The 268,051-nt window shown below is 36.4% G+C and overlaps 1 long non-coding RNA gene across 1 annotated transcript; it reads right to left on the minus strand.

Annotated features, from left to right (window-relative positions):
• Positions 1-63,719: 63,719 nt before the first annotated feature.
• LOC129646416 (uncharacterized) lies at positions 63,720-243,566 on the minus strand. Its single transcript, XR_008711909.1, has 4 exons — positions 243,433-243,566; positions 225,315-225,375; positions 65,006-65,101; positions 63,720-64,805 (listed from the first exon to the last, which is right to left on the minus strand). It is a non-coding gene; the product is annotated as an uncharacterized LOC129646416 (long non-coding RNA).
• Positions 243,567-268,051: the final 24,485 nt, after the last annotated feature.

Here is a 268,051-nt window from a genome sequence, read left to right on the forward strand (position 1 = left end):
TAATTGTAAATAGAGGACAGTGAGAAGGTATTCTTCAAATGGGATGATTTAGCTAGACAGTCATTTATTAGAAATAAATGAGAAAAAGTGTATCTTTAAATAAAGAATCAGTAAATTCATTTTAGAAGTGGAAATGTGTCATTCACTAGAAAGCCATATTCTTATTTTGGAGTGTAATTGCTCATGTTTACTGAGTGACTACCTCATAGCAGGCACTTTATGAGCACCTATATACATTGTTCCTTTTGTTTCCAAAAATAACTAATTTGCTATTTAAGTATTTCTACTCCCTTTGTGGAGATAAAGAAACTGAGGCTCAAAAACTTGGAGTCTTTCTGTAAATAGAGAAGGAAGCACAAGGATATTAATCCAGAATGAATTTTTCTTCCAAAGCTTTGTTCCTATAGTTTGGTTCAAAATTCGCTATAAATCTATGCATTTGAGAAAGCTATGCATGTCATCAAAAGTGAAAGTGTGTCATGGTCAGTCTACTGACTAAATATTTGTTAAATGCTATATGGATGGGATACAAAAATTGATAAGTAGTTTTTTTCATCATATAGTCTTTGGAGACAAATAGAACAGCAAAGGTAACTGCAAAGATACAAAACAAAAGGATTGTATCATCAGTGAAAAGAGAGCCATCATCTATGCCAGACATTCAGAAATACTCTTCACTGAACAGATGCCCTGTAAGTTGGTTTCAGTGGCTAACTAAAACTTTGCAAGAAAGGCTATTGGGCATTGAAAATAGAATAAATGCATTGCTGATAGGGTTTAAAGGTGAAAATTTGTCACATCAATTTATTTATGTGGCTTCTGCACAATTAAAGAATAAGGTAATCTGACAGATGAAGACTAATACATTAGCTTTATTAAACATCTCATTCTAAACTGTAGTCTCCCACCCAGCAGAGGAAGACCCAGCAGGCTGTATATAGATACACTACGGTATCTCTCACTGGGGGACATGGAGTAGTAGTAGGTGCCTGCCTACCCTGCTACAGGATACTAGAACTCAAAGAATTAGAGAGGAAATAGTTGAACTACCCACGTCCAGGTTTTTTCCTCAAGTTCACCACTAGGAAGCCAGTCCTACTTAGGGGATATTCGAGTAAGAAAAAGTTTTGAGAAAACAGAAATAACTTTTTTATTACTATTCTTTTCTAATTATAATGGAAAGGAAATTTCTTCATGGACACATAATATAAGTGATGGATGGAGCTAATGTTTTCCAGGTTTTTATTTTCTTATTTGTTTCAACATTTAATCCTGTTGTCTATCTATTCAGGGAAAAAGAAGGGATAGTACTGTATCACCTTCATGAGACTCTCTCCAATTATTTGTTGCTCTTCTGAGTTTTCTGAATCCAAGGTGGGTGAATTAGCCTTTAACAAAAGAAGGCTCTGAAACGGGCCCAAGAGTTAACTCTAAGACTATGCTGCTTCCTAAGTAAAAACTTGACAGTCTATTCCATTTCCCATTCAAAATATACAAGCCATGTTCAACACATTTCACTAGAACTTACGTAATCACAAATAATAGTTTCAATGTATTTTACACAGTAAATCAAAATGTAATACATCCCACATATAAATAATATGAGCCCCTCTAACTATCCAAATCTCAGAGTAATCAAGACTGATATAATTGTATTTCTCTTGAATTTTGTAACTAAAATAGGGAGTTCAAATTCATTAAGGTTTAGTTCAAAGGAATCATAAACCAATATTTTCTCTTAGGCAATTTGTTATTCTTTTTCATCTCCAACAAGTGAAGTTTTACCCGTGTGCCCAGGGAGAGTAAGGACAAGGTTCCTATAGCAAGTACATTGGCTGCTGCTGCTGCTAAGTCACTTCAGTCGTGTCCGACTCTGTGTAACCCCATGGATGGCAGCCCACCAGGCTCTGCCATCCCTGGGATTCTCCAGGCAAGAACACTGGAGTGGGTTGCCATTTCCTTCTCCAAGTACATTGGCTACCTTCTACCAAAACAAGTGTTAATTTCTTTAGGTCCTTTGAGGTTGAATTAAATCAATCCTACATTTCATATTTCTCACTTTTAACATTAACACAGCATTAAACACACAACAATTGAGAAAATGCAAACATATCCAAACACCTAAAGCATTTATTAAAAGCAAAAGTATGCTTCCAGAACGCTGGGTTGATTTTTATACAATCCAGGCCCATGTATTGTTTCCCAAGAACAAAAGAGACACTCTTATACTATCTTTCTCTATTCTATGTTTCAAGATGTCTCATAGAATAGAGAAAGATAGTATAAGAAGGAAAAAGAGAAATCTTAGATTCAGTTCTTTGGAAATCTGGCATATACAGTGTTAATAAAGTAATGGAAATTTCCATATCTGGAAGGGGAAAAGAAATCTACCCATGAATACAGCATTTCTGCTCAGCAAAGGGAATTTACCACCCTTTCTACATGGAACTTGAAATTCAATACAGCACCTGGCAACATTATCAGGCATCATTTGAAGCTGACTTTCATCTCCATGTCACACGATAAATATGTGTTTTCCTTTTAAGACCTGTGTTCTGAGCTAACCGGTCTGCATGGAGAATGAACTATGTCTCTCTCACTCTTCTCCTGCTGTGGCCTTGCTTGTTTCCGCCAGATAATCACTTTGAACAGACGTTTGAATGAAGCTGCTCTCTGAGCATCTGAGGCCCATGTACCCAGGACACTAGGAAAAACACTTTTGTAGTGCCCTCTTCAGAAAACTCTGTGCCTTGCCTAAATTTTGAATTTTCTAGGCCTTGAATAACTTTTGTGTCTTCAGAGGTAGTAGAAATATTTTCTTCTGCCATATCATTCTTAGGGCATTGGGATTACCTCTAGTCTTCCCTGGTGGCTCAGAGGTTAAAGTGTCTGCCTGCAGTGTGGGAGACCCATGTTTGATCCCTGGATCAGGAAGATCCCTGGAGAAGGAAATGGCAACCCACTTAGTACTCTTGCCTGGAAAATCCCATGGACAGAGAACCCTGGTAGGCTACAGTCCATGGGGTTGCAAAGAGTTGGACACGATTGAGTGACTTCACTTTCACTTTACTGGTACTTTATCTCTTTTGTTGCTTTCCTACTGTTAGCCAGTCTCAGCTTATTGTTTTAACTTTTTAAGACTTGCTTCTTGAGGTTTGCTTTTCTTTGCTACTGTCTTCTGCACCTACTCTCTGCAGCATCTTCTCTTTCCTTCTGTTCCATATGTTTCATCTCCACTTCATCTTCTCTCAGCTTTCATCATACACTGGATAGATGGTTAAATTCCAGAATACATGGGTGATATCACATTTCTTTTTTCAACTCTGTCTTCTTTTTTGTTCTGCATTATGAAACTGGGGCCTCTGGGGACATTCTCACTCCTCCCATGTTTTTCTTTATGCTTCCAAATTTGTCATTTTAAAGGCAAATCAAATAAATAACTTTGAGTTCTGGGCCAGTATCAGAGATGAAGGGGATATGAATTGGCTCTAATTTGCTTTCCTTTTGTGTATATAGATTTTACAGTGTCATAAAGATGTCCTTCATTGTTTGTGTTTTTAAGTTTATTTATTTATTTATTACAGTTTATTTTCTTATTTCCTTGGACATGGAATTTCTTTATCTTTTTTTAGATAGGGTGAGGTTTGTGAGAAGAAAGTACAGTAACAATTCTCTTATAACAACTCCAACTTTATTTCAATTCATTTAAATGTTACCCTGTGTAGGAACATTTATGTAAATTCTCCTTGTGAAGGAAAAGGAAATGGTGAAATGCTATTAACACTTAAATCATAGTTGTAGCCCTTGTATTTAGTATACTTGTGGCCTTTAATAAATAACTTAATCTGAAGTTGTCACTTCTGCAGCTAAAAAACGAAAGCTTAAAAAGCAAACAAAAATATTCGTCTCATCTTTCTCTTAATATGAACCATCTTAAAATTGAAAATTGCTATGCCTATAAATTTTTTGTTGGTAATCCATGTTTTATATATTTGAATTTTCATGCATTGATTTCCTTAGAGCACAAATGTCTGATTTCATCTTATTTATATTTAGAAAAATATTTTGTATAGCATATAGATATTGACAAAGAAATTTCACATAGATATCTTTAAACTTTGCAGTAATTCTGATAGCTAGATACTGTTAGTTCTGAAGATTTAGGTTTAAAAGTGGTAAGTTATTAGCCTATGGTCCATAATACCAAATACAAAAACAAATTTTGTAGTAATGTTGACCTGGATGCAATTTTAATGGGTAATAAGTAAAATGTGCTTTTTCTTTTATGAACAAATTAGGATATATGGATGTTTGGTAATGTTCAACTCTTAATTAGCTTTTCTGTTGACCAGATAATCATATAGTCAGCAATGAAAGCTTATTGAATATCTTTTCAGAGGTGAAAAAACATTAGAAGGAGTACCATCTAAAGTCTCTCAAATGCAAGGAGTCAATGAAAAGGAGGACTAGACTGTCTGAGCTAGAGTCTTCAAAGACACACAAAAAAAACATGAAAAATAGAGGACTTAAGAAGAGTGGTTTGTAGAGACTCTGGAATAGCACTGCTAATCTATATACAAATTCCTGAAGGTCTTATATGATTTTATTTAAAATAATTAATTTGCTTAAATTTAACTGACAGTGATTTTTATGAATCACCTTTATTTCTGAGATTTTAAAGGTAATAGTTTCTATTTACACCACTGGAAGATACCCTGCTTTAGAAGTAAAATGGAAATGCTTTCCCATTACAGATAAGAGCTACAGATAATAGAATAGGGTAAAAATTAATTTTATAGTTTAACAATAGCAAAGTTAATTTTTATTACTAGATAACTAAGTTCCTTTTAAAGGTTTTTGAAAAGTTTCTATTATAGAATTTGGAAATATAGTTACATTTAAACATAGTTTTGTATATGTAAAAAATGTAAATATAAATATGCATAAAATTTTAAGTGAGTAGAGTATAACTATCTTAACTATCTCAAAATAGTGAGAATGTTGAGACAAAGAACGAACTTCTGTATATTTATATAATCAAGATTCTCAGTTTACCAACTTTCAATGAGTCAAAAAAAAAGGCAAATCTATTCAATTTGGAGATTCAAACTTGTTCCTATATAGTTTTACTATGTGTTTATGAAAAATCTTGTTGGGGGAGTGTGTAATTTCCTTGGTTCTCTCTCACTGCAACAAAAATTTGAAACAATGGATGGGCCAGTGTTACAGTTTGGTGTTACAACTCGGTTACAGCTCAGTACTCGGTTATAGCTCAGTTTTATTTGGCAAGCAGAGGAAAATACATCCTCAAGGAGTGTGGGGGAGCCAACCCAAAAGAAACAAAGAGAAGGGAGGGCCTCAATTTTGCCTCCTCTTTTTATGTTTTTTTTTTTTTTTTTTTTTTTTTCCCCTTCCCTTGAGACTGCCTTATGTAAATTGTTCCAGCCAGGAGGGCTGTTTTTTTCACCTAAGGTTCTCACTCTGGTCCTTGGACCATCCTCTGTTCTATTTTTGCAGGCTTTCCCTTCTTTGTCTTTTAGTCATTGCCATTCTGGACTCCTTTTTCCTATTTTAACTACCTAACACTCTTATCAACAGTCTTTCAGAATCTAATCATTTTCAACTATGGAAGCTTCTCTATAATAAAAGAAGATTGAATTATAGCCAATATCTGTTCTGTTTTTTTATTTTCAAGCAATTTCCTGATTTTCTTTATAAATCACTGCTTAGATAATTAAAATATAGCTAGAATTTTTATACATTATACAAGTCAAAGGGTTGAAATAAATTTCTATAATCATTCACTTCTGTCCATATGTCCTGCTAAATATCCATTTTTGACTTGCCTCAATTTATTCTAGCCATCATGATTATTTTCAATATAAATGTTTAGTTACTGATTTAATTCTTTTGTAATAAAAACTATTCATTTTAAAATCAGTCTTAGAAATTAGGCAGTATATATAATTTATCAGTTTGCTAATTGCTTTAGTAAATTATATTTATACCTAATAAGAATAATATGCATTTACTAAATTACTTATTAGACTTAAGACATATGTCAGCATAACCAAGTCTAGTCACTTACTGAAAATCAAAATAAAACTAAATCTCATTGTGATATCATTGCATTTCCTTCTATTATTCTTATAATAGCAAAATTCCCATCTTTATAAGTTGAAATTGTGAATCTTGTGGTGTCCCAAAGATGAAAAAACAGAAAAAAACCAAGGGCCTTGAAATGCAGGAATGCCCCAAACCAGATCCTTATCATCCTTCCCACCTCCATGTTATAACCAGTAAGGAATTTCAGGTCCTCCTGAGCAGTATAACCTGTCTCCCCTCCTACCTCATAGGGATAAGGTATTTGCCTTACTTTTCCCCCACCCAGTATATATGCCTCATTTAATCAGCAAATGACCCACAAGACCCCTATCCCGCTCCTTGTACTCTGGATATAAAAATGGACCAAGGACCCCCATTCAATGTCAGCTTTCCCTGGACCCTGACCACTATTCTAACAGCATTCCCCACTCTAATAAACTCTATTTTCCTTTCATTCTGTCTCATGTCTAGAAATTCTTTTCCAACCCACTCCCAGACTACAACAAATTTTCCTACTTTGTAGAGCATCCATGATGCCTGCATAGTTCAAATAAGTGGAAAGGAAAAAGAAAATTAAATTTTTACACAGCACTTGTTGGGGTCAGGGCAAACTCCAAAGTACTTCTGCCATAGCAGTGAATATCATAATTGTTGGGGATAGCAATTTACCTTTATCAAAACAACACTTATCATATGACAATGTGTTGATATGAACCGTATTCTTATTAATTGTGTCTGGCTTTGCATTAAATTTGATCTCTTTTAGTTGTGACATAAAAGCTATTTGTGGGAAGAGATTATACTTAGTTCTGCAATTATAGACATTATTTGGAGCATTAATTTGTAGAAGTCAAACTATTTGGCAATTAACATTTTTTTTTCTTACTCGCAACATATAAATATACTTCATTCACTACCACCACTTAGTCACATGTTAGGAGACAATGGATATTGTTTTAAAAGTCCTTAGTATATTCTACATCCTTTATATATAAATAACTATCATCATTCACCTACTATTGTTGCATTAAAAATTTTTCTTCAAGTAGTAGAGAAACTACTATTATTAAAACTTTGAACATGAAATTTAAAAGCAAAATAATTAATTGGATCTTAATTACACATATAATGCAAGAAATAGTCATTTAAAATATATCAAATGAATACATTTGAAAAAATTTCTTGGGAGATTTATAAATTCTCTACGGCTATTTTAAGCTACCTTAATAACTACTGCCAGAGTACACCAGGGATATTACTAAGTTACTTAACAGACTCCCTGTTCACATATTTATTAAATTCCTAGCAACTAATTTATCAGTTTCCTGAAAACTTTCATTGATCAAAGTACCTGATCAACATCAGGAAATATAATAGACATAGATTATTACAATTTTTTCCTATTAAATAATTATTTTTCAAGTGTCAATATTGTAGAAATTAAATACAAAATGGAGACCAAACTTGTCCTCAGCAGACAAAACCACTAACACCATGTAACCAGAACTAAATCTAGCTTATTTCATGAACATAGATGACATTTAACTTAGATTATTTCTCATAAATGCCTCTGATAATCATAAAAACAGCTTATTTCACATCCTAAAATGGTATGAGATAATTCCTTTCAAACAATCCCCTGCCATCTAGAAACCCCTATTGTAATGACCAGTCATTATAAAGGTTAAAATACGTTTTCACTTTCATCTTATAAGCCATCCCATAATAGCATGCTTGTGAACTCCAAATCAGTTTTGATTTTGAAAACTCTCAGTTCCTATAGACTGAGACTATAGAAGCACAATAGACTTCTACTATATACTATTTTATCAATCTGTGGCATTAATTTTCATATCTCTGAATTTTTAACACCATTGCTATATGACTGAAACACTATATCAAAGTAGACATCATAATAACGACTTCATGTACATTTCATATCCATGGCAGATCTGAATTTAAGCCATGGAGACAGAAACAATTTTGGTTTTGATCAAAAGTAGCATTGAGACTGTGGGAGGTGGGGGGGAAGCTAAAGATGGAGGGAACAAATGTATACCCATGGCTGATCCATGTTGATGTATGGCAAAAAGCAATACAATATTGTAATTATCCTTCAATTAAAAATAAATACAGAGTGAAGTAAGCCAGAAAGAAAAACACCAATACAGTATACTAACGCATATATATGGAATTTAGAAAGATGGTAACAATAACCCTGTATGTGAGACAGCAAAAGAGACATAGATGTATAGAACAGTCTTTTGGACTCTGTGGGAGAGGGCGAGGGTGGGATGATTTGGGAGAATGGCATTGAAACATGTATAATATCATATATTAAATGAATCGCCAGTCCAGGTTCGATGCATGATACTGGATGCTTCGGACTGGTGCACTGAGATGACCCAGAGGGTTGGTATGGGGAGGGAGGTGGGAGGGGGGGTTCAGGATTGGGAACACGTGTACACCCGTGGCGGATTCATGTTGATGTATGGAAAAACCAATACAATATTGTAAAGTAATTAGCCTCCAATTAAAATAAATAAATTTATATTAAAAAATAAAAAAACAATAAAACAGTAAAAAAATAAATTAATTAAGAGAAATAATAAAGGAAACAATTTTTTAAGTGGCAAATACAATTATTGGAATAGAAACAAGTTGCCATTTTTTCTCCAGACTGTAAACTCGTGATTCAAATGCCAGTTTACACTACTATATTTAAAGTTATATACTATATTTATAAGTTATAATATTATAAAGTTATATTTAAACGTTATACTATATTCGAGGTTAAATTGTTAAACTGGATATTTGGTATTGAATGCTATAAGTTATACAAAGTAGTTTAGGACAATGGTGACTTTTTAGACTCCTAAAGATAATATTTTGTATATTGTTGTTGTTCAGTTGGCAAGTCACTTCCAACTATACATGACCCCATGGACTGCAGCATACCAGGTTCCTCTGTCCTCCCCTGTCTCCTGGAGTTTGCTCAAACTCATGTCCATCGAGTCAGTGATGTCATTCAACAATCTCAGCCATTGTCATCTCCTTCTCCTCCAGCCTTCGATCTTTTCCAGCATCACAGTCTTCTCCAAAGAGTTGGCTCTTTGCATCAGGTGGCCAAAGTACTGGATGTTCGGCTTCAGCCTCAGTCCTTCCAATGAATATTCAGGATGAATTTCTTTTAGGATTGACTTGTTTGATCTCATTGCTGTCCAAGGGACTCTCAAGAGTCTTCTCCAACACAGTTCAAAAGCATAAATTCACTGGCGCTCAGCCTTCTTTATGGTTCAACTCTCACATCTGAACATGACTACTAGAAAAACCATATTTTTGACTAGATGGACCTTTGTCAGCAAAGTAATGTCTCTGCTTGTTGTCTAGGTTTGTCATAGTTTTTCTTCCAAAGAGCAAGAGTCTTTTAATTTCACAGCTGCAGTCACCATCTACAGTGATTTTAGAGCTCAGTAAAATAAACTCTCTCATTGTTTATATTGTTTCCCCATCTTGCCATGAAGTGATGGGACTGGATGCCATGATTATAGTATTTTGAATGTTGAGTTTTGTCAGCTTTTCAGTCTCTTCTTTCCGATTTATCAAGAGGCTCTTTAGTTCCTCTTCACTTTCTTCCATAAGGGCTGGTGTCATCTGCATATCTGAGGTGATTGATATTTCTGCCGGCAATCTTGATTCCAGCTTGTATTTGTCCAGTCTGGCATTTCTCATGATGTACTCTGCATATGAGTAGCCTTGACATATATACTTTATCTTGTGTAAAATAAATAGCTAATGGGAAGCTACTGTATAGCATAGGGAGCTCAGCTGGGTGTTCTGTGATGATCTAGAGGAAAGGGGATTGGGGGCCTGGGTGGAAGGCTCAAGAGGGAGAGGATATATTTATACATATAGCTAATTCAATCTGCTGTACAGCAGAAACTAACAGAGTATTGTAAAGCAATTATATTCCAATAAATATATATATATATACACACACACATATATACACACACATACATTTATACATACAAACAAAAACAAATAATAATAATAAAATAAAATATAACAAAAACATCATTTGGCTTTTAGTGAAACCCGAGAATATTCATCACTTGGCTTTATAAGCAATGATATGTATAAATTGAGGTCTATAGTTGAGGACTACTTTTTTTCTAATTATAACATAAAATGTGTTCTGTTACTCTCTGTGTACTTTAGTACTCTCTTTAGTGTACTTTATTACTGACTGCTATTTTGTATCATAAAATATAATTATCACATGTACATATTATACAATGATAAAACTTTCAGTGTTTCCTTAATTAAAATGAAATATTCTTCTCAGTGAAGAGGGAATTTATTAGATATTAATGAATGAAAATAAAAACACAGAGAAGAGGTCAGGCATTAAAGGTATTGGTGTGATATGTAAAAGTAACTAATGATCTGCTAGAATGTTAGAAAATTATTAATTTGGGGCTTGAATGGTTGTTTTTGAAACAGAAATGTGTTCCTTAGAGATCAGAGGTTCCTCAGGAATATTTTGCATATTACAAGTATCTGGGGTTCTATCCCTCAAAACCTACCCAAATCAAAGCAATTATACTTTTATCTGTCTGCTTTATTAATCTTAGTAAAATTTATTGCTAGAAAGCTTTTCAAGGTCAAAACTATCTGCAAACATTCACTGCTATATATTAAATATTATTAATATTAATATGTTAATAAATACAACCACTATGCTAATATCATTAGCATAATAATGATATAATATTAATCTTAAATATTAAAGAATATTTATTTCTGCTAATTTATTTAATGGGAAGATATGCATTACACATGATAATTGAGCATGGTCTTTATTAAATAATCTTATTTATAGATCAATAGTTTATAAAGTTTTATGGCTGATAAGTAATAGTAAAGCATTTTAATTTGCTTACTATATATATTATAATCACATATTTCTTCAAGCTCTCAAAAGTAACATCTATTGACAATGAAATCAATTTTATTAAAATAAGACAGACATGATTCTGTTAAAATTAAGTAGCAGCAAATAAAAGAATCATCTTAATATTTTCAAATTTACAAATACATTTTAGTACTAAATAGCAGTTTTCTATTTGTGTTAGTCCTTTAAATTTACTAGTTTAAACCAATCTAAAAGTAAAGAATGTTGTTGATGGGGTTTAGAAACATAACTTCCTTCTTTCACTATTCATAAAAGAAGCATGATCTTAGCTTTATCTATTTTTATATGACTCACTTATAATTTCTAATATTTTAATGTTTGATCCATATAAAACTTATTTTATGCATGACCTAAGATAAAAATCTATTTTTATTTTAACAGGTTGCTAATTATCCAATCCCAAAGAAAGGCAATGCCAAGATTCCTCAAACTACCACACAATTGCACTCATCTCACATGCTAGTAAAGTAATGCTCAAAATTCTGCAAGCCAGGCTTCAGCAGTACATGAACTGTGAACTTCCTGATGTTCAATCTGGTTTTAGAAAAGACAGAGGAACCAGAGATCAAATTGCCAACATCCGAAGGATCATTGAAAAAGCAAGAGAGTTCCAGAAAAACATCTATTTCTGCTTTATTGACTATGCCAAAGCCTTTGGCTGTGTGGATTACAACAAACAGTGGAAAATTCTGAAAGACATGGGAATATCAGACTACCTGACCTGCCTCTTGAGAAACCTATATGCAGGTCAGGAAGCAAACAGTTAGAACTGAACATGGAACAACAGACTGGTTCCAAATAGGAAAAGGAGTACATCAAGGCTGTATATTGTCACCCTGCTTATTTAAGTTATACGCAGAGTACATCATGAGAAACGCTGGGCTGGAAGAAACACAAGCTGGAATCAATTGCCGGGAGAAATATCAATAACCTCAGATATGCAGATGACCCCACCCTTATGGCAGAAAGTGAAGAGGAACTAAAAAGCCTCTCATTGAAAGTAAAAGAGGAGAGTGAAAAAGTTGGCTTAAAGCTCAACATTCAGGAAACTAAGATCATGGCATCTGGTCCCATCACTTCATGGGAAATAGATGGGGAAACAGTGGAAACAGTGTCAGACTTTATTTTCTTGGGCTCCAAATCACTGCAGATCATGACTGCAGCCATGAAATTAAAAGATGCTTACTCCTTGGAAGGAAAGTTATGACCAACCTAGATAGCATATTCAAAAGCCGAGATATTACTTTACCAACAAAGGTCCGTCTAGTCAAGGCTATGGTTTTTCCTGTGGTCATGTATGGATGTGAGAGTTGGACTGTGAAGAAAGCTGAGCACCGAAGAATTGATGCTTTTGAACTGTTGTGTTGGAGAAGACTCTTGAGAGTCCCTTGGACTGCAAGGAAGTCCAACCAGTCCATCCTAAAGGAGATCAGTCCTGGGCGTGCATTGGAAGGACTGGTGCTAAAGCTGAAACTCTAGTACTTTGGCCACCTCATGTGAAGAGTTGACCCATTGGAAAACACCCTAATGCTGGGAGGGATTGGGGGCAGGAGGAGAAGGGGACGACAGAGGATGAGATGGCTGAATGGCATCACCGACTCAATGGACATGAGTTTGAGTGAACTCCTGGAGTTGGTGATGGACAGGGAGGCCTGGCGTGCTTTGATTCATGGGGTCACAAAGAGTTGGACCTGACTGAGCGCCTGAACTGAACTGAACTTAATTATCCTATATTTTGGGCAATCTATTTTCCACACTTTTAAATTACCATTTTTATTACATACAAACTCTAATGACAAGTGCTACAGAGTACTGAAAAGAATTTGATGCCATAAACTTAGATGTTGACATTGATAGTCAATTTGCATTGTGAAATAAATGCCAGATGGAGACATAAACATTTAAATAATCAGAAAACCTGGTCTGGATGAAGTCAACCATGGTGAGAATGTAAAGAGAGAGAAGAGCTATCATGGAATACCAATGAACAAGGATGTTTAAGAGATTAGAAAACAGTCAAGAACAATATAGGAGAAAATCTAAGGTAGCTGCCCCCCATAAGCTAAATGCTGTGCACTCTGGAGAGCAGAAGTAGTTACCAAGCAATACGTTTTCAAAAGTTACAGTATGAGAGAAAAAAAATGTGTCCTTTGTCTTTAGTAACAAAGGTGTTGTAGGTACTTTGGCAAGAGTAGTTTCAGAGAAGTAATGGACCAAAAATCTTGCTGCCTCTGAAATGCAAAACATTGAGATTTATTAATAGAAACTGGGCACAGACATTTTTCACAAAATTTATATACAAAATTAGAATAGCATTGAATGTAATTGACCACAGATAAATGAAATAGAATGAAGGAAATCCACAAAGACCAAAAAACAAAAACAAAACAGCTATTCGTGTGAAATGTATTCATAGTACACTGACTTCAAATGGTTATATTTTAATTCTTCCTCTAAAGGTAAGATTATTTCTTCTCAATATTGGGGGCAAAATTTTATCCTCAAAATTTCTTTAAGTAGAGGAATCTAATTCTGTTTAAGACAAAGTCCTAAAGAAATTACACTGAAAATATGAATAACAGTTTTTTCTTGTGTGGAGGTTCTCAAAAGCCCAGATAGACTGAGATGTACTGCTATAGAAGATAGATTGCTGACTGTAATAATAAAACTCCATAATCATAGCATGCTTACATGAAGGACTACATAAAATTAGGCCAAATGACAAGTATATAGCACATACTTAGTAAGTGCCATGTATCATGATTAAGCTTGACCTTAAAACTGAATAGAAGTTTTATACTGGATACAGAGATAGAGATAAAATGTAATGGTAGAGATGGCAAAGTGATCAGAAAGCAAAATAAAAGAAGCTTGAAAATGTTAGGCATATCCAGAAAAATACCTTAGGTCTACTGAAATATTCTTATGCTTCTACTGCTATATCATCCATTCAGGAAAGGCACATCAAGTTATCTATTGAAAATGTAATTTTCATCAAATTATCTTAAAATGTAATGGTGCTAATTAGATCCCAGGGATACAAAGTCAAGTCATAGTTCATGCTCTCAAGGAATTTGAAGTTTAGTGGAATTTAGGGAAACAGTTGGACAGGGCTTGGTGACTGAACAACAAAAAGCGTAATAGCAACAGAATGAAATGAAAAAGTGTTTTTGAGGAATTTTGTAGGAAATGAGAGTTTTTTAGGTAAAGAATGGCAGGATGGCAGTGTGGAGATTGCTCACCACATCCAAGGATCAGATCAGCAAATAAGCCCATAAGTTCTGTAAGAAGTCAGGAGAGCAGAAACTTTGAGATTTTTCACTAGACTGTCTTCCCTGAGAGTCCCAAAGGAGCATTTCAAGCCTTAATGAAAATTAAAAAAAAAAATCATTGATTAGCCTTTTAATGTGATCACACATTTCATTGTTTTAGTTTTTATATTAAAAAGTTATGAACTAGAAAAGTGAGAAGAGTCAATTCTTATGTCCTATATTTTAACTGTCTCTGTTCTTCTCTCTCTCTCTTTTTTTTCCCTGAAGTTTTGGTTTTGCTGAAACATTTACATGAAACCTGCCTCGTAGGGAAGTGTAGAACATCTGAATTACATTCTTAATTCAGACCATTTTGTATCATTAACCAAAATTTTAGAAACAGAGATCTGATTGATATCAAGATATGTATTTGGGGTTTGTTATGATGGAAGCTTGGGAGACATGGATGCAAGAAGCTCTTAAATTGTGTTCCACCTGACTACAAAATGGGGAGGCTTATAAAGGCAAAAAGCTGCAAGGCCACAATTACAAGGGTTGTTTATTTATATATATATATATATATATATATATATATATATATATATATATATGCCACAGCTTTTGGAGAAGGCAATGGCAACCCACTCCAGTGTTCTTGCCTGGAGAATCCCAGGGACGGCGGAGCCTGGTGGGCTGCCGTCTATGGGGTTGCAGAGAGTCGGACATAACTGAAGTGACTTAGCAGCAGCAGCAGCAGCCACATCTTTACTGATTCATCTACTGATGGACACTATGCTGCTTTCATATCTCGACAACTGCAAATAATGTTGTTATGAGTATTGGGGTGAATGCATCTTTGCAAATTAGTGTTGTTGTTGTTGTTTTACTATATATCCAGGAATGAAACTGCTAGGTCATATGGTAGTTCCATTTGTAGTTTTTTGAGGAACCTCCATACTGTTTTCCATAGTGGTTGTACAAATTCACATTCCCAACAACTAAGTAGGAGGGTTTCCTTTTCTCTACATCCTTGCCAACATTTATTTGTGGCCTTCCTGATGATAGCCATTCTGACAGGTGTGTGTAATATCTCACTGTGGCTTTGAATTGCCTTGCTCTGATAATTAATGATATTGAGAATCCTTTCATGTGCTTGATGGCCATCTGTATATCCTCTTTGAAAAATGTCTATAAAATATTCTGCCTATTTTTTAATTAAGTTGTTTCTTTTTTCTTGATGTTGACTTTATGACATATTAATATATTTTGGATATTAATCCTTTATTTGTCATATCATTTGCAAATATTTTCTCCCATTCAGTAGGTATCTTCATTTTGTTGGTGATTTACTTTGCTATTCAAAAGTCTTTAAGCTTAATTAGGCTCCATCTGCTTATTTTTGCTTATATTTTCTTTGCTTCAGGAGACAGATCCAAAAATAATTGCTACAATTATATATCAATATGTCAAAGGTTGATCTGCCATGTTTTCCTCTAGGATTTTTATGGTTTACAGTCTTAAATTTAGGTCTTCAATCCATTTGAGTTTATTTTGTGTATGGTGTTAAAAATGTTCTAATTTTCCTTTTACATGTAGCTGTCTAGTTTCTCCAGCACCATCTATTGTTTTGTTTAAAAAAAAAACAAAACTTGTGCCCTTGGGTTTGGTATAGTTCACAGAAACAGTCTCAGTGGTACAGGGACATTCTGATAATCAGGTTCGTAACGGTTGCTCAACTCCATTTTTGTATGCCCTAGGATTACTTCATTACAATTCCAGTCTGTCATCAGTATTCATGAGGAGTCAGAAATACATGATGATGGAAGTATAACATAGTGTAATTCTCACCCAATTTCCAAGAGTTTGTGGTCAGTTTTCATTTCTAATCCCAAAGCAGGGCAGTATCAAAGAATATTCGAACTACTGCACAGTTGCACTCATTTCACAGGCTAGCAAGGTAATGCCCCAAATCCTTCAAGCTAGACTTCAATAGTATGTGAACCAAGAACTTCCAGATGTTCAATCTGGATTTAGAAAAGGCAGAGAACCAGAAACCAAATTGCCAACATCCATTGGATCATAGAAAAAGCAAGAGAACTCCAGATAAAACATCTACTTCTGCTTCATTGACTACACTAAAGCCACTGACTGTGTGGATCACAACAAACTGTGGAAAATTCTTCAAGAGATGGGGATACTAGACCACCTTACCTTCCTCCTGAGAATCCTGCATGCAGGTCAAGAAGCAACAGTTAGAACCAGACATAGAACAACAGATTGGTTCAGATTTTGTAAATAAATATACCAAGGCTGTATATTGTCACCTTGCTTATTTAATTTATATGCAGAGTACATCATGTGAAATGGATGAAGCACAAGCTGGAATCAAGATTGAGGGAGAAATATTGACAACATCAGATATGCAGATGACACTACCCAAAGACAGAAAGCAAAGAGGAACTAAAGAGCCTCTTGATGAAGGTGAAAGAGGAGAGTGAAAAAGTTGGCTTAAAAATCAACATTCAGAAAGCACAGATCATGGCATCTGGTCTTATCACTTCATAGCAAATAGATGAGGAAAAAATGGAAACAGTGACAGACTTAATTTTCTTGGGCTCCAGAATCACTCTGGATGGTAACTGCAGCCATGAAATTAAAAAACACTTGGTCCTTGAAAGAACAGCTATGACCAACCTAGATAGTATATTCAAAAGCAGAGACATCCCTTTGTCCATCCCTATATGGACAAAGGTCCATATAGTCAAAGCTACTGTTTTTCCAGTAGTCATGTATGGATGTGAGAGTTGGACCGTAAAGTAGTTCAGTTCAGTTCAGTTCAGTCACTCAGTCGTGTCCGACTCTTTGCGACCCCATGAATTGCAGCATGCCAGGCCTCCCTGTCCATCACCAATTCCCGGAGTGAGCACCAAAGAATTGATGCTTTCAAACTGTGGTGTTAGAGAAGACTCTTGAGAGTCCCTTGGACAGCAAGGAGATCAAACCAGTGAATTTTAATGGAAATCAGTCCTGAATATTCATTGGTAGGACTGATGCTGAAGCTGAAGCTCCAATACTTTGGCCACTTGATGCAAAGAGCAAACTCATTAGAAAAGATCCTGAAATTTGAAGGCAGGATGATAAGGGGTTGACAGCAGATGAGATGCCATCACTGACACAATTGACATGAGTTTGAGCAAACTCTAGGAGTTGGTGAAGGACTAGGAAGCCTGGCATGCTGCAGTCCATGGGGTTGCCAAGAGTATGTGTGTATTTCTCACTTCTTTTCTTACCATGTAATACCTTGAGAGAGTAAAAACCCCAACTTCTTAAGCATCCTGGTGTCTCTGGGTAATCTACTGCAGACAAGGTTTCTTGCATTGTATGCAGAGTTGAAAGAGCAAGTCCCAGTGGTACGTAAGTGTTCCAGTCACCAGGATGTCTGCTACTGCTTTCATCTCTCTTTTCTTTGTGTCTCCAGGCTTAGTCATGTTATACCTGTTTTAGTAATGCAAATTTCCCTTGTGCTTTATTTTTTTTAGCGTTTTACCTTTGATCTTAGGTCTAAGATATTCCTTATAACATATCATGCCTATACTCTGAATGCTTTAATACCACTAGGTTTTATCTTTTTCAGATTTCAGATTGGGGCTAACTTGTTCAACATACAGAACACTGCACCACCTCATTCAGCTGGCTCTCTTAAATTTGGCCAAAGGCAATTCTTTAATTATCAGTGTCTCTGTTTGTAAGGATTTTTTTTTTCTATTTGAGGCAGGAGATAATGACTTGAGGTCTATTATTCAAGAATTGGTTTTAATCATATCTTATATAAATATTCAAGTTTTTCAAATTGTTCAACAACAGTAAAACCTATGGTTTACTTACATATCCTATTTGCTCTATTTTTTGTTATATGTCAAACAAATTTGTACTTACTGAAAAACAAAACTAATGCATTGATTTTGGAGAAAATGGAAGTATTTTTAAAATTTATACAAAGTCTACTTTTTGTAGATGATCGTTTTAAATATATGTACACTTATCTATTTTCTACTATTTTAAAGTATGTCCTTATTGATTTTTTTTTAGGTTAATCCTTCCCAGATTTATTGTAAGTTGGGTGTTAATTTCTCCACTACACTCAAAGGTATGTCTTTGTTTTTCTATAAACATTTTATAAATGAATGAACACTGAATTATGATAGTTTTATTGTGTTTAATTCTGAAAATTATGAATTTGGGGTTTCATAATGTTTGATCAAATTATGCCAAAACACATTCAAGTGAAATTTCAACTATATAAGGGTCTGCTGCTTCTTGGGGTAAAATATAGTAAGTTTAAAGATATTGATTCTGTTTGATATTATTTATTTTCCAGTGTATGCATGCATGCTAAGTCACTTCAGTTATGTCCAATTCTATGTGACCCTATGGACTGTAGGCCATCAGGCTCCTCTGCCATGGGATTCTCCAGGCAAGAATACTGGAGTGGGTTGCCATGCCCACCGCCTGTGGATCTTTCAGACTTGAAGATTGAACTTGCATCTCTTATGTCTCCTGAAGCCTCTATTCGCTAGTATTTGTAAAATATTTTAGCATTATGTAAAGCCTTATATTTGGAATTTATTTTCTTCAAATATAGATTTTCAAATATTACACTATGAAGGTCTATTACGTTAAAAAGCAGTGTGCTTTATCTGATTCCTAAAGGAACAAATATTGTCAAAATATCACCAAGCCTCTGTCATATGTTGTTAGAAAAGGAAGAGCAGCAAGTGTTCCAAATCTTTGATATGTAGATTTGTGATAGTTTAACACCAGTGTAAAGAGTCTAATCTTACCACTTTGCTCTTTCCCTCACAATGTTTCTAAATCATGTTTCTTAATCACAGATCAGATCATAGCATTCCCTTCCTATTTAAGTGTAAGTAAGTAAGTGTAAGCTGCTCAGTCATGCCTGACTCTTTGCAACCCCATGGACTGTAGCCCACCAGGCTCCTCTGTCCATGAGATTTTTCAGGCAAGGATACTGGAGTGGGTTGCCATTTCCTTCTCCAGGGGATCTTCCCAACCCAGGGATTGAACCTGGGTCTCCTGCACTGCAGGCAGATTCTTTACCAACTGAGCTACAAGGGAAGCCCCTTCTTATGTGGTATTAAGCAAATGGCTTATAGCTTAGTAACATCTGAATCATACTAACACCAAAAAACAAACATACCAAAAAGTTCTTTAGATTGAACCAAGGTTGTTGTGATAATATGAATTTGAACTGCTAGCCCTGAAGACAACATCAATTTAAAAAATATATTCTATTACTCTGCCCAATGAATTGGTGGCATAATTCTATACAGTCAACAAATAATTACTGATTGTCTGAGTGTCAGAAATATGTCAGGTATTGAATATTACTATTCATATAAGGTCTAGCTTTGCATGAAAAATTCTTCCAGCCTGCTAAGGGGGACAGCCCAATGGACAGTTAGCATACTCTGTGAGAAGTTCTATTGTGGACTATTGTCTAGAAATCATAAGAGCCAAAAAAAAAAAAAAAGAACAAACAAACAATGGAAGGAAGGAGTATACTTGCTCTGCATTATATAAAGGAATCTTCAGAGGAATGATGTCAGGACTGAGAGTATATGAGGTGGATGGGACAGGAAAGGGCATTGCAGAGCAATGTAACTTCATTTGTCAATCTATGGAGCCATGAGAAGGACCAGGCACCCACATGTTGTACACTGCTTGACATGCTAGAAGAAGAGCTCATTTTAGTGATGCTGCAGATGAAGCAGAAGATAGAAACTGAGATGGAACAAGTGACAGTCTTTCACACAACTCTGAGGTTGATAAAGCTTTCTTTCTTAACTCAAGTTTTCAAAAGTTTATTAGTACTCATAATAATTTTATTCCTAATGTTGGATCATCGAAAAAGCAAAAGAGTTTCAGAAAAACATCTACTTCTGTTTTATTGTTTCAGAAAAACATCTACTTCTGTTTTATTGATTATGCCAAAGCCTTTGACTGTGTTTATTTATCACAACAAACTGTGGGAAATTCTTCAAGAGATGGGAATACCAGACCACCTGACCTTCCTCTTGAGAAATCTGTATGCAGGTAAAGAAGCAACAGTTAGAAATATACATGGAACAACAGATTGGTTCCAAATCAGGAAAGGAGTATGTCAAGGCTGTATACTGTCACCCTGCTTATTTAAGTTATATGCAGAGTACATCATGGAAAATGTCAGGCTGGATGAAGCACAAGGTGGAATCAAGACTGCCAGGAGAAATATCAATAACCTCAGATATGCAGATGACACCATTCTTATGGCAGAAAGTGAAGAAGAACTAAAGAGCCTCTTGATGAAAGTGAAAGAGGAGAGTGAAAAAATTGGCTTAAAGCTCAACATTCAGAAAACTAAGATCCTAGCATCTGGTCCCATCACTTCACGGCAAATAGATGGGAAACTGTGAAAACAGTGAGAGGCTTTATTTATTTATTTATTTTTGGCTCCAAAATCACTATGGATGGTGACTGCAGTCATGAAATTAAAATATGTTTGCCCCTTGGAAGAAAAGTTATGACCTACCTAGACAGCATATTAAAAAGCAGAGACATTACTTTGCCAAAAAGGTCCATCTAGTCAAAGCTATGGTTTTTCCAGTAGTCATGTACAGATGTGAGAGTAGAACTATAAAGAAAGTTGATTACCAAAGAATTGATGCCCTTGAACTGTGGTGTTGGGAAGACTCTTGAGAGTCCCTTGGACTGCAAAAAGATCTAACAAGTCTATCCTAAAGGAAATCAGTCCAGAATATTCATTGGAAGGACTGATGTTGAAGCTGAAACTCCAATAATTTGGCCGCCTGATGCAAAGAACTGATTCATTTGAAAAGACCCTGATGTTGGGAAAGATTGAAGGTGGGAGGAGAAGGGAATTACAGAGGATGAGATGGTTGGATGGCATCACCAACTCAGTGGACATGAGTTTGAGTAAACTCTGGTAGTTGGGGATGGACAGGGAGGCCTGGCACACTGCAGTCCATGGGATCACAAAGTGTCGGACACGAACAGCAACTGAACTGATCTAAACTGGATATGAAATAATTTCTTAAACTGGATATGAAATAATTTATTATAAAAAAGATTACATTTTAATATAATATGCTAATATATTTTGGCTAATGTTCTTTACTTGGGAAAGGAAGCTATACAAATACATATATAGCTGCTTTCAATAGTAAAATTCTGGCAGTATCATATATTTCTGATGCCCTCTTCTTCTCCAAGGATCTGACTTTATATCTGTCATTGATACTGAGTATTCCTCTTAGTTTCTAGATTCTGAAGAAATCTTTGGTATGATACATATGTAACATCTGGACTTAAGGTTTTTCTTTCCTTCAACTTCAACTTCAACTTCTGGACTTAAGGTTTTTCTTTACTTCAACTTCTCCTCCCTTCCTTCAACTATTCAGTTCAATTCAGTTCAGTCACTCAGTCGTGTCTGACTTTTTGCAACCCCATGAATTGCAGCACGCCAAGCCTCCCTGTCCATCACCAACACCTGGAGTTCACTCAAATTCATGTAAATCGAGTTGGTGATGCCTTCCAGCCATCTCATCCTCTGTTGTCCTCTTCTCCTCCTGCCCCCAATCCCTCCCAGCATCCGGGTCTTTTCCAATGAGTCAACTCTTCACATGAGGTAGCCAAAGTATTGGAGTTTCAGCTTTAGCATCAGTCCTTCCAAAGAACACCCAGGACTGATCTCCTTTAGAATGGACTGGTTGGATCTCCTTGCAGTCCAAGGGACTCTCAAGAGTCTTCTCCAACACCACAGTTCAAAAGCATCTATTCTTCAACATTCAGCTTTCTTCACAGTCCAACTCTCACATCCATACATGACTACTGGAAAAACCATAGCCTTGACTTGATGGACCTTTGTTGGCAAAGTAATGTCTCTGCTTTTGAATATGCTGTCTAGGTTGGTCATAACTTTCCTTCCAAGGAGTAAGCGTCTTTTCATTTCATGGCTGCAATCACCATCTGCAGTGATTTTGGAGCCCAAAAAAATAAAGTCTGACACGATTTCTACTGTTTCCCATCTATTTCCCATGAAGTGATGGGACCAGATGCCATGATCTTAGTTTTCTGAATGTTGAGCTTTAAGCCAACTTTTTCACTATTTTTCACTTTCAACAACTTTCAACCAGAGGCTTTTTAGTTCCTCTTCACTTTCTGCCATAAGGGTGGTGTCATCTGCATGTCTGAGGTTATTGCTATTTCTCCTGGCAATTGATTCCAGCTTGTGTTTCTTCCAGCCCAGCATTTCTCATGATGTACTCTGCATATAAGTTAAATAAGCAGGATGACAATATACAGCCTTGACGTACTCCTTTTCTTATTTGGAACCAAGAGGTGGCAAGAATACACAGAACTGTACAGAAAAGATCTTCACGACCCAGATAATCATGATGGTGTGATCACTCACCTACAGCCAGACATCCTAGAATGTGAAGTGGGCCTTAGAAATCATCACTATGAACAAAGCGAGTGGAGGTGATGGAATTCCAGTTGAGCTATTTCAAATCCTGAAATATGATGCTGTGAAAGTGCTGCACTCAATATGCCAGCAAATTCGGAAAACTCAGCAGTGGCCACAGGACTGGAAAAAGTCAGTTTTCATTCCAATCCCAAAGAAAGGTAATGCTAAAGAATACTCAAATACTGCACAATTGCACTCATCTCACAAGCTAGCAAAGTAATGCTGAAAATCTCAAAGCCAGGCTTCAGCAGTACATGAACTGTGAACTTCCAGATGCTCAAGCTGGTTTTAGAAAAGGCAGAGGAACCAGAGATCAAATTGCCAACATCCGCTGGATCATTGAAAAAGCAAGAGAGTTCCAGAAAAACATCTATTTCTGCTTTATTGACTATGCCAAAGCCTTTGACTGTGTGGATCACACAAAAACTGTGGAAAATTCTGAAAGAGATGGAAATACCAGACCACCTGAACTGCCTCTTGAGAAACCTATATGCAGGTCAGGAAGCAACAGTTAGAACTGGACATGGAAAAACAGACTGGTTCCAATGCTTTATTAGAAACTACGAATCCCCTTATAAACTTGAAATTAGGGACATAAACAAATATTATCTCAGAAATATAATTAATGAATAAGATATAGAGTTGACCTGACATCTACTTTCAGTAGAAAGGGAGATGGAGAATGAAACTTCCCTTACTTAGAAAGGTAATAATTTGTACTAATGATATGAGATTTTATGATACCTAGTAAGAAGGTAAAAAAATTATGGTCTCATAGTTTATTTTCTTATTACTAGGTGAAAAGTTTATATTCAAGGAACTTACATGAGTGGAAGAGGAACAAGTACGGATAGAAGAGGAAATTTTATCCTATCTCAAATGTAACACAGAGGGGCCTTGATAAGAACTGCGGTCAATGGCACCTGGCAACCAGTAATTGGAAAGAAGGTGCTTTGTTTCGAGTAATCATTTCTGGCCAGTTCTCAAACCAAGAGTCAAAAATACCCATGTATACACATTGGTACAGCAGCCACATATTAGAGGATTATTTTTAGTTATTCATGACTTTGTGATGAGAGTGGGAGGTAAGCTTGCATGGCCAGTGATAGCCTGCACTCTATGGAGGCTTTTAGAAAGATGTTCTTTGTTATACTTTAGTGATTTCAAATGTACTGAATTGTAATTATAGAGGAGACTAACATTTTAAGTTATGGTGATTTTACATGACAGGGGAAAATCCAAAATTAAAATTAAATTAAACCTGCTTAAAGCAAAAAGATGGAACCATGTTCTTTTTACATTCTACATCTATAATTTAGCATACAAGTTCAGATACACTCAGCAATGGGTTTCTTTTTTTTTTTTTTTTTTTAAGAGTTCATTAATACTGAACTTTATTGTTGTAGCTTAGTTGCTAAGTCATGTCTGACTCTTTTTTTTATTTTATTTTATTTTTAAACTTTACATAATTGTATTAGTTTTGCCAAATATCAAAATGAATCCTCCACAGGTATACCTGTAGCAATGGGTTTCTTATTCTCAGTTACCTTGTGGGTGTAATAACATGGTTAAAACCAACTGAAAATTTATAACTATAATGTCTGTCTTGTAGTACTTTGACTTGAATTCTACATAAGTAATAAGCATTCATTACAGTTGGAATTCTTAATGAAGAAATGTGTGAAGTTTCCTTAAGACCAGGAAAAACAGGAGGAAAACTTTGGGCTTTTCCAGAAGAAACATTAATTCCAGTGATCAATGGACAATCTCAATATTTTTATCAGTGTAATGGTGTAAACAGAGACAAGGAAATAACCTTTAAATCTGGTAGGTACAGCCTCATATAATTATCCAAGCCTCCATGTTAGAAATATTCCAGCGGAGTTTTACCACTAATTTTCTGAGTATTTACAAAGCTGAATGGGCTTAGAATTATTCAATAAGAATATGACCTGAATCAATCATTAGCTTTAGATTAATGTCTGTAAGGTCACATACTATAAGCTAAACTTATGAATTACATGATTTAACAAAAACAAAACCCATTTCCACTGTTGCACTGAATCAGTGAGAACAAAATAAAACATGTGTTTCTTATATTCACATTATTAGAATATGAGCCTCCAAAACTTACTTGCCAGATATTAATATCCTACAAAGAGCCAATTCTCAGGTTATTTCTGGAACTTTTTTAAGGTATAACTCTCTGAATAGATTCTTTTATTCTGGCCCTCTTGTGCTGTATATGCCAATGCTTACTCTCATCCCATGACCACTATACTGAGCAGATTTGTCCTCAGCTCATCAGCACCACCCATATTCTTACTTTTGCCTCCAGGACTCAGAGCTGGTATCTGAGATGCTGCTGTCATGGCCATTGCTACTCTTTGACTACGCTGCTGATTATGCCTAGTCTACTTCCACGTCAATATAATAATAACTTACTGTTTCTTCTTTTAGCCCCACTCCAGGTACATCCAGGTTTTTCATGTCTCAGAGCCTAAACTGATACCTTAAAATCCCAGAGACAGATAGAAATCCCCTTCTCAATCATATCAGTTATGTTACTCCTCCCAGAATTAACTAGTTCACAGTGACTACAGAATAATTGAACACCTTAACAAAGAAAAAAGAATATGTGCTTTATCCATTCATACTCAATCTTATTTATCATCTAGGAGATTCTTAAAATATAAATAAAGTAGCTGCCATGAACATTTGCACAGAGTTTTGTGTGTGTGTGTGTGTGTGGACATACGTTTTCATTTCTCATGAGTAAATACAAGGTAGGCAACTCAGTAATTTTATTCCTAGGTATTTACCCAAGAGAAATGAAAACATATGCTTACAGACAGACTTCTATATGAATGTTCATGAAAGTTTTATTCATCATAATAAAAAATACACAAAAACAAAAAAACTAGAAACAATGCAAGTATCCCCCCGATCAGAGAATGGATTTCAAAAAAAGTGGTCCATTCAAATAGTAGGAATCAACTCAGAAATAAAATTGAACAAAGTTTTGAAATTGCAGTAACATGGATGAATCTCTCCAGCATTATATTGATAAAGTTAGACACAAGAGAATATGCAATGTATGGTTCCATTTCTATGAAATTCTTAAGCAGGCAAAATAAAGTTATGGTGATATAAATCAGATAGCCTGGGGTGTGGAGTGGAAATGGGAGAATCAACTACAAACATAGAAATGTTCTATATTTTGATAGGAGTAGGGTAACTTAAAACTGTGAATTTTATTTTGGGTGAATTATTTCTCAATAAAGTTGCCTTAAGACCTAGTAATTATATCTTCTCAAGGTCTGAGTCACTCATCTCTTATCCTACTACTTCTATCTTTAATAGCTCAGTAAGAAAGCATTTTCATATACATGTTCTCATTGGATGTTATAACTATGTACAAATTCTACATATTAAATAGGGCAGACATTAGTACCTGGTTTTGTATGCATATAGCAACTTAGCAGCAGCAACAGCATATATATATATATATATATATATATATATATATATATATTAAAAATTTTTTGATATGGACCATTTTTAAAGACCTTATTGAATTTTAAGCAACACTGCTTCTGTTTTATATTTTGGTTTTTTGGTCCAGAGGCATGTGGGGTCTTAGTTCCCAGACCAGTGATTGTACCTACACCCTCTGCATTGGAAGATGAAATCTTAACCACTGGGCTGTCAGGGACTGCATACAAATATGCTTTTGTATATTTTAAAACATGACTGACTTGCATAGACTTGGCTTCTTTTCTCAGTTCAAAGCCATTTATACCTACCAGTGTAATACACAACTTACTTATACTTACTAATAGAAAACAGAGTTCAAAAAAGTTTCTTTGTGATAGCTGATAGAAAAAGTGGAGGGGACTTTGCCTTCTTTATCCTCTTCAGTCTATGAATAATAATAATTTACTTTTGACTTGTCTTAACTTATAATTTTGAGGCTTGACTTGAGTTAGAAGGTGATATATCCTTGATTTATGCAAATAGCATCTAACCTCTATATCACATAATAATTTATGACATGTCATAATTATATCCTTTCATCTTCTTGCCATCTGGTCATTTCCCCACAGAGTAAATTTTATAGAGGCTATTTCCAAAAATATATTTTTTAATGTTTTGAAATGTTTCACAAATCTTTATTCTTTCAACTTAGTATTTTTAGCCTTATCTCAATGTTGCCACTGTTGAAATGTAAAGGTTTTCCATTAGGAATGGTTCTAACTGTAAAATGATGTCCCTAAGACATACTCAAAAGCATTATTTATTTTATCTTTTGGCAAAGGGAATGTACTGCAACAACTTTATAAACTTCAGCAAAGTCAGCCAAGAGCCATTTACAACATATGCTATAATGCACAAAGGGACTGCTTTGGCTTGAATCTTTAACTAATTGTGTGTTACAGCAATAAAACTTTAAAAGTGCCTTCAGAGGTAAACACACTATAAAATTCACATTCATTTCATAAAATCTATCATAACCAAATTTCCCAATGTCATGAACTGATCACTGCTCCCACTGGCACTAGGTTTAGTCTCTTTAACAAAGACTTGGAATTTAATCCATCTACCAAAACCAGATTATTTCAGCTAATCTCTTAGTTAATACAAGCTTATGTGCTCAACCACACACAATCTAGGCAAAGGTTTTTGTTTGTTTATATAGCTTATATATCTAAAATATTACACCAGATGTATTTGTTCCCCAGTGTTAGTTAATGAATGATATGTTATTTAATCTTTGTGCATACCCAGTAATCACAGGAATGACAGAGTTTTAAGCAAAATATTGTCCTATTAAAAAATCATACCCCTTTTAATACATTTGTAACATGACTATATTCTTTGCAGCCAAAGACAGAGAAGTTCTATACAGTCAGCAAAAACAAGATCGGGAGGTGACTGTGGCTCAGATCATGGACTCCTTATTGCCAAATTCAGACTTAAATTGAAGAAAGAGGGGAAAACCACTAAACCACTCAGGTATGACTTAAATCAAATCCCTTATGATTATAAAGTAAGAAATAGATTTAAAGGCCTAGATCTGATAGATAGAGTGCCTGATGAACTATGGACAGAGGTTCATGACATTGTACAAGAGACAGGAATCAAGACCATTCCCAGGAAAAAAGAAATGGAAAAAAGCAAAATGGCTGTCTGAGGAGGCCTTACAAATAGCTGTCAAAAGAAGAGAAGTGAAAAGCAAAGGAGAAAAGGAAAGATATACCCATTTGAATGCAGAGTTCCAAAGAAGAGCAAAGACAAATAAGAAAGCCTTTTTCAGTGATCAATGCAAAGAAATAGAGGAAAACAATAGAATGGGAAAGACTAGATCTCTTCAAGAAAATTAGAAAAACCAAGGGAACATTTCATGCAAAGATGGGCTCAATAAAGGACAGAAATGGTATGGACCTAACAGAAGCAAAAGATATTAAGTAGAGGTGGCAAGAATACACAGAAGAACTGTACAAAAAAGATCTTCATGACCCAGCTAATTATGATGGTGTGATCACTCACCTAAAGCCAGATATCCTGGAATGTGAAGTCAAGTGGGCCTTAGGAAGCATCTCTACAAACAAAGCTAGTGGAGGTGATGGAATTCCAGCTGAGCTATTTCAAATCCTGAAAGATGATGCTGTGAAAGTGCTGCACTCAATATGCCAGCAAATTTGGAAAACTCAGCAGTGACCACAGGACTGGAAAAGTTCAGTTTTCATTCTAATCCCAAAGAAAGTGAAAGTGAAAGTGAAGTCCCTCAGTTGCATCCGACTCTTTGCAACCCCATGGACTGTAGCTTATCAGGCTCCTCCGTCCATGGGATTTACCAGGCAAGAGTACTGGAGTAGATTGCCATTTCCTTCTCCAGGGGATCTTCCTGAGCCAGGAATTAAACCAGGGTCTCCTGCATTGCAGGCAGATGCTTTACCATCTGAGCCACCAGGGAAGCCCAAGCCCAAAGAAAGGCAATGCCAAAGAATGCTCAATATACCGCACAATTGCACTCATCTCACAAGCTAGCAAAGTATTGCTCAAAATTCTCCAAGCCAGGCTTCAGCAATATGTGAACCGTGAACTTCCTGATGTTCAAGCTGGTTTTAGAAAAGGCAGAGGAACCAGAGATCAAATTGCCAACATCCGCTGGATCATGGAAAAAGGAAGAGAGTTCCAGAAAAACATCTATTTCTGCTTTATTGACTATGCCAAAGTCTTTGACTGTGTGGATCACAAGAAACTGGAAAATTCTTCAAGAGATGGGAATACTAGACCACCTGACCTGCCTCTTGAGAAATCTGTATGCAGGTCAGGAAGCAACAGTTAGAACTGGGCATGGAACAATAGATTGGTTCCAAATAGAAAAGGAGTACATCAAGGCTCTATATTGTCCACATGCTGATTTACTTAAATGCAGAGTACATCATGAGAAATGTTGGGCTGGAGGAAGCACAATCTGGAATCAAGATTGCTGGGAGAAATATCAATAACCTCAGATGTGCATATGACACCACCCTTATGGCAGAAAGTAAAGAAGAACTAAAGAGTCTCTTGACGAAAGTGAAAGAAGGGAGTGAAAAAGTTGGCTTAAAGCTCAACATTCAGAAAACGAAGATCATGGCATCTGGTCCCATTACTTCATGGCAAATAGATGGGGAAACAGTGAGTGACTTTAATTTTCTGGGCTCCAAAATCACTGCAGATGGTGATTGTAGCCATGAAATTAAAAGACGCTTACTCCTTGGAAGGAAAGTTATGACCAACCTAGACAGCATATTAAAAAGCAGACAGAGGTCCATCTAATCAAGGCTATGGTTTTTCCAGTAGTCATGTTTGGATGTGAGAGTTGTACTATAAAGAAAGCTGAGCACTGAAGAATTGATGCTTTTGAACTGTGGTGTTGGAGAAGACTCTTGAGAGTCCCTTGAACTGCAAGGAGATCCAACCAGTCCATCCTAGGAGATCAGTCTTAGGTGTTCATTGGAAGTTGTGATGTTGAAGCTGAAACTCCAATATTTTGGCCACCTGATGTGAAGAGCTGACTCATTTTAAAGACCCTGATGCTGGGAAAGATTGAGGGCAGGAGGAGAAAGGATGACAGAGGATGAGATGGTTGGATGGTATCACTGACTGAATGGACATGAGTTTGGGTGGGCTCTGGTAGTTGGTGTTAGACAGAGAGACCTGGTGTGCTGCAGCTCATGGGGTCACAAAGAGTTGGACACGATTGAACAACTAAATTGAACTGAACTGAACATGACTTTGGTCATATCCTGAAATTCCAAAATATTTGTGTTAGAGAAAAACCTCATAATGGGGTACTTAAATTAAAACATTATGCTTCTAGAAGTAATAAGCAATATTTGTTTAGGAGAACTTCAAGCTTTTTTTTCAGAGAAAGTCTATATTCACTAATTAATACATTTATTTTTTGCAGTGATCTTAGGTGAAAAGTGAATAGGATAATGGGGAAATACCTAGTACATCAACTCTTCCAGTTCATAATTCTGTATCACTGAGAAGTGCTAGTAGATGCCTCAGTAAATTTTTCAAAAATTTCATGTAAATTTAATAATGATTTTTCTTAGAACTGGAAAAATATGAAATAATTTGTGAACAGTTTTCAGAAATTAATAGAGAAAAATGAAGGAATCTGACTTTGTGCATGTAGCCATAGTTCAACTATATTGTTTTGAATAATGTGAGTTCTTATCTTCTTCTTGTTCCTTTATTTTAGATAACCGTTGCCCCCCTCTACTTTAAGATATCCTTCTAAGTACAGAGAGAAATGTTGTACCCATCTGCTTTCATCCCCTAATCTCAATTCCTCAGCTTCAGGTGCTTAATATCTCCCTTTGTGCAGCACTTCAGAGAAGCTGATTCTGGACAGAAAGAAATGAGGAGACCGACCCTGCTCAGAAAGTCACTGAATTGACCCTAAGTTGCTTCTAGTGCCCTGTGTCTGACCTATGTCCTGACAAATAGCTTGCAATTAGCCTGAGTTCTTTCATTTTCTGTGGTTCTTTTTTTAAACCAATTTATTTTTTTTCTCTGATTACCAGGTATGTGGTTATCTGTACTAAAATTTGTGCCATAGACCATTATTTCAGCTGACTTCTCAGCTGCCTTTCATTTGCCCAGTTGTATAAAATTCATCTGTAACTCCTCCCCTTTTCTCTCCTTTTTGCTGCCCACTCCCTTGATATTCTTATCTTGAAAAACTCCTGCCCACTTCTATGTGGCTGAACTTAGGCTTTGGTCCCCATTTCTATCCCTCAAATCCCCAGCAGTCCAGTCATGATGCCTCCCAAGTCCCAGCTTGACAAATTCTGTAGATCACTTTAGTGAAGAGTATATAAATTGCAAGTAGGGCTAGCATGGAAAAGAACCAAGGATGTTTGGATCTGCTCAGCATAATTCAGTTAAGACTGAACTAACTATATATTAAGTGGGTTTCCTAAATGAAATTCTGCCCAGATTCCTAACCTAAAAACTTCCAAACTGTTTTTGTTTGATTTTATTTTAGTTCATGTAGTTCAATGTGATGACACTATAGTCATCCTGTAGCTATAGTTTTGGTGCACTTGCTCTTCTGTAGTGGATATTTATGTTTAACATAACATCACAGAAAGAACTGAAATGTATCCTGAAGAAATGAGTGCTGAGAGATAGCCAATTTAAAAAAGGAAAAAAAGAAAAAATATATATTTTTTTCGACAAAAGTACTTGGAGTTATGATTCATACACCCCACTCCTTTGGGAAATGTTTACAAGCACATTATTATATTAAGATTCTGCTGTATAAAAAATTATTTTCATTTAAACCATCATCTCTCATCATTTGGGAGATTTTGGAAAGGAACCAGCCTATTCTCTTTTGTGGGACTGTATATTGTCACCCTGTTTATTTAACTTATATGCAGAGTACATCATGAGAAACGCTGGACTGGAAGAAACAAAAGCTGGAATCAAGATTGCCAGGAGAAATATCAATAACCTCAGATATGCAGATGACACCACCCTTATGGCAGAAAGTGAAGAGGAACTAAAAACCCTCTTGATGAAAGTGAAAGAGGACAGTGAAAAAGTTGGCTTAAAGCTCAATATTCAGAAAACAAAGATCATGGCATCCGGTCCCATCACTTCATGGGAAATAGATGGGGAAACAGTGGAAACAGTGTCAGACTTTATTTTTTAGGGGTCCAAAATCACTGCAGCTGGTGATTGCAGCCATGAAATTAAAAGACGCTTACTCCTTGGAAGGAAAACTATGACCAACCTAGATAGCATATTCAAAAGCAGAGACATTACTTTGCCAACAAAGGTTCGTCTAGTCAAGGCTATGGTTTTTCCAGTTGTCTTGTATGGATGTGAGATTTGGACTGTGAAGAAGGCCAAGCGCTGAAGAATTGATGCTTTTGAACTGTGGTGTTGGAGAAGACTCTTGAGAGTCCCTTGGACTGCAAGGAGATCCAACCAGTCCATTCTGAAGAAGATCAGCCCTGGGATTTCTTTGGAAGGAATGATGCTAAAGCTGAAACTCCAGTACTTTGGCTACCTCATGTGAAGAGTTGACTCATTGGAAAAGACTCTGATGCTGGGAGGGATTGGGGGCAAGAGGAGAAGGGGACGGCAGAGGATGAGATGGCTGAATGGCATCACTGACTCGATGGATGTGAGTCTCAGTGAACTCCGGGAGCTGGTGATGGACAGGGAGGCCTGGCATGCTGCGATTCATGGGGTTGCAAAGACTGAGCGACTGAACTGAACTGAACTGAACTGATCTGACAATAGGTATTATACTGGTATGCATAATAAACTTTGGAAAAATTATTTTTTTATTCATGTTGATTTCCTCTCTTTATTATCACTTATTCTAGAAATGGTTAGAAATGGACTCTGAGTACTCTTTCAAAAAGTTTGCTTATCATATTCATTCTGCTTTGTATTCAACTTCCAACTCAGTGACTACCAATTTTGTTGAACTCTATAGCTTGGTAATAGTAGAAAGAACCTGTGTTGGATCCAAATAAAGACAGATCTATTTCTTGACTTCTTTATTTCCTATCTTTGTAGCCTTAGGCAGTTTCATTAAATTCTCTGAGTCTCAGATTTCTCATCTGGAAAACAGCCTTAATGGACTTACCTTCTTGTCCTGCAGAGAATTAAATAAGATACATTAGGTACACAGCTTAGTTCCTAGAACATAGCATTCAATAAATGCTAGCAGTTCCAAGAGCCAGTTCTGAATACTTTCAGAAAGTCATTATTCTGTACAGTATTATTTACAATTCTTTCTGAGCACATCATAGAATTGAAAATCATAGATTCTGACTTGTTCCATATGTGAGGAAATGAACACATGACTTTAAATGTCCTTTTGTGGTATATTTACCTAAAGGCTTAGTTAAATTTTCAGTTAAGTTTAATACTCAAAAAAGAGTATGCCTGTATTATATAAGGTTATTTAATATAATTATTGTTGATAAAGGTATATTAACATTTCTTTTCGGAGAAGGCAATGGCTTCATCTACTTTTGAGTCAAAAAATCAAGGAACACTTGGAAGAAAGCTTACATACACTTTCAGAATATTTATTTTCATGATTCTATTGTTTAATATTATATTTGAGGTATTATTAAGTTTTTAAATTGAAAGTATTTTAATATTAATCTTGAATACATGTGAGCTTATATTTTATATGGTACTGTTTCCTTCCAATATATCTAGAAACCTATTTGATTAAAAATGCATAAATATATTCAAAATGAGAGAACATTTTTTACATGTTTTGAGAAAACATAATGAATTGCTTTCAGTCTCTCAATCATGTCTGATTCTTTGTGACCCCATGGACTGAAGCCCAACAGGCTTCTCTGTCCAGGGGATTTTACACAGCAAGACTACTAAAGCAAGTTGCCATTTCCCACTCTAGGAGATCTTTCTGACCTAGGGTTAGCGCCCACATCTCTTGTGCCTCCTGCAGTGGCAGGTGAATTCTTTGCCACTAGACCACCTGGGAAGCCCCTAAATGATGAATACTGAAACTTAAAGAAAGCTGTGAAAAAGTTTGAGTTTTAAAAATGGAAAGCCCCATTCAGAACATAAGATATATTAGTAGATAGGGGTAGTTAGCATGTTGATTTCAAACATGTCTTTTAAAGATGCATGTATACTGAGGCCCAATATTCAGATCCTCTCTCAGAACTGAGCCTTACCTGACAGCTCACAGCCCAATCCTTGTCCAGGAATTCCCTGCAGCCAAAGGAACCTGCCTCATCATGGTGACATGCTCTTTTCCAAGGCAAACAACATTCAACGAAAGTTCTTATGAGGATTTCAAAAGGCCCAGGCCCAATTATCTGAAAAGATAAAAGTTCTAATTCAAAAAGATACATGCACCCAATGTTCATAGCAGCACTAGTTACAACAGTCAAGACATGGAAGCAACCTAAGTGTCCATTGACAGATGAATGGATAATGAAGATGTGGTGTGTATATATATATATATGTACACATATACACACATACACACACAATGCAATACTACTTAGTCATAAAAAAGAAATATTGCTATTTGCAGCAATGTAGATGGACCTAAGAGAAGGCAATGGCACCCCACTCCAGTACTCTTGCCTGGAAAATCCCATGGATGGAGGAGCCTGGTAGGCTGTAGTCCATGGGGTCGTGAAGAGTTGGACACGACTGAGCGACTTCACTTTCACTTTTCACTTTCATGTATTGGAGAAGGCAATGGCAACCCACTCCAGTGTTCTTGCTTGGAGAATCCCAGGGACGGGGGAGCCTGGTGGGCTGCCATCTATGGGGAAGCACAGAGTTAGACACGACTGAAGCGACTTAGCTTAGATGGACCTAGAGATTATCATACTAAGAGAAGTAAATCAGAAAAAGATAAATATAATATAGTATTGGAAGAGGAAATGGCAACCCACTCCAGTACTCTTGCCTTGAGAATCCCATAGACAGAGGAGCCTGGTGGGGTACAGTCCTTGGGGTCGCAAAGAGTTGGACATGAGTGAGCGACTCACACACACACAAACACACACACACATGATATGGTATCACTTATATCTTAAAAATGATCGTAATATAAAATGAACTTATTTACAAAGCAGAAACAGACACAAAAAACAAACTTATGGCTTCCAAGGAGAAAGGTCAGGGAGGGATCAAGTAGGAATTTGGGATCAACAGATACACACTACTGTATAAAATGGATAAACAACAAGAACAGTGAGCTATATTCAGTATCTTGTAATAACTTACAATGGAAAAGAATCTGAAAAGAAACATATAACCGAACCACTTTGCTGCACACTGTAACAGCAAATGGAACATTGTAAATCAACTATAATTAAAATTCCCAGGCCCCCTGCTGTCAAAAATGACAAATCTGAAAGGTGCTACAGCTCCATGGCTCCCTGAATGAGTGATAGAGGCCTCTGTTCTCACTGTCTGGTCTGTCCTGCTTCCCTTTCCTCACGTGGGCTTGAGGAAACACCCTATTAAACCTCCTGCTTGCAAACCTGATTTACAGTCTGTTTCCCTAGGGAAGCTAAATATACATGTACTTTGTAAAGCAGTAATTGTATATTCATGTATATGTCTATCAGGATGCTTACACATGTTCAAGATACACATAAAACAATCTTTAAACCAATATCATTTATAATAAGTAAAATGTCCATCAATATTATTCATATATAGCAAGATGTAGAATTTTTATGGAAAGCCTTACATCAATGAGAACGAATGAACTGCAATTATGTGTAAGAACTTTGATAAATCTCACATATAATATAATAAGTAAAAAAGCTAGATCCAAATGTGCATATATAGTATAATTTCATTTATACATTTTAGACTTAGGCAAATGTAATCAATAACAGATGTGGAGAAAGAGGTCATCCAATGATGGTGAAACACGTTTAATCATGTTAAGTTATTAATGAGCTGTGGGATGTATAATTGTCAGGAATGGAACAGAATACATTTCTCCTCTTTAGTTTCTAATTTACTTTTTAAATCAAGTTTCTAAACTACAGGATTACCTTTGCTTTTACTAGTGAACGATGAAGAACACTTAACAAGTACAATCCAAAAGAAATATAACCGAATATGCTAGCCCTATTGATTCAAAGCTGTCCTATTTTAAAGATTTATTACACCCCATTAATCTGAATTGAAGTATAATATGTGCTCAGAATAATGCAAGTCAGAGTCCCTTAAATTCTTCTTATTTTATTCCCCTATAAGCCAAAGATCAATACCTTTGAAAGGTGATGCTTGTATCCAAATTAAATGATGACCTCTGGCTCGTCATGTTGTAGACCTGTTTATAATCTTCCTCAGTCTCAATTAGCAGAATAAGGTAGGAAAGATATTTTTAATTAGCTTATTGATTCATTCATCACCTGGATAATGTTGAAACATACAGTGGTTTGTTTTACTAAATCTGATCTCAGGAACCACAGCCAAAACTGTCAAGCTCCCAGCTGTGCTCACATTCTCTGCCACAATCTAAATTGTACACTCATGCATGTTATTCTCTCCCCACCTCTCTTTTATTATGTGTTTCACAGTGTGTAATTTTGCTAAAACAACCCCTTTAATTATACCTTGCCAAAAATGTCATCTACTGTTAAATGATTCCTGGGCTGCAGACAGAGAAACTCTGGGTCCTGCAAGATTCTGAAGTTGCCATTTTTATACAGACCCTAAGAGCGGCTGTTAACAAACCTGTTGGTGGATGTGTGCAAAAAGGAACCAGGCTGTGCTTCTGCTGTAATTTTGGTCAGAGAAAGCAATTTGCATTTTGACAGGCTTAGTGGGCAAGAGAAAAGAGAGCCCAGGTATAATAATAGCTCAACATGAAACATTTCAACAACATATTACAAACACTGAAAGTACGAGTAAATAGTGGGTAGTGATCAGTGAGGAATTTATCTTGGGAGAACAGAATATTAAAGCTATTATCAATCAGTTGAATAATAATGAGTGCATTGTTCTTAAGCATTTGTAAAGATGCTGCTAAGTCACTTCAGTCGTGTCCAACTCTGTGCGACCCCATAGACGGCAGCCCACCAGGCTCCCCCATCCCTGGGATTCTCCAGGCAAGAACATTGGAGTGGGTTGCCATTTCCTTCTCCAATGCGTGAAAGTGAAAAGTGAAGTCGCTCAGTAGTGTCCGACTCTTTGCAACCCCATGGAAGGCAGCCTACCAGGCTCCTCCGTCTATGGGATTTTCCAGGCAAGAGTACTGGAGTGGGTTGCCATTGCCTTCTCCGATTTGTAAAAATATACATGATTTAATATTCTATTGGTCTGTTTAGCATAAATCTAATGATCAAAAACCAAGTAGAATAAGATAAATTGGGTAGTAATATGTATCAATTTTGTTTTTAAGAATATTTTTAAAATATTTGAATTCTTTATTCTATTATTATATTATAAAATATTTATCTGTATTGTATATGACTATTTCATATTATTTAAAAGTATGTTACCTATGATATGAATTATATGAATTTTCTTGGTGACCAAAATATCTAAACTTGCATTTTAGTCTCCATTCTATTTTTTCCAAAGCTTAAAATAATGATTTAGAATATAGCATGAGCCTCGTTGGGTTTAAATGTTAATCTAAGTTAACTGGCAATATTATTGTATCTAAATTAATTTTACTCTACGTTCTTCACTGGTAGTAGACAAAAATCACTTCAATATTGTTTACAACAACCATAAATCTCAACATAAAAGCATTCACATTTATAAAATCTTAATAAGAATACTATTTTCTAGCTGTGGTAAAGGTTGATACTATTTTTCAACATCTTGTCCTTCTCTGCTTACTGGACATAACTAAAGGCATTCACTAGCCTCTTGCTTGTGAATGGGAAAAAGAGACAAAATTCTGACTAATGAAAATATATATGACAGACTGTAAACTTCTCCCAAAACTTAAAACACAATCTCCCTCTCTGTTCTCCTAAACTCTAGAAAGTGTCAGACACATTACAGGGTAGGGTATACCTGAGTTGGAGCTTGGAAAAGAGTTGTCCTCAAGACTTGTCTAACAATAACCAAATGCATAGGACTGCACGCAAATGAGAAATACCAGTTTATTGTGTTAGCCCAGGAGATCTGGGGGACCTTTTATTCCCTCAGTTACGCTACTCTGACTACTATTCATGAAGTGGATATTTAAGCATGCTGTACCTATATTTCTAAGAAAAAAATTGATCTATATTAACTTTCTTAACCTAGCAATGTTCCCTTTATTACAATTATTGCTCTTGTTTTTGGTAATGAAGGTAGACAATTTATGGATATAGTAGAGACTATAAATGAGAAACATCAAATACAAGAACTGAAATATAGCACATTAAAAATCAAGAAAAGTGCATAATTCTTTTAAGACTTTCAAATTTTATCATAGCTCTATATATTACAAAACATAAAATGAGCAGGTAACTTTAAGGAGATAATATCATTCTATTTGTAAGTTTGTAGCAGACCCAAGCTTGGTTTGATAGCTACAAAGAAACATTTAAATCTTTCTTTTTAGAAAACATAAGGGCTTATAAGTGAGTATATTAAGGACAAGCATTTAATTATCAACAAGTAGTACAGTAACTCTGTTATTCTTAGGTATATGGTAGTTTTCAAACTAAAAACTCAATTTCATTGCTTGTAACTATTATATTATTAAGTTCTAATCAATTTTAATAAATGGAATAAAATGTTAGTATATGTATTTAATCAAAAAATTGGGAACAAAATGTTATATATAATGTTATATATACAGTTATAATGATTCCTTGAAAAATGACTACAAGTCAATGTGCAAAACTAGAAAAAGTAGCTTTCCGAGATAAACTATTTAAAGTAATACTTCTTAGACAAGCATACTATACTGTTCTTCTCTAACATAGATGGACAGTGAATAAATGATAATCCTAAAAATAAAAAGATAATTATTTGTTTTAGTGACTTTCTGTGAGGAAGGCATTTCTCATGTACATATTTTGCCTTGAAGCACATGAAGGACCCTGGAATGTTCAAAGCAATCACCTGCCTGTTACATATTCTATCTCCCTATATCCCCTACTCGGGTGCTCTGTTTTTTTCCCCCTCTACTAGCTCCTGTCTCACCAACTAATATCCCACTGCTCAATACATTCTTTGGGTCTCCAACTTGTTCCTTTCACCTATCAATTACAATTATGTTCAAGATGTTCAAATGACTTAATCCTATAGTGAGTGTAGTTTAATGGAAATAGTATTTCCAGATTTCCCATGGCAAACTTGAATTTTAGTATGTCTTACCAATGCTGCTGGCTCAGACGGTAAAGCGTCTGCCTACAATGCAGGAGACCCGGGTTTGATCCCTGGGTCGGGAAGTTCCACTGGGGAAGAAAATGGCACCCCACTCCAGTATTCCTGCCTGGAAAATCCCATGGATGGAGGATCCCGGTAGGCTACAGTCCATGAGGTCACAAAGAGTCAGACACGACTGAGCAACTTCACCTCACCAATGCTGTAGTATTGAGCAATATAAAAGGATCTAAATAAATTTCACCCCTGGATAGGATTGAGTTATAGTATTGATTGGGACGTTCCCAATCAGTTCACAGATACCTGAAAGATGTTGAAAATATAATCAATCAGTTAAATCAGTGGTGTGAGGCAGGTCAAATATCAAGACATATGACAAATGAGTCTATAGATGGTTAATCCAGACAATTGAGGATCAGGCTGGGATAAATCCATTGGAGGTAGACATATGCCTGGATGAGACATTTGCCTTTCTCCACCAAGCAAAGTTTGGATCTATCAGGTAGACTGCATAAACAAAGAGGAAAAATCCCAAATAGCTAACTCATTGAAACTATCCTTATATATACAAGTACAGAAATATTTCTAACAATTTTGCTCAAAAGAAGAATCGCAATGTTTTACCTTTCTTTCTCTTACTGAAAGATTCCATGAAAGGTCTATAAAATTACCTTCCTTTATATTTTAAACTTCTATTCACTACTTCCTCAACATTTTACATTTAATTCCTTTATCCACTATTTTATTAATATTTCTGGTTTAAAGCCAGAAATCTTACACCAGACTTCTAATTGCTACCTCCATAAGCTGTTTCTAAGTTATAACATTTAGCATTATTCACTAGTAAAGTAATACTCAAAATTCTCCAAGCCAGGCTTCAGCAGTACGTGAACCATGAACTTCCAGATGTTCAAGCAGGTTTTAGAAAAGGCAGAGGAACCAGAGATCAAATTGCCAACATCTGCTGGATCATCAAAAAAGCAAGAGAGTTCCAGGAAAACATCTATTTCTGGTTTATCAACTATGCCAAAGCCTTCGACTGTGTGGATCACAATAAATTGTGGAAAATTCTGAAAGAGATGGGAATACCAGACTACCTGACCTGCCTCTTGAGAAATCCGTATGCAGGTCAGGAAGCAACAGTTAGAACTGGACATAGAACAACAGACTGGTTCCAAATAGGAAAAGGAGTATGTCAAGGCTGTATATTGTGACCCTGCTTATTTAACTTATATGCAGAGTACATCATGAGAAACGCTAGACTGGAAGAAACACAAGCTGGAATCAAGATTGCCGGGAGAAATATCAATAACCTCAGATATGCAGATGACACCACCCTCATGGCAGAAAGTGAAGAGGAACTAAAAAGCCTCTTGATGAAAGTGAAAGAGGAGAGTGAAAAAGTTGGCTTAAAGCTCAACATTCAGAAGACTAAGATCATGGCATCTGGTCCCATTACTTCATGGGAAATAGATGGGAAAAAAGTAGAAACAATGTCAGACTTTATTTTTTTGGGCTCCAAAATCACTGCAGATGGCGATTGCAGCTATGGAATTAAAAGACACTTACTCCTTGGAAGATAAGTTATGACCAACCTAGACAGTATATTGAAAAGCAGAGACATTACTTTGCCAACAAAGGTCCATCTAGTCAAGGCTATGGTTTTTCTTGTGGTCATGTATGGATGTGAGAGTTAGACTCTGAAGAAAGCTGAGCACCGAAGAATTGATGCTTTTGAACTGTGGTGTTGGAGAAGACTCTTGAGAATCCCTTAGACCGCAAGGAGATCCAATGAGTCCATTCTAAAGGAGATCAGTCCTGGGTGTTCTTTGGAAGGACTGATGCTAAAACTGAAACCCCAATACTTTGGCCACCTCATGTGAAGAGTTGACTCATTGGAAAAGACTCTGATGCTGGGAGGGATTGGGGGTAGGAGGAGAAGGGATCGACAGAGGATGAGATAGCTGGATGGCATCACCAACACGATGCACATGAGTTTGAGTGAACTCCGGGATTTGGTGATGGACAGGGAGGCCTGGCGTGCTGCAATTCATGGGGTCGCCAAGATTCGGACACGACTGAGTGACTGAACTGAACTGAACTGAACTCACACTTTTATTAACAAAAAAATGCTGTTCCCTTTTTGACTCTGTGGCATCACTTTTTTTTTTTTTTTCTGGTTTCACTTCTATGCCATATATTTTTACATCCATTATTTTAAAATTACTTTTTAATTAGCTGAACCAGATTGTATTTCAATGTATTTGTAAGACATCATATTGTAACTCTTATGGATTCCTCTCTAAAAATGTAGATTTCACATTATATGCATCAGACTTACTGAGTTTGCTTCACTTGCCTGTACCTTACATTTGTATGAGCCATCCTTTCTAAGGGGTTCTTAGTATTTTTCTTCTAAATTATATTCAGCAAGATGACTTTAAAGTTTCCCTCAGCGTGACTAAACTTTAAACAGGCTTCCTTCCAGCGTGACTAAACTTTAAACAGGCTTCCTTCCACCTCTAAGCCCCTGTCCACCCTCCTTTATACAATCCAGATAGCCTAATCACAGAAGTCCATTACCTCCTTTTCATTAAAGCATTTACTTTAGAAATCGTCAATTGAAATTTCTTTTTCTTCCCCTTTGAGGTGTAAATCTTTCAAAAAGCCTTTTACCAGTTTTATATCACAGGACAGTTTTACTCAAGAACCTGGAAGCCATCTCTTGGAAATGTAATCACCAAGGAAGATAGTACCACTACCTCCCAGGCTCTGTGTGAGGTAGGAGCCTCACTCAGTAGAAGTCTTGCTCCAAATTATAATACTAGCTCTTGCTGTAAAGATATAAAAATATTTCTTCTTCCTCTGAGTAAAGTGGATTAGCAAATCTATATATCCTAAAATCTCTCATGCCAACCTTATGGAAACGACCCCTGAGAGGGATTTAGTGTTCATTAAGAGAAATACCTTCAGACCAAGGCAAGGATAGAAGGAAACTACAGTGGGGTAGATGTTGGGAAGATAAACATCCTGATCATGCTCTCTGGTCTCCCCAATTTGCCTGCCAATATCCTGCTAAAAGTCAGGTTTAGAGAGCCTAACCATGAGGTCACATGGACCACAATTAAGGTGAGCTGTTTGACCCTATCTACTCATCCCTTCAGCAAACATTTTTATGTGACAGGTATTATGTTAGATAAGACAAAGCAATATAGCATTATATTAATAACAACATTGCAACTGCTATTTCAGAAACATTTCCAAAAGGAGGGGAATTCTAGAAAATAAAGATAAGGGAAGTAGTAAAATTCTTACTACCACTGAGTTGGGTCTTATAGAAAAATGATGCTTGTAAAATGGGAGATGATAGATATAGGTAGATGATAGAGAGAGATAGATGATAGATAGATGTGTGTATGAGAGAGAATGATGATAGATCATCTCCATGGAAACCAATAAAGGACAGCATTTACAGTAGTGCCACTCAACAGTGTCCTAAATATCGAAGACAAAGAGAATCAAAACTGAAAATTGACCTTTGAGTTTCGACTATGAAAAAAAGTATTACATTTTTTCAAAAGATTTGGAGGTCAAAAACTACAAAAGGCTGATATTTTATTCAAAGTTGAAGCCATCTAAACAGTATTATATAAACAGTTTTCTAAAGAATTTATGATTAAAATGAAACATTAGCTTGAGTTGAGGAACACTATTTTTCTCATTTGTTTTCCTTTTTCTTTTTTGCTGGAAAAAGTTTTAATAGTAGATTCTATCCTTAGTGCCTTATAAACCCTATTTTCTCACCAGAGAAAAGGAAAATGTTAAACCATTATTCTAAAACAACACATGAAGTATTCTAATTAGATAGTACAATGTCTGCATAAATGTGGAGCTGCAGCTACCTAAATCCTAAATGTGATTGCATATCCCAAGAACTCAGAAGTAAATTCAGTATTTTTAATGTGTCAGATCATTCAGCTAAGTAGTTTTTCTTTTTATTTTCTCATTTTAAATTACAAGTCTTTAATGAAACTGTCAACTACAATCTATTAATTGTAAAATTATTTTTTATTAAAAATCATTCTAGGGAGGCTGTCCTAAGATGGCAGAGGAATAGGATGGGGAGATCACTTTCTCCCCCACATATTCGTCAAAAGAACATTTGAATGCTGAGTAAATTCCACAAAACAACTTCTGAATGCCAGCAGAGGACATTGTCTTCGAAAGGAGGTAGGAAAAAATATAAAAGACAAAAAGAGAGACAAAAGAGGTAGGGACAGAGCTCCGTCTCAGAAAGGGAGTCTTAAAAAAGAGAGAAGTTTCCAAACACCAGGAAACATTCTTGCTGCCTAGTCTGTGGCAAGTCTTGGAACCACAGAGGGCAACATAACAGGGAGGAAAAATAAATAAATAATTAAAACCCACAGATTATGAGCCCAGCGGTAACTCCCCCAGCGGAGAAGCAGCGCAGATACCGGCACTCGCCACTAGCAAGAGGGGGCTGGGCAGGGAGGCGCGGGCTGCATTGCTAAGAGTAAGACCGGGGCCTGAATGCCCCGAGGGCAATCTGAAGGAACTAACTTGGGCTAGCAAACCAAACTAAGACACCGCCAGGCCCGCTCACAGAACAAAAGACTGAGCAGAGCTAGCCAGCTGCAGATCATCCCCCTCCAGTGACAGGCAGCCAGAGCCGGAAGTGGGCAATCATGGCCCCAGAGAGGCATTATCTACCAAACTCTAAGCAGTCTTCATTGCTAACTAAGACTTCTTGGGATTCTGGACGGTTGACATCCGCCTGAGGAGGTGCACTGGTTGTACACCCAGAAAACCGAGCGGCAGGGACGGAAAAGGCAATAAGTCACAGTAACTGCACTCACCAAACACCTGGTCACCTGAGCTGCTCTGACCTGGGAAGGGCACAAAACGCAGGCCCAACGGAGTCTGCGCCTCTGAGGACTACCCAAGTACATGAACCGGAGCGGCTTACACCTGGGAAGTGCATACAACCCAGGGCTGGCCTCAGACAGTTCCCAGCAGAGCAACCTAGAGCCTAAGCAGTGTTGACAGGGAAAGCACACATGCTGTGAGTGGGGGCAAACCCAGTGTGGCCAAGATACTGCGAGCACATGCCAGTGTTATTTGTTTGCAGCGTCCCTCCCTCCCCACAGCACGACTGAACAAGTGAGCCTAAAAGTGTCCACCACTGCCCCCCTTGTGCCAGGGCAGAAATCAGACACTGAAGAGACCAGCAAAGAGAAGAAGCTAAAACAGAGGGAACCTCCTTGGAAGTGACAGGTGCAATAGATTATAAACCCTGTAGTTAGTACCAACTACATAGGAAGGGGCCTATAGATCTTGAGAAATATAAGCTGGATCAAGGAACTATCCGAAAATGAACTGACCCCACACTGCCCACAACAACACCAGAGAAAGTACTGGATATATTTTTACTATTTTTACTATCATTCTTTATGTTTTTAAATATTTTTTAATTTTTAAGTTCTCTATTACTCCTTTAATTTTCATTTTTATAACCTACTATTACTTTGCAAAAAAAAGAGAGAGACCCTATTTTTTAAAGCAAATTTCATATATATATATTTTATAATTTTGTGAGTTTTTTCTTAAATATTGTATTTTTGAAAATCCAACCTCTACTCTAGATTTTTGATCTTTGCTTTTTGGTATTTGTTATCAATTTGGTACCTTTAAGAACCCAATCTTCAGTACCCATTTTTACTTGGGAGCGAGATTACTAGCTTGACTGCTCTCTCCTCCTTTGGACTCTCCTTTTTCTCTACCAGGTCGCCTCTATCTCCTCCCTCCCCCTTCTCTTCTCTACCCATTCTGTGAATCTCTTTGTGTGTTCTGGATGGTGGAGAATACTTAAGGAACTGATTACTGGCTGGATCTGTCTCTCTCCTTTTGATTCCCCCCTTTATCCTCCTGGCTACCTCTGTCTTCTTCCTCCCTCTTCTCATCTCTATATAACTCCTTGAATATCTCTGAGTGGTCCAGACTGTGGAGCGCACATAAGGAAGTGATTACTAGCTAGTTGGCTGTCTCCTCTTTTGATTCCAGCTCATCTCATTCGGGTCACCTCAATCTGCCTCCTCCCTCTTCTCTTCTCCATGTAACTCTGTGAACCTCTCTGGGTATCCCCTACTTTGGAGAAACTTTTCATCTTTAACCTAGATGTTTTATCAATGGTGCTGTATAGATGGAGAAGTCTTGAGGCTACTGTAAAAATAAGACTGAAAACCAGAAGCAGGAGGCTTAAGTCCAAATCCTGAGAACACCAGAGAACTCCTGACTCCAGGGAACATTAATCGACAGGAGGTCATCAAATGCCTCCATACCTACACTGAAACCAAGCACCACCCAAGGGCCAACAAGTTCCAGAGCAAGACATACACATAAATTCTCCAGCAACACAGGAACACAGGAACACTAACTCTGAGCTTCAACATACAGGCTGCCCAAAGTCACTCCAAACCCATTGATATCTCATAACTCATTACTGGACATTTAATTGCACTCCAGAGAGAAGAAATCCAGCTCCACCCACCAGAATAACACAAGCTTCCCTAAACAGGAAACCTTGACAAGCCACCCTTACAACCCCACCCACAGCGAGGAAACTCCACAATAAAGAGAACTCCACAAACTGCCAGAATACAGAAAGGCCACCCCAAACACAGCAATATAAACAAGGTGAAGAGACAGGAATACCCAGCAGGTAAAGGAACAGGATAAATGACCACCAAACCAAACAAAAGAGGAAGAGATAGGGAATCTACCTGATAAAGAATTCCAAATAATGATAGTGAAAATGATCCAAAATCTTGAAAACAAAATAGAATCACAGATAAATAGCCTAGAGACAAGAATCAAGAAGATGCAAGAAAGGTTTAACAAGGACCTAGAAGAAATAAAAAAGAGTCAATATATAATGAATAATGCAATAAATGAGATCAAAAACACTCTGGAGGGAACAAATAGTAGAATAACGGAGGCAGAAGATAGGATTAGTGAGGTAGAAGATAGAATGGTAGAAATAAATGAATCAGAGAGGAAAAAAGAAAAAAAAAAGAATTAAAAGAAATGAAGACAACCTCAGAGACCTCTGGGACAATGTTAAATGCCCCAACATTTGAATCATAGGAGTCCAAGAAGAAGACACAAAGAAAGACTATGAGAAAATACTTGAGGAGATAAGAGTTGAAAATTTCCCTAAAATGGGGAAGGAAATAATCACCCAAGTCCAAGAAACCCAGAGAGTCCCAAAGAGGATAAACCCAAGGCGAAACATGCCAAGACACATAATTATCAAATTAACAAAGCTCAAACACAAAGAATATTAAAAGCAGCAAGGGAAAAACAATAATTAACACACAAGGGGATTCCCATAAGGATAACAGCTGATCTTTCAATAGAAACTCTTCAGGCCAGGAGGCAATGGCAGGACATACTTAAAGTAATGAAAGAAAATAACCTACAGCCCAGATTACTGTACCCAGCAAGAATCTCATTCAAATATGAAGGAGAAATCAAAAGCTTTACAGACAAGCAAAACTGAGAGAATTCAGCACCACCAAACCAGCTCTCCAACAAATGCTAAAGGATCTTCTCTAGACGGGAAACACAAAAAGGGTGTATAAACTCAAACCCAAAACAATAAAGGAAATGGCAATGGGATCATACTTATCAATAATTACCTTAAACGTAAATGGGTTGAATGTCCCAACCAAAAGACAAAGACTGGCTGAATGGATACAAAAACAAGACCACTATATGCTGCCTACAAGAGACCCACCTCAAAACAAGGGACACATACAGACTGAAAGTGAAGGGCTGGAAAAAGATAATCCACACAATACACACAAAAAAGAAAGCAGGAGTAGTAATACTCATATGAGATAAAATAGACTGTAAAACAAAGGCTGTGAAAAGAGACAAAGAAGGACACTACATAATGATCAAAGGATCAATCCAAGAAGAAGATATTACAATTATAAATATATACGCACCCAACATAGGAGCACTACAATATGTAAGACAAATACTAACAAGTATGAAAGGGGAAATTAACAATAACACAATAATAGTGGGATACTTTAATACTCCACTCACACCTATGGATAGATCAATTAAACAGAAAATTAACAAGGAAACACAAACTTTAAATGATACAATAGACCAGTTAGACCTAATTGATATCTATAGGACATTTCACCCCAAAACAATGAATTTCATCTTTTTCTCAAGCTCACACAGAACCTTCTCCAGGATAGATCACATCCTGGGCCATAAATCTAGCCTTGGTAAATTAAAAAAAATTGAAATCATTCTAAGCATCTTTTCTGACCACAATGCAGTAAGATTAGATCTCAATTACAGGAGAAAAACTATTAAAAATTCCAACATATGGAGGCTGAACAACACGCTGCTGAATAACCAACAAATCACAGAAGAAATCAAAAAATAAATCAAAATATGCATAGAAATGAATGAAAATGAAAACACAACAACCCAAAACCTGTGGGACACTGTAAAAGCAGTGCTAAGAGGGAAGTTCATAGAAATACAGGCATACCTCAAGAAACAAGAAAAAAAGCCAAATACATGACCTAACTCTACACCTAAAGCAACTAGAAAAGGAAGAAATGAAGAACCCCAGGGTTAGTAGAAGGAAAGAAATCTTAAAAATTAGGGCAGAAATAAATGTAAAAGAAACAAAGACCATAGCAAAAATCAACAAAGCGAAAAGCTGGTTCTTTGAAAGGATATATAAATTGACAAACCATTAGCCAGACTCATCAAGAAACAAAGGGAGAAAAATCAAATCAATAAAATTAGAAATGAAAATGGAGAGATCACAACAGACAACACAGAAATACAAAGGATCATAAGAGAGTACTATCAACAATTATATGCCAATAAAATGGACAACATGGAAGAAATGGACAAATTCTTAGAAAAGTACAGCTTTCCAAAACTGGACCAGGAAGAAATAGAAAATCTTAACAGACCCATCACAAGCACGGAAATTGAAACTGTAATCAAAAATCTTCCAGCAAACAAAAGCTCAGGTCCAATGGCTTCACAGCTGAATTCTACCAAAAATTTAGAGAAGAGCTAACACCTATCCTACTCAAACTCTTCCAGAAAATTGCAGAGGAAGGTAAACTTCCAAACTCATTCTATGAGGCCACCATCACCCTAATACCAAAACCTGACAAAGATCCCACAAAAAAAGAAAACTACAGGCCAATATCACTGATGAACACAGATGCAAAAATCCTTAACAAAATTCTAGCAATCAGAATCCAAAAACACATTAAAAAGATCATACACCATGACCAAGTGGGCTTTATCCCAGGGATGCAAGGATTCTCCAATATCTGCAAATCAATCAATTTAATACATCACATTAACAAGTTAAAAAACAAAAGCTATATGATTATCTCAATAGATGAAGAGAAAGCCTTTGACAAAATTCAACATCCATTTATGATAAAACTCTCCAGAAAGCAGGAATAGAAGGAACATACCTCAACATAATAAAAGCTATATATGACAAAACCCAGCAAACATTATCCTCAATGGTGAAAAATTGAAAGCATTTCCCCTAAAGTCAGGAATAAGACAAGGGTGCCCACTTTCACCATTACTATTCAACACAGTTTTGGAAGATTTTGCCACAGCAATCAGAGCAGAAAAAGAAATAAAAGGAATCCAAATTGGAAAAGAAGAAGTAAAACTCTCACTGTTTGCAGATGACATGATCCTCTACATAGAAAACCCTAAAGACTCCCCAGAAAATTACTAGAACTAATCAATGACTATAGTAAAGTTGCAGGATATAAAATCAACACACAGAAATCCCTTGCATCCCTATACACTAATAATGAGAAAATAGAGAAATTAAGGAAGCAATTCCATTCACCATTGCAACGAAAAGAATAAAATACTTAGGAATATATCCAACTAAAGAAACTAAAGACCTATATATAGAAAACTATAAAACACTGGTGAAAGAAATCAAAGAGGACACTAATAGATGGAGAAATATACCATGTTCATGGATTGGAAGAATCAATATAGTGAAAATGAGTGTCCTACCCAAAGCAATCTATAGATTCAATGCAATCCTATCAAGCTACCAACAGTATTTTTCACAGAACTAGAACAAATAATTTCACAATTTGTATGGAAATACAAAAAACCTTGAATAGCCAAAGCGATCTTGAGAAAGAAGAATGGAACTGGAGGAATCAACCTGCCTGACTTCAGGCTCTACTACAAAGCCACAGTCATCAAGACAGTATGGTACTGGCACAAAGACAGAAATATAGATCAATGGAACAAAATAGAAAGCCCAGAGATAAATCCATGCACCTATGGACATCTTATCTTTGACAAAGGAGGCAAGAATATACAGTGGAGAAAAGACAATCTCTTTAACAAGTGCTGTTGGGAAAACTGGTCAACTACTTGTAAAAGAATGAAACTAGAACACTTTCTAACACCATACACAAAAATAAACTCAAAATGGATTAAGATCTAAATGTAAGACCAGAAATGATAAAAATCCTAGAGGAGAACATAGGCAAAACACTCTCTGACATACATCACAGCAGGATCCTCTATGACCCACCTCCCAGAATATTGGAAATAAAAGCAAAAATAAACAAATGGGACCTAATTAAAATTAAAAGCTTCTGGACAACAAAGGAAACTATAAGCAAGGTGAAAAGGCAGCGTTCAGAATGGGAGAAAATAATAGCAAATGAAGCAACTGAGAAAAACTTAATCTGAAAAATATACAAGCAACTCCTGCAGCTCAACTTCAGAAAAATAAATGACCCAATCAAAAAATGGGCCAAAGTACTAAATAGACATTTCTCCAAAGAAGACATACAGATGGCTAACAAACACATGAAAAGATGCTCAACATCACTCAATATCAGAGAAATACAAATCAAAACCACAATGAGGTACCATTTCACACCAGTCAGAATGGCTGCTATCCAAAAGTCTACAAGCAATAAATGCTGGAGAGCGTGTGGAGAAAAGGGAACTCTCTTCCAGTGTTGGTGGGAATGCAAACTAGTACAGCCACTATGGAGAACAGTGTGGAGATTCCTTAAAAAACTGGAAATAGAACTGCCATACGACCCAGCAATCCCACTGCTGGGCATACACACTGAGGAAACCAGAATTGAAAGAGACACGTGCACCCCAATGTTCATCGCAGCACTGTTTATAATAGCCAGGACATGGAAGCAACCTAGATGCCATCAGCAGATGAATGGATAAGAAAGCTATGGCACATATACACAATGGAGTATTACTCAGCCATTAAAAAGAATACATTTGAATCAGTTCTAATGAGGTGGATGAAACTGGAGCCTATTATACAGAGTGAAGTAAGCCAGAAAGAAAAACACCAATACAGTATACTAATGCATATGTATGGAATTTAGAAAGATGGTAATGATAACCCTGTATGTGAGACAGCAAAAGAGACACAGATTTATAAAACAGTCTTTTGGACTCTGTGGGAGAGGGAGAGGGTGGGATGATTTGGGAGAATGGCATTGAAACATGTATAATATCATATGTGAAATGTATCACCAGTCCAGGTTCTATGCATGATACAGGATGCTCAGGGATAGTGCACTGAGATGACTCAGAGGGATGGTATGGGGAGGGAGGTGGAAGGGTGGTTCAGAATGGGGAACGCGTGTACACCAGTGGTAGATTCATGTTGATGTATGGCAAAACCAATACAATATTGTAAAGTAATTAGCCTCCAATTAAAATAAATAAATTTATATTAAAAATCATTTTAGTGAAATTTCTAGATAGTATTTCAGGTTATTAATTTATAGGTTATATTATCAATACAATAAAGAAATTTAACAACAGTATTATTAAATTTTATTCTGGAAAATGATATCTGATCCTATTCATAAGAGTTATTAGAGAGAATAAATCATGTAAATATAAAGAAATAAAGAAAACAATATCAGTCTATAAAAGAATAATGAGGCAATGTCATAAATCTAGGTGATAAATATTTTCAATTAAAGGAGCAATCAACAAATCAAAGTCTAGATAGTTCATACTGAGAATAAAACTTTTAGTTACAAAGATAATACAAAGATATATCAATCTAACAAATTATGTCAACATACCCTTATTTCCTCAAATTTGGGATTTCATTGTGCGTTAGGAATTTCTACAACTGCAGCCATAGATATTCACGGAATCCCTACTATGTATCAGTAAATATGTATAGAATTTAATATGTTTAAAGTAATTCACTAGTAAGTACATAATACAGGCTTTTTTTTCCTAAGTAGCTCATAGGTATTACTGTACAGCATTTCACATTGTGATATTATTGCATATTATTTTTTCTCCACACTAAGATTTAAGCTCCTTAAGGCACAGATTTACTTATTTTTAACCCATGCATTTTTTTGTACTAGCACAATGACTAACAATGGGTGAATAAATTGGAATCTATGTATATAGATTTTAGCATCAAAAACAAGGCACCATGATACATGGTAGAAGTTTACATCTAACTATATTAGAAATGCCTAGAGGTCAATCAGTGATTTCATGAAAACTCCAACCCACTGAGGGCCTACTAAGGGATTAGCCAAGTGTATTCATGAGCCAGAGACTATCTTACATTGAGACTGACATATTTAGTTTCAAGATGCTCTAGGGAAATAGTATCAGAGACTGAAAACCAAGATTTAGGAAAATGCTAGATATAGGGAGCTGGTAGATAGATGAATGGATAGATAGATAGACAGATTGATATAGAGAAATATAGATAAAGATAAGAGAGATATCAGAAGTCAAAAACAAACTCTGGCTTTCAAGAGTCAGCTGACATAAGATAAAAACAGGCAAGATAGAATCATGTATTTGAAAGGTTATGTATGTAGGTCATTATACAATGCCAATAAGCATAAGCTCTAGGAAAACTTCGGTAGAAAATTTTGCTTCTGTAACCTCTTCTACAACTAGGATTACATATGGGTGATTCTATAAGTGAGTAGAAAGTGAATCTAGCCAGAGGTAGAATCAAGAGTAAGAGTTTTTATTTTCTCTTTTGATGGAGTAGATAGATCTAAGACTATAAGAACACAACTCTTATGTGGAAATTGACAGCAAAATTTTTCAATGTTAATTTATAAGACAAACAGTTCATATGTTTATGAAATTAAATTTATAAAATATGTTGCCATAAAGAATAACAATCAAAGGTGCAGTTACTGATTGCCCTCATATAAATGACTATCCATTTGTGGTCTTGTTGAATCAAGCTTTGGGTGGATATAAATATACACATAGGGTTTCCAGGTGGTGCTAGTGGTAAAGAACCTACCTGCCAATGCAAGAGATGTTAAGACATGCACGTTCCATCCCTGGGTTAGAAAGATATCCTGGCCGAGAGCATGGCAACCCACTCCAGTATTCTTGCCTGGAGAATCCCATGGACAGGGGAGTCTGGCAAGCTACAGTCCATAGGGTCATACAGAGTTGGACATGCTGAAGCAACTTCGCATGCAAACATATACATTCTCATGACTGAGTGAAACATAGCTGCTCTATTTCCTCCACACTGAAAGAATTTTGACATCCTCAGGGATGTCAAATTACAAAGGCTTAAAACAAGTTTTTGATATGCAGTTCTGATCTGAGGTATATATCATGTAAAATACTTGAAATCTAGGATTTTGTCAATTGGTCTTCTACTGATTAACAAAATGTATCCAGGCATCACTGACTCCATGGACATGAGTTTGAGCAAGCCCTGGGAGTTGGTGATGGACAGGAAAGTCTGGTGTGCTGCAGTCTATGGCGTTGCAGAGTCGGACACGACTGAGTGACTGAACTGAACTGATCCAGGGATTTAGAGTTTTTTGGTAGGTTTTCAAAAAATATTTAAAAGTTGAAGAAATAAATATTATAACAAGTTCTGGAGTGAAACATGCTACCACATGAAGAAATCAGCAACCACACTGAAATTCCCAAGCAATTATACCATATTCCCTCCTGAATTTATCACATATGTATGCCTATGGAAAAGTTTTGTGTCAGATGACACATGTATAATCATGCATGGATTCAGTTGCATCTGAAATGCTCTATGGAGGAGATAACATTTGATATGGGGTTGGGAGAATATCTTTGAAGGAAGGCAGCTACTTCCTTAGGAGAAAGAAGAGCATATAATGTGATCAGAGGAAGAAATGAAAAAAAAAAAAAAAACCAGAAATGAAGGGCCTGATGGGTGGCCATTTTTGAGTAAGTGAGCATGCAGAGATGTGTTATAAAACAAAACAACCTGTGAATCAAATGTGTGATTTTATTTAATTTTATATTTATTTCTAGATGTTTTTTCTTTCTTCATACAAATTGCAGTTGATCATTATTTGACCTACTAAATAAAAATGCTTGAAGGAATGTCAGAACAACTATTTTAAGTAGCAGACATTACAATTTTTTAGTCATTCCTGTAAATCCAATTAAATATCACAGATCCATGCAATTAAGCAGCAATTGTCACAATGCTGTTTCTAGAAAAAAATACATGTGACTGTATTTTCAAACTGAAAAATGATTTAATTAACCAAGATAATTTGAATTATAATCCTTTACTATACCCTGTGTTATAAATTTCTTTGGAAGTTTATAAATTATTCTATTGGTCTTTTTGAAGACAATACAGACTGTATGTTAACAATTTGATAAATTGAGTATTATCTGAAATTATTTAGGATGCAAGACAGTAAGAACTTATTTTTAGTGACTTCATCATTATTCTGTCAGAACCAAAACACTTTCAATTTTGAAACTGTAACTTGTAATACATACTAATATAGTATTTTGATGCTAAATATAAAAATTATTCATGAAATAAGAAACCAAGCTTTAGAAGTCATATTTTTACTTTTAGAATTAAATCATTCTACTCAAGTGTATAGCCTAAAATAGTAACATAAAAGTCAAGGGGAAAAATTTTTAGCTCTGTGTGTGTATGTGTGTGAGAGAGAGAGTGTATACACATATATTAATATATGTACACATATATACATACATATAAGCATATGCATACACATATCCATATATGTGTTCTCTAAGATAAATTAAGATCCAGATTTTACTGAGCATATCTTGTAAAAAAGGGGCCACTAGATGCTTATTTGCAAGTGGACACAGTTCACCCTTGGAAAGAAATGTGTGTATAAAGTTTCAAACACAGCCATCCTTAGGTATCTGCAGGGGACTAGTTCCATGTACCCCTGGCATTCCAGAGTCCGTGGGTGCTCAAGTCCCTTACACTAAATGCCACAGAGTTTGTATATAACCTGCTCACATCTTCCCATAATCTTTAAATCATCTCTCCATAACTTATAACATCTAATACAATATAAATAATATATAAATAGTTACCAGCGCACAGAAAATGCTTATTTCTCTTCTTGGAACTTTCTAGAAATATTTTTCAAATATTTTTCATTCACAGTTGGTTGAATCTGAAGAGGCAGAAGCTGAGAATACCAAGGAATAATGGAATATAAATATTCTATCAATCAGATTAGTTAGCTAGGCAGACAATAGTTTATTTGCATATACAAGGAAGTGTTGAGTTCTCCTCTAAAAAAAAAAAGAAAAAGAAAATTCCATCCTTAGACAATTAAGATATCCTTAATCTTTTTAAATTAAATTAATTAATTAAGACAATTAAGATATCCTTAATCTTTTTAAATTAAAATAATCCTTAATCTTTTTCCTACAGAGATTCTCTTTCATTGAAGTCGGTCTACTCTAAGTGCACAGAATGGTATCCATATCTTTTCACCCCTGCTCCCTCCACCCTTGCTTCCCCATATTTATAGAAGATTTACTTTAATTAGTATTCATAGTTGATTTAATTGTATATCTTTCACTTCTTTCAAACCTAGGCTACAAAAATATGGAAAATTTAGACTTTTTTCCCATTGATAGCATCAAAGTGTTATAGTTTATAAAGTGAAAGTTGCTCAGTTGTGTCCAACTCTTTGCAACCCCACGGACTATATACTCCATGGAATTCTCTAGGCCAGAATACTGGAGTGGATAGGCTTTCCCTTCTCCAGAGGATCTTTCCAACCCAGGGATAGAATGCAGGTCTCCTGCATTGCAGGTGGATTCTTTACCAGCTGAGCTACAAGTGAAGTCATAGTTTAAAAGAGAAAATGTCAAAGCCATTGCCACAATTGTATAGGTAGGGACTTGAGAAATGTTTATCTTGAAAGCCTGAAATTAGAAAAATTAGGTTTTTGTTGCTGTTTCCTTGTTTTCACCCTCCAGCAGCTGACCTAGAGGATTCCATTTTTCATTTTTTCATTGGACTTACTCTACACGTTTTGTTTTTTGTTTTGTTTTGTTTTGTTGAGGTATAACTGCTTTCTATAGGCTCATGGTTGATTCTAGACACACCCAATTCCTTTTCTAACCTGGCCACTATCTTGAGTTTTCTTTTTTTTAAGTTACTTCTTTCTATCAGATACAGTTCTTTTCTATCTGTTACTCTCTCAGGCTCCTTTCCAATCGAATAGTCATTACATAGCTGGAATGTGGACCATGGCAGGTCCTCATTCCCTGGCCACAGAAATTATCCTACTTTATCTATACCTAGACTGCTCTGGATCCTCAAAGACCTGTATGCCATTTCCTCCTCATCCTTTCCTTGTGAGGTGTCCAGTGAGGGGAACATTTCTGCAAATCTCATTAACAGCAAAGACTTTTGTGGGTTTCAGCGAGGAAACTGAAAACAGGTGGGTGTCAAATGTAAGAAACTGGTTCTGAAAAGTCAAAATAGATAGGTAGACAGAGATGTCTACATACATGCATGTTATCTGTACCAGCTTTATTGGGGACTGGGCAGTAGGAAGGGAAGGCATCAGGTGCTATTTTCTGTTTTAACAATTAATAATTACATTCAGGAATTTTTCTCACCTTTCTGTTGTGTCTTAATTATTTATAGCTCAGATCCCCAGCTTTGTCATAACACTTTCTGCCTCCTGTCTCTAGAGATAGCTATCAATAAAAACAGCTGCTAGAGGAGAGTGACTTTAGATCATGGACTGAGTTGAATTTAAAGTCTTCATACTGCAGAATATATTCTGTTGGTTTCTCCTTCCTGTGGTGGCAACAAAATTTCTCTTGCTTTGTTGATCATTCCCTAGCTATTCAAAGGAGTGATGATCAATAGATAAATTGAAGGGGGAAAAAACAATGGCAAAAGGCAGTATTATATTCATCTAAGAACACTTTGGCTCATGTGGCTTGACATGATATATTAAAATACAGTTGTAAGTGCTGCTTAGGGGAAAGTATTCCACAAAAAGTTAAGAGTTCTTGAAAGATAAAAATTTGATCAAAACATAGAATCATGCTCAGAGGGTTTATTGTCAACTTTCTTGTTTTAAAAATTCACACAGTACATTAAAATGGAGATGCACAAATAATGAATGTGGACAGGACTAAAAGGCTTAAAAAGATATTTAAACACAAAAGTGAAGTAAGGGGAGCTGAAGAAAAAAATATCATAATCATATAATGGCAAGCTGAAAATAGATCCTTTGGCTAAAAACCCAAATTGAGCTGTTTCTCAAAAGTATACCTTATAATAAATTGATTGAATCTAGTCTTTTGTGGAAAAAAAATTTCTATATACATGTGTAGAAATGAAGATGAATAAAGGTCCTGTTAAGTATTAGGTGTGAGTGAAGTCGCTCAGTGTGTCTGACTCTTTGTGACCCCATGGACTGTAGCCCAGCAGGCTCCTCTGTCCATGGGATTCTCCAGGCAAGAATACTGGAGTGGGTTGCCATTTCCTTCTCTAGGGAATCTTCCCAACCCAGGGATCAAACTCAGGTCTCCTGCATTGCAGGCAGACACTTTAACCTCTGAGCCACCAGGGAAGCCAGTGTTAGGTGTAGTTGTAGATATATTTCTTTAAAACTGGGCATTAGCTATCATTTAAATGGAATTTTATATTAGAAAATACAAGATAATACTGCATTTAAACTTTTAAAGCTATGAATTCTAAGTCATTCTTATAGACCAGCCTGAAGTATTTACCAGCATGAATTCCCTAAATGAACAAAAGATATTAGTCACGAAATGGATCCAAATTCTCCATACCTCAGAGATTTTTTTAATGTTAACATCAATACCTTGATTCACAGTGAATTCTATGATCATGGATATAAGCAAGTGTGTAAATATTTATTTATATATGTATCAGTTCAGTTCAGTTCAGTCGCTCAGTCTTGTCCCACTCTTTGCGACCCCATGAATTGCAGCATGCCAGGCCTACCTGTTCATCCCAACTCCAAGAGTTCACTGAGACTCACGTCCATCGAGTCAGTGATGCCATCCAGCCATCTCATCCTCTGTCATCCCCTTCTCCTCCTGCCCCCAATCCCTCCCAGCATCAGAGTCTTTTCCAATGAGTCAACTCTTTGCATGAGGTGGCCAAATTACTGGAGTTTCAGCTTCAGCATTAGTCCTTCCAGTGAACACCCAGGACTGATCTTTAGAATGGACTGTTTGGATCCCCTTGCAGTCCAAGGGACTCTCAAGAGTTCTCCAACACCAGTTCAAAAGCATCAATTCTTCGGTGCTCAGCTTTCTTTACTGTCCAACTCTCACATCCATACATGACCACTGGAAAAACCATAGCCTTGACTAGACAGGCCTTTGTTGGCAAAGTAATGTCTCTGGAGCTTTTCAAAATGCTATCTAGGTTGGTCATAACTTTCCTTCCAAGGAGTAAGCATCTTTTAATTTCATGGCTGCAATCACCATCTACAGTGATTTTAAAGCCCCCCCAAATAAAGTCTGACACTGTTTCCACTGTTTCCCCATCTATTTCCCATGAAGTGATGGGACCGGGTGCCATGATCTTCGTTTTCTGAATGTTGAGCTTTAAGCCAACTTTTTCACTCTCCTCTTTCACTTTCATCAAGAGGCTTTTTAGTTCCTCTTCACTTTCTGCCATAAGGGTGGTGTCATCTGCATATCTGAGGTTATTGATATTTCTCCCGGCAATCTTGATTACAGCTTGTGCTGCTTCCAGCCCAGCGTTTCTCATGATGTACTCTGCATATAAGTTAAATAAGCGGGGTGACAATATACATCCTTGATGTATTCCTTTCCCAATTTGGAACCAATCTATTGTTCCATGTCCAGTTCTAACTGTTGCTTCCGGACCTGCATATAGGTTTCTCAAGAGGCAGGTCAGGTGGTCTGGTTTTCCTATCTCTTTCAGAATTTTCCACAGTTTATTGTGATCCACACAGTCAAAGGCTTTGGCATATACAAGCTAAATTAACAAATCATTCTCATTTTTAAACTTTATATATAATTTTTTATAATTCCTCATATTTCAAAGAGAGATAATACAAGTTTCTTGATACTACAGCAGGGTAACACAAATAGTGAAATTATGTCAAAGGCCAAATGAAAAATGAGTAACCCAAAAAGGCATCATATAGAGATACATTAATTCCAAAATCTACATTCATTTTTATACCATTGCCTTCAGTGGAAAAATCTCTATTGAAATTAAACAATTTTTTAGTTAATTTTAGAGCTAATGCAACTTAAATAATTCAAGAATACTTCATATATAGAATTACATGTAGAAATATGTAGAGAAAGCCTTACTTTACTAGACTTTACTTCAAAAAGATAGTCTTCAATCAGACAGCAAATTGCTCACAGGGCTGTTTTAAATTTAGAGTAAATTAGGAGAAATGTAAAATTGTAAGTGAATGGAATTCGTAGATCCTTTCCAATATTAAATTTTTACAAATAAATAGCAACATGTAAATACACATGTAACTTTAGTTTCTCTTCATTTTCTGCCATAAGGGTGGTGCCATCTGCATATCTGAGGTTATTGATACTTCTCCTGGCACTCTTGATTCCAGCTTGTGCTTCATCCAGTCCAGCATTTTGCATGATGTATTCTGCATATAAGTTAAATAAGCAGGGACACAATATACAGTCTTGACATACTCCTTTCCCAATTTGGAACCAGTCTGTTTTTCCATGTCTGGTTCTAACTGTTGCTTCTTGACCTGCATACAGGTTTCTCAGGAGGGAGATAAGGTCGACTACAATTCCTATCTTTTGAAGAATTTTCCACAGTTTGTTGTGATCAACACATTCAAAGACTTTAGCGCAGTCAGTGAAGCAAAACTAGATGTTTTTCTGGAATTCTCTAATCCAATGGATATTGTCATTTTGATCTCTGGTTCTTCTGCCTTTTCCAAATCCAGCTTGAACATCTGGAAGTTCTCGGTTCACATACTGTAGAAGCCTAGCTTGGCAAATTTTGAGCATTTCTTTGTTAATGTGTGAAATTAGTGCAATTGTGTGGTAGTTTGAACATTCTTTGGGATTGGAATGAAAGCTGACCTTTTCCAGTCCCATGGCCACTGCTGAGTTTTCCAAATTTGTTGGCATATTGAGTACAGCACTTTCACAGCATCATCTTTTAGGATTTGAAATAGCTCAGCTGGAATCCCATCACCTCCACTAGCTTTGTGGAGGGCCACTTGACTTCGCATTCCAGGATGTCTGGCTCTAGGTGAGTGTTCATACCATTGTGATTATCTGGGTCATTAAGATCTCTTTTGTATAGTTCTTCTGTGTATGCTTGCCACCTCTTATTAGTATCTCTGCTTCTGTTAGGTCCATACTGTATTTGTCCTTTATTGTGCCTATCTTTGCATGAAATGGTCCCTTGGTATCTCTAATTTTCTTGAAGAGATCTCTAGTCTTTCCCATTCTATTAACCCAATTACTCTGTCGCTAATGATCTCAGACTTTCAAGAACTTCTAAATACATTTTCATGTATATTTACAAAATATGTGCTACCTAAAATAATTTTGATGATAAAGATTCTGACTAAAATCATGTGTTTGAGAGGAAACAATGATGATCCCTTATTTAATAAAATATTTTAAAATCCCTATCTGAAAATCTGGTAGTGGTCAGAAATGAGGGACACAAAGCTGAACATACTGAAGTAATATTTAATTTTCAATGAATTAGCAACTTTTTCCATTTGTTTTATGAAACCATAGGAATTGAGATTGGGGGAAAAATTTATGTTTTTTCAGGTGATCTTCTGTTTGGAAAATGTTTGTGAACTATGCTAGAAAAAATTAAATCTTAGGGTAAGATATCAAGCAAAGTGGCCAGTAGATAATTTTCTATCAATTAATGCTCCTTAATATTAATGGTTTCTCCAAGTTGTTTATAATGACCAGGGACTGCATGCAGAAAACCTGCTTCTCAGACTGAATTGATTGAAGAATTAATGGAACGTTTGGCCTGCATGGCAAAAGATTTAAGCATATATTCATTCATTTGTTCTGCACCTGAAGTAGACGTTACTAGGAACTTTTTCAAATAATCTCCCATGAGCAATTTCAATAGAGACATATGCCCTATTCCCTCGACATTTTAGGCACTGAGAATTTCTCAATTCCTTTTGGGTGGGTATTACTCAAGCTATCTGGTAGAAAAAATGCCTTTCTTTTTATTATTAATTTCTAATGTGTTGATTTTGTATATTGAAACTCCCATAAAACGTCACACAAACACAAGCAAAACTTTTCCATTATTGGACTCAATACACATAACTTTATGGTGTAAAAATTCCAAACTCTCATTATGGTATTAATCTCTTTGCTGCTGATAATTTACCTACAGGGACTGGTTTGCAGCCTTTGTTATTAGTAGAACTGCTTTAGCAATGGTGTCATGGGAAGGATAATTAATTTCCTCTCAGCTTATTCTTGTCAGTTCTATTTCTTGAATATTTAATCCTTCTCATTGTCTATTTTCTTTGATCAAACAGAATTCCAAAATCAGCTTTAGTTCTGCCTGATTTATTTCTCTTTTTCATTTATTTAACCAAGTCCTCTCTTTTCCTGAATCATACTAGTTTTCTATCTCTATATCTTGCCTGGAACTGAACAGAATCTGTCACCCTTGTTCAAATTGTCATTAAATGACTCTGAGGTCACTGCCCTACCAATCAAATAGCTCCTTACCTAAATGTATCCCAGCTTCCCTTCCAGCCAGAAGTATAGCCTGATGCTGGGTTGCATATCCTAATTCAAAGGATCTTAATTGAGTTTTCAAAACACCTAGAGTATCTAGAGATTTACTTTAGGAGATTCATGGTTCTACTAAATTATTTGCAACATTTTATGCATCGGTGCACCTGTGCATATTCAAGTCTTTTGTATTAAAAAAGATTCACTGTTTAATGGAAATATTATTAAGCTATAAGGCAGTAAATTGTGATATATTTAAAAATTTCATCTTCTTGATAGGTAACTTGGATTCAAGGTATTAATAGCATAAAAATCTATAACATTCATTATCACAAAGCATTATTTTTCTAGTGCTGTTTAAACAAGTATTCAATCCCTATCATCTAGATTATACTTATGCTCTACTTATAAGCCAAGTGCAACTAAAGAAAGAAAGAATAAAACATCTTTTTATAAACATTTGAATTGTATAGAACAGTCTTATGGACTCTGTGAGAGAGGGAGAGGGTGGGAAGATTTGGGAGAATGGCATTGAAACATGTAAAATATCATGTATGAAACGAGTTGCCAGTCCAGGTTCGATGCACGATACTGGATGCTTGGGGCTGGTGCACTGGGACGACCCAGAGGGATGGAATGGGGAGGGAGGAGGGAGGAGGGTTCAGGATGGGGAACACATGTATACCTGTGGCGGATTCACTTTGATATTTGGCAAAACTAATACAGTTATGTAAAGTTTAAAAATAAAATAAAATAAAAAAAAAGAAATACTACTACAGTATGATCTAGTTCTATGGAAGATGTGCAGAAGAAGATAGGAAAAAAATATTAACAGGTGTTATCTCTCAGGTACAGAGAGATTTTGGATGGTTTTACTTTATTGCCTATACTTTTTCTGTTTCTCATATTTTTTTCAGTAAGTGTATACTACTTTTACAATCAGAAGAAAACAATAAATAATATTTTAAACAAGAAGAAATTAAAAAAAAATAAACATTTGAATTTACAGAATGAGGTCATAAGCAACAACCAGAATAAAGATTTGAAGGATATTACCACAGACTCAGACTCAGATTTGAAGGATATTACCACAGAATCATCTAGGTGAGATAGATGTAATCAGTGTTGGTTTGGAGATGAAAGGGGACCACAAATAAAGAAATGTGGGCAGTCTCCAGAAACTAGAAAAAGTGCGGAAATATTCTTACCTAAAAATTTGTAGAAAGGATACAATTCTTCTAATCCTATTATATTAGCCAAATAAGACCCATTTCAGTTAGTAAATTTGCATTGTTTTAAATCACAAATATGCACTGTGGTAAGGTACCTATCATATTTTAAGACACAAATGTTGTCTTGTATAAAAAATATTCCAAGTCTTGAATGACTTCAGAAACATTTTCTTGCCAAAATTTATCCTGACGTTCCTCTTTATGTTCCATATTCATACTATTTTTTCCTTTCTGCAAAAATCTTGGTAAGAAGTCATGGAACTATATAGTGGAGATAGACATTTATAAAGACTGTATTTGTTTTAACATTGAAAATTTCTCAAAAACATTTTTAATAAGTCAGCAGGTCTATAGTTAGTAATTTGAAAAGCTATTTAATGATTCTATTGTAGATAGATACACACTTCTACAGAAAAATGAATTATTAGGCAAACTGAAAAAATGAAGGAAGCTATATTTAGGTTTAATTTATTCATTTTTATGCAGGCCTATGGAGCAGCAAAGACAAATTACAATTTCTAATAAATGTTAGCAATGTGTAACAGTTTCAAGAAATCATGACTGAATAATTCTGTGCTCTGCAAAATACATATGAAATGGCAGGTGTTGCGTGGGCAGTAAGTTTAAAGAGCTATAGTTAAGTGTCGGTATAAGTGAAAGAGAAAGAAAAAAACTGCTTTTGTCTATCCCTTATTGAAATATTGAAAAGAAGGAGTTATTTTATTTAAAATTGTATCTATATATAAAAATGACTTTTATGTTTTCATCCACACTTGAGTCATCTTTATAGATTACTAAAATAATACCCATCTCAACTAATAGAAATACATTCAATAATTATGCCCAATTCATTTCTGCGATCGCATCAATATTTTGAGATGAAAATATTTGTAAAATGAATTGGAAGGATTATGCCAAGTGCAAATAAATTATTCCTTGCTAATTTCCAAATGTTTATAAAATGCTTAATGAGTGAAAAACATGAATTTGACATTATGACAAATATAATGATGTAGACTGTACTGCACAAGCCTTTCAAATTTATAATTGAGTGGAAAACATTTCACTTTAAAAACATATTCACATTAAAGACAAAATACCAAAAGACAAGTTGTCACAAACTAGCCCATGTGTATTTGCTAAATGAATTAATATAACATCACACTGGATAATTGAAGTATTTTATTCCCATAATATATTTATCTAAGTGGTTAATAAATTTCAGTTGAATAAAATTAATACTTCAGTTGCTATCAGAAGGTCATACTTATCTAATGGCACAATATTTATATGACCAGATATAATATTCCATAATATGCAGTATGGCCCAAAGTTATTTAAACATATCTTTAAATATTTTAAAGTGCAGGAAAAAGAAGGAAAGAGAAAGAGATAAATATTGATTCTATTACATCTCTTGAACAGCATGTTTTATTCACATCCATTAAAGAAATGCATATAATTATTAGATATCTAAATGGTAGCTTTAGTATTGATCTTTATATTTGATTGGTATGTATTTTTAAAGTTTCAATAATTTACATATATTACTCTCATATTCAGAGAAAAATGTAATTATTATAAAACACCAATAAATAAATGTAGACCAATAGAGCTTCAAAGGAAAATAATTTTGCTTCAAATGATATTTACACATATAGCCTAATGAGTTTCTTCATTTTCATAAACATAGCATACTCTCTCTTTCTTTCTCCCTCTCAGTTTTGAATAAAACATTAATGAAAGCATAAATATATAAAAGAAATAAACTATAACAATAAATGGATTTCAAGATTAGAAAAATATATCTGAAATGAAAATTCAGAAAGTGGGTTCAAAATAAGACTAGATCATTGAATGTGTATACAGAAAAAATATCTACCAAAATTGAAGTATTACAAAAATAAAAAAGTTTAAAAAAATGAACAGAGCTTCAATGACCTGGCTGACAATGCCAAAGAATGCAAAATATGTGCAACTGTAGTCTCAGAAAGAGAAAGGGAAGCAGGAATATAAGAAAAATACAACCTAATAGTAGAAAGTTATGTTTTATTACATGACTGTACTGAGTTCTATAGCCTGGAAGGCAGCCTCTCAGGTGAATTGTTCCAAAGAGGCAGAGGAGGAGTCAGGATACATAAAAGAAATTCCTTAAAAATAAAAAAAAAATGGTAGTTGAACATCAAAAGTTTACTGCTAATCACACACACAAAACTCAAATCAATGAATTTAGCACTTTTTATGTACAAGATGCAAAGAGTTTGGACTCATTGAAATTATTCCTTTGACATGTACCTTATCTCAGGCCAATACCTTGTTTTTCTCAGCCCTGAATTCCCCTAGGACTCACCAGATTGTTGACGGCAATGGCTGATGGCCTGATGGTGGGCAGCACTCATTCACCCAAATGGCAGGCAACACATTCACAACAAGGACCTTGACTTTCCTGTGAATGAAATAGAAAGCATCATAAGTTATTTAGCAATAAGAAAAACAATTTAATCCATATTTTAAAGAATTTCTTTATTTATGTGTTGGAGAAGGCAAACTAAGTGACTATTGCAGTTATTCAGGCAAATTTTGGTGATGATTCAGAGCACGAAGTAGCAATGCCAATGATTAGAAGTGGCTGAACTTGAGATATTTGGAAAAATGGCTAATAAAATATTCTGAAAGAATAACTCTTAGATGTGAAGGGGAAAATAAAATAGAATCCAGACAGTTTCAAGCATCTGAATTCAGAGTGCTACCTATGGAACAGTTTTGTGGGAAAGGCTAAAGAATGGAGTTCAGGAATGTTTAGAATGTGATACCTGTTGGAATTATAAGTTACCATGTCATACAGGAAGTTAGATGTAAGATTTCTAATGTTGGTGAGATTTTCATGCTCAAAGCATTATGTTGTATATAATATTCTAGAGATAGATAATGTCTGTGGTCAGCTTGTATATCTTTTTAGGAAAAATGATACCTAAATCAATAACTGATAGTGATAAAATGAGCATTAAAAATATTAAAGTTGTTCTGAGAATGTTAAATAACCAGCAAAACTCTTTAGAAGTCCTTTCAAATTCTAAATTTTAAGGCAGATGGAAAATATGATTGCAAATATCTGGCAGACAGCAACTAATATTTCATTGAAGAATGTGAAGGACCTAGGGAAAGACTAGGATTGGAAGGAAAGGAGTGGAAAATTCTCACTTTGTCAAGAGATATATCTACTCTTGTCTTCTTTATAAGTGAAATTGAAAAACAAAATAAAATAATAAGTCAGAGAATATGTGCTTCAAAGATGAGTACAAATTTAGGCAGAGCTATATATCAATTTTAGAATACATAAAAGAATATTGGAAAAAAAATGAGTGTAAGTCATTCAGCATGAGATATCTAAATTCGGGCTGCTTAAGTGAAATTATTTTTGCTATGAGAAAATTCAATTTTATGTGAGTTAAATAGATTTTCAAGAATATACTTAACAATTAGCAGTTGAGATTGTATACAGGTGTTTATATCTGTGCATGTGAAGATAGAAAAAAAAGGGGGAAGAGGGAATCAATAAACCATAACAATCCAAACTGATAATTTCAAAATATATTTTTCTATTTAAATGAATTAATTCTAATTCTATAGAGAAATTTTGTGTCTGATGTTTTGCTGATTTTTCTCAATAAAAAAACTTTTTGTATTGATGCTGCTGCTGCTGCTGCTAAGTCGCTTCAGTCATGTCCAACTCTGTGCGACCCCACAGATGGCAGCCCACCAGGCTTCCCCCTCCCTGGGATTCTCCAGGCAAGAATACTGGAGTGGGTTGCCATTTCCTTCCCCAATGCACGAAAGTGAAAAGTGAAAGTGAGGTCGCTCAGTTGTGTCCAACTCCTAGTGATCCCATGGACTGCAGCTTACCAGGCTCCTCCGTCCATGGATTTTCCAGGCAAGAATACTGGAGTGGAGTGCCATTGCCTTTGTTGTATTGAAGCTAGCTGAAAAGAAACTAACTCAAATAAAGTAACATAACATACATGGCAACAGTGTCTATAAAGGAAAAGTAAATAAGTAATCAGAATTTACTACTTGTTTAGACATTTCAGTGCTTTTCTCAGATTTGCATTTGTGCTCAGTATGATGCTTGATCAGTGAGCTGGGGTGAATAAGCATGTTGAGATTGTCCCCTTCAATGCAACCTCATTTTTCCTTACTTATTAACCTATTTCTACATAATCACTTCCCAAATTACCTCTTTATTATTATATATGTTATTCTAATTATCAAATAAAATGTAAAGCCCACAGTTCAATGCTCTCAGGAATTTCTCTTTTTGAGACTATATAGGTATCTCACAGATTTCTAAAGCCTCATTACCCAAGTTTTCCATGAGGAAATCTGTGACTATCTGAGCATTTACCTTATGACTACTTAGGTCAGGTGACAAATAAAAGTTTATAAAGAAAAAATTTAAAAGGCTATTTGAATTCTTTGCTCACAAATAGTTTTGACCCAAATTTCGTGATTTTCCTAAAAGCAAATTTAACAAGCTACCAGTAATTATAAATGAGAGACAAATTCCCAGCTCATTGTAACAACATATTCCTGAATGATAAAGATAAATGAGATTTTGGGAGAAGCTGGTTGAGACAAGAGTACAGTAAAGTGGTTTTCTTAATAGATGCTCATCTTTCTTCTTTGAAGTTAATTGTTTGATAATTAAAGCTTAGTACATTGTCTCAATCTTATCACAAACGTTATATATAAATTATATTGTAATGAATCAATATTAGACAATTTGGCTTCATAACTAAAATGTTTCCAAACTGTGATGTGCATCATGATTTGTGAACTCTATAAAAGATACACGTCTATGCCCTGTTGACTCAGAATCTTTGTCAGTGGAACTAATTAGGGAAAAAAATTAACCTGTTTTTAGCAGGAGTCAAAAACACCTGTTGGTGGCTCAGAGGTTAAAGCATCTGCCTGCAATGAGGGAGACCTGGGTTGGCTTCCTGGGTCGGGAAAATCCCCTAAAGAAGGAAATGGCAACCCACTCCAGTATTCTTGCCCGGAGAAGCCCATGGACGGAGGAGCCTGGTGGGCTACAGTCCACGGGGTCGCAAAGAATCGGACACGACTGAGCGACTTCACTTTCACTTTCAAAAACACCTGAACCAAATTTTAAGGGCAACAAAATGGAAATACGCTAGATGATAAGGTTTTTTAAATGTTCAGTTCAGTTCAGTCGCTCAGTCGTGTCCGACTCTTTGTGACCCCATGAATCGCAGCACGCCAGGCCTCCCTGTCCATCACCAACTAAATTGCTATAAAATGAAATTTGACTTTTTAAAATCCTCGTGTTTTCACTGAATAATATTAAGAGTTGAAATTGTGGATTTACTGCTGCTGCTACTGCTGCTACGTCGCTTTAGTCATGTCCAACTCTGTGCGACCCCATAGATGGCAGCCCACCAGGCTTCCCGTCCCTGGGATTCTCCAGTCAAGAACACTGGAGTGGGTTGCCATTTTCTTCTCCAATGCAGTAAAGTGAAAGTGAAGTCGCTCAGTCCTGCCCGACTCTAGCGACCCCATGGACTGCAGCCTACCAGGCTCCTCCATCCATGGGATTTTCTAGGCAAAAGTACTGGAGTGGGGTTGGATTTACTAAAGGTTGTAAAAGTTCAGTAAGGCCAGTCTTTCTGTATGTGGGGATGGAGTGAAGGGAAGGAGTGGCTTCTTGAATAAGAGTTTAGCTGTAATTGATATCATGTACTATTATCCAAATGAATGAGCAATTGCCACAAATATATAGTATTATTTTCTCCTAAGTTGTATATCTACTGAGTTGATATAATAGGCGAGAAAAAACCTGTCAAGAAATATATTTATCTTAATTTATACACAGACATATTAAATTTTGTAGTCTACAGTTTTGTATGTTTTGACAAGTACGTAGTGCCACATAACTACTGTTATATTCAGGATACAGAACAATTTCCTGACTGCCAAAAAGTCGCTACTACTGCCCCTTTCTGGTCAAATGCCCCTTTCCCCTATCCCCGGCCAAGCATCGGCCTATTGTTAGATTTTGCAGAATGTCATATAATTTTTACCTGATTTCTTTTCTTAGTATAATGCATTTTAGGTTCAGTCATGATTTTTGACATTCTGTTATTCATTGTATTTTATTTCTGAAAGTTACTATATTGTATAAATACACTAGTATGTTCATCCACTCGCCTGTTAAGGACATTCAGCTACCGCCAATATTTGGTAGTTATGAATAATGATGGCATAAACATTTGTGTGTATATTTGTAAGTGACCAAATTTTTATTTAAGGGCTTCTCTGGTGGCTCCAATGGTAAAGAATCTTCCTGCAATGCAGGAGACCCACATTAAATCCCTGGGTTGGAAAGATCCCCTTGAGAAGGGAATGGCTACCTACTCCAGTATTCTTGCTTGGAAAATCCCATGGAAACAGGAGCTTGGTGAGCTATACTCCATGGGATCGCAAAGAGTTGGACATGACTGAGAGACTAAAACATGCTCACAAGTTTTATTCTATAATAAAAATGCTAAAAGCAGGCCTATTAGGTCATATAAGAAGTTTACACTTAACTTTATAAGAGTACCAAGCTATTTCCCAAAGTTGCTGTAATCTCACAAGCAACATATAATATGTCTGGTTAATCTGCATTCTTGTCAGCACTTAGTATTGAGACCCTTTTCTTTCATTCATTCATTTCTTCCCATCCATTTTAGCCACTCTAAAAGGTATGTGAGGAATCTCTTGCGGTTGTAATTTGCATTTCCCCAGTGATTAATGTTATTGTGTTCTTTTGATATGATTTTCTGACTGCTATAATCATCTTTGGACTTCCTGATGGATCAGTTAGTAAAGAGTCTTCCTGCAATGCAGGAGACCCAGGTTCGATCCCTGGGTTGGGAAGATCCCCTAGAGAAGGAAACAGCAATCCACCAGTATTCTTGCCTGGGAAATTCCATGGACAGATGTGCCTGGTTGACTACAGTCCATGAGGTTGCAATACTTGGAATTCGACTTAGCAACTATACCTATAATCATCTTTGGTACACATTTCTTCAAATCTTATTTTAATTTTAAATTTTTATAGGAATATAGTTGATTTAGCAACCCACTCCAGTATTATTGCCTTGAGAATTCCATGGACAGAGGAGCCTGGTGAGCTAGAGTTCATGGATTGGCAGAGTCGGACACAATTAAGTGAGTAACACACTTTATAGTTGATTTATAAGCTGTGTTAGTTTCTACCATATAGAAAAGTGAGTAATACATATATCTACTCGTTTTTGAGTGGCTTGGGAAATTGGGAAAGAGGTATGTTAAGGTGGTATATTGTCACCCAGCTTATTTAACTTATACGCAGAGTACATCATGCAAAATGTCAGGATGGATGAAGCACAAGCTGGAACCAAAATTGCCAGGAGAAATATCAATAACCTCAGATATGCAGATGACACCACCATTATGGCAGAAAGGGAATAGGAACTGAAGAGTATCTTGGTGAAAGTGAAGGAGGAGGGTTAAAAAGTTGGCTTAAAACTCAACATTTGAAAAACTAAAATGGCATCCAGTCCCATCACTTCATGGCAAATAACTGGGGAAACAATGGAAACAGTGACAAACTTTATTTTCTTGGGCTTCAAAATCACTGCAGATGGTAAATGCAGCCATGAAATTAAAAGATGCTTGCTCCTTGGAAGAAAATCTATGACCAACCTAGACAGCATATTAAAAAGCAGAGACATTACTTTGCCAACAAAGGTCCGTCTAGTCAGAGCTATGGTTTTTCCAGTAGTCATGTATGCATGTGAGAGTTGGACTATCATGAAAGCTGAGAGCTAAAGAACTGATGCTTTTGAAATGTGGTGTTGGAGAAGATTCTTGAGGGTCCCTTGGACTGCAAGGACATCAAACCTGTCCATCCTAAAGGATATCAGTCCTAGGTGTCCATTGTAAGGACTGATGCTGAAGCTGAAACTCCAGTACTTTGGCCATCTGATGCGAAGAACTCACTTAATGGAAAAGAGCCTGATGCTGGGAAAGATTGAAGGCAGGAAGAGAAGGGGATGACAGAGGATGAGACTGTTGGATGGCATCACTGACTCAATGGACATGATTTGAGCAAGCTCTGGGAGTTGGTGATGGGCAGAGAAGCCTGTTGTACTGCAATCCATGGGGTTGCAAAGAGTTGGACATGACTGAGTGACTCAACTGAACTGACTCATTTTTAGATTTTCATATCAAAACTTATTTTTTAAAGCAAGTTGTTTGCTTGCTAATTATTCACTTTTGTGAATTTTTACCATTTATTTTTTCCAACTATTGAAATATATTGACAAATAAGAATAATATATACTGAAGGTTTACAAAGTAATATTTTGAAATATGTACACTTTGTGAAATGACTGCCACTATCAAATTAATTAACTTATCCATCATCTCACATAGTTATCATTTTTCTATTAGTGGGGAAAAGATCCACATAAGATATACCCTTAGCAAATTTCAAGTATATGGCACAATAAATTACAGTCACAATGCTATATAGTGAATGTCCTGAGCTTTCAGTTCAGTTCAGTTGCTCAGTCGTGTCCAACTCTGTGTGACCCCATGGACCGCAGCATGCCAGGCCTCCTTGTCCATCATCAACTCCCAGAGTTTACTCAAACTCATGCCCATTGGGTCAGTGATGCCATCAGACCTTCTCATCCTCTGTTGTCCCCTTCTCCCATCTTCAATCTTTCTCAGAATCAGGGTCTTTTCAAATGAGTCAATTCTTCACATCAAGTGGCCAAAGTGTTAGCATTTCAGCTTCAATATCAGTCCTTTCAATGAATATCCAGGATTGATTTCCTTTAGGATTGACTGGTTGGATCTCCTTGCAGTCCAAGGGACTCTCAAGAGTCTTCTCCAACACCACAGTTCAAAAGCATCAATTCTTCAGTGCTCAGCTTTCTTTATAGTCCAACACTCACATCCATACATGACTACTGGAAAAAGGATAGCTTTGACTAGACAGACATTTCTTGGCAAAGCAATGCCTCTGCTTTTTAATATGCTGTCTAGGTTTGTCATAACTTTCCTTCCAAGGAGTAAGCGTCTTTTAATTTCAAGACTGCAGTCACCATATGCAGTGATGTTGGAGCCCAAAAAAATAAAGTCTGTCACTGTTTCCACTGTTTCCCCATCTATTTGCCATGAAGTGATGGGACCAGATGCCAGGATCTTAGTTTTCTGAATGTTGAATTTGAAGCCAACTTTTTCACTCTCCTCTTTCACTTTCATCAAGAGGCTCTTTAGTTCCTCTTCACTTTCTACCATAAGGGTGGTGTCATCTGCACATCAAGGTTATTGATATTTCTCCCGGCAATCTTAATTCCAGCTTGTGCTTCATCCAGCCCAGCGTTTCTCATGATGTACTCTGCATATAAGTTAAATAAGCAGGGTGACAATATACAGCCTTGACATACTTCTTTTCCTATTTGGAATCAGACTGTTGTTCCATGTTCAGTTTTAACTGTTGCTTCCTGACCTGCATATATGTTTCTCAAGAGGCAGTTCAGGTGGTATGGTATTCCCATTTCTTTCAGAATTTTCCACAGTTTCTTGTGATCCACACAGTCAAAGGCTTTGGTGTAGTCAATAAAGCAGAAGCAGATGTTTTTCTGGAACTCTCTTGCTTTTTTGATAATCCAACAGATGTTGGCAATTTGATCTCTGGTTCCTCTGCCTGTTCTAAATCCACTTTATATCTGGAAGTTTAATATCTGGAAGTTCATGGTTCATGTATTGCTGAAGCCTGACTTGGAGAATTTTCACACCATCGTGATTATCTGGGTTGTGAAGATCTTTTTTGTTCAGTTCTTCTGTGTATTCTTGCCACCTCTTTAATATTTTTGCTTCTGTTAGGTCCATATCATTTCTGTCCTTTATTTAGCCCATCTTTGCATGAAATATTCCCTTGGTATCTTAGACATCTCTAGTCTTTCCCATTCTATTGTTTTCCTCTATTTCTTTGCATTGATCGCTGAGGAAGGCTTTCTTATCTCTCCTTGCTCTTCTTTGGAACTCTGCATTCAAATGGGTATATCTTTCCTTTTTCCTTTGCTTTTTGCTTCCCTTCTTTTCCCAGCTATTTGTAAGGCCTCCTTAGAAAGCCATTTCGCTTTTTTGCATTTCTTTTTCTTGGGGATGATCTTGATTCCTGTCTCCTATGCAATGTCACGTACCTCCATCCATAGTTCATCAGGTACTCTATCAGATCTAGTCCCTTAAATCTATTTCTCACTTCCACTGTATAGTCATAAGGGATTTGATTTAGGTCATACCTGAATGGTCTAGTGGTTTTCCCTATTTTCTTCAATTTAAGTCTGAATTTGGCAATAAAGAGTTCATGGTCTGAGCCACAGTCAGCTCCAGGTCTTGTTTTTGCTGACTGTATAGAGCTTCTCCATCTTTGGCTGCAAAGAATATAATCAATCTGATGTTGGTGTTGACCATCTGGTGATGTCCATGTGTATCATCTTCTCTTGTGTTGTTGGAAGAGGGTGTTTGCTATGACCAGTGCGTTCTCTTGGCAAAACTCTACTAGCCTTTGCCCTGCTTCATTCCGTATTCCAAGGCCAAATCTGCCTGTTACCCCAGGTGTTTCTTGACTTCCTACTAATATACATTAATATATATCTCACATTATATACAACACATTTTATATATATAATACATATTATGTATTAATTTATAATATATAAATATATAATATAATTTATATATTTATAGTATATATATATCACATTGTCTTGATCCATTCATCTGTCAATGAGCACTTTTAGCATACAATTCTTGCATGTATTATCTCATGCATACAAGATATACGCAGGAGAGCTGCATGTTTAGAGCCACTCTGGATGATTCTATTTTTTTAAGCTTCAGTTTGTTAATACTTATTTTTAGAATATGGAAAGATAAAGAATTTTTAATACTTTCATTAGTTTTAGGTGAAGCTTTTTTGGATGTAATTTTGGGGATTTTTCCATGTAGAAGACTTTTTCATCCCTAAATATAGAAAGTTGTGTTTATTTCTTTCTAATGTTATAGGCTTTTTAATTATTTTTCTTAACTTATTACACTAGTGAGAGTGGGCAGTCTTGTTTTGTTCTTTATCTTAGGAGGAAAGGATTCCGTTTTTCACTATGAAGTATAAAATTAGCTGTATTTTTTTTTTAGTTCATACATACTATCAGATTAATGAAGTTTCCTTCTATTCCTAGACTGCTGAAAAGTTTATTCATAAATGTATATTGAATATTGTCAAACTCTTTCTCTTCATCAATTGGTATGATCATGTGTTTTTTCTTTACAGTTAATACTGGGGATTATATTCATTGATTTCTGAATATTAAGCCAGCTTTACATTCCTGAGATAAATTCCACTTGGAATTTATAAATAAATTCCTTTTTCTATATTGTTGATTTAATTTGTTAATATTTTGTTAAAACTTTATAAATATGTCTTCATGAAGGATACTAGTTTGTGGGTTTCTTTTCTTATATTGAGCATTTCTGTCTTTTTAAAAAGTTGAATCAGGGTAATATTGGCTTTATAAAGAAAGAGTTCCCTTCTCTTCAGTTTCTTGGAAGAGATTCTATAGAATCAATGTTATATCTTCCTTAATCATTTGGCAAGTGAAAAATGAAAGCAGTCCTTCTTGAGCTGCTGTTGACTGCAGTGGTCACACATTGCCGTTTTCTAGAACCATCACCTCCTCACTTGAATGCAGTGGTCCTGCTGTTTGAGGCCATCAGAAGGTCCTCCCAACCTGTCTGTGACCCACTTGCCATCTTCTCTCTGGTTCATGAAGACAGCCACTCTGCCATACAGAGAGCACGCTTCCCTGATGCTCTGAATAGCACCATGTCTCTAACACTGTCATGTATTTTCTGGGACTGAGTCCAACTTGGGGCCTAGTGATAAAATCAAAGAGAGAAAAAAATAACAGGGGTTCTTTTCACAGTTTTAGGGACAACAATTGTCCCTTTTCCCAGTCCTTCCAAACAGAGAGGCATATTTTCCTCTAGTGTTGTGGGTGCCCTATGTGGCCGGTGCTGCTGGTACCGCCACCACTACGGTTGTAAGAGTGTAGCTTTTGACAGAGGTTGCTTTCACCTAGAACAGGAAAGTTTTTTTCTTTTTTTTTTCAAAAAGTAAAAAGAAAAGAAGAATAAGAGAAATCAAGGATTTCCTCAGTCATTTGTTTCTCAATTTTCTTGTCAAACACAGAAGGTTCTTCTTGGAGCTTTCTGGGTCCACACAGTTCTGGAATTTAGGCTTTGGTTTCCCAGGTGGCTCAGTGGTAAAGCATCTGCCTACCAAGCAGGAGACGGGTTTGATCCCTGGGTTGGGGAAATCCCCTGGAGAAGAAAATGGCAACCCACTCCAGTACCCTTGCCTGGGAAATCCCATAGACAGAGGAGCCTGGTGGGCTACAGACCATGGGGCAGCAAAAAGTCAGACACGACTTAGCGATTAAATAGCAGCAGCAAAGTCTAAGCTAGGGTATGGGAGGGAGAAGGGGAAAAAATATAGCTGCCTTGGTCATTCCTTGAGTTTTGACTTCCTTCCCTAACCCACCTGCTCTTATTTTCTTGACAGTTCAGTTGCTCAGTCATGTTCGACTCTGCTACCCCATGGACTGCAGCATGCCAGGCTTCCTGGTCCGTCACCAACTCTGGGAGTTTGCTCAAACTCATGTCTATCAAGTCGGTGATGCCATCCAACCATCTAATCCATTCTTTACAGGGTCCTCAGGTATTTGTTTTCTGTGTTGTGCCCAGCATTTCAAGTTGGAATCTGTGGAGAGATAGGGTAGCTTGTGCTTACTCCATCTTAGCCAAATCCAGGATTCTCCAAACACGCTGTTATTATGTCCCATAGAGAATTATTTGCAGTAGTTTCTCTTAAAGCTAGATATCTAATTTCCTATGAACAGAAATGTACTATCAAAGTATGATGAAATTAAATAAGAAATATGTAGATGGATTATTTGCCATGTTAGTAAAATAAATATGTTTATGTACTTATAAGTATTAATACTTTTAAATGTTTCTATGAAGGAAATATGTTTGGAAATCAAAAGAAAAGGTATACTTTCAATGTCAGGAAGACATCACAGTACGAAAGATGTCCAGAAATATAAATATCTTAATACATAATCATTTTTAATTCCCATTGTTAAACACATGAAGTTTTAATTTTAAAAAGTTTACAGATTTTTTCTTTGAAGTAAACTTTGAAAATGAAGTTAAAGCTACTGTTCTTTAGGATATAATGACAATGGCACATGTTTTTGCATTTTACCTTTTATCTTCAAAAATTTGAGAGCAAAATATAGGTTTTTTCCAATGATTTATTGAGCAAAGTTTTTCTTTCACTTTTTTCCTTCTTCTTCTTCAATCAAAGCTGCAACACTGGAAAGAAGAAACAGGAGACTGGGAATAATTTTCACTGAACTTGGACTAACAGAATAAAAGTGTATTGATAAGTTGTAAATGGTATCTTACATGGGACAGGTATATTCCCATGTACCTGATCAAAGAGACTTCAATCCATGAGTTTCCCAGAGCAATTGAGACTTCTCTGAGCAATCTATCTATCCCCATTGTTGTTCTTTAGTCTTTAAGTCATATCTGACACTGTGTGTCCGTGTGTGTATGTGTGTGTGTGTGTGTGTGAGAGAGAGAGAGAGAGAGAGGCCGAGAGAGAGAGAGAGAGAGACCGAGAGAGAGAGAGACCGAGAGAGAGAGAGAGAGAGACCAAGAGAGATACCCCACGGACTGTAGCTGTCAGGCTCCTCTGCACTTCAGATTTCCCAGGCAAGAATACCAGAACAGGTTGTCATTTCCTTCTCCAGGGAATCTTGTCCACCCAGGGATCGAAACCCAGTGTTTCCTGCTTGGCAGGAGGATTCTTTACCACTGAACCACCTGGGGAAGCCCAATCTATCCACATAGTGAATGGTTAATGTCTTCTTGCCCAAGATCAATTCAACTGTAAACACCTGACTTTCCCCTAGGAAATATTCTCTTCTCCCATTTAATCCTGTTTTATTTCAGATCTGGCCAATAAACCATTGCATTTTACTCTACCCAGATAGGAATGTGAATCAATCAAAGGCAATCAGATCTAGGGATTTTGTGGAGCACCCAGTAAAGATGTTTGTTTGTTTCAGTTTCCTAAAGCAGTATGAAAGCAACCTGGAGATCTGTGAGACTGTAATTGGTGTTCTCAAGTGCAGTGTATCCATGAGTGTGAATAAATCATAGAGGAATTTAGAATCATAAGTGATACCCCAGTATATACACATGGAGAGAAAATCCCAGATGATATAATATGAGCTCTGAATTTCCTACAGACTAAAGAATATTTAATTCCAGGGTTTCTCTGGTAAGTCCAATAAATGCTTCTTATTATAGAATGCTTAAACCAATTTAAGTTGGATTTTCTGTCATTTGCATTTAAAATGTTCCTAATATATGATATAATTCCTTCTGTTTTCCGATATAATAACTCAGTGTTTTTTAAACTTGGGTAATTATAAGAATAAGTTGGTATTCATTAAAATGTATATCTCCAGATAACTCCCATGAGAATTCTGTTTTAGTAAGAGCTCTGTTTTTAAGAATGGTCTGGAGATGACTAATATGATTGAAAGTATGAAAATCAATAATAGGAAAGTAAGTTCAATAGAAAATATTAATGTATTACCACATCCCACTTGCTGAATATTACATAATTTTCTGATTTCCCTAGCAAAATAATATACAGCCACAAAATCATAAAATCTCAAAGATGGAAGAAATGGTAGACAGAATCCAGTCCAACAGCTCATTTTTTTTATAATGAAAAAATTATAGCTGAAAGAAGTAAAATCACACATATAAATCATATTGGGAGTTAATAGCAGAACAAATACTGTAACATGAAAACATGAATCTCCTGCTAGCTTCAACTCATTTTGTTACCAAAATCACAGTCCTAAATTAGAAAATCATAAAAAAAATTACATAAACAACAAGATGCTGAAAAATCCACCTTTATTCTTCTTGGCTATGGAAAAATAACTGAAAGAATACATAACATGTTCTAAATTTTTATCATACTTTACTATGAATGAGCACTTACTATTCAATCATAACAATAATGGATCCTTTATTAGTTAAATGGGACCTCCCTGGTGGCTCAGACGGTAAAGCTTCTGCCTACAATGCAGGAGAGCCAGGTTTGATCCCTGGGTCAGGAAGATCTCCTGGAGAAGGAAATGGCAACCCACTCCAGTACTCTTGCCTGGAAAATCCCATGGATGGTTGAGCCTGGTAGGCTACAGTCCATGGGGTTGCAAAGAGTCAGACACGACTGAGCAACTTCATTTTCTTTTTCTTTCTGCTAGTTAAATAGATTCTAAACACTTATCCTAATTCTTGCTGTGATTTGTAACCATATCCTCTAATGCTCATATATCAAGTATTTTTAAATGTATAATAAAATATTGAGAGGCATTACTGACAAAAGGCTTTTAAGATGGACAAGTCACTTTTTTTTTTTTTATTAACCCTAGAATTAGTACAGTAAGTTGCTTATGAAATGAGGTGGTCCAAATACAGTGCTCCCAAATAAATTCATAGAGTTTCAAACATTAAATAAAGTATTTTTCAAATTTATCTCACCAGCGTTTGGTAAAGAAGTGTAAGCAATAAAGACTAAGAGGTAGCTGCTTAAAAGGATTATATAAGATCATTTGATGGATTTATAGGAACAAATCTTTCTTACATTATAAAAGAAAGAATTTTAAACTAAACATCTTCATTTTTTTTCCTTCCCTTAAGAAGCAAAAATCAAATGGATCACTAGCTATAGTTGGAATTGTTGAAGAAAACCCTCTATTAATGTCACAAAAATGATACTCTTAACTATTTGTTGCCAGCTCAAAACTCAATGTCCTTAAAAATACATAAGTCATTATAGTGATAAAATATGAAACTAGCATGATTTGTATAAAGAATTTTCTCAAAGTATCATACTTATTATTATATGCTGAAAATATGTATATGCATTTACATAAACATTACAGTCATAGAAATTCATTGCACATATACTTTGTCATTTAAAAAGAATTTTTTTTGCCTAAAAGTGCTTCTGATTGTTAAATTTAAAAGCACAATTTTGTTGTCTATTTATAATGAAAATAAGTAAATACCCATAGTTTAGGAATGGATTTGGAAGATAAAAGGAAAAGTGTTTATGCCCTTGTACAATATTTGTTAATGCTATACTGAAATAAAAATAGAAAAATATTTAGTCCTAAAATAAGCTACTGTTTTCCATATGTGGTTGTATATCAGAATTAACATGGGTGCCTTTCAGGAAAACAGGCCCCTCATTTGAAGACTTTAATTTAAATTAAGTTAAAATTTTAGGAACTGATGCCATGAATTCTGTATTTTTTAAAGACAGTTTTTACTTTGGTGTTTAGAGGACTATAAATGTGGTGATTACTGAGCTCCCTCTCTGTCTGGGTCTCTGCAGTGATCTAGAGGAGGATGTGGACAGCAGAAATTTTTCCTACACTGCAGGCCACTACACATATCCACCAAGTCTCTTTGTAGCAATTAATAATTTGAATGTTCAAAAGATCACCAAACTGAGATGTATTTATATATATTTTTTCAGGCAAAAAACAACAGAAAAAAAAATTGAAAAGACTGATGAAGATGTTAAAAACCATGGTTAGTGTTTAAGAAGGCATACAGATGGCCAATAGGCACATGAAAAGATGCTCAACATTTCTAATTATCAGAGAATTGCAAATCAAAACTATAAGTGAGTATCACCTCACACTAGTCAAAAGGGCCATCATTAAAAAGTCCACAAACAAATGCTGGAGAAGGTGTGGCAATAAAGAGAACCCTTCTACATTGTTGGTGGGAATGCAAACTGGTGTAGCAATTGTGGAAAACATTTTGGAGGTTCCTTAAAAAAAAAAAAAATAAAGTTACCATATGATCTAGTACTCCCACCCCTAGGCATATATCTGGAGAAAACTCCAATTTGAAAAGCTAACATGCACCTCAATGTTCATAGCACTACTCACAATAACCAAGACATAGAAGCCATCTAAATGTTGATCATTAGATGGATAAAGAAGATGTGGTACATATATATACCATGGAATATTACTCAGCCATTGAAAAAGAATGAAATAATACCATTGGCAGCAATATGGATAGACCTAGAGATTGTCATTGGAGAAGGCAATGGCACCCCACTCCAGTACTTTTGCCTAGAAAATCCCATGGACGGAGGAGCCTGGTAAGCTGCAGTCCATGGGGTTGCTAGAGTCGGACATGACTGAGCGACTTCACTTTCACTTTTCACTTTCATGCATTGGAGAAGGAAATGGCAACCCACTCCAGTGTTCTTGCCTGGAGAATCCCAGGGACGGGAAGCCTGGTTGGCTGCCATCTATGGGGTCGCACAGAGTCGGACACGACTGAAGTAACACAGCAGCAGCAGCAGCAGAGATTGTCATACCAAGTGAAGTAAATCAGAAAGACAAATACGTGACATTGCTTTTATGTGGAATTACAAACATACTTATTTATAAAACAGAAACAGACTCGGCATATAGAAAACAACTTTACAGTTACCAAAGGGGAAAGTGGGGAGAAGGATAAATTAGGACTTGGATAGATTTAAAAGACTATATATATATATATATATATACACACACATACATACAATAGACAGCCAACAAGGTCCTGCTTTATAGCACAGTGACTATATTTAATATCTTATACTAAACTACAAGTGAAAATAATAGAAAAAATACATATATTAATCTATAGATAGATATTAATAGATATATCCAAATTTCATTGTTATACACCAAAATCTAACACACTGCAAATTAAATACTTTAATTGTATATTTCAATTAAATTAAAGAAAAAGAAGCTAAGGTTAGTGGTGATTGTTTTAAAGAACAATAAAGATTCCTGACTTTAGTGGAAAGAGTGAAAATTAAGACTTTCACATAATCTTTAATGTGTATTGAATATGCAACCCAGCTACAGGGAGTAGTTTATGTATTTGTAACAAAGAGAATCAAAAAGAGAGACAGCCCTATGAGAGTTTCTTAACATGGTTACTTGCAGTGCATTTTAATAATGCGCTATTCCCATCCTGTGCTTTTCCCAAAACCACAGTGTCTATTTGGATCTTTAGGGATTAAGAATAAAAACACTGAATACATTTGTATGTGGCACGTCCAATTCTCTGGGAGTTTGAACTACTCCTCCTCTCCACGGTCTGAATTTCAAGTAATCTTAAAAGTTGATAGTGTCATTTGAAGCTCTATGCTCTTGGTTTGTTGTGATTTGTAAATCATTCTGAGACATCATATAAACTGCTTTATTGTAAGAATGAAAGCAACTGGATTTCCATCTTTTAAGTGGTATTTCTACTTCTCTTAGTGAGAAAAGTTCAACAGCTCAGTGAAGCATATGCATTTATAATATTTATTTTAAGGGTATCTATTTCACACTGTTACAGTTTATTATGATGCAAAATTCAAAGAAAATACTAATAGAGTATTTTAATCTGTGAATTAGCATACAACATTTATTTATTTTCTCCCAGTAAGAAGTATTCTGCAGCGAAATAAAAGTATAATTTTTTTTTAACCTACAATTTTAACACTTGCTAGAGTCCCTCATTTTTATTTTTCTTTCTTACTAACAGCTTTGCTGCATTCAGTTGGATTGCTTCTTTTCTCTGTACTTGCTGTTGTTTGAACTATTTAGAAATTTTAAAGTATCGCTGTGAAACCATTTAAGCCCAAGAACAGGAAGCCTAAAGCACATAGTATGAATAAGATCAAATAATAATTTCTAGAACTTTTCCACTGAATGAGAAAATACTAGCACTATGAGAATAGTGATTTGATAAATAAAATAATAAAAATAGTAGATTGGGAAAAGTAGTTCAACTGACTCTGGAATTCGGGATTTAAGATTTTATTTCCAATGTTAACAGTGAGTACACCATTACAGGAAGTCATTTTAAAAAATGCACAGTGTGAAAGTTGCAAGCTAAGATTTATTTGAGGCAAAATGAGGACTATAGCCTGGGAGACAGCACTTCAGATAGCTCTGAGAAATTGCTCCAAAGGAGCAGGGGGGAAGGTCAGTATTTATGAGAGTTTGGGGAGGGGAGAATACATGCAATCAAGCACATATTTTTCTAGAAGGTTTCTGCTAGTCTCATGAAGCCTTTGGGTGAGGATTTTAGTCTTTCTAGATGTGAGGAAATACAAGAATCAGTCACATAATATCAGCTCCTGAAACTATCTAACTATCTGAAGACCTATCCTGACAGTTTTTCCCTAGTGCAGAGTGGCTCACTTCTGATCTCTACCCTAAACTCCTTTCAGGGCATGCTGAAGGTCAGCAGCTGCAGTAGTTCATGATTTAATCCTTATAGACATAGATGGTAAGGGCCCATGGCAAGTGCCAATTTGTACTGGACAAGTAACAACCTTACTTTTTCCTCCAAAATTTCTTCCAAATTATTAATATTTGGTTCCTTTCATTATGTATAGTCACTTGAATCCACAGTAATCACATAAATCTACTGCTCACATAAAAACTTTATAAAATTTTATCAAACACTTCAGCTTTAATTTCTTTACTTAGAGTGACACAATAAAATCTTTTGCATATTTTTTGTGTATGGTGTTAGAAAGTGTTCTAGTGTCATTCTTTTACATGCAGTTGATCAGTATTCCTAGCACCACTTGTTGAAGAGACTATCTTTTCTCCATTGTATATTTTTGCCTTCATTGTCAAAGATAAGGTGTCCATAGGTGCATGGATTTATCTCTGAACTTTCTATTTTGTTCCATTGATCTATAATTCTGTCTTTGTGCAGTACTGAAAGTGTTCCTTATGCAGTGTGACTCCAGTATTCTCGTGGTATTCTCCGTGTGTTTGTGTGTGTACACATGCCTAAGGTTTGTTTTTTGTTTTTTTTGTTTTTTTTTTCTTTTTATAAGAATGCCACTCTTATTGTATTCAGGCCCACCCTACTCCTGTATAATAACCTCATCTTACCTACTCACATCTATAATGACCCTGTTTCCAAATAAGGTCATGAGGACTATGAGTTAGTATTCCAGCATACAAACTATGGGTCACAATGTGAACTGTGAACTTCCTAATGTTCAAGCTGGTTTTAGAAAAGGCAGAGGACCCAGGGATCAAATTGCCAACATCTGCTGGATCATGGAAAAAGCAAGAGAGTTCCAGAAAAACATCTATTTCTGCTTTATTGACTATGCCAAAGCCTTTGACTGTGTGGATCACAATAAACTGTGGAAAATTCTGAAAGAGATGGGAATACCAGACCACCTGATCTGCCCCTTGAGAAATTTGTATGCAGGTCAGGAAGCAACAGTTAGAACTGGACATGGAACAACAGACTGGTTCCAAATAGGAAAAGGAGTATGTCAAGGCTGTATATTGTCACCCTGTTTATTTAACTTATATGCAGAGTACATCATGAGAAACGCTGGACTGGAAGAAGCCCAAGCTGGAATCAAGATTGCTGGGAGAAATATCAATTACTTCAGATATGCAGATGACACCACCCTTATGGCAGAAAGTGAAGAGGAACTCAAAAGCCTCTTGACGAAAGTGAAAGTGGAGAGTGAAAAAGTTGGCTTAAAGCTCAACATTCAGAAAACAAAGATCATGGCATCCGGTCCCATCACTTCATGGGAAATAGATGGGGAAACAGTGGAAACAGTGTCAGACTATTTTTCTGGGCTCCAAAATCACTGCAGATGGTGACTGCAGCCATGAAATTAAAAGACGCTTACTCCTTGGAAGGAAAGTTATGACCAACCTAGATAGCATATTCAAAAGCAAAGACATTACCTTGCCAACAAAGGTTCGTCTAGTCAAGGCTATGGTTTTTCCTGTGGTCATGTATGGATGTGAGAGTTGGACTGTGAAGAAGGCTGAGCGCCGAAGAATTGATGCTTTTGAACTGTGGTGTTGGAGAAGACTCTTGAGAGTCCCTTGGACTGCAAGGAGATCCAACCAGTCCATTCTGAAGGAGATCAGCCCTGGGTATTCTTTGGAAGGAATGATGCTAAAGCTGAAACTCCAGTACTTTGGCCACCTCATGTGAAGAGCTGACTCATTGGAAAAGACTCTGGTGCTGGGAGGGATTGGGGGCAAGAGGAGAAGGGGACAACAGAGGATGAGATGGCTGGATGGCATCACTGACTCAATGGATGTGAGTCTCAGTGAACTCTGGGAGTTGGTGATGGACAGGGAGGCCTGGCGTGCTGTGATTCATGGGGTCACAAAGAGTCGGACATGACTGAGTGACTGATCTGATCTGATCTGATCTGATACTGTCTAGATGACTGTAGCTTTGTAGTTTAGTCTGAAGTCATGGAGATTGATTCCTCCAGTTCCATTCCTCTTTCTCAAGATTGCTTTGGCTATTCGAAGTTTCTTGTGAAAATTGTGAAATTATTTGTTCTAGTTGTATGAAAAATACTGTTGGTAGTTTGAGAGGGATGGATTGTGTTTAATCCGTAGATTGCTTTAGTTAGTACACTCATTTTCACATATTGATTCTTCCAATCCATAAACATGGCATGTTTCTCCATCTATTTGTGTCATCTTTGATTTCTTTCATGAGTGTTATATAGTTTTCTATATATAGGTCTTTTGTTTCTTTAGGTAGATTTATTCTTAAGTATTTTATTCTTTCATTGCACCAGTGAATGGGATTATTTCTTTAATTTCTCTTTCTGATTTTTTCATTGTTGGTGTATAGGAATACAAGGGATTTCTGTGTGTTAATTTTATATCCTGAAACTTTTGTATATTCATTGACTAGCTCTAGTAATTTTCTGGTGGTATCTGTAGGGTTTTCTATCTAGAGAATCATGTCATCAGCAAACTGTGAAATTTTCACTTCTTTTCCAATCTGGGCATACAGATGCATGGTAAAAACCATCACAATATTGTAAAGTGATTATCCTCCAATTAAAATAAATAATTAAAAACCAAAATAAATAAAAAATATTTTGCATATGAAATACATATGTTTTAAGTACAGCTCTGTAATGCTCAAACATTTATTATACCTCAGCTTAGTTCCTCCTCATGGTCTGAAAGAGCTTCCACCAAACTGTCGCACAGATTCCAATGGAAGAAAAGAAAACATCTGTAAGAGTATGTAAAAGTAGAAGCTCTTAGACTAGTAGAGTGGCTTGTCAGAATGGGGAGACTCTGGAGCTTGAACACTAGAATAGCTCTCTTCCTTTATTGAGTAGCTTTCTGCTCAACCTTCCAAGGTGATGTGGAAATGAGACTACAAGATCATCTAGATTTGTCTTTTAGATGCTGGGAGGGAAAAATCATCACATATTCCGGGTTCCTAAAATAGATGCCTTGGAGAGACTCTTGCCAAGGAATTGTTTTCTAAGTTACAGAAATCATTGTTTCATCACCTCCTTTGCAATTGTTTGAGATGGTAGGCACTTCTAGGAAGTTTATCAAAATGAGATTGTGATATAAAAGTAATTTTTAAATCAAGCCAGTTTTCAAGATTTCAACAACCCACAGCAATATTTTAGATATCTTAATCAGCATTTATACTGGAAATTCTGCTGGAAGGATGTAACTTACTTTATAAGCAAATAAATACAAGAGAAGATACCTTTCATGAATAAGACTCATAATATAAGGAACAGTTATTAGAGCTCACAAAATCCATGTAGCAAGGAAGGGTTAATTTTGACTCCATACTGGATCTGCTTCTGTGAATTTAACCCCTATTTTTCTGCTTTTGTTATAACGTGTGCTATGCTTAGTTGCTCAGTCATGTCTGACTCTTTGCAACCCCATGGACTGCAGCCCACCAGGCTCCTCTGTCCATGGGGATTCTCCAGGCAAGAATACTGGAGTGGGTTGCCATGCCCTCCTCCAGGGGATCTTCCCAACCCAGGGATCAGACCCAGGTCTCCCACATTGGGAAGATTCTTTACTGTCTGAGCCATTAGGGAAACCCAATAATACTGCATTGGGAAGTCTATCCCTTTTCCCCACCCAGAAATCAAACCAGGGTCTCCTGCATTGCAGGCGGATTCTTTACCAGTTGAACTACCAAGAAAGACATACATAATGGCCTGCCTCAGGGATCCCCTGTCCTCACCTCTGCCTGCCCCTTAAACTAAAGTGCCTTTGTTTAAATTACAAGAGATAACCTTAACTTCGGAGAAGGCAATGGCACCCCACTCCAGTATTCTTGCCTGGAAAATCCCATGGACGGAGGAGCCTGGTGGGCTGCAGTCCATGGGGTCACTAAGAGTCGGACATGACTGAGCGACTTCACTTTCACTTTTCACTTTCATGCACTGGAGAAGGAAATGGCAACCCACTCCAGTGTTCTTGCCTGGAGAATCCCAGGGACTGGTGGGCTGCCATCTATGGGGTCGCACAGAGTCGGACACGACTGAAGCGACTTATCAGTAGCAGCAGCAACCTTAACTTGCCCACTTGTGAAGGACTGTGACATTCTTGAGTTCTTTGTATGGGAAATGGCACCCCTCATCTGCTAAATGGAGTGACTTGGATATTTACATTTGGTGGGGGGCGGGGCGCGCAGAATCGCAGAATCGCTGATAGCAGTGGCATCATTGTTTACGTGATATGATAGGAGATGTTCTATTTTACACCACCCGTGAAATGACTGTAAGGATCTGAAACTAACACATGCCCCTATCTGAAGTTTGCTATTCTAGGAAATATTTGCAAGAATTCAATGGTCTTTTTACTCTGCTTCCTCAACTCCCCCCATCTCTGATCCAAAAAAGGTCTGGCATCAGACCTCAACTTGATGGTTATTTTGAGATGTTAGTCTGCCATCTTCTCAGTCAGTGGGCTCTCCAAATAAAGTCATATTCCTTGCCTCAACACCTTGTCTCCCAAATTTATTGGCCTATCATGTGGGTAGCAGAGTGAGCCTGGACTCAGTAGCTGCTGCTGCTGTTACTGCTAAGTCACTTCAGTAGTGTCCGACTCTGTGCGAACCCATAGACAGCAGCCCACAAGGCTCCCCGTTCCTGAGATTCTCAAGGCAAGAACACTGGAGTGGGTTGCCATTTCCTTCTCCAATGTGTGAAAGTGAAGTCACTCTGTCATGTCTGACTCTTAGTGACCCCACAGACTCCAGCCTACCAGGCTCCTCCGTCCATGGGATTTTCCAGGCAAGAGTACTGGAGTGGGTTGCCATTGCCTTCTCCGGACTCAGTAGCATCCATACTGAACTAATTCTTATTAAATCTTATCATATCTACATTACAAAAAACAAAGGGTGTATATCCTTTTGTTTTGATAAATTGCAAACCATAAAAGGAGCAGTTTTGTTATTTATAATACATTTTTTGTTTTTATAATTGTTCCCTTTATGTGGTGTTAAAATTACTATTAACAGATATGTATTAATGTACACAGAAATATTCATAACTGCTTGTTCAAATTCTGAATCTTATATTTCAGCTAAATAATTCCTTCCCATTTGAAAACTGAAAAAACAAATAATGAAAACTTGAATTTCTTAATATTTAAAAAGACCTAATTTCTATTACTGTTTTCAGAGCCCCTGATGAATCTTGGAATCCTCTAAAAAAAATAATAAGCAACCTAAAAGTTTGAATATGGCATTATAAGCACTTAATAGTCTTAATATGGGGCTAACTATTTAAAAGGGGGACACATTCCATTCATAAAAGTTAAACAAGATGAATGGCCAGACACCTGGCACATTAAGTTGTAAATGATTTCACAGAAACATATCACTATTTTCACAGTAAATATTATTAATTTTTACCAATCAGATCAGATCAGTCGCTCAGTTGTGTCCGACTCTTTGCGACCCCATGAATTGCAGCAGGCCAGGCCTCCCTGTCCATCACCAACTCCCGGAGTTCACTGAGACTCATGTCCATCGAGTCAGTGATGCCATCCAGCCATCTCATCCTCTGTCGTCCCCTTCTCCTCTTGCCCCCAATCCCTCCCAGCATCAGAAGCATTTCCAATGAGTCAACTCTTCGCATGAGGTGGCCAAAGTACTGGAGTTTCAGCTTTAGCATCATTCCTTCCAAAGAAATCCCAGGGCTGATCTCCTTACCAATGGCTAATCATTAATAGAAATTAGTGGAGAAAACAGCACTAGCAATCCTGTGGTCAAATAAAAATCAATATTTGCCAAGAGGCTGATACTTCTCAGTTATTTATATAGTCAACACAATTCAAATAAAATTCTCAGCAGGATGTGGTATAGATGTTTAAAAAAAATTGCTTGGGAAAAAAATAATTCACCAAAGATACCTTTATCACAAATATGCACATGAAAAGATGCTCAGCATCATTAATTATTAGGGGGATGCAAATTAAAACCATGATATAATACACTGCTGCTGCTAAGTCACTTCAGTCGTGTCCAAATCTGTGCAACCCCATAGACGGCAGCCCACCAGGCTCCTCTGTCCCTGGGATTCTCCAGGCAAGAACACTGGAGTGAGTTGCCATTTCCTTCTCCAATGCATGAAAGTGAAAAGTGAAAATGAAGTCGCTCTGTCGTGTCCGACTCTTAGCGACCCCACGGACTGCACCCTACCAGGCTCCTGCGTCCATGGGATTCTCCAGGCAAGAGTACTGGAGTGGGTTGCCATTGCCTTCTCCAAGTGATGGTGTCCGTATATACTCCATTAAATAAAAACCTAAAAAATTTCAAATATGATGAGGATGCTGAGCAGATGGAATTTACATACACTACTAGTGGAAAAAAAATGGTATACTCACTTTGGAAAACATTTTGGCAATTTCTTATGAAAATAAACATATATTTACTATAAGACCCATCAATATCATTCATAGGTATTTACCCCAAAAATATAAAGTTGCATGATCACAGAGAAGCCTGTCAGAATATTTATAGTAGCTTGTTCATAATTTGACTTTCCTGTAGTCAAATAACTTGACTATCCTCTAAAGTGAGAATGGATTTAAAAACAAAACCAAACAAATAAACAAACAAAAAACTGTGGTACAACCATACTGTGAAATAGTATTCAGCAATAAAAAGTAATGAGTAATTGATACACACAACAAAGGTAGATGATGAATCCCCCTTTAACAAACTTATAATTAAATATTATTAGAAAGGAGCTTTCTATTTGCAATTATTTTAGCTGCTTTTTCTCAAATTAAGTAATTTACCTTATTTCTCAAAATGTGCTTATGTCTGAATTGATCCTAAAACATTATGTAGTTTGATGGGTCCAGTTGGGTTCAGCCTTAAAATTTTAAATTTTTTAAACAATTTATATCTTCCCAAAATATTAGAATGCTTATTAGAATGTTATGCAATATTTCAAATGTAGTAAACATGTATTGAAATTTCATACACAATTTAAAAATCAATCATACATTTTAATAGTATATAAGGAAAAACAATAGTTTTAATTCCTTATTTAATTCATGTGAAGGTAATAAATTGTGATCATTTTCAGTGAGCAAAGTTAACTTACAATATTATGATGTTAGTTCAATAATAATGACCTTTCTAATATTGATTACATCATTTTGCAATTTTAGAATCATGTTTTTAAAAATATCTTAAAGATGTCACATCAGATCAAAATTCCCTAATTTTGATCTTTAATTCTGCATTAATTATATCAGAATATATTATACACATCTCAAATAGTGAAATGATTTTTTAAAACATTTCCTTTGGTTCTAACTTTTGTGTAAGAAAGATGTTCACAAACATTCTTATGGTATTTTAACATTTATGAATTAATCTATTGCTTATCAGCATAGTTCAGTCATTCAATCATGTTCGACTGTTTGCGACCCCATGGACTGAAGCACGCCAAGGCTTCCCTGTCCATCACCAACTCCCAGAGCTTGCTCAAACTCATGTTCATGGAGTCGGTGATGCCATTCAACCATCTCATCCTCTGTTGTCCTGTTCTCCTCCTGCCTTCAATCTTTCTCAGCATCAGAATCGTTTCCAATGAGTCAGTTCTGTGCATCAGAGTATTGGAGTTTCAGCTTCAGCATCAGTCCTTCCAATGAATATTCAAGACTGATTTCCTTTAGGATTGACTGGTTTGATTTCCTTGCTATTCAAGGAACTCTCAAGAGTCTTCTCCAACATCACAATTCAAAAGCATCAATTCTTAAGTGTTTAGCTTTCTTTATGGTCCAACTCTCACATCCATACATGACTACTGGAGAAACCATAGCTTTGACTATACAAACCTTTGTTGGCAAAGTAGTGTCTCTGCTTTTTAATATGCATCATACAACTGATTTTTCACATCTTTTGCCATTATATCAGTCTTTCTTGAAACATTATTATTTCATAATGAAGTGTGAGAAAATGCATTATTCAGATTTTTCTTTCAGTCTCAAAACCTCTCATAGCTGACAAGTTTAATCTTTTTAATAGTATGTAGCTTAGCATATTCTGTGGTCATTTGTGCTATACTAAAATAAACAACAGTCTCTTTTTTCTTCATTAATGTTAAGGAGCTCCAATGTTAATGTTATTTTTCTTTTAACATTAAAATCATGGTACAGAGTTTCCAAAACTTGTTTCTAAACTTTGGAAGTGTGTTACTTTTTGCTAACCACATCAGTCTAATTTGTTGTAAAATATTCTATTCAACTTAACATTTCATTGTTTAAATGACATAGAATAAAAATAACATTAGCAGGTTATGTAGGTTGATAAATGTTATTTATGGCATATATTTAAAACCCAATATGAAATATACCACTGAGTATTTTTGAAATATATTATTTGTGGTTAATATGCCAGACTAAGTACTAAATCTATGAGAAATAAATACATTCAAATGTTAATACAGTCATATAAGTCAGGTGACTAATCCTTCAATTTGCTTTTTATATTTGTTTGTAAAAAATCCAATGTCATTCAAGCCAGGGAAATGTATTTATATATGGATTTACATTTTAAAAGATAAGTTTTAAGTGATTTTAATGTACATCATTATCCATCAAAGCATTTGCAATTTGTGTGGGATATGAAACCATTATTTCTTGTTTGAAGCTCTCCATGACAGAAAGTCATATCTTTGGCACTTACCTACATATGCTGGCATCATCATCCTTTTACTGAAAAAAGGAAGGGGGGGTGCAAATTCAGATAATGTTCTCTTGGAATTGCATTGCCTACAGGAATTGTTACTGACTTCTCAACTTATCCTGTGTGCCTCCTAAAGCATCATGTCGATCTCATCACTACTCGGTTCAAATTTACAAAAGTCAGCCTCCAGAGTCTTTATTCTGGCAGCCAGTATTCTCCATCCTCTAGGTCCAAAACTCAGCTCAACTTATCTCTACTGGGAGACTACCTTAATGCTTCAGTTAGTGAAAAAATTTACTCATTGTGAATTGTTTTTCTTTTTCTTTATCTAGCATTTATGCTATTCTAGGCTGTATTTCATCAGTTCATGGGAAATAGATGGGGAAACAGTGGAAACAGTGTCAGACTTTATTTTTTTGGGCTCCAAAATCACTGCAGATGGTGATTGCAGCCATGAAATTAAAAGACGCTTACTCCTTGGAAGGAAAGTTATGACCAACCTAGATAGCATATTCAAAAGCCGAGACATTACTTTGCCAACAAAGGTCCGTCTAGGCAAGGCTATGATTTTTCCTGTGGTCATGTATGGATGTGAGAGTTGGACTGTGAAGAAGGCTGAGTGCCAAAGAATTGATGTTTTTGAACTGTGGTGTTGGAGAAGACTCTTGAGAGTCCCTTGGACTGCAAGGAGATCCAACCAGTCCATTCTGAAGAAGATCAGCCCTGGCATTTCTTTGGAAGGAATGATGCTAAAGCTGAAACTCCAATACTTTGGCCACCTCATGCGAAGAGTTGACTCATTGGAAAAGACTCTGATGCTGGGAGGGATTGGGGGCAAGAGGAGAAGGGGACGCCAGAGGATGAGATGGCTGGATGGCATCACTGACTCGATGGACATGAGTCTGAGTGAACTCCAGGAGCTGGTGATGGACAGGGAGGCCTGGTGTGCTGAGATTCATAGGGTCACAGAGTTGGACATGGCTGAGCAACTGAACTGAACTGAACTGAACTGAGGCTGTATTTCTGGTTATCTCTACTTTGATTTGCACATTAAGTGGACTTGTTTTAAATGGTTTATCCATATTAAGTTTGTCCAGAATTTTTAGTCACTAGAAATAAATTTCTAACATTTCACAAAATAAATTATCATTCTATGCCACAAATATTATTCACCTAATTAAATCCACAAATAGATAATATTAAGGTGTAAAGAAAATATTCTTGCATTAAAATGTTTAGGGAATACAGTTTGCCCCAAACCTCAAATACCAAAAAGCAAACACAAAAATCTTTTCAAAGATTCAAGTGCATCTGTTCCAAAGTAACTTAATATATTTCCTTCATTCTCAAATTACTTTTAATTAGAATCCCATTTTCTTTCAATTCCTAGAATTTCCATTAGATTTTTCCGGACACAAAAGTGACAATAAGTAGATTTAGGTAAAAAAAAAAAAAAAAAAAAAGTAAATAGAGGTTTAAGATTCAGGCTGACTCTGTATGTGTGCAGCAGAATCAAAATGATCTATAGATTATACTAAACCAATTTGCTGCAGAGTCTGTATGATTCTCCCAGTGACAGAGTAGCTAGAAGTGATAGTCTCCCCTGTTGAATGTGCAATGTACATAAATCACTGTAAATTGGATCTACAAAGCCATTTAGCACAAGGTAATCTACCATAGAAATGTAGACTCAGCCAAAGATACTTATTAAACACTTCCTGGCCCAAATATTCAATTGGAAAGGAAAATTTGCTCTCCATGTTAAATATGAGAACTTTGTAGTATCTTCACAGTTCTCCTGTAAATCAAAATTGTTCTAAAATGAAAAAAATGTAAAGGACTCAAATACCGCCAGACAACTTCTGTATTGGTTAAAATTAGTGCAATTGCCAAGAAAAAAATAATAATAATAAAGACTCAAAATACATTGGGAGAATGTGCCAAAATTGACAGAGCTAGTATATGCTGGTGATCTTAAACCCAAATGTACCCTGAGGCCTGATTGCTTGACTCTGCAAATTTGTAGAAACTGAAATAGGGCAATGACAATTGGATCACCCATTATAGACAGCAAATACACAAGGCTATGGTTCCAATTATGGATATGGTTTAACTATGCTTCCTTAATACTAGTTAATTTTCAGGGTTAATTAAAATGATAACTTTCTTCACTAGTTTTGCTTTCTTGATAAGCAATCAATTTTTTCTATTTGAAGTAGTTGCACCATGGTTAATTCATTTTATAAAGAGGGAGGGGAGTAAAAGCTACTTAAAAGAATTTGAAAAGAATAGATACATGTATGTGCATAACTGAGTCACTTTGCTGTACACCTGAAACTAGCACAACATTGCTAATCAACTATACTGTGATATAAAATTAAAAGTCAAAAAAGAGCATTTTGAGAAAAGTGAAAGATATGAAGATCATCCTAAATTTATAGTTCATTTCATAGACTCTAGATACCTGATCTCTTTACCTGAATAGAGTTACTCATCAAGGTGTTTACCTAGGTAAACTGTGTTTTGGGAAAAGATTATATACACATTGATCTGTTTTTGTTTTTGTTTTTGTTTTTCTCTTTCAGGTCTGTGATGTGTTTGGCTGAGGTTATTCACACACAGCCTCTATTTTCCAAAATCACTAAGTTATATTTAACAGAATTAAATCCAAATATTCCTCTCCCAAAATGTTAAACCTAATATAGAATCCCTAAGTTTAATTTATTTTAGTTATGGATTTCATGAGTCTCTTAATTATGTCTCCAGAATTACAGAAGGTATGGTACGCAGTCTTGTGATATTTGCATGCTTTATTATAGAAAAGCTTTGTGTAAGTGGGATATATTTGTGGCCCAAATCCTCAAGTTTCTCTTACAAAGTTAGTCTTCCTCTGGATTTTGTTGTTATTGCTTTTCTGATTTCTAACTGTTGCTAAATTGGTACGCTCTCTCATTTTATATATAGGTATTTCTTCTCTTCAGAAAACTAAGATCATGGCATCTGGTCCCATCACTTCATGGGAAATAGATGAGGAAAGAGTGGAAACAGTGGCAGATTTTATTTTGGGGGGCTCCAAAGTCACTGTTGATGTTGATTGCAGCCATAAAATTAAAAGACGATTACTCCTTGGAAGGAAACTTATGACCAACCTAGATAGCATAGTCAAAAGCAGAGATATTACTTTGCCAACAAAGGTCCATCTAATCAAGGCTATGGTTTTTCCAGTGGTCATGTATGTATGTGAGAGTTGGACTGTGAAGAAAGCTGAGCAACGAAGAATTGATGCTTTTGAACTGTGGTGTTGGAGAAGACGCTTGAGAGTCCCTTGGACTGCAAGGAGATCCATTCTAAAGGAGACCACTCCTGGGTGTTCATCGAAAGGACCGATGCTAAAGCTGAAACTCCAATACTTTGCCCACCACATGCGAAGAGTTGACTCATTGGAAAAGACTCTGAGCTGGGAAGGATTGGGGGCAGGAGGAGAAGGGGACGACAGAGCATGAGATGGCTGGATGGCATCACCAACTTGATGGACATGAGTTTGAGTAAACTCCGGGAGCTGGTGATGGACAGGGAGACCTGGGGTGCTGTGATTCATGGGGTTGCAAAGAGTCGGACACAACTGAGTGACTGAACTGAATTGAACTGAATGGTCAGGAAACAACAGTTAGAACTGGACATGGAACAACAGACTGGTTCCAAATAGGAAAAGGAGTACGTCAAGGCTGTATATTTTCACCCTGCTTACTTAACTTATATGCAGAGTACCTCATGAGAAACGTTGGGCTGGAAGAAGCACAAGCTGGAATAAAGATTTCTGGGAGAAATATCAATAACCTCAGATATGTAGATGGCACCACCCTTATGGAAGAAAGTGAAGAGGAACTAAAAAGCCTCTTGATGAAAGTGAAAGAGGAGAGTGAAAAAGTTGGCTTAAAGCTCAACATTCAGAAGACTAAGATCATGGCATCTGGTCCCATCACTTCATGGGAAATAGATGGGGAAACAGTGGCAAACTTTATTTTTCTGAGCTCCAAAATCACTGCCGATGGTGACTGAAGCCATGGAATTAAAAGACTCTTACTCCTTGGAAGGAAAGTTATGACCAACCTAGATAGCATATTCAAAAGCAGAGACATTACTTTGCAAACAAAGGTCTGTCTAGTCAAGGCTATGGTTTTTCCTGTGGTCATGTATGGATATGTGATTTTGGAACATGAAGAAAGCTGAGCGCTGAAGAATTGATGCTTTTTGAACTGTGGTGTTGGAGAAGACTCTTGAGAGTCCCTTGGACTGCAAGGAGGTCCAAGCAGTGCATCCTAAAGGAGATCAGTCTTGGGTATTCATTGGAAGGACTGTTGCTAAAGCTGATACTCCAATACTTTTGCCATCTCATGTGAAGAGTTGATTCATTGGAAAAGACTCTGATGCTGGGAGGGATTGGGGGCAGGAGGAAAAGGGGACAACAGAGGATGAGATGGCTGGATGGCATCACTGACTCAATGGACATGAGTTTGAATGAACTCCGGGAGTTGGTGATGGACAGGGAGGCTTGGCGAGCTGCAGTTCATGGGGTCACATAGAGTCAGGCACGATGAGCGACTGAACTGAACTGAACTGAACTGAATGGTCAAACGATACTTTTATTCATCTCAAAATAAATCCTACAAGTTTTTAAAATTGAACTTAAATCCTGCCAAAATTTAAAGCCTTCTTCTATGCATTCATCCCTATGTAATCATTCTTGTTCTTATATTTTCTTAATTATTTTATCTTTTATTATCTTATATTTGTTATTAATATTTATTTTACTCTATGCTCACCAAGTAAATTATAAGCTTCTAGAAGGAAGATACATATTTAATATTTATTATCCATAAGCCTTTACCATATAAACAAAATTATATCTTACTTGACAATTTGACTGGTCCAGCTTATAAATGCCAGCTGAGCTGTTTTAAGTGCTTTGTAAATCTTCTCCTTTCCAGGAAAGAATTGTCCTTGATATCATTGTTATTATAGGGATCTTTGGGCTTATGGCAGAGACATTTGGGTTTTCAAAAATAGCTCAGATGTAAGCTATTGATGATTTGTTTCTTTGTCTCACCATTTCTACAGCTCTAGACCCTACTGAGCACTGTATAATAAAGTACTAAATTTAGGCATGGACTTTTTGTGGACTTTCTGAATAGATATTGTTTTCTGTTGTTTTTATTATAATAGATTAACATATCAAATTTTACTAAATATGGAATCTATTGAAATTGAAAATTCTGAAGGAAGGAATTAAGTATCAACCCAGTAGATTACTGCTGGAGGCAATGGTAGAAGAGTTTTCTTCAAGCCACCTTCTCACTGAAAATGACTACTGACGATGACAAATTAAAAAAAAAAAATTGGAGACCAAGATGGCAGAGGAGTAGGTGAACATGGAGTACATCTCTCTCTGTGGATACATCAGAAATACACCTTCAGACACAGAAATGCATGTGAAACACCAGCTGAGAGCAGACAGGAGTACCTGACCAGAGGAAAAGAAGATATAGAGCCACACAAACTCAGTAGGAGGAAGGAACTAGGATGAAAAACAGGAGTGTGAGTAAGGCTAGACCTGCCCTCGGTGGGTGGGGGAAATGAAGCAGGGGTCCGATCCCCACAGCAGGGCAATTGTCTGAGTCAGAGGAGAAACATTTAAGGCTGAGAATGAAACAGCTGATTTGGGGCAGCCTAAATGGAATTAGACTCAGACAATCCTTGCCACAGCCATACATAACCCAGACAGGGACACAGGTCCCCTGGAAGGCACAGTGGCTGGGAACTTGAGTTTAGGGATTGTGGAGCAATCCCAAATGAGGGCTGCTGGTGAAGGAGAGAGACAGATCGAAGGGATGTGAAGGAGGAGACTGTCGTGGGAAATGCCTGTGGAGGAAAGTCGTGCAGCCATTGAAGCAAGGCAATACTGCTGAGTCATGTGGAGGGAGTGGAACCATCACCATAGCCTCTCTCCCCACATGCCACCATTGGCAGCTGAACAATAGATAGGCTGGCCTATCAAACACCTGACACACTGAACTACAGGGTTGGACCACACTCAGGGTGCCCCTTTAAGTGCCTGACATGCCGATGTACAGAGTAGGATCCCAGCCAGGGGGGCCTCTCTATGTGCCTGAGGCACCCAACAACAAAGAAGGACCCCAGGCAAGGGAGTCTTCTAAGTGCCTGAACAGGCAGAGCTATGGAGAAAGACTGGCCAAAGAGGCCTTCTGATCGCCAGCTCAAGAGGCTCAAAAAAAAAAAGACTCTGATAGGGCTATAAATTCTGCAGTGGAGGCAGTCTGTGACCCTGCACACTTGGCACCACCAGGGTCCCTGCAAGTCAAGCAGCTGCGCCACCTTCCTGTTCAAGTCTCACTGGGGCAGAGATGCTACAGGCAAAAAAAAAAAAAAAAAGTCTTGCACCTGTGCATGCATGGTCACTTCAGTTGTATCCAACACAGGGTCTTGCAGCCCTGAAGACTATGGCCTGTCAGGCTTCTCTGTCAGAGAGTATTCCCCAGGCAAGAATACTGTAGCACATTGGTCAATACTGATTGACATGCCCTTCTAGAGCACTATATTTCCTGCTGCCCTAGATGCCAACTTCCCTGAGTGCCTGGTGCTGCTAGAATCCCTGAAACCCAATAAGCTGCATCACCTCCACACCTGACCCTCACAGAGGAAAACCCAAGTCCTCCAGGGCAGCATCAGGAGCAAGCGGCAGTGGACGACCCACATGTAAAGGTGGAAATAAAACCACAATTGAAACCCAGGGCAGTGTGGCTAAGGAAGAAGACCCAAAACCTTCCCACCAGCTGTACAAGCTGCAGATTAAATCCACACAATCAACTAGGCAGACTCTGTGTCTATGAACACTGAGAGTTCCCACAAAAGTTCTGATAGCTGTGGACATTGGAGGCAAAAACACACAGGAGTAGGACCAGATTAGAATCTGAGCTGCCTCCACAGTAGGTCCAGAGATCAGCACAGTGTTGGAGGTGAGGTGAACAGTGACTCCCAGAGAGGGAAAGGACTCTGATAGCAGTGACTCAAGACAAACTTTCGTTATTCTTATGTTTTGACTTGTTCTGTAGATTATTTTGGATTTTCTTTTTCCATTTTTCTCTCCCTCTGTTGTAGTTTGCACTATGAAATCTAATTAAGCTTTGAGCCTTTTTTTTATTTCCTAATTCACATTTTTTATTGTTGTTATAAACCTCTGCCTCTGTGGTGGGCTTTTGCAAACCTATAGAGTTTTCCTTTTTTTCTTTTCTCTTTTTTTAATTTTAATTTTTAAAATCTATTATTATTTTTTCTACATTTATTCTTTTGTTTACTTATACTACTGTTCTTTTTCCCTTGCTGTTAAACATTAACATATATACATCTTTTTTGTCTACCTTTATGTAGTTTGCATATCTATTCTTTCTTTCTTTTCTTTCTCTCCTTTTCTCACAACATATTGTTAGTTTTATCCTCATTGTTTTATTCCCCAATTGGCACCTTGCTTTACTTTGTTTTCCAGTTTGTGCTTTAGTTAGTTTTGTTCAGTAGATATAATTCTTGGTTTCCTATGTTTGCTGTGTCAACCTATTGTACTTTAATTTTGTTGAACTGTTTTGATTTTGCTTATGGGGATATATAATATGTGTATATTCAGTAACAATTTTTATTATTCTTAAAAACCTCTGCCTCTATCTTGGGCTTTTGCAGTTCTGTGGAGTTTTCTTTTTTTCTTTTTTCTTTCTTCTTCTGTTTTTTTTTTTTTTTTTTTCTCTTTTTATAATTTAATTTTTAATTTTTAAACCGATTATAGTTTTTCATCAAGTGAGAGTAAAAAGTTAATTCAGAACTTTTCTGAATTATTCAACATTCAGAAAACTAAGATCATGGCATCTGGTCCCATCACTTCATGGCAAATAGATGGGGAAACATTGGAAAGAGTGACAAACTTTATTTTCTTGGGCTCCAAAATCACTGCAGATGGTAACTGCAGCCATGAAATTAAAAGATGTTTGCTCCTTGGAAGGAAAGTTATGACCAACATAGACAGCATATTCAAAAGCAGAAACATTACTTTGCCAACAAAGGTCTGTCCTGTCAAAGCTATGGTTTTTCCAGTAGTCATGTATTGATGTGACAGTTGGACTCTAAAGAAAGCTGAGGGCCGAAGAAGTGATGCTTTTGAAATGTGGTGTTGGAGAAGATTCTTGAGAGTCTCTTGGACTGCAAGGAGATCCAACCAGTCCATCCTAAAGGAAATCAGTCATAAATATTCATTGAAAAGACTGTTGTTGAAGCTGAAACTTCAATACTTTGGCCACCTGAAGTGAAGAACTGACTCATTGGAAAAGACCCTGATGCTGGGAAAGATTGAAGGCAGGAGGAGAAGGGGATGACAGAGGATGAGATGGTTGGGTAGCATCACCAACTCAATAGACATGAGTTTGATTAAGCTCTGGGAATTGGTGATGGACAGGGAAGCCTGGCATGCTGTAGTCCATGGGGGCTCAAAGAGTAAGACAAGACTGAAAAACTGAACTGAACTGACAGATTATATTTTTTCTGCATTTATTGCTTTGTTTTCCTTTCCTACTATTCTTTTCCCATTGCAGTTAATCTTTAATGTATATAAATCTTTTTAATCTATCTCTCTTTAATTTTGCATATCTATGCTTTTCCTTTCTTTCCTGTCCTCTCGAAATATTGGTTAGTTTTGTTTTTATTGCTTTATTCCCCACTTGGCGCCTTGCTTTAGTTTTGTTTTCCAGTTGTGCTTTAGTTAGTTTTGTTCTTAACTGGTAGAAATAACTTTTGATTTCCTTTGTTCACTGGGTCAATCTACTGTATTTTATTTTTGTTGGACTGTTTTGACGTTGTTCATGGGTGTATATTTATATGTGTAAACTCCATCATTTTAATTATTATTTGCCTGATTTTGTAACTGCCATTTGTCTGGGCTTGATTTTGGTTTCTTGTTTTGGGATATTTGTTTTATCTCACTTAATGTCATTACAAACCACTTGTGGAATTTTCATTCATGACCAGAGATCAAGCCCTGAGCCTTTGGAGTGGGAGCACTGACTCCAAGACCCTAGACTACCATAGAATTATCCTTAAGGTGTATCAAATAATGAGAACTCATACAAATGACACAACTTGAATACAAGACCCAGCATTACTCAACCACCAGTAGACCCCTGTACAGGACACCTCATCTAAATACAAAACAAAGCAAAACTACCAACCCACTCATCAGCATACAGGATTACCACCTCACTCCTCAGCCATGCCCATCAGAGGAAAAAGGAACAAACAAACAAACAAAAATCAGCACAAATCATAACTTAGACAAACCTTACACAAACCACTGGACCAATCTTAGAAGGGCAGAACCAAAAGGAAGAAAGTATTCAACTTCTTCAAGGAAAGAATTCAATGTCCCTTGAAGCCTGGGAAAAGGAGACCTCAAACACAATAAGTTAAAAAAATAATAATGAAAAGGTAAAGAATACTACACAAATGAAGGAAAAAACTAAAAACACAGAAGTCCAAATAAATGAAGAGAAAATAGATAAACTACCTGATAAAGAATTCAGAATAATGATAGTAAAAATGATCAATAACCATGGAAACAAAATGGAGACAATGAAAGAATAAATTAACAAAGACCTAGAAGAATTAAAGAATAAATATACAGAGACAAACAATCCAATTACTGAAATTAAAAATACTCTAGAAGGAATCAATAGCAGAATATTTGAAGCAGAAAAAAGAATCAGTGAACTGGAATATAAAAATGTGGAAATAACTCCTAAGGAGCAGAATAAATTAAAAAGAATGAAAAGAACTGAGGAGAGTCTCAGAGCCCTCTGGGACAATGTCAAATGTACCACCCTTCAAATTATAGGGGTCCCAAAAGAAGAAGAGAAAAAGAAAGGGTATGAGAAAATTTTTGAAGAGATTATAGTTGAAAAGTATCCCAACATGGAAAGGAAATAGTCAATCAAGTCCAAGAGGCACAAAGGGTCCCAAACAGGATAAACCCAAGGAGAAACTAGCCAAGACACATGCTAATCAAACTAACAAAGACTAAACACAAGGAAAGAACATTAAAAGCAGCAAAAAGGAAGCAACAAGTAACATACAAGGGAAACTCCATATGCTTAATAGCTGATCTTTCAGGAGAAACTCTGCAGGCCAGAAGGGAATGGCAGGATGTCTATAAAGTACTGAAAGGGAAAAATCTACAACAAAGATTACTGCACCTGGCAAGGATGTCATTGAAAATTGATGGAGAAATAAAAAGTTTTCATACAAGCAAAAGTGAAGAGAATGCAGTACTACCAAACCAGGTTTACAACAAATGTAAAAGGGACTCATATAGTCAAGAGATAAATGAGGAAAAAAAGGATCTACAAAATCAACCCCAAACAATTAAGAAAATGGCAATAGGAACATATATAACAATAATCATTTTAAATGTAAATGGATTAAATGCTCCAACCAAAAGACACAAGCTGGCTGAATGGATACAAAAACAAGACCCATATATATGCTGTCTACAAGAAACCCACTTCAGACCTAAAGACACATATAGACTGAAAGTGAGAGGATGGAAAAATATATTCCATGGAAATGGGAAGCAAAAGAAAGCTGAAGTAGCCATCCTCATATCAAAAAAATAAAAAAAAATAGGCCTTAAAATGAAGACGATGACAAGCAATAAGGAAGGACAATACATAATGATCAAGGGATCAATCCAAGAAGAAGGCATAACAATTGTAAATATCTATGCACCCAACATAGGAACACCTCAGTACATAAGACAAACACTAACAGACATAAAAGGAGAAATTAACAGTAACATGATACTAGTAGGAGACTTTAACACCCCACTCACACCAATGGACAGATCATCAAAACAAAAAATTAATAAGGAAACACAAGTCTTAAATGTACATTAGATGAAATGGATCTCATCAATATCTTCAGAACATTCCATCCAAAGGCAGAATAATACACCTTCTTTTCAAATGTACATGGAACATTCTCCAGGATAGCCCACATCTTGGGTCACAAATCAAATCTCAGAAAATTTAAGAAAATTCAAATCATATCAAACATCTTCTCTGACCACAACACCATGAGACTAGATATCAATTATACGGGAAAAAAAAAAAAAAAAAACTAAGAAACACAAACACATGGAGATTATGCTACAGATTTCTAAATAACCAACAGGTTACTGAAAAAATCAAAAGGGAAATCAAAAGGTGTCTTGTAACAAATGACAATGAAAACATGACAACTCAAAACCTGTGAGATGCAGCCAAAGCAGATATAAGAGGGAAGTTTATAGCAATACAATCCTACCTCAAGAAACAAGAAAAACTCAAATAGACAGCCTAACTTTACACCTAAGACAACTGGAAAAAGAAAAACAAACAAAAAAACACTGAAAATTAGTAGAAGGAACGAAGTCATAGAGATCCGAGAAGAAATAAATGAAAAAGAAATGACAGAAACAATAGTAAAGATTAATAAAACTAAAAGCTGATTCTTTGAGAAGATAAACAAAATTGATAAATCTTTAGCCAGACTCATCAAGAAAAAAAGAGAGAAGAATCAAATCAACAAAATTAGAAATGAAAAAGGAGAGGTTACAACAGACAATGAAGAAATGCAAAGGATTATAAGAGACTATTATGAACAACTATATGGCAAAAAAATGGATAACCCAGAAGAAATAGATTCTTAGAAAAGTTCAATCTTCCAAGATTGAACCAGGAAGAAATAGAAATTATGAACAACCCAATTACAAGCACTGAAATTGAAATTGTAATAAAAAAGAATCTCCCAGAAAACAAAAGTCCAGGATCAGATGGCTTCACAGGAGAATTCTATCAAACATTTAGAAACGAACTAATGCCTATCATTATAAAACTCTTTCAAAAATTTGCAGAGAAAGGAATACTTCCAAACTCAATCTGTGAGGCCACCATTACCCTGAAACCAAAACCAGAAAAAGACAACACAAAAAATTAAAACGACATGCCAATATCACTGATAAACATAGATGCAAAAATGCTCAACAAAATTTTAACTGAGAATTCAGCAACACATCAAAAAGCTCATACACCCTGATCATGTTTGGTTTATACCAGAGATGCAAGGATCTTCCATAGACGCAGAACAAAGCCTTTGACAAAATTCAGCACCCATCTATGATTAAAACCCTACAAAATGGGCATATAAGGAACCTACCTCAACATAGTAAAGGCCATATATGATATGCCTACATCAAACATTATTCTCAATGTTGAGAAACTGAAAGCAGTCCCCCTAACATCAGGAACAAAACAAGGTTGTCCACTTTTACCACTATTATTCAACATAGCTCTGAAAGTCCTAGCTACGGCAGAGAAGAAAAACAAACAAAAATAATCCAGATCAGAAAAGAAGTAAAGCTTTCACTGTTTGCAGATGACATGATACTGTACATAGAAAACCCTAAAGATAGTATCAGAAAATTACTAGAGGTAATGAGTATACTTAGCAAAGTTACAGGACACAAAATCAATACACAGAAATCACTTGCATTTCTATATAAAAACAATGAAATATCAGAAAGAGAAATTAAGGAATCAATTCCATTCACCATTGCAAGAAAAAGAATTTAATATCTAGGAATAAACTTACCTAAAGAGACTAAATAACTGTACACTGAAAATTATAAGACACTAATGAAAGAAATCAAAGATGACATAAACAGATGGAGAGATATTCCATGTTCCTGGGTAGGAAGAATCAATATTGTGAAAATGACTATACTACCAAATGCAATCTACAGATTCAATGCAATCTCTATCAAATTACCAATGGCACTTTTCACAGAACTAGAATAAAAAATTGCACAATTCATTTGGAAACACAAAAGACCCTGAATAGCCAAAGCAGTCTTGAGAAAGAAGAATGAAGCTGGAAGAAGCAACCTTCCTGACTTCAGATTATACTGCAAAGCTACAGTCATCAAGACAGTATGCTACTGGCACAAAAACAGAAATACAGACCAATGGAACAAGATCAAAGGCCCAGAAGTAAACCCATGCACCTATGGGCACCTTATTTTTGACGAAGGAGGAAAGAATATTTTTGACAAAGGAGGGCAAAGACAGTCTCTTAAATAAATGGTGCTGGGAAAACTGGACAGTTATATGTCAAAGAATGAAATTAGAACACTTCCTAACACCATACACAAAGATAAACTCAAAATGGATTAAAGACCTAGATGTAAGACAAGAAACTGTAAACCTCTTAGAGGAAAACATGGGCAGAACACTCAATGGCATAAATCAAAGCAGGATTCTCTGTGACCCACCTCCTAGAGTAATGGAAATAAAAATAAGAGTAAAGAAGTGGGACCTGATTAAACTTAAAAGCTTTTGCATAGGGAAGGAAAGTATAAGCAGGGTGAAAAGACAACCCTCAGAACAGGAGAAAATAAGAGCAAATGAAACAACAGACAAAGGATTAATTTCCAAAATATACAAGTAGCTCATACAACTCAATACCAGAAAAACAAACAGCCCAATCAAAAAGCGGGAAAAGACATAAACAGACATTTCTTCAAAGAAGACATACAGATGCCTAACAAATACATGAAAAGATGCTCAACAGTTCAGTTCAGTCACTCAGTCATGTCTGACTCTTTGCGACTCCATGAACCACAGCATGCCAGGCCTCCCTGTCCATCACCAACTCCCGGAGTCCACCCACACCATGTCCATCAAGTCGGTCATGATATCTAACCATCTCATCCTCTGTCATCCCTTTCTCCGCCTGCCCTCAATCTTTCCCAGCATCAGGGTCTTTTCAAATGAGTCAGCTCTTCTCATCAGGTGACCAAGTATTGGAGTTTCAGCTTCAACATCAGTCCTTCCAATGAACACCCAGGACTGATCTCCTTTAGGATGGACTGGTTGGATCTCCTTGCAGTCCAAGGGACTCTCAAGATTCTTCTCCAACACCACAGTTCAAAAGCATCAATTCTTTGGCACTCAGCTTTCTTTATAGTCTAACTGTCACATCCATACATGACCACTAGAAAAACCATAGCCTTGACTAGATGGACCTTTGTTGGCAAAGTAATGTCTCTGCTTTTCAATATGCTGTCTAGGTTGGTCATAAATTTCCTTCCAAGGAGTAAGCGGTCTTTTAATTTCATGGCTGCAATCACCATCTGCAGTGATTTTGGAGCCCAGAAAAATAAAATCTGACACTGTTTCCCCATCTATTTGCCATGAAGTGATGGGACCAGATGCCATGATCTTAGTTTTCTGAATGTTGAATTTTAAGCTAAATTTTTCACTCTCCTCTTTCACTTTCATCAAGAGGCTCTAGTTCTTCTTCACTTTCTTCCATAAGGGTGGTATCATCTGCATATCTGAGATTATTCATATTTCTCCCAGCAATCTTGATTACAGCTTGTAGTTCCTCCTGCCCAGTGTTTCTCATGATGTACATTGCTCATTATTAGAGAAATGCAAATCAAAATTACAATGACATGTCACCTCACATTGCCAGAATGGCCATCATCAAAAAGTCTACAAACAATAAATGCTGGAGAGGATGGGCAGAAAAGGGAAAACTCTTGCACTGTTGGTGGGAATGCAAATTGATATAGCCACTATGGAAGTTGGTATGGAGATTCCTTAAAATCTAGGAATAAAACCACCATATGACCCAGCAATTCCATTCCTATACATATACCCTAAGGAAACCAAAAGTGAAAAAGACACATGTATCACATTGTTTATTGCAGCACTATTTACAATATTTAGAACATGAAAGTAACCTGGATGTCCATTGACAGATGAATGGATAAAGATGTTGTATTATGTATACACAATGGAATATTACTCAGCCATAAAAAGAAATGCATTTGAGCCAGTTCTAATGATGTGAATGAACTTAGAACCTATTATACAGAGTGAAGCAAGTCAGAAGGAGAACAATAAATATCTAATTCTAACACTATCTAATTCTAAATATATATGGAATCTAAAAAAAATCATAAATCATACTGAAGAATTTATTTACAGGGCAACAATGAGAAACAGACATAGAGAATAGACTTATGGGATGGGAAGAGGGGAGGAGAGGGTGAGATGTAGGGAAACAGTAACATAGAAACTTACATTACCATAGGTAAAATAGATAGCCAAGGAGAATTTGCTCTATGGCTCAGGAAACTCAAACAGGGGCTCTGTATCAACCTAGAGGGGTGGAATGCATGGATGATGGGAGGGAGGTTCTAAAGGGATCGGATATATGTATACTTATGGCTAATTCTGGAGAAGAAAATGGCAACCCGCTCCAGTGTTCTTGCCTGGAGAATCCCAGGGACAGAGGAGCCTAGTGGGCTGCCATCTATGAGGTTGCACAGAGTCGGACATGAGTGAAGCAACTTAGCAGCAGCAGCAGCAACATGGCTAATTCATGTTGAGATTTGACAGAAAACAACAAAATTCTCTAAAGCAAATATCCTTCAGTAAAAAAAAAAAAAATTAATTAAAAAAAATTAAGGCATTTGAGAGTTGCAGAATCAAGAAGGAAATATCAAAGAAACAATAATATTTTCCAAAAGACAAAGATAATTCATAGAGAAGAGGCTTACATTGGTACTGCTATCTCTTCAAGATATGTGTTGATTCCAAATGTAGTCACAACCTCTTAGTCAAGATCCTGGGAAGCTAAAGGAAATAATAGCGGAAACTGACAGTTTGTGAGGCTGAAGGGCAAAAGTGGGACTCAAAACCTCACAAGAAACAGGGACCCATTCCTTGTGTCATGGCTTAAACAGACGGCTGATTTTATTGTCCAAAGTTTGAAAAAATAAAGATCAGTAGTCTCTGGGGGAAGATAAACATCAATAAAGTTTGAGTTGCCTTTACATTCTTTAAAAAAAAAATGTATGTGATTTAAAAAAACAAGCATTCAAAAATTCAAAAATGGGTCAATATCTTGGGGGAAAAAACCCAACAAAATAGACTTAGCTGGAGATTCAGTTATATTGGTATTAATGAAGAGCATTAAAATAATTATGATTTATATTCAAGAAATTAAATATGAAAAGGCAGACTACCAGCAGAAACATGGAAATCATAAACAGCAATCAAATGAAAGCTCTAGAACTTAAAAATACAGAAATTGAAATTAAGTACATATAAGACTAAATTGAAAATTCTGTAATTAATGTTACATTACAAAAATGAAAAGTGCTGCTACTGCTGTTGCTAAATTGCTTCAGTTGTGTCCGACTCTGTAGGTCATGGAAAATATACACACTAAAAATACGGTAAAAAATATGAAACAAAATATGAAACAACATTAAGTATACATATATAACAAGGCATATGCAGCTAAAATACATAAACTTAGGCTCCAGGGAGGAGAGCAGAGAGCAAATGAGGCACAAAAATACATTAAGAAATAGTAGTAGGGCACTTTTTGAAACTAATAAAAAAATACCAAGCCACAGTTTTAAGATTTACTATGAACTTTCAGTAGGGTAAGCATGAAGAAACTTGAAGAAAATCAAGCCTATAGGCAAAAGAAAAGAAAGCAAAAACAAACCAGCCAAAAGAGAGAAAAAAACAAATACAAAACAAAGAGCCAGATAAAACAAAGAGAGAAGAATGACATTTTCAAAGGAATGACTAAAATAACTGACAAACCTGATTCTGTATTCATCAAAAACACCCTTCAAAACTGAAGGCAAAATACAGGCAAATAAAGACAGAGAAATTATCACCAAAAACTTCAATGAATAAATATTGAAGGAAGTCATTAAGTTAGAAAGAAAAGGACCACAGATGGAAACATAATTAACATTGTAATTATTGTTGAACAATTAAAAACATTCTTCCCTTCCCTGAAATTAAGAATAAGTTTAGGCTGCCTGCCTCTGTCAGTTCTATTTCATATTGTACCAGAGGTCTTTTCAGTACAAAAGACAAAAAGAAAAAAAAAAGTCATTATTCACAGACAATACATTTATATGAAATTAAAAGCATGATCTGACCATGGCACTAGTAATAAAGAACCCACCTGCCAATGTAGGAGACATAAGAGACATGGGTTTGATCTCTAGGTCAGGAAGATCCTTTGGAGAAGGCTGGATAATCCTGTGGACAGAGGAGCCTGGCGGGATATAGTTCATGAAATCACAAAGAGTTAGACAAGACTGGAGTGACTGAACACATACACAAAAGCAGGAAAGAAAATTCTGTAGCATTAGCAGTTTAAGGTTACATTTGTGGAAGAGCTGAAAGGTTGTGATGGAGGGACTCAAAAGAGGCATAAAGAATATTACTTAGGATGTACTGTATTATGTCTTGGTCTATTTGGTGATTACATAGGGATGTTCACTTGGTGAAAAGTTATTCAACTCTATAGATAAGCATCCATGCATATATGCATAAATATTAAAAAAAAAGCTACCAGCCTACACTTCATCATAAGCAGGAGTTTTTTCTAGAGGATCCCCTATCCAACCAAGTTAAAAACTCCATAGTTGAGCCACTATTAATTTCTGAGTTACTATGCACATGAAATTATTAACAATTTTCTGCACAGTGGAATTAAGAGATGGTTTTTATTATCCATTGTTTATATTTTCTAGATGTTTAACAATCAAAGAGAATTGCTTATGAAGTGGGAAGATTAAGATTACTTTTTTGAATAAAAATTAATTACCAATAAAACAGAAAGCAAATACCAACCCACTGTAATATAGATAATAATAGCAATCAATGAGATAACATTGTCCGCTGCTGAAGACTAGAATCCACCAAACAGCAACTACAGTGGCAATTTGTGAGGCCAGTGACATGACCTTTCTTAGCTGTTCTCACATCATGGTGTTAAGAAAATGAAGACTTGTTATTAATGAGAAAGATTAAATTAGATCTGATATCTGGAACTGATCTAATGTTCATAGTTAAATGCCAATTTTATTACAAGCTGGCCAGTTTGTTCTCTATTTGGACATAAACAATCTTGCAAGGGTACTCTGAAACTATGAACCTAAGGAGATGAAACAAGGTCATTTTACAATTCTGCCTAATCACAGACAAAATCAAGGTCACTATACTATCTTCAAAATGTCAAACAATGCCCTCTCTTGGCTAAAATGAGTAATTGCTACTTCTAAACTAATTACAATGTTATCTTCATTACAGCCTTCCTTCAGTTCAGTTCAGTTCAGTTGCTCAGTCGTGTCCGGCTCTTTGCGACCCTACGAATCACAGCATGCCAGGCCTCCCTGTCCATCACCAACCCCCAGAGTTCACCCAGACTCATGTCCATCGAGTCGGTGGTGCCATCCAGCCATCTCATCCTCTGTCGTCCCCTTCTCCTCCTGCCCCCAACCCCTCCCAGCATCAGAGTCTTTTCCAATGAGTCAACTCTTCGCATGAGGTGGCCAAAGTACTGGAGTTTCAGCTTTAGCATCATTCCTTCCAAAGAAATCCCAGGGCTGATCTCCTTCAGAATGGACTGGTTGGATCTCCTTGTAGTCCAGGGGACTCTTAAGAGTCTTCTCCAACACCACAGTTCAAAAGCATCAATTCTTCGGCGCTCAGCCTTCTTCACAGTCCAACTCTCACATCCATACATGACCACAGGAAAAACCATAGCCTTGACTAGACGGACCTTTGTTGGCAAAGTAATGTCTTATAGACATAATTTACTGAAATGCTGAATCATGAAATTACCCCTGATACATGACAGATTTCAATCAAAAAGAAACCTCTACCTTCTTAGACACTCTCCAAATCACATCACAATTTCTATATCCTATGAAAGCTTTTGCCTAATTCCTTTAATAAGACACTCATGTTTTCCCTTGTTTGCACTGTCAGTGAAACAAGTAATAAAATAAATTTTCCTAATTGCAAGTATGTTCATGTGAAATCTTGCTGAAGGGCACTCGCACAGATAGATGGTTCTATTTACTTGACAGTTTATTCACTAACTTTATTGAGCAATACTCAGTTTTGGTGAGACTAATGGTTAAATTTCTTTCTATGCCAGGCATTTTAGGTAAAAAAAAAAAAAAACAAAAAAAAAACATAATTTTTTCCCTTTAAACTATTAGTAACAAAAAGAGAATTATTTATGTTGGTAAAACTCTACTTCTGTATATGACAATTAAATGCAGGCCTGACCTTATAATAAAATTCACTTGTAGTCCTGATTTGAAAGTTTCAGTGATTCTCAAGTTACTCTTAATCTAATGGTTAAAAAAAAAATTATCTTCAGCTACCCGGATAACCCAGATAATTTCCGAGAGATGGTGAAGGACAAAGAAGCCTGGCGTGCTGCAGTCCACAGGGTCACAAAGAATCTGACACAACTGAGCAACTGAACAGAAACCACCTGGCCAGCATCAGATAAGTCTTAATTTTTTTAATCCATCCAATCACTCTCCACCTTTGATTGGGGATTCTAATCCACTTACATTGAAAGCAATTATTAATAGGTAAGGACTTACTAATGCCATCTTAATACTTAATTTCTGTTTTGTAGTTCCTTTGTTCCTTTCTTCCTCTCTTGCTATATTCTTTTGTGAAATAGTAACTTTCTGTAGTGGTATGTTTTGATTCCCTTCTCTTTATCTTTTTTTATCTACTATGGGTTTCTGTTTTGTGCTTTGAATGAAACATCTTATAGATATGAGTCTATTATTTTACATTAACAACTTAAGATTACATTCAGAAGCTTTATACCTTCACTCTCCCCTCCAACATTTTATGTTTACATCTTTTAATATTGTGTATCCATGGACAATTATTGTAACTATAGTTATAGTTAATACTTTTATCCTATAACCTTTATAATATAGTGGTTAGCATAACATTGCATTATATTATTAGAGTTATCTGAATCTGATTATATATTTAAATTTACCAGTGTGTTTTATATTTTCATATGTTCTCATATTACTAAGCAGCACTCTTTCATTTCAGCTCAAAAACTCCTTTCAGCATTTCTGATAAGGCAGATCTAGTGGTGATGGACTCCCTTGGCTTTTGTTAGGTTGAGAAAAGACTTTCTGAAGGAAAACTTGCCATGTGAATTATTCTTGGCAGGTTTTTTGTTTTTGTTTTCTTTTAGCACTTTGAATATATCAAACTAGTCTCTCCAGGCCTGCAAGTTTCTGCTGAGAAATCCACTGACAGCCTTATGGAGGAAGTCAGTCAGTTCAGTCACTCAGTCATGTCTGACTCTGTGTGACCCCATGGATAGCAGCACACCAGGCTTCCCTGTCCATCACGAACTCCCAGAGCTTACTCAAACTCATGTCCATCGAGTTGGTGATGCCACCCAACCATCTCATCCTCTGTCGTCCCCTTCTCCTCCTGCCTTCGATCTTTCCCAGCATGAGGGCCTTTTCCAATGAGTCAGTTCTTCACCTCAGGTGGCCAAAGTATTGGGGTTTCAGCTTCCTCACCAGTCCTTCCAATGAATATTCAGGACTGATTTCCGTTAGGATTTTCTGGTTTGATCTCCTTGCAGTCCAACAGACTCTCAAGAATCTTCTCCAACATCACAGTTCAAAAGCATCAATTCTTCAGAGTTCAGCTTTACAGTCAGCTGAGCTATATAGTTGGACTTTATAGTCCAACTCTCACATTCATACATGACTACTGGAAAAACCCTAGCTTTGACTAGATAGACCTTTGTTGGCAAAGTAATGTTTCTGCTTTTTAATATGCTGTCTAGGTTGGTCATAGCTTTTCTTCCAAGGAGCAAGCATCTTTTAATTTTGTGGCTGCAGTCACCATCTGCAGTGATTTTAGAGCTAAAAAAAATAAATAAATAAAGTCTGTCATTATTTCCATTGTTTCCCCATATGTTGGCCATGAAATAATGTGACTGGATGCCATGATCTTAGTTTTCTGATCGTTGAGTTTTAAGCCAGCCATATCATTCTCCTCTTTCATTTTAATCAAGAGGCTCTTACTCTTTGCTTTCTTCCATAAAGGTGATGTCATCTTCGTATGTGAGGTTATTGATATTTCTCCCAGCAATCTTGATTCCAGCTTTGTTTCATCCAGCCCAGCATTTCACATGATGTACTCTGCATATAAGTTAAATAAGCAGGGTGACAATATACAGCCTTGACATACTCCTTTCCCAATTTGGAACCAGTCTGTTGTTTCATGTCCAGTTCTAACAGTTGCTTTTGACCTCCATACAGATTTCTCAGAAGGCAGGTAATGTGGTCTACTATTTCCATGTCTTGGAGAATTTCCACAGTTTGTTGTGATCTACATAGTCAAAGTCCAGCATAACCAATAAAGCAGAATAAATGTTTTTCTGGAACTCTTGCTTTTTCTATGATCCAATGGATGTTGGCAATTTGATTTCTGGTTCCTCTGCCTTTTCTAAATCCCTTAAACATCTAGAAGTTCACGGTTCATGTACTGTTGAAGCCTGGCTTGGAGAATTTTGAGCATCACTTTACTAGCATATGCTGCTGCTGCTGCTAAGTCGCTTAAGTCGTGTCCGACTCTGTGCGACCCCATAGACGGCAGCCCACCAGGCTCCCTCGTCTCTGGGATTCTCCAGGCAAGAACACTGGAGTGGGTTGCCATTTCCTTCTCCAATGCATGAAAGTGAAAAGTGAAAGTAAAGTCGCTCAGTCATGTCCGACTCTTAGCGACCCCATGGACTGCAGCCTACCAGGTTCCTCTGTCCATGGGATTTTCCAGGCAAGAGTACCAGAGTAGGGTGCCATAGCCCTCTCTGACTAGCATATGAGATGAGTGCAATTGTGTGGTAGTTTGAACATTCTTTGGCATTGCCCTTCTTTGGGATTGGAATGAAATCTGACATTTTCCAGGTTGTGACCACTGCTGAGTTTTCCAAATTTGCTAGCATGTTGACTGCAGCACTTTCACAACATCATCTTTCAGGATTTGAAATAGCTCAACTGGAATTCCATCACTTCCATTAGCTTTGTTCCTAGTGATGCTTCCTAAGGCCCACTTGATTTCACATTCCAGGATGTCTGGCTTTAGGTGAGTGATCACATCTTCATGATTTTCTGGGTCATGAAGATCTTTTTTGTACAGTTCTTCTGTGTATTCTTACCACTTCTTCTTAATACCTTCTGCTTCTGTTAGGTCCATACCATTTCTGTCCTTTATTGTGCCCTTCTTTGCATGAAATGATCCCTTGGTAACTTTAATTTTCTTGAAGAAATCTTTAGTCTTTCCCATTCTATTGTTTTCCTCTATTTCTTTGCGTTGATCACTGAGGAAGCTTTTCTTATCTCTCCTTGCTATTGTTTGGGACTCTGAATTCAAATGGGTACATCTTTCCGTTTCTCCTTTGCCTTTAACTTCCCTTCTTTTGCCAGCTATTTGTAAGGCCTCCTCAGACAACCATTTTGCCTTTTTACATTTCTTTTTTGGGGCATGGTTTTCATCACTTCCTCCTGTACAATGTCATGAACCTCCATCCATAGTTCATCAGGCACTCTGTCTATCAGATCTAATCCCTTGAATCTATTTCTCACTTCCACTGTATAATCATAAGGGATTTGATTTAGGTCATACTTGAATGGTCTAGTGGTTTTCCCTACTTTCTTCAATTTAAGTCTGAATTTGTCAATAAGGAATTAATGATCTGAGCCACAGTCAGCTCCCAGTCTTGTTTTTGCTGACTGTATAGAGCTTTTCCATCATTGACTGCAAAGAATATAATCAATCAGATTTCAAGCCTTGTGGAGGCTCTCGTTCTTGTTTCTTGTTTGTTTGTTTTGTTTTTGTATTGCTGCTTTTAAAATTCTATTTTTGTCTTTGATTTTAGACAATTTTATTATGATGTGCCTTAGAGGAGACTGCTTTGAGTTGAAGCTGTTTGTGGATCTGTGAGTTTCATGAACTTAGATATCTAAGACTTTCCCTAGGTTTGGGAAGTTCTCAGCCATTACTTCTTTAAACACCTTTTCTGGCCTTTCTTTTTCTCTTTTCTTCTTCCAAATTTCACTTAATGGTATCCCATATTTCATACAGGTTTTCTTAACCACCTTTCACTCTTTTTTGTTTTTCTGCTTGTTCTCCTGTGATTGGATAATCTCCAAGGACCTGTCTTCTACTTCACAGAATTTTTCTAGTACTTGATTGCATCTGTTGCTTGTGCTTTCTCTTGTATTTTTTATATAAAGTATTTATTTATTTATTACTTATTTTTGGCCATACTGAATCTCACTGTCATGCACAGGCTTTTCTCTAGTTGCAATCAGCAGGGGCTACTCTAGTTGTGGCTTGTGGGTTTCTCTTTTGGTTACTTCTCTGGTTGCACAGCACTGACTCTCAGCACATGGGCTTCAGTAGTTGTGTGCTGACTCTGGAGCACACAAGTTTAGTAGTTGAGGAGCATGGGCTCATAGCTGCAGTTTTCAGGCTCTAGAGCTCGGTCTCAAGAGTTGTGGCACATGGGCTTAGTTGCCGTGTGGATTGTGAAATCTTACAAGACCAAGGACTGAACCCATAACTCCTGCAGTAGCAGGCAGATTCTAAATCACTCAACAACCACAGATGTCTTCTCTTGTATTTTTTTAATTTTCTTAGCTGTATTCTTTAATTCCACAATTTTTGTTTGGTTGTTTTTCATGATTTCCATCTCTCGTTCAGCTTCTCATTTTGTTCATATATTGCTTTCCTGATTTTACTGAAAGGTTTCCTGTGGTGTTTCATAGCTCACTGAGTTTCCTTGAAACAACAATTTTGAATTATTTTGGGGCAGATATCAAATCTTCATTTTCTTGGAGTCAATTAATAGAAATTTACTATGTATCTTTGGTGATGTCATATTTCTTTGAAATTTCATGCTCCTTGAAGACTTTCACTGTTTTTTATTACATGTAAAGAAGGAGTCACCACCTTTAGTCTTTACTGAAAGGCTTTGTGAAAGAAATGCCTTCCATCAGCCCTGTTAGACTACTAAGGCTTTCTCAAATCTTTTTAATGGATTCTCTTGCTCCTATTTATTTTTCCTTCTTTGAAGAAGTTCTTAAGATTGCATGCCTTCTCTCAGTTCTTCAAGGCCATCCTGGGTGCTGATGTTCTTCATTTTGTCACCTGCTAAATGCTCAATCAAATTTGTGTGTGGTTTCTCTTAACTCTGCAGAATCAGGCCAGCTTTCTACACATGCTCACTAGTCATCTGTAAAAGCTCTCTCATTCCTGTTGGTAGCATATATGGGGAACTTATCATGAGGTGGTGGAATATGTGAATAAGGCACATGGTATATTGAGGGTTCCTGTGGGTCACTTGAGGGAATCTGTGACTTGTGGGCAGGCTTCCTTATGAAGTACTTTACACAGCTAGTAGGATTAGCATTCCTTTGACGCCCATCAATAGTCTGTTCTACTGTTCTTCTAGCTGTGCCCTATAGCACATCTGGATTTTTCTGGATACTGTGAGAAAAAAGTTGGTCTCTTTGGCATTGCCCCACTCAGCTGGGAAAGCCAAGCACTCACTCACACTCTCTTACTTTCCCCTGCAAGTAAAACCACAGGTCAACGAGGTCTGTCTTGGCACTGAGCTGTGTCACTATGGGTGAGGGGTGACACAGGTAAAGTGAAATAGTTCCTCTTATTCTCTTCAATTTGCACCCAATCTTGGATCTTTTCCTTACCCCAAAGGTGTGCTGGAATTTCTTTGCTAGACTCCTGGACTTCTACAAATGCTCTCTTATCCATGGGGTATTGTGTAACTGGATGTTCTTTGACTGAAAATGTTAGAAAATTCATATTCTGCCATGAAAATGTCAATCTCTCATTAACAGTCAAATCTTTAAAATCAACCTCCTACAGAATATTTAGTACATGTCTCTAAAATGTTACCATTTTAATAAGAAAATAATAAGTTTATTTGACTTTTCCAAAGCAAAAATGTTTATCTCCCATTTTTAAAATCTATGTTTCATGGAAAAATATATACAGCAATCATGGCAAATAGCAAATAATATATAGGAAATAACTCAGGAGAAATATGTTAATAATGTATGATATTAGAGTAACAGACAGTATTTAATAAATATATTATTTTTACAAAATTTATTCAGCTAATCAGAGAAGGCAATGGCAACCCACTCCAGTACTCTTGCCTGGAAAATCCCATGGATGGAGGAGCCTGGTAGGCTGCCGTCTATGGGATCGCACAGAGTCAGACACGACTGAAGCGACTTAGCAACAGCAGCAGCAGCAGCACTCAGCTAATCAGAAATTTTAAGTTTGATATTGAATTTTATGCATTGAAATAATCATAAATACTGAATCTGTGGACCTTATTCTATTTTTAGAATATCAGAGGATGTAAATCATTAAGTTTTAAATTATATCTCTTACTGAATTTGGGAAAATATTAATGGTAAACTACATAGATATTAAATATTGCATCATAAAATTGAAGTTAAACTCTATTTAGGAACTTTTAAATGCATAAATAAGAATAAAAATGATTTATTTTTGTGAATTCCAAACATGCTTTATCTACATTTGTGTAAATTTTGTGTGCAAACTAATAAAATTCCAAATCTCTCTCTTTTTTTAACCCACATTCTGATTTCAAATCTATTTATTACAGATCTCCATTTATTACAGATCTGATCTGATCATTTTTTATCTTTCAATTATATTTGTTTTTCCTAATTCATTTGTGTATTTTCACAGGAAGATGTTATTTTCCCTTCAGGGAGAAAATGAGATTGTTCTTCATACATCATTTCTTAAAATTCTGTTTGTAAGTACATATGCATTTTTAACAATAGATCACTCAACTACCCATTAAAATTAATGTTTTTGAAATAATGTTATGTAGTAAAATATATTTGTATTATATCAGATTCATATTATAAATGTATTAAAAAGCTAGAAAGAATTCATTTAACTATGCATACTTATAATTTAAACAATTGAAAATGTCTTTATATCATAATGAAATGAATTGTCTCTCACTTCATTTGCTTCAAAATGACAAAATTTCATAAGTCATTTGGAAAGTAATATATTGGATTGATAAGTAACACAATTTGAAATATTTCCCCCTTCAGGGAACTCTAGTAACCCAATAGATTATAACAAATGACAACTCCAACAAATTTCAACTTACTGTTGCACAATACAATGAGTTCTCAAAAAAAAAAAAAAAAAAAAGGAAATTACCAACTGCCTACATTATTATCTCATGTAAGTTTTTGGACAATATTACTCAGACTCAGATGGAAAAGTAGATGTTCTCAATTTTGGCTGATACATTAAATCATCGAGACAATTAGAATTTCTGATTCCTGGGTTCTTTTTTCAGGAATTGGATGGAAATGCTCTGGAGTGGTGCCTGGGCAAGGGTATATTTTTATAATAACACCATAAGTATAAAACATAGGCAGGGTTGAGCAGCATTACCTTAAGAGTCACCCATGAGTTTACTTTTAACATATTTTTAGTAACATTAGAAGTTATTACATATACTATTGTTAGACACCCCCCACACACAGAATATTACTGTAGCTATGATATCAATTGAGCATTTCAAATTCAGCAGAAAGAAAGAACTCAGTTCTGTCAGAAGTAACTCAAAATGAAGATAAATACTTTCAAAAAAAGTTGAAAAATCACACCATGTTAAAAATGCATTTCTTTCTAAGGGCACAAATGCTTATTTCTACCAATGAAATACTCCACAGAATGATATGAAAAGCATTATCTTTAAGTCAGACCAGTATAGAAACACTCTGCTGCTTAATACTGAGTCATTTGCTTGCTTTCCCTAGTCCTTGATTTCTTACTTTATAAATTAGAAAAAAACCCTATAGTCATCTAGAAAATTAATTTAAGCTAACAATTAAATAATTTAGTAGGTACATTGTGAATACCAGTTCTCTCCTGGAGTGTTATAATTTTTCTGTTCATTAGAAAAATATACCACTAAAAGTCAAATAGCTTAATTCTTGAGTAAAATATATATGAATCTTCTGAAAAGAATTTTCTGAAGCCCATGTAGTAATTATACACTAATTAGCTAATTAATTAAAACTAATTAAACCAAAGAAGTAAGGATTGACTATCAAAGTTTTAAATGGAGTTGTTTTAGAAGTGGACTCACTCATAAGTAACCCAACCTAAGTAGTACCAACGTAAGTCTATCCATAATATCATTTAATTGAAATTTAATTAGCTGTCAAGATTTCATGAATACAGTAGTTATGTAAAGTAAATTTTTAGGACTATATGGTAGAAAATATTCCTTTTGGCTTATTACTTACAATACACTTATTATTTTTTTTTTTTTACTGTGGTCACATATTACTTTCTCCATTATATGCATATTTACATTCTTCTTACTGTGCTATTTATTTTCAGTCTTAGAGTTTCTGTATATTCAATATACTCATAATTCCCTAGCAAATCTATATGATCATAATTTCTAACTAAGTATTTTAATAAAAGGAAACAGGATCTATTAATTTTCCAGAGATCCAGAAAGGCTATATACAAAAATCCAAAAAGGTCATAAGTCTTATAAATTGGTTCCCTTTGTTCAGATGCTCAGCCTAACAGAATCAGCATCAGGGCTGAGTGAATGGAATATGGCCTCCCATGAAACAGAGAATGCTTCAGACAGCTCCCTTTACACAGGAATATGCTGAGGCCTAGCATGTACAGTATAAACAATAGAAAGCCTCTGTTCCTGATAGTCTCTTGTTGTTGATAACTATACCCAGTGCTTTAAGTCTACAAGTTCTAGACTTTTTGAATATCATAATCTTTCTACTTCTGTTGTTTTACAATTATAGTTTTCTCTCATCGGGAATGACCTTTCATTTTCTTTTCCCCTAATTAAACTACTCTTCATTCCTTAAAGGCAACTCAGCTTTGCCTCTTCTGGGATATCACCCCTACAATCTGTCTGCTGACCGATTGGAAATCCTTACTTGTTCTTGTGATAGCATAGCAACCTTATTCCAATGGAGCACTTCTCAGAGTCTACGGAGATTATTTACCTCTGGGTAGGTAAAGTTCATGTATCTTACATAGGTCTTAATGGTATTTGAACCAATAATTAACAGTCAGGGAATTTCATATAAAAGTCTAAATATCTAGCATCTCAGAAAAAAAACAGATATATCCAATAACAATGGAGTGACATGACAATAATTTTTCAGAACTCAGTTAATGTTATCTCTCAGAAGGGGAGTAACTAGATGCTCTCTAGTTCTTAAAAGTGTATACTGCCTAGTTTTTTTCCAATCTGTAAATTTCTTTCATGTATTTTCATTGCAGTTAAGCAGAGAGCCATGGTAAAGCTATCAAACAAATGCCCATTTCCACCTTCCTTCGCCTCTTGATTTAACAGGTGGACATCTGGTAGAAATGAATGGCCCCACCAAAGGAGACATAGAAACCATCCCCAATGACTATGGTGACCGGAAAATTCAATGACATGATTGATCAAGTGTTTTTTCCCCTTACAAAAGAAAACTGATACTTTAGAAAAGAAAATATGAATGGTGAAATAGCTGCCTATAGAGATGGAATTGCAGAATAGGATTTCTTTGTCTGGACTATAGTTTAAAATATTGGATTAAGTTTCCTTAACAGTGTGGCCCTATGAGCTCTTATTTTAGCTTTGTTAAAACTGACTCTTTCTCTGACTTGTTCATTATTAGATAAATAAACAAGTCACTTAGTAAGTCACTCAGTCTTCTTGTTACTTCTTTTGCTGATTATCAATACAGGCATAAGAGCACTATTGTTCTGTAATTCATAATGTAATTTTTAAATATAAAACATGCTGATATATGCAAAATATTATATAACTTTAATTTTACTATAGTTAGATAGAGATATAACACCTCTTTTAAATACCATATTAAGACTATGTTTGGTATTTTCTAGCTAAATGTTAAAATGTGCACTTACAATTACCAAGATAACAGTTCATACTCGATACCATCATTGCATTTGATAATTCAATCGTACTGAAGAGATAGCATAACTATAAAATAATAAAAACAATTAATCAGCATTAATAAAAATGATAAATCAAACTAAGATAAATCAATATTACATATAAGGAGTATTAGGGGGAAGAGTGAACAAAAGTCATTCTTCACCTAGTAATAGTTTAGCAGATATTGTTTATGTGAAATGATAAAAAAATCTTATAAAGATAACATTGTTGTGGCTTTACTGACCATAGACTTCATGATCTAGAAAATAATGATTTAATAGAAAGAAAGTAAATTATGCCCATAGTTTATTTAATAAAGGCTGGGATTCAAAACTAAATACAATCAAAACAAAGATTTATCACTCAATTCAAATTATATCTAATGTGGAAAAAAATTCATCAAAATAGTAATACTTATGCAAACTTTAAATCATTAGCAATAATACACTAATCATAAGGAAAACTTACAATTTACACAAAAAATATTATTGTGGCTTCATGAAAAGCAAAACCTATAAAAATATAAATATTGAAAATATCTTGCTCACTTCATAAAATCATTATTCTATGACATAAAGTATCTGGAACATGCAGAACATTCTCATAGATGCTTAGTATATAAAAGAATATACCAGTTAGCTTTAAACATGTTATGGAGTGAAACAAACATTGAAAACTCTGAAAACATTTAGTTTAGTTACTTTTTATTGCTTAAAAGATACCTTGAACTGTAAGAAAACACAACATATGCCACTAAAAACTACTTCATGTGTATTTTTTCAATTTTAGCATTTTAAACTTTTTGGAAGTAATCAGATTCTTGTCTTCAAAATATATTCAGGAAAATAAAATTTTCTTATAGAGTTATTATTTCCAACAAACATTTACACTACTGTACAACACTGAAAGTGCAAAGATGAAAATTCATGACTCTATCACACAAGACATGGTGAGTTTAGTTTCTGAATATAATCAAAACTGCCCTAAATCCATTGTAACTCAGGTTAAGTTTACAATTGCCCCTTATTTGTTTTTGCTTGCTTGCTTTTTATTGGAGAAGTTTGCCCAGGTTTCAAGGAAGGAGAAGCATTCAGATACTTGGAAACTTTAGATTTGGAACAGTCCACCAAAGCTTCTATGAAAGGATGTAACCAGTTTCCCTTTTCTAAAATTAAAACTCATTGCCTAGAATAAATTTTATCATTGCTAGGGAGAAATGCCTTCCTGATCCAATATGTTATCACCACAGTCTCCCTAGTATTTCTCTACCACAGATTTTTAAACCCAGGACTGTATGAAAATTATGTTGTGAAAAATTTTTTTTTAAGCTGGAACACTTGAAAATAACAACAAAATGGGCTACTAATACATACCTGGTTCCAAATTGGGAAAGGAGTCCATCAGAAGCGTATATTGTCACCCTCTTTATTAACTTATATGCAGGGAATATCATGCAAAATGCCAGGCTGAATGAAGCACAAGCTGGAATCAAGATTGCCAGAAGAAATATCAATCACCTCAGATATGCAGATGACAATGCCCTTATGGCAGAAAGTGAAGAAGAACTAAAGGGCCTCTTGATGAAAGTGAAAGAGGAGAGTGAAAAAGTTGGCTTAAAGCTCAACATTCAGACAACTAAGATCATGGTCCCATCACTCCATGGCAAATAGATGGGGAAACAGTGAGAGACTGTAATTTGGGGGGGGGGGGTTTCCAAAATCACTGCAGATGGTGACTGCAGCCATGAAATTAAAAGATGCTTGCTCCTTGGAAGAAAAGCTATGACCAATCTAGACAGCATATTGAAAAGCAGAGACATTACTTTGCCAACAAAGGTCCATCTAGTTAAAGCTATGGTTTTTTCCAGTAGTCATATATAGATGTGAGATTTGGACCATAAAGAAAGCTGAGCACCATAGAGCTGATGCTTTTGAATTGTGGTGTTGGAGAAACTCTTGAGAGTCCCTTGGACTGCAAGGAGATCAAACCAGTCAATCCTAAAGGAATTTAGTCCTGAATGTTCATTGGAAGGACTGATGGCTAAAGCTGAAGTTCCAATATTTTGGCCACCTGATGCAAAGAACTGCCTCATTAGAAAGACCTTGATTCTGGGAAAGATTGAAGGCAGGAGGAGAAGGGGATGACAGTGGATGAGATGGTTGGATGTCATCACAGACTCAATGGGCATAAGTTTGAGCAAGTTCTGGGAGTTGGTGATAGGGAAGCCCGATGTGCTGCAGTCTATAGGGTTGCAAAGAGTCGGACATGACTGAGCAACTGAACTGAATACATACACAAATACATGAATGTTTATAAGAGCCTTATTTTTTTTTTTTTTTTTGGCCAATAAAAATTTATTTTCTTACAGTTCTCGAGGCTAATAATCCAAGGTCAGGTTGTCAGCAGGGTTAATTTCTTTTTTTTTTAAATTTTATTTTATTTTTAAACTTTACATAACTGTATTAGTTTTGCCAAATATCAAAATGAATCTGCCACAGGTATACATGTGTTCCCCATCCTGAACCCTCCTCCCTCCTCCCTCCCCATTCCATCCCTCCGGGTCGTCCCAAAAGTCTACAAGTAATAAATGCTGGAGAGGGTGTGGAGAAAAGGGAACCCTCTTACACTGTTGGTGGGAATGCAAACTAGTACAGCCACTATGGAGAACAGTGTGGAGATTCCTTAAAAAACTGGAAATAGACCTGCCTTATGATCCAGCAATCCCACTGCTGGGCATACACACTGAGGAAACCAGAAGGGAAAGAGACACGAGTACCCCAATGTTCATTGCAGCACTGTTTATAATAGCCAGGACATGGAAGCAACCTAGATGTCCATCAGCAGATGAATGGATAAGAAAGCTGTGGTACATATACACAATGGAGTATTATTCAGCCATTAAAAAGAATACATTTGAATCAGTTCTAATGAGGTGGATGAAACTGGAGCCTATTATACAGAGTGAAGTCAGCCAGAAAGAAAAACACCAATACAGTATACTAATGCATATATATGGAATTTAGAAAGATGGTAACAATAACCCTGTGTACGAGACAGCAAAAGAGACACTGATGTATAGAACAGTCTTATGGACTCTGTGGGAGAGGGAGAGGGTGGGAAGATTTGGGAGAATGGCATTGAAACATGTAAAATATCATGTATGAAATGAGTTGCCAGTCCAGGTTCGATGCAAGAGCCTTATCTTTTAAAATCTTCAATTGAGGTCATGTGGGTTGGTTTATGATTTGGAAGAATCTGGTATAGAAAGAGAGAGAGAGAGAGAATGAGTTCCAGTTGAAATGTAGGCTTGGAAAGCCATTGAAAACATGTACCTGAAAATCAAGACAGAGTCCAAACCTATAGATAAATATTTGAGAATTATCTTTATGAAGCTGTAGGAATTTGCTCCCCGCCCGCGCCCCCCCCCCCCGACTATGGCATATCAGCAAGTCTTCATGATTTGGGCCATGCCTGTTTCTCTCTGTTCCCCTCCTGCAGTTTATCCTTTGAACACACTGAACAACTTGTGATATCCCTAATGTGTCATGTTTCTTTGATATATTACCTGGAATGAACTCCATATTTTTCTCTCTTACCATAATTCCTAGAAAACTTCTATATCTCACTTAAGACCCTGTTGGAAAGTTTATATTTTTAAGATTTTTCATGACCTTTGAAATGAAAATGGCTCATTCTATTCATTGTTTCTTTAGTGTTTATCCCATTAATTGCAGTTATGTGTTTAATTACATGACAGCTGTTAGGCTCCTCTAGGGAAAGTTATATCTTATTTGTCTAAAGCATATGCAGATTTTCAACACATTCGCTAAATAAACCTATTTATTAATAATTAACAGTTTAACTGACCTTCCTGCTAATTCACTATAGTATATTTGTTTCTGCAAGAATTCTTCTCCTGAATTGGGTACAAGTAATTCTGTCTTTATCTGAACTTATTTATCTAAACTTGCTTTCATAAAAGTCAAATTTTAAATCAGTGATAGAGAAATTGCAGAGTAATTCATGTAACAACTCAGCTGTAGTGCTTATAACCTCAAATTTTCCTCTCAGTATCCATCAAAGTTAATGTGACACAGCAATAAGCAGGAGAGGGTGCTTTCATAAATGTATATGAGCTATTATTTCTAAACTTATTTTTGCTGATGTCAATATAATCCTCCATTTAATTGATTCACATTAATGTAGGTTTGACATTTACTTAGTGTCTATTATATGTTAGGCACTGTGCTACTTGTCTTTGATCCCTATCTGGTGATTCCTAGGGGACATGATAAGAAATTAAAATCTCACTATGTATTAACAATAGCAAACAATGAAAAAATTCTAGAATACATTGATAATAAATATTCTACAGATGTAAACATACATATTAGTAGAGTTTATGAATTATGTTTAGACAATATAGCATTATTGACTTTTAAATTTTTATCATATTTTAAATTATGTTCATACTGACAATAGATTTCTGTTTGTTTATTCCATTTATAGTAAAATAAACAAAAAAGTACAGAAAAGGAGCCCATTGTGAGAAAATCTCTCTTTGCTCTTAAACATGATCTGCTTAGAGTCAAATGTTTAATACATGGGAAACTGAAAAATATAAATGTGACTGAAAGTTCAACTCATATGCTATCTACACTTAGAAAATGTCAAGCATGTCTAAAGTTAGATTTGTTTGAATAAACAGTAATCAAGTAATATAGATGTGTTACCCCAAAGGAAGTTAACTGAATGAATGTAGAGAATTTAACAGATGTTTTTGTTGCAAATATTTTTCTGGAATACTTTTTCCAATGCTTTTCTTATTTCACCTTGATTTGATTTTGTAGACTGAGAATCTGAAGGGGTCACACGACTCTCCAACCCCAGATTAGGCACCAGGGTAGAGACAGAGACAGATGCAGGAAAGCTCCTATGAATTGTCTTAAGGAGGCAACAGAACTCCTAACATTTAAAGAGCCTGGCACCTTCATGTGGATTTTTTGTGGCTCAAATAAAACATTTGGAAAGTCTTATTGATTCCCCATCCTCTCTCAAAAAACTTAATTATTTTGAGGCACCTTCTGACAGATTAAAGGAACATCAATGGTGACAGGATGGTTTTCTAGACCCTTTTGTGGACTCAGCTTGTTCCAAGAAAGGAAATGTGATATATATATTTAACTAGAGTTCTTTAGATTCTAATTTTAAACACAGTCCAACTTCTTAACAGTAAAGCAAGATGGATATCATTCAACTCCCACAACTCTAAATCACCTATTTGATGGAGATGCCATTTAACATCTTACAATGCACAGGCCCCCATTCCTCCCCTCCCCACCATACACACATAAACACACACACACAAACACACACACACAATAAAAGAATTATCTAATCCAAAATATCAAAAGTTCAAAACTGAGAAAGCTGCTACACAGGAACTGTAATTTGAGTGATTATGGATTTCCATTGCAAAACTATGGAGGCCTGAAAGAAGTGATACAATATTTGAAAACAGCTAAAATTAAAAGGAGCTTTTGATGCAATATTGTATATTCAGTGAAATTGAATTTCATGAATAAAATGACAAAAAGATATTCTCTGAGAAAATAAAGCTAAGGGAATATTTCTGCCAGCAGATCTGCTCTCAGTTGGTAAAGAGAGGTTTGCAAGACTTCTGTTTTGCAAACAGGTTTGCAAACCACTGTTGGTCCAGTGGTTTAGGATATCCATGCCATGCAGGAGACATGAGTTCAATCCTGGTCTGGGAAGATTCCACATGCCATGACACAACTAAATCGATGTGCCACAAATACGGAGTCCACACACCACAGCTACTGAAGCCCGTCTGCCCTGTGCTCTACAACAAGAGAAGCCACTGAAATGAGAAGTCGGAGCACTGAAAATAGAAAAAAACCTGCATTCAGCAATGAAGACGCAGCACAGCCAAAATACATACATACATATGTTTGTTTTTGTTCAGTCATTAAGTCAGATCCTACTCTGCAACCCCACGGACTGCAGCATGCCATCCTCCCCTGTCCTTCACTGTCTCCCATAGTTTGCTCAAATTCATGTCCATTGAGTCAGTGATACTTTCTAATCATCTCATCCTCTGCTGTCCCTTCTCCTTTGCCTTCAATCTTTCCCAGAATCAAGGTCTCTTCCAATGAGTCAGTTCTTCCCATCAGGTGGCAAAGTACTGGAGCTTCAGATTTAGCAATAGTTCTTCCAATGGGTACTCAGAGTTGATTTCCTTTAGGATTGACTGGTTTGAACTCCTTGCAGTCAAAGGGACTCTCAAGAGTCTTCTTCAACACCACAGTTCAAAAGCATCAATTCTTCAGTGCTCAGCCTTCTTTATGGTTCAACTCACATCCACACATAACTACTGCAAAAACCATAGCTTTATATAGATTTTTGTCAGAAAAGTGATATCTCTGCTTTTTAATATGCTCTCTAATTTTGTCATAGCTTTGCTTCAAAGAGCAAATGTCTTTTAAGTTCATGGCTGCAATCACAATCCACAGTGATTTTGGAGCCCAAGAAGAGAAAATCTGTACTACTTCCACTCTTTCCCCTTCTATTTGCCATGAAGTGATGAGACTGGATGCCATGATCTTTACTTTTATGATGTTGAGTTTTACACCAGCATTTTTACTCTCCTCTTTCATCTTCATCAAGAGGCTCTTAGTTCCTCTTCACTTTCTGCCATTAGAGTGGTATCATCGGCATATCTGAGGTTGTTGATATTTCTTCTAGAGGTCTTGATTCTAGCTTGTGAGTTATCCAGCATTTCACATGACATACACTGCATGTAAGTTAGATAAGCAAGGTGACAATATACAGCCTTGTCATACTCTTTCCCCAATTTTGAACCATGTCCTGTTCTGTTTCTTCTTGACCTGCATACAGGTTTCTCAGAAGACAATTAAGGTGATCTGGTATTCTCATCCCTTTAATAATTTTCCCGAGTTTGTTGTGATCCCCACAGAGGCTTTAGTGTAGTCAATGAAGCAGAAGTAGATGTTTTTCTGGAATTCACTTGCTTTCTCTATGATCAAATGGATGTTGGCAATTTGATCTCTGGTTTCCGTCTCTTTTAAATCCAGCTTGAACATCTGGAAGTTCTCAATTCACAAATTGCTGAAGGCTAGCTTGAAGGATTTGAGCATAACTTTAATGGCATGTGAAATGAGGGCAATTATACTGTAGTTTGAACATTTTTTGGCATTGCTCTTATATGGGATTGGAATGAAAACTGATCTTTTCCTGTCCTGTGGCCACTGCTGGGTTTTCCAAATTTGCTGGCCTATTAAGTACAGCACTTTAACAGTGTCATCTTTTAGGATTTGAAATAGCTCAGCTGGAATTCCATCACTTTCACTAGCTTTGTTGTAGTAATGCTTCCTAAGGCCCACTTGACTTCACACTCCAGGAAGTCCAGCTCTAGGTAAGCAACCACACAACTGTAGTTATCCTGGTCATTAAAACTTTCCTTGTAGAGTTCTTCTGTATATTCTTGCCACTTCTTCTTAATCTCTTCTGCATCTGTTAGGTCCTTACCATTTCTATCTTTTATTGTGCCCATCATTACATAGAATAGTTCCTTATGTCTATAATTTTCTTGAAGAAATCTGTAGTCTTTATCATGCCAAAAAAAAAATTTAAAAAGAAAGTTTTACATAAAAATGGAAATGGCTCCAGAAAGAAACTTGAAAATTAAGAACAAAGGAAAAGCCTAATGATATGTTTGGGTAAATATAATGGGTTGCTTTTCTCTTGAATTCTTTAAAAATATATTTGGGTGCTAAATGCATCATGTAAAATATGGCCTGAATGGATTTTCAGTGTTTGTAGATGTAATATGTAAGAAACTATGAGGTAATCAGGAGAGCGTAGAGACCTGTATGGTGGCTCAGACTTCTGCATTATACTTAAAGAGCTGAATATTGACTCTAATTGGGGTGTAAAAATTAATTATTTATAATTTAATCCATAAAGATGCCATTAAAAATAGACAAAGAGATGTAACCAGAAGTAAAATAGTCAAATTAAAATAGAATGTTTAAATTGTCCAAATATCTCAAAAGGGAAAAGAGAAGAGAGGAAAAGAGGAACAAAAATAAGAGGCAACAAATAAAATTATAAAACTAAATTAAATCTTGTCAATAATTATATTAAATATAAATATTTAAACACATCAATTTAAAAAATGGATTGGATTTTTTAAAAAAGACCTTTTGTCAAGTGCTCACATTTATTGAGTGCAAAAAGTGTGTAATCTATGAGCAGATAAATTTGCTGTATTGTGTAAGTTCAAAGAACATAAGGAAATACATCCATAGAAAATGAAACCATCAATTCTGACTTAATTGGACAGAATTTTAATAAAAATTTATCACCAAAACCAACTCAGAATTCTGTCTAAATCTTGAGATGGCAAAAGTATTCTTAAATCTCTTAATACTATTAAGAGATATTTATTGGGAGGTGGTCCTAAAATGGCAGAGGAATGGGATGGGAAGACCAATTTCTCCCCCACAAATTCATCAGAAGATCATTTGAACACTGAGCAAATTCCACAAAACAACTTCTGAATGCTGGCGGAGGACACCAGGCACCCAGAAAGGCAGCCCATTGTCTTTGAAAGGAGATAGGACAAGATATAAAAGACAAAAAGAGAGACAAAAGAGTTAGGGATGGAGACCCATCCCAGGGAGGGAGTCGTGAAGGAGGAGAAGTTTCCAAACACCAGGAAACCCTCTCACTGGAGAGTCTGTGGGGAGTTTTGGAATCTCAGAGGGCAACATAACCAGGAGGAAAAAATTAATAAATAAAACCCACAGATTATGTGCTTAACCACAACTCCCAGTGGAGAAGTAGCCCAGGTGCTTGCGCCCCCACACCAGCTGAACAGGGAAGCGCAGGCTGCATGGATTAGGGTAAGGACCGGGGCTGAATGCCTTGAGGACACTCTGAAGGAGCTAACGTGAGATAGCAACCCAAACTGTGGGATAGACATAGAGAAAAACAAAGAAAGAGAGAGAACTTTCCCTGGAAAAGCTCTAACCTAAGGCACTGCCTGGCCCACTCACAGAACAAAGGACTGAGCGAATACCAGAGGAGAACTAGCCAGCTGCAAACCGGTCCATCCCCACCTGAGGCAAAGAGGCAGGAGGGAGACAGCCAGAGCTGGAAAGGGGCAATCTCGGCCCCAGAGACAGATTCCTCTACCAAACTGCAAGCAGGCTCCTAGTTGCTAACCAAGTCTTCCTGGGGTCATGGATGATTGACATCCACCAGGAGGGTCACAGCCAGAGATCAGCTCCCCAGAGGAGACACATGGCACACCTGAGACAGTGCTCCCGCTGTACACCCAGGAAACCGAGTGGCTGGGATGAAGGAGGTGATAAGACGCACTGTCCCACCAAGGTAGAGTGCGCTTGCCAACCACCTGGTCACCTGACCTGCTTGGACCTGGGAAGGGCACAAAACACAGGCCCAACAGAGTCTGTGCCTTTGTGGAGTACCCAAGAACCTGAACCTGAGCAGCTTAGATCTGGGGATTGCAAGCAACCCAGGGCCCACTTTAGAAAGTTCCCCTGCAGAGCAATCTGGAGCTTGAGCAGTGTAGACCAAAAAGCACACACGCCATGAGTGGTGGCAAATGCAGCCTGGCCCAGACACTGCAAGCACTCCTCACACACGCCAGTGATACTTGTTTGCAGTGTTTCTCCCTCCCTACAGCACAACTGGACAAGTAAGCCTAAATAAGTGACCACCTCTGCACCCTTGTGTCAGGGCAGAAATTAGACACTGAAGAGACTTGCAAACAGAAGAAGCCAAAATAAACAGAGGGAACCACTTTGGAATTAACAGATGCAACAGATTAAAACCCTATACTTAGCACCAACTACATGGGAAAGGACTTGTAGACCTTGAGAAGAAGTATAAACTGGAACAAGGAACTATCTGAAACTGAACTGACCCCACACTGTCCGCACAGCTCCAGAGAAACTCCTAGATATATTTTACTATTATCATTTTTTTAATCTTTTTTATTTTAAGTCCTTTATTATTCCTTTAATTTTCATTTTTATAACCTAATGTTACCTTGCAAAAAAAAGACCATTTTTTTTAAAATTCATTATATACTTTTATAATTTTTGTGATTTTGTTTTTTTTTTAATATTATATTTTTGAGAATCTAAACTCTAGATTTTTAATCTTTGTTTTCTGGTATTTGTTATAAATTTTGTACTTTTCCCAATCCAATATTCAGTACCTATTTTTACTTAGAAGTGTGATTACTGGCTTGATTGCCCTCTCTCCCTTTTGAGTCTCCTTTTTCTCCCCAGGTCACCTCTATTTCCTCCCTCCCCCTTCTCTTCTCTACCCAATGCTGAGAATCTCTTTGGGTATTCCAGGCTGTGGAGAACAGTTCAGTTCAGTTCAGGTCGCTCAGTCGTGTCTGACTCTTTGCAACCCCATGAATCGCAGCATGCCAGGCCTCCCTGTCCATCACCATCTCCCAGAGTTCACTCAAACCCACGTCCTTTGAGTCAGTGATGCCATCCAGCCATCTCATCCTCCATCGTCATCTTTTCCAATGAGTCAACCCTTCGCATGAGGTGGCCAAAGTACTGGAGTTTCAGCTTTAGTATCAGTCCTTCCAAAGAACACCCAGGGCTGATCTCCTTTAGAATGGACTGGTTGGATCTCCTTGCAGTCCAAGGGACTCTCAAGAGTCTTCTCCAACACCACAGTTCAAAAGCATCAGTTAGGGAACTGATTACTGGCTAGATCTGTGTCTCCCCTTTTGATTCCCCCTCTTCTCCTCCTGGTCACCTCCCTCTTCTCTTCTCCATGTAACTCTGCAAACCTCTCTGGGTGTCACTCACTGTGGAGAATCTTTTCTCCATTAACCTAGATGTTTTATCATCAGTGTGGTATGGATGGAGAAGTCTTGAGGCTACTGTAAGAATAAGACTGAAAACCAGAGGCAGGAGGCTCAAATCTAAAACTTGAGAACAACTGACTCCAGGGAACATTAATCAACAAGAGCTCATCAAAAAGACTCCATACCTACACTGAAACCAAGCACCACCCAAAAGCTAACAAGTTCCAGAGCAAGACATACCATACTAATTCTCCAGCAACATAGGAACATAGTCCTGAGCATTAATGTACAAGCTACCCAAAGTCACATCAAACCCACAGACACCTCAAAACTCACTACTTGGACACTTCATTACACTCCAGAGAGAAAATATCCTGCTCCACTGCCAGAACACTGACACAAGCTTCCCTAACCAGGAAACCTTGACAAGCCACACTTCCAAGCCTACCCACAGGAAGGAACCTCCATAATAAAGAGGAACCACAAACTTCCAGCATACAGAAAGGCCACCCCAAACACAGCAATCTAAACAAGATGAAAAGGCACAGAAATATTCAGCAGGTAAAGGAACACAATAAATGCCCACCAAGCCAAATAAAAAAGGAGGAGTTAGGGAGTCTAACTGAAAAAGAATTCAGAATAATGATAGTAAAAATGATCCAAATTCTTGAAAACAAAATTGAGTAGCAGATAAAGTCTGGAGATAAGAATTGAAAAGATGAAAGAAGTGTTTAACAAGGACCTAGAAGAAATAAAAAAGAGTCAATCAATAATGAATAATGCAATAACTGAGATCAAAAACACTCTGGAGGGAACCAACAATAGAATAACTGAGGCAGAAGATAAAGTGAGGTGCAAGATAGAATGGTGGAAATAAATTAAGCAGAGAGGAAAAAAGAAAAAAAAATGAAAAGAAATGAGGACAACCTCAGAGAACTCTGGGACAATGTCAAATCCCCCAACATTCGAATCATAGGAGTCCCAGAAGAAGAAGACAAAAAGAAAGACCATGAGAAAATTCTTGAGGAGATAATAGTTGAAAACTTCCCTAAAATGGGGAAGGAAATAGCCACCCAAGTCCAAGAAACACAGAGAGTCCCAAACAGGATAAACCCAAGGTGAAACACTCCAAGACACATATTAATCAAATTAATGAAGATCAACACAAAGAACAAATACTAAAAGCAGCAAGGGAAAAACAACAATTAACACACAAGAGGAATTCCATAAGGATAACAGCTGATCTTTCAATAGAAACTCTTCAGGCCAGAAAGGAATTGCAGGACATACTTAAAGTCATGAAAGAGAAAAACCTACAGCCCAGATTACTGTACCCAGAAAGGATCTCATTCAAATATGAAGGAGAAATCAAAAGCTTTACAGACAAGCAAAAGCTCAGAGAATTCAGCACCACCAAACCAGCTCTTCAACAAATGCTAAAAGATCTTCTCTAGACAGGAAACAGAAAATATTTATAAACTCAAATCCAAAACAACAAAGTAAATGGCAATGGAATCAAACTTATCAATAATTTCCTTAAATGTAAATGGGTTGAATGCCCCAACCAAAAGATAAAGACTGACTGAATGGATACAAAAACAAGACCACTATATGCTGCCTACAAGAGACCCACCTCAAAACAAGGGACACATACAGACTGAAAGTGAAGGGCTTGAAAAAGATATTTTACACAAATGGAGACCAAAAGAAAGCAGGAGTAGCAATACTCATATCAGATAAAATAGACTGAAATAAAAGCCATGAAAAGAGACAAAGAAGGACACTATATAATGACCAAAGGATCAATCCAAGAAGATATAACAATTATAAATATATATGCACCCAATATAGGAGCACCACAATATGTAAGGCAAATGCCAACAAGTATGAAAGGGGAAATTAACAAAAACACAATAATAGTGGGAGACTTTAATACCCCACTCACACCTATGTATAGATCCACTAAACAGAAAATTGGCAAGGAAACACAAACTTTAAATGATACGATGGACGAGTTAGACCTAATTGATATCTATAGGACATTTCACCCCAAAACAATGAATTTCACCTTTTTCTCAAGCACATGAAACCTTCTCCAGGATAGATCACATCCTGGGCCATAAAGCTAGCCTTGGTAAGTTCAATAAAACTGAAATCATTCCAAGCATCTTTTCTGATGATAATGCGGTAAAATTAGATGTAAACTATGGGGGGAAAAACTATTAAAAATACAAATATATGGAGGCTAAACAATACACTTCTGAATAACCAAGAAATCACAGAAGAAAAGAAATCAAAATATGCATATAAACAAATGAAAATGAAAACACAACAACCCAAAACCTATGGGACTCAGTAAAAGCAGTGCTAGGGGAAGGTTCATAAGCAATACAAGCTTACCTCAAAAAACAAGAGAAAAGTCAAATAAATAACCTAACTCTACCCCTAAGGCAAATAGAAAAGGAAGAAGTGAAGAACCCCAAGGTTAGTAGAAGGAAAGACATCATAAAAATTAGGGCAGAAATAAATGAAAAAGAAACAAAGGAGACCATAGCAAAAATCAACTAGCCAAAAGCTGGCTCTTTGAGAAGATAAATAGAATAGACAAACCATTAGCCAGACTCATCAAGAAACAAAGGGAGAAAAATCCAATCAATAAAATTAGAAATGAAAATGTAGAAAACACAACAGACAACACAAAATACAAAGGATCATAAGAGACTACTATCAGCAATTATATGCCAATAAAATGGACAGTTTGGAAGAAATTGACAAATTCTTAGAAAAGTATAACTTTCCAAAACTGAACCAGGAAGAAATAGAATATCTTAACAGACCCATCAAAATCACGGAAATCAAAACTGTAGTCAGAAAACGTCCAGCAAACAAAAACCCAGGTCCAGATGGCTTCACAGCTGAATTCTACCAAAAATTTAGAGAAGAGCTAACACCTATCCTGCTCAAACTCTTCCAGAAAATTGCAGAGAAAGGTAAACTTCCAAACTCATTCTATGAGGCCACCATCACCCTAATACCAAAACCAGACAAAGATGCCACAAAAAAAGGAAACTACAGGTCAATATCACTGATGAACATAAATGCAAAATCCTTAACAAAATTATAGCAAATAGAATCCAACAACATATTAAAAAGATCATGCATCATGACCAAGTGGGCTTTATCAAGGGATGCAAGGATTCTTTAATATCTGCAAATCAATGTGATATACCACATTAACAAATTGAAAGATAAAAACCATATGATTATCTCAACAGATGCAGAGAAAGCCTTTGGCAAATTCCACATCCATTTATGATAAAAAAAAAAAACCCTCCAGAAAGCAGGAATAGAAGGAACATACTTCAACATAATAAAAGCCACATATGATAAACCTAGCAAACATTATCCTCAATGGTGAAAAGCTGAAATTTCCCCTAAAGTCAGGAACAAGACAAGGGTGCCCACTCTCACCACTACTATTCAACATAGTTTTGGAAGTTTTCAACGGCAATCAGAGAAGAAAAAGAAAAAAGGAATCCAGGTTGGAAAAGAAGTAAAACTCTCACTGTTTGCAGGTCACATGATCCTCTACATAGAAAACCCTAAAGACATCACCAGAAAATTACTAGAGCTAATCAATGAATATAGGAAAGTTGCAGGATATAAAATTAACACACAGAAATCCTTTGCATTCCTATACACTAACAATGAGAAAACAGAAAGAGAAATTGAGGAAACAATTCCATTTACCATTGGAATGAAAAGAATAAAATACTTAGGGATAGATCTACCTAAAGAAACAAAAGACCTATATATAGAAAATTATAAAACACTGACGAAAGAAATCAAAGATGACACAAATAGATGGAGAAATATACCATGTTCATGGATCAGAAGAATCAATATAGTGAAAATGAGTATACTACCCCCAAAAAACCTATAGATTCAATGCAATCCCTATTAAGCTACAAATGGTATTTTTCAGAGAACTAGAACAAAGTATTTCACAATTTGTATGGAAATACAAAAAACCTCGAATAGCCAAAGCAATCTTGAGAAAGAAGAGTGGAACTGGAGGGATTAACCTGCCTGACTTCAGGCTATCCTATGAAACTACAGTCATCAAGACAGTATGGTACTGGCACAAAGACAGAAATATAGATCAGTGGAACAAAATAGAAAGCCCAGAGAGAAATCCACGCACCTATGGACACCTTATCTTTGACAAAGAAGGCAAGAATATACAATGGAGAAAAGGCAATCTCTTTAATAAGTGGTGCTGGGAAAACTGGTCAACCACTTGTTAAAGAATGAAACTAGAACATTTTCTAACACCATACACAAAAATAAACTCAAAATGGATTAAAGATCTAAATGTAAGACCAGAAACTATAAAAGTCCTAGAGGAAAACATAGGCAAAACACTCTTTGACATAAATCATAGCATGATCCTGTATGACCCACCTCCCCGAGTAATGGAAATAAAAGCAAAAATAAACAAATGGGACCTAATTAATCTTAAAAGCTTTTCCACAACGAAGGAAACTATAAAGCAAGGTGAAAAGACAGCCTTCAGAATGGGAGAAAATAATAGCAGATGAAGCAACTGACAAAGAATTAATTTCAACAATATTCAAGCAGCTCATGCAGCTCAACTTCAGAAAAATAAATGACCCAATCAAAAAGTGGACCAAGAACTAAACAGGTATTTCCCCAAGTAAGACATACAGATGGCTAACAAACACATGAAAAGATGCTCAATATCACTCATTATCAGAGAAATCCAAATCAAAATCACAATGCATGAGGTACCAACTCATGTCAGTCAGAATGGCTGCTATCAAAAAGTCAACAAACAAATGCTGGAGAGGGTGCGGAGAAAAAGGGATGCTCTTACACTGTTGGTGGGAATGCAAACTTGTACAGCCACTATGGAGCACAAAGTGTAGATTCCTTAAAAAACTGGAAATAGAACTGCCATACAACCCAGCAATCCCACTGCTGGGCATAACACATTGAGGAAACTGGAATTGAAAGAGACATGTGTATCCCAATGTTCACTGCAGCACAGTTTACAATAGCCAGGACATGGAAGCAACCTAGATGTCCATCGGCAGATGAACAGACAAGAAAGCTGTGGTACGTATACACAATGGAATATTACTCAGCCATTAAAAAGAACGCATTTGAATCAGTTCTAATGAGGTGGATGAAACTGGAGCCTATTATAAAGAGTGAAGTAATTCGGAAAGAAAAACACCAATATGGTATCAGTTCAGTTCAGTTGCTCAGTCGTATCCAACTCTTTGCTACCCCATGAATAGCAGCATGCCAGGCCTCCCTGTCCATCACCAACTCCGAGAGTTCACTCAAACTCATGTCCATCGAGTCGGTGATGCCATCCAGCCATCTCATCCTCTGTCGTCCCCTTCTCCTCCTGCTCCCAATCCCTCCCAGCATCAGGGTCTTTTCCAATGAGTCAACTCTTTGCATGAGGTGGCCAAAGTACTGGAGTTTCAGCTTTAGTATCAGTCCTTCCAATGAACAGCCAGGGCTGATCTCCTTCAGAATGGACTGGTTGGATCTCCTTGCAGTCCAAGGGACTCTCAAGAGTCTTCTCCAACACCACAGTTCAAAAGCATCAATTTCTTTGGTGCTCAGCTTTCTTCACAGTCTAACTCTCACATCCATACATAACCACAGGAAAAACCGTAGCCTTGACTAGACGGACCTTTGTTGGCAAAGTAATGTCTTTGTTTTTTAATATGTTGTCTAGGTTGGTCACAACTTTCTTTCAATGGAGTAACCAATATGGTATACTAATGCATATATATGGAATTTAGAAAGATGGTAATGATGATCCTATATGTGAGACAGCAAAAGAGACACAGATGTAAAGAACAGTCTTTTGGACTCTATGGGAGAGGGCAAGGGTGGGATTATTTGAGAGGGTAGCGTTGAAACGTGTATATTATCATATGTGAAGCGGATCGCCAGTCCAGGTTCTATGCATGAGACAGGATAATCTGGGCTGGTGCACTGGGATGACCCTGGGGTTAGGATGGAGAGGGAGGTGGGAGGGGGGTTCTGGATGGGGAACATATGTGCGGCTGAGGCTGATTCATGTTGATGTATGGCAAAAACCACTACAATATTGTAAAGTAATTAGGCACCCCACTCCAGTACTCTTGCCTGGAAAACCCCATGGACAGAGGAGCCTGGTAGGCTGCAGTCCATGGGGTCGCTAAGAGTTGGACACGACTGAGCAACTTCACTTTCACTTTTCACTTTCATGCATTGGAGAAGGAAATGGCAACCCACTCCAGTGTTTTTGCCTGGAGAATCCCAGGGACAAGGGAGCCTGGTGGGCTGCCATCTATGGGGTCACACAGAGTCGGACATGACTGAAGTGACTTAGCAGCAGCAGCAGCAGTTCAGTTACATATATTAAATAATAGAGGTTTTTTTAATTGTAAATGATATAGTCTATAGAACATTAAAGTTGATATTAATCTGTGTGGTTCATTTAATAGAACTGGTGCATATTATTTTAAAATCAATATCTAAGTTCATTTACTGAATTTAGATTTCTTATTTGCATGCTAAATCGCTTCAGGCATGTCCAACTCTTTGATACCCTTTGGACTGTAGCCTGCCAGGCTCCACTGTCCAAGGGATTCTCTAGGGAAGAATACTGGAATGGGTTGCCATTTCCTACTCCAGCAGATCTTCCCAATTCAGGGATCAAACCCACGTCTGCATGGCAGGCTGATTTTTTACTGTCTGAGCCGCTGTAGTCCAAAATATTTATAACCATATTCATCTTCAGAGAAAATTCTCCTTTGTTTGTGGCAGTTCATATAATGACTTAGTTTCCAGGAAGGTTTTTGGTAAAAAGTGATGTTGCCTATACAAAAAATGTCCTATCAGAAATATTTCCCCCTCAGCTAATTTGAATAAAAATACTGCTATAAATATTTCACAGTTATTAGTGAAAGGTGTACTGATAAAATCAAAACAAAAACCAAGTCTCTGCCTCAAAAGATTGTAATATTTTCTAGCAGTTTTGAGTTGGCACTAATATCGGGACAGAAGGAAATACCCAAAATAGTAACAACAGGCTCTTTGGGTTCCCTGCATTAATTTTCTCACAAATACCAAACAAGTCTATGTGTGTGTGTATGTGTGTGTGTGTGTAATATTGTCAAGAGAAGACAGGATAATATAATTTTATGGGAATATCTGTTTGAGCCCATTAAAATATATATAAATCAACTTCATGTAATGGAATCAGTGGAAACTAATTTTAATTTTGGTGAACTGTTTAAGAAAGACACTTATTTAAGGAACTTTTCCCAATGTATTTTGAAATTTTACTTTCTTTTCTTATTACTATATATTTGTAAAGCAATAAATCTCACCAATATAGATTATCAAAACTTAGAAATCAGAGTGAGGTTACAGCTCCTTTTATTTTGTTTAGGATTCTGGAAAGATCAGTAATGAAAAAAATAGATATTTGAATCTTTTTAAAATGCATATACTTAGAAAAGACTTATTCTTCAATCTTACCCCTTCTTTACCTCTACCCGCATGCCCTCCATATCACACACAAGTATCCACAGGGTTACTGTGGATTGTTATTTCCTGAATAGTGGGCAATACAAATATGATGGCTTAACATTTCAATGGTTGCTGATAATCTAAATGTGTTCTCCTTGTTTTCCAGGTGTGCCTATGATACTGGGAGTGGAGTCAGTCATGAAGACTAAATGAGATATAGGTGAAAGTGAGTCCTTTCAGAAAAATTGTGTACTAAGAAACTGTGAAGAAATAATATCAACCAGTGCCTTGCATCTTGTCATTAATTTATACAAATGTATCGATATAACATTTAAAATGTTTATTTTTGCCTTTCTACACTACTTAAATCCCTGTCCAAAAGAGTAGAATTCTTTTCAAGGAAAATAGAGGATTCTGTTGCAGTTGTGGATCAGATCTAGATAAGAATTGGACCAAAAAAAAAAAAAAAAAAAGTAGAAAATCATCTTTGCCAGTAATAGGATTGAGAGTCTCTTTCAAAATTAGTTCAGTTTACAGGAGACCAATTTCTGACTAGTTTAACTTCCTAATAAAAAATGAGATTCCTGAAGAAGAGCCTCCTGGATGATTAGATCTCATCACTAAAAGTAGATCAATGCTTATGAGAAATATTTTCTAAGGCAGTTCTGCACTGAGACCCTGCAGTAATATTGAGCCCTTTCTATCTTAAGCTTGTGATTGCTGTGTTTATTCAAAGAATATCACTGCATTTTATGTAATTCTATATGGAAATATTGGCAATAAAAAGCAAAAAGAATAATCGAAAATATGGAAAAATATTAATTCAGACTGAGTGCTAATAATGTGAAATGCCATTCACTTTAACCATGTGGAGAGAAATAAAAGGCTATCAAGCATTATGAAAAGTACCATCAAAGTAATAGAATTTTAAGTGTGTACTTTAAGGAAAAAGACCATATTGATACTGCTTACTGACTGATGTTTTAATTTTCTTCATGTCAATATGTTTCCTGGGGTCGTATTATCTTAACTGTATCTCACCAGCATAACTGGGTCCAAGCTTCTACTGCTTCCTCCATGACAGGCCATCAAGTTGAGAAACAAGGTGCTAGGACAAGAAATAGTGACTTTACTTAGAAAACCATCAAACCAAGAAGGTGGTGGACTAACATTCTAAAGAACAACCTTTTATATATCTATTATGTATGTTTCAACTATAAGCCACAATCCTTTTTATAATTAATGTACCTACATGCATTGTTACCAAGACTGGGCAGAAAGCAATTAGCTGTAGAGGACAAAGGCTAGAGCTTAAAGAAACAGATCCACTATGAAGCCTGGGTAGTTCTTCCCATTAATGCTAGAATTTTTATATCTCTTCTATGTAGAGATAAATATATGTATTTCTTTTACTTAACATAAAATGTATTTCTTTCATCTAAGATTATAGATGTGAAAAATGTACAATACTAAGCATTTATATTGAAGAAAGTAGGGAAAACCACTAAACCATTCAGGTATGACCTAAATAAATCCCTTATGATTATACAGTGGTAGTGAGAAATAGATTTAAGGGCCTAGATCTGATAGATAGAGTTCCTGATGAACTATGGAATGAGGTTCGTGACATTGTACAGGAGACAGGGATCAAGACCATCCCCATGGAAAAGAAATGCAAAAAAGCAAAATAGCTGTCTGGGGAGGCCTTACAAATAGCTGTGAAAAGAATAGACACAAAAAGCAAAGGAGAAAAGGAAATATATAAGCATCTGAACGCAGAGTTCCAAACAATAGCAAGAAGAGATAAGACAGCCTTCCTCAGCGATCAGTGCAAAGACATAGAGGAAAACAACAGAACGGGAAAGGCTAGAGATCTCTTCAAGAAAATCAGAGATACCAAGGGAACATTTCATGCAAAGATGGGCTCAATAAAGGACAGAAATGGTATGGACCTAACAGAAGCAGAAGATAGTAAGAAGAGGTGGTAAGAATACACAGAAGAACTGTACAAAAAAGATCTTCACGACCAAGATAATCACAATGGTGTGATCACTCACCTAGAGCCAGACATTTTGGAATGTGAAGTCAAGTGGGCCTTAGGAAGCATCACTATGAACAAAGCTGGTGGAGGTGATGGAATTCCAGTTGAGCTATTTCAAATCCTGAAAGATGATGCTGTGAAAGTGCTGCACTCAATATGCCAGCAAATTTGGAAACTCAGCAGTGGCCACAGGACTGGAAAAGGTCAGTTTTCATTCCAATCCCTAAGAAAGGCAAGGCCAAAGAATGCTCAAACTACCACACAATTGCACTCATCTCACATGCTAGTAAACTAATGCTCAAAATTCTCCAAGCCAGGCTTCAGCAATATGTGAACCGTGAACTTCCAGATGTTCAAGCTGGTTTTAGAAAAGGCAGAGGAACCAGAGAACAAATTGCCAACATCCTCTGGATCATGGAAAAAGCAAGAGAGTTCCAGAAAAACATCTATTTCTGCTTTATTGACTATGCCAAAGCCTTTGGCTGTGTGGATCACAATAAACTGTGGAAAATTCTGAAAGAGATGGGAATACCAGACCACCTGACCTGCCTCTTGAGAAACCTATATGCAGGTCAGGAAGCAACAGTTAGAACTGGACATGCAAAAACAGACTGGTTCCAAATAGGAAAAGGAGTACGTCAAGGCTGTATATTGTCACCCTCTTATTTAACTTCTATGAAAAGTACATCATGAGAAACACTGGACTGGAAGAAGCACAAGCTGGAATCAAGAGTGCCGGGAGAGATATCAATCACCTCAGATATGCAGATGACCCCACCCTTATGGCAGAAAGTGAAGAGGAACTCAAAAGCCTCTTAATGAAAGTGAAAGTGGAGAGTGAAAAAGTTGGCTTAAAGCTCAACATTCAGAAAACGAAGATCATGGCATCTGGTCCCATCACTTCCTGGCAAATAGATGGGGAAACAGTGGAAACAGTGTCAGACTTTATTTTTTTGGGCTCCAAAATCACTGCAGATGGTGACTGCAGCCATGAAATTAAAAGACACTTACTCCTTGGAAGGAAAGTTATGACCAACCTAGATAGCATATTCAAAAGCAGAGACATTACTTTGCCAACAAAGGTCCGTCTAGTCAAGGCTATGGTTTTTCCTGTGGTCATGTATGGATATGAGAGTTGGACTGTGAAGAAGGCTGAGCGCCGAAGAATTGATGCTTTTGAACTGTGGTGTTGGAGAAGACTCTTGAGAGTCCCTTGGACTGCAAGGAGATCCAACCAGTCCATTCTGAAGGAGATCAGCCCTGGAATTTCTTTGGAAGGAATGATGCTAAAGCTGAAACTCCAGTACTTTGGCCACCTCATGCGAAGAGTTGACTCATTGGAAAAGACTCTGATGCTGGGAGGGATTGGGGGCAGGAGGAATAGGGGACGGCAGAGGATGAGATGGCTGGATGGCATCACCGACTCGATGGATGTGAGTTTGAGTGAACTCTCGGAGTTGGTGATGGACAGGGAGGCCTGGCATGCTGCGATTCATGGGGTCGCAAAGAGTTGGACACTGAGCGACTGAACTGAACTGAAGCATTTATGTGCCTCACCTAAATTTGAAATTAATTTTATGATTCCTGTGTTATGGTTTTCTTTTGACCTTTATTTCAAGTTTATTCAACATCTTTGCTCTACTTATATTCCCAATAATGCTAAAGCTGGAACAAATGTATTAAGTATCTGATGTCTGGCAGGTACTGAAGTTAATGCTTAACTGTTATTGAGGCAAATGTAAATTTATTAAAATCTAAATTCCTTCTCAAAACTTATTTTAGTTCTCTAGCTTGAAGAATTTTACAATTGCTATATCAGTTATTGAAAATGTATATGATTAGATGCCCAGTAGGAAGGACATGAATCTTGAAAAACAAATACAGATATTTGACACACTTTCTGGTAATTCAGAAACTACAAGCAGGCATAGGTGGGGTTTTTACTCTCTAAAAACACCAAGATCTCCTCTTGGAATTTAACAAGCTTGAGCATTGGGGAAAGACAGAATAAAGAAAGGTGACACTGTATTTCACATAAAACTGAGTCACTGATAAATCTTGAAAATTCTTTGAGCAGTATTATAACTGATATAAGAAGATCACATAGGAACATAACTGAAAGATAACAAATGGTGCTTCCCTTGAAAGAATAAGAGGGTACTATCCATTGACCTAAGCTTTTGAGAACTCTTAATTAATGTATTAGCATTGGTGGTTCTTAAAAAACAAACGAACAAAAATGCTAATGCAGTGACTACTTTGTTCTAACTCAGGAACTGTGCTCATTACAAAGAGCACAGTTGGAAGAACTTGCTTGTAATGAGACCAAATTACCAACATTCCAAACAGTCAACAAGAATAAGAATTTCCTGTTGAAAGGACGGATAAAAGTGAACTTTTAACCTAATGACCACATCACCTGACCAATCAATGAAATACAAATCTAGCTTTCTCTCCTCTTTTACCAATCAACACTTCACCTCATCTTGTACCAATGAACTCTTCTTAAAAACAACTTACCTCATCTTCCTCTCTTTTACTCATCAAACCCTTATTTCCTCTCCTGTAGTCAGGGGACCCAAATCTGCATACTCCAAATTGCAATTCTTTGGTCCCAACTAAATGCTCTGTCTTTAGAACTGGTTTCTTATTCGCAGATCAACAGGCTAGAGGATAAAACTTTTGGTTCTATAAAAGGACCCCCCCACACACAAATAGTATTCTATTTGTCAATCTGAGTTTTGTACCCACTGCTAAGTCACTTTAGTCATGTCCGACTCTGTGCGACCCCCGAGACGGCAGCCCACCAGGCTCCCCTGTCTCTGGGACTCTCCAGGCAAGAACACTGGAGTGGGTTGCCATTTCCTTCTCCAACGCATGAAAGTGAAGAATGAAAGTGAAGTCACTCAGTCGTCTCCGACTCCTAGTGACCCCATGGACTGCAGCCTACCAGGCTCCTCCGTCCATGGGATTTTCCAGGCAAGAATACTGGAGTAGGTTGCCATTGCCTTCTCTGGCATAAGATAAAATCAAAGAAGAGATCAAAATATAACTTTGTTACAGTTAAAAGCTAGATGATAAAGAGAATTAATTGTTAATTAAATTTACCCACCAATCCAGTCCTAAGTAATACTAGGTAAAGATATGCCTGTCAAGGTGGGACCCTGCCTCAAGAGTTGTAGAGAAGATGGCTGTGTCATAAGCAGCTCTATCCCTAGAGAGGATGAAATTTTGGCCTATGCATGATGAGTTTCTAGCTGATCAGAAAAAGCGATTTCTTTTCTCCAAGGAAAGAGTCATAAAAATAATAGTTACTATTACAGACACTTGTTCCATTTTTAAGGAAATATTTGAGGAATGGAACAAGCATTATTTCTTAGAAAAAATTGTAACATCCATGCCTATGCACACAAATATATGTGCACACACAGACATACAGCTAATATATTGCAATGAAGATTCTAACAGTGAAGTATATGGCTATCATTTCACCAGTGCCATAAATGTTCTATTGCAGCTTTATAGGAAGTTCTAAAATTAGGTTAATGAAAGTTCACTAACTTTTTATTTCATTTTAAAATGTTTTGACTATTCTAGTTCTTTTGCTTTTCTCTAGATGATAGATAGAAGATAGCTAGATGAGCAGATAGACAGAGATATATCTAGATGATAGAATGGTCTATATATATTTATCTATGCATAATCAACTTTTTATGCAAAAACTGCTAGAATATATATTTATAATTGTATTGATATATAATTGGACTTCCCTGGTGGCTTAGAAGGTAAAAGAGTCTGCCTGCAATGTGGGAGACCGTGGTTCGACCCCTGGGTTGGGAAGATGCCCCTGGAGAAGACAATGGCAACCCACTCCAGTACTCTTGCCTGGAAAATCCCATGGATGGAGGAGCCTGGTGGGCTACAGTCCATGGGGTCACTAAGAGTCAGACACGACTGAGGGATTTCACTTTCACTTTGAAATATAATTGATATAATTGAATAAATTTCCCACATGTAAAGTGTACAATTTGATATTTTATAAAACATAACTGCAATAAATATAATGGAATTAACCATCACTGCCAAAAGTTTACACATAACCCTTGTTAATTACAACAACACTTACCTCTCAGTATTACTATAGGTTCCAAATATAAGGAAAAGCTTTGAGCTATAAAAACCCTGTCTTTGAGCTGTAAAACCCCAGCATTCATTTCGTCTGTATAAATGACATTTTTAAACATCTAAAGGCAAAGACATAGAGACTTTTATATGGAATTTGGGAAGACTGAGAAAAGTCAGCAAAGGTGTATTTCTAACAGACTGGGCAGTATGCTCAGCATGAATACCAATGGGTAGTCACCATATAGCTATAAAATAAAAAGACTGAACCCAGATGTCTAATTCCACAGTGTTGAATTGGGTACATTTGTTTAGTTATTATTATTAAAACCATATTATAATTAATTTTGAATTGAAGGGCTTGCTCAGGGTACCTGCCACAATTCAGGTTCTCAGATTTCAACTAAGTACTACTAACTACTGAATTCCACTATCAAAACACAAAACATTTTATGACTAAAATCAAATAGGACTTATAAATATGATGATAATATTCACTGGAAGTTTTATATTTCTGAATCTGATTTTCCTACTGATTTTTCAGTATCATTAGAATAAGATAGAAAAAGATAATCATAAAATGACTAAAATTAATCACCTACATAATACAGAATCTCTCATAAATCGAGTTTCCACCTGTGTCCCAAAGGGCTTTTGAATAAAATAATGAATAACTTAGACAAAATAATGTGACAGTGAGATTTGGCTAAATCAGTTTATAATAAAAAACACATAGAAATAATAGTTAAATCACAAGGCAAACACACTATAGACTGGGGACACAAATATATTAACTATTTAAGTTAATGTGATTGCTATGAGTCAAAACAAACATTTAAATAACAGGGCATACAAAACAAGATGGTAGAGTAGTAGGTGGATGTGGAGTATATCTCTCTCCACAGATACATCAGGAATACATCTTCAGACACAGCAGTGTATGTGGAACACCAGCTGAGAGTGGGTAGAAGTACCTGACCAGCAGAAAAGAATATATAAAATCATGCAAAGCTTGGTAGGACGAAGGAATGAGGTGGGAAAACAGGAGTGTTAATAAGACTGGACCTGCCCTCGGTGGGTGGGGGAATTGAAGCAGGCATCCAATCCCCACATTGGGGCAATTGTCTGAGTCAGAGGAGAACCATTTAAGGCTGAGAGTGAAACAGCTGATCTGGGGAAGCCTAAATGGAATGAGAATCAGACAGTCCTTGCCACAGCCATAATACCTTGGACAGGAACGCTGGTCCCCTGGAAGGCACGGTGGCTGGGAGGTGGAGTTTAAGAATTGTGGAGCAATCCCAGGGTGAGGATTGCTAGTGACTGTGGAGAGGCAGATTGAGGGGATGTGAATGAGGACATCATGGTGGGAAATGCCAGTGGGGAAAGCCAGGCAGCCATGGAAGCAAGGTGATAGTGCTGAGTCATGCGCAAGATGTGGAGCCATCACCATAGCCTCTCTCTCATCCCACAGGCCAGCACTGGCAGCTGAACAATGGAGAGGCTGCCCATCAAATGCCTGATGCACTGAACTACAGAGTAGGACCCCGCCCAGGGTGCCCATTTAAGTGCCTGATGTGCCAATCTACAGAGTAGGACCCCAGCCGGGGGGTCCCCTCTATATGCTTGACTCCCTGAACAATAGAGATTGACCCAGGCAAGTGCCGGGGTCCAGCCCCGGTGGATCCAGGGAATTCGAAGTGGGGACGGTGTCGGCGAGGATCAGGAAACAACTGCTTAATTAAACGTTAATTGAGGATATAAAGAGTAATAGAATAAGGATAGCTCAGTAGGAAAATTCAGTGAAGAAAAGAGGCTGAAATAAGGATAGCTCAGTGAGGAAATTCAGTGGAGAAAAGAGGCTGAATAATTCAGCCAGAAGGTGAGAGAAAGAACGACATGGGGAGACCAAGTTTCGGTGAACAAGGCCCGCACTTTATTTTCCAAAGTAGTTTTTATACCTTAAGTTATGCATAGAGGATAATGGGGGAAGGGGTAGAGTCATGCAGCAAGCCAGGCTTTCTTCCTGCAAACTTATCATATGCAAAAGCTTAGGTGATTTGCATCATCTTCTGGCCCGGAGACGTGTTAACATTTTAAGACCCTTTCTTCAGAAAACTTATTTTTCTCTAAAGGTGATTGGTCAGGAGCCACCCTCCAAAAGCATTAGATAAAGTTGCATTCCTACAGAGCAAAGGTGTGGTGGGCTATAACAAGAAAAAGAATTAACTCAAGGGTCCCAGGTTACAAACATTAAAGCTACTATTTACACCAATTATATTAATCAATACACTGCCAGGGACACAGCAGGTAAGGGATATGGAAACTTAGCAGCAAACATTGGCCCAATAAGTGAAAATCCCTTCACAAATACAATTTCTAATCAATCTTTTAACTGCTCAAAGGAATCTGTATTTAGACAGTTTAGAACATCTCATGCCTCTCATAGTTGGGAGGCTCTGAGCAATCACATGTGGCCAGAAAAACCTATTCAGGCAGGCTAGAGGACTTCCAAAGGAGCTTGTAGGTTGAAACACTATCACACCCAGGAACTTTATTAACTGGAGCTGTAAGTTAACTCTTTTTTTCAGAGAGGGGTAGTGGGGGACAGCCCCCTGTAAAGTCAGAGGTGTAGGTGAGAGCACAAAGCAGAAAGTAGGCAGACTCTGGTTTTGGGGGTAGATGCTCGAGAATTTCCAGGGGGACTCCTGAGGCTCGATCCCACCTTTGCGTATGCCAAGCCTCCTTCCTCATGACCTTTGTCATGGGTGGAGCTCCTCACGCTGGCTCCCGGCAGGGATAGAATTCCAGTTGAGCTATTCCAGATCCTGAAAGATGATGCTGTGGAAAGTGCTGCACTCAATATGCAATATGCACTCAATACGCAATATACCGGCTCCCGGCAGGCAAGGGAACACTCTAGGTGCCTAAATGGGGGTGGAGCTATAGAGAAAGACTGACCAAAGAGGCCTTCTCATCGCCAGCTACAAGAAACTCGAAAAAAGACTCTGATAGAGCCATAACTCCTGCAGTGGAGGCAGTCCGTGTCCCTGCACACTTGGTGCCACAAGGGTCCCCGCAAGCCAAGTAGCTATGCCACCTCCATGCTCAACTCTCACTGAGGCACAGCTGCCACAGGCAAAAAAAGTCTTGCATCTATGTGCTCAGGGTCAATTTGGTCATATCTGACTCCTTGAAACCCTGTAGACTGTGGCCTGCCAGGGTTCTCTGTCAGGGAGAGGGGTTCTCCAGGCAAGAATTCTGGAGCATATTGACCAATACTGGTTGTCATACCCTTCTAGAGCACTATATTTCCTGCTGCCCTAGATGCCAACTCCCCTGAGTATCTGGTGCTGCCAGAACCCCTGTGACCCAAACAGCTACACCACTTCCACACTTGGCCCTCACAAGGACAAACCCAAGTACTCCATGGCAGCCTCAGGAGAAAACCCCAGTGGGTGACCCACACGTAGAGGTGGAAACAAAACCACAATTGAAACCCAGGGGCAGTGTGGCTAAGGAGGAAGACCCAAAACCTTCCCACCAGCTGTACAAGCTGCAGATTAAATCCACACAATCAACTAGGCAGACTCTGTCTATGGAATATATAAAGGTCATTGAGAGCTCCCATAAAAGAAAATGCACTAGATCTGAAGCTGTGGACATTGGAAGCAAGAACACACAGGAGCAGGACCAGATTACAATCTGAGCTACCTACACAGCAGGTCCAGAGATCAGCAGTGTTGCAAGGCATCCTAAAGAGGTGAGGTGGTCTGTGACTCCCAGCGAGGGAAAGGATTCTGACAGCAGTGACTCAAGAAAAACATTTATTACTCTTATGTTTTGTCTTGTTCTGTATGTTCTTTTGGATTTTTTATTCTTTTTTTCCCTTTTTGCCCCCTCTGTTATAGTTGTCAATTTTATTGGCACTATGAAATCTGATTAAGCTTAAAGCTTTTTTTTTTTTCCCCTCAGTCATGTTTTTTACTGTTAAAATCCTCTGCCTCTACATTGGGCTTTTGCAGTTCTATGGAGTTTTCCTTTTTTTTTTTTTTCCCGTTCTCTTTTTTAAATTTTAATCTTTAAAACCTGTTATACTTTTTATACATTTATTCTATTCCTTTTCCTACTTTTCTTTTTCCCTTTCAGTGAATCTTTAACATATATAAATCTTCTTCATCTACCTCTATTTAACTTTGCATATTGATTCTTTCTCTCTTTTCTTTAATTTCTTCCCTCTCAACTTATTTTTAGTTTTGTTTTTATTGTTTTACCTCCCACATGGCACCTTACTTTAGTTTTCAAGTTTGTGCTTTAGTTAGTTTTCTTATTAACTTGTAAATATTATTTTTTATTTCCTTTGTTCGCCATGCCTATCTACTCTATTTTATTTTTGTTGGATAGCTTGGTCTTTGTTCATGGGTCTATATGTGTATATTCCATTATTTTCATTATTATTTGCCAGATTTTTAAACTGCCATTTGTGTGGGGTTGATGTTTTGTTTCTCATTTTTGGACATTTGCTTTAATCTCACTTAATGCCATAACAAGCCACTCATGGAATCTTTTTTCATGACCAGAGATCAAGCCCTAAGCCTTTGGAGTGGGAGCACTAACTCCAAGACCTTAGGCTACCAGAAAACAAACACTACAGAGTAGTAAATAGTGAGAACTCACACAAATGAAACCACTTGAATACAAGACCCAGCATCACCCAACCACCAGTAACACCCTGTACAGGACACCTTATCTAAACAACAAACAAAACAAAAATACAAACAAAATCATCAGCAGACAGGATTATCACCTCACTCAGCCTTGCCCATCAGATGAAACACAAACAAATGAAAAAACATACAAACAAAAATTCAGCACCAATGTCATCCTGTAGGAAGTTAACACAAACCACTGGACCAACTTTAGGAGGGGAGAAACCGAAAGGAAGAAAGAATTCAACCTTCTTCGAGGAAAGAATTCAACTTTTCCTTGAGTCTGGGAAAAGGAGACCCCAAACACAGTAAGTTTTAAAAAATAATAATTAAAGGCAGAGGAATACTACACAAATGAACAAACTAGAAACAGAGAAGTTCAATTAAATGAAAAAGAAATAGGCAAACTTCCTGAGAAAGAATTCAGAACAACGATAGTAAAGATGATAACAACTTTGAAAACAAAATGGGGACAATGCAAGAATCAGTTAACAAAGATCTAGAAGAATTCAAGAATAAACATATAGAGACAAACAACACGATTACTGAAATTAAAAATACTCTAGAAGGAATTGATAGAAGAATATCTGAAGCAGAAGAATGATTCAGTGAGCTGGAAGAAAAAAATGGTGGAAAAAATTTCTAAAGAGCAGAATAAAGTAAAAAGAATGAAAGAAATGAGGATAGTCTCAGAGACCTTTGGGACAATATCAAGTGCACCACCCTTCAAATTATAGGGGTTCCAGAAGAAGAAGACAAAACGAAAGGGTATGAGAAAATTTTTGAAGAGATTATAGTTGAAATTTCCCCAATTTGGAAAAGGAGATAGTCAAGTCCAATAGGCAAAAAGAATCCCATGCAGGATAAACCCAAGGAGAAACATGCCAAGACACATACTAATCAAACTAACAGAGACAAAACACAAAGAAAGAACATTAAAATCAGCAAGGGAGAAGCAACAAGTAACATACAAGGCAAACTCCATAATCATAAGAGCTGATCTTTCAGGAAAAACTCTGCAGACCAGAAGGGAATGGCAGGATGTCTACAAAGTACTGAAAGGGAAAAAATATACAGCCAAGATTACTGTACTTGGCAAAGATCTCATTGAAAACTAATGGAGAAATAAAAAACTTTTCAACAAGCAAAAGTGAAGTGAACTCAGTACTACCAAACCAGCTTTGCAACAAATGTAAAAGGGACTTATATAGTCAAGAATTACAAGAGAAGAAAAAGATATACAAAACCCCAAACAATTAAGAAAATGGCAATAGGAAAATATATATCAATAATTACTTTAAATGTAAATGGATTAAATGCTCCAACCAAAGGTGCAGGCTGGCTGAATGGATACAAAAGCAAGACTCATATATATGCTGTCTACAAGAAACCCACTTCAGACCTAAAGACACATATAGATTGAAAGTGAGAGGATGGAAAAACATATTCCATGCAAATTGGAAGCAAAAGAAAGCTGCAATAGCCATCCTCATATCAGACAAAACAGACCTAAAAAATAAAGATGATTACAAGAGATAAGGAAGGACACTATATAATGATCAAGAGATCAAACCAAGAATAGACATAACATTGTAAATATCTATGTCCCAAACATAGGTGTGCTTCAATACATAAGACAAACACTAACAGACATAAAGCTCAACATTCAGAAAACTAAGATCATGACATCTGGTCACATCACTTCATAGCAAATAGATGGGAAAACAGTGGAAACAGTGGCAGACTTTACTTTGGGGGGCTCCAAAATCACTGTAGGTGGTGACTGAAGCTATGAAATTAAAAGACACTCTTGGGAGGAAATTTATGACCAACCTAGACAGCATATGAAAGAGCAGAGACACTACTTTTCCAACAAAAGTTTGTCTAGCCAAGAATATGGTTTTTCCAGTAGTCATGTATGGATGTGAGAATTGGACTATAAAAAAAATTGATGCTTTTGAACTGTGATGGTGTTTGAGAAGACTCTTGAGAGTCCCTTGGACTGCAAGGAGATCCAACCAGTCTATCATAAAGGAAATCCGTTCTGAGTGTTCATTTGGAAGGGCTTGTTTTGAAGCTGAAACTCCAATACTTTGGACACCTGATGCAAAGAACTGACTCATTTGAAAAGGCCCTGATGCTGGGAAAGATAGAGGATGGGAGGAGAAGGGGACGACAGAGGATGAGAGTGCTGGATGTCATCACCGACTCAATGGACATGAGTTTGGGTAGACTCCAGGAGTTGGTGATGGACAGGGAGGCCTGGCGTGCTGCAGTCCATGGGGTTGCAAAAAGTCAGACACAACTGAGTGACTGTACTGAATTGAACTGAACAGACATAAAAGGAGAAATTTACAGTAACTTAATACTAGTAGGCAGAGAAGGCACTGGTGACCCACTCCAGTATTCTTGCCTAGAAAATCCCATGGGCAGAGGAGCCTGGTGGGCTGCAGTCCATGGGGTCGCTAAGAGTCAGACACGACTGAGCAACTTCACTTTCATTCTTCACTTTCATGCATTGGAGAAGGAAATGGCAACCCACTCCAGTGTTCTTGCCTGGAGAATCCCAGGGACGGGAGCCTCATGGGCTGCCGTTTACAGGGTCGCACAGAGTCGGACATGACTGAAGCGACTTAGCAGCAGCAGCAGCAGCAATACTAGTCGGAGACTTTAACACCCTACTCACACCAATGGACAAATCATTAAAACAAAAAATTAATAAGGAAACACAAGTCTTTAAATGTAAATTAGATAAGATGGATCTCATTGATATCGTCAGGACATTCCATCCGAATGCAGAAGAATACACCTTCTCAGTGCACATGGAACATTCTCCAGGATAGACCACATCTTGGGTCACAAATCAAATCTCAGTAAATTTAAGAAAATTCAAATCATATCACGCATCTTCTCCAACCACACACTATGAGACTAGACATCAATTACAAGAACAAAGAGTGTAAGAAACACAAACACATGGAGATTAAACAACATGTTTATAAATAACCAATAGGTTACTGAAGAAATCAAAAGGGAAATAAAAAAATTTCTAGAAACAAATTTCAATGAAAACATGACAACTCAAAACCTATGGGATGCAGCAAAAGCAGTTCTAAGAGGGAAGTTTATAGCAGTACAATACTACCTCAAGAAACAAGAAAAACATCAAATAGACAACCTAACTGTACACCTAAAACAACTGGAAAAAAAGAAGAACAACAAAAAAAATTAGTAGAAGGAAAGAAATCATGAAGATCCGAGCAGAAATAAATGAAAAAGAAATGAAAGAGACAAATGCAAAGAGTAATAAAACTAAAAGCTGATTCTTTGAGAAGATAAACAAAATTTTCAAACCTTTAGCCAGACTCTTCAAGAAAAAAGGAGAGAAGAATCAAATCAACAAAATTAGAAATGAAAAAGGAGAGGTTACAATGGACAATGCAGAAATGCAAAGGGTTATAAGAGACTATTATGAACAACTATAGGCAATAAAATAGATAACCTGGAAGAAATGGACAGATTCTTAGAAAGTTCTATCTTCCAAGACTGAAGCAGGAAGAAATAGAAATTATGAACAACCCAATTGCAAGCTCCAAAATTGAAGCTGTAATCAAAAACGTCTAAAAAAAATAAAAGCCCACGACGAGATGGCTTACAGGAGAATTTTATCAAATAGTTAGAGAAAAATAATGTCTATCCTTCTAAAACTCTTTCAAAAAATTGCAGAGGAAGGAACACTTCCAAACTCATTCTGTGAGGCCACCATCACCCTATTACCAAAACCAGACAAAGACAACAAAAAAATGAAAACTATAGTCCAAAATCAGTGAACACAGATGTAAAATTCCTCAAAAAATTTTAGCGAACAGAATTCATCAACACATCAAAAACCTCACACACCATGATCAACTTAGGTTTATTCCAGGGATCCAAGGATTCTTCAATATATGGAAATCAATGAATATGATATACCATATTAACAAATTGAAAGATAAAAACCATAAGATCACAGGGATCCAAGGATTCTTCAATATATGGAAATCAATGAATATGATATACCATATTAACAAATAGAAAGATAAAAACCATAAGATCATCTCAATAGATGAAGAAAAAGCCTTTGACAAAATTCAGCACCCATGTGTGATGAAAACTCTTCAAAAAAATGGGCACAGAAGGAACCTAGCTCAACATAGTAAAGGCCATATACGATAAGCCTATAGGAAACATTATTCTCAAGTGAAAAACTGAAAGCAGTCACCCTAAGATCAGGAACAAGACAAGGCTGTCCACTTTCGCCACTATTATTCAACATACTTCTGAAAGTCCTAGCTATAGCAATCAGAGAAGAGAAAGAAATAAAAGAAATCCAGATCAGAAAAGAAGAAGTAAAGCTCTCACTGTTTACAGATGACATGATATTGTACATCCGATCAGATCAGTCACTCAGTCGTGTCCGACTCTTTGCGACCCCATGAATCGCAGCACACCAGGCCTCCCTGTCCATCACCAACTCCTGGAGTTCACTGAGACTCACGTCCATCGAGTCAGCGATGCCATCCAGCCATCTCATCCTCTGCCGTCCCCTTCTCCTCCTGCCCCCAATCCCTCCCAGCATCAGAGTCTTTTCCAATGAGTCAACTCTTCGCATGAGGTGGCCAAAGTACTGGAGTTTCAGCTTTAGCATCACTCCTTCCAAAGAAGTCCCAGGGCTGATCTCCTTCAGAATGGACTGGTTGGATCTCCTTGCAGTCCAAGGGACTCTCAAGAGTCTTCTCCAACACCACAGTTCAAAAGCATCAATTCTTCGGCGCTCAGCCTTCTTCACAGTCCAACTCTCACATCCATACATGACCACAGGAAAAACCATAGCCTTGCCTAGACGAACCTTTGTTGGCAAAGTAATGTCTCTGCTTTTGAATATGCTATCTAGGTTGGTCATAACTTTCCTTCCAAGGAGTAAGCATCTTTAAATTTCATGGCTGCAGTCACCATCTGTAGTGATTTTGGAGCCCAGAAAAATAAAGTCTGACACTGTTTCCACTGTTTCCCCATCTATTTCCCATGAAGTGATGGGACCGGATGCCATGATCTTCGTTTTCTGAATGTTGAGCTTTAAGCCAACTTTTTCACTCTCCACTTTCACTTTCATCAAGAGGCTTTTGAGTTACTCTAAACTCTAAAGCTAGTATCAGAAAATCACAAGAGTTAATGAGTATACTTAGCAAAGTTGCAGGATACCCAATCCATACACAGAAACCACTTGCATTTCTACATAATAACAAAGAAAAATCAGAAAAAGAAATTAAGGAATCACATCCATTCACCATTGCAAGAAAAAGAATTAAATATCTAGGAATAAACTTACCTAAAGAGACTAAAGAACTGTACACTGAAAATAATAAGACACTAATACAAGAAATCAAATATAACATAAACAGATGGAGAGATATTCCATGTTCCTGGGTAGGAAGAATCAATATTATGAAAATGACTATACTACCAAATACAATATATAGATTCAATGCAATCCCTATCAAATCACCAATGGCACTTTCCACAGAACTAGAATAAAAAAGTGCACAATTCATTTGGAAAAAACAAAAGATCCTGAATAGCCAAAGAAGTGAGAGGGTAACAGGCAGGAAGGCCAGGGGTCTCCAAACGGAGGAAATAGGCTGGAAGTGTCAGAAATTTTATCTCTCTTAAGTGGCAGGAGGAAAAAAACTAGCGACATTTTTTTCCTTCTCTATACAAATTTAAAAGGTTTCTCTTAAAATACTGTGTTGCCATAATGACACCTGGTTTCACCTGAAGTTAACTATTCTCAAACCTTGAGTTAACCAATGCATTTTTCTTAAGGAAATGTTTGTCTTAAGCTATGTTAATGTACTATGCATTTACCCCAGACTCTGTCTTCAAGTTGGTTCCTCCTAATGGCTCAGAACCTACTTGACAAACCAGTATGTTGTACTCAGATATTGTTCTCCTAGTTTATGTATATGAAACTATTTGTATGGTAATCTGCCCTCTACAAGATTCAAGTCAATCATTTTATGGCCCGGGATATCCCAAAATGCATCTTATGGATGAGGGGCCTGGTGCCATTCTGAGTTTTAAGACATTCCTTTCTTTCATTAACAGATTGCTAGTGACTTATATAACATCCAGCTGAAGACTAGCATGGGGGGGTACTCTTTCTGCCCCCTTCTGAGGTCTATGTCAGAAGCTTTCTCTATCTCCTTTATACTTTATTACACAAAATAAAACTTTATTACACAAAAGCTTTGAGCGATCAAGCCTTGTCTCTGGCCCTGGATTGAATTCTTCTTCTCCAGAGGCCAAGAATCCTGGGGTCTTTTCGTTCAGCAACAACCTTTCAGAAGTCTTGAGAAAGAAGAATGGAGCTAGAGGAATCAACCTTCCTGACTTCAGATTATACTACAAAGCTACAGTCATCAAGACAGTATGGTACAAAAACAGAAATATAGATCAATGGACCAAGATCAAAAGCCCAGAAGTAAACCCATGCACCTATGGGCACCTTATTTTTGACAAAGGAGGCAAGAATATACAATGGGGCAAAGACAGTCTCTTAAATACATGGGGCTGGGAAAACTGGACAGCTACATGTCAAAGAATGAAATTAGAACACTTCCTAACACCATACACAAAGATAAACTCAAAATGGATTAAAGACCTAAATATAAGACAAAAAACCATAAACCTCTTAGAGGAAAACATGGGCAGAACACTCGATGGCATAAATCAAAGCAAGATTCTCTGTGACCCACCTTGAGTAAAGAAGTGGAACCTGATTAATCTTAAAAGCTTTTGCACAGGAAAGGAAAGTATAAGCAAGGTGAAAAGACAACCTCAGAATGGGAGAAAAAAAGTGCAAATGAAACAACAGACAAAGGATTAATTTCCAAAATATACAAGTAGCTCATACAACTCAATACCAGAAAAACAAACAGCCCAATCAAAAAGTAGGAAAAAGACCTAAACAGACATTTCTTCAGAGAAGACATACAGATGCCTAACAAATAGAGGAAAAGATGCTCAACATCACTTATTATTGCTGCTGCTACTGCTAAGTCACTTCAGTCATATCCAACTCTGTGCAACCCCATAGACAGCAGCCCACCAAGCTCCCCCGTCCCTGGGATTCTCTAGGCAAGAACACTGGAGTGGGTTGCCATTTCCTTCTCCAATGCATGAAAGTGAAAAGTGAAAGTGAAGTCGTTCAGTAGTGTCTGACCCTTCACAACCCCATGGACTGCAGCCTACCAGGCTCCTCCGTCCATGGGATTTTCCAGGCAAGAGTACTGGAGTGGGGTGCCATTGCTTTCTCCACACTTATTATTAGGGAAATGCAAATCAAAACTACAATGACATATCTCCTCACACCAGTCAGTATGGCCATCACCAAAAAGTCTACAAACAATAAATGCTGGAGAGGGTGTAGAGAAAAGGGAAAACTCTTGCACTGTTGGTGGGAATGTATATTGATACAGCCACTATGGAAGACAGTATGAAGATTCCTTAAAAAACTAGGAATAAGAACACCATATGACCCAGCAATTCCACTCCAATGCATATGCTCTGAGAAAGCTAAAATTGAAATAGACACATGTATCCCATTGTTTATTGCAGCAATATTTACAACATGTAGAACATGGAAGCAACCCAGATATTATTGTCAGAAAAATGGATAAAGATGTTATGGTACACATACACAATTGAATAATACTCATCCATAAAAGGAATACATTTGAGTCAGTTCCAATGAGTTGGATGAACTTAAAACCTATTATACAGAGTGAAGTAAGTCAGAAAGAGAATGATAAATATCATACACTAATGCATATATGGTGTGATCACTCACAATCATCTAGAGCCAGACACTTGGAATGTGAAGTCAAGTGGGCCTTAGGAAGCATCACTACAAACAAAGCTAGTGGAGGTGATAGAATTCCAGTTGAGCTGTTTCAAATCCTGAAAGATGATGCTGTGAAAGTGCTGCACTCAATATGCCAGCAAATTTGAAAAACTCAGCAGTGGCCACAGGACTGGAAAAGGTCAGTTTTCATTCCAATCCCAAAGAAAGGCAAGGCCAAAGAATGCTCAAACTATTGCACAATTGCACTCATCTCACACGCTAGTAAAGTAATGCTCAAAATTCTCCAAGCCAGGCTTCAGCATTACATGAACTGTGAACTTCCAGATGTTCAAGCAGGTTTTAGAAAAAGCAGAGAAACCAGAGATCAAATTGCCAACATCCGCTGGATCATCGGAAAAGCAAGAGAGTTTCAGAAAACCATCTATTTCTGCTTTATTGACTATGCCAAAGCATTTGACTGTGTGGATCACAATAAACTGTGGAAAATTCTGAAAGAGATGGGAATACCAGGTCACCTGACCTGCTTCTTGAGAAACCTGTATATAGGTCAGGAAGCAACAGTTAGAACTGGACATGGAACAACAGACAGGTTCCAAATAGGAAAAGGAGTACATCAAGGCTGTATATTGTCACCCTGCTTATTTAACTTATATACAGAACACATCATGAGAAATGCTGGGCTGGAGGAAGCACAAGCTGGAATCAAGATTGCCGGGAGAAATATCAATAACCTCAGATACGCAGATGACACCACCCTTAGGGCAAAAAATGAAGAACTAAAGAGCCTCTTGATGAAAGTGAAAGAGGAGAGTGAAAAAGTTGGCTTAAATCCCAACATCAAAAAACTAAGATTAGGGCATCTGGTCCCATCACTTCATGGGAAATAGATGGGGAAACAGTGGAAACAGTGGCTGACTTTATTTTTGGGGCTCCAAAATCACTGCAGATGGTGACTGCAGCAATGAAATAAAAAAACACTTACTCCTTGGAAGGAAAGTTATGACCAACCTAGACAGCATATTCAAAAAAAAGCAGAGACATTACTTTGTCCACAAAGGTCCATCTCATCAAGGCTATGGTTTTTCCAGTGGTCATGAATGGATGTGAGAGTTGGAGTATAAAGAAAGTTGAGCGCCAAAGAATTGATGCTTTTGAACTGTAGTGTTGGAAAAGACTCTTGAGAGTCCCTTGGACTATAAAGAGATCCAACCAGTTCATCCTAAAGGAGATCAGTCCTGGGTGTTCATTGGAAGAACTGATGTTGAAGCTGAAACTCCAATATTTGGCCACCTGTTGCAAAGAGCTGACTCATTTGAGAACTCCGATGCTGGGAAAGATTGAGGGCAGGAGCAGAAGGGGACGACAGAGGATGAGATGGTTGCATGGCATCACTGATCAATGGACATGGGTTTGGGTAGACTCCAGCAGTTGGTGATGGATAGGGAGGGCTGGCATGCTGCAGTTCATTGGGTCGCAAAGAGTCGGACACGACTGAGTGACTGAACTGAACTGAACTGAAGGCATATATACGGAATCTAGAAAAAAATGGTACTGAAGAATTTATTTACAGGGCAGCAGTGGAGAAACAGACATGGAGAATAGACTTATGGAGATGGGGAGAGGGGAGGAGAGGTTGAAATGTATGGAAAGACTAACATGGAATCTTACATTACCATATGTAAAATAGGTAGCCAACGGGAATTTGCTGTATGGCTCAGTAAAGTCAAACAGGGCCTCTGTATCAACCTAGAGGTATGGGATGGGGAGGAAGATGGGACGGAGGTTCAAAAGTGTTGTGATATATGTATATCTATGGCTGATTCCTGTTGAGGTTTGACAGAAAGCAATAAAATTCTGTAAAGCAATTATATGTCAATTAAAAAAAATAGCAGGGCAAACAACATATGCTAACAAAAGGAAATATCTCAGCTTTGTTAAAAGATATTTTCCTGAAATATGTGTTTAAAAAGTTTGATTGGACAATATTTGCACAAATGCTTGAGTAAAATCACAAATATGCTTTGAGTAATAATTGCATGCTGCTAAAGCATATGTCCTTCAGCTTTGTAATGGAAGCAATTTTACTCACCCTGAGGCCTGTTAAGAATTGATACTTGCAGTATGAATGTATATAACTGAAGATCCATCTATTATTTTCACATATTCTTTTTCCACTAATACATTTATTCAATAATTATTTGCTATGTTCCTATTCTAAGACTGATATTATGCTAAGAGTGTAAAATTGCCCTAGTTTTATAGTATAGGCTAGGAAACCTTTACTGACCTTGACAAGGGGAGGTAAATTCTTACCTACGATGTTTATTTGATACTCTTTTTAACAACTGTCATCAGTTTTAAGCTCAAACTATTGAAAGCATATTTACCTTCTAATTTATCCAAAATAGCATTCAGAAACAGTTGGAAAACCCCAGAATCTTGGATGGTTTTCCATTTTTCCTAACACAAATTCAAATAACTGGCATGAGTACAAATGTTTACTGCTGAGTACAGTGTGTCACTGAGCAAATTACTGAGCCATGGCTACATATTACAGCTTCTCAAAAATGAAATCAGATTGTTATTTCCTTGAGAAATCAATAGCATTTATGATGATCATAATTCTTTTTAGTAGTATTACCACACACATATACGCTAATGGCTATACACATAGACACAAAAAAGATAGTGCTTGCAGATGAGCTGAAGTTTATATTGTGTCAAAGACAATTGGTAGCCACAAAAAGCTAGGCTATAATAGGATATGTACCCTTTAGAAATAAATCAATGCAATGTGTATTAGCAGCGCTTTCCCCATGCTGGTTTTAGGGCACTAAAGCAAAATTAGAGCTCTTAAATTATTGCAGATAGCAACAACAACAATAAAAGCATCTCTTCCCTATGAAAGCGTAGTTTCTCAAAGGCAGAGTTTTTTGGTTTAGCCTTAAAATAAAAATAAATAATTTTGATTCTTCAGGCAATGACCTCTGAAAAGCAATACTGGAGTCACAGAAAGCAACTCTATTAAAAATACCAATTGGGCTAATAGCCTGCTCTGTGTCATGTGAAGTAGCACTTTGTGAATTGAATTTCTTTGCTGATATTTTTAGCTCAGTCCATCACTTAAGGATCATTCATCTCTTAAACCAATGCAGTTTCCATTTTCTATCTGAGCCTAGAAATCAATTGAAAGTGATTGAAGGGACTGGAAATGCTATTTGTGCCTATAGAAGCCTCTCAGCAGTTCTGCCAAACAGTAAAGAAGGCCTTCAATAGCCTGATCTTGTCCTGCCTAGCCCGTAGTTTCCAACACATCCCCGCTTTAATAATTTATTACAGTCAGACTGATCTCTTTGCTGTCCTCCAAATTGCAGATAAGTTCCTATTCCTCTACTTTTCTGTGCCCCAATGTCCCTTTGTCTAACTTTCGGTTAGTGTAGAGACAGTTTGTTGATGTACTTAACAGCATTCACCCCTAATCCAGACAGCCTTTATTTGAACTTTAAGGCTGCCACTCACCATATTTTGGCAGTCACCTGTTTTGAGACTTTTTCCATGTCTGCAATCCAGAGTTAGTAATATCCCTTTATTTTTTTTTTTCTTTAGCCATGGACTTTATTGTTTGAATATTTGCAATTATTATTCTATATACAAACATTGATTTCTTATAAAACTCTGTATTCCAAATTGCTAGGTCACTTCACTCTGCATTTTATGTCACATTTCCATCAAGAACTATTTCCCCAAATCACAATCTTCCTGATTGTGTGTTGTTGTTGTTCAGTTGCTAAGTTGTGTACGACTCTGCGATGCCATAGACTAGCCCACCAGGCTCATCTGTCCATGAGATTTTCCAGGCAAGAATACTGGAGTGGGTTGCCATTTCCTTCTTCATACTTTCTTTTAAATTTAATTTTAAATTTAAATAATTTCTTTTAAATTTGCTATGAAAACTAAATCATATAATCTATGAGAACATTTAAAAATAAGACATAGCACACTGTAAATGTTATATGAGAGTTTATTCAATTATTAGTGCAAATTTTCTATCTTCCAAATGCTATTAAATATTTTTGTCTAAATACTGTAGCCCATTCAGATTTTGACTTCTGAATTTCTAAAGCAATTTGACAATACTACACACATGTACTTAGTTGCTTGCTAATTGTTTCATATATTTCATCACTATTTATGCAAAGATATTATTAGCACTTTAAGTAAATTTTCTTTCATTTCTACATCTATTAAAATTATCCCTGTGCTAGAAAAATAATAGACATAATTTATTAGTTGATTGATTTATAAAATCCAATTTATAAATTGAAAACTATATTCCATTGCTAAAGACTAGAAAATGTCAGCTCTATGACTTCTGATGTCCCAAAGCTGTTAAGTCCATTGGAACTTCTATGGCAACAAACTCTATCTATTTTGAATTAAATTATTCCATTTTTCAATATTTATATTTTTGAACTTGTATTCTCCATGTACTCACACATTATGTACATTATTTTCTTTAAATAATGTTAATAACAGCTGTTTCAACATTCTTTTATGCTAATTTTGAGACTATCATTTTCTGATATATTTTTATTGATTAATATACCTCCTTATAGATTATATCATTATACTTCCTGAACTAGTAGTAAGAAATTGTGGTTATTATGCTGTTAATTATTGCATATATGTTTCAGTTAATAAACTGATATCTGTTCTCATTAGAGTGTTGTTACTTTTAGTTTCTTCTTAGACTGCAGGAAGCTGGTTTTATTAATAAAATATTGTTTGCATTCTTCATCAAACCAACCAATGGGGACAATCTGCACTCTTATGAGTTTTTACAATTGATCATAAGTTGGAGGTCACAGGGAAAACAACTAACCTGAAATCCAAGGACAAACAAATGTCTGCAGTGAAAGACAAGAGGTGAGCATTTACATATCTGGGGCAAATAAGGCCAGACAGTAGTAAGAATTCAGGTAAAAATGTAGTGTGTAGGTCAACAAAAGAATATAGAAACCACAGAGGCCACAGATATAAGGGAAATACACACTCATATTCTACTCCACAAAACTCACAGGAGCTCACAAAAGAACATTGGTGACAGGAGTGACAAAGAACCATTTGTGCTTCATTTCTTGGGAGAGCTGTACCTGTAGCTATGGAAAAGCAATACCACTCCCCACATTCTCTCTCCCTTTTCTCCCCTAGAGACAAATATGTAGAGAGGAAAGGGGGAAGGAAACAATTTTCCCTACAGGTATGGGTAAAAATCCTTTGCATATGGGGAAAAGTAACAGAAAACCATTCTCTATATCTGGTAAATATGAAGAAATGTATGCTAACTTCAGAACTACAGTTGAGCAATGGGTAAAAATGCTGAAATGATCACACTTATGAGGAAGTACACTCAGAAACACAATGCTTGATTAAGACTGAAACTTTATCACAATAGAGACTACTTCTCTTTACCATTAGGGTAAAGACATTGAATAACAAGCAACATTGTAATACTACAGGGGTACTTACAAGAGTATGTAAATTTTCTTAAAGTGCACCACAAAGAAAAAATATAGTGCTTACTAGAAAGCAGATGTTAAGAAAAATCCTTTGTCAAATTAATACACATGACAAACACAAGGTATCAAAAAATAATTCAATACTTGAAATACACTATAGGAACCATATCAACAACAAACCCTCAGTTCAGTTCAGTTTCAGTTCAGTTGCTCAGTCCTGTCCGACTCTTTGCGAACCCATGAATCGCAGCACACCAGGCCTCCCTGTCCATCACCAACTCCCGGAGTTCACCCAGACTCATGTTCATCCAGTCAGTGATGCCATCCAGCCATCTCATCCTCTGCCGTCCCCTTCTCCTCCTGCCCCCAACCCCTCCCAGCATCAGAGTCTTTTCCAATGAGTCAACTCTTCACAGGAGGTGGCCAAAGTACTGGAGTTTCAGCTTTAGCATCATTCCTTCCAAAGAAATCCCAGGGCTGATCTCCTTCAGAATGGACTGGTTGGATCTCCTTGCAGTCCAAGGGACTCTCAAGAGTCTTCTCCAACACCACAGTTCAAAAGCATCAATTCTTTGGCGCTCAGCTTTCTTCACAGTCCAACTCTCACATCCATACATGACCACTGGAAAAACCATAGCCTTGACTAGACAGACCTTTGTTGGCAAAGTAATGTCTCTGCTTTTCAATATGCTATCTAAGTTGGTCATAACTTTCCTTCCAAGGAGTAAGCGTCTTTTAATGTCATGGCTGCAGTCACCATCTGCAGTGATTTTGGAGCCCCAAAAATAAAGTCAGCCACTGTTTCCACTGTTTCCCCATCTATTTCCCATGAAGTGATGGGACCAGATGCCATGATTTTCATTTTCTGAATGTGGAGCTTTAAGCCAACTTTTTCACTCTCCTCTTTCACTTTCATCAAGAGGCTTTTTAGTTCCTCTTCACTTTCTGCCATAAGGGTGGTGTCATCTGTATATCTGAGGTTATTGATATTTCTTCCTGCAATCTTGATTCCAGCTTGTGCTTCTTCCAGCCCAGCGTTTCTCATGATGTACTCTGCATATAAGTTAAATAAGAGGGTGACAATATACAGCCTTGACGTACTCCTTTTCCTATTTGGAACCTGTCTGTTGTTCCATGTCCAGTTCTAACTGTTGCTTCTTGACCTGCATATAGGTTTCTCAAGAGGCAGGTCAGGTGGTCTGGTATTCCCATCTCTTTCAGAATTTTCCACAGTTTATTGTGATCCACACAGTCAAATGCTTTGGCATAGTCAATAAAGCAGAAACAGATGTTTTTCTGGAGCTCTCTTGCTTTTTTGATGATCCAGCGGATGTTGGCAATTTGATCTCTGGTTTCTATGCCTTTTCTAAAACCAGCTTGAACATCTGGTAGTTCATGATTCACGTACTGCTGAAGCCTGGCTTGGAGAATTTTGAGCATTACACTACTAGCGTGTGAAATGAGTGCAATTGTGCAGTAGTTTGAGCATTCTTTGGCCTTGCCTTTCTTTGGGATTGGAATGAAAACTGACCTTTTCCAGTCCTGTGGCCACTGCTGAGTTTTCCAAATTTGCTGGCATACCAAGTGCAGCACTTTCACAGCATCATCTTTCAGGATTTGAAATAGCTCAACTGGAATTCCATCACCTCCACTAGCTTTGTTTGTTGTGATGCTTTCTAAGGCCCACTTGAGCTCACATTCCAGGATGTCTGCCTCTAGGTGAGTGATCACACCATCGTGATTATCTTGGTCAACAAACCCTAAACACAGCTAAACCATTGGATAGAGACAAATTTAACACCAAAAGTCCATAGAAGGAAAAGCTAATCCATTTCATGAAATAAAATATAGTTGTCAAACAAAAAAAAAATGTTCTATGCCTTTTTATTGTCTTGCAATAGGTGCTTTACATAAGGTACACAATTCTTAGCAAAATGTTGAATAATAGAAAATATGTGGAAAAATGAACCATAATACTAAGAGATAAAGCAACCAGCATAACTAAACTCCAATATGTTCCCCTTATCAAGAAGGGGAAATCTTGAAATAGCTATAACAATGTGTTAAAGATTCTAATGTTTAAAATATGTAACATGAAAAGCCATATGTATTATTTCAAGACAGAGATAGGAAATATAAGAAAGAATCAGAGAAAAATTCTACAAATAAAACATAGAAACAGAGATGTAAAATGCATTCAGTGGGCTTATCAGTAGACCAATACAGCCAAGAGAAAACAGTGAAATAGTGAAACAGATAATATAAATTTCCTAAACTGAAACACACAAAAAATAAAGCATTGATTAGAGTACTCACTCATGATCTCTAGAGCCATTGATGACAAAGAGATCAGTTCTCCAAGAAGATAAAACAATCCTGAACATACCTGAATTTTAAAAACAGCACACATATCTATGAAATTAAAAAAAAAAAATGAGTGAACCAATAAGTTAATAATAACAGGCACTTTCTGATGGACAACATAAAGTATATAACAAAATAAATTTTTATTCTTGAATCAATAATGTTGTTATTTTTTTTTAGTATAACCATGAGTCACTTATTAATTTCCTTGTAATTTCTCCAGTATCTCTACTGCTTAACTTTATAGACTTATCCTATAATGCAAGAAAATAGAGAAACTTTTAAATTCCTATTATTTATACATATTAGTCACTGGTGTGGAGGAGGGTTGATGAAAAGGAAGGAGTAGAAGAACTCAGTTTTCTATTTAGTTTTGATAAAGCACAATTCAATAAAACCATTAGGCAATTTTAACATAATGTTTAATCAATGTTATTAACATTAATGTATTTCATTTCTTTCCTGTTAAGAAAAATTTGATCCAAAAAAACATTTTCTTTGATGCTTTTAACTCTCATTAAATCTCTGTTTTAAAGTACCTTGTGTCACTGAACTGCCACTGGCCTGGCCAAGAACACTCACTCTTCCTGGCAGACTTTTCTGACACCATTATTCTCCTCCAATTTTTCCAACATTCATGTATATAGGGATATATAGCCAGGCTGAGCTGACAGGTGTACATGAAAATTATATAATGTGTAATCAATATTTCCTAAGAACTCATAATCTAACTCAAAATTAATGGTTATTCAAGAAAGGAATCAGTAAAACCACAACAAAGAAGATGGGAATTAAGATATGTCTTTTACCTAAGTAGAAAAAAGAATATTTAGGAAGCATGATTAAAACAAGAAGGATGGGGAGTGGCAGAGGGAGTGTAGCATTGAAAAGCCAACAGAAATAATGGAGATTTGTTACATTAATTACAGGGTAAAAAGTATGAGATTTTTCTGAAGCATTATTCAGTATCATATGGAGACAAAATTAAGATCTTAGCAATTTTATTATCAAAGGATCTTCATTTTTGTAGCTAGTTAGTATTATTTATAAGGTTTGTCAGTGGGTACTAACTGCTATTCTATGATGTATTGGTCTTTATAGACAGTGATTTCAATAGGTAGACATAAAGAATGGAATTGCATATCTGAGAAAATAATCTAGATTTTGTTATATCCATCAACACAGAATTTAAAGAATAGTCATTGTACAAAAGACCTAAACAGACTTTTCTCCAAAGAAGACATATAGGTGGCTAATAAACACAAAAAATATGTCCAGCATCACTCATTATTAGACAAATGCAAATCAAAACTACAATGAAATATCACTTCACACAGGTCAGAATGGTCATTACCAAAACATCTACAAGCAGTAAATGCTGGAGAGGGTGTGGATAAAAGGGAACCTTCTTGCACTGTTGGTGGGAATGCAACTTGATACAGCCACTATGGAGAACAGTATGGAGAATCCTTAAAAAACTAGGAATGAAACTGACATATGACCCAGCAACCCCACTACTAGGTATATACCCTGAGAAAACCAAAATTGAAAAAGATACATGTAACCCAACTTCATTTCAGCTCTATTTATAGTAGCTAGGACATGGAAGCAACCTAGATGTCTATCAACAGATGAATGGATAAAGCAGCTGTGGTAAATATATACAATGGAATTTTACTCAGTCAAAAAAGGAATGTATTTGAGTCAGTCCTAATGAGGTGGATTAACCTAGAGCCTATTATACAGAGTGAAGTAAGTCAGAAAGAGAAAAATGAGTATCGTATACTAACACATATATATGGAATCTAGAAACTTAGTGCTTTCTAGATTTTCATATGAACCTATTTGTAGGGCAGAAATGGAGACAGACACTGAGAACAGACTATGGACACAGGTGGGGAGTATGGAAAGAGTAACATGGAAACATATATTACCATATATAAAATAGATAGCCGATGGGAATTTGCTGTATGACTCAAGGAACACAAACCAGGACTTGGTAGCAACCTAGAGTGGTGAGATGGGGAAGGAGGTGGGAGGATATTCAGGTGGGAGGGAACTTGGGTAAACCTATGGCGGATTCATGTTGATATTTGGTAGAAACCAATGCAATACCTGTATGCAGGTCAGGAAGCAACAGTTAGAACTGGACATGGAACAGCAGACTGGTTCCAAATAGGAAAAGGAGTACGTTAAGCCTGTATATTGTCACCCTGCTTACTTAACTTATATGCAGAGTACATCATGAGAAATGCTGGGCTGGAGGAAGCACAAGCTGGAATCAAGATTGCCTGGAGAAATATCAATAACATCAGATATGCAGATGGCACCACCCTTATGGAAGAAAGTGAAGAACTACGACCCAGAGGGCTGGTATGGGGAGGGAGGAAGAAGGAGGGTTCAGGATGGGGAATACATGTATACCTGTGGCGGATTCATTTTGATATTTGGCAAAACTAATACAATTATGTAAAGTTTAAAAATAAAATAAAATTTAAAAAAAATTAAAAAAATAAAGAGCCTCTTGATGAAAGTGAAAGAGGAGAGTGAAAAAGTTGGCTTAAAGCTCAACATTCAGAAAATAAAGATCATGGCATCTGGTCCCATCACTTCATGGGAAATAGATGGGGAAACAGTGGAAACAGTGGCTGACTTTATTTTTTTGGGCTCCAAAGTCACTGCAGATGGTGACTGCAGCCATGAAATTAAAAGACGCTTACTCCTTGGATGAAAGTTATGATGAACCTAGACAGCATATTGAAAAGCAGAGACATTATTTTGTCCACAAAGATCTGTCTAGTCAAGGCTATGATTTTTCCAGTAGTCATTAATGGATGTGACAGTTGGACTATAAAGAAAGCTGAGCACTGAAGAATTGATGCTTTTGAACTGTGGTGTTGGAGAAGACTCTTAAGAGTCCCTGGACTGCAAGGAGATCCAACCATTCCACCCTAAAAGGCCCCTAAAGGGTGTTCATTGGAAGGTCTGATATTGAAGCTGAAACTCCAATACTTTGGCCACCTCATGTGAAGAGCTGACTCATTTGAAAAGACACTGATGCTGGGAAAGATTGAGGGCAGGAGGAGAAGGGGATGACAGAGGATGAGATGGCTGGATGGCATCTCTGACTCGATGGACATGGGTTTGGGTAGATTCTGGGAGTTGGTGATGGACAGGGAGGCCTGGCATGCTGCGGTTCATGGGGTCGCAAAGAGTCAGACACGACTGAGTGACTGAACTGAACTGAATGCAATTCTATAAAACAATTATCCTTCAATTAAAAATAAATAGATTTTTTAAAATTTTATTTTATTTTTAAACTTTACATAATTGTATTAGTTTTGCCAAATATCAAAATTAATCCATTGAACATAAAACTTTTATGCCTAGCACATTTATTATCAGGCAGTTTGGTGATTCAGCTCATGACTGCAAATGAAAGAGAGCTGTTAAAATAATTTAATTAATTGAATGTTGAGAGATAAGAGTCTTCGATTTTAATGAGATTATAATTATGTACCTCACACTGGAATATCTTTTTCATTTTTAATTAATATTTGAAAAGTTTCCAATAAGGACAGTTTGGATTCTGTGTTGGATTAAAAGTTATTAATATGAAGTAAGATAAAATTTTAGACATGTATGATCAGTGTCTTAGATTTTTAGGTTTTGGGTTACCTAATAATTAGTGAGCATTGATTTAAAACTAATTATTAGGTAACCCAAAACCTAAAAATCTAAGACACTGATCATACATGTCTAAAATTTTATCTTACTTCATATTAATAACTTTTAATCCAACACAGAATCCAAACTGTCCTTATTGGAAACTTTTCAAATATTAATTAAAAATGAAAAAATATTCCAGTGTGAGGTACATAATTATAATCTCATTAAAATCGAAGACTCTTATCTCCCAACATTCAATTAATTAAATTATTTTAACAGCTCTCTTTCATTTGCAGTCATGAGCTGAATCACCAAACTGCCTGATAATAAATGTGCTAGGCATAAAAGTTTTATGTTCAAAGTACAAAGTGAACATGTTACAAAGTTACCAATTAATATATAATTTTCTGATTGGCAGTATTTCCTCCTATAGTGTCTACTAATCAGTTCATATTGTTCTCTAAAAGTCTAGTTAAAATATTTCTAGATGATGTACTTAAATTATCTCTACAAAACTAACTTAGACTGTGAGATCTAGCAATTTGATGTAAAAGTCTTCCAAGGGCCATAGAAAAATTTATTTGTAAAGCATCTTCATAATGCTATCAAAATTCTTTTGATAAAAATTATTTAGTCTTTGGATAATTGCATATAAATTTTCATATAGGGGATTTAGATCATTATTTTCAGTTTTCTTATAACAACTTTATTCTAAACACCTGGATTAAGATTTTACCAATTTATTAGTTCATTCATTCATTCATTCATTCTTTGTCTATGTTTGAAGCTGAGTATAGAGAAGCCCACATGACAGGTCTAGTCAACTAAATGATAAGGAAAGATGTCCCAAATCATAGAATTGCACAAATAAATAAAATGTTACCAGTGAAGTAATATATAGGGCCATTAGTTTAGTTTGGGAGGAACTAACAAAGGAAGTTAAGATGTCAGTTAAATGGTCAAGCATTATTATTATTATTATTATTTTTTTTTTTTGTGAGACTAACCTTTATAAATGTTGCAAAGCAGGATGGCTGTTATATATACTTTCTAAAGTTTTGCTTTTTTCTTAATGTTCAATCTTAACAAAACTTGCTTCTAAATAACTTCTCATAATCTACAAGCATAGAAACATTCTATATGAGATTTCTTCACTGTAAATATAATTCTTCCTTACATGGAATCCAATATAGTACTTTATCTAATAGACTATACAGTTTAAAAGTTTACAAAATATTTTGCTTTCAAATTCAAATTAATACTTAATATTCTTTATAGTAGGAAATGTCCTATGTTATAAAATAAAAAACTAAGGCTGATACTGTTTAAATGTTTTATCAAAAATCAGACACCTGTAAGAGTCAGACATAGAAATCAAAACCAGGTCAGTTAAATGGAAGTAGGAAATGGGAGTTTTCCTTTGGAGCTAGAGTTTTCTGGATACCTTGGAATAATTGTTTGATCCCAGTGTAGGACTCTATTAAATGGTTTATCAGTGGGATCTGGCATTGACTTCTGATGTGCTGAACCTGATAAGGGAGGAAAGACACCAAATGTGTAGCAAGAATTAGCACAAACCCAAGCCAGAGGAATACCCCCAGAGTTTGAGGGTTACTTCAGTAAATAAACTAGATGTATTACTGTATAAATAAGAATCCACTGACTGGAAATATTTTATCAGGATGTAAGTTTTACCATTATAGCAAGGGTCCTGGAGGATGGGGCAAATGTTGCTATTGGATGGCACTTAGAAGCTTAGAAAATGTGATATCAAACATTCAGCAAAATGAAAGTATCTGAATTGCTTTGGTAGACAGCAGAGGAAGAAATAGAAGATACGGAAAGTAAACATACTGAAGTGGCTATATTATGTAAATCTACAACATATGTCAGAGGATTATGTTTCATGGAAGGGCCAAAGTGACAACCCATTCACCACTACAATCAATAATGTGATGATGTGTAAAGCACCAATATCACTAAACATTTAGAGTTTGCTCTTTTCCATTAGGAAGGGCTGATGATGGAAAGGCAATCACAGATATGTGTTATTAATACACACTGGGATGACAAAGGCCCAAATAGAGGATGAGAGGTACCACTTAGCCAGAGCCATAAATAAAAATTACATTCATATCCAGAAAATTTAGAGAAGTACCCAAGGGGTTTTGATCTACAGATAGTTATGGGATATGGTTAATAGAACCCCATATCCTTAGGATCAAAGCCAGTGGGCAGCTAAATAAATAATAGGGACAGTTTAGCATGTAAAATTATATGGAATAAAAATGGAGAAACTGGAGGTTGATTGTGGCCACTTCAATAAAATCATGTTTTTGCTCCATTTCTGGATATGAGTTAGTCTTCAGAACAAGAGCAATTATTTAAAGAGGTAGCCAGAACTCTAGGAAGAAGAACACTATGACAACATGCCAATTATTCATCACAACAATTTATATTTTCCTTTCCCAGTAGGAGTATGGTCATTTACTTCAGTGAACTAATGAAGAAAGGAGAATAGCCAGATAATTCCAAATCTAGGAAAAATACTCCAGCTCATATATTAGATGATATAAGAAACTATACAGTTTTGCTGGGTATAAAATAATAGGACAAGATGGTTTTCTTTCTGTAAGTTTTAACATGTAAATAAGTGGGCAAGGGTATGAAGAAAAAGGACCTCTTGTGTACTGTTGAAGAGAATGTAAACTTATGTGGCCATTATGGAAAACAGCATGGAGGTTCCTTAACAAATTAAAAACAGAGCTACCATAAGATCTAGCATTTCCACTTCTGAATATTTATCTGAATAAAATGAAAAACCTAGATGGAAAAAATATATGCATCCCCATGTTCATGATAGCATTACATGCAATTATTACACAATAGCCAAGATTTAGCCATCAGTGGATAAATGGATAAAGAAATTGTAGTATATGCACATAATGGAATGTTATTTACCCATAAGAAGAATGAAATCTTGCCATATGCCTAACATAGATAGACTGTGAGGGCATTATATTAGATGAAATAAGTCAGATGAAGACAAATACTTGGGGGAGGGAAAAATTGGGAGACTTGAATTGACATATACACACTACTATATACAGAATAGGTAACTAATGTATAGCACAAGGAATTCTACTCAAGACGCTGTAATGACCTATATGAGAAAAGAAACTAAAAAACAGTGGATATATGTACATCAATAACTGATATACTTTGCATACAGCTGAAACTAATGCAACATTATAAATCAACTATACTCTAATAAAATTTTTTTAAAAGAAAAAAATATTAAATGATCCCTCTTACATGTGGAATCAAAAGCAAACAAATCTCACAGACAGACGGTAGCTGCCAAAGGTTAAGGGTGGAAGAAACAAGTGAACAGCTTTCTTTGTTTGTTTTAGTTTAAATAAATTGAATAATTTATAATAAATATTATTTCTTTAGTTTCTGATACACTTCGGTCATTTCATGAAACCAAATACCCGTACAGTGAACATGTACTAATATCTTTCATGGAGTGTGAATTTACCATGAAATGCATAAGATCAAAAAAGGGGCAGGGAAAGAAGGAAGGTGGTTGGAATAAAAACCATCAATTAGTATTTTTTTCCTTTTCTTTTTTTTCTATGTCTGTGTTGTCTCCTTTAGAAACCCAGTATGAGATAACTCCTCAAGCACATTCCTAATTATTGGCTGGCTTTTGGTGGGTTTATTTGTTTTGAAGGAATTAGCTGGAATGCTGTGGGAATATTGAAGGATGTCAGAACTATCAGTCAGAGTAGTCAAGTGGGAGGTCTTTTTATTTAATTTATTTTTTTATTGAGGATAATTGCTTTTTCAGAATTTTGTTGTTTTCTGTCAAACCTGAACATGAATCAGCCATAGGTATACCTATATCCCCTCAAGTGGGAGGTCTTAAAAGGACCACAATGTGGTGGAGACTTTTTTCTTTTTATACAAGGGAGGTTTTAAAATTAATTTAATTGGAGGATAATTACTTTACAATATCATGGTGGTTTTTGCCATACATCAACATTAATCAGTCGTATGTGTTCCCCCATCCTGAACCCCGCTCCCACCTCCTTTCCCACCCCATCCCTCTGGGTTGTCCCAGAGCACTGGCTTTGAGTGCCCTATTTCATGTATTGAACTTGTACTGGTCATATATTTTAAATATGACAATATATATGCTTCAATGCTATTCTCTCAAATCATCCCACCCTTGCCTTCTCCCACATAGTCCAAAAGTCTGTTCTTTATATCTATGTCTCTTTTGCTGCCTTGCATATAGGATCATTGTTACTGTCTTTCTAAATTCCATATATATGTGTTAATATACTATACTGGTGTTTCTCTTAAAAATTAGTCAGTAAGGTGTAGTCAAACTGCATAGTCTCTGATCCTTCCTGGAATGGCCATACCGGGAGAGGAATTTCACCCTGTGAAACACCTTGATGTTTGCAAGGTCTTATAATAAGAGGCACACATGTGTCAAACATCTCATTTGAACACACACACAAACACAAACACATGCATACACACTTAGAAGTGTAAATGTCAATATCAATCATTTTGTACCTTTATGTTTTAAAATGTTTGTAATATTTTCCACAACTACACAAGAAGTAGGAGCTACATGATGGCTACCTGTCCAATGAACAACTTTTCAGCGAAATGAAAGGTGAAGTCAAAGTGTTAGTCACTCAGTCATATCTGACTCTTTACAACCCCATGGACTGTAGTCTGCCAGGATCCTGGGTCCATGGGATTTTCCAAGTAAGAATACTGGAGTGGGTTTCCATTTCCTTCTTCAGGGGGTCTTCCAGTCCCAGGGACAGAATCCAGGTCTCCTGCGTTGCAGGTCGATTCTTTACTGTCTGAGCTACCAAGAAAACTAATTGATCTTGAGGGGACATTTCAGACAGATTTTTTTAACTCATTATCTTCAGTCTTATATTTTTGACATTCAGTAGGAAAACTAGGAGTCTCAGCATCTGATAAGGATTTTAAATCACAGAACAATTCATTGACACTTGCAGAATAGTTAGTTTCATTTGCCATATTTCTTTGACCAAATAATACATGCATGCCTTGCATCCTTTTCCTTTGGGGCCTCTTAAAGGAAAGGGGCTAATAAGAAATTAGCGTTCCTTTTTCTCATTATTTCCAATTCACTATAGGAAAGTAAAAAATAACATTTGTGCTAAAGAGTTTTGAATAATAGCAGATACAGAAACATGATGAAGCGATTTTGAGAAATGAAAGAAGGTAGAATGTATTGGGGAAAGCCTAGCAAACTGACTGGACATGGAGGGGCAGCTGGAATCTAGTTATACTTCAGGCTATAGAACACCAAGAGAGCAGAAGAGACTGAATGAAGAGAACTCATCTAGAGAGTAAAGAGCTACTGTGGACATCAGTGGATTAGACTAATATTAGACAAACTGATTAGACTAATTAGACTATATAACACAGCGGTGGTAAAACACCATGGTGTTTCACACTGTAAAGCTGTCTACACTGTTGATTTAACTCTTTTCTTTGGTTCAAGTTTCCCTCTCCTATTTGCTAATTTCCATACTCCATAGTCACGGGTTCCCTGAATTTTTTCCCTAGGACTCACTCATCATATGCACATATACCAGAAGCATATTTTCCTTTATATAGTGTGATCAGGAAACAGAAACTCTCCAGCACATGTTACCACTATTCTCTAACACTGGATCTTCTGTAGGCATTGCCTATATGGCAGGCCAATACTGGCACAACAGCAGGCTCTGCTTTGACAATATCCTAGACCTGTTTAGTGACCTGTGCCCACAGCTGCAGCCACTGTTTCTGCTCTCATCCAACTTGAGCAATTTCTAGGGTTTGGAAGATTTGAAGACAGATCCTTTTTAAATAAATTTATAAAATAATATGTTTTTCTTACTTGGAAAATTTAAGGAGTGTCACTAGAGCTGTTCCCAAAAGTCTTTAAATTGCATTATTGTGTTTTGTTCTCTTAGTAATCTTCAACGGCTTTAAAACTTGTATCTGACTACCATACCAGAGTTGGGTAGTCGTTCTACTTTCCTGTATGATTTATCAAGATCTGGGGAAAGCTTTTATCTATATTTTTGCAATTGTATTGTAAGAGTTTTGTTTTTATTCTGCTTCTCAATCTTAATATTGGTATACCATAGTTCTGATCAATATTGCCAAAAGTCTTCATTCGCCTAGGGAATAAACAGTTCAGTTCAGTTCAGTCGCTCAGTTGTGTCCGACTCTTTGTAACCCCATGGACTGCAGTACACCAGGCTTCCCTGTCCATCACCAATTCCTGGAGCTCGCTCAAACATAAAATAGTAACATTAGGTAAAAATTAAGTTTCAGATAGCCATAAACAGAGACTCATGGTTAGATAATATGGAAATCAATTTTAGTTCATTAGTCAGTACAGTGGCATTGCGGAAATCAAAAGAAAAAGTTAAAAATCAATTTAAAAAAAAGTAATATGTTGGAAATTTTAAGCTACATACATTAGAAAAAATAATTTAAAGACTTTAAATCACAATTTTCACTGCAACCTTTTATTCTTTCTCTCTCTACCAATGTAGTTGCATGACAAATCTGAAAAATTCTTGTTTAAAGCAAGAAATTGAAAAGGAACACTTTGTGAACCCAGATATGAAAGCCATCAAAGAGAGCTCTAGTGGAAAAGCATAAAATAACAGTGTTTCAAGCTCTGTGAAACCCAAAGAATTTTCATAGGTTTTATGACCTATAACAAAGACAGAGTTAATTTTTTTTAATTCTGAAAGAAGAAACTTTGAGTCTTGTGATCTTCATTCTATTATGACCTACTTTAATCAATATGTTATTAGACATAATCAATATCAATATATCAAAAATCTGTAGGATTTTAATGTATAGAAGCATCCATTTACATAAGTGTGCTCACATTTTAGTAGCAAAGTGGGTTAAAAAAAAGAAGAAACCCATAATTATGTATTATTTGAATCAAGATAAACAGAACATGGTTATTCAGGGACACAAATACATGGTTGTTTTCCTCTTACTAATTCCCTGTCAAGAATTTAGAGTTTAATCCTCTCCATGGGCCCACAATTAACTGACTTTTTCTATTCCTCTGATGCTTCATTTTCCCTTCCACCAGAATGATGCATTGATGAGTACTGTTCTTGGTCCCCAGGAGATTTACATGATAAGCATTCCATGCTCACATCATGGATCAAAATGTCAGGAGTCAGAAATTGATCAACTTACCAACTGTTGTTAGTTTCTCTAAAGCAAAATCATGTCAGCTTTATTCAAATAATAACTTATAAAATATCACTAAAGATAATGAGTCTGTTATTATTAAATGTACCTTAAACATAGCTATACTGTTATTTGGGATATACATGCAGATTAGAAGGGTACATAATTTAGGATATTCACAGTTGTAAATTGGAATTAAAAATGGAAATGTGTATAATTATATTGTCCATATGGCACAGCTGCAGTATGATTTTATAAGATTGAATCTTGTATGGGGATAAAAAATGATAAGCCAGTGTTGTTATTATTATGAGCAACACAATAACATATGGGATGTAGGCCAACAGCATCATTCTAAATCAGCCTCAGAATTTCATAAGCCACTGAATGTCACAGATGGAAGCTGTTATTCATTCCACCTGCTAGACATGATGAAAGATAATGATAAAAGTTCAGAAGTAAAATTAAAATGAAGACAGCTAAGCCTGCCTCAACTCTACTGGCTACAATTACTAGTGATATGTTGTTTACAGAGGTCAGAGGTTCCCATTGATCATAAAACTATGACAAGATGACAGTGCATTAATTTTAAAAAGAATTTCATGGGAATCTGCTTTCATAATTTACATGAATAAGCCCAATGCTCATATAATCCTCCTTGAAATGTAAATCATCAAAAGAAGAAAATATATCTGGTTATCTAATCTTTATCTATCTATATTTAAGTTTAAAACAACTAGAGGAAAGCACAAAATTTCTTGCTAGTTGTTTCATTTAGGATATTATTTTTTTTTAAGATTTATACTATGAATCCATGCTAATTATAAAATGTTGCAATAATGAAAAAATTTACAAAAAGGAAAAAGTAAATATTTACCTTTTCTCTCTTTCACATGACATAAATCCAAGCCTTACTCCTCTCCTTAAGTAATCTACATATACATAAAAATACATTCTATACATGTACTTTGGCTTAAGTACATGCATTATTCCCCCCACATAAATAGAATTTAATTATATTTGCACATTAATAGATACAAACATAATTTAGCATTTCTATAAATAATGTTGTATCATAGTTGTTTATCTTTGACTTGCTGTTTTTACTCAACAATATAAGCACGTAAAAATTTATGATATTTGTTCAAGTTCTGTGTAGTATTTCTTATGAAAGAGATAAGAGCATTAATTTCACTATTGCTTTACTGAATAATTTTGTTTTATTTTTAATTATTCACTGTCATGAAAAAATCTTGGAAGAAAATTACATATACATGTAGATATAGATACAAATAGATATATATTTAGATAGAGAAATATAATGAATACACATATGAATGTGTATATACAAAGCATGCACACACAGTCAAAAGATACACTTCTCCACTTAAAACAGAAAATTCCCATTGATAGATAAGCCTTTTTCTCATTCTCTCATCTGGTTTAGTGTTGCATATGTATATCAATACACCAGTAAGATATACCTTAAATTTTTACATATTTATATCTTTTAACACATAGATGAGAAAATCTGTTGTTTTTTTATTTTCAAAGTTGTAGGGCTATTATTGCATTTTAATTTCTCCAGATGAACTTTGGAGTTTTGCTTGGGATTACATCTTTAGGTTAAAAGAACAAGTGTTCTGCTACATTGATATTAGTCATTCAGATATATTGTTTTCAATATTTTATTTTTTTTACAAAATTGTTATATGTATTCATCATTCTTATATATCTACATTTTCATGAATTTATGAAAGTGATTATTTTTCCTGTTGTAAATTTTTACTTGAGTTTTGCTGGTGAAAAAGATGACTATGTTTATTGATCTTGAAACTAACCAATTCCCCAAATTCTTGTATCTGCTTTAAAGATAGCTAAAAAATCTTAAAGCAACTAGAATAAGTTAAGCAAAATTGCAAATATATTGACTTATGCTGACAACGAAAACATTGTAAATGTATCAAATGACTCAGCATTTTAAAGCCATCAATTCTCCCCAAACTGAAGATCGCAATTATAATCAATTCTCTCCTAGCAGGAGTTTGATAGATGTAGATAGATGTACTTTAAAATTTATATGGGAAGACAAATTAACTAGAGTAAGATGTCAATTGGCCAAAACAATTTTAACAAAGGAAGATCAGTTTGGAGGCACTAGGCTACCTGAACTTAGGACTTACTGCAAATCTACAATAAATATGAAAGCATGTAATTGGAAAAGAGCTAGATGAATAGAGCAGAATAGAGTCCAGAAACAGACCTAAACAAATATGCCCATTTTTTTTAACTACAAAGGCAAATAAGTAGAAAAGATCACCTTTTCAAGAACTGTTGGAATGCTTGAATAGTTGAATAAATGCCAAAAAATAGAATCTCAACCTAAAACTGTCTACCTTATACAAAAATTAACTCAAATAAATCATAAACTTTAAATTAAAATGTAAAACTAAAGACAAATATGTATAAAAAGAAACTTTATGCCTTGGTATTGGCAAGAACTTTTTAGACAAGACAAAGTGTGAAAAAAAAATAAAAATAAAGTCGTTTTGCTAAATATGGTGTTAATAGAATAAAATGAATAAGTCATAGACTGAGAGAAAATATTTGCAAACTACATACTGAATAAAGAATGTGGACTTAGTATATACAAAAAGCACTCAAAACGCCACAGGAAGAATATAAACAATTTAATTTAAAAATGGACAAAATTTTTGAAAATACACTTGACCAAAGTGTATAAAAGAGTGTAAAATAGCACTTACAATTATATTTATCACCATTAGATATTCAATAAATGCAAATCCAAACCAAGTTTATTAAAAATATATGTTACTGACAACGGTAAGTGCTAATGAGGATGCAGAACATTGATGTATCACAATTGAGAATGATACAGCTGCCCTGGAAAGGAGGTTGGCAGTGTCTCAGGAATTTAAACGTATGTCTTGTTTCTAAGTGAAGGTGAGTGAAGTCGCTCAGTCGTGTCCGACTCTTTGCGACCCCTGTGGACTGTACCCTCCTAGGCTCCTCCGTCCATGGGATTCTCCAGGCAAGAGTACTGGAGTGGGGTGCCATTGCCTTCTCCAGGGGATCTTACTGACCCAGGGATCGAACCCAGGTCTCCCACATTGCATGCAGACGCTTTAACCTCTGAGCCACCAGGGAAGCTTCTCACTTCTAAGAATTTACTCAAAATGAATGAACAATTATATTCATACCAAAACCTATATATTTGGGTTTATGACAGCTCTATTCCCAATTGTTAAGAACTGGACATGTACAAATGTCCTTTACAAGCAAGTGGATAAGCTGTGGTACATTTATGATAGACTATGATTCTGTAAGAAAAAATAATGAACTATGGCTCCAGCAACAACTTGGATAGATCTTAAGTTAAGGGAGAAAATGACTACAAAGGGATAGTGAGAGTTTTTGCAGAAGCTGTAGAAATGCTCTGAATTCCGATTGTGATAGTCATGACCACAAGACCTATATACAAGTTAGAACTTATGAAACTCCACACACAAAAAATGTTAACTTAAAAATAAGTTAAACTATAATAAACTCTAAGGGGAAAGGAAAATAAAATTTTCTTCTCTTCCATTCCAAGAGATTTCTTCCTGCGTAATATTTCAAGGGATATTTGTTTCAAATACTGTGAAGAGTTTGACTTTCATCCTTTGATATGCTCCTAAGGTTGGTAGCTAAGGAGATAAGCAAATCATTTTAGCACTGTGAAAGGAATAAAGGGATGTATGGAAGGTGGAAGGCTTCCCAAATGGCAGACTAGTAAAGAATTTGCCTGCCATTGCAGGAGACACAAGAGATGTGATTCAATTCCTGGGTCCAGAAGACCCTTTGGAATAGGAAATGGCAACCCACTCCAGTATTCTTTCCTGGAAAATCCCATGAACAGAGGAGCCTGGAGTGCTATAGTCTATGGGGTCACAAAGAGTCAGAAATGACTGAGCGATTGAACACATTCATGGAAGGTGGGTAAGAACAGGTAACATCCTCTGAATGCCTACATATCAGGAACTTAAAATGAAAATGTTTCTCAGTTTCAAATAATGCTTCATCTATATACGCAGAAAGGACTCTGTGAAAGATTGTATTTTCCAAACAAAAATGGCTGTAAAGATATTTCCCATGTCATATGCAGTTATCAAGGTCACCCTTCCACTCTTCCATCAAAAGATGGTATTCATTTCTCTACTACCTTAACCAAGTTATGAAGAGGCCCTGTTACTGCTATAAACAACACAATTTCTCTCAAGATTTGGTACCAGTTCCAGATATGATCCTTAGCATCCCTGGAAGCTCCTGCTTCCTGTCCAGTGGGGCCTTCAGACAACTCTGGCCTAAGCTGCAACTTGACACAACCCTATAAGAGACTGCAAACAAGAATCCCGTAGCTAAGTCATAAGCTACAGAATCCTGGGAGATAATAATAAATTGTTGCTGTCACTAAGTTTATTTAAACTGTCAGGGAACTAGAACATACTTCCTTCCTCCAAACTGAGACTAGATTGTCTCCTCAAATATGTACAATTGTGTGACCTTCAGCTACTTACCCAGCTCCAGCCTATAAAACAATTGGAAAGATCTTGGAAAGAAGTAGCAAACAAGGGAGGGAATTTCAGCAGAGAGAGTTGTCAAGGTGTTTCTCCTCAGCTCAGGCCTAATCAAGGAGATTCTAAAGAGGCCATGAAGAGGACTTTGCAAGTATTCATGGAAGTTTGCAGGGAGCAGAACTTAGAGCAGAAATAAATGCAAAAGAAACAAAAGAGACCATAGCAAAAATCAACAAAACCAAAAGCTGGTTTTTTGAAAGGATAAATAAAATTGACAAACCATTAGCCAGACTCATCAAGAAACAAATGGAGAAAAATCAAATCAATAAAATTAGAAATGAAAATGGAGAGATCTCAACAGACAACACAGAAATACAAAGGATCATAAGAGAGTACTATCAACAATTATATGCCAATAAAATGGAGAATGTGGAAGAAATGGACAAATTCTTAGAAAAGTACAACTTTCCAAAACTCGACCAGGAAGAAATAGAAAATCTTAACAGACCCATCACAAGCACGGAAATTGAAACTGTAACCAAAAATCTTCCAGCAAACAAAAGCTCAGGTCCAGACGGCTTCACAGCTGAATTCTACCAAAAATTTAAAGAGGAGCTAACACCTATCCTGCTCAAACTCTTCCAGAAAATTGCAGAGGATGGTAAACTTCCAAACTCATTCTATGAGGCCACCATCACCCTAATACCAAAACCTGACAAAGATCCCACAAAAAAAGAAAACTACAGGCCAATATCACTGATGAACATAGATGCAAAAATCCTTAACAAAATTCTAGCAATCAGAATCCAACAGCACATTAAAAAGATCATACACCATGACCAAGTGGGCTTTATCCCAGGGATGCAAGGATTCTTCAATATCCACAAATCAATCAATGTAATACACCACATTAACAAATTGACAAAAACCATATGATTATCTCAATAGATGCAGAGAAAGCCTTTGACAAAATTCAACATCCATTTATGATAAAAACTCTCCAGAAAGCAGGAATAGAAGGAACATACCTCAACATAATCAAAGCTATATATGACAAACCCACAGCAAACATTATCCTCAATGGTGAAAAAATGATAGCATTTCCTCTAAAGTCAGGAACAAGACAAGGGTGCCCACTTTCACCATTACTATTCAACATAGTTTTGGAAGTTTTGGCCACAGCAATCAGAGCAGAAAAGGAAATAAAAGGAATCCAAATTGGAAACGAAGTAAAACTCTCACTGTTTGCAGATGACATGATCCTCTACATAGAAAACCCTAAAGACTCCCCAGAAAATTACTAGAACTAATCAATGACTATAGTAAAGTTACAGGATATAAAATCAACACCCAGAAATCCCTTGCATTCCTATACACTAATAATGAGAAAACAGAAAGAGAAATTAGGGAAACAATTCCATTCACCATTGCAACGGAAAGAATAAAATACTTAGGAATATATCTACCTAAAGAAACTAAAGACCTATATATAGAAAACTATAAAACACTGATGAAAGAAATCAAAGAGGACACTAACAGATGGAGAAATATACCATGTTCATGGATTGGAAGAATCAATATAGTGAAAATGAGTATACTACCCAAAGCAATTTATAGATTCAATGCAATCCCTATCAAGCTACCAACAGTATTCTTCACAGAGCTAGAACAAATAATTTCACAATTTGTATGGAAATACAAAAAACCTCAAATAGCCAAAGCAATCTTGAGAAAGAAGAATGGAACTGGAGGAATCAACCTACCTGACTTTAGGCTCTACTACAAAGCCACAGTTATCAAGACAGTATGGTACTGGCACAAAGACAGAAATATAGATCAATGGAACAAAATTCAAAGCCCAGAGATAAATCCACACACATATGGACACCTTATCTTTGACAAAGGAGGCAAGAATATACAATGGATTAAAGACAATCTCTTTAACAAGTGGTGCTGAGAAATCTGGTCAACCACTTGTAAAAGAATGAAACTAGAATACTTTCTAACACCATACACAAAAATAAACTCAAAATGGATTAAAGATCTCAACATAAGACCAGAAACTATAAAACTCCTAGAGGAGAACATAGGCAAAACACTCTCTGACATCCATCACAGGCAGGATCCTCTATGACCCACCTCCCAGAATATTGGAAATAAAAGAAAAAATAAACAAATGGGACCTAATTAACCTTAAAAGCTTCTGCACATCAAAGGAAACTATTAGCAAGGTGAAAAGACAGCCTTCAGAATGGGAGAAGATAATAGCAAATGAAGCAACTGACAAACAACTAATCTCGAGAATATACAAGCAACTCCTACAGCTCAACTCCAGAAAAATAAATAACCCAATCAAAAAATGGGCCAAAGAACTAAATAGACATTTCTCCAAAGAAGACATACAGAAGGCTAACAAACACATGAAAAGATGCTCAACATCACTCATTATCAGAGAAATGCAAATCAAAACCACTATGAGGTACCATTTCACACCAGTCAGAATGGCTGCGATCCAAAAGTCTACACGTAATAAATGCTGGAGAGGGTGTGGAGAAAAGGGAACCCTCTTACACTGTTGGTGGGAATGCAAACTAGTACAGCCACTATGGAGAACAGTGTGGAGATTCCTTAAAAAACTGGAAATAGAACTGCCTTATGATCCAGCAATCCCACTGCTGGGCATACACACTGAGGAAACCAGAAGGGAAAGAGACACGTGTACCCCAATGTTCATCGCAGCACTGTTTATAATAGCCAGGACATGGAAGCAACCTAGATGTCCATCAGCAGATGAATGGATAAGAAAGCAGTGGTACATATACACAATGGAGTATTACTCAGCCATTAAAAAGAATACATTTGAATCCGTTCTAATGAAGTGGATGAAACTGGAGCCTATTATACAGTGTGAAGTAAGCCAGAAAGAAAAACACCAATACAGTATACAACGCATATATATGGAATTTAGAAAGTTGGTAACAATAACCGTGTGTACGAGACAGCAAAAGAGACACTGATGTACAGAACAGTCTTATGGACTCTGTGGGAGAGGGAGAGGGTGGGAAGATTTGGGAGAATGGCATTGAAAGAAGTAAAATATCATGTATGAAACGAGTTGCCAGTCCAGGTTCGATGAATGATACTGGATGCTTGGGGCTGGTGCACTGGGACGACCCAGAGGGATGGAATGGGGAGGGAGGAGGGAGGAGGGTTCATGATGGGGAACACATGTATACCTGTGGCAGATTCATTTTGATATTTGGCAAAACTAATACAATTATGTAAAGTTTAAAAATAAAATTAAAAAAAAAAAAAAAAGAAGGTCACAGTAGATCTGTGTCTACCTCAATCCTGAGGAAAAATTCTAAAGGGCAAGAAGTTTGAAGATGGCCTGCAGAAAGAATGAGGAACTGTTAAAAGGAAGTAATTCTCTCCAATTAACAGAATATGAAAAGACATCCTGCGCCTATTTCCATGTTTTCAAGTTCCTGCCTTAAGCAAGCCTGAGCTAACAGAGAAGGAAGAGTTTAAATTAAAATAAAATTTGAAAGTTTGACTATTATGTGGAACATGCAATTTATGTGGAAATGAGAATAGCTTTTCATCGTGAAATTCTGAAGGGGAATTTTTTTTTTCATTATTTGAGAATGTCCAGAAAAGACAGGGGTCTTTCCTAGATTTCACCCAAAAATCAAGATACATTGTGTTGGAATTGATAGAGAATAAAGATATTTTTTGTTCATCTTACAAATCTCACTTGTTTATTAGTTTGGTTATAGCTAGAATGTTCTAGGTATAGTGATAAGTTATTTCTTTGATTCTCAGAAGCACCCAGTAATGTAGTCATTAATATGTTCATGAGAAAAACTGATGATTGGTGAATTTATGGTCAAAGCATTCCAGTTAAACATCTCAAAGGCAAAGTCCAAGAGCACCTTTCTAAGTCATGTAGTAGGACTGTTCATTAGCCATAGCTCCTTGCACATCCTCTGTGAACTTTACAGCAGGAGAGGAAAAACCACGGGGATGGCTTCTTGTTTAAATTAAGCCTATTTCGAGTTAAGATCCTTAGTAAACTAAATACTATTTCTCTCAACTGGAAAATCCCTTTCTTTCAGCCTTGTATGTATAAGAATGGTGATCATATTTTGAAATCTAGTTCTTACATTTTTAAAAAAATAATATATTTTAAAATAAAAATAAATTTAAAATATATTGCTTATAATTTATTTCCTTAACTATGGTTATTACATCTGAGATATTTTGTTTTCTCCTTGGCTATTTAAATTTAATTAGTCTTGCCCTTTTTTAATAATTCAATTTATTTAAACTAAAAAAAGTTATCTTTTTAAACTATACTTATTTTACTTTTAGAAATACCTTTCCCTTTTGTTTAGTACATATAATAACTTATATTAAAAAAATTCTCATTATTAATATAACCCCCCATGAAATACTTTTCACTGAAGATCTTGTACATCTAAGAGATATGATTCCCACATGATATTCAGTCTAAATATCATACCTAATTTGTATTCAGTGTGGCATTAATGGTGCAATTTCTTGTCACTAGACAAAGTTTTCAGGTTTCTTTGCTTCTCCTCCCCAAACTGTAAAGGTTATTTTAATGGAAGTCTCTCATTCAAAACAAGTGACAAAAGACAATACATATATGTTCCTAGAGCAAACCCATCTGCTTTCATCCACCCAAGGTGCACTTGACTTCTATAAAAGATTTTCTTAGAAACAAAGATTTGGAAATGGGCACATAAGTGAAAGGTAAAGTTCTGGGTACTGAAAAGTAAGGTGCTTCCTAGGGACCAACATAACTTAGGTAGCTGGATTTTGAAAAATTGACATCAATCCAAAATATTGCTAACATTTTTGAAACTTTTAGTGGCTAATATTTAATTTCTTTTAAAAATCTTTTTTTCTCCTTTTAGCTCTATTTTTTTATGCTTTTCCCTTTTCTGCTTTTCTATGCCTTAGGTCTGTCATTATTATTAAGTAGCCCTCACAGTCACTGAATTTCAGTAATTCTACAATAAATGCATTTTTAAAGCTACTCTACAGTGGCTCACTTTATTTTTCTGGGCTCCAAAATCACTGCAGATGGTGACTGCAGCTATGAAATTAAAAGATGCTTACTCTTGGAAGGAAAGTTATGACCAACCTAGACAGCATATTGAAAAGCAGAGACATTACTTTGCCAACAAAGGTCCATCTAGTCAAGGCTATGGTTTTTCCAGTGGTCATGAATGGATGTGAGAGTTGGACTGCAAAGAAAGCTGAGCGCTGAAGAATTGATGCTTTTGAACTGTAGTGTTGGAGAAGACTCTTGAGAGTCCCTTGGACTGCAAGGAGATCCAACCAGTCTATCCTAAAGGAGATAAGTCCTGGGTGTTCATTGGGAGGACTGATGTTGAAACTGAGACTCCAATACTTTGGCCACCTGATGAGAAGAGCTGACTCATTTGAAAAGACCCTGATGCTGGGAAAGACTGACGGCAGGAGGAGAAGGGGACGACAAAGGATGAGATGGTTGGATGGCATCACCAATTTGATGGACATGGGTTTGGGTGGACTCCAGGATTTGGTGATGGACAGGGAGGCCTGGCATGCTGCATTCATGGGGTCACAAAGAGTTGGACATGACTGAGCGACTGAACTGAACTATAGATTCTAATTCTTTTCATGAAAAATGAGCACTTAAACTGATTTTGAAACATTTCTAAAGTAGCTCTGCAGAGTAACCATCTTGGTTTATCAATTATAAAATGAACTTAATATTATATACATGCTTACTTTACCCAGTAATTTTAGGTGGGATATTTTTAATAATAGGGAGAAGAAAAACAGATCACCTTTATGACATCTTTGGTCTGTCAACTAATTCTGACATGTACTTGAAAAGGCCTCTCTGTGGAATAAGTTTTGCAAAAGCACCTTCTTCATTGACTTAATTCTATTTCCTTTTAAAATGTACACAGGCTTTCCTCTAAACTGCCTAAATGTACCTTGTCTTCAAAGTGGATAAATCTAACAAAATTTCTGAATTTGTTTTACATAAACTAATATTTGTGACTAATTTAATTTTGTTAAACATGAAAGATGAAAATAGTTTTTACAATTAAAAGTTTTTAAGAAAAAATGTGAAAAAAAAAAGAAAAAATGTGAAAATGCTCTTAATCACCACCATCTAAAAAAGAATAAGTTCTCTTTAAACATCTTATACATTCCTAATCTACTTGCATGCTCAGTCATTCAGTCCTGTCTGACACTTTGCAACCCCATGGACTGTAGCCCCCCAGGATCTTCAGCCCATGGAATTTCCCAGGCAAGAATACCGAGTGGGACAATAGATGATGTCATTTAAAATTCTTTTGTATTTTTCTGCTTTAATTCTCTGTTACTGTTGTCTGTTGTTTTTTAGTCACTAAGTTCTGTCCAACTCATTTGCTATCCCATGGAATGTATGTAGTCCACCTGGCTCCTCAGTCCCGGAATTTCCCAGGCAAGAATACTGGAGTGGGTTGCTATTTCTTTTGAAAAGGTTTTAAATGTCATTCTGCAAACAATTGTATATAAAAGCTAGAAAAATAAATGCTCTATTTAACTTTGGATGATAAGTATTATGAAAAAACCATTCAATATCACGGTAATCCAAGCCTATGCTCCAACCAGTAACGCTGAAGAAGCTAAAGTTGAATGCTTCTATGAAGACCTACAAGACCTTTTAGAACTAACACCCCAAAAAGATGTTTTTTAATTAAGGGCACTGGAATGCAAAAGTAGGAAGTCAAGAAACACCTGAAGTAACAGGCAAATTTGGCCTTGAGGTATGGAATGAAGCAGGACAAAGGCTAATAGTGTTTTGCCAAGAGAACACACTGGTCATAGCAAACACCCTCTTCCAACAACACAAGAGAAGACTCTGCACATGGACATCACCAGATGGCCAACACCGAAATCAGATTGATTATATTCTTTGCAGCCAAAGATGGAGAAGCTCTATACAGTCAACAAAAACAAGACCGGGAGCGGACTGTGGCTCATCATGAACTCCTTAGCCAAATTCAGACTGAAATGGAAGAAAGTGGGGAAAATCACCACACCATTCAGATATGACCTAAATCAAACCCCTTATGATTATACAGTGGAAATGAGAAACAGATTTAAGGGACTAGATCTGATAGAGTGTCTGATGAGTGTCAGACACGACAGAGGTTCGTGACATTGTACAGGAGACAAGGATCAGGATAATCCCCATAAAAAAGAAATGCAAAAAAGCAAAATGGCTGTCTGAGGACACCTTACAAATAGCTGTGAAAAGAAGAGAAGAGAAATGCAAAGGAGAAAAGGAAAGATATAAGCATCTGAATGCAGAGTTCCAAAGAATAGCAAGGAGAGATAAGAAAGCCTTCCTCAGCAATAAATGCAAAGAAATAGAGGAAAACAACAGAATGGGAGGGACTAAAGATCTCTTCAAGAAAATGAGAGATACCAAGGGAACAGTTCACAGAAAGATGGGCTCGATAAAGGACAGAAAGGGTATGGACCTAACAGAAGCAGACAATATTAAGAGAGGTGGCAAGAATACACAGAAGAACTGCACAAAAAAGATTTTCATGACCTAGATAATCACGATGGTGTATTCACTCACCTAGAGCCAAACATCCTGGAATGTGAAGTCAAGTGGGCCTTAGAAAGCATCACTACAAACAAAGCTAGTGGAGGTGGTGGAATTCCAGTTGAGTTATTTCAAATCCCGAAATACGATGCTGTGAAAGTGCCGCACTCAATATGCCAGCAAATTTGGAAACTCAGCAGTGGCCACAGGACTGGAAAAGGTCAGTTTTCATTCCAATCCCAAAGAAAGGCAATGCCAAAGAATGCTCAAACTACCACACAATTGCACTCATCTCACACAGTAGTAAAATAATGCTCAAAATTCTCCAAGCCAGGCTTCAGCAATATGTGAACTCTGAACTTCATGATGTTTAAGCTGGTTTTACAAAAGGCAGAGGAACCAGAGATCAAATTGCCAACATCTGCTGGATCATCAAAAAAGCAAGAGAGTTCCATAAAAACATCTATTTCTGCTTTATTGACTATGCCAAAGCCTTTGACTGTGTGGACCACAATAAACTGTGGAAAATTCTGAAAGAGATGGGAATACCAGACCACCTGACCTGCCCCTTGAGAAATCTGTATGAAGAACTGGACATGGAACAACAAACTTGTTCCAAATAGGAAAAGGAGTAAGTCAAGGTTATAAATTGTCACCCTGCTTATTTAACTTCTATGCAGAGTACATCATGAGAAACGCTGGGCTAGAAGAAGCACAAGCTGGAATCAAGATTGCTGGGAAAAATATCAATAACCTCAGATATGCAGATGACACCACTCTTATGGCAGAAAGTGAAGAGGAATAAAAAAGCCTCTTGATGAAAGTGAAAGAGGAGAGTGAAAAGTTGGCTTAAAGCTCAAATTCAGAAAACTAAGATTATGGCATTAGGTCCTATCACTTCATGGGAAATAGAGGGGGAAACAGTGGAAACAGTGTCAGACTTTATTTTTTGGGGGGCTCCAAAATCACTGCAGATGGTGACTGCAGCCATGAAATTAAAAGATGCTTATTCCTTGGAAGGGAAGTTATGACCAAACTAGACAACATAATAAAAAGCAGGGACATTACTTTGCTAACAAAGGTCCATCTGGTCAAGGCTATAGTTTTTCCAGTGGTCATGTATGGATGTTAGAGTTGGACTGTGAAGAAAGCTGAGCGCCAAAGAATTGATGCTTTTGAACTGTGGTGTTGGAGAAGACTCTTGAGAGTCCCCTGGACTGCAAGGAGATCCATCCAGTCCATTCTAAAGGAGCTCAGTCCTGGGTGTTCACTGGAAGGACTGATGCTAAAGCTGAAACTCCAGTACTTTGGCCACTTCATGCGAAGAGTTGACTCATTGGAAAAGACCCTGTTGCTGGGAGGGATTGGGGGCAGGAGGAGAAGGGGATGACAGAGGATGAGATGGCTGGATGTTATCAACAACTCGATGGACATGAGTTTGAATGAACTCTGGGAGTTGGTGATGGACAGGGAGGCCTGGCATGCTGCGATTCATGGGTTCGCAAAGAGTCGGAGATGACTGAGTGACTGAATTGAACTGACTGAATAGGAAAAAAAAATAAAAGGAAAAATACTTTTACAAGAGAAACTTAAGTCAAAAACAATGTTAAACTTATACGACGAAAATGAATACACAAGAGTCATAACACTGGCTCATTCGGCAGTTACAGGGCATCAACAACAACAACAAAAACAAAGTTAGCCAACAGGGAAGATATAACCCTTTTCACAGCAGCAAAGCAGTTGAAAAAAACAGTAGCTGAGACAAATCAAAGGCTCAAAAAGTCCCTACTGAGTGTATAGTCCTAAGAGAACTGGTTGGAAACAACCCAATGAAAAAATTGACAGAAGTTATAAATAGACACTTCTATAAAGAAGACATAAGATAGATAAAAAGTACATGAATATGCTCACCATCACTAATTATTAGAGATGCAAATCAAAATTACAGTGAGGAAACACCAGTCAGAATGGCCATAATCAAAAAGCCTACAAACCATAAATGCTGGTGTGCTTTTGCAGGAAAGAGAAATTTCTTAAACTGATGTTGGGAATGTAAACTGGTACAGCCACTATCTGCCATGCTATGCAGGGCCACACAAGGACAGACCATGGTGGAAAGTTCTGATAAAACGTGGTCACTGGGGAAGGAATGCCAAACCACTTCAGTATTCTTGTCTTGAGAACCCCCATGAACAGTAAGAAAAGATAAAAAGATAGGACAATGAAAGATGAACTCCACAGGTCGGTAGGTACCCAATATGCTACGGGAGATTTGTGGAGAATAACTTCAAGAAGAATGAAGAAACAGAGCCAAAGCAAAAACAATACCCAGTTGTGGATGTGACTGGTAATGGAAGTAAAGTCCGATGCTGTAAAGAGCAATATTTCAAAGAACCTGGAATGTGAGGTCCACGAATCAAGGTAAATTGGAAGTGGTCAAACAGGAGATGGCAAGAATGAACATCGACATTTTAGTCATCAGCAAACTAAAATGACTGGAATGGGTGAATTTAAGTCAGAGGACCATTATATCTACTACTGTGGGCAAGAACCCTTAGAAGAAATGGAAATAGCCATCATTGTCAACAAAAGAGTCCGAAATGCAGTACTTGGATGCAATCTCAAAAACAACAGAATGATCTCTGTTTGTTTCCAGGGCAAACCATTCAGTATCACAGTAATTCAAGTCTATGCCCCAACCAGTAATGCTGAAGAAACTGAAGTTGAACAGTTCTATGAAGGCCCATAAGACCTTCTAGAACTAACACCCAGAAAAGATGTCCTTTTCATTATAGGGGGCTAGAATGCAAAAGTAGGAAGTCAAGACATACCTAGAGTAACAGGCAAATTTGGCCTTGGAGGACAAAATGAAGCAGGACAAAGGCTAACAGAGTTTTGCCAAGAGAATGCACTGATCATAGGAAACACTCTTTTCCAACAACACAAGAGAAAACTACACATGAACCCTACCAGATGGTCAACACCAAAATCAGATTGATTATATTCTTTGCAGCCAAAGATGGGGAAGCGCTATACAGTTAGCAAAACAAAACTAGGAGCTGACTGTGGCTCAGATCATGAACTCCTTATTGCCAAATTCAGACTTAAATTGAAGAAATTAGGGAAACCACCAGATCATTCATATCACCTAAATCAAATCCCATACGATTATACAGTGGAAGTGACAAACAGATTCAAGGGATTAGATCTGAAAGACAAAGTGCCTGAAGAACTATGGATGAAGGTTCGTGACATTGTACAGGGGGCAGTGATCAAGACCATCTCGAAGAAAAAGAAATGTAAAAAGGCAAAATGGTTGTTTGAAGAGGCCTTACAAATAGCTGAGAAAAGAAGAGATGCTAAAGGCAAAGGAAAAAAGGGAAGATATATTCATTTGAATGCAGAGTTCCAAAGAAAAGCAAGGAGAGATAAGAAAGTCTTCCTCAGTGATCAATGGAAAGGCAACGAGGATAACAATAGAATGGTAAAGACTAGAGATCTCTTCAAATAAAGATACCAAGGGAATATTTAATGCAAAGATGGGCACAATAAAGGACTTCTGGGATGGATCTAAAGAAGCAGAAGATATTAAGAAGAGATGGCAAAAATATCCAGAAGAACTGTACAAAAAAGATCTTCATGACCCAGAACCATGTTGGTGGGATCCCACACCTACAGCCAGATATCCTGGAATGTTAAGTCAAGTGGGCCTTAGAAAGCATCACTACGAACAAAGCTAGTGGAGGTGATGGAATTCCAGTTGAGCTATTTCAAATCCTGAAAGATGATGCTGTGAAAGTGCTGCACTCAATATGCCAGCAAATTTGGAAAACTCAGCAGTGGCCACAGGACTGGAAAAGGTCAGTTTTCATTCTGATTCCAAAGAAAGGCAATGCCAAAGAATGCTCAAACTACCGCACAATTGCACTCATCTCACACAGTAGTAAAATAATGCTCAAAATTCTCCAAGCCAGGCTTCAACAGTATGTGAACCATGAACATCCATATGTTCAAGCTGGTTTTAGAAAAGGCAAAGGAACCAGAGATCAAATTGCCAACATCTGTTGGATCATCAAAAAAGTAAGAGAGTTCCAGGAAAAAATCTAGTTCTCCTTTATTGACTACACCAAAGCCTTTGACTGTGTGAATCACAATAAACTGTAGAAAATTCTGAAAGAGATGGGAATACCAGATGACCTGACCTGCCTCTTGAGAAATCTGTATCCAGGTCAAGAAGCAACAGTTAGAACTGGACATGGAATAACAGAATGGTTCCATATAGGGAAAGAAGTGTGTCAAGGCTGTATATTTCACCCTGCTTTTTTAACTTCTATGCAGAGTACATCATGTGAAATGCTGGACTGGATAAAGCACAAGCTGGAATCAAGATTGCCAGGAGAAATAAAATAACCTCAGATATGCAGATGACACCACCCTTATGGCAGAAAATGAAGACGAACTAAAGAGCTCTTGATGAAAGTGAAAGAGGAGAATGAAAAAGTTGGCTTAAAACTCAACATTCGGAAAACTAAGATCATGGTATCTGGTCCCATCATTTCATGGCAAATAGAAAGGGAAGCAGTGCAAACAGTGACAGACTTTATTCTTTGGAGCTCCAAAGTCATTGCAGATGGTGACTGCAGCCATGAAATTAAAAGATGTTTGCCCCTGGGAAGAAAAGCTATGAGCAACCTAGACAGCATATTACAATGCAGAGACATTACTTTGCCAACAAACGTCCCTCTAGTCAATGCTATCGTTTTTCCAGTAGTCACATATGGATGTGGATGTTGAACTATAAAGAAAGCTGAGTGCCGAAAAATTGATGCTTTTGAACTGTGGTTTTGGAGAAGAGTTTTGAGAGTCCCTTGGATTGCAAGGAGATCCAACCAGTCTATCCTAAAGGAAATCAGTCCTGAATATTCATTGGAAGGACTGATGCTGAAGCTTCAACTCCAATACTTTGGCCAACTGATGGGAAGAGCTGACTCATTTGAAAAAGCCCTGATGATGGGAAAGATTGAAGCCTGTAGGAGAAAGGGACAACAGAGGATGAGATGGTTGGATGGCATCCCTGACTTGATGGATCTGAGTTTGAGGAAGCTCTGAAAGTTGGTGATAGACAGAGAAGCCTGGCATGCTGCAGTCTATGGGGTCACAGAGTTGGATAGGACTGAGCAACTGAACTGAACTGAATAGTCACTATGGTCAGTATGAAGGTTCCTCAAAAAACTGAAAATAGAACTAACATATGATTCAGCATTCCCACTCCTGGATATATACTTGGAGAAAACCATAATTTGAAAAGACACATGAACCCCTATCTTCATTACTCTATTTGCAATAGCCAGAACATTGAAGCAACCTAAATGTCCATCAATGGAAGAATGAATAAAGAAGAAGTGGTACATATATACAATGGAATATTCAGTTCAGTTCACTTTAGTCGATCAGTCATGTCTGACTCTTTGCAACCCCATGAATCACAGCAAGCCAGGCCTCTCTGTCCATCACCCACTCCCTGAGTTCACCCAGACTCATGTCCATCGAGTCAGTGATGCCATCCAGCCATCTCATCCTCTGTCATCCCCTTCTCCTCGTGCCCCCAATCCCTCCCAGAATCAGAGTCTTTTCTAATGAGTCAACTCTTTGCATGAGGTGGCCAAAGTACTGGAGTTTCAGGTTTAGCATCATTCCTTCCAAAGAAATCCCAGGGCTGATCTCCTTCACAATGGACTGATTGGATCTCCTTGCAGTCCAAGGGATTCTCAAGAAACTTCTCCAACACCACAGTTCAAAAGCATCAATTCTTTGGCGCTCAGCTTTCTTCACAGTCCAACTCTCACATCCATACATGACCACAGGAAAAACCATAGCCTTACTCAGCCATAAAAGGGAGCAAAATAGTGTGATGTGCAGAGACATGCATAGGCCTAGAAGCTATTTTTGGCTTCCCAGGTGGCACTAGTAGTAAAGTCTCACTGGCCAATGCAGGAGACATAAAGAGATGTGGGTTTGATCCCTGGGTTGGAAATATTCCCTGTAGTAGGAAATGTTAACCCACTCCAGTATTCTTGTCTGGAGAATTCCATAGACAGAGGAGCCTGGCGGGCTGCAGTCCATAGGGTTGTTAAGTGTCAGACATGACTGAAGCAACTTAGCACACACAGACAGAGACTGTTAGAGTGAAGTCAGAAAGAGAAAAACAAACATTGTACAATATTGCTTATATGTGGAATCTAGAAAAATGGTATAAATGAACATACTTCAAAGCAGAAATAGAGACATAGAGAACAAACTTATGGGTATCAAGGGGGGAAGAGAGGAGTGGAGTGAATTGGGAGATTGAGACTGACATATATATCCTAGTACACATAAAAGTAGGTAACTAATGAAAACCTACTGTATAGCTCAGGGAACTCTACTCTATCCTCTGTGGTGACCTAAATGGGAAAGAAATTTTAAAAAGAGGATATATATGTACACATGTAACTGACTCACTTTGCTGCATACCAGAAACTAAAACAACATTATAAAGCAACTACACGCCAATAAAAAAATTTTTTTAATAAAATAAAATTTTAAAAAGTCAACTTTTGGGGAGCGTTGGCTTCTCTTTGCTGCTTTTAGCAAGGTATTTCAGAAAGCAATAAGGTGAGGAAATGAAATAACTGGTCTGCAAATAAATTGAAGAGAACATAGAGGATCCAGACATTAAGTTCTTCCCAGTTTCAGAAAAGTCAACTGTTCTTACAACCCAAAAGCAGAAAATGAGACTGAAAAAGACATTGAATAACAAAGGGTCTTCAGTTCAGTTCAGTCGCTCAGTCGTGTCTGACTCTTTGCGACCCCATGAAGCGCAGCATGCCAGGCCTCCCTGTCCATCACCATCTCAGACTAAAGAAAGGCCCTCAGCTTTGAGATAAGAAAAAAAATAAATAAAAAGTTTTGTAGCCTTTCCAGTAGTCTTTCTAGTCAATCCTATGTTTTCAGATGGTTTCAAAGTAGGCGTCATTAAGCAGACAGAGAGAGGCAATGACTCAAAGTAAGCAAGGAAATAAAGTAGGCTTAAAAACTACCTCAAGAAAATAAGTTGAAGTAGGGCTAAAATCACTTAGAAATATGTAGAAGCAGAGAAGTATAACATTATTAAGATTTAAAAAAATAAACTATTAAAATATACCTACATTTAGAAAAATACACATTTTATAATCATAAGCTCGATGAATTTTATCAGGGTTAAAAAAAGTTCTTATATAACCAGCACCCAAGGAAGAAACAGAATGGGCCACAGCAATCTGCATACCCATATTTATATAAATAAAAAAGTAAATATTATAAAGTATATGTTGGGGTATATTTTTAATTGAATAGTTTAATATAAAATTACTTAAATCTATGTTTCTATATTTATTTTCTAACAGGTGTCATTTTTTCTTTTTTTATTGAAATATAGTTGACTTACGCTATTATGTTAGTTTCAGGTAATTCACAAAGAGTCTGACATTTGCATACTTTATGAAATAGATCACCACAGTAAGGTTTATTAATCATCTATCCACACAAAGGTCATTACAACATTGTTGCCCATATACCTTATTTGTATATTATATTTCTGTGGTTTATTTTATAACTGGAGGTTATACCTCTTATTGCCTTCACCTATTCTTCACCTCCCTCCCCTCTGACAACCTCCCATTTGCTGTCTGTATCTATGCATCTGTTTTACTTTTCTGTTCTTCATTTGTTTGTTTTCTTTTTTATATCCTACATATAATTGAGATCACATTGTATCTGTCTTTTTCTGTCTGACTTATTTCCCTCTATATCTATCCATGTTAAACAAGTGGCAAGATTTCATTTTTTTTATGGCTAAGGAATATTCCATTGTATATGTATATATTTATATATATACATACACACATATATATGCCATATCTTTATCTATTCTTCCACTGATGAACACTTCGGTTGCTTTTATATCTTGACTATTTAAATAAGACTAATGAATCAAGGCAAATTGGAAGTGATCAAACAGCAGATGGCAACAGTGAATGTCAACATTCTAGGAATCAGTGAACTAAAATGGACTTGAATGGGTGAATTTAACTCAGATGTCCATTATATCTACTACTGTGGGCAGGAATCCCTTAGAAGAAATGGAGTAGTCATCATGGTCAACAAAAGAGTCCTAAATGCAGTACTTGGATGCAATCTCAAAAATGACAGAATGATCCCTATTCGTTTCCAAGGCAAACCATTCAATATCACGGTAATCCAAGCCTATGCCCCAACCAGTAACGCTGGAGATGCTGAAGTTGAACGGTTCTATGAAGACCCTCAAGACCTTTTTGAACTAACACCCAAAAATATGTCCTTTTCATTATAGGGGACTGGAATGCAAAAGTAGGAAGTCAAGAAACACCTGGGGTAACAGGAAAATTGGGCCTTGGACTACAGAATGAAGCAGGGAAAAGGCTAATAGAGTTTTGCCAAGAGAACGCACTGGTCATAGCAAACACCCTCTTCCAACAACACAAGAGAAGACTCTACACATGGACATCACCAGATGGTCAATATCGAAATCAGATTGATTATATTCTTTGCAGCCAAAGATGGAGAAGCTCTATACAGTCAGCAAAAACAAGACCAGGAGCCGACTGTGGCTGAGATCAGGAACACATTGCCAAATTCAGAAAATTTTAAAAAGTAGGGAAAACCACTAGACCATTCAGATATGACCTAAATCAAATCCCTTATGATTATACAGTGGAAATGAGAAATCGATTTAAGGGACTAACCCTGATAGACAGAGTGCCTGATGAACTACGGATGGAGGTTCATGACATTGTACAAGAGACAGGGATCAAGATCATCCCCATTGAAAAGAAATGCAAAAAAAAAAAAAAAAAAAAAAAAAAAAAAGGCTGTCTGAGGAGGCCTTACAAATAGCTGTGGAAAGAAGAGAAGTCAACAGCAAAGGAAAAAAGGAAAGATATAAGCATCTGAATGCATAGTTCCAAAGAATAGCAAGAAGAGATAAGAAAGCCTTCCTCAGCAATCAATGCAAAGAAATAGAGGAAAACAACAGAATGGGAAAGACTAGAGATCTCTTCAAGAAGATTAGAGATACCAAGGGAACATTTCATGCAAAGATGGGCTCGATCAAGGACAGAAATGGTATTGACCTAACAGAAGCAGAAGATATTAAGAAGAGGTGGCAAGAATACACAGAAAAACTGTACAAAAAAGAGTTTCACAACCCAGATAATTATGCTGGTTGATCACTCACCTAGAGCCATACATCCTGGAATGTGAAGTCAGGTGGGCCTTAGAAAGCATCACTACAAACAAAGCTAGTGGAGGTGATAGAATTCCAGTTGAGCTGTTTCAAATCCTGAAAGATGATGCTGTGAAAGTGCTGCACTCAATATGCCAGCAAATTTGAAAAACTCAGCAGTGGCCACAGGACTGGAAAAGGTCAGTTTTCATTCCAATCCCAAAGAAAGGCAAGGCCAAAGAATGCTCAAACTATTGCACAATTGCACTCATCTCACACGCTAGTAAAGTAATGCTCAAAATTCTCCAAGCCAGGCTTCAGCATTACATGAACTGTGAACTTTCAGATGTTCAAGCAGGTTTTAGAAAAAGCAGAGAAACCAGAGATCAAATTGCCAACATCCGCTGGATCATCGGAAAAGCAAGAGAGTTTCAGAAAACCATCTATTTCTGCTTTATTGACTATGCCAAAGCATTTGACTGTGTGGATCACAATAAACTGTGGAAAATTCTGAAAGAGATGGGAATACCAGACCACCTGACCTGCTTCTTGAGAAACCTGTATACAGGTCAGGAAGTAACAGGTAAAACTGGACATGGAACAACAGACTTGTTCCAAATAGGAAAAGGAGTACGTCAAGGCTGTATATTGTCACCCTGCTTATTTAACTTATATGTAGAGTACATCATGAGAAATGCTGTGCTGGAAGAAGCACAAGCTGGAATCAAGGTTGCCGGGAAAAATATCAATAACCTCAGATATGCAGATGATATCACCTTTATGGCAGATAGTGAAGAGGAACTAAAAGGCCTCTTGATGAAAGTGAAAGAGGAGAGTGAAAAAGTTGACTTAAAGCTCAACATTCAGAAAACAAAGATCATGGCATCTGGTCCCATCACTTCATGTGAAATAGATGGGGAAAAAGTGGAAACAGTGGCTGACTTTATTTTGGGGGGCTCCAAAATCACTGCAGATGGTGATTGCAGCCATGAAATTAAAAGACGCTTACTCCTTGGAAGGAAAGTTATGACCAACCTAGACAGCATATTAAAAAGCAGAAATATTACTTTGCCAACAAAGGTCCATCTAGTCAAGGCTATGATTTTTCCAGTGGTCATGTATGGATGTGAGTTGGACTGTGAAGAAAGCTGAGCGCCGAAGAATTGATGCTTTTGAACTGTGGTGTTGGAGAAGACTCTTGAGAGTGCCTTGGACACAAGGAGATTCAACCAATCCATCCCAAAGAGACCAGTCCGGGGTGTTCATTGGAAGGACTGATGCTGAGGCTGAAAACCCAATACTTTGGCCACCTCATTCGAAGAGTTGACTCATTGGAAAAGACCCTGATGCTGGGAGGGACTGGGGGCAGGAGGAGAAGGGGACGACAGAGGATGAGATGGCTGGATGGCATCACCAACTCGATGCACATGAGTTTGGGTGAACTCCGGGAGTTGATGATGGACAGGGAGGCCTGGCGTGCTGCAATTCATGGGGTCGCAAAGATTCAGACATGACTGAGCGACTGAACTGAACTGAACTGAATATATGGATGCATATATTGTTGAATTACTGTTTTTATTTTCTTTGGGTAAAGATCCAGAAGCGGGATTGCTAGATCTTATGGTAGTTCTACTTTCATTTTTTGCGGCTGCACCAGTTAACATTCCCAATGAACATGCATGTTCATGAGGGTTCCCTTTTCTCCATATCCTTACCATAACTTGTTACTTGTCTTTTTGCACTCAGCCTGTCTCCTCCCCCATCTTGGCCACCTCCCTCTAATAGGCATGCTAAAGTCTTCTCTGGTTGCTTTTTTTGTATTTAAAAACAATGACATTTTGCTTAAAATTTATATATTTCTTTGACTAGGATAAGATCAATTAGAATTTATAAGTATGCATCCTTTCCAGTAGAGCATGAGTTAATTTTGTTTAACAAGGAAGAACATTCTTTCCTCTTATGAGTTATATTACTTTTAATAAGAAAATATTACAAAATATGTCTTCTGTACATTTAAGTTTAAATTAATAAAAGTTAGAAAGTCCAAATCAAGAAATTTGATTTCAAAATCAAAATTAAATTCATCTTATTTCAAGAGTTTTGCTTAGTTGACTCAGTGAATATTAAAACACACTAGATAATCAACCATCTGCTTAATAAAAACTAACACACAATTCTTAATTTTTTTTGGACCAGGGCCACCAACCTCCAGGATATATTGCCTGATGATCTGAAGTGGAGCTCACATAATAACAATAGAAATAAAGTGCAGAAGATATGAAATGTACTGAATCTCCTCTCTTCCCTGGTTCATGGAAAAATCATCTTTCACAAAATTGGTTCCTGGTGCCAAAAAACGTTGGGACCTCTGTTTTAGATCACCAGGTAGCCATTTTTCTTTCATAGTTTAGGTAATCTCTTTGTTGAAACCAGAGAATTGGATCATATGACAACTAGTCATAACTAGTCACAAATCATTTAATGTCTACTACAAGCAGAGAAAACTTTTGGTGTGATATAAAAATTAGGGAGTAGAGGCTTTGACTGAGGTATTGAGTTGGTACTCATAGCCTATCCACTTTTCTAATCTTCTAAACAGGAAAGACATAAAAGTGTAAACCTTTTATCAATGCAAACCAAACATTTTAAAACAGCTACCACATTCTAAAATGATAACAACTAGTAGTTGTCACATTCAAAGCATTGGAGAAATATTAAGAATTTAGTGTATCCCTTTAGCACACTTTGATGAAATGCATATCAAATACTACCAATAGGATTTTTCACTCCTTCAAACTACAAAGAAAATGTGCCACGAGACAATTTTCACAGCTCTAATTACAGCGTTATTTATGCAACTATATAATTAAGAGTGAACTACAATTTTGTTTCCTACTCTCAGCTGGAAAAAAATAAAATAAAAATTTAAAAGTTAAAAAAACTTGCTCTGAATTTAATGGAACATTTTATTTCTTCAATGTTTGGCCTATTTGCACCAAAATATTGTTGAAATCAATTTAAATCAGTCATGTATGGATCTAATTAGCAACAGATGTCAGTCTTTAAAAATTTATGTCTATCTCAAAATGTCAACTTCTAGATATGCATGTTTTGTTTTTTTCTCAATTTTATGTAATTATTTTCAGTAGTTTATCTTCATGAATCAATGTGCCTACAAATAAGCTACTTGATTTTCTGTTTTCATTCACTTGTTGAAGGTTTGTGAATGTTCCTCTGTTTTACAGTGTTATATATTTATAACTCAGATTAAGTGCAATCATTTAAAATTATGATGCTTCAGACATTTCTCCAACTAATATATTTATTCATTCTGCAAGTAGTTCTTAGAACTATGACTCCAGTTATTCTGGAGCACAATCTCTGATGCACTATTTTTCCCTACATACTTAAACGATTTTGAAACTTTGACATAATTCCAGTAAATAACACTCATTTTTATGACAATTTGGAAAATGTTTAACCAGGTAGTTTGATCCATTGGTGTATGCATGTGTATGTGTGTGTATACATGCACATAAATACATATATGAGAAGGAAATGGCAATCCACTTCAGTATTCTCGCCTGGGAAATCTCATGGACCCAGGAGCCTGGCAGGCTGCAGTCCATGGTGGTTACAAAGAGTAGAACATGACTGAGCACACAAGCATACACACACACACACACACACTCCAGCCTCATGCTCCAGGCTGACATTCATGCAAGACTTGCAGCCTCATTTGTAGTCCTGGGAAGTGATGGTTTGGCACCACTTCCTCCAGGGATGAAAAACTGGACGACTTTGCAGCCCTCATTTACAGATAGAATTGTGGGGGCTCCTGGATCATCTGCATGCTAAAACAGATAACCTCTTTTGAATTTCCATCAACTGAGACTTCAAAAAGTCAAACTTTTCTTTTACATCAGAACTACAAAACTACACACCACAACACCTTTCCTATGTTTTTCACCATCCTGCCCTTTCAAGCCGTATCTGAATCTCCTTTCTTCCAAATTCTTGCCTAGATTCTTATTCTTCTTCCAATTATTCTTCCCTGTTTCTCTCTCTGCCTTCTCTTTATACCTCTTAATATCTTATCTCTCTTTTGTGGTTCCCTTTCTTTGTTGTGATAGAGAATCAAGATTTAGAAGTAAGCTATAGTGGGGTGACAAAACTTTTGAGTAAAAGTCTCAATATTCCCCAGTACTGTGAATTTCTGAAACAAGAATTCCAACACTGATAAGATAAATCAAGAAGTTGCAGCAGATTTTCTCTTTTTGGGGGTGGGGGTGTGTTTCATTTTTTGAAGTTGGAGGCAGGGGTTCAAAGAGGGAGAAAACAGCCCCTCCAAAAAAGGGTCTATGGAGGCAAAGACAAACTTGTCCTACAGCTCAGTCTTGTCTTCCTAAGGCATACTCTGGCTTCTGCCTGTGCTCTTTCTGTCCCTACTTTTTTGGCTTTTGTATCTCCCTCATCTCGTGTAAGTTTTAGTTTGGCCAACCTTGGAATTTAGATTATATTAGCTCAGAGTCTTTTGGATTGTAACCCATTTGGCATTTTGCCATCTTTCATAATTGTTTTTTTTTCCTTCACAAGAACCACAGTTTCCTATTAAGCAGGAAATGAAAAAAAAAAAAAAAAAAAGAAACATAAAGAGAACCAGGAGAGAGTTATAAAGTTTTAATTTTTAGGAATTTAGGAATTAATAACCTTGTTTGAAGGTGAAAAGTGTTAGTCGCTCAGTCATGTCTGACTCTTTGCAATCCCATGGACTGTAGCCCACCAGGTTCCTCTGTCCACGAAATTCTCCAAGCAAGAATACTGGAGTGGGTTTCCATTTCCTTCCAGACCCAGGGATCTAACCCAGGCCTCCCATATTGCAGGAAGACAGTTTTGTTTATGAGTCAAAAGATTGAAAGGTAATAATTTTTCTTGGCTCCAGAGAAAAATCATTGAGAGAGGATGGCTCAGGCTGGCTTCACTGAGAAAGAGACTTGGTAACAAAGATGAGCAGTCAGGAGGTTTCTGAAGAGCTTTCTGGGCATCACTGCCTGTGCTTTAGGGAGAGCGAGGGAAGGGTTATGAGATCTCAATAAAAGCCTTTGCCCTTTGGAAAGCTCTGAAGAGGTTTTTCATTTATCATGTGCCAGTCATGACCTAAGTACTTTACATATATTAAATCAGTTAATCCTCACAACTCTGTGAGGTAGATGTTATCATTATACCCATTTACAATTGAGAAAACTAATTTACAGAGAAGTTAGGTAACTTGTCTGAGTTCAAACAGCCCAACATGAAGAAACAGGGATTTGTTGCTCTATACCAACCTCTTAAATAAGAGATGATTAGCCCTGAAGAAACATCTAGATACAATTTTCTGCTAGAATCAATATAAATATTCAATGTAAATCACTCAAGGAAATAATTATTTGCCCTTCTGTTAAAAGATCTTTTGAAAAATAGACCTCACATTCTTGTCATTCTTAATTTTATCTCCAACTAAACTGGAGGCATTTCCATAAATGGGAATTCCAGCAGAAATATTTACATCAGTTTTTATGGACAAATTTTACACATAGCATAAAAATAGGACTGTGATGACCAGGATGGCTTTTAGAAACTTGTGAAGCATTAAACAAAAAAACAAAATAAAAACCAAAGCTTTTTAGTAAATAGGCCTATCCAAATAGGAAGAAAGTTTTGGACCACGTGAAAACTTAAAATTCAGTACCTCTTGATGTCACTTGTTTAAGATCAACAAATACTTGGCCTACCAAGAACATTTTTGGCCCTTCTAAATAAGTGAATTTATTACCATTCCTTCTAGCAGCTCTTATTATTGTTTATTGTGATTCAGTGTGTTTATCTGTTTATTGCTAGATACAAACTGCTTTGTCCTTGCCCTTACATATCTATCACTTGCAAAATATATTTTGATTGATTTTGCATTCTATTCTGCTTTATGATGAAGAAGGTACAGTGGTGAAGCTGGAATTGATGACCAGGAACAAGAAAGGTTGGGCTCCTCCTTTCATCAGCCAAGGGTCTTTGTTCTCTCTTCTAGGTGTCAGTTTCTTTTGATAATGAGGGACTTTTGGGCAGCATTTCAGGTTTTTTTTTTTTACTGATCTAATAGTCTATGAACTTTTACCCCTGTTGGGGAGTTAAAAGGTAGATGAATGTGTGTACATCTCTGCAGACAGGCTGCTTTTCCTACTGCAGCATTCATTATTGTTTGCCTCTCCTGGTACAAGAGATGAATGATGTTTAAGTAAAGATCTCCACCTTGCCAAATGACTGTTTCATTTTTGCTCTAGGCTGGTATCTTCTGTTTATTCTATATCATTTGAAATATTATCCATCAAGTCCATTTTTCCTTCTATTTAACTTGAATAAACTCATTTTTTTTTCATGGATTAGAGAGGCTGAGTCGTTTTCATCTTTAGAAAACACTAAGTAAATTTCCAAGACTCAATACCATTAGCTGATATTACCCAAAAGAAAAACCATAAGTAAAATCTTTTTTACTTGTTTGCTTCTTCACTGTAAATGCTGATTTTATCACTGGATAAAATAGGTAGCATAGCTTTACTTCGACATAGAAAACATATTTATGTAACTAAGTATCAATCATGATAGTAAAAACTTGTCAATACTTCTCTTTACAATACATTGTTTTCATATTTCATTCTTTTAATCATTCAACAAATATTTATTGAGGACCAACTTTCCCCTAGACTAGGATTGTAGTATGAAACAAAATGGACAAAGACATTGCTTGGGGATGGTTATATTATAACAGAAAGAGTAATATATTTGTCAGATGGTGATAAGCATTATGAAGAATAGCACAACTGAAGAAGAGAATAGTACTGAGGGAGTTGTGTTCCTTTTTTAAATGCTGAAGAAAGAAATCTCTGATAAGATGATATTTGACCAGATTCCTAAAGGAAAGAGAAAGCCAGGCAGACACAACAAAATGTATAAAGATTGAGGCATGAGCATTTTTGTGTGTCCCATGAACAGCATCTGTGCAGGTAGGAAGTGACAAGAGATGAAATAAGGGAACAAAATATGTGGCTTCCAGTCCCTAAAATATTTTGGATTTTACTCTGAGTGAGATGGGCTGCCAAGGCAGTATTTTGAGTTTGTAATTACATATTATACAAACAACTGAAATTAACCAATTATAATCAGCATTTCTACATATATGTACACAGGTATTCTTTAAATTCATTATGTGTGTGTGTGTGTGTGTGTGTGTTCAGTATGTTTTAAAAGCACTACTATAGTTGGTGAATGGAGAAAAAACTGTAAAGACTCAAGAGTATAAAAGGACATTAAGATGACGTACAAAGACTATGCAGAATATGAGGAATAGTATCATACATTCTTCTGTATTTGAACACAGAACACACAAATGCTCACAAATACTTTAAAAATTTAACTACATGAATAAATTACCTTAGTTAAGTATGCAGCCTGATGATTTTGAAATTCAATGCTGCAATTTTTAGAGAAGTTTTAGGTTTACAAAAATTAGGAAGGCATAGAGAGTTTCCACACATGCATAGTTTCCCTCACCAGCATGGTACATTATTTACTAAGGATAAATCTATATTGACACATATAATCACCCAATATCCATAGTTCACCCTAGGGTTCACTCTTGGTGTTGCACATTCTATGGGTGTGGAAAAAAAGGTGATGACATATCTATCATTATAATATTATACACAGAACTTTCATTGCCCTAAAATACTGTGTGCTCTATTCATCTCTTCACCATCTAACCTGGCAACCACAGATCTGTTTATTATTACCATAGTTTTTCCTTTTCTAGGTTGTCATATAGTTATAATCATGGAGCCTTCTGTATCCTTTTCAGATTGGCTTCTTTCACTTAGTAATATACACTTAAAGTTCCTCCATGCCTTTGCATGGCTTAGCAGCACATTTCTTTTTAACACTAAATAATATTCTATTGCCTGTATATATCACAGTCTATTTGTCTGCTCAATTATTGAGGGACTTAATGGTTGCTTTCAAGTTTTGGAGATTATCAATACAAACGCTGCAAACTCCACGTGCAGGTTTATATGTTGTCATAAGTTTTCAACTCATCTCAATAAATATCAAAGAGCCAGTTAGGACACATGCATTCCAATTGCTCCAACATATTCAGTTCAGTTCAGTTCAGTTGATCAGTTATGTGTGACTCTTGGTGACCCCATGGACTGCATCACGCCAGGCCTCCCTGACCATCACCAACTTCCAGCGTTTACTCAAACTCATGTCCATTGAGTTGCTCATGCTATAAACTATCTCATCCTCTGTCGTCCCCTTCTCCTCCCACCTTCAAACTTTCCCAGCATCAGGGTCTTTTCAAATGAGTCAGCTTTTCCCATCAGGTGGCCAAAGTATTGGAGTTTCAGCTTCAACATCCTTCCAATGAATATTCAGGACTGATGATTAAGGATGGATTAGTTGGATCTCCTTGCAGTCCAAGGAACTCTTTCAAGAGTTTTCTCCAAAACCACAGATCAAAAATTCTTTGGCACTCAGCTTTCTTTATAGTCCAATTCTCACATCCATATATGACTACTGGAAAAACCGTAGCCTTGACTAGATTAACCTTTGTTGACAAAGTAATGTCTCTGCTTTTAATATGCTGTCTAATTTGGTCATAGCTTTTCTTCCCAGGAGCAAGCTTCTAATTTCATGGCTGCAGTCACCATCTGCAGTGATTTTGGAGCCCCCCAAAATAAAGTCTGTCACTGTTTCCACAATTTCCCCATCCATGAAGTGATGGGAACAGATGCCATGATCTTAGTTTTCTGAATGTTGAGCTTTAAGCCAACTTTTTCACTCTCTTCTTTCACTTTCATCAAGAGGCTCTTTAGTTCTTTTTCACTTTCTGCCAAAGGGTGGTGTCATCTGCATATCTGAGGTTATTGATATTTCTCCCAGCAATCTTGATTCCAGCTTCTGCTTCATTCAGTCCAGCGTTTCTCATGATGTACTCTGCATATAAGTTAAATAAGCAGGGTGACAATATACAGTCTTGAGGTATTCCTTGTCCTATTTGGAACCAGTCTGTTGTTCCATGTCTAGTTCTAATTGTTGCTTCCTGACCTGCATATAGGTTTTTCAAGAAGCAAGACAGGTGGTCTGGTATTCCCATTTCTTGAAGAATATTCCAAAGTTATTTGTAAGGCCTCCCCAGACAGCCATTTTGCTTTTTTGCATTTCTTTTCCATGGGGATGGTCTTGATCCCTGTCTCCTGTACAGTGTCATGAACCTCAGTCCATAGTTTATCAGGTGCTCTGTCTATCAGATCTAGTTCCTTAAACCTATTTGTCACTTCCACTGTATAATCATAAGGGATTTGATTTATATCATAACTGAATGTCCCAGTGGTTTTTCCCTACCTTCTTCAATTTAAGTCTGAATTTGGCAATGAAGAGTTCATGATCTGAGCCACAGTCAGCTTCTGGTCTTGTTTTTGCTGACTATATTGAGCTTCTCCATCTTTGGCTGCAAAGAATATAATCAATCTGATTTTGGTGCTGACCATCTGGTGGTGTTCATGTGTAGAGTCTTCTCTTGTGTTCTTGGAAGAGGGTGTTTTCTATGACCGTGCATTCTCTTGCCAAAACTCTGTTAGCCTTTGTCCTGCTTCATTTTGTCCTCCAAGGAAATTTGCCTGTTACTTCAGGTGTTTCTTGACTTCCTACTTTTGTATTCAAGTCCCCTATAATGAAAAGGACATCTTTTTTGGGTATTAGAAAAGGCCTTGTAGGTCTTCATAGAACCATTCAATTTCAGCTTCTTCAGCATTACTGGTCAGGGCATAGACTTTGATTACCATGATATTGAATGGTTTGCTTTGGAAATGCAGACAGATCATTCTGTTGTTATGAGATTGCATCCAAGTACTGCATTTCAGACTCTTTTGTTTACTATGATGGCTACTCCATTTCTTCGAAGGGATTTTTGTCCACAGTAGTAGATATAATTGTCATCTGAGTTAAATTCACCCATTCCAGTCCATTTTAGTTCACTGATTCCTAAAGTGTTGACGTTCACTCTTGCCATCTCCTGTTTGACCACTTCCAATTTGCCTTGATTCATGGACCTAACATTCCAGATTCCTATGCAATATTGCTCTTTACAGCATTGGACCTTGCTACCATCACCTGTCATATCCACAACTGGGATCTGCCCCAACACATTTTATACTGGTGTTTTTCATGAGGGTAAAAGAGGAGAGAGAAAAACCTGGCTTGAAATTCAACATTTAAAAAACTAAGATCATGGCATCTGGTCCCATCAGTTTATGGCAAATAGAAGTGCTAAAGTGGAAGCAAGATCAGGTTTTGTTTTCTTGGTCTCCAAAATCACTGCTGACAGTGACTGCAGCCATGAAATTAAAAGATGCCTGCTCCTTGAAAGAAGAGCTATGACCCACCCAGTCAATGTAGTAAAAAGCAGAGACAATACTTTACTGACAGAGATGCATATTGTCAAAGCTATGGTTTTTCCAGTAGTCATGAATGGATGTAAGAGTTGGACCATCAAAACTGCTGAGCACAAAAAATTGATGCTTTCAAATTGGGGTGTTTGAAAAGCCTCTTAATAGATCTTGGACAGCATGGAGATCAAACCAGTTGTTTCCAATGGAAATCAACCCTAAATATTCACTGGAAGGACTGATGATGAAGTTGAAGCTCCAATACTTTGTCCTAAGTCAGAGATAATTTACTGGAAAAGACCCTGATGCTGCAAAAGATTGAGGCAAAAAGAGAAGGGGGTGGCAGAGGATGAGATGGTTAGTTAGCATCACCTACTCAATGGATGTAAATCTGAGGAAACTCCAGGAGACAGTGCAGTACAGGGGAGCCTGGTGGGCTATAGTCCATGGAGTCACAGAGTCAGACATGACTTACCGACTGAACAATAGCAATGTTTTTTTAAAATCATAATTTCAACTAAGATCTGTTCATTTAATTAGCAACGCTTTTAGTAGGCTAAGATGTATTGTCATTTTTAATCGGAAAATAATTTGATGCATACTATATGAACTAAAATATATTATGGCTAATGTATATGTATGTGTGTGTGTGTGTGTGTGTGTGTATATATATATATATATATATATATATATATATAATCTATTACATACATATGTTGTTATCGTTTAGTCACTAAGTCATGCCTGACTCTTTGGTGACCCCATGGACTATATAGCCCACCAGGCTCCTCTGTGCATGGGATTTTCCACGTATATATACATATTGGTACACAGAGACACATTACTTAGAAATATTTAAATATACTTGTGTGTCTACCAAGATTTTTAGAATGTTTTAAAACTTCACTTATTTCTCCATTCATTCATTTTTTCCTTCTTAAAATACCTCACACAAATCTCTAAACACAGTGCAGGCTCAATTAAGGTAAATGATTAGCATTTAATCACATGCTTCTGAATATTTGGATGACACATTCACTCCCATCATTGTTTAAAAGGGAAATATCTTATTCAATATTTTACCCACATAAAATTCATATGCCACTCAGAATGCCTTTAACTTAATCTCAGATTTTTTCTTTCCCAATTAGTAATAAAATTTACATCAAAAGGGGGATGGCAAAATTTCTACCCATCAATCATTTCCTAGGTTTCCCACCTCATAGTGTGCTTATTGAATGAATGTATATACCCAAAAGCAGTATGAAAAAGAGCTAAACAAATGTCAATTATCATTTTTAGAAATTTCTGTTAAATTTCAACTCTGCTACCTAACTAGATGCATGACTCTGAAATATCCTTAAAGTGACTGCCTATATCTAGAAACTGTTTCCCAAACTTTCCATATGTTTGGGTCCTTCTCGTTCTTTATGTTTCATCTTTATTAGCTCCTCCTCAAGGAGAGGTTCCATGGTTCTTCAAAATCAATTAGTTCCCTCCTAGTATTTTTTCTTCTGGAATCCTTTTCTTTTCTTTTCATACCTTGTTGTAGTTCAAAGATATATAATTTTTTTAGCTTTCTTATAGGACTATAATGTCCATGAATTTGAGAACCATGTCATTAAAAAAAAAAAAAAAAAACAACACTGTATCTCCAACACTAATCACAAGGCCTGGCTCAGAATATTTGCCATTAAATGCTGTCATGATGACCAAATGAGGTTGTTTATGTTAGAATGATTCACAAACATAAAAATAGGCAACTTTAAGGTGTGATGCTTATTTTAAGGAATTAAGCTTAAAATATTAGTTATCTCCACTCTGTTCTCCACCAACTACCCTCATTTTGAAGTACATAATGTGCATGGCCCCAGATCAATAAAAGAATGTGTTTTATCATTCTGGTCTTTGGCTTAAAATTCCAACATGCAATCCTGGGAGAATACCAAGATCATGTATAGAATAGCTTTCCTAAAATGGGAGGTAGGGAGATGAAAGAGAAATGAGACCTAGTTTCAAAGCAAGACCACTGACCACCATTGCTTGTCCTTCTTTAGCTTTAATGACTTACGGGGGGTGGGGGTGTGGTTAGACTTCCAATACCAGTTAATCTGAGCTTTCATGAACAAATGAAATTCATTCTGGTTTCTATTAATCTCTTCTACTTTGGAAATGGCCTATTACACTCCTATTTATATATGAATACCATACATGTTTCCATTTCTATCTTGTCCGGATCATACTTTTTGGTTACTGCTTCAAACACTTTTGTGTATATCATAGTAGTGCAAAAGTATAGAAGATTGAAAATCTTAAATATCTTTCTATAATTGTCAAGTGCATGGCTTTATTACTGAATCTCCATCAAAGATATATACACATAGTGTTGTTTCTCCTGTTAACTGTCATACTGTTCGATACTAGTGCTGGAAGTTCAGGAATCTCAACTCTCCTTTACTTCTGCAAATTACTTCTATCTGCTAGCAATAGAAATGTTTTACACTATGTAGCAGAAAGAGGGAAAATAAAAGAAATTACCTAAACTACTATGATTTTGGGAAGTCAGGGGACAATTTATGGGAACAGGAGTACAACATTAATGATGGCTATCCCCCTTTAGGGTAACTTCCTCTGTTAAAATCACGTGCATCATTCACTATCCCTAACCAAACATACAGGAAGTTATGTTTACATTTATATTCCTATTTATATGTTGGCAGATGTAGATACTTTAGACAAAATTAAATGCATAATTTAAGGCAATGAAGCATAATTGAATTCTAGAAAAGAAGATATCACTTGTGGTTTGAAAGAATAGGAAATGCTTGTTCAAAATGATAGATGGTGATATTTAATTTGGAATGTCAAGACTCATGAGATCATAAGTGTATATCAAGAGGAGGAATATTGTAAACACATGAAATAAATGTCTAGTGCTTTCCTTTGGGGATGTACAAGCATTCAATTTAAAATATAAGGAAGAACAGAAATAAAGAAGGACATAAAGGTAATTTTAGTCTGAATACCGAAGTTATTTAACACGAAGAGGAAATGTGACATTTAAAGTAAAAAAGAAAACAGCTATTGATCCCGCTGTTTTGAACAATAAATTGGAACAATTAATGCTTTAGCAAAATCAATCCCACAGCTATGAATTAAAGTGAGAAGCAACCAGAAACAGAAAATTGAAATTTTCAACAATCAAGAACAGGGTCAGATAAGAATGGCTAAGAATAGTGGTTGTCCATATATTCTAAGACAGAAGAACTCCTAAAAGATTTCTCACTAAGAATGTGAAGTTCAAGTTCAAACACAAGTAAAGATCAAATTTCATAAATTTGTTGAAATTTCTATATTCCCATGAAATGCAGCATTTAAATTTCCTTCAGTTGACAAATGACAGTAATTCAACAATTTTTATTAATTAAGACACAATCAATGCCAAAGCACACTATTGTGTTCTCAGAGAAACATACTTGAATGCACAAAAGAATGATACACAAGTTAATTGAGACAAGATGAAAAAAATGGAAACAGCTGTGGATGAAGAGTCAAGAGAGATTTTCTCACAAATCAATATGCTTTTATGGACTTCAATTCATTATCTATGTTATAGTAAGTGCGGACATGCTGTTCCATGTAACTTCTTCCGTATTTCTTAAATTTTGTAAACAATGATTCAAGAATTGTGGATTTCAAACTAGGTACTTAGATAGTTCCCAGCTATAAAATTATATTTCTATACATCTAGATTTTTACATGTTTTGAAATTTTAAAAATCTCCAGTTTTCTTAATTTTGTTAAATTTACTGATAGTTGGATTAAGTTTAATTGAAGTTTCATTGGTAGTATACACACATTGGAAAAATACTGAGTTGATTGTTTCTAATCTTAACTTCAATCACCCCTTCTTAACTTTATTGTATTACAGTTGAAATATAATGAACTGCACAGATTTAAACTATATAGTTTGATACATATTTACAAATCAACATATCTGTGAAATGATTATCAAAATCAAGATAATGAAATATTGATCATTTTAAAAAGTTTCCATGAGTCCCTTTCAATGACTTTCTCCTGTCTACCCCACCCACTTTATCCCTAGGAAACCACTAAGTGTCTTTCTGTCACTATAGGTGTGCTGATACATTCTAGAAATTATATAAATGAAAGCATGAATAAAACATGAAGCTCTGAAGGGCTTCCCTCATAGCTCAGTTGGTAAATCATCTGCCTGCAATGCAGGAGACCTGGGTTCAATTCCTAGGTCAAGAAGATCCCATGGAAAAGGAAATGGCAACCCACTCCAGTATTCTTGCCTGAGGAATCCCATGGACAGAGGAGCCTGGCAGGCTATAGTTCACAGGATCGCAAGGGTCAGACACAACTTAGTGACTAAACCACCACTAAACATGAAGAACATAATTTTGGTCTAATTTCTTCACTCAGGATACTTATTTTGAGATTAGTCTATGTTGTATCATGTTTCGAGAGGCCGTTTATTTTCATTGCTGAGTAGTATTCCATTGCATGGCTATACCACTGCTTGGTATATAATCACTTTTTTATGGACATTTGTTTGCTTCCAGTTTGGTGATATTATAAGTCTGCTATGCATACGTCTATAAGTATCTGTAGTGATATATACTTGTAGTTTCACTCACCAAATGTGTCAGCCTTAGTTTTGTTCCTCTGTATGTAAGTTATTTACATATGACTGCTTTTAAGATCTTCTCTTTATTACTGAGTATGTGCAACTTTATCATGATGTACTTTAGTTTCTATCATATTTCTTGTCCTTAGCATTCACTGAGAGTTTTGAGTCTGTGGGTTTATATTTGTCATCAAATTTGGGGAAATTTCAGTTACTACTTCTTCAAATATTTTGTTTCCTGACCCTCCTCTCTCTCTTCTCTTTCTTTTCTATTCTTCTGAAGACTAATTACATCTATGTTAGGCAGCTTAAAGTTGTCCCACATTGGCACTATTCATTTTGTTTGTTTTATTCTGTCTCTTATTCTTTCCCAGTTTGGATCATTGATTCTCACATAATCAATTTCACTAACCTTTCCTACAATATGTTATCTACTATTAATGCAGTCTATTTTCCAACCCTCACTGTATAGTTTTCAACTGCAAAAGTCAAATTTTTTTCCAGTATCTTTTCTATAGATTCTTGAATTTTAGAAAAAATGAAATGCAGTAATAATGCTGTTTTATTGCCATTGTCTGCTAATTCTAACATTTCTGTCAGGTATGTGTGAGTTTTCATCCACATTATGGTTTGTATTTTCCTGTTCCTTTTTACTTTTGGTAATTTTCAAATGGATAACAGAAGTTATTAATCTTACCTTGTTGGATTAGAATATTTTTGTATTCCTATAAATATTCTTATTTTTGAGAGAAAATTAAGTTGGTTGGAAAGAGGTTAAACATTTCGTGTTTTGCTTTAGAGGTTTACTGGTCAGAATCAGAGCAGTGCTGTCTTTAAACCATGCTCCGTTTACTTACTGTGTCCAGGTATCCTTGTCACATGAAAAAATGGGGTGCATCATTAGCATGCCTAATGACTAAAAACTTATATGTAGAAAATCATAAAATCAGTGCTTTGGAAATGCACTTACCATGATAATGTCCACTGCAAACAACAAATGTCCAACTAGAATTAGTGCAGAATATGAATTTGCATTTATAAAAATAGATTCAAATGTTTGCCTTGAGTTGTTAAATTTTCCACTATGTCTTAAACAAGATTCAGTTTGAAAACCACTTTTTTTTCTACATTCAGCTCAGTTCAGTTCAGTCGCTCAGTCATGTCCAACTCTTTGCGACCCCATGAATCGCAACACGCCAGGCCTCCCTGTCCATCACCAACTCCCGGAGTTCACTGAGACTCACGTCCATCGAGTCAGTGATGCCATCCAGCCATCTCATCCTCTGTTGTCCCCTTCTCCTCCTGCCCCAATCCCTCCCAGCATCAGAGTCTTTTCCAATGAGTCAACTCTTCGCATGAGGTGGCCAAAGTACTGGAGTTTCAGCTTCAGCATCATTCCTTCCAAAGAACACCCAGGACTGATTCTCCTTTAGGATGGCCTGGTTGGATCTCCTTGCAGTCCAAGGGACTCTCAAGAGTCTTCTCCAACATCACAGTTCAAAAGCATCAATTCTTCGGCACTAGAGTCAAATTTTGTATGATGAAAATCATTGCAGCTACCATGGGCTTAGAAATAGTATTACATTCCAGCTACAAAACTGACATCTTCAACACATTTATAAATGTTTTATAAACCATTTAAGCAATTTCAGGCATTTTTGTTTGGTTGAGTCATTACTGTGCACTTATCATTTTTGTGACACAAAGAGAACTTTGAATTTGGATGACAGATATTATTATTGGATTTTAGTTCAATGTTATAATTTGTAAAAACCCATACATACTTTTCTATATTTGATTCTATAACACTCAGAAATGCCATAATTTTCTTAGAGAGGTTGCAGACATCTGCATTCCACAGTCTTTTCATGATACTAGATTGTCTTTCTTGTATTTAGAGATAATGTTACTGGATACTAATGAGGCTTCAAAGAATTTTGTGTCCAGAAGTTCCTTTTATACCACTGAGAACTCTCTAGTGTTTTGGTAATAACAATGCAACTGAAACTAAGTTGACTGTTTTTCTTGGGGTATCTATCACTATGTTTCTTGGGAAAAGTTACTCTTATCCTGTTTGTTGAGTTTTTTGTTTGTTTGTTTTGTTTTTAATCTAATGGCCATTCAAATTGTTATATTATAAAAAGTTACCTGTGTGCTCTGAAACTGATTTCTTAAAATTTAAACAGTTACTTGATGAGGGGAGAAAAAGAAAATGCATAATTTTGGGAAGAACTGAGGTTACAAATGTTTAATATAGTTTGCTGAGTGTTGGAATTTTTATGACTAATTAGTTGCCACATTGTTGTTTGTGATGTTTTTGTGCAATTGTTACTAGATAATATTTCTCTGTATATTATTTATATTTGTTGAAAGAAATTAATTTTCCACACTTACATAACAATAACAGCACAGTAATTCATATTAATGTTATTACATTATCATTTGTTCTTTTTAGGTTGAAATTCTCATAAGGAGTACTGATAAATTTATGAGCCCACAAAAAATATACATTTTGTGTTTGATTTGCCTATGTTTTCCCATCTATAACTTACCTTTTTTATGCTGTTATTTTAAAAACTTGAGTTTTACAATTTAACACATCATTTTAATCATTTATTTAAGGTAACAGATGATATAACGTTCTTTAAAGGTGTCAGCAAATTAGTTCCTAGAGACTGTGCTCTTTGCATTAGGTTGAATTGGTATGAATAGAATTAGATGATTTATTATCAATGAAGACACAATATATTCTTTTTTAAAAGTTGTGCTTCTGCCAGGAGCAGAAGGACATTTCTCTGAGGCATTTAATTTTTTATTTTTTATTTATTTATTTTCTTTGCTATGTTAAGACTACTTTATTTTTTTTATTTTATTTTATTTTTAAACTTTACATAATTGTATGAGTTTTGCCAAATATCAAAATGAATCCACCACAGGTATACATGTGTTCCCCATCATGAACCCTCCTCCCTCCTCCCTCCCCATACCAGCCCTCTGGGTCGTCCCAGTGCACCAGCCCCAAGCATCCAGTATCGTGTATCGAACCTGGACTGGCAACTCGTTTCATACATGATATTTTACAAGTTTCAATGCCATTCTCCCAAATCTTCCCACCCTCTCCCTCTCCCACAGAGTCCATAAGACTGTTCTATACATCAGTGTCTCTTTTGCTGTCTCATACACAGGGTTATTGTTACCATCTTTCTAAATTCCATATATATGCATTAGTATACTGTATTGGTGTTTTTCTTTCTGGCTTACTTCACTCTGTATAATAGGCTCCAGTTTCATCCACCTCATTAGAACGGATTCAAATATATTCTTTTTAATGGCTGAGTAATACTCCATTGTGTATATGTACCACAGCTTTCTTATCCATTCATCTGCTGATGGACATCTAGGTTGCTTCCATGTCCTGGCTATTATAAACAGTGCTGTGATGAACATTGGGGTACACGTGTCTCTTTCCCTTCTGGTTTCCTCAGTGTGTATGCCCAGCAGTGGGATTGCTGGATCATAAGGCAGTTCTATTTCCAGTTTTTTAAGGAATCTCCACACTGTTCTCCATAGTGGCTGTACTAGTTTGCATTCCCACCAACACTGTAAGAGGGTTCCCTTTTCTCCACACCTTCTCCAGCATTTATTACTTGTAGACTTTTGGATCGCAGCCATTCTGACTGGTATGAAATGGTACCTCATAGTGGTTTTGATTTGCATTTCTCTGATAATGAGTAATGTTGAGCATCTTTTCATGTGTTTGTTAGCCATCTGTATGTCTTCTTTGGAGAAATGTCTATTTAGTTCTTTGGCCCATTTTTTGATTGGGTCATTTATTTTTCTGGAGTTGAGCTGTAGGAGTTGCTTGTATATTTTTGAGATTAGTTGTTTGTCAGTTGCTTCATTTGCTATTATCTTCTCCCATTCTGAAGGCTGTCTTTTCACCTTGCTAATAGTTTCCTTTGATGTGCAGAAGCTTTTAAGGTTAATTAGGTCCCATTTGTTTATTTTTGCTTTTATTTCCAATATTCTGGGAGGTGGGTCATAGAGGATCCTGCTGTGATGTATGTCAGAGAGTGTTTTGCCTATGTTCTCCTCTAGGAGTTTTATAGTTTCTGGTCTTATGTTGAGATCTTTAATCCATTTTGAGTTTATTTTTGTGTATGGTGTTAGAAAGTGTTCTAGTTTCATTCTTTTACAAGTGGTTGACCAGATTTCCCAGCACCACTTGTTAAAGAGATTGTCTTTAATCCATTGTATATTCTTGCCTCCTTGGTCAAAGATAAGGTGTCCATATGTGTGTGGATTTATCTCTGGGCTTTGAATTTTGTTCCATTGATCTATATTTCTGTCTTTGTGCCAGTACCATACTGTCTTGATAACTGTGGCTTTGTAGTAGAGCTTGAAGTCAGGTAGGTTGATTCCTCCAGTTCCATTCTTCTTTCTCAAGATCGCTTTGGCTATTCGAGGTTTTTTGTATTTCCATACAAATTGTGAAATTATTTGTTCTAGCTCTGTGAAGAATACTGTTGGTAGCTTGATAGGGATTGCATTGAATCTATAAATTGCTTTGGGTAGTATACTCATTTTCACTATATTGATTCTTCCAATCCATGAACATGGTATATTTCTCCATCTGTTAGTGTCCTCTTTGATTTTTCACCAGTGTTTTATAGTTTTCTATATATAGGTCTTTAGTTTCTTTAGGTAGATATATTCCTAAGTATTTTATTCTTTCCGTTGCAATGGTGAATGGAATTGTTTCCTTAATTTCTCTTTCTGTTTTCTCATTATTAGTGTATAGGAATGCAAGGGATTTCTGTGTGTTGATTTTATATCCTGCATCTTTACTATAGTCATTGATTAGTTCTAGTAATTTTCTGGTGGAGTCTTTAGGGTTTTCTATGTAGAGGATCATGTCATCTGCAAATAGTGAGAGTTTTACTTCTTCTTTTCCAATTTGGATTCCTTTTATTTCTTTTTCTGCTCTGATTGCTGTGGCCAAAACTTCCAAAACTATGTTGAATAGTAATGGTGAAAGTGGGCACCCTTGTCTTGTTCCTGACTTTAGAGGAAATGCTATCAATTTTTCACCATTGAGGATAATGTTTGCTGTGGGTTTGTCATATATAGCTTTGATTATGTTGAGGTATGTTCCTTCTATTCCTGCTTTCTGGAGAGTTTTGATCATAAATGGATGTTGAATTTTGTCAAAGGCTTTCTCTGCATCTATTGAGATAATCATATGGTTTTTATTTTTCAATTTGTTAATGTGGTGTATTACATTGATTGATTTGTGGATATTGAAGAATCCTTGCATCCCTGGGATAAAGCCCACTTGGTCATGGTGTATGATCTTTTTAATGTGTTGTTGGATTCTGATTGCTAGAATTTTGTTAAGGATTTTTGCATCTATGTTCATCAGTGATATTGGCCTGTAGTTTTTTTTTTTTTGTGGGATCTTTGTCAGGTTTTGGTATTAGGGTGATGGTGGCCTCATAGAATGAGTTTGGAAGTTTACCATCCTCTGCAATTTTCTGGAAGAGTTTGAGCAGGATAGGTGTTAGCTCTTCTCTAAATTTTTGGTAGAATTCAGCTGTGAAGCCGTCTGGACCTGGGCTTTTGTTTGCTGGAAGATTTTTTATTACAGTTTCAATTTCCGTGCTTGTGATGGGTCTGTTAAGATTTTCTATTTCTTCCTGATCGAGTTTTGGAAAGTTGTACTTTTCTAAGAATTTGTCCATTTCTTCCTCGTTGTCCATTTTATTGGCATATAATTGTTGATAGTAGTCTCTTATGATCCTTTGTATTTCTGTGTTGTCTGTTGTGATCTCCATATTTTCTTTTCTAATGTTATTGATTTGATTTTTCTCCCTTTGTTTCTTGATGAGTCTGGCTAATGGTTTGTCAATTTTATTTATCCTTTCAAAAAACCAGCTTTTGGTTTTGTTGATTTTTGCTCTGATCTCTTTTGTTTCTTTTGCATTTATTTCTGCTCTAAGTTTTAAGATTTCTTTCTTTCTACTAACCCTGGGGTTCTTCATTTCTTCCTTTTCTAGTTGCTTTAGGTGTAGAGTTAGGCTATTTATTTGACTTTTTTCTTGTTTCTTGAGGTGTGCCTGTATTGCTATGAACTTTCCCCTTAGGACTGCTTTTACCGTGTCCCACAGGTTTTGGGTTGTTGTGTTTTCATTTTCATTTGTTTCTATGCAAATTTTGATTTCTTTTTTGATTTCTTCTGTGATTTGTTGGTTATTCCGCAGCGTGTTGTTCAGCCTCCATATGTTGGAATTTTTAATAGTTTTTCTCCTGTAATTAAGATCTAATCTTACTGCATTGTAGTCAGAAAAGATGCTTGGAATGATTTCTATTTTTTTTTGAATTTACCAAGGCTAGCTTTATGGCCCAGGATGTGATCTATCCTGGAGAAGGTTCCATGTGCGCTTGAGAAAAAGGTGAAATTCATTGTTTTGGGATGAAATGTCCTATAGATATCAATTAGGTCTAACTGGTCTATTGTATCATTTAAAGTTTGTGTTTCCTTGTTAATTTTCTGTTTAGTTGATCTATCCATAGATGTGAGTGGGGTATTAAAGTCTCCCACTATTATTGTGTTATTGTTAATTTCTCCTTTCATACTTGTTAGCATTTGTCTTACATATTGTGGTGCTCCCGTGTTGGGTGCATATATATTTATAATTGTTATATCTTCTTCTTGGATTGATCCTTTGATCATTTTGTAGTGACCATCTTTGTCTCTTTTCACAGCCTTTGTTTTAAAGTCTATTTTATCTGATATGAGTATTGCTACTCCTGCTTTCTTTTGGTCCCTATTTGCATGGAAAATCTTTTTCCAGCCCTTCACTTTCAGTCTGTATGTGTCCCCTGTTTTGAGGTGGGTCTCTTGTAGACAACATATGCAGGGGTCTTGTTTTTGTATCCATTCAGCCAGTCTTTGTCTTTTGGTTGGGGCATTCAACCCATTTACATTTAAGGTAATTACTGATAAGTATGACCCCGTTGCCATTTACTTTATTGTTTTGGGTTCGAATTTATACACCGTTTTTGTGTTTCCTGTCTAGAGAATATCCTTTAGTATTTGTTGGAAAGCTGGTTCAAGATCTATAGGCCCCTTCCTATGTAGTCCATAATAACCACAGGGTTTTAATCTATGGCCTGTAGCTTCCAAGGCATTTCCCTCTGTCATAGCTTCTTCTGTTTGCTGGTCTCTTCAGTGTCTGGTCTCTGCCCTGACACAAAGGGGACGGCGGAGGACACTTTTTTTTTTTTTTTTTTTTTTTAGGCTCACTTGTTCAGTCGCGCTGTGGGGAGGGAGGGAGGGATGCTGCAAACAAATAACACTGGCATGCGCTCGCAGTACCTCAGCCACACTGGGTCTGCCCCTGCTCACGGTGCGTGTAGCCTTCTCTGAGGCATTTTAGATTGCTTAATTCCATTGTGAGAACTCCTCAAGCTGTCCAGGGCACCTTTTTTTTTTTTTTTTTTTTCTTTAAACATAGTTATAAAGTAACAGATGATATTGACAGAATTGAAAAAATAATACAGGCATAGAGACAAGCTTTGAGCTTTGCCCTGTGGGCTGGACCTGAGGAAATATTAACAGTATATGGAGGCAACTCAAAGTGTAAGATGAACAACAATATCAATGGAAAGCTCCCTGTGTTTGTTTCAGCATTAGAAAAGCCTGGTATTAAAGCCAACAGGGAAGAAGCATCTTGCAAGAATCTATGATGAAACATTATCACAACTACCCCTGAAAAACCTGTAAAGTAAAAGAAAAAAGAATACCCACTGAAATTTAGAAATGATACTAAGTAAAAGAAGTTTTTCCCACTAACTACAAAAATATCAGACTCAGTTGAAGAAAACAAGTTATCTACTGAATATGAAAATGGGAGAGCTATTCTTTGATGCTATGAATTATAACTCTTAGGTGGTCCAAGCACTGATTTCTAGATCCAAGTCAGTACTTCTGTTTGTAGAGAAAGCTATTCCCTTGGGAGCAGGGGTGGTAGAGGAGGTGATGACAGGGCACATATGTTCATAGGTACTCGTAGATGTTTGCTGGGAGATAGCCTTCTGATATTTTCAAGTGCCCCAGCATTTCAGAGTGGTGGAGTATCAAACTGTAGGTACAAGAAAAGCACTTCAGAGGAACAGAGGGAAGTTGGATGAATGCCTACTGAGACCTGGAAATTTTGCTAGGAGATTTGCACATAAACCTTCCCTCTACCACCCCCCATTATAATTCTAGGAAGAGAATTTAACTAGCACATGGGTGAATGATGAGTGGGTCCACAAACAGGCAATTAATAAGAAATGCCAGAGGACAATGAAGAAATATCAGCTGAAATATTTGTTCTATGTTCATACAATTTTATATCCTTCCAAATTGTTTTTCTTGTGTAAAAGCAATACTTGAACATTTCCAGAAATTCAAGGACTTAGGGAACATACATCCTCTAAGAGAATAATATATATCTTTTAGGGTAATGGGAGAAAAAACTCAGGATTTTCACTTCATCAAAGCAAAAGAATTCTCAAACGTAAGTTAAAAAAATGCAAACAGTGGACATTAAAAGCCATTAAAATCTCTTTTTCAGGAAACTTGAAAATGTGATTAACATGGAAAACAAAAGTAAACAGTTATATTTGAAGAGAAGACAAATAATAGAAACAGTTGTGATTTGGTCACAATCATTTGGATACCAACTTTCAAAGTAGGTTAACAAATACTGGGTAGAAAGATGAACAAAACCAAACTTAATAAATTTTATACACAATCAAAACCATAGGTGAAGGCAAAAGGCAGGTAGAATAACTGATGGTGAAGAAAGATAGAGAAGGAATGTATCAGAAAGCAAAATAAGTTCCAGTAACTTATCCTCCCTCCTCAAATTCACGGGAAAGTACACAATAAATATGCTTTTTAAAGTAAAATTAGGAGAAGTACATAATACCAATATCACAGTAAGAGTGTTGAGGATATTCTAGATGGAGTACAGCAGATGATTGTAGGCTGAGAGCAAAATCTATTCAAAAGAACACAACATACTACCCGAAATAGAAACCAAAGGCCAGAGGCATTTAAATAAAAGAAGAAAGAAAATATGAACAATAACAAAACACATTTCTCTCCCAACAGAATGCTCCAGAGACCTAGGAACAGAGGAAATGAAGGCTGGCAAACATGAGATGTAGTCAAAATGAAATTAATTGGCTATACCTCACCCTTACTCTCAGAGCAACAGACTGGAGAGCAGGGACCCAGCCAAAGGAGCCAGAACTGCCTGAGGTTGGAGTCTGACAGGACACCCCCAGAGTAAGCTGAGAGCTGGAGCCCAAGAATCACAGCAGTGCCCATGACAAGCCATCCAGTATATTCTCTCTCATATCCATATTCTCTCTCAAATTATCACCTCAGAGCTTTAATATAATCAAAAGCTACAGTGGGTAAGGAGCATGACTCCTTAGAGCTCAAGAAATAGAGACAGTTTTTCAAGTCTATGATTTACTTTCCTCTCCACAAGTACAAAGGCAATCACTACTCTTTTGAGAGATGTTAGAAACAAATCAAAGAGACTCATCAATATCAACAAATTGGAAATCGAAATCAACAAGAACAATTTATATAAGACTGTTAAAATTAGTAAAATGGATATTTCTGGAGTGACTCAAGAAAAAAAAAATCACATTCTGAAATTAAAGCCAGATCCTGAAATCCAAGAAGAGCAAAACAAAACAGAACAATCTTCATTACATACAGTTGAACCACTTGTAGTTCTTGTTTTTAGGATGTTAGCTCCTTATGTCATACCTCGTGCAACTGTTACCACAACAGATTGAATGCTGCATTGATTTTTCAAAAGTAAACTATATAAGCAGTAGAGAATTTTCAGTTAAAGGTTTTGGTTTTATGATTATGTTGCAGGAGATGTTATGTTTTATGAAATGTCTGGACCATCCAAAATCCAACTCCAAGAGTTAAGCTGTGCCCACCATCAGCCCTCACTGCACTAAGGTAGTGACCCTCTAGTGGAGATGTCTATTCAGTTTCTTCTGTTTAATCCATATCCATCTTTATTTTGGGGGGTATTCCTTCCCCCAATTTTCTGAGGTTTCACATAATCAGTTACTATTAGGGAAGTGAGGGTGGGTGGAAGATGGCTATTGCCACTGTACCATTTTACAAATGAGGTGTCTCCTTGATTAAGTCCACAAAATGTTCTGTCAATGATCTCAGGGGGGAAAAACTAGGTTTTGCTAAATTCTCTGAAATCATTTCTCTGCAAATCTGAATAAGAATTTGGGAATTGACAGTCATAGAGGAAAATAACTTGGTGCCTAGGAATGTTCTAAAATTCCTCTATCAAACAAATTATACTAGGTCTCCTGGGCATACATTTTAAAGATGAAAATAACTTCTCAAACAATCCTAACATCAGCTTCAGAGAAGGCTAAATAAGGACGCTTTGTGTTTGGACTGAACCGGTCCTGTCCCTCCTACTCACCATGTGCATTGTCTTCCCTGAACACCTGATTTTTTGAGGGGGGTGGGGGGGATGGTTTTAAGGAGGAATAGCTAGAGAAGATCAAAATCTTTTCACTGGTAGTTAATATACTCTGAATAAATATACATTTATGTATTTTTAAAACATATACATGACATGAGTTTGCAATGAAAAATATTGAGGAACTAAAAAGTGAATAAAAGTATCCATCTGTTTAATGATTGCTTATTTTATTTTTGGTTATATATATCTATATATACACTTATCCATATTCATGTTTTTTTATGATGCCTTCAGAAAAATTTTAGACTCTTCTATGTCTAGATGCTTAATCAATCAGTACTGCTAGATTGATATATTTCTTGAATGTAGGTATAAAAATATATATATGTAATATTTTGTTTACTTACAGAGGTTTTAATTATGTCCTTCTTTAAAAATCTACCAATTAGAATGTTTATATTTTATTTTTTAGTTTTATAATTCTTAGCTGAAAAATATACTAATAATTTTGCATTTTTCACAGACAGCTTTCAGCAATCTGAGATCATTTTACCGAACCAAGGAAAAGGACAATTCTATGAATGATTTTGTAGGTAGGTATATGGAGCTATTGATAAGGCCCTTAATGAGGCTTCAAAGGGGTTATTATTCAGAATTTAGCTTTGTTAGCTATTATTCTTATGAGTTGCATGCAGCCCCGCAGGGATAACTAAGTACTTTTTTTTTTTTTCTTTTAAGGAAAGAATCCTGGAGTATATGGTGAGGAGTGGGGAACAGATTTAGAATGGAAAAAAATCCCATGTGATAGAATGTTATAGAACACATAGAGAAGAAAGGAGACTATGTTTAGCCATTAGGCTTGCTGCAAAAAAAGAAAAGAAAAGAAAATGCAAAACAGAGCATCAGGAGAAAAAACTAATCTAACAGTAGATAACCACCTGGAATATCACTCTGCTGCTGTTGCTGCTAAGTTGCTTCAGTCGTGTCCGACTCTGTGCGACCCCATAGACGGCAGCCCACCAGGCTCCCCCGTCCCTGGGATTCTCCAGGCAAGAACACTGGAGTGGGTTGCCATTTCCTTCTCCAATGCATGAAAGTGAAACGTGAAAGTGAAGTCGCTGAGTCTTGTCCGAGTCTTAGCACCCCCATGGACTGCGGCCCACCAGGCTCCTCCGTCCATGGGATTTTCCAGGCAAGAGTACTGGAGTGGGGTGCCATTGCCTTCTCCGGAAATATCACTATAGGTCACTGCTAAAAAGCAGGGCGTAAGGAAACCGATTTGGATATCTGAATAATTTTTAGCGTACTTTTCCTCATTTCTATGTGCAAACACAGAGAGGCAAAGAGAGGAACTGTGTTTCAATGCTGCCAGTTAATAAGAGTATGGGGATGGTAAGCAGACCCAGGAAAGATGACAATACTCATCACCCATTTTGCTGGCATCTTTTGGGTTCACTCTTACTGACATTTCCTTCCAACAGCTGAAGGAAAAGCTAATCTCCTCCATCAAAAACAAAAAACCAACCAACAAACAAAAAAACATTTTAAGCTTCATCAAGAATATGATCTGTAATGTGAAGGAGTTTATCCAGTTTCTTCTTGAAAGAAGCCTTTGGCAGACTGAGGATGGAGAACGTAAGAAAGGAGTGTAACACAGTGTCTGGAGGGGTTGGATTGGGAGGGCAGTGTGTGACTGGGGAGAAAGGCAGGGAAAACACAAATTTGGATGCCAAATATAAACTTGGCTTAGATCTAATTTTGCCTAAAGTGACACGCAAAAACCTCACCCCCGGCACATGCAACATCGGATCACCTTGAGATGAGAAATTGCCTTAAAAAGGCACATGGCTTCATGCATTAACAGAATATGTGAAGAGCAATTCTGCCCTTCTTCATTTATTTCTCGTTATCCTAGAAAACCATGAGATCCTCAATTCAATCGTCTCTAGGCTCTATTTTACAAAAATGCATATTACATGGCATGCTTCCAGGGTCACAATTTCATTACAAAAATTCTCTGATCTTGACTATCTGTAGAGATGTGGAGATTATAATATATTGTAAATTCATAAAATGTACTCACCTACTCAGACAGGCATAATGTACTGGCATTAACTCATTCTGATCCCAGAAGGAAGGAAGACCTATGGAAAACATCATGTAAGCCAACTGAACTCAATTAATAAGCTATCTACATTTCTGTGGTTTTATCAATCTCAGATTGAATCTTTGAGTTTTGCAGTTTAAAATCTAGTTAGTACTTCTGTCCCCTATAGTGAAATAGATTTTGGAAGCCTGTAGAGGGTCTCTGGGCTTCTCATGTGGCTCAGCTGGTAAAGAATCTGCCTGCAATGTGGGAGACCTGGGTTCGATCCCTGGGTTGGGAAAATCCCCTGGAGAAGGTATTCTGGCCTGTAGAGTTCCATGGACTATATCATCCATGGGGTCACAAAGAGTCAGACGTGACTGAGTGAATGACTTTCACTTTCAAAGCATCCCTAGAATGAATTACTACCACATTCGTTGTCCAACCAATCTTCTATGATTCTGTCAAATCACCTGTTGGATTCTAACTTTTTATTATTCATATTTTGTCTCACTACTTGTTCAGTGAATTATCTGACTTCAGTTCAACTTCTTCACAATTCCAATAAAAAGAGCTTGTACTTGCAATAATTATGGGAGGAAAGCAGAGGAAGAAAGTACCGGCAGCCTTGAACTGAGACTCCTTTAGACATATAGTCAGCAGTGCCATAGAATAATACATGAGAATAAAAGGAATAGATTGCTCCTAGAACTAAGAAGTTTTTAGTTCTAGGATCCTTTTTGAATTCTTTGAGTGCACACCTCGGTTTCCTCATGCAACAAGACTTAGACACCAAATACAGTAAAAATTACAGCAGCCACCCCACATCTTGAACTTGCCTCTATTCCTATACACTAGGTTTTTGGTTTGAGGAATGAACATCCATACAATTGCCCAATCTTCAAATATAGGAATTATAGTTTAGTTTCTTGGTTTCTTTCAATTTCCATATCCATGCAGAAATCATTTTGTCATTTCTAACTCCAACATATCTCTATAACCCAGCTCTGTTTTATTTTCATTTCCACTACTTTAGTTTGTATCCACACCACCCCTTACTTAGGTTATTACTGATATAATTGCTTTCTAGCTAGACCCCCCCGCCTCGCCCCGCCAAGTCTCATTCTATGCCTACAGAAATTTCAAGCAGAATATTTTTTCAATGAAAGAAGTTAATTGCAATAATCTCCTATTTTAAATGAGCCACAAAGAAGCAATTTTAAATATAGCAAGCAAATCTAGTCATTTCATGATCTGGTTTGTACCTATTTCCTATAAACATTCTTACATAGTCCCATATATTCCTTAACATCCCATGTTTCACTAAATGAGTCATAGTCTCTTTTGCTGGCTCTTCTGCCTGGAATATTTTTCTTCTTCTTATCAACTTAGCAAACATTTACTCATCCCTTCAGATTCATCCAGGTATTGCTTCTTCAGTCAAGTCTACTCCTGAACCCTTCTCCTCAGGGAAAAATGACCCAGCCGCAAGTCTATTAAATAATTCTACATATTACAGTACGCTGTACCCTCATCATGGCTTTAACTTTCTCAGTTTCAGTTATCCATAGTCAACATAGATCTGAAAATATTAAAAGGAAAATACCAGAAAAAATTTTGTAAGTTTTAAATTGAGTAGTGTGATGAAATGTTTCACCCATCCCACCTACTTCATCCCACTTAGGATCCTCACCCATCAACACTGTCTGCCCCTGACAGCCAACCATTGCTCTCATTGTGGTTTATTGGTCCACATCATATATTGTTTGGAGGTCAAAACAGCATAACACTATATCACAATGCTTATGTCATTCATCGCCCTTCATCTTAACATATAGGCATTTAATTGTCTTACATTACCACAAGAAGAAATGTGAGTATAGTACAATAAGATCTTTTGAAAAAAGAGAGACCACATTTACATAACTTATATCACAGTATATTGTTATAGGTGTTCTGTTATTAGCCATTGCTGTTAATCTCTTAGTGTGCCTACATTATAAATTAAACTTCATCATAAGTATGTATCATAGGGAAAAAAACCATGATAAATATAGGCTTTGTTACTAGCCAAGATTTTAGGCATCTACTGGAGTTCTTGCAAAGTAACCCCTGTGAATTGGGTCAGGGGGGAGAAACTACTGTATTAAAATTATTCCTGTGTGATTGCTCTCCACCAGTATCGAGCCCTATGAATTCAGAAACTAGATTTTACTCTTCTTGGGTTTTAACACAGTGCTTCATGGGTAGTAAGAATGACACAGCTATTTGTTAAGAGTATTTTCTGCACTCATTACAAACAAGGTATTTTTGCAGATACAGTCACTCTCCTTATCCATGAGTTGCACTTGCCAGATTCAATCAATTACTGACCAAATATATTTGAAAAATAAAATTCCAGAAAGTTTCAAAAAGTGAAGCTTGAATTTGCCACATGATTACAACTATTTACATAGCATTTATGTTGTATCTATAACTATTTATATTTTATATTGTGTTCATATTTTATTGTACTATAAATAATATGGAGATAATTTAAAGTATATGAAAGGGTATGCATAAGCTATATGCAAACTACTATCCTATTTTATATAAAAGATTTAGTCATTTGTGGTTTTTCATGTCTATGGGAGTCCTGGAACAAGCACCCTACAGATACCAAGAAACAACTGTACAATGGCTTTTAAATCCAGGTTTTCTTATTCATGTATGTTGTTTCAAATACTTTTTGTATATCTCTTATTAATCCCTGCATTTTAATTTCTTATTTTTATAAGCTTCGTAAGGACAATAGTCCCTTAAAGTGAACTGTTTCATTATACAAACCCCACCGTAGCATCACAGTTTTGTCGACTCTCAGAAGGTGCCTGCTGAGGTATCTGAATGGGACAGTGTTAATAATCAACACTTCCAACCACCGTAAATTAGAGCTAGCTCAAGAGAGAGAAATTGAACTTTAAAAAGATTTTTTACCAGAGAATCATCTGCTAAGAAGCCATTTCTGGAAAATAATCTGTGATAATGAGAAAAAATAAATGAAGAAAAAGTGGGATGTGTGCTTTACTATTTTCAGTTCTTTGTTTTGCTTTCAACAAGGTGTCTCTAATCCTTGCTGTGAATATTGTACATGCTGTCTGGGCCTCACACTCTGAGAACTGCAAACAAAATAATGCCAAGCCATGGCATGTCACATATGTGGGAAGAATAACCTAAATCATTAGCTTAAAGGCAATTACCTCTGGAGATCGTTCTGCTGAAAACAAAAAACACACTAAATTGTTTTACTATTTCGGACATGCAAAGCTCCAAAAGAAACATTGCAGACTGAATAAACAAGCAAAAATAAGGTAAGCATTGACACATAATTTCAATTATTAGCCATCTGTGTGTTCAGACCCTAGAAAGAATGGGTTAGAGAATGCAAACTCCTTGACTGTCTCTCAAAAAAAAAAAAAAAAAAAACTAGGCTGCACTGACTCATAAAATAATGATTTTTAAAGCCAAAAATGCCATGAATTTCAGTAGACTTGAGTGTAAGAAAACTTGTCATTTACAGCTTTAGCTTCAAAAAATTTTCTCCAAATCAAAGTAAGAAAACTCAAGCCTCCTTGTATCTCTCCACTTATCTTTTTCCTTTACAGTTCACAAATAAATTAGTAGCTATTAAACCTGTTTCAGTAATTAATTTTGTACAATTGTTGCTTCACTGTGAATGTTTCCTATAAATAAATGAATAAAACACATTAGAATCCACTCTTCTTACATTAAATATCTAAATAAAAGTATCCTTTTATCCCTTTGTCATTTCATTTTGTGACACAAATTATGCTATAAATCATACAATCCCAGAATACAATGAAGCATAGCTAATACTTTTGTGTTCAGAAACAGCGCCTCATTTTTAAATTAAAAAAAATAGGAAATAATCTCAGATATGTCTTTTATAATGGTAATACCTTTCCATACTCATTATAAAGGTCTAAAGTGGTGAGGTGAACTTCTTTTGGTATTATGTAGCCAAAATATAAGACATTTCAGATATTTTTCTTTTCCTGATGAAGTGATCTGTAAAGATATGACTCTTCCAATTTATAGATCCAGGATGTTGATGGATAACTAAGCTGCCCAATAACTCACTGGAATCAGGCTGTTCTTAGCTGTCCTTATCTGCCTTCATGAACCAAAGCACAGATTGATGGTACATTGTTACGCGGAAGATACTGTTGTTCTGTCATCTATACACCATTTCTGTGAGAATAAAAGGAACTTCATGACAAAAAAAAAACAAAATTATAATTCCACTATTATGCTGCTCATAAACTTTATCTCTGTACCCTGCAAAGAATATTTCTGTGCCCTTAACTTCCTGGATAATTTTAACATAAACTTATCTTTTTATTAAACCTGGTGATGGAAATTTCCTTTTTTTATTCACCCCAGATACTGGCACACCAGCATAAACATGTATAGAAATAACTGGGACATCGTATAAGATATACATTATGTATTATTCCTAATTTACATTTGTTCAAATGAGAAAACTACCACTCTAAAAGTTATGTAATGTGACAGACATCGCCAGGAATAGAAGTGGTAATCACAAGATTTGAATAAAACTCTTGTCCTTCTATTAGAACTGCACAGTCTAATATGACAATGGCAACCCACTCCAATACTCTTGCCTGGCAAATCCCATGGACGGAGGAGCCTGGTGGGCTGCAGTCCATGTGGTCGCGAAGAGTCAGACACAACTGAGTGACTTCACTTTCACTTTTCACTTTCATGCATTGGAGGAGTAAATGGCAACCCACTCCAGTGTTCTTGCCTGGAGAATCCCAGGGATGGGGGAGCCTGGTAGGCTGCTGTCTATGGGGTCGCACAGAGTCGGACACGACTGAAGCGACTTATCAGCAGCAGACACATGTAACTATGAACACTTGATACATAGCTAGGTTGAAATGAGATGTTTTAAAAGTGCAAAAATACATATCAGACTTTGAAAACTTGACATATAATAGACATAAATTATCTCATTAATAATTTTCATATAGATTGCATGTAGAAACAAAAATTTTTGTGTACTAGTTATAGAATTAAAATGTATCCTCCTCCCTGTGAATGCCCTGATGGCCATCCTGTCCATAATCAATTCCCAGGGTTTAATCAAAATCATGTCCATTGAATCGGTGATGCAATCCAACCATCTCATCCTCTATCATCCCTGTCAACTCCCACATTCAATATTTCCCAGAATCAGGGTCTTCTCAAATGATTCAGTTCTTTCCATCAGGTGGCCAAAGTATTCGACCTTCACTTCATATCAGTCGTTCCAATGAATATTCAGTACTGATTTCATTTAGGATGGACTGGTTGGATCTCCTTGCAGTCCAGTGGACTCTCAAGAGTTTTCTCCAAAACCACAGATCAAAAGCACAAACTCTTTGGCGCTCAGCATTCCTTTAGTTCAACACTCACATCCATATATGATTACTGGAAAAATCATACCCATGACTAGATGGACTTTGTTGGCAAAGTAATGGCTCTGCTTTTCAATATGCTGTCTAGGTTGGTCATAACTTTCCTTCCAAGGAGTAAGTGTCTTTTAATTTCATGGCTGCAATCACCATCTGTAGTGATTTTGGAGCCTCCCAAAATAAAGTCTGCCACTGAATCCACTGTTTCCGCATCTATTTGCCATGAAATGATGGGACCAGATGCCATGATCCTAGTTTTGTGAATGTTAAGCTTTAAGCCAACTTTTTCACTCTCCTCTTTCACTTTAATCAACAGGCTCTTTAGTTCTTCTTCACTTTCTGCCATAAGGATGGTGTCATCTGCATATTTGAGGTTATTGAGATGTCTCCTGGCAATCTTGATCTCAGCTTGTGCTTCATCCAGCCCAGCAATTCTCATGATGTACTCTGCATGTAAGTTAAATAAGCAGGGTGAATATACAGCCTTTACATACTCCTTATTCTATTTGGAACCAGTCTGTTGTTCCATGTCCAGTTATAATTGTTGCTTCCTGATCTGCATACAGATTTCTCAAGAGGCAGGACAGGTGGTCTGGTGTTACCATCTGTTGAAGAATTTTACAGTTTATTGTGGTCCACACAGTCAAAGGCTTTGGCATAGTCAATAAAGCAGAAATAGATGTTTTTCTTGAACTCTCTTGCTTTTTCCATGATCCAGAGGATGTTGGCAATTTGATCTCTGGTTCCTCTGCCTTTTCTAAAACCAGCTTGAACATCTGGAAGTTCATGGTTCACGTACTGCTGAAGCCTGGCTTGGAGAATTTTGAGCATTACTTTACTAGCATGTGAGATGAGTGCATTTGTGCAGTAGTTTGAGCATTCTTTGGCATTGCCTTCCTTTGGGATTGGAATGAAAACTGACCTTTTCCAGTCCTGTGGCCACTGCTGAGTTTTCCAAATTTGCTGGTATATTGAGTGTGGCACTTTCACAGCATCATCTTTCAGGATTTGAAATAGCTCAACTGGAATTCCATCACCTCCACTAGCTTTGTTTGTAGTGATAGGCCCACTTGACTTCACATTCCAGGATGTCTGGCTTTAGGTCAGTGATCACACTATTGTGATTATATGGGTCATGAACATCTTTTTTGTACATTTCTGGAAAAATCCCATGGATGGAGGAGCCTGGTAGGCTTCAGTCCATGGGGTCGCTGAGGGTCAGACACGACTGAGCGACTTCACTTTCACTTTTCACTTTCATGCACTGAGAAGGAAATGGCAACCCCCTACAGCGTTCCTGCCTGGAGAATCCCAGGGACAGGGGAGCCTGGTGGGCTGCCGTCTATGGGGTTGCACAGAGTCAGACACGACTGAAGTGACTTAGCAGCAGCAGCAGCCTGTGTATTCTTGCCACCTCTTCTCAATATCTTCTGCTTCTGTTAGGTTCATACCATTTCTGTCCTTTATTGAGCCCATCTTTGCATGAAATGTTCCCGTGGTATCTCTAATTTTCTTGAAGAGATCTCTAGTCTTTCCCATTATATCGTTTCCTCTATTTCTTTGCACTGATCACTGAGGAAGATTTCTTCTCTCTGCTTGCTTTTCTTTGGAACTCTGCATTCAGATGTGTATAGCTTTCCTTTTTTCCTTTGCTTTTCACTTTTCTTCTTTTCACAGTTATTTGTAAGGCCTCCTCAGACAGCCATTTTGCTTTTTAGCATTTCTTTTTCTTGGGGATGGTCTTGATCCCTGTCTCCTGTACAATGTCACGAACCTCCATCCATAGTTCATCAGGAACTCTATCTATCAGATCTAGGCCCTTAAATCTATTTCTCACTCCCACTGCATAAATATAAGGGATTTAATTTACATCATACTTGAATGGTCTAGTGGTTTTCCCTACTTTCTTCAATTTAAGTATGATTTAGCAATAAGGAGTTCACGATCTGAGCCACAATCAGCTCCTGGTCTTGTTTTTGCTGACTGTATAGAGCTTCTCCATCGTTGGCTACAAAGAATATAATCAGTCTGATTTTGGTATTGCCCATCTGGTAATGTTCATATACAGAGTCTTCTCTTGTGTTGTTGGAAGAGAGTGTTTGCTATGACCAGTGTGTTTGCTTTATAAAACTCTGTTAGCCTTTGCCCTGCTTCATTCTGTACTCCAAGGCCAAATTTGCCTGCTATTCCAGGTGTTTCTTGACTTCCTACTTTTGCATTCCAGTCCCCTACAATGAAAAGGACATCTTTTTGGGGTGTTAGTTCTAAAAGGTCTTGTTGGTCTTCATCGAAGCATTCAACTTCAGCTTCTTCAGCATCACTGGTCAGGGCATAGAGTTGGATTACCGTGATATTGAATGGTTTGCCTTGGAAATGAAGAGAGATCATTCTGTCATTTTTGGGATTGCATTCAAGTACTGCATTTCAGACTCTTTTTGTTGACTATGATGGCTACTCCATTTCTTCAAAGGGATTCTTGCCCACGGTAGTAGATATAATGGTCCTCTGAGTTAAATTCACCCATTCCAGTCCATTTTAGTTCACTGAGTCCTAAAATGTTGACGTTCACTCTTGCTATCTCTTGTTTGACCACTTCCAATTTTCCTTGATTCATGAACCTAACATGTTTATTTTTTCCTTTTTTTATTATGTGGCTCTCAGAAAAAAATTAAATTACATACATTGCTCACATTTTATTTGTATATTTGAAATATTTGTATTAGATCACTTTGTATTCAGTAGACCATACAGACAATTTCTTAGTTGATTCTTTACTGCCTTTTTAAGAAAAGTAAAATATATATTTAAAAAGCAGATTGGTATCTTAGACTCAAACTTACAAATATACTCCTTTGTATATACAATAAGGCTGATCACACTTGAAAGAAATTCACTTTTCCAAGGAATGTGCTTCCCAGTTTCATAGACACCTGAAACTGAAACTTCCCAGCTTGCAGAAACAATACATTCTGTGCTCTGTGTAGGTGTCTTTTCCTCTGAAAGGATTTTACTCTGCTATACTATTGAGTATCATCTATTCTTGTGAGGATCATTTGTGCTGCAAAGCTCTCAATGGGTGGATGCTCTGCATGCCGGGATAACTTCTCCAAATAATCAAAAGTGTTGGGAAATATAATCTCATCTTGTGGGAATGGCACAATCACCATCATTTAGTGGCTGATCTCACATTTTAGGGTACATAACAATTATGAGACAATCTTAAGGTGATAAGTTCCCAGGTTCCTACTCCCATTGTATTTGATCCACATAGTTTAAATGGCAGGCAAATATTCATTTTTCAGACTTCCCATGTGATTCTGATGGGTAGAACCTCTAAATTATACTTTGGAAAGTATTTGTGTAGAGAAAAGACTGTGTGTTCATTTGAAAGCAAGAAATGTCTCAACAAATGGTGTTGATTTGGTCAGCAAAATCCAGGTCTTATTTTTATGTATTGTTTTTAAGACTATCTATATGTTTATATAGCCCCAGCAAAAATCAGAGTCATGTTAGGAAATAGAAATTAATCACAGATGGAGTGATAGTGGATACACAGGTTTCAAAGCTGTGGGTTGGAAATGGACAAGTCTTTTATAGTCTCTTAAATTCTAATTTCATCATCTATAAAATGAAGTCAAATTACTTTTATTATTATAAACTCTGTAAAATGTGTTAATATTTAAATTTTATACACCAATGATAATTTAATTAGGTAAGTATCTAGTAAGATCCAGTATGTAACTTTCACTGTAGCTTGAAGAAAATGCAATCTAAGGTAGAAATCTATCAGAATTCCCTTGCAGTCCAGTGGTTAGAACTCTGTGCTACCACTGTAGGGGAGGCCAGGTTCAAACTCTGGTCCTGAATCTAAGATCCCATAAGCCAAAAGCATGGCCCCCAAAAACCCCAAAACAACATTCTGATATTTATTCAGACTATACATAGTGACAACTTTCAAATAATGAAGAGGAATTAGTATTTTGAAAATAATCACTTAACAGAGAAAACTGTTCTTTCTCAATAGAGAGAGAAGAGAAAGAGAGTCATTGTATTACATTATTTTGGCCTTATGATGGTAATTTATTGTTCTTTTGTTACTTGGCATTTACTGATATCATCTGTAAAATTCATACGAGGGTATTTCCGGATATTTCAGGGTATTCCGGGTATTTCCCAAAGCGATCCAACTTTTGCATTATTCTATAGTCAGTTACCAATTTTTGCTATTTATTAAAAAAATGTCAGTCGAACACCAAATTGACAAAGATGTGGCATGAGTATGATGCAACATAATTGGCCAGTTTCCAATAATAAAAGATCAATACATACAACATAGAAAAATGTTAAGTTATTGCATTTATATTAATAATATCCACTAACCCGTCTCCTTTCCTGTTTTATCCATCAAATCATAGGAGACCAGAAAATGGTAAAGTAAATGTATTAAAGCAATTCTTTCCCAAGCATTATTTTCAGGAGAATTGAGTGATCATAATGTGTAAGACATTTTACTAAGTAAGTTATTATGAGAAAGTGAAAGTTGTAGTCTATGCTTTGCAATATAAAGACTGGCAAATAGAAGACCATTTGGAATATGATCAGCATTCATTAAACAATTGATGAATAAGTAAGCTATTTATGAGTTAATTAAAAAAAAAAAAAAACACAAATGAACAAACAGAAATGTAGTGAAATAACTCTGTCCAAACAGGAAGAGGACCAATCCCTAACTACCAATGCAGTCTTATCAATATATATAAAACATTACTTCTCAGATGTCAAGGGTCTCTCCCTATGGAGCAGGAGGTAGACTTCTGAAGGCTAAGTTTAATTGTCATAGATTTCACTATGTGTGAATATTATTTTTAAAAGGCTGCAGACTTTTGTAAATTCAAAAAAAAAAAACTCCACTTGCCAGTTATGCAGGTGGAAACTGAGAAATAAGGAGAATGCATTTGGAATGTCAGGTTCACAATAAGAAAAACACTACTAGATAACACAAAATTTTAAAAAGATGAAAATCTTTCAGCAGGTAGATTTTCACTAGAGCAGAGGTATGAACAACAACGTATCTCTGACATACCACTAACATTGTTATACCACTGACAATATTCAGTGCTTAAATTGAAAATTAGCTTTAATAGATATCCCACCAATATCCCATTCAGAAATAAGACTGATTGCATCAGAAAAAAGCAAATGGGGAAACTAAAGAAAGGGGGTCCAGCATTTGTTGAGCTCTTATGTCCTAGACCCCTTTGTTCTGCTATCTCAGTTAAGCCTGATACTAACTCTGAGAGTTATATATAACTCTCATTTTTCAGCAAAGGAAATTGACCTCCAAGATCCCTAACCATCTAACAAAGCCATATGGTAAGTAAATGATGAAGTCAAAACCAGCCATCTTAAATCTTCAATTTCCTGTGCTTTTTCTTTTCAAGGAAGAATACTGCTTCAGGGCTAAATGAACAACTCCTGATGTCACTGATCATAGTTTAATTTCGATCCAATTCAAGGAGCTTCTGGTGTTTTCTAATGTCACATACCATACAGAAAGCAAATATCATTAGGAAGAGGACAATGGCCTAATGTTCAATCCAAATGGACTCTGCATTACTAAACAAGGTGGAAGTTCAAGGAAGATGAGTCTATGATATAAATAGAGAGTTTAATAATGTGGGCAGTTTGGAACATTCTATCAGAGGAGCCATCTACCATGCTGATCACATGCATTTCACTACAATGAATTAGAGAGGTAAGAGGTAAATAAATAATTAGCACTTTGGCCAGTCCCAGTGGGTTTTTCTAGATATATGCTTGTTTTGGTTTCATAGCAAGTTTGAAACTGTGAAAACAGTCATAAAGTGAAAAAGAACATTTAATTGAGTGCCCTTAAACTGTTCACATTCTGTTACATTTGTACAGTCTTTAAAGAAAGAAGCTACTTTACTGAAATGAAAAAGAGCTTTGGAAGAAAATATAGGCATTTATATTCAAGAGGGAGAAAGACTAACTGCTCTGAGAGGGCAAGACTTAGAGGAGTCTTGATTTGGATAGGTGAGAAAAGCTACATAATTGATAGAAACTGATAGGGCTCTAGGAACTGTGGGAAGTCATATCTTTGGAAAGTAGACACCACTGTGCAGTGGATATTGAACCTCTGTGCAGAGATACCTGGAAATTCCTTTCCAGTAAGCTGAACTGAACTATTCTGGAACCAATAGAAAGTGCCGTCTATGTAAGTAAATCATATTCTGACTACACCTCCCCTCTGCAGTGTTGTTCTTTTCCTTTTATCCCCACTCCTTTTTCTTTTATCCCCACTTTTATCCCCATTCCTTTTTCTTTTGCAATATACCTTGGGAACATCTCTGTTCTTGAGCTTTCTGTATTCCATAGGAATCACTCATTTACATGTTCATCTTCTATTTAATTATGAACTCTTGAGAGCAGTAACCATAGTTCCTTTCTTTACTCCTTTGATCTTCAAAACCTGGAGCACAATGCCTGGCATGACTGGAGCATAGTACTTTCAGCTACCAATGTGGCCCACCACCATATCCACACAGACAGTCCTCACTAAAAATCAACTACTTGGTCCTCCACCATGTCCCTCATTAAACTTTACAGTCTCTTCATGTTTCCATAAACACTTTGGCTCCTGTTCTGCTGTCTGTCTCTTTTGTCTGTGGTCTCATATGATCTCCCTTTACATTTCATGCCACATCTATAATGATCTTTTTCATTTATATTCCATTCAGGTTGGTACTTTTGGCTTGAATTAGTTTTACTTTGCCCACTTGGGAGGGCATTCCAGCCTCATCCACCCTGAAACTATACATGAATTGACCCATAGATTTAGCATCAGTGACCAGGCTTGACTTATTCATGAGACATATATTGAAGTCGCTCAGTCACGTCTGACTCTTTGCGACCCCATGGACTGTAGCCTACCAGGCTCCTCTGTCTGTGGGATTCTCCTGGCAAGAGTACTAGAGTTGGTTGCCATTTCCTTCTCCAGGGGATCTTCCCTATCTAGGGATCAAACCAAGGCCTCCTGCATTGCAGGCAGAATGTACCCTCTGAGCTACTAGGGAAGCCCTAGACATACAGTTGGCACTCAAAAAAAATATTGCTAAGTAAATATTTTAAATGCAGGAGGACTTACAAAGGCCAATGATAATATCATACAAAGAAACAGAAATGAAGATACATCCAGTTCAATAATGTGTACCTGACATCTATGAAGAAAAAAAATCTTAACAATCTCAAAATAATTTAAAATATACTGGTCTTTCTTAATATACCAATTTAAGGGAGAAATTTAAAACACACACATACACACAAGGCAAGAAAACAAAATCTGTCATCATTTTTGAAGATTCCTATGCCCAAACACAGGGAATTATGATATGAATTAAACCTAAATTAGTTGTCATTTGCATGGGATCACAAAGCCTCATACACAATTCTCAGAGCTGTATACAGCAGCATTTCCAATAAGGGTGCATCAAGCTGATTTGGTTTCTAGGCTGCCCGAGTGCTTGTTTTGGATTTGTTCACACACAGATTCAGATGCATTTTAATCTCCATCTCAGCCCATATGGTCATCCCTTGAGCATTGAGAATAATTCTCAGGTACACAGTCACTCAGCTCTAAAACAAAAGTAAGAGCATGTCAGGCATGTAACTTATTCATCATTTCCAATATAGTAATTCATGAACCTCAGAGAAAATGGTACAAACTCTAGTGAAGCCCATTAATTTCCAATTCCATCTAATAGCAGGATCAAAAGGTGCTTCTTCTCCCAACGTGAGGGGCATGTACAGTGAGAGAATGGATACTAAGAAATGTTTTCACCACCGGGCTGGGGTAGGAAGCTTCCATCTGAGTAGGAGTTCAGGATCTGTTCTGTGATTTCTGTTGCTAGGCAACTGCTTCCTTTGTCTGCTTTGTTCAGAACAGTTGCTTTATTTATACTTGGTTTAAATGATGCAGATCATAATGTGAAATTATAAAATGGGGAAAATTTATATTAAAATTGTTTCAGGGAATTGGTAATTCTGTATGAAAACTAATGAATGTTGATGCAAATAAAGCTCCCACAAAAAAAACAAAGAACTCTAACCCAGTAAGTTCAATCTACTTGATACACTTTTGGAATAGACTATATAATAACCTAAAGTTAACTTATGGTATCACCTATGATTGACCAAAATAAAACCTGGGCAATACTTAAATAATATAAAGTACATCTTGAGGGCACTCTTTGGGAAAAAATAACATTTTAGTGTGAAATGCTGAAATAATTTGGAGATTAAAGTGTGTTCAAAATCCAAAATAAACTGAGAAACTAAGAAAAGAAAATATGTAACAAGGCTAATGGATACAGGAGAGAAGAGGTATATTCATAAACTTTCCAAAATTTGAGGATCCTTGAAATATGTTTGTAATTAATTTTCCTGTAACTCTAATCTGCACATACTATAAGAATTGAACTAAATAATCTTCTTGATTGGAAAATATCACCCTTAATCTATTATAGATACGTTTTTTAAATTGTTCTGAATATATTATTGTAAATGTGATTTTTAGATGAAGCAAAAACAATGGATATGTTCTGCCCATGTTGTTGCTTAAAATTTGCCAATACTTTAACTATTCATCCCTGTTCTCATTACTAGTTTTTTTCATTTTTTCTTCACCCACTAATAACAATAAACCATTTAATACCTACAAGGATCTGATATTTTAACACTTCACAGATCATAATTCATTTGATCTTCAAATGATCTTATGAGAAAGTACTGCTACTATTATCATCACCATTGTTAGCACAAGAGGTGTGAAATGACATTCCCAGAGGTGGGAGATCAAAGATTCAAACACACAACACACATACTCTGGTCTGGATTCCACCTGCTGAGGCACTAATTTATAAATTGTGATTTTATTTTCCCCCTGTGACATGATTTTGTGATTGACTATGTTCTCTCTTGGAGAAGGCAATGGCACCCCACTCCAGTACTCTTGCCTGGAAAATCCCATGGACGGAGGAGCCTGGTAGGCTGCAGTCCATGGGGTCACGAAGAGTCATACACGACTGCACAACTTCACTTTCACTTTTCACTTTCATGCATTGGAGAAGGAAATGGCAACCCACTCCAGTGTTCTTGCCTGGAGAATCCCAGGGATGGGGGAGCCTGGTGGGCTGCCGTCTATAGGGTCGCACAGAGTCGGACACGACTGAAGCGACTTAGCAGCAGCAGTATGTTCTCTCTGGACAACTTCCTTGACTTGTGTTATAGTAAAATAACCAGCTACTGTCTATCTCCATTTATTCTTGTTCTCAAGCCAGGTTATAAACATTATAAACTTTTGCATTCTATTTATAATAAGCCCTTTCTAAAATGTGTTCCATTTGGGACTTTCCTGGTGGTCGAGTGGTTAAGATTCTGTGCTTCCAATGCAGGATGTGCAAGTTTGATCCCTGGTCAGGGAAACAAAGATCCCACATGCCACATGGCCAAAAATAAAAGAAATTTTCTTCAACTGAATAAAAATGAAAATGCAACATATCAACTTAAAATATTTTAAAAATTAAATAAATAAAATGTGTCCCATTCATGGTATTAATTTTCTTGCTTTTTCCACTGTTCCCTATGGTCTTGAGTTTTCCTGTTCTTACTGTAAACTAACATGCTTGCATACTTATGAAAACCTTCAGGCCCTTGGTTTCTCCATTATGCAGAAAAGTAAAAAAATAAATAAGAATTTAAACCACAATATATAAGTGCAGACTATGTGTGAAGTCTGTTAATATTGTAGCTAATGAAATTAAGCTTTTTTCCTAACTTACACTGAGGTCTCAGTATGATTTTTTTAATGCCTTCATATTACAAATTCTTTTTTTAAAAAAATTCTATCTCATCATTATTCCCTAAAAAAACAGTTTGTCAGATTTTTGAAGCAATAATAACTCTGATGTCATATGTTATCTGTTACTCTGATAACGATATAAACCTTGAATGTGAAGAAAGGATCACTTTGATTTTACCCTAGGCAGAGGGAAAATAAGAATAGGAAAAGCAAAGAGATTCTGATGCTAATGGGATTTGTTGTTTTGAGACTAAATTTCAATAGAGGTCAATCTTGTTTTATTCTACATGCAAGTGGAACCTGATAAGATTTTCATCTCTAAGTCAACAGTTCTCAAACCATGCTGTTGCTGCTGCTGCTGCTGCTAAATCGCTTCAGTCATGTCCGACTCTGTGCGACCCCATAGACGGCAGCCCACCAGGCTCCCCCGCCCCTGGGATTCTCCAGGCAAGAACACTGGAGTGGGTTGCCATTTCCTTCTCCAATGCAAGAAAGTGAAAAGTTCAAGTGAAGTCCCTCCGTCGTGTCCAACTCTTCACGACCCCGTAGACTGCAGCCCACCAGGCTCCTCCACCCATGGGATTTTCCAGGCAAGAGTACTGGAGTGGGGTGCCATCGCCTTCTCCATCTCAAACTATGAGTCCTAGGCAAATAAAGAACTGTCTAAAGTTCATTGTGATCACTTGCTTCTTCATTGAATGGAAACGGAAAAGACAAAACAAACCAAGAGGTACTGGCCAAGATGAAAGGACATTAAATTTCCTTAAGGCTTGTAATTTTCATGAGATTCCATCCAATGTTATTTTAAACCACACAAAGGATATTTCAATCCATTTACAAAATTATAATTTTTAGGGTACAATTTTTCCCTATCAATAATATATTAAAATAAAATATCATTTTTATATATACTGTAAGAAAATTATTATTGCTCTTTAAGACTGTTCCTTGGAATAATTTGTTGTTGTTTAGTTGCTAAGTCATGTCTGACTTTTTATGACGCCATGGACTGAGCCCACATATCCATGGGATTCCCCAGGAAAGAACACTGGAGTGGGACAATGGACTGTATTTTTATATAAAGTAATCATCTCAATAGCTTTCATAGTTCCTAAATAACAATACTTTTAAAAAGTACTAACTTTTTAAAATAATTTAAGTATAGTTGCTGTACAATATAAGTTATTGGTGTACAATATAGTGATTCACAATTTTTAAATGTTATACTACATTTATAGTTGTCACAAAATATTGGCTGTATTCTCCATGTTTTAAACACATCCTTGTAGCTTATTTTATACCAGTTGGTTTGTACTTTATACTCCTCTACTCCTGTATTACCCCTCTCCCCCTTCCCACTGGTAACTACTAGTTTGTTCTCTGTATCTATTAGTATCTTTTTTTTGTTATATTCACTAGTTTGCTGTATTTTTTAGATTCCACATTTAAGTGATATCATACAGTATTTTTCCTCCTCTGTCCATATTATTTCACTAACCATAATGCCCTCCAAGTCCATCCATGTTGCAGCAAATGGCAAAATTTTATTCTTTTTTATTGCTGAGTAGTATTCCATCATATATGTATATAATATCTGTGTATGTATACACATACCACATCTTTACTCATTTGTCTATTGATGGACACTTAGGTTGCTTCTGTATCTTGGCAAATAACGCTGCTATTGAGGTGCATGTATCTTTTGAACTATGTTGAAGTACTCTGAGCACAGGTTTGAAAATAATTTTGAAACATAGAGCATTTCAGAAGTGAGTTAATTAAAAACAAAGAACAAAGATAAAGTGGGCACTGTGAGCCCAGCAGGCCAACCTCCTGACAGACCAAGGAGAGTGGACAGTTTTCATGGGTTAATAGCCAATTTTTATAGTCTCAGGACAAAGAAAATTCCTGCAGGAAAGTTGGTGTTAGGTGATTAGTTGGGGCGTTTACTATAGGGTGTTTACTGGAGTGGGCATCTTTGCTTAATTGAGAATCAGGAAGCTTGTTATTGATTATCAAGGGGCTTTTGCCAAGGTTACAAAGTGGCTCAGTCAGCTTCGGAGATAACTTGATCTGGGCTCTGCTTCTGAGGCCTTGCTGTAAGGCCTCATACGTGTGACCCCAGGCAGGACTCAACCAATTAATGGGCTTTTCTTGATTTTCATTTTTGTTATTTCAAATACATAACCTAGAATGGAAGGACTGGGTCACATGATATTTTCATTATTAGTATTTTGAGAAACTTCACAGTTTTCCACAATGGCTGGAAAGCACAACTTACATTCCCACCAACAGTGCAGGAGGATTTCCTTTTCTCCATGTCCTCACCAAGACTTTGTATTTGTTATTTTTTATGGTCGCCATTCAGACAAGTGTGAGGGAAAGGCTAGTAGAGCCTACCTTCAGGAGCCCCACAGCGCTGGGGGAAGCAGAGACTTCCTTTCTCTTGTATGTGCTGCTGCTTCTAAGTCACGTCAGTAATCCCCGACTCTGTGTGACCCCATAGAGGGCAGCCCACCAGGCTCCCCTATCCCTGGGATTCTCTAGGCAAAAACATGGAGTGGGTTACCATTTCCTTCTCCAATACATGAAAGTGAAAAGTGAAAGTGAAGATGCTGAGTCATGTCCGACTCTTAGCGACCCCATAGACTGCAGCGTACTAGGCTCCTCCTTCCATGGGATGTAAATGCACACAAAATCTCATGTACATGGAGACCTAGCGCAAAAGTGGTAATCTGATGGCAGCAGGGGTCAGACCCACCTGCTGATCTTCAGAGGGAAGGAGTAGCTGCAGCTTGTCCTGGAGACGAACACACAAGCAGCAGCCTCATTTGGGAGCTCCTTTGAATGAAGACGCTGGGGCAGCCGCCATCTTGGAATCCTTCCTCTTGCTCATCAATGGTCAACACCTGGTCCTTCCCAACAGCCAATAGACACCAGGGCTGGGAGCCTCAGGCCAAATAGCCAGCCTGGTGAAACACAGCCCAGCTCAGCCGGCAGAAAATGAAACTGAAAGTATTAGCCGCTCAGTTCAGTTCAGTTCAGTCGCTCAGTTGTGTCAGACTCTTTGCGACCCCATGAACGCCTGGCCTCCATGTTCATCACCAACTCCTAGCCTTTACTCAAACTCATGTCCATTGAGTTGGTGATGCCATCTAACCATCTCATCCTCTGTTGTCCCCTTCTCCTCCGCCTTCAATCTTACCCAGCATCAGGGTCTTTTCAAATCCCTGTGCAACTCTTTGCCACCCATGTTCTGTAGCCCCCCACCAGGTTCCTCTGTCCATGGTACTCTCTAGGCAAGAATACTGAAGTGGGTTGTTATTCCCTTCTCTGCCTTCTCCCGGGATCTTCCCAACCCAGGGAACAAACCAGGGTCTCCTGCATTCCAGGCAGATTTTTACCAGCTGAGTCACCAGGGAAGCCCCATCAGCAGAAGGGGTGCCTAAATGCTTTCAGAGCCCAAGTTTCCTACAGAAGACCACTTCTTCAGGATTGAGAAAGGTAGCTAACTTAACCACATACGTAAACATACAAATAAAAACTTAGGCCAAAATGAGGAGGGAGAAGAACATGTCCCAGATGATGCAACAAGATAAAACCTCAGAAGAGCTAAGTGAAGAGGAAACAAGCAATGGACTCAAGAAAGATACTAACTTTTAATATATTGAAATATATCTTTTTTGAATAAAATGTGTGATATATGTTATAAAATAATAGCTCCAACAATAAATGTATTTTTTAGCTCACAGTGGCACAGAAAATACACAGGGTTCAATCAAAGAATGGGGAGATTTAGTGCAAAAGCCTGTTACCAGGAGTAACAGTGTCTCAGTATTCACAGAAAAGGGGTGAAAGTCACTCAGTCGTGTCTGACTCTTTGTGACCAGGCCAGAATTCTGGAGGCCAGAATACTGGAGTGGGTAGCCTTTCCCTTCTCCAGGGGATCTTCCCAACCCAGGGATCAAACCCAGGTCTCCCACTTTGCAGGCAGATTCTTTACCACCTGGGCGAGCCACAAGGGAAGCCCAAGAATACTGGAGTGGGTAGCCTATCCCTTCTCCAGCAGATCTTCCTGACCCAGGAATTGAGCCTGGGTCTCCTGCATTGCAGGCGGATTCTTAAACAACTGAGCTATCAGATACATTACTTATTTATATTTGGATCCATCAGAGGGCACAGAATTACATGAGATCCACCATCATTTCAAACCATTTTTTATTATATGAGGTTCAGATTTACAGCATTAAAATTCAATATCTATATGCCCTACAAAGTGAGGACCACCACAAGTCCAGTTACTGAATCACTATAAGTGTTAAATAATCAAAAATATTTTATCATACTGAGATGCAATATGTAATTCTAAATAGGGGCAGTCATACACATGTAAGTGTTTAAACTGATACTATTTATGGGTTCATAATGAGGCTGTTCAAAAGGAAAAGGTGTCACTTGTGATGGATAATAAATTCATATTAGTTGAAATACAAGAAAAAAAATCTTATCCTGGTGAGATTCATTATATTTGAAATATTGGTGTGACTATGAAATATGAATTCTATATCTGCTATTGCAACCCATTTTATCCCTAATTTTAACTTTTTGTCTAACTGGGAAAATTTAGAGCGTCTATTGCTTTTTAAAAATTTTTCTAGCAGTTTTCTATCAAACAAATATGAGAATTTCATGCTAATTTTAAGTGTATACAATGAACGTTTATAAAAACAAAAAATTAAAACTCAATTCAGAAAATAATCTGTTTTTTTACACACTCTTTAACAGAATCCAAGATTTTGTTTTTGTCCACAAGCAAACTGCTTAGAAGTAATTATATGATGACCTTAAAGATAACTGGATTCCTCCTTGGAACATTGTTTTATTCTTTTTCCCTATTGTTTAGTTATAAGCTCTGTGCCTGCAGGATTTTTAAAACTTGGTATTTTAATGATTGTGGATTAAAACCACAGCTATTTGGCACACAGAGAAGGTTTAATACATTGCAGGAGGTACCATCAGCAAGAACAGCAGGGGTGAGCTCTATTAAAGTACTTGTGCCACCCTTTGTCTATAAAATTCAAGCTGTTCTTAAACATTAGGCTTAGTGTAGGTTGCTTTCTAGAAGTGGAATTCTTTGCAGACTTTCGCATTGCAAGTTCTTGCCCTGGGCATGTCAGTGGATTTAAAACAAACAAAAGAAACAGGAACAAAAGCAATAACCAAAAAACCCTCTTATTGATTCTAAACATTCTAATATTCTTTCTCTCTGTGTTTTCCATTTCTAATAAACATATGTTGTTGCATTTAAATGCAAACAGTAAAATTATATTTTAAAATACATGTTAACACATTATGTGCTCTTGTTCTATATCACATTTTTTGATCCAAGTTTCATACAATTTTTTAGTTTTAGCTTTAGCTTTAGCTTTTCTGATAATTTACATTCAATAACCACTTTTTGTCATAATTAAGCCTGCTTTTAGGAGATGTTTAAGATGTTGGATAATAGCATCAATAATAAATGGATGGGACCCGATGATTTTTGATAAGCTTTAAGACTGACCAATTCTCAAAGACTGGTTGGGTCTTGAGTGTTCATTAGACTGAAATTATCCTGAATTTCTAGCTTTAGCTTTCTATATCTTAAAGGTTCATGGCATTAAAGAAGCAAGTTATTCTTGAACATTGTAAATTTTCTGGTGATGCTTTTGGATGGGTGCTTAATGTGGTATGTGGGGAAAAAAACAAGAAAATAGAAAATCAGAGAAAGAAGATTGATTGTGCCAAATTCACCTTTTTTTTTTCTACCTTTATATAAAGTTCTTGGAGCATAAGGGGAGGAAGTGTCTGATTTGTCCTTTTGGATACCCATTAGAAAGCATTGTGTATTCAAGGGTTGGTTTTTGAATTTACATTAAAGCAGTTAAAAAAGAAGAACTGGAGTAAAATGGTAGCATGAAGCACTTAAATAAAATTTAAAGAAGAATTTTACAAATCTTTTTTTTTATTATTTTATTTTATTTTTAAACTTAACAATATTGTATTGGTTTTGCCAAATATCGAAATGAATCCACCACAGGTATACATGTGTTCCCTATCCTGAACCCTCCTCCCTCCTCCCTCCCCATACCCTCCCTCTGGGTCGTCCCAGTGCACCAGCCCCAAGCATCCAGTATCGTGCATCGAACCTGGATGGTGACTCGTTCCATATATGATATTTTACGTATTTCAATGCCATTCTCCCGAATCATCCCACCCTCTCCCTCTCCCACAGAGTCCAAAAGACTGTTCTATACATCAGTGTCTCTTTTGCTGTCTCGTATACAGGGTTATTGTTACCATCTTTCTAAATTCCATATATATGGGTTAGTATACTGTTTTGGTGTTTTTCTTTCTGGCTTACTTCACTCTGTATAATAGGCTCCAGTTTCATCCACCTCATTAGAACTGATTCAAATATATTCTTTTTATTGGCTGAGTAATACTCCATTGTGTTTATGTACCACAGCTTTCTTATCCATTCATCTGTTGATGGACATCTAGGTTGCTTCCATGTCCTGACTGTTATAAACAGTGCTGCAATGTTGCTGCGAACATTGGGGTACACGTGTTTCTTTCTCTTCTAGTTTCCTCAGTGTGTATGCCCAGCAGTGGGATTGCTGGATCATAAGGCATGTCTATTTCCAGTTTTTTAAGGAATCTCCACACTGTTCTCCATAGTGGCTGTACTAGTTTGCATTCCCACCAACACTGTAAGAGGGTTCCCTTTTCTCCACACCCTCTCCAGCATTTATTGCTTGTAGACTTTTGGATCGCAGCCATTCTGACTGGTGTGAAATGGTACCTCATAGTGGTTTTGATTTGCATTTCTCTGATAATGAGTGATGTTGAGCATCTTTTCATGTGTTTGTTAGCCTTCTGTATGTCTTCTTTGGAGAAATGTCTATTTAGTTCTTTGGCCCATTTTTTGATTGGGTCATTTATTTTTCTGGAGTTGAGCTGTAGGAGTTGCTTGTATATTTTTGAGATTAGTTGTTTGTCCATTGCTTCATTTGCTATTATTTTCTCCCATTCTGAAGGCTGTCTTTTCACCTTGCTTATAGTTTCCTTTGTTGTGCAGAAGCTTTTAAGTTTAATTAGGTCCCATTTCTTTATTTTTTCTTTTATTTCCAATATTCTGGGAGGTGGGTCATAGAGGATCCTGCTGTGATGTATGTCAGAGAGTGTTTTGCCTATGTTTTCCTCTAGGAGTTTTATAGTTTCTGGTCTTACGTTTAGATCTTTAATTCATTTTGAGTTTATTTTTGTGTATGGTATTAGAAAGTGCTCTAGTTTCATTCTTTTACAAGTGGTTTACCAGTTTTTCCAGCACCACTTTTTTAAGAGATTGCCTTTAATCCATTGTATATTCTTGCCTCCTTTGTCAAAGATAAGGTGTCCATATGTGTGTGGTTTTATCTCTGGGCTTTCTATTTTGTTCCATTGATCTATATTTCTGTCTTTGTGCCAGTACCATACTGTCTGATGACTGTGGCTTTGTAGTAGAGCCTGAAGTTAGGTAGGTTGATTCCTCCAGTTCCATTCTTCTTTCTCAAGATAGCTTTGGCTATTCAAGGTTTTTTGTATTTCCATACAAATTGTGAAATTATTTGTTCTAGCTCTGTGAAGAATACCGTTGGTAGCTTGATAGGGATTGCATTGAATCTATAAATTGCTTTGGGTAGTATACTCATTTTCACTATATTGATTCTTCCAATCCATGAACATGGTATATTTCTCCATCTATTAGTGTCCTCTTTGATTTCTTTCACCAGAGTTTTATAGTTTTCTATATATAAGTCTTTAGTTTCTTTAGGTAGATATATTCCTAAGTATTTTATTCTTTCCATTACAATGGTGAATGGAACTGTTTCCTTAATTTCTCTTTCTGTTTTCTCATTATTAGTGTATAGGAATGCAAGAGATTTCTGTGTGTTGATTTTATATCCTGCAACTTTACTACAATCATTGATTAGTTCTAGTAATTTTCTGGTGGAGTCTTTAGGGTTTTCTATGTAGAGGATCATGCCATTTGCAAACAGTGAGAGTTTTACTTCTTCTTTTCCAATTTGGATTCCTTTTATTTCTTTTTCTCTTCTGATTGCTGTGGCCAAAACTTCCAAAACTATGTTGAATAGTAATGGTGAAAGTGGGCACCCTTGTCTTGTTCCTGACTTTAGAGGAAATGCTATCAATTTTTCACCATTGAGGATAATGTTTGCTGTGGGTTTGTCATATATAGCTTTGATTATGTTGAGGTATGTTCCTTCTATTCCTGCTTTCTGGAGAGTTTTGATCATAAATGGATGTTGAATTTTGTCAAAGGCTTTCTCTGCATCTATTGAGATAATCATATGGTTTTTATTTTTCAATTTGTTAATGTGGTGTATTACATTGATTGATTTGTGGATATTGAAGAATCCTTGCATCCCTGGGATAAAGCCCACTTGGTCATGGTGTATGATCTTTTTAATGTGTTGTTGGATTCTGATTGCTAGAATTTTGTTAAGGATTTTTGCATCTATGTTCATCAGTGATATTGGCCTGTAGTTTTCTTTTTTTGTGTGTGGCATCTTTGTCAGGTTTTGGTATTAGGGTGATGGTGGCCTCATAGAATGAGTTTGGAAGTTTACCATCCTCTGCAATTTTCTGGAAGAGTTTGAGTAGGATAGGTGTTAGCTCTTCTCTAAATTTTTGGTAGAATTCAGCTGTGAAGCTGTCTGGACCTGGGCTTTTGTTTGCTGGAAGATTTCTGATTACAGTTTCAATTTCCGTGCTTGTGATGGGTCTGAATTTTCCACTTCTTTAACTCACATTTAAGTTTTTGACCTCATAAAGCTGAAAGGTAAATTACCAACCCACATCTCTCCCAGCCTAACCAAAAGAAGATGAGACTACAGAGTATTAGAAAATCCTTTGCCAAGAACAACTGGGGTTTGGAAGCAGTTTCTCATCCTATTGCTAGAACAAAGCAGCTACAACCTAACAGAACTGAGATGCAATGGGAAACATCGGCCTCAAGTTAGTAGATTCTGCCTAAAGATTCCCCACTTCCTTGGTTCATATATCTTAATCTGTATACTGGCCAAAGACCAAGAGCTCTTTCACTTCTTTTCTCTTGTCATTTACCTTATTTCCTAGTTCTGATTTTTTCCCCATCATTATTGGGATATCCCTGTAGTCAATATAAACTTAAATTTGGTTCGAAGTAATGCTGCTTGAATGTTGAAAGATACATCATTTTACTTGCCAAGCCCTGAATTCTAACCTATCAAAGTGGTTCCTCTAAATGCCTGAAGTCAGCTTGTTTGAAATTATTTTACTTTGATTTTAGTTTCTCTTATCCTTTTGAATCTTAGTTTCCTTCCAGAACAGAAGAGGCCACCTGCCCAGCTGAGGTGTTTCTCTCTTCCTTTTGCTTAATTTTCCCTTGAGCCACCATCCCCCTGTGGATTTCAGTACCCTGTGCGGATGACACCATGCCTACCAACAGGGAGCAACAGCAATTATGGAATCTGGTTGTGATAATTTTATTTTCCTGGAAGGTTATTAAAGGATAGCGATCTTATGTTTGTGTCTTGTTATCCATAAAAAAAAAAAAAAAGTCTCTACTGCTTAGTTATATCTGAAGAATAAAATTGTATATGTATTTTATTCTTAGTCTCCCTAAGCAAGATAAAGTAATATGCTAACACGACTCTTAGCTGTAAAATGATAGTGAGAATTAAGCCCCCTCCCTACAGTGAACAGGTAAGAAGGAATAGGGGAAAATATGACTGTATGATTATTGATTTGCCATCCCAGAAAGGCTTACCACAGTACATCTTATCTTTTTACATGACACCTTGAGGACTGACACAACTTCTGTGTTTTCCTAGAAGAGCGGTTTTGAAAATTTTCCAGTGTCATCTGGACGTAATTGAAAAAGAGTCCAGATATTGAATCCAGCACTACCATATTCATTTAAAAGAAGCTGGGAAGGGAGACAGGTGAGCAGAGTTAAAATTTTCATGAATTCCTTTTGACATTGGCAGGCTGTTCAAATGTACTACCTTCCTTTCAGTCACAAAACTTTCCTAAAAGTACACAGAAGGAATAAATTCTGAACAGCAAAGAGAGTGGAAAGGAGTGATTACTAAAGGATAAGACTTTTAAAAACTCTAGAAGATACAAACCAGAGGCTGCTGCATGAATGCTAATGAGGTGGGGCCATGCAACCGTTGGTGACAACCCAGGAGAGGCTTGAGTTTCTAAAATTAGCAGGTATGTGAAGTAAAGTGAAGGTTTGTCTGTGAATTAATTGCATTGCTCAGGGACAGTGACATTAGGATGAAATTGAACACAAGCATACTAGTGATGGACAGTATTTACCTAATCAAAATATTAAAGTTATCCTCAAATTTCAGAGCCAAAATATTGACACAGATTTACCTGTGTGATCAAGGATATAATATAATGTTAATTCCCTTGACAATGTAAACTTAAAAAAGAATAAAAATGGTATATGAAAAAGGGGAAGAAAAGAGAAAGAATTTTAGAGACACTATTATTATCATATTCAACATAAGGATGTCACTAAATACTTCAAAGTGATTAAAACAGTACATAGAAATGCAATTATACTTTTTAAAGTAACTGGCAAACTGCAGGAGATGGTGAGGGCTAGGGAGGCCTGGTGTGCTGCAGTCCATGGGGCCACAAAGAGTTGGACATGACTGGATGACTGAACAACAACAATGCAATAAATACCAATAAAATAATAATATAACTATCAAACACTGGGAAGATGAGAGAACAAGAGGAGAAGGAATAAATTGAGGTAAATTGTTAACTTTATAAGATGTAGTCAAGAAGTGCTGCCTGAAGTTGATGAAATAAAAAATTGACATAAAACAATGCTATCTACAAAGATGGGGGAAATCACTAAAAGAAAGAAAAACACAGACTGTTAGAATGTTGCCTCAGGATAGGAACATTGGAGTTGGAAAAGCTGGTCTTAAAGGCATGATCTTAACTACAAACTCTTTTAGAATATTTGGTTGATATTTATTACATTTTTTTATGACAAACTAAAAATGTCAGACTTAACTCCTGATTTAGGTATAACTGTAACATGTCTTCTTCCTAAGCCACAGTTTCTCAGGTCAAAATGAGATAATGAAATAAACTGGTTAGCATTAGGCCTCTTACCTAAACATAAAACATTTGTCATTAATATGATTCTTCCCTTTATTCACATCATTTTCCTTTTGGGAATGGCAGGGTGGTTGGTAGAGAGGAAGAAATAAGTAATAAATGATGTGGTCATACATTCAGATGGTAATAACTAGTAAACTGGAACTGACTACTAGAAAGTAAATCCCAGATATTGGAACCCTGGGATCAGGAAAGTCTCATTCCTTCTATCTTGTGAAAACTTGTATAAAAATCTAAGTAGTCTGTTCTTAGACTTCTCTGCCTGCCATTAACACCATTGTAGAGTTTTGGTTGCCCCAGGCAGAGATATGAGCTGGAAGTAAGCATTAACACAATAGTCATAAAGGGTTATTGCACCTCCTTTTAATATCCAACCTGTGAAGCATGGAGAGGATTCAAGCCATTCTGATTCATTTCATATAATTTTTATGCAGCCTACTAATAGGAGATGATATTTTCCATACTGCTTCAAATTTTAACTCGAAGTATTTTCTATTTATTAAAAAATAAACTTCTGTTTTTTTTAATGCATTGTTCTACTTAAGTGTAGCAGGTTTTGATTGGAGATGACATTAATTATAAGTAAGGCTAATTTAGCAGATGGATGGTGATGAGATACATGGAATCATCAATTGAGAGAAAAATACACACTTAGAGAAAAATGTGCCAAATATTCACTGGACATTTGTAGGCTGTGTATCCAGTATTTTAAATAATCAGATTTAGAATACTATTATATTTATTAGATAGTATCTCTTTATTAGGTAGTTATATATATATATATATATATATATATATACACACATACATATAAATATATGAGTTATGCTTGTACATTTGTCCCCCCTTATCTGCTGTTTTGCTTTCATGGCTTCAGTTACCTATGATTAATTAAGGTCTGAAAATATTATGAAAAGTTCCAGAAATAAACAATTCATAAGTTTTAAATTTCAAGCCAGGCCATTTTGAATAGTATAATAGAATCTCATGCTACCCTGCTACTCCCGCCTGCTGAATCATCCTGCTGTCCAATGTATCCTGCCCATTAGTTACTTAGCAGTCATCTCGGTTATCAGATCAGCTATTGTGCTATATCAGTGCTTGTGTTCAAGTGGCCCTTATTTTACTTAATAATGACCCCAAAGCAAAAGAGTAATGATGCTGGCAATTTAGACGCACCAATAAAGCAGTAAAGCGCTTCCTTTAAATGAAAAGCAGAAAGTTCTCTACTTAAAAAGGAAAACAAAAGCATATACTGAGGTAGCTAAGATCTGTGATAAGAACAAATCTATCTGTGAATTTGTGAAGAAGAAAAAAGAAATTCATGCTGGAAGATGGTGGAGCAGGAAAATCCTAGGCTTGCCTCCTCCCACAGACACACCAAAATTACAACTGCATGTAAGCAACTATCTCTGAGAATAACCTGAAGACTAGAAGAAAAGATATTTTGAAACTAAAGATAAAAATAAAAAGCCACACTGAGATGTTTAGGAGCAGTGGAAACCTGGTCTTGCTGGGACTTACACTCCTGGTACTGTGAAACACAGGCAGGAGGGATGCACAACCTCAGATGTCCTCCCTGAGGAGTGAGGGCTCTGCATTCCACATCAGGCTCCCCAGCTCGGGGACCTGCACTGGGAAGATGAACCCCCATATGTCTGACTCTGAAAACCAGCAGGACTGGGGGAGCTGGCGGACTGCAGCAAATGCAGAATTTTTTCTGGAAGTTCACATGCAAAAACTCACTTGCTCCAATGACCAGTACAGAAGCAGCAGTTAACAAAGTGTCTGGGTCATGAATGAATGGAAATTTTTCAGCTTGAAAAAGAGGAAATTTTGATACATGCTACAACATGAATGACATTAAGTACTAAGACATTATACTAAGTGATATAAGTCATTCACAAAAGGATAGATACCACATGAATCTACTTAATAAAGTGCCTGAAATACCAAATTCGTAGAGATGATTCAAGAAGAGTGGTGGTTAGGGGCTGGTGAAGGGAGAGTGACATTTTATTGTTTAATGGTTATGAAATTTCAGTTTGGGAAGTTCAGGAACTGGATGGTGATGATGGTTGCACAATAATATAAATGTGCTTAATGTCACTGAGTTATACACTCAAGTTTTGAGAACAGTACATTGTATGTTATGTACATGTATGTGTGTTAGTGGCTCAGTTGTGTCCAACTCTTTGAGATCCCATGGACTGTAACCCACCAGGCTCCTCTGTCCTTGGAATTTTCCAGGCAAGAATACTGGAGCGAGTAGCCTTTCCCTTCTCCAGGGGATCTTCCCAACTCAGAGATCAAACCCTGGTCTCCTGCAGTACAGGCAGATTCTTATTGTCTGAGCCACCACGCAAGCCCCATGTTATGTATAGTATATGTAAGTATTTTATCATAATTTTAAAAATTAAGTTAAATTGAAAATAAAGTGTTTAGAGGGTATCTAAACATTATAAGCATAAAATTAAAGGAATTTTTCTAAAAAAATCATTTCTTTAAAATATAATATTTTAATTATTGAGGGGGGAGGATTTGCTAGAGGTCATGACAATCATCAATATTGTAGTTAGCACAAAATGGAAAATATGTTGCAAAACATATAAAAAGGAGCTAAAATGGACTTTTCAGAGGTGATTCTTATTTTTTAATGTTTTGCAATTATTGGTATATAAATCATTAAAACTGAGGAAGTGATATTCCAAATGCACAATCCCCAAAATAAATTGTAGATAGAAAGGCATAGCAAAAGCGCAATCTAGTACATACATTTATAACTCTCAGAACTCCAAATTTTTAGAATGAATATTTATATATTTTCTCTCTGCTGGGACTCAGCCTGAGATGCTTGAGGACATTAAAACTTTTTTTCTTTCCTGAACATTCCTCTGTTTTATAATCAAAAAATCTGTTCTTCTATATAGCATGTAAAATTTTCTAACTTATATCAGGATAAAACGAAGTTAGAACATAGTAATCTGCTACCTTTCTTTTGTAGTACATTACAACATCTCCTGAAACAAACAATCAAACTTAATCTTGCACATCTAAACACTGGTGAGCCACAGTTTTGTGTAATCAACTTTTTTGAGGTATAAGTTGCATTATACAAATTGAACCCATCTTGAGTGGAGAGTTCAAGAATTTTGTCAAATGTACACACCTTTTAACCACTAACAAAATCAAGATATAGGAGATGTCTATTCTCCCCAAATGTTTCCCCTAGCTTGCCTGATTAATTCTAACCCTCTCTGTGGCCTGACAACCACCAAATCTCCTTTTTATAACCATAGATTTAGTTTTTCAAATACTTCAGGTGTGAAAGTATACAACATGTTCTGTTTAGTATCTGAGCTCCTAAGAGTAGAGAATTTTCAGGAAGAAGAAGAGATGCGGCGGGAGGAAGTCAGGGATACTTGAAGGCCCAGAAGGACTTGACTTGCTAGTCTGAAGATGGATGGGCTCCACAGGGCATCAGAGAAGATGGCTTTAAAGAGCTGAGAGACTCCAGTGCTGTCATACGACAAGGAAATGAGGGTGTCGCCCAACGGCCTCAAGAAACTGAATGGTGTCAATGATACAAATGAGCTTAGAAGTAGACTCTCCATCAGGCAAAAGCCCAAGGAGCCAACACCTTGATTTTCTCCTTGTGTGGCCATGAGTAGAGGAATCAGTAACACTCACCTGAGCTTCTGACCTATACACCTCTAAGCTAATGTGTTTTTAAGCCCAAATGCTTGTGGCAATTTGTTATAGCAACACCAGAAAACAAGTGTGATATGTAAAGCAAAAAGAAGAGAAATAATGATAATTGTAAGAGTATTTAAAATAGGAGAGGATAAAAAGAGATACTAAAAAATAGAAAAACAAGCCTCTTTGAAAGCACTCACAAAAGAGAAAAGACAATGAGACTGATTTATAAAACAAGAAGCCCACATGATTTTAGAAACATAGAATAACAATGCTAAAGACTTAGACTAATAAATATTAACATCTAGAGTTACTCAATATTATTATACTCAAGACAGGGTGATTTGGGCATAAGTCTAGAAAAAACAATCATTAGAACAAAATAGAGTCTGTAAATAGACACAAACATATACAATGACATGTTTTATGACCAAAAAAAGTGCTGCAAGTTGGTGAAGAAACAATAGTCTTTACCAAAAAATGGTGCTCCGTCAGTTAAACATCTATTTAAAAAAAGAAAAAAGAAAGTATAGCAAAACTTTGAGCATAACCTCAAACCACGAATAAAAATTAATCAAAGATGGATCTTAGGTCTAAATGTTAAAGATTAAAAAAAATAGCCACAGGAAGAAAATCCATAACCTTGCGTTAATAATTATTTTTCTTAAACAAGACACAGGAAGTATTAAACATAAAAGGAACAATTTTAAAGAATTTTTGTTCATCAAATGTTAAAATAAGAGAATAAGAAGAAAAATTGCGGACTTGAATAAAATATATTCAGACAATTGTCCAACATGCATGGGAAAGTACACGTAACATCATTAGTCATCAAGGAAATGCAAAGTAAAACCAGGAGATAATTATACCCATCACAAAAGCTATAATTAAAAGGGCTAATGATACAAGGTGTATGCCAAGGAAAAACATCTAGAACTTTCATATGTTTTTGGCAGGAGTTTAAATTGATTTAACCACTTAGAAAATTGGGTGTATCTATATGTAAAAATTTAACAAGTCATACAGTTATGACTAGTGTATATGTTAGTCTTCAATAGAAAATTAAAAAGTACTGCTAGAAATAAAAAAAGACAGTTAAAATAAAATAATTATAAGTAAGTATTATAAACTACATTGCAAATATAAATTTGAAAAATAAAGAATTACTTCCTTAATCTAAATTGTGCATTTTTAAAACTGAATCAAGAGGATATTTTTGTCAATGCAATTAATTAGTGAAAGAAATGAGATTTAAGGATTGAAAGAAAAAAACAAATCTAATATTCATAGATGTTAGATGTTTAATCACAGAAAATCCAAAACCAAAACTAATTATGAAAATTCATGAGAAATTTCAGCAATATCATCAGCTATAAAATGATATAAAATTAATATATTTAATATGCCAGGAACAATTTAATAATAATTTTTAAAGTCTTATTCTAACTATAACATAGCTATAAATAAGGAAATCAAATGTTGTCCATGTCCAACATCTAAAAGTATAATTGAAGTATTATTAGAGGACAAGAAAGAAAGAATGAGAAATGTAACATTTTATGGAAAAATTCAATATTTTGGAGTTGTTTCTTCCCAAGTTACTCATAAATTTAACATAGCTGCAAAAATGTTCCAGCAGAGTTTTTCATAAAATTTATCAAGCTATCTAAAAGGTATATAAAGAAATGCAAGAGTAGGCAAGATAATTTTTAAAAGTTATAAATAACACAAACTTGTCCATTGGATTTCAAATTATTGGCTAATTAAAACAATGTGGTTTCAGAGAACTGTTAGCCAAGTATATAGTTACGCTACAAGATAGACTAGTAAAACACACACACACACAAATTTATGGCATGTGGCATAAACACACCTCTGAATATTTTGAAGGTGATTTTGGCAGAAGTGCTGTGCATCAGCAAGGAAAGGACACACTTTTCCTGTAAATGACGCTAGGACAACTGGTTCTCCATATGGAGAAGGATAAATTAAATACCTACCTCACACCATATTCAAAAATAAGTTCCAGATGGGTTAAATACCTGTATATAAAAAGCAAAACATTGCAACATTTATAAGAATATGTGTGAAAGCATCTTTGTGACATCAATGCAGAAAGATTACCAAAAAAAAAAAAAGGACAAAATTATCCCATAAAATTAAAAGGAAATCAACAGTCTGAGAAAAATATTTGCAATGCATATAACCAATGCAATTTTGGTAGTCATTCTACTTTAGAAATACAACATGTACACAAGGAGAGCTGTGAAGAATGTTAGATGCAGCATTGTTTGAAATAGTGAAAAGAAATGAAGCTTGGAAATAATACACACACATCCCTATACATACGTGTGTATACACACATATGCACACATAAGTATACATTTTGATGCCAAATTTAAATACAGTTTTACTTAAGACACTGTGCTTTCCACTTAGAATAGAGTGCTTAAGATGTGAACATCGTTCAGTCATGTCTCTCTTTGTGACCCCATGGACTGTAGCCTGCCAGTCTCCTCTGTCCAAGGAATTCTCCAGGCCAGAATACTGGAGTGGGTAGCCATTCCCTTCTCCAAGGAATCTTCCCAACCCAGGTCACCTGCATTGCAGGCAGACTCTTTACCATCTGAGCCACTAACGAAGATGTAATGCTATGTTATAAATTTGGATCTTTCAGTGTGCTTCATTGTATGGGAAAATGTTAAATCTATGCTAAGGTTGACTTAACTCATCAGTGGTGGGCCCAGAGAAGGCCTCCACAGATAGAAGAGCTCCACTACCAGGATATCCTCCGGCATGCCTCCTGAACTCTGGAGTCTGGTAACGATAGAATTGCAGACTTTCTAGCTCTTTCTACAAGTGTTCAGATTCTTTCTCTGAAGTCTCATTCTTTTCAAGCCAGTTGATGATTTCATTAGACTTACTAAGAATTTTTGTTTGCCTTCTTTGTTGATCTTGCCTTGAAGTTTTTCATCAACGGCTTCTTTCATGCATAAGATTCAAGCAAATACTTGGAAAACACTATTTTCCCCACTCTTTCTAATCTTTAGCTTTGTACTTCTCAGCTTTCTGGACCTTATGCTCCATAGCTTTCTTGCTCTTATAAGTATACGTATATATACGTATGTGTATGTATTTCAGTTCTTGGAGTACATACAGGATAAGCACACACATATCTATTTATATGCACATGTATACTCATTTGTATATATTTATAACAAAGCCATAAATTGTAATACTATATGAATTAACTAATCTGATTTCTATAATACTCACAATCTAAAAAGATACTTCTTAAATACATAGCAAAAGGGCAACAGACTTGTGGAGAGAAAGAAATAGATTTAAAATTTATGCATAATGTTCTACTTTCATGAAAAAATTGAAGGAAATTACATATTAACCTTTGACAAATATTAGTAGGGCATACTTGGATTCAGTTACACTTTATTCTGTATTTTATTATCATTGCTATTATTTTTAAAGTATCAAAATAAAAATGCTTTAAGTGTCAGGCTTCATCTCATAATTAATGTCCCTCTGTATTAGATTTGGTAGTTTCTACTTCAATCAACAATTACATATAAAGGGTATATCCTGAGCAACTTTATTTGCGAGGAGAAAACATTACATATAAAATATTATCTTCATTCTCAATACTCAATAATGATCTCAATAATGATACTACATCATTATAAGCAGTAAATGTCATGATCTGTGAAATATGTATGACACGAAATGCAATGAAATGTGAATGTGAAATACAGAGGCAATAGGGGAGAAGAAACTGACACAAATGAAGACAATTAATTAAACATGCAAGAGTTTGTAATCTCAAATAAGCCTCAAAAATCAAAGTATTTGATAAAAGCAAGCGAAGACATAACAAGATAAGGAAACAAGATAAGCTAGGGAAGTGAACATTACTAAAGGTTTATTTAATGAGGAGTTTGATTTGGAAGGAGCAGATTTTGTATTCTGGAACAAAATGAGAGATAACCAGGCATTTAGAAGATAGTATTACAGACTAAATGGGCCTTGAAACTTGTCAGAGACATTAGTAGTTGATGTGTATTTATTTCCTACTTTGAACAAATTCAGTCTTTCTTTATTAGGCATTAAGTGTGTTAGTTGCTCAGTCATGTCGACTCTTTATGACCACATGGACTGTAGTCCACCAGTCTCCTCTGTCCTTGGGAATTCCCAGGCAAGTATACTGGAGGGGGTAGCCATTTCCTTCTACAGGACATATTCCTGACCTTGGGATTGAACCCAGGTCTCCTGCATTGCAGACAGATTCTTTACCATCTGAGCCACCAGGAAAGACCAGTCTTTCTTTATAATCGTACTGTATTTGATTGGTCCCACAATGGATGTGGCTACAGAGAGGGTAAATTCTGGTATCGATTACTGTTGTTCAGGAGCTTCATCACTAGACATAGGATAGTGCAGAATGAGAACAAAGATGATATCATTAGGGCTTCTACTTGCTAATGATATAATTCTTGCCTAACTTTCTACTCCCCAAATCTCTTTCCCACTAGAAATACAGCTTTGTATCACAATGGAAGTTTTACACTTTCTTGATTAAGGAATCGAGTTTATTCTAGAACACTACAATGTGTTTGAGTTGGTCACAGAGTTTTTAGCCCCTCTGAGGCATGTGGGAACCTTCATTCCCTGACCAGGGATCAGATCTGCATGCCCTGCATTGAAGGCACAGAGACTTAACCATTGGACCACCAGGGAAGTCCCTGTCACAGAGTATGTTTTATTTCCTGATCTCTCCTTTTCCCAAGGCATTTGTGGGTTTACATCTGATTTGGATATTCCCCAGGCCTTCAGAAGGTCTCCTATATGGTCTTCCCTAATTTCCTCACTCCTCACTCTCTGGTTTAGACTTGATATGAATTCTTTATTCATATACCTATGATTCAATATCTCTCAAAGAAGGTTATAGATGCTTTTACTTGGAAACCAGACTGCCTGGATTGGAATATAAATTCTGTTAGTATCCATACAACCTATGGCAAGTTGTTACATTCTTAGATTCTTGGTTTCCTCCCCTTACAATAAAAGATGTCATAGAATTTTTCTGAATATTAAAAAATTAATATTTGTTAAGCACATATAATAGAGCCTGGGGCAGAAAATAATTAACTGTTTGCTGCTTTTCTCTCTGATACTTCTTTCACATCTCTTCCGGTGACCTCCTACTGATTCTCTAGGAAGAACAGTCTATGTGTTTCTACAGGGAAGACTCCACTTCTTTCTATAGAAGTGGGCAATGGACTGAGGCCTTACCAATTAGAGTAATTCAGTATTCTAGCCATAAGATAGGTTTGGGGCTTGGCATAGGGTCCAATAAGGGGCAATGAGAGGGAAGGAGATTTTTGAGGGAAATATGGGGTGAAATGCTGAAAATTGGACAGCTGTCCCTTTTCTTTTTACATTCATGAAGTCACAAAAGTGTAAAATGAAACTTACTGGTAGTTGTTTCACTATAACAGAAATAAAACTAGGACTTTATTTCTTATAACTTGTAAGAAATACTCTAATTTAAATACTTGGCCTAAAGGGCTGAAAAAGATAGCTGTCTTCCTACACTTAGTTAAATCACAAAATCCTTTCTCTTTAACATTTATAAGAAGTGTTTGGAGAAGAAATTGAGTAAATGTCTTATTCTTAATCATATATATATATATATATATATATATATCTTATTCATCTAAAAAGCACTAATGAAAATAAATGTTCCTAGAAATACACATTTTCTCTCTCAATCCTTGCTAGTGATAACACCAAGTAAGGCTTTTTGCTAAAGAGCAAGGAATTTATCACAAAGAATAAATCTAATTATGAACAAGAAGTAGGTCATCTTCTCACCATTTGGTAATAGTTGATATATTAGGCATTATTTTTGTTTAAAACTATAAGTAAGGTTTTATATCTCATTGCAGTTGATGAGACAAAAGCAATAATTTCATAAGGTATTCCATTACCATATCATAAATAACAAAGCACTGAGACTAATTGATGAATTTCATATTAGAAATAAAGGTAAAAAAAGAAGAACGGAAAAGTTTGTAGTAAGTCTATCTAAATTACAGAGCATCCATAGATTGCAAAGTCTGATTCAGCATGAACATTAAAGAGATTCAACAAAAAGGTGATTTTAAGTATGTACTTGACTACTCCTCAGTAAATAAACTGCTTTTGTTAGTGCTTAACTTTAGAAACACTTTTAACTCCAAAGAACCATTAAGTGTTTAATTTGATTAAATGCATTTCAGTTTTCCAAAATAATTGAAAAATCTTTTGACTACAGAATGTAACATTTTCTTGGCTTTAGCATCACCTTGGCAATATTCGAATGTGATTGCAGAAAGAAAATTTTTGACTTTGTTTTAAATTTTGGTATTTATTTATTCATTTTTTTCATTTCACATATTTTACATGTTTCAATGCCATTCACCCATATCATCCCACCCTCACCCTCTCCCACAGAATCCAAAAGACTGTTCAATACATCTGTGTCTCTTTTGCTGTCTCACATACAGGGTTATCGTTACTTCTTTCTAAATTCCATATATATGCATTAGTATACTGTATTGGTGCTTTTCTTTCTGGCTTACTTCACTCTGTATAATAGGCTTCAGTTTCATCCACCTCATTAGAACTGATTCAGATGTATTCTTTTTAACGGCTGAGTAATATTCCATTGCATATATGTACCATAGCTTTCTTATCCATTCATCTGCTGATGGACATCTAGATTGCTTCCATGTCCTGGCTATTATAAATGCTGCAATGAGCACTGGGGTATCAGATCAGATCAGATCAGATCAGTCACTCAGTCGTGTCTGACTCTTGCAACCCCATGAATTACAACACGCCAGGCCTCCCTGTCCATTACCAACTCCCAGAGTTCACTGAGACTCATGTCCATCGAGTCAGTGATGCCATCCAGCCATCTCATCCTCTGGCGTCCCCTTCTCCTCCTGCCCCCAATCCCTCCCATCATCAGAGTCTTTTCCAATGAGTCAACTCTTGGCATGAGGTGGCCAAAGTACTGGAGTTTCAGCTTTAGCATCATTCCTTCCAAAGAAATCCCAGGGCTGATCTCCTTCAGAATGGACTGGTTGGATCTCCCTGCAGTCCAAGGGACTCTCAAGAGTCTTCTCCAACACCACAGTTCAAAAGTATCAATTCTTCGGCGCTCAGTCTTCTTCACAGTCCAACTCTCACATCCATACATGACCACAGGAAAAACCATAGCCTTGACTAGACGAACCTTTGTTGGCAAAGTAATGTCTCCGCTTTTGAATATGCTATCTAGGTTGGTCATAACTTTCCTTCCAAGGAGTAAGCGTCTTTTAATGTCATGGCTGCAGTCACCATCTGCAGTGATTTTGGAGCCCAGAAAAATAAAGTCTGACACTGTTTCCACTGTTACCCCATCTATTTCCCATGAAGTGGTGGGACCGGATGCCATGATCTTCATTTTCTGAATGTTGAGCTTTAAGCCAACTTTTGGGGTATAGTGGTGTTAAATGATAAGAGTTCAAAGAAAAGGCACATTCTACCTTCCCCTCATAATAAAAACTCTCATTTGTTTGCTCAGTTTGATCTAAATACTAATGTATAGTATGCCTTTCTCAGATTAATGCAAAATGGAAAAGTAATTTTTAATTGAGTTTTGTTTCAGAATATCTATTTATTAGATAAGCATTTTGTTCCTTAAATTTTAGAGTGAGTTATTAGAAAGCTCTCTGCCTCTTGTGTTGCATAAATTGAAAAGAGATCTTAAAATTAGAAAGCATTGCATATGTAACTGTAAGAATTCTAATAATGAAACACAAATACTGACTTAAAAATTTAAATAACAAAAATATGTATAGTGTTATCACCCCTAAAACATTTATTATACCACTGATTGTTCATGATATTGTTTTAAGCCTTGACAATAATCAAGCATCTTCAGTTACAATGATCTCTGTCATGAGTTCCCAGAGGATAGAAAATACACTATCTAATTTTAGAATTCTATGCCCTTTGAAAAACTACTGGTGACTGGACAAAGTCATAAGTAATAAGGAAGACTATGCCAATCTAGTACTTAAAAACACCATTCCAAATTTTATGAAAACAATGTTTATTTTAATTTAATGTATTTTAAGTCAGTAGTATAATTTACATTAATATCATCTTTTTTAAAGCATGCAACTATAAAACTCCTAGAGGAGAACATAGGCAAAACACTCTCTGACATACATCACAGCAGGATCCTCTATGACCCACCTCCCAGAATATTGGAAATAAAAGAAAAAATAAAGAAATGGGACCTAATTAACCTTAAAAGCTTCTGCACATCAAAGGAAACTATTAGCAAGGTGAAAAGACAGCCTTCAGAATGGGAGAAGATAATAGCAAATGAAGCAACTGACAAACAACTAATCTCGAGAATATACAAGCAACTCCTACAGCTCAACTCCAGAAAAATAAATGACCCAATCAAAAAATGGGCCAAAGAACTAAATAGACATTTCTCCAAAGAAGACATCCAGATGGCTAACAAACACATGAAAAGATGCTCAACATCACTCATTATCAGAGAAATGCAAATCAAAACCACTATGAGGTACCATTTCACACCAGTCAGAATGGCTGCGATCCAAAAGTCTACAAGTAATAAATGCTGGAGAGGGTGTGGAGAAAAGGGAACCCTCTTACACTGTTGGTGGGAATGCAAACTAGTACAGCCAGTATGGAGAACAGTGTGGAGATTCCTTAAAAAACTGGAAATAGACATGCCTTATGATCCAGCAATCCCACTGCTGGGCATACACACTGAGAAAAGCAGAAGGGAAAGAGACACGAGTACCCCAATGTTCATCGCAGCACTGTTTATAATAGCCAGGACATGGAAGCAACCTAGGTGTCCATCAGCAGATGAATGGATAAGAAAGCAGTGGTACATATACACAATGGAGTATTACTCAGCCATTAAAAAGAATACATTTGAACCAGTTCTAATGAGGTGGATGAAACTGGAGCCTATTATACAGCGTGAAGTAAGCCAGAAAGAAAAACACCAATACAGTATACTAACACATATATATGGAATTTAGAAAGATGGTAACAATAACCCTGTGTACGAGACAGCAAAAGAGACACTGATGTATAGAACAGTCTTATGGACTCTGTGGGAGAGGGAGAGGGTGGGAAGATTTGGGAGAATGGCATTGAAACATGTAAAATATCATGTATGAAACGAGTTGCCAGTCCAGGTTCGATGCACGATACTGGATGCTTGGGGCTGGTGCACTGGGACGACCCAGAGGGATGGAATGGGGAGGGAGGAGGGAGGAGGGTTCAGGATGGGGAACACATGTATACCTGTGGAGGATTCATTTTGATATTTGGCAAATCTAATACAGTTATGTAAAGTTTAAAAACAAAAAAAAAAAAAAAAAGCATGCAGTTCAATGAGTTTTTCCAAATGAATATAGAATTGAAACTGAATCATAGTCAACATGTATTTTCATGAGCTGAAACTTCCACCATATACTTTGTACTCATTCCCATCCCAAATCCCTGAAAATGACTGATCTAATTTGTCTTTATAGTGTACAGTCTTTTCCACAAGGCCTTATAAATGCCATCATAAAATATGTAACCTTATATATGATTTATTTCACTTAGTATAAAGTTATAATGATTCATCCATACTGTTGTATATATAAGTAGTTCATTCCTTTTGATTACTGAGAAGTATTCCATTGTATGGGCCACCAGGTGGCTCAGTGGTGAGAATCCACCTGCCAATGCAGGAGACGCAGAAGATATGTGTTGGATCCCTACATAGGGAAAATCTCCTAGAGGAGGAAATGACAACTCACTCCAGTATTTTTGCCTAGAGAAATCCAGGACAGAGGAGCCTAGCAGCTACAGTCCATGGAATTGTATAGAGTCTGAAACGACTTAGCGACCGAGTGAACATACACACATACACACACACATATTCCATTGTATAGAAAACCACCTTTTTAAATCCATTTGCATATTGATAGTCATTTAGATTGTTGCCAATTTTGGCAATTATGAATAAAATCACCATAACTATTTGTATACAGGTCTTTATGTAGATATATGTTTTCATTACTCTTGGATACCTAGAAATGAAATTGTTGGTTCATATATTCACTATATACTTAAATTTATAAGGAAGTGCCAAACAGTGTTTCAAAGTGCTGTACCATACTGTTTTTCCGTTAATTTTTACAGTGTTTTCTGAAGAGCATACATTTTAAATTTTGATAGCTTAATGTATTAGTTTTTCTTCTTTATGGTTCATTTTCTTTTGTTCTAACAAATATTTGCCTAAGTTACAAAAACTTTTTATGTTTTGACTAAAATTGTTAGTTTGTTTTATATCTATTTAAGTTAATTTGTATATAATGTGAAGTAAAAGTAAAAATTAACTTACTTTTGTGTATGAAAGTCCATTTATTACAGTACCCTTTGTTCAAAAGACAATTATCTTTCCCTCTGAATTAATTTGACCCCATTGTCAAAAATCAATACACTTATATATGTGGGTATATTTCTGGACTTTGTTATATTTCATTGGTATATATGTCTTTTCTAAAACAATACTGTCTTGAATTCTCTTAGCTTTTTTTTTTCTTGATATCTGATAGTCTGAGTTATCTAATTTATTTGTTAGTTTTTAAATTTGTTTGGTTGCTCTTGTGCTTTTCCATATGAATTTTAATTGAGTGGTCAGTTTCTACAAAAACAATTTCAGGAAATAGGTTGATATTGCACTGATACTATAGATCATTTTGGAAGAAATTCAATATCTAAACATACTATTTTTTTCCAGTCCCCAATCATGGTACATATTTGCATTTAGTTGTTGTTCAGTCACTAAGTCATGTCTGACTCTTTGTGATCCCATGAACGGCAGCACACCAGGCTTCTCTGTCCTTTATTATCTCCCAGAGTTTGCTCAAACTCATGTCCATTGCATCAGTGATTCCATCCAACCATCTCATCCTCTGTCGTCCCCTATTCCTCTTGCCCTCAATCTTTCCCAGCATTAGGGTCTTTTCCAAACAATTGACTCTTCCCATCAGGTGGCCAAAGTATTATCTTCACAATGTTTTGTAGATTTTAATGGGTAGAAATTTGTAAATATTTCATCTTTTTGTTATTATTATAAAAAGTTTTGTTTAATTTAAATTCCCAATGACACATTATAGTTTTCAAATAAAAAATCTTCTGTCTTCCTCTCCAGCTGTGATGTCTGTAAGTAGGTTGGGGATGGAGGTTAATGCACAATAGGAGGGACTGTAGCTAAATGCATAGAGAAGTTATTTATAAACGCAGAACTAAAAAATAATAGTATATGAAGCTCATTATTTTCTATGATCTTTTATAAGTCTACTTTAAAAATGAACTCAAGAAAATATAATGATTTACATACTGATCTTAGTTATAATTCTGTGCCAAAAAATCAAAATGATCAGCAGTGATAGGTTAGTATATCAAAAAAAAATTTAGAGTCTACATTATATCTCATTCAAATACAAGACTTTTAACATGTAAATAATATCACATTTATATTCTGCATTTCAGCGAGTAACAACATGTTTTAGAAGAATCAGCTTTCATATTTAGAAATTGATAATGAAACACCCTAAATTAAAATTAATGTAAAAATTATGCAATATTCTATCAGTACTTTGAGATAAAATTCTCATCAGTCTAGGTGTGAAATAAAGTTAAGTGGAATAAATATCATCTAACAGTTATAAGCTATTAATAATGTATCATAAAGGAGATTGAGTTCAGCAGAAATATCCCACAGAATAGTAATGTCAATAATTATATATTTTATCTCTTGCAATGCAAATTTTAGTCCATCTAAGTATTTTTGGCTAATCTGAATTTCTTAGGTCTGGGTGTATTATAATTTTATTTTCTAGCCCATATGACTCCACACTATTTTTGCCTAAAGGAGAAAATTACCTAAACTGTTCTAAAAACTAAGATTTGATTATGTCCATATGAATATTATTATTTTGATTTAGGATGCTAAAGTTGTAAATCTAAATGTCATAAAGAAATAGAACAAAATTATGAAAAAAAATGCATAGATGTTTCACTGAAGGGAATACAAGATGAAACAAAGAACATCAAAAGAAGTTTGACACCATTAGCATCAAGAAATGAAACTCTCAGTAAGCTATCACCACACACCTATCAGGATGACTAAAATTAAAATAAACAACAAATGCTGGCAAAGATAAATAGTGACAAAAACAAATGCCACTGGGAAGTTCCACATAACTCATACTTTACTGGTAGTGACATAAAAGAATATAAATAGTCTGGAATATAGTCTAAGTTTCTTTAAAAAGTAAACTTGCAATTACTGTAAC

The sequence above is a fragment of the Bubalus kerabau genome, chromosome 3, assembly GCF_029407905.1.
Source record: "Bubalus kerabau isolate K-KA32 ecotype Philippines breed swamp buffalo chromosome 3, PCC_UOA_SB_1v2, whole genome shotgun sequence".
NCBI lineage: Eukaryota > Metazoa > Chordata > Mammalia > Artiodactyla > Bovidae > Bubalus > Bubalus kerabau.